The sequence below is a fragment of the Acinonyx jubatus genome, chromosome B3 (assembly GCF_027475565.1).
Source record: "Acinonyx jubatus isolate Ajub_Pintada_27869175 chromosome B3, VMU_Ajub_asm_v1.0, whole genome shotgun sequence".
NCBI lineage: Eukaryota > Metazoa > Chordata > Mammalia > Carnivora > Felidae > Acinonyx > Acinonyx jubatus.
This window is the reverse complement of record NC_069386.1, coordinates 96592983-96881340: the sequence shown is the minus strand read 5'-3', so window position 1 is coordinate 96881340 and position 288358 is coordinate 96592983. Positions and strand designations below refer to the sequence as shown.

Here is a 288358-nt window from a genome sequence, read left to right as displayed (position 1 = left end):
CTAACAAGGATGCTGCATGACAGCATCCTGTACTGGGCAAGACTCCAGGCTACAATGTTCTGATCCGGATTCCTGGCCACATTACTGTGGCTTTTTTGTAGGTTTGGAAGAACATTCTCTTTGCTCCCAGGGTAACTTCAGGACATCCCAACCCTAAAATTTATGTGAATTATGCTTGATTGAAGACTGCGTTCTTCTTCAAAAGCCACTTTTCCCATTTGTTTTTCCCCACACCTTTTGAGGGAGGAGCCGTGTTGAGCATCTGCTCCCGGATTTCTGTCCTGTCCTCCAGCTCTGAAGAACACCCCCATGCCTGTGGGGGTGGGAGGCTTGGCTCTCCTTTTAGAAATTCCCTTCTGTGCTGCGCTAATCACACCCTCGGTACATTTTACATCTTATTTTTAGGAGCAAAGTATAAAGACTCCTAGCACCAACAGCAGTTTCTGTGGCAACCTGCATCGCCCCCTTGCTTGTCCAGCTGTGCAGAATTAAATTCTAAAAGAGGCTGTTTTACATCATGTAGAGGAGATCCACAGTGAAGGTGCTTCTTCAATGAAGGTTTTCTTCTAAGTTAAGTGGGACCTAACTTGGAATTAGGTTGGAGGGTTGGGGGTGTGAATAAAAGAAACAGAACCTTTACTTAGAACTAGAACTGCTAGAAAGTCCCAGGTGCCCACAGTCATGCCCTAGTTGCCCTGATTTTTTTTTTCCCATAGGGCATCATCTTAGACACAAAAATAACATTTAGACCAATGGAAACTAGGTTTGAATATTTATATCAGAGGAGTTTGTTGATAAGCCCTCCTTCCCTCTGCTCCCCTCTTAGGGTTTTCCTGCATAACCTTCTAGATTAGACTAGATTATAAATTGACATGCCTTTTGCATTCATCTGAATAGATCTTTCAGGCCAACTATCCCCGCTCCCAAGAGGCTTTCACCAAACGTGTCTACCTGACACAGGCAAAGCAGGCAGAATCTACCTGGGCTGGGCCCAAGAATGGACCTGTAAAGGCAGTGTACTTGGACTGTGATTTGGGGGACACGAAAAACCACCAGTCCAAAATAATCTCCCAGGGCACATCATGTCCCTGATTAACATAATAACCGATGCTTTGTGTTAAGTCATTTGCTTCCATATGATTCTGGAAGGAATAACATTTTATAATCAAATTTATATTCTACATTATGTTACGTCCAGGAACACATGAGGTGGGACATAATAAAAAGGACATTTCTCCTAAGACCATTAATATAGAGACCACACACAGAAAAGAATAAATAAATACACCCCAAACCTAGACTATGTTTACACATTTGATTCAGCTCAATGTTTCCTAAAATTAGTCAAAGGAATTTTTTTATTACAATTCCTTGTTTGATTATCACCTATTCAAAAACACCAATTTGGGTCAGCTCACTGGCTCATTTGGTTAAGCATCTGACTGTTAATTTCGGCTCAGGTCATGATTTTGGTTCTTGAGATCAAATCCCATGTCCACCTCCAAGCTCAGTGTGGAGCCTACTTGAGATTTTCTCCCTCTCCCTGTGCCTTCTCCCCCAACTTATGCTCTCTCTCTGTCTCTCTTTCTCTCTCAAAAATAAATAAAATAAAGAAAAAAAAGATGCCTATTTGTCAACAGAGAGACACTTTTCTGACACTAAATTTTTTAAATAGACCCTGTGTTTAGGAAACAGAAAAATGAACTCCTTTCAACAGTAATGTAGGAAAAGATGCATTCTCCCATGGGTCATTTATTATATTGACCTTTGATCACATCTGAGGGTATCACCTCAAAATAAAACTCAGTGAAGCCACCAATGCAATGCTTTAAAACATTTAACAGCTATAAATACACTAACTCCATCTATGTGAGCAGATTGGTTCCAGGAATGTTTGCAGGAGAATGAGCTTTAAGGGAATATGACATAAAAAGCTAGGTTTTGTTAGGAACAAGTGGCAGCAAAAGCCAGCCCTATGGGGTTGGTGAGACATAGTGGGGTTGGGGCTGGCAGTCAGACATGGGAAAACTGGTCATATTAAAGAAGGGAGAAGGGTAACTAGGAAAAGGGAAGGGAGGACTAAAAAGAGGAAGTGAGGGGGTCAAAGATCACCTACACCTCCTTGGTAATTTTGCCCAAGGCCATCCCTACAACATGCAACGTGAAAAATGTGACGGTTGTCCGCAGAGGGACATCCATCATAATTCAAATAACTTACATTTGGTTCTATTATGCATAAAACACATTGGTTGTGGGTAAAATTGCACTCTGAAAGTGGTAAACGAAACTCAAAATTGTACCTCTAAGACAGGAAAATTTGTCCCAAAATGTCTTTTCACTGAAAGCTTGAAAGTAGAGTTGTTGTGGTTTTTTTTTGGGGGGGGGGAGGCGGTGGGCATAGCTTTTGTTTGTTTGTTTGTTTGTTTTCAGAAAGCCATTAGTAATGCAGAACCAAACAGACTAAAACCCTCTAAAACATTTGCAAATGAGTTCCAAGTCCTTTCTGTACTGCAATGTTGTGATTTTTCCTTAGCATACGACTCAAGCAGTATATGTTGGGTGCCAGAAAATGTTAGCCCTGGTTTCAAGAAACATAGCACAAATTAAATACTGACACACATTTGATTTTATTCTTTTAAAGCAGACAAAAATTTCCCTTTACCCCTGATTTTCAGTAATGCTAAAATGTCAGCACAACAGATTTAGCTTGTAACAGCACAAGCCCCTTATTTTCTGTCCCCTTGCTTCCAAAGGTAACTGTTTCTCGAAGCAGGAAGGGACCCATCGTTTCTAGGGTCCACTCCAATCTAAGTGTTGTAATAGCTATAGAACTAAATGGAGTGACCAACAGTCACCACACTCTTGTGCATTTTTGTCTATATTTGTGCATTAGGGGAAAGTAGTAGGAGAAGAATGGAAGGAGTTTTATTCTTGAGTTTTTTTCTGTCCATAAGTTCATCAAAGGCAGGGGACACTTTTTATCCATCATGGCATCCTCAGTACCTAACACAATACCCTCCATACAGGTGACATTTGGGATATATTTACTGACCTGAACTAATAATAAGAGCAGTTCTTCAAAGCATAACCTCTAACATCCCAGAAAAATTCACCCTGACACTGGATTTAAAGTGTTACTGAATCATAAATTTGGAAGACTCCTAGTTCTAAGGATATACGAGAGGGGAGTCCAGGTGCCATCTCTGCATTTCCACCCCCTTCACCATGCCTACCCCAGCAGCTCCTCCACTCGTGTCAGCACCTCCTTATTTGGCTCTGGAGATAATTGAGGAATGTGTGTAATCTTTTCTGGTAGAAATGGCTGAGGCTGGGGAGATGACATCATAGCAGGTGCTGGCATTAGGAGGAAGCCTAGTCAAGTGCCCCCTGACAGAAGGCATGACCAAGGCTGCAGTCAGTGACAAGAATGCTGGCATGCTCCTCAGGCAGCACAAACACAGAACAAGCCCAGAGAAGCTCAAAGATAGGAGGCTTCCTCACCATTTCTGTCCTCGGGCAACCCCAGAGGATGAGAGTATCTCCTTTACCCATCACTGGAGTCATGGCTCCTTTTCCGTATCTCTCCAGTGGTAAGAGCTCTTTAAGATACTTATGTATACCATTTTTTATTAAGTATAAAGTAATAAATAGGGCAGATAGTATATACTAAGTAGATGATTTCTAAGCACAAAATCCCATCAATTGAATTGGCATGTAGTTTTTGGTAAAACTGACTTCTGTGTCACTTCTACCTCCTATAGACACCCTGCCCTGAGACTATTTCACCAAGGGCTGTTGGATCACTGACGAAGTGAGGCTGGCTTCCTCCCAGTCTTTTTCTCTTCAGCTGAAATAATTACTGATTCTCTTAGTCAGCTTACAAACAGCTATCTGGAATTTGTCACACGGAATTTCTTGAAAGTACAGTTCCTCTTCTCCTGGGAAAATTCTACCTACACCAAATCCTTTCTGTTGTTCCTCCTCTGAACTTCTTTATCCAAATGCTCCAGATCTCCTGACAACTCCAGGCTTGACTCATTGTCTTACCTGATGAATGTCAACACATTTAGTGGAGGACGGTAGCCCACGCACATTTATTTTAGCCACCAATACATTTAATCATATTCCTCACTTTTTATTTTAAATTCTCTCTCTCTCTTTTTTTTTTTTTTGTAATTTGCTATTTGCTGTTGTTTCTTCCTTTTTCCTAACTTGTACTGGATGACTAGGTTTTTTTTTTTTTTCTTTTTTTCTGTCTATAGCATGGACATTTTTTTTCTGTTATGGGCCAGATAATACATATTTTAGGTTCTGTAGGCCATACGGTGTCTGTCACAACTCATCAGCTTTGACATTATAGTGTGGAAGCAGCCAGAGACAATGTAGATATGAACGAACATGGCTGTGTTTCAGTAAGACTTTGTTTACAAAAACAAGCAGCAGGCCAGATTTGGCCAAGGGCTGTCATTTACCAACCCTTGTTGTAGCAGATTAGCAGTTCCCCACCCTCCATTTTAAACAAATATCCCTGGCATCACTAGAATATACATTCAACTTCTATGACAGGTATTCTGAACAATATGATTTAAACAAGATAGTTTATTTCTCTAATTATGTGTGAGTAGTCAAGGGCTGCTTTGACAACACTGTAGTCTCAGGACCCAGGATTCTGCTTATTGGTCCTCATCACTAAGGTGTTGCCCTCAACTGCACTTACATCCTCATCCACACTTCAGTATACGGACAGGGGGAAAGGGAAGTGGATGCCATGCTTCTTCTCTTTAGGGTTTAGCCTGGGGGATGCACATACCACTTCTGCCTGCATCCCTTTTTATCAAGTTTGTCTTAGGTCACAGCTGGCTTAGAAGGAAACCTGGGAAATGTAGACCAACCAGTGGGCCATGTAGTCAGCTACAAAGCCTATACTGTAGAAGATGGGAGGATAGATATTCGGGGGCATCTGGCAATCCCTACTACAACTGAACTTTGGGATTTTTACTTGCTTCAAGGATCAATTACAATCTATAACCTTCATCCAAGCAAAACAAAACTTGTAGCATCTATTTATTGAGCACATTTAAAATCCAGTTATGTTTTTAATGTTGTCATCTCCCTAGATTCAGTTTCTTCTCAATCCCATGTGTGTTTGGGTGCTCCACCCCCCTTTTTTCTCCCCCCTCTTTTTAAAAAAATGTTCATTTTTTTGAGAGAGCACAAGCAAGGGAGAGGCAGAGAGAGGGGAACTTCTGGGATCTAAAGTGGGCTCCACGCCAACAGGCTGACTGCAGAGAGCCTGATGTGAGACTCAAACTCACGAACCAAGCGATCACAACCTGAGCCAAAGTTGAGTGCTCAACCCACTGAACCACCCAGGTGCCCCACTTCTTCACCCCCTTTTTAATATATGTAACTGCTTTGTTCATGATTTTTTTCTAAGATCTGACCTCTAGACTTTCAGGACAATTATTCTACATCTTCCTCCTATTTTTCATGGGAAAAGAAACAGCAGCACGTGGGAAAGGCTTAATGTTTCTGCTTAGAAAGACCTGGGTTTTAATTACTATAATTTACATAAGAGTTTTGTGTTTAGTGGTGAACAACATGAAATGAAATACCTGTTAATGTGACATGACACTAAGGGAAGGAACAGCCCTCCACAGACAACATGTCAGTGAATCAATTCCCTGCTGTTATAACCGTTCTGAGAACCTCAGTCATCATCCCCCTTTATGAATAATTTTCCAGCCGTATGTATGGGTGTCTGACAGTTTGTTTATATGCACATTGGGAAGAAGAGCCAAAATTATTTGGCTTGGTGTCAAAAACTGCCTCTATTTTTGTTGTCTGCAGTGCTCTGATTCAGTGCATTTTAATAAGTTTTTAACAATGCATGAATTTGAGTCAGAGGAACTAGAGGAAAGGCTGGGATGACACACACTTATTATAGGATATAAAGGGATGATACGTCATCTATTGTTTCCCATGCCAACAATCCTTAAATCAGTGCCCCTTCTCCCTTGGAACTGAACTATTCTCATTAAGACGGGGCATAAGCAACTTGGCCTAATTTGATGTTTTCCTTTAAAAGGCTTTAAATCCGAAGTCATACTTGAGTTCATTTCCAAGTTCTGTCTCACCCAGATTTTATCCACTTTGGGTAGGGTCTGGCCTTTGGAAGCCTTCTTTTCTATGTAGCCATTAGGCATTTGTACTTATGGTATGGGAATATATCTTGATCCATGTGAAGGCAGACAAGATATGCAGATAGTATGCTTTTTAGAGTCTGGGATAATCCTTTTCTTCTTGCATGTTCTCCTTCTGCTCTTTGGCTTACAAGGTTAAACTAACAATGAAACACAGTAAAATTTGAAAGCACGGGAGTGTATTCATTTTTTTTTCTTAAGTGAAAAAGTGATTTGGACTCTGTCGTGTAAGTAAGTCCTATATTGTAGACACACCAGTGTATTTGAGCTGCCTGTAGCTTCTTCCTGTGGCTGCAGGTAGCGTTTGAATTCTCAGTTGCTTAAATGGAAAAGCTGCTATCTGGGGGCCTATAACCAATTTCTGCATTTTAAAATGGAAACTGGAATCTATTCTGTGGGCAGGCCTTTGCTAGGTTTTGCATTGCAGATAGATGTAAAGCAAATAACTTCACATTAATTTTATGAGCACTGAACCACTGAAATGGCACAAATATAGATGCCTCAGACTATGTTTTCATTCAAGTTTAGAAATAGGAATTGGCTATGTCTTTAGCAAGACTGCGTCCTTGCAGAAAAACGTCTTTTTTCTAAATATATATTTGTGTCCCAAATGAGTAGTTATTTAGGACTGAATAATCTACTTTTTGGTTAATATGTTGCTCATTAATTACTGTGATTGCCTTGCAGGGTGGGTGGGGCATCAGACCACACTGCATTTCCCCCCGTCAGTCATACTGGGACGTGTAAAAGAAAAGTGGGCTTTGCAATGATGGAAAGAGAACTCTCTCTGAATGGCTGAGAGGGGTGGGAAACTAGGCTCTTAGGGGCAAGGACGTGGAATGTGCTATTTGGGGAACATAAGCAGATGCTTGTAAACAGTGACAGATCAGGAGAAATGACCTGTAGAGGACCTCTGTGAGCATGGCCCATGAGATCTACTTAACTTTTTTAGCTCAGAATTTCCCAAATGTATTGAAATAAGGAACTCCTCTGTTGCATAACACTTGTTAATATGCCACAGAATACTTTCTGAAGACCATTCCATGGGAAATAGTGTTAGCCAGACTTCCTCCTAGCATGCATTAAAGTTACCTGGATGACTTCTGAGAACACAAATTGCTGGCCCTACTCTCAAAGTTTCAGATTCAATAGGTTTGGGGTGGGCCTGAGATGTGCACTTCTAACAAGTTCCTGGGTGCATGCTGATACTGCTAAGTCTAGGAACCACACTTTGAGAATGAATCACAGACTGAAAGGGTTTGATCCATTCTTTCTCTTTCTAGAGTAACACAAATCCAACCAAGAAGAATAGTCATTGAAATAAAGACCAAATATTAAAATCCCACAGCTAACAGCATACTCAGTGGTGAAAAACTTAAACCTTTTCCTCTAATGCCAGGAACAAGGCAAGGATGCCCACTGTTGTCACTTTCTTCAACATAGTGCATTGGAAGTCCTAGCCAGAGAAATTACCCAAGAAAAGTTAAAAAAAAAAAAAAAAAGACATACAAGTCAGAAAGGAAGAAGTAAAATTATCCCTATTTGTAGATGACATGATCTTATTTTTTTATTAAAAAAATTTTTTAAGTTTATTTATTTTTGAAAGAGAGACAAGAGACAGAGAGATAGGATATAAAGGGATGATATGTCATCTATTGTTCCCCATGCCAACAATCCTTAAATCAGTGCCCCTTCTCCTTTGAAACTGAATTGTCCTCATTATACCTGGGCACAAGCAACTTGGCATAATTTGGTGTTTTTATTTAAAAACAGAGAGAGAGGGAGAGAAAGAGAGTCCCAAGCAGTCTCTGCACTGTCAGCATGGAATCCGATGTGGGGCTTGAACTCACAAATCATGAGATCATGACCTGAGCTGATACCAAGAGTCAGATGCTTAACCAGCTGAACCACCCAGGCTCCCCTGACATGATCTTATTATACATAGAAAACCCTATAGACTCCACAAGGAGACTGTTAGAACTAATAAATCTTTTGGTAATGTTGCAGGATACAAAATCAACATACAAAATTCACTTGTGTTTTTATACATGAACAACAAACAATCTGAAAAGGAAATTAAGAAAAACATTCCATTGACAATAGCACCAAAAAGAATAAAATCCTTAGGAATAAATTTAATCAAGGAAATGAAAGACTTGTATGCTGGAACTATAAAGCATTGATGAAAGAAATTAAAGAAGTCACAAATGGAAAACCATTCTGTGTTCATGGATTAGAATATTTAATATTGTTAAAATATTAAAGCTATCCAAAACAGTCTACAGATTTAATGCAATCCCAATCAAAACCCCATTGGAATTTTTTACATAAATATAAAAAATAATTCTAAAATTCATATGACAACACAAAAGACCATGAATGGGTAAAGCAGTCTTGAGAAAGAACAACAAAACCAGAGGCATCACCCTTTTTGATTTAAAAATATATTACAAAGCTAGTAAAACCAAAACAGTATGGCACTGGCATAAAGATAGACATATAGATTAATGGGACAGAATAGAGAGCCCGGAAATAAATCCATGCATGTATGGTTAACTTATCTTCAACAATAGTGCCAAGAATACACAACGAGGAAGGGACAGTTTTGTCAACAAATGGTGTTGAGAAAACTGCAAAATGGGTAGCCACTATGGAAAACCGTATGAAGAGTCCTCAAAAAATTAAAAATACAACTATCGTATAATCCAGTAATTCCACTTCTGGGTATTTATCCAAAAGAATTGAAATCAGGATCTTGAAGAGATACTAGCACTTCCATGTTCATTGCCGCACAAAATGTGGAAACAACCTAAATGGCATTCAACAGATGAAAGGATAAAGGAAATGTAGTACCTACATATAACAATATTATTCAGCCTTTAAAAAGAAGGAAATTCTGCAATATGCAGCATGGATGAACCTGTAGGACATTATGCTAAGTGAAGACAAATTCTGCATGACTCCACTTATATTACTTATCTAAAATAGTCAAATTCATAGAATCAAAGAGTAGAAAGGTGGTTGCCAGGGACTGGGGAGAAGGGGAAATGGGGAATTACTAACGGACAGGCGTAAGGTTGCAGTTAAGCAAGACGAATACGCTCTAGAGATCTGCTGTACAACACTGTACCTATAGTCATTGATAATGTATTGTACACTTAAAAATTTCAGAGAGTAGATCTCATGTTAACTGTTTTTAGCACAATATTTTTAAAAAAAGACTACTTTCTTACACCATATCCAGATATAAACTCAGAATGGGTTAAAAACCTAAATATGAGACCTGAAACCATAAATTCCTAGAAAAAAACATAGGCAGTAATTTCTTTGACATCGGCCTTAACATCACTTATCTAGGTATGTCCCCTCAGGAAAAAGAAACAAAAGCAAAAACAAACTGTCGGGATTATACCAAAATAAAACGTGTTTGCACGGCAAAGGAAACTATCAATGAAACAAAAAGGCAGCCTACTGAATGGGAGGAGATATTTGCAAATGATATATCCAATAAGAGGTTAATATCCAAAATATACAAAGATCTTATACAAAGATCTTATACAACTCAAAAACAGAAAACAAACAAGCAACAAAAAAACCACCAAATAATACAATTAAAAATGGGCAGAGGACCTTTTTCCAAAGAAGACAAACAGATGGCCAACAAACATATGAAAAGATGTTCAGCATCACTCATCATCAAGGAAATGCAAATCGAAACCCCAATGAGATATCGCCTTATGCCAGATAGAATAGCTAGTATCAAAAACACAAGAAACTACGAGTATTGGTGAGGATGTGGAGAAAAAGGAAACCTCTCCCACTGATGGTAGGAATGTAAAATGGTGCAGCCACTGTGAGAAACAGAATGGAGGCTCCTCAGAAATTAAAAATAGAAATCCCATATGGCCCAGTAATTCCACTATTGGGTATTTACCAAAGAAAACAAAAACTAAGTCGAAGAGGTATATGCACCCCTGTGTTTATTACAGCATTATTTAAAATAGCCAAGATATGGAAGCAATCCAAGTGTCCATCTATAGATGAATGATAAAGAAGATGTGGTATATACATACAATGGAATATTACTTGGATCTAAAAATGAATGAAATCTTGCCATTTTCAACAACATAGATGAATCTAGAGGGTATTAAGCTAAGTGAAATAAATCAGAGAAAGATAAATACCATATGATTTCACTTATATGTTGAATCTAAGAAAGAAAACAAATGAACCAACAAAACAAGCAGATAGAGACCCATAAATACTGAGAAGAAACTAATGGTTGCCAGAAGGGAGTGTAGGAGATGGGCAAAATGGGTGAAGGAGAGCCAGAGACATAGGGCTTCTAGTTATGGAATGTGTAAATCACAAGGATGAAAAGCACAGCATAGGGAACGTACTCAATGATACTGTTATAGGGTTATATGGTGACAGATGGTAGCCATATTTGTGGTGAGCATAGCATAATGTATAGAGCTGTAGAATCACAATGCTGTACACCTGAAACTAATGTAACATTGTGTATCAACTACACTCAGTTAAAAAAAAAAAAAAGTAGTCCTTGAACTCCTACCATGAGCAGGGCATACAGGGTTTATTCTGCCCAGTAACACTAGGGCACACTGATAAAGAAGACCCCAGAGACAAAAATTTAAGTCACTCCTCAGTTATAGCAAGGTAATTTTAAAAATTAATAAATAGGGTGCCTAGGTGGTTCATTTGGTTGGGCATCTGACTTCAGCTCAGGTCATGATCTCACAGTTCGTGGGTCCAAGCCCCGCCTCGGGCTCTGTGCTGACAGCTCAGAGCCTGGAGCCTGCTTCGGATTCTGTGTCTCCCTCTCTCTCTGCCCCTTCCCCGCTCATTCTCTCTCTCTCTCTCTCTCTCTCTCTCTCTCTCTCTCAAAAACAAAAAATAAAATAAAAATTAATAAACAGTTATATTTTCCAACCTTATTGGCTATTTTGACCATTTTATAATTCAGTAGTGTTTTTGTTTCAAGTGTAAAATAATTGAAAGGCATTTTACAGGGCGCCTGGGTGGCTCAGTCGGTTAAGTGGCCGACTTCGGCTCAGGTCATGATCTTGCGGTCCGTGAGTTCGAGCCCTGCTTCGGGCTCTGTGCTGACCACCTGGAGCCTGTTTCAGATTCTGTGTCTCCCTTTCGCTGACCCTCCCCCGTTCATGCTCTGTCTCTCTCTGTCTCAAAAATAAAATAAACGTTAAAAAAAATTTTTTAAAAAAAAGAAAGGCATTTTACTCATTATTATTAGCTGTAGTGACTTTTCTGCAGTCTTGCTACCTTAAAAGCCATTTGGGCATGTTGGTGTATGTTATCACAGCAGTTCAACATCCAGTCAATTAAATCTGAAAAAACCCAGTCAGTCATTTGGCAATTTGGACCACATAACAATAAACAACTGGTTTTGTTGATTGCTTCAGCTGAATTGATTAAATGCCTCAGAAATAGTAGAAACACTTCAGTTTGTATGACAGCTTTACATTTTTGCTTTCCAGTAATTATCATCTCTGTTGAGCCAATACTTCCAAAGGAAATACTGTGAAATGTTCTGAATTGGTATCTCACTTGCAATGTATTATTATCTTCATTATATTTACCTGAAATAGAGAATTAGTAAAACAAAACCAAATATAGCAGAATAGATGAGCTGTGTGTCCCCAGCCAAAGTTCATCAAAAGCAGTTAAATATGTACATGATAACTATTTCTGCATATGTGAGGCAATTGGAAAGTGATATGCATTATCAGCCCACAAATTCAAATGTGCTTCACTCCAAGTTACTTTAGGCATTGCCTCTCAGCATACCTGCTGATAGTGATGAACTTCAAGAAAAGATCAAGGGCACTCATTCTGTGTTTCAAAGACTTCGGGAACCAGCCAGGCAGCCATCTTCCTGTACCGTGCATCTTAGTGACTGTGGTGACCCTGACCTTCTGTTGCATAGAAACCCAGTTGTGGTGAGCATAACTGACCTTGGACCTAATAGCCACCCCTCTGAATGTACCACTGCATTTGCATCAAGGTCATAATGCCCACAGACTGCCCCCAGTCAGTGACTGAGCATGATGAGGTACAAATGTCTCTTCGTGTGAAAGTCAAGACTGCTTTAATGGATAGTGTGGCTCAAGGACTCCCCTTTGGCCTGGCTGAACCTCTCTTGGAACTGCACTGCAGTCTGAGACTCTTACTACCCAGCCTCCCTTCCCTCTCTTCTTCCCCAGGAATTGGACCTTTGTTTCCAGCTGAAGGCTCTTGCCTGCCTATTCCTGTTCTCCCCTCCCCATCCTTTGCAGTCGTTACCCTCTCCTGCACATCTAACCTCATCTTGGAATCTGCTTCTCGGAGGACCTGAACTCACAATGACCATGATTTTTATACTATCACACAAGACAAAATCAAGGTAACCTGTGTTTTAGGAGTGAATTTTAAACAATGCCCAGCCTAGAGGGAAAAAAGAGAATCTGAAAGTTTAATAGTTTTCTTGTCAGGGTCACAAATCAGCTGTAAACCCAGTTGATATTTCCTTATGTTACTTCCTTTGTATTTGGCATGTCAGAGATATACACAGCAGCACTTGGCTCTGATGAAAAGTCTGGCTTCTCAATATGTACCCTCTCTTATTCAAAGATTGATGCAGAGATATTGAAAACTATCTCTCATGTAAAAAGTTATAGGTTTTGATTAACAGATCATCTTATTGTTTCTGTTTAAAAGTGTTTCCTGTTAGAAAATCATTATGAAAAGTTTAGAACTTTACTTATTTTTAAGTAAGCCCTACACCCAACATGGGGCTTGAACTCACAACCCTGAGACTAAGAGTTGCTCGCTCTGTGGACTGAGCCAGCCAGGCACCTGTAGAACTTTTTTTTTTTTAATAGGATTCATGACCAACATGGACCCAAATGTAGGGCTTGAACTCATGACCCTGAGATCAAGACTTGAGCTGAGATGAAGTATCACACTTAACCGACTACCACTCAGGCGCCCTAGAACATTATTGTTTAAAAAATTAAAATCACCACCTAGTTTCTGCACCTAAAGATCCATGATAGTTACCATGTCAGTATGCTTTTGTCTCTGTCTTTTCTATGTTTTATATTTATGTCCATCCAGGTGAATTAATACTATATATAAGTTTAGTATCTTGCTTTTCCCTCGTGGTATTAAACTTTTTTGTGGAATACTCTTAATGGCTGCCCAGTAGTCCATTAAGCATTATTCTATTATTCCATTATCCTATTATTTACTTAACCATTACCTTATTGCTGGAATTAAAATAATTCCTTTTTTTTTTGTATTTTTAATGACTGAAACAAAACAGATCTAAAACTCCAGCTTCTGGAAGAACTATTTGTTCTTGCTGGTCTTGTACCTCTCCTGGAACTTGACCTTGGCCTCTTGTTGGCCCATGCATTTTTTTACCGATAAGGGTGGAAACAGAGCCATCTGATGTTTTACAGATTCAAAATAAGTCAGATACAAACTCTCACAGAAATAATAATTTAGGTAAAGCAAATGACAGTGTAAATAAGTGATGGGAGTTAGCATGGAGAACTAGGCTCAGTGCTCAGATGCACTAAAGTGCTTACGTGAGAAAATGCAATTACTTTCAATTGCACGAGACCTAATTAGGTCCCCTTATTGCTTCTAATAACAACCACTCTTTATGAAATATAGTAGTTCCAGCTATTTGCTTGCTCATATTGTGAGCTTTACCTGGCTTTGTTACTGGACCCGCAAGAGCAGGTTTTTGAGTCTCAGTGCCATAGAAATGAACACTGAGTGCAAAAGTAAGACAGCAGGTGGAGCTTATTAGAGATAGTTTGTATTCAAGGGAGCCAATGAGAAAGAGGAATGTCGCTCCCAGAAGCAGTGGCAGCAGTGTGCAAGGCTTATAAAGGCACTTTTCCAAAGGGGGAGGGGCTGTGAGTAGGGAAGACTCCTTTAGTCCCACGGTCATTATCTGGTGGCTGCTACTTTTTAGTAGACACAAGACAGTCACAGGATGCCTTTCTTGATGACTGATGTTCTTTAGGGCTCCTGGAAGATAGAAGTACTTGTGCAAGCTGGCTTTAAATTGTTACTTTCTAATTTCGCTCAGACAACCATTATTCCCTGATGGCTGTTATCTGTCACTTGTTCTCTTTCCCATAAGGAGGTATTTGTCTCTGAGCCTATGGAAACTTTTAACCCTTGCCTCAGACCGGTGGCTTTACAAGAGTTACGTCCCTCTTGCTTTTCCTGTACTGTCTCAGCTTTGCTACCAAGGCCTTTCTGCTGGGCCTGGGGAATATTTGTAGGAAAAATATTGCCACTCCCCTAAATGGACTTGAGGTAGAGAGAGTGAAATGTACAATTTTGAGAATGTCTGTGTTACCAAGAATCAGTTAATGCTAAGCTAGGATATGTTTTCCAAATGAGGATATTTTAAATTTTTTTTAATGTTTTATTTATTTTTGAGACAGAGAGAGACAGAGCATGAATGGGGGAGGGGCAGAGAGAGAGGGAGACACAGAATCTGAAGCAGGCTCCAGGCTCTGAGCTGTCAGCACAGAGCCCGACATGGGGCTCGAACTCACGGACCGTGAGATCATGACCTGAGCCGAAGTCGGCTGCTTAACCGACTGAGCCACCCAGGCGCCCCAAAATGAGGATATTTTAATAGGCTAACTGGTGCCCAATGTACTATGCTACCCAGACATGAATTTTAGGAACTTGAAATTCTAGCACAGAAGAGCCCTCATTTGGGCTCCCCTAAAAGCATAGTGTGAGACAAGAACTAGGGTGTGGTAGTTGAATTGGGAGGTGATCCCAGAGAGCAAGAGTGAGGCTGCTGAGACAGGGACAGAGAAGAAATAATACATGGTCACTTTCCCACTACAGACCCTCAAAGGAACTGTGGAGACTGTGTCAGAATTATCCCACTGAAGGACAGAAGGCTGGGAGATTCACTCCTTAACATCTTCCTCATTCATTGAATTTTGTCCCCTAAGGTTTTAATTTCCTCCACACTTCCAGATAGTATCTATGTGGACCGAAAAGACTCTGGAAGAAGTCCTAAGGCAAATGGCAGAGAGATCCCCAGCACATGCTTGAGATGAGACATTGGCCATTTACAGGCACTGTGCACTGACCAGCTGCCATGTCCCGTCCTGAGGTCTGAGGTGTAGAGGAGTATGGTCTGAGGCCTGTGGGGCCAGCATTGACTTCATGCTGCCAGTGCCACTCTCACCAGTGTGTTCCTTCTTGTCTTAGTTAAGGGTCCCTCTTCCTGGGGACATAGTTATTGGTTAGGTTCTCTGGTGTCATTTAGTAAATCAGTTCCAACATACCCTTCTGACTTTTCTGTCCATACTTTGCACAGGCGGTTGTGGCATTTCTGTCTCATTAACTGTAAGTTATTGTCATGTCTACCATCAAAGAACCCAGCTAGCAACCCATTAAGTTTTCTCATCAGGAAGTTAAATCCTGCATCATGGGAAGATACTTCTGGGTCAATAAATGCTTCCCTATAGAACTTTACATCCCACTCCCTCTGTCCAACACCATGAAGATCTATTCACACACACATTTCTAGGCTCCTGCCAGCACATATTAATAAGACCCTGAAGTTCTTCCAGGAAGAAAGCTGTCCCCCAGCAGGGATTATTTAGGCTATGCTGAGAGCTGACCCTAATTACTTATCTGATGGCAATGGTGGAAGGTGTGGGTAGACCTTGGAAAGGACAAACATCATCCTACATCTGCCTCAGGTGAAGGCTTTATGTCATCTGTTGGCAAAGGGGAGCTGCTCTTCTCTAGTAAGATGAATGGGAATGTTTGTTCCCACTCAGAAGAATCCAGGGCTTCAAAATTTTCAGGTACATCCACAAAATATGCCATCCCATGTCTCAGCATCTTCCTCCTTCCCTATAAGGGCTCTGACCTTCCCAAAAGGAAACCTGCCAATGACAAGCAATCAGTCTCCTTAATAGCACATCTGCCACTCCCCAGTTGAAGACAAGCATCTCCGTAATACTGCCATGGACACTTTCTGGGTTTCACAGCATGCCCTGAATTGGTAGTGAGACCACTCTTTTTCTTCCAGGTTTTTACAGCAGATCATAAAAGTCAGCCAATTCCATAATCCTCATACTTACCATCATAACTACTAGAGCTGCTGTGGAAGTCAGTACTTTCCCCTTCTACCTAAACCTCATGCCAGTCCTCCTAGCACTAGTGAGATTTTTTGGCAGTTATGAGGATAGAGCTCACCAGGTGTTCTTTCCAGGCCATGTACCACTGGCAGTGGGGTCCTTGTTTTCATCTCACCAGTTGCAGTGTCCTGTCCCTAGGGTCTGCTTTTTCTAGCACTTCCATTTCCAACCGTCTTGCCTCAGGTTCCCCTAAACCCACATACCGACTGAGCAAATTTCACAACTTCTGAGAAAGGACTAAGAGAAGCAGAGAGACACCATGCATACACTTGAGGTAGGATGTTGTCCATATGCGTGGGATAATGCATCATGACTACTGAAATCAGGTGGGCCAGGAGTATGGCTCAGGGCGCTCCAGCTGTTGGCTACAAGAGGTTTGTGAACTAGAGGTAACTCAGGAAAACTGACAGACATTTTAGAACCTTGGTTAGTCAACCCATTCCCCCAAACCATCAGATCAAGAATAGATATAAAATTCATTAAAATAACTTCTTTAGTCAAAACCTGAAGAATGCCAGTGACTTAAAGCTAAGACCCATGGATAAAAGTGTTTTACTTTCCCAAGGACCAAAAAAAACTAAAACCAAACAAAACCTGAAAGACATAGCTCAGACATTTTAGAATAAACTAGAAAGAAGGGACAGCAATTGTTCTATCTGAGTGGGATGAAAAAAAAAACCAGGAAGTGACTAGAAGATACCGGGCAACACTTCCCTTCTGAGGTGTACTAATGATGTTGGGAAGCTAGGACTCTATGTGTATTTAACATTATTTTGGATATAGTTTTACCCAGAAGGCCCTGCCATTGTAGCAGAAGCACCTTTTGTGGTACTGTGAATGGGAGGTCCTGCACAGAGGGGCAAAGCATTTACAGCATCTAAAGCCTATAAATCTAGAGTCTTATTCATGGTAGGGAAGGCCTTGTTCTCTCACTCCCACCAAACCTCAGGTGGTGGCAGCAGAAAGTTGTGCAAGAAACACAACAACACCATCTGTTCAAGGAGCTGTCTACCTGAGATTCAATATAGGGATGTTTGCTTTACACATAACTGGAAAAGAAAAAACTTCCAGCTGGCTTCAGCTATGTGTTAGGATAGGATACATGTTAGGATTGGCTGATTGCTGTAACCAGCAACCCCAAATCTCCATGGCTTACACCCACACAAAAGGTTTCATTCTTGCTCATCTCATAATGCAGTCAAGTTGGCAGGGGCTCAGGGGGCTCAGGGGCACAGGCTTCTTTCATATGTGGCTCCTCTGCCCCTTAGAGCCTTGGAGTCCTCCCATAGATCCTCTGCCTCCACCCAGCCCAACTGCAGCCCAGAGAGAGAGAGAGAATGATGAGGGAGGGTGAAGGACCACCTGGGAGGTGGAGACCTGGTGACCTATATGATTTCTATCTGCATTCTTTTACCCAGAACTAGTCACATGGTCCCACCTAGATACAGGGGCCTGGGAAAAGTAGTCTTCCTGTGAGCCCAAGAGGGAAATGAAAGAGTCTGGTGAACGTAGAGTAATGTCTCTATCGCAAGCTGTATTCTATATATAATTGCACTAAACGATGTCCACCAGAGAGGAGATCATCACTGACATAATCCTAAAAACTCAATTCTTTACACATTTCTGATTTTGGGTAAGAAATTTCTTAAATTGATGCTCTTATTATTTCTCCCTGAAGGTTGAATAGAACTTATTTTCTGGGCTTTCCTCCCTAAGCTCTGTCAAGTTTCTGCCCAAGTGTCATTTCTCAGTGAAGCCTATCCTGAGCATCCCACTTAAAACTACAGCCGATATATCTCATCACTCTAATTCTGCCCTATTTTTCCCCAAGACATGTATCATAATCTCACTTAATACATTACTTATTTATCATATTTCTTTTTTATGGAATGCCTTCCATTATTGAAATTTAAGCTCCAGTAGGGCAGGTGCCTTTGTCTGATTTAATCACTGAGGTATCCTTATGCCTACAATGATTCCTGACACATACTGGCCATAAGGAATGAACAATGAACACATGAACAAGGAACCACAGGCATTCATCAAGAAGGAATTCATAAATACATATCTGTACACTCATGTTCATAGCAGCATGGAAAGTGGAAATAACCCAAATGTCCATGGAGGGATGAATGTATAAACAAAATGTGGTGTATACGTATAGTGGGATATTATTGAGCTTTACAAAGGAAGGAAATGGTCCAGCAATCCCCCTTCTGGGTGTATAGCCAAAAGAACTGAAAGAAGGGTCTTGTTTGCACATCCATGTTCGTAGCAGCACCCTTCACAATAACCAGGAGGTGAAAGCAATCCTAATGTCCATTGACTAATGAATGGGTGAACAAATGTATACACATACAATGGAGTATTATTCAGCCTTAAAAAAGAAGGAAATCTTTTGTCATGCTACAATGTGGATGAACCGTGAGGACATTATGCTAAGGGAAATAAACCAGTCACAAAAAGTCACAAATATTGGCGGGTGGTGGACTGCAGAAGGTGAGGGAATGGAACTCAGGACTGAGAACAGTTCTCCTACTTCAAGCCTAGTTTGGACTAGGCCATATTCTCATGGTATCTTTCCTACTTTGTCCATAATTTGGACTCTCAGTCTTCCTTCTGGAGCCATTTCAGGAGTGAACTTGATTGACATCCACATAGTTGCAAATGGCAAGATTTCATTCTTTTTGATTGCTGAATAATACTCCATTGTGTGTGTGTGTGTGTGTGTGTGTGTGTGTGTGTGTGTGTGTATATATATACCACATCTTCTTTATCTATTCATCCATCGATGGACATTTGGGCTCTTTCCATACTTTGGCTATTGTTGATAGTGCTTCTATAAACATGGGGGTGCATGTGTCCCTTTGAAACAGCACACCTGTATCCCATGGATAAATGCCTAGTAGTGCAATTGCTGGGTCATAGGGTAGTTTTATTTTTAATTTTTTGAGGAACCTCCATACTGTTTTCCAGAGCGGCTGCACCAGCTTGCATTCCCAACCCTTCTTCTTCTTTTTTTATTTATTTATTTTTTCAACGTTTATTTATTTTTCGGACAGAGAGAGACAGAGCATGAACGGGGGAGGGGCAGAGAGAGAGGGAGACACAGAATCGGAAACAGGCTCCAGGCTCTGAGCCATCAGCCCAGAGCCTGACGCGGGGCTCGAACTCCCGGACCGCGAGATCGTGACCTGGCTGAAGTCGGATGCTTCACCGACTGCGCCACCCAGGCGCCCCTCTTCTTCTTTTTTTAATGGGCAAGGCTAAATTATATAATGTCCAGAGACATTTTGCCACAATTGGATGATAAGACTATTTGCAAAGCAGCACTTACTATAAAAGTAATTGGGGAAGAAAGTGTTCATCATTGGGAAGTATCTTATAAAAAGGGGCTTCTTAAGTGAAAGGCAAAGTTTTATTTTTTGACCTGGGTTGTAGTTACAAAAGTGTTCACTTTTACAAAAATTCACTGCCATATATTTGTTTTGTGTAGTTTTCTATAGATTTACATTACAATAAAAACATGTTTTAAAAGAGAGAAAGATACTTAGGGGACACAACCACCAAATATAATATGTAGACCTTGTTTGGATCCTGATTTGAACAAACAAATTATAAAATATTTATGAGATAATCAGAACAATTGGAACACTGATTAGATCATTGTTGACATTTAGGAGTTATTGTTTAATTATAGATGTGATAATGCTACTGTGTGTTAAGGAAAAGAGTCCTTATTATTTAAAGATACATACTGAAATATTTTAGATAATGTTTGAGATTTACTTAAATCCATTGGCAGGTAGAAATGACAGGTAGGGGTATAAATGAAACAAGTTGGCCAATGTTGCTCATTGGTGAGACTGACTGAAGAGTACATGGGGGTTCATTCAACTGTTCCCTCAACTTTTGTGACTGTTTGAAATCTTCCATAACAAACTATTTCTCTTATTGTCATGATTTGGATGAGTGGTTCATAAGCAAATGATAGATGGACCCGGAAGCTCTGTATGTTAATTGCATGAGCAGCTTCCTCTCTTTTCATTTAACTGTTCTGAAAATTCTCTCTACGTGGGACAATTATTTAAGTAAACCATAACTTTGGAGCCAGGTGTCCTTTGTCAGATAAAATGTCCCTGAATACCAAATATCCCAATGCTTCTTTCAGACCAGACTGGCAAAATAAAACACATTTTAACTTCTCTCTGGAGGTCTGGAGACCAAGATGCAGAGTCAACATTGTAGCCAATGTGCTGTCTGGGAGCTGCTGCCCAGATTTGTACACCTTGTAGGACAGAACCTTCCACTCCATATTCTATGAGTTTCGGGCCCAGACCTAAAATTTGTCTTTGAAATGCCTCCCACACTTGTTGAACAGCTGCTCAATCTCAAGTTAGCACCCAAAGTAAAACATAATAATATGGGTTGTTTTTTAAGGCTTCACTGCCTCAATTTTATCATGCTGGCATCAGCACCATATGCCTACTGGTGTGGCAAATTGAGAAGAAAATGTTTCTATGACCATGCTGCTGATTTTAAAAATAACATATCTAATGAGCCAGCTGTGATTAGACAAAAAATTAATAGTCGTTTCTGCAGTTTATTTCATCCTAAACATTTCTCAAATGTTATTCTCTCTTTTCAAACTCTAATACAGATATTGTACAGATGGTCCATTTGATGGGTTCTATTTTAAACAAGCCACCAGGGAGATCACTGGTTTATCAAGAGATAGGAAAAATTGCTTATTCCAGGTCAAATGGGCAGAACTAAAAATAATGTATGATTTTGACAAAGTGACATACATTTTATAAGCCAGTGTTGTTGGTTCATGGAGATATAAGGCCCTGTCCCCTTGGAACTTGCATATATAGGAAATAAAGATTGACTGGAGCATTAAACTGTACAATCAATATACAGTGATCAGAGCTGACAGTGCAAATTAAGCAGCTGTCAGGTCAGCAAGACTGGGCTATGAAAGAATATGTCATGATTCCTTAAAGAATGTGTCCATCCAAAGGTGTGTGGGAGGGGTTGATATTGGTCTGTGACAGAAATATAGAAAAACAAGTGTCACTAAGGCAGGTGTTGGCTGTGTGCATCTAAACACTATTTAGAGGACAGAGAGCCTTAACCAGTGGCTCTGAGTGACTCAGGCCTTACAGCAAGATCCCCTTCCTGTGAGCCAAAGGCATCAGGCTATGGAAACCCAAGGCAGAGGTCACACGCCTAACCTGGCTCACAGTTAGATTTGTCTGGATCCTGTAGATTTTCTTTTTAATATTCAAACTAACTGGGAACATCTTTTTTTTTTTCAAGATTTTATGCAAGACTCTCCATTTATTGCTTTTCTTGAAAAAGCCCACAATCTCACGTGCCAAAAATCAGCTAGGACTGAGTAAAAGCTGTCACCTTCACTCTCCCAGTCAGTCACCGTCACTCTGCTGTCTTAACTGCCTGGACTCTGGAGGCAGCTGTGTTGGCCACCCCCAGCTAATCCATTGGTCTCACTTCCTCGCTTCTAACTTCAAGCTCATCATAGAGTCTTGTGGTTCCAGCCTCACTTCCCCTGTTGGTCTTTTTTTTTTTTTAATGTTTCTTTTTGAGAGACACAGACAGAGACAGACAGTGCAAGCAGGGGAGGGCCAGAGAGAGAGGGAGACAGAATCTGAAGCAGGCTCCAGGCTCTGAGCTGTCAGCACAGAGCCCGATGTGGGGCTCAAACACACGAACCGCGAGAACATGGCACAAGCCAAGGTCAGACCCTTGATCGACTAAGCCATCCAGGTGCCCTGTCTCCTGCTGGTCTTTTGACAGGGAGGGAATGAGCCGGTCGTGCTGAGGTGAGGACTCCTGCATATGTGACAGTTTTATGTTTCATGGTATAGTAAGTGTGGCATTCTGATTTTACATAATCAGTCTCCAGTAAGTCAGCCTGAAAGAGGTGGATCCATTCTTGGTGTAACAACACCAAGTGTCAGTCTTCAAGGCTGAGGACTGAGACCCCATTGCTGCTAAACTCACAGTGGTGTGTACCCTGTTGCAGTGACTTGGGATTGAACTACCCAATGTCAGCATGTGGAATCCTCCACCCAGAAGACATTTTCCAATTTTCATTTTATACTTGGAAGGTACCTCATGCTCTAATTTTGTTTTATAAATCACACATGCTTACATTATACTTTTTGTATATAGCTCTGAGCGTGTGTGTGTGTGTGTGTGTGTGTGTGTGTGTGTGTGTGTGTGTGTGAAATCTGAAAATAGAAGTTAGGTTAGAAGGAGAGCAACCAAAATAAAGGTTTGGGTTCAAAATAAAATGATCTTTGCCTTCCTAGCACTTCTTGCAGCATGCGGGTGTATGTTCCTGGTTGTTCTATCCTTTCTATTAGTATCACGTTTCATGGTTCTTTATTAATGGTGAGAGAATTACTGCTTTTTCTAACTCTCAAACCTTATCTTCCCTACTTTGTTAATGTCATTGCCTCTGCAGTCACCCACTAGCCTCCTGTATTTTATAATTTAGAAAATGTCCACCTACATATTGTACCTCAATTGTGTCATCTGCCAAAATGCAAGATGACTGGGAAAGAAAATCTTAAAAACACTTCCTACACGTTCACACATTGCAACGGCTTTACATCACAGGCATTTGGGAGCCCCACTGTGTCTGGGAGAACTTTAGAATGATTCATGCAGGCAACAACTTAAGCGAAGATGAACTCTGAAAGATTCTCTTTAGCATGAGTGTTGCAATGCTGCCTCTTGTAAAAACTCTGAAATGTTTTAGGATCCTCCAACTCTTTCCACAGTAGCCATAAACATAGACATCTCATTCATTCATTCAAAAAGTGGTTATTAAGCATCTACTATGTGCAAATGACCAAAGACACCCCTAAGCCAATAGAAAGCAGTTTTCCTGGGGGCGCCTGGGTGGCTCAGTCGGTTGAGCGTCCGACTCTTGATCTCAGCTCAGGTCATGATTTCACAGTTCATGAGTCCGAGCCCTGTATCAGGCTCCGTGCTGACAGTGCAGAACCTGTTTGGGATCCTCTTTCTCCTTTTTCTGGCCCTCCCCTGCTCATGCTCTCTCTCTCTTAAAATAAATAAACTTTAAAAAAGGAAAGCAAGCAGTTTTCCTAAACTGAGTCTCAATGATCATAATTATGGTGACAATAATAAAACAGACAAGGATGTTTGTTGCTATTGCAGCCACATAAGTGATTTCAGTTGTTGTTTTGTGCATTACAGGATAGGACTATCTGGCAGCTTGTAAGAATTTCCAGAAAGTATCACATAGATCTGTACTTATGATTTGTGTTTTCCTCCTATAGAGAGGTGTCTTTGGACATCAAATCAGAGTTCCCTACAAAATGCAGGCTGAAAGCTGGCAACTACTTAGAGAATATTTCTCAGTATTGCTCCCAAGTGATTTTAAAAATACACCAGAAGGTCACAAACCCATTTTCTATCTCTGTCTCTGTCCTCCCCTCTAAGTCATTCCTGTATCAGAATCACTTACGGTCAAAGCATCTTAAAGTGAACAATGAATATGTGCATACTGAGAAATAACAAATAAATCTCTAAAAGTTGTTTTTGAAATCATACATGCATTTGATTGACAAAATCAGTCACACATAAGAGGATCCTAATTGCGAAGCTTCTCAGTTTCATCTCTACAAATGTAATATTTCCAAGGTTGACATTTCAATAACTAAAATAGATGTTCAATGACAGAAAGAAGTGTTTGGGTCAATTCTTTACCAGAATTACAAATCAAGTTTATTTTAGATCTTGCTTTCTAAGAATCAAAGACATTGACAGAAGAAAACTAAAATGACCACATTTGGGGGGAACCTGGGTGGCTCAGTCAGTTAAGTGTCTGACTCCCGATTTGGGCTAAGGTCATGAACTCACAGTTTGTTGGATTGGGCCCCACATCAAGGCTCTGCACTAATGGTGTGGAGCCTGCTTGGGATTCTCTCCCACTCTCTCTCTCTGCACCCCCTACTCTCTCTCTCAAAATAGTTAATAAAAACATTAAAATTTTTTTAATGACCACCTTTCTGAAGGACTAAATAGTGATGCTTCAATTATAGAATTGACAGTCCCTCTCCAACAACTCAAATAAGACACCTGGCATTGGCCTGGGAATGGGTTTTATCCCATAAAGATGTTGTGTATGTTACCCTTAATGAATACTTAGAATTTAGATAGAGGTGGGAATATCAGAGATTTAATTTTAATGTAAACATTATTGTAAATAGGATCTCCTTTACTAAAACCTTGTTTCTTCTGTAAACTCTGTTGGCAACAAGCCAGAGAATTTAATAACCTGACATAAAGTGTTGTAGTAGTTATGTGAGATTGTGTGTTTTTAAAACTGTTAACTTTTAAATGACAACTGTACTGTTTTATCATAGTAACAAAGCAATGACTCTGTGAATTCCATGTGGGAACCCTGTAATTTTTAAAACTGCCTGGCAATCTACAAGTAGGCTTAGAGATCTGTCAGCCAATGAGGACATTTGATGGCCTCAAAGGATTGGGTTTGATTTGGTATTTTATAATAGAAGGGGGAAAATATCAAGCTAATACCAAGCATCATGCATTCTGTAAGTAGCCACAGAATGACCTTCTGGGAGATAGGATCCAAATTTACCTGTACTAACCAAAGCCACTACCAAGCTGTTCTAAACTTGAAAGAAGACAAATGACTCACCTGCCTGATATTATTTTGCAAAGCAAGGACTGCAGTGAATCAATTCCACTCTAGAATCTCAGGCTTCAGAATTAGCCACATAGGGTCTGTGTGACCTTGGCCAGTTTCCATAACCTGAATCTACACATTTTATCTATAAAATTAACAAATGTAATCTATGAAGACAGAGTAGAAATAGCTATCCCATAGCAACTAAGTGCTGTTATAAAGGTCCAATGAGATAATGTGCTTAGCAGTGTGCCCGATGGATGGTAAGTGCTCGATAAATGAGAGGACTCTGTGTTACCCACTGCACGCACTGTGTGCCACCATTGGAAGCAAAGGGACAGAGCTGCTCCCGTTTTGCCTCCGCTTCGTAGATGTGATCACCACAGCTGAAATGTAGCAGTTTCTTCTGGATTCTTTGTAGATGAAGAAAGTTCTATATCAGCAACATAAAGTGTGTGAGTCCCCTTCGTTGACACTGGCAAGATGCCAAGAAAGAGAGGTGGTTTTCTGGAGAAGGATCGCCTGGGGGGGAAATGTGTGTATCACTCTGTGTGTCAGAGTGCTGGCCCCCTCCACTGCAGTTGAGAATGAATGCCACCTGTGCACATAGGAAATAGGTGAAATCATTTTTCTCATTATGAATGGAATTGAACTTTTCTCCCCCATGAGTATTTCTCAACTCAAGTCATTGCTTAAATATTGCCTCCACGGGGTGGTTCAGTTGGTTGAGCATTGGCTCTTGATTTTGGCTCAGGTCATGATACCAGGGTGGTGGGATGGAGCCCTGCATCAGGCACCATGCTGAGCATGGAGCCTACTTAGGATTCTCTCTCTCTCCCTCTCCCTCTGCACCTCTCCCCCCACTTGTGTGCTCTGTCTCTAAAATTAAAAAAAAAAATTTAAATCACCTCCTCAACGAGGGTCCCCCTGACTACCATGTTGAAACCAGCAACCCATCTCCCCATATTGATTCTCCTTCTGTAATGTTTTCTTCTTCCTTAACCCCATTAATTTAATGGAATATATTGTTTTCAAACTTATTATGTCTTGATTATTTTCTCTCTTCCAGCTAGAATGTAATCTTTTTGGGGACAGGAATCTGTATTTGTTTTTTGCCTAAACAGCTGATAATGTGTTGAATGAACAAGTAAATACATAGATTTATTCACATTTGCTTGTATATGTGCAGAGAAATTCTAGAAACTTCCTGAGAAAATAACAGTTGTTACTAGGGCAAGGAAAATGGGACAGGTGGTCTAGATGAATTGGGTATGGTGGGAAGGTGATATCAATTTTTGATTTTTGAACCATGTGAAGTTTTGATATATGTATATATATATGTGTGTGTGTGTAAATGTATATTGTATTGATAGACATTTACATACATATTGTATTGATATATGTATATATATATGTGTGTGTGTGTGTGTGTGTGTGTGTGTGTAAATGTATATTGTAAAAATCACTGTTTCTTAAGTCACCTACCATTATAGGCCTGACTTCCATTTCTCCACTTTCTCAAAAGAGATCTCTCTTCCTTCTTTTTCCTATGCCCTTTTACTTTCTCTGTCAAGCCTCAAAATAGCAAATATTTCCCACTACACATACATATGCATCTGTACATATTTGTGTGTGTGTGTAAATGAATCTTGGAAGAAAAGTGTGAAACTGAGCTTCAGTTTCAAAACGGAGCTATCCTACTCAAATACAGAATGTAACCAAGTCGTTAGTAAAGGCTTATTGGGCAACAGCAACAACAAAGAGTTGACTCCAAAGAGGAAGGCCAACCAAGGAAGCATGATGGTGATCTTAGAGGGCATGATAAACTGATGGTCATGCTGGCAACTGCTTTGCGGGTCTCTCCAGGGGTCATATAACAGAAGGTTCATTGTGTAGCAGGTGAAGTGATCACTGTGCTAGGAACAGGTGCTTTGGGGATCCCCCTGCTGAGAATTTCCCTGAGGCCCTATATCTGCTTCCAGGCTGCACCCTCCCCCATTCTAATGGAAGGGCTCACTGGTTTTCAGCCATCTGAAGGGAATGCCTCCTGGAGACTGGGAGAACACAAACAAGCAGATCTGCAATGTGGTGTGAAGAAAACAGAGGAGGCACGTGAGTTGGGATGAGTTAAACATTATGAATTCATTTGCACAGTCACCAGCAGAAGCAACATGATCTAAAATCAAGGCAAAGCCAGGAGCCTTGCCCTCAGATCACCAGTGAGTGGAACATAAGTAAAATTTAAAAATATAGATGCGTTTTTCTTCCCCTCCAGCCTCTTCTTCACTGCCCCACATGTTTTCCAGCCAGTTGTAGGTGAGTGAATTAGTATTCTGGCCAAATTCCTCTAGGAAGGAAAGAGTAAACTCAGTCCATTTTCACTTCTCTTCTCTCACAAAGTAGGTAAGACAGTGATGGTATCAGTCTTTTTAACTCACTGGATTTTGTTCACAGGGATTTAATGAATATTCATTAATACGCTGTGACAAGCAATGCCAAAAATATGAAGCATAGCAAACTGATAAAGGCTGTGGATTACAAATTCCTAAGCCCTTATGTCGAAAACTAATTTCTTCTTACTGCATTAAGATCTGACCATCCCTGGATCCGGTGCCTTTTATGTACATCCGTGAATTTTAATTATGTAAATAATTAAAACCTGAAGAAATGAGTCATTTTTAAATTTTTATTTATTTCTAGTCAAAGCATAGTTGACTAGTTGTGATACAATATTATATGATTTTCATGTACAGCATAGTGGTTCAGCATTTATATACATTACAAAGTGCTCATGAAGGTAAGTATAGTTACCACCTATCACCATACAAAGTAGTTGCTATATTAGTGACTCTATTCTCTATGCTGTACTCTACATTCTCATGAGTTATTTATTTTATAACTGGAAGTTTGTACCTTTTCATCCCTTTCACCCATTTCTCTCACCCTCACCCTCTCCCATCTGGCAACCACCAGTTTGTTTTCTGTGTTTATGAGTCTGTTTCCATTTTGTTCATTTGTTTTTTAGATTCCATATATAAGCGAAATCACATGGCATTTATCTTTCACTGTCTGACTTATTTTACTTAGCATAACACCCTGTAGGTCTATCCAGAAAGGAGTTATTTTAAATATAAAGATTTGTTCTTACTTTTTCACAAAATCATCCCTTTATACAAAATATTAGTGAACAATAGTCCTCCAGAATTGAAAATTGTGAAAGTCACATATCGCGATGGCCTGTCAATGTCTTATATTAAAACAAAACCTAAAAAAGATTTTTTTAATTTTTTAAATGTTTTTATTTATTTTTGAGACAGAGAGAGACAGAACATGAGCAGGGAAGGGGCAGAGAGAGAGAGGGAGACGCAGAATCCAAAGCAGGCTCCAGGTTCTGAGCTGTCAGCACAGAGCCTGATGCGGGGCTCGAACTCACAGACTGTGAGGTCATGACCTGAGCCAAAGTCAGACGCTCAACCGACTGAGCTACCCAGGTGCCCCCAAAGCCTAAAAAAGATTTTTTAATCAATTTGTTAAACTGTGTTTTATGTTTAATCCACTAACGTAGAAAATCGTGTGAATGTAATTGGAAGGTGAAAGCAACATTTACTAAGTTGTTGCTCAATATTTCTCAGTGTTGGCTGTTGCTTCTATCCTGAAACATTATGATGACACCCCCCATGAGATCCTGCCCCCAAACAAGACTGTCTGTCATGTGATGCCACAGCAGCAAGTAGTTGATATCTTTCCTACTTAGCACCATGACTGTAGTTAGCTCTCCACTCTAGGAGTCCCCCAGTGAAAGAGGAGCACGTCCCATCACACCGCCAGGTGACGTATGCACCCAGCCCGAAGGGAGCAACTCAGATCCTCTGTGCAACACCTAGAGAGAGAGGGCTTCAGACCCCAAATAGCAGCTTTTCCAGGAGCGGCAAAAAAAAGGCACAAAAAGAATGCTTATGATAGAGACTGCAACACAGCCTATGAAATTGGGCTTTCCAGAGCGCTACATAGAAGTCACGCTTCAGTGGTCAAGTGCTGGAGGAAGGGCCAAGACAGAGAACCAAAAGCTCTAGCGGTTGCCATGGCAGCAAGCAACAGGACTAGAAAAGGTTTCCAGATGCAGGTCTGTCTCGAGAGTGTGTGCGATCACATGCTGTCTGTGTTTACCACATGCTGAATGAAGACAGATCCAGTCTGTTTTCCAACTCCCTCAGTCAGTTTGCGTTAAGATGATCTGGTGAAATTCTGGAGGGGCAAGTGTGATGAGCTCTCTGACCTGGGTCTTTAAGTTAGTCTGCATAAAGAAGGCTCAGGACTTTCTTCCCCAGCTTGAGCAGGAAATACAACATAAGCCAATCAACCGCCGAGGCGGGTTTAGCCTGGTAGGCTGAAATTTCCAGTTACACTGTGACATGTGCCAGTCTCCACCTGCAGAGTGATTGATCTAATAGTAAAACTGATGTGGTCGCTATATGTTATCATTTGGAAATATTAAGAACTATTCCAGATAGTGCAGGGAAATGTTCTTTGGATCTGATTTCATTTCAGAAAAGCAACAAGAGGATATTTCTTTTTCTCTGTATTACTTTAAGTAACTTGCAATGGAAAAATAGGCTCTGATTGCAGATGTCCACTCTGTCCCTGGGACAATGGACATGTGGGTCCATTCTCTAGATAAATTTTACCCTTCCCCCTCCCCAGAGGAGATCAAGTTACTTCTTTTATTGTGGTAAAATATGTATAACTTAAAATTTACCATTTTAAACATTTTTAATGTTTACTTATTTATTTTAAGACAGAAAAGGAGGAAGCACATGAGCAGAGGATGGGCAAAGAGAAAGGGAGAGAGATAATCCAATGTGGATAATTCCCAATGTGGAACTCAATCTCAACAACGTGAGATCATGACCTGAGCCAAATGGAGAGTCAGACCTTACCCAACTGAGCCATTCAGGTGCCCCTGAACCATTTTTTTAATTAAAAAATTTTTTTAATGTTTATTTATTCTTGAGACAGAGAGAGAGTGAGCAGGGGAGGGGTAGACACAGAATCCAAAGCAGGCTCCAGGCTCTGAGCTGTCAACACAGAGACTGACGCAGGGCTTGAACCCATGAACTATGAGATCATGACCTGAGCTGAAGTCAGATGCTTCACTGACTGAACCACTCAGGCGCCCCATCTCCTTAACCATTTTTAAGTGTGCAATTCAGTGCCATTAGGTACACTCACAATTTTGTATGACCACTATCCATTTTCAGAACTTTTTCATCATCCCAAACAGAAACTTTGTACTTATTAAAAAATAACTCCCTATTAATCCCTCTCTTCAGACCCTAGCAACCCCTATTCTACTTTCTGTCACAGTGAATTTGCTTATTCTAGATACCTTATGCAAGTGAAGTCATACAGTACTTGCCTTTTTATGTCTGACTTGCAGTTAGTATAATGTTTTCCAGATTCTTCTATGTTGTTACATGTATCTGAATTTCCATCCTTTGAAAGGCTGAATGATATTCCATGGTATGTAAATACAACATAAACACATTCTATGTGTATTTTGTTGATCCATTCCTCTGTCAATGGACATTTGGTTTGTTTCTACTTTTGGCTGTTGTGAATAATGCTGTTAGGAACATTGGTGTCAAATATCTGTTTGAGTCCCTGCTTTCAATTCTTTGGGGTATATATCCAGAAGTGGAATTGCTGGGTCACATGGTAATTCTGTGTTTAAATTTTTGAGGAAGCCCAAAACTGTTCCACACAGTTTTCACAGTGGTGCAGTGCACATTAGCACAACAATGACTGTACCATTTTACGTTCCCCCCAACTTTCTCCTCTGAATGCCTTTGGAAAGATACAACCTCTGTGTTACTCTCCCGAATTGCAAAGTGCTAGGGGACAATTGCTAGTAGAACCAACCCTGAGAGTCAGAGTCGATACATTTCCTCGATGGCATGCCGAAACCCTGATAATTTAAAGTCAGTAAGCATTTGCTGAGTGCCTATGATGAGCCAGACAATGTACCAGGCATTAGCAATAACAAAGAACTCATAGCTTATTGAGGACGATACACATTTTTGTGCAAAGGTGTAATGTGATGAACCCAATAATAAAATAGAAAGATGTGCCAGGCAATAAAAGGCAGGAGAAACTTTGCAGAAAAGATCACTGAGCTGGGTTTTGAATGCTGAACAGGGGTTTGCCAGGTGGAAGGAAGGAGAATAGCCCCTGTAGAAACTATAGTAAGTTCAAAGAAGAGCCAAGAGAACATGGCATTCTCAGGGAATGAAATACGGTTCATTATGGCTGCAGTTTATTCCCTGGTTTCTGGCCTGTTGGTGTCCTTTCAGAAACTCTGTGGATAGGAAGGGGAAAGACATGTGTATGTATAGGCATGTGTTCATAGATGAATTTGTACCTGAAGGTAGGAAGCAGTGGGATTTCCTCAGGTAGCGTCCAGTCTTGTGATTTGTGGTCAAATGTAGGAGCCTAAAGATACTGAGTAGGAAGGTGACTGCAGGATGACATCTGACTCTTTGAGGCATTGAAGTGGTTGTTACCAAATAAAATTTTAAGGCACTTAAAGACAAGAAATATGATCCAATTAGATCTTCAGAAAAATCCACTTCTGATTGATCTAATTTCAGCAATATAGTAAACTAAGAAACCTGAATACCCTCCCATAGTAACTCCTAGAAAAGGTTTATAAAGTAAAATAAAAATTTTGATAAATGCAAAGCCAAACTGACACATACACAAAGCAGGCACATCTCCTGTGCCAGAAAAGAGGTCCCAGGAAGCCAGAGCAGCAGCCTGGAACTGTAGGCCATGCTCATTCACGGACAGGTATGCAGGATGGATAGGGACGGAAAAGGCAGAGTTTACTTGCTTCTATTAAGCCAGCAGGAGAGCAAGAGAAGAGTTAGCAACAAGGGGTCTTATCTAATGTAACATAACCAGTCATGGGAATGACATCGCATCACCTCTGCCATATTGTGTGATTATTAGTGGGTCTTAGGTCTCAATCACACTCAAAGGGAGGGGATTTATAGGGCGTGAATACCAGAAAACAAGTATCATTGTGGGTCACTTTAGGGTCTGTCCACCCCTTAGGATCTGTCTATACAGACATTCTGTAGTGCCACATCCCATGTGCATCTATCAAGAAGTTTCTCACCAATGTCAGAGCAGAGTATTGACTTCCCATGTCACCTCTGGTATGCTAGTAACATGGTCTGTCCCACAGCCATTGCCTATGAATATAGAGGAACACAAGATTTATTAGTTTTTCATTTGTGTACTTTGTGAAAGCATTGCATGGTTATGGAGTCATTCCAAATGGTGCAGCTAAGGACAAGTACAAAGCAGAGATCCTCTTTACCACTCACCAACTTGCCAGAAGTAATTTTTAGAAGTAGTTTCTGGATAGTGCAAGTTATCAAGACTATCACCATTTCAGTAAAACAAGAGCACCGTCTGTCCAAGAGAAAATAGGAGTTGTACCAGACAAGCTTAGCTATTTAATTTTCTGAGGCACCCAAGGTGGAGATGAAAGAGTAAGAGATTTATTAAGGGGGTTCAGGGGTGCAATAGGGAAGCTACAGAAGCAGCTTCTGGTCTGCCCTGTTGTGCTGTGAGCCAGAGAATGAAAGTTTAGTGGTAGGTTAAGGAGAGATTAAAACCAAATGGTTAGTTATAAAATAAGAGAAGTAAAAATTGAAAGGAATGAAATTTACATAGAAAAAAGCAAACGTTTTTTTTTTTTTTAGGAATAAAGAAGAATAATATTAGCATGAAAAGAGTGCAAAGTATACAAGTAAATAAAGGTCAAAAGTCAAAAGAAACCACGTTGAAAATTAAATTAAAAGTTGAAACAAAGTATTACAAAAGTTGGGGTTAATTATTTTTAAAAAGATGGTGAAGAGATGAACTGATAATTTACAAGAACACAGATGGCCCGTATATGTGAAGGGAGCTGCTTCTCCCTTCAACCAAAAATTTCATAAAAATCACAAGATACTATTTCTCGCCTATTAGATCAGCGAAGATTTATAAATTTGATAATATCTAATGTAAACTTGAGGAAAACAGTCTCATACACTGTGGGTAGGAATACAAATTTTATGGCAATTGTTTAGATGACAATTTGACAATATCTCTAATAATGTATAAAGCTACTTGAATTAATAACTCCATTTCTAAGAATGTAGGTTTTAGTATTTTTGCATGGTGTGTGTGTGTGTGTGTGTGTGCGCGTGCATGTGTGCGTGTGAATACACCATTTACCTTTATATGTAAGATAGACAAATACATAGATTCTAGATAAATCACTATTAATTGAAATAGAGAAAGAGTAGAGCAGCTTGCATGTCTATTAATTGGAACTGGTAACATAAATTATTATATCTCCATTAAATATTATTCACATAATATAGCTTCTTCCCACCTGAAATGGGTTTCCCTTCCTTCTCCTTCAGGAAATCTTCTCAGGTCATTTTATATCTTAGTGATGATTTCTTTAGTTGCTGCTAGGGTATTACCCACCATACCAATTTTCACTCACTTTTACTACCCTTAAGTGGTAGGTTGATCACATTAATGGTCCCAATCAATGGCCACTCTATATGCATGCTGTCTACCTTATAACTCTGTGGTTCTGCTCCAATTTAAATCTGGACTTGGCCATGTGACCTGTTTAGGTAAATAGGAAAATAGCAAATTGAAGACACATACACATGCAGGCTTGGAAAAAGAGTTTGCAGATTTCTGCTTCCTCTGTTTACACATTTCTGATGGACACCCATAACTGCCAAAAAACATGCCTAGTAGGACTTCTCAGGATAAGGTATGGGGAGTGGAGTCCAATCATACCAGCTGAAGCCATCATAGACCAGCAAACTGCCACTTAATTGTCAGGCCACTGAGTAAGCCCAGCTAAAATCAAAGTACTGGCTAAACCAGTGAAGATCAACAGAACCACCCAATCAACATGTAGATTCATGAGAAATAATAAGTGATTGTTGTTTTAAGCTACTACAATTTGGAGTTGTTTGTTATACAGCAATAGCTAACTGATATACCTGTCAAGTTACTTTTTCAAAAATATGTAGATTTTCCCAAGCTACTCATGATTATCAATTAGCATTCACTATCTTAAAAAATATTTTTAAAATATAGTCTACCATAAAGTTCAGGACACTCTGCTATCCTTATGGTGGTTTAATCATTGTCTTCTACAAACCTAGATATTTTCTTTTAGAATTTAGTTGTTTCTTAAGTCAACTTCCATTAGCCTTCTTAAATTATTTCCTTATTAAAATTTATTTAATTTTTTAATATTTATTTTGAGAGAAAGAGAACATGAGTGGGGGAGGGGCAGAGTGAGAGGGAGACACAGAATCTGAAGCAGACTCCAGGCTCTGAGCTGTCAGCACACAGCCCAATGCAGTGCTCAAACCCACAAGCTGTGAGAACATGACCTGAGCTGAAGTCAGACACTCAAGTGACTGAGCCACCCAGGCGCCCCTATTTATTTTTTTAAGTAGGCTCTAAGCCTAATGTGGGGATAAAACTCCCAACCCCATGGTCAAGTGTCACATGTTCCACTGACTGAACCAGCCACATAACCCTCCATTAGTTTTTTTGAGACCAACCTACATTATTTTCAGTAGTGTGGCAATCAAGAGGATAATGATTATGAACCCAGTGGAGAGAAAAACCTTTGGAGAGGATTTCCTAAAGTCATCACTTTGGGGGTTTCTTTTTTTCTCCCATCCTATGCCGGTTCCATCAGTAAGGATCTCAGTTGACACAGAACTTGTTTCAAATACAGGAGGAAGAGATGTACCCACAACCAATCACCCATGGTAAGAGAAGTTTTGAGTTTTGTTTTTGTTTTGTTTCGTTTTTTTAAAGCAGGAGTCTTTCAGACAATGATGAATATGCCTTTATTCTGATCTTGAAAAAACTTTAAGGAAGCATTTTTACAATGCTGTGTAACACAAATTGGTTTAATCCACTTTTATACATTTAAAAGCCTATGGAAAATAGACTTTTAAATGCATCAGGTTTCTTTGTGTTTTTTTTTTTTTTTTCTGCTCAGTGCTTTTCCTAAAATCTCTTTTCCTTGCATTCTGGGGTTTTTTTCCCCTTAAACAGTCTTCAATTTTTCAAAACAGAAGAGGATTTATTAGGACCTTCGTTCATGCCTTATTCTCAGAAGATGAAATGCTTCTTCAAAAATCCTTTGCAAACAAGCTCTCAAGTCAATTACTCTCCATTTTTTGTAACGTAAAACAAATTGTACCATTAGTCATTTAACACAAGCAAAACATCTCCCTCTGTGGAAACCACCAAGCCATTTGTTTTTAAAAAACTGAAAAATAAATCACACTTACCTAATGGATGAAGCGTGATAATTTATCCATATGTCATTACTAAAATTGACATGGCAGAAGTTGCCAAGAGGAAGCGATAAACAGTAACTCTAAAAAAAGAAAAACAGTTATTGAATCATCATTAATCATATCTTTGTTTTAAAGTTTGATTCTGTTTCTACCAGGACATTAATTGACATTTTCACTTATTCTTTTGCCTACAATTGAACAACTTTAAAAGAGCTGTTTTCAAAATAACTATTCTCATAGCCAGTCTGTGGAAAAGGTACTATTCCCAAGTGACTTTTTATGATACTTAGGTTATCAATGAGTGGCTTGTGCATATGCCCTTTTTACATCTAAAAAGCAACGAGAAGATGCTCACATCTGCATCATTTGTTTTTTAAGATCGTCGACCTTGGTACTGGGTATCATCAGTGAGACAGGAAAGCAGAACCCTCCAGAGCAAAATGACCTAAGTTCACATTGCGTTCCCTAAGTCCAACCTGGATCTCCTGAAGCCATTGGCCATACTCAAAACCTACACTCACTTCCGGCAATTATGTCATATACCAATGGAGCTTCCTCTAAGAAACTGAAAATTCTGTTAATTGACCTTAATCTCTTTTTGCTGTTTGGCAATGGTTTCCCAGAAAATTAACTGAAAAGGCTGTAATGGCAGCCCCAAATCACTCTTACTCAATGGTGCAATGCCACTATTAAATATACATATATATATTATATATATATAATATATATAATATATACAATATATATAATATATATATAATATATATAATATATATTATATATATATTTGCCTCACTAGTCTCCTTTGTTAAGTGGCTTTTTTAAAACTGTCTGGGAAGGTCATGGCAAAAGAACTTTGTTGTTGTTTTTAATAATAAAATTACATTCATGTTGTGGTTCTTTGAATTGTTGGGAAGGTTCCCTTCTGTATCCACTAATGAAAGGTGTGATTCAGGGGTGCCTGACAGGCTCAGTAGATGGAACATGTGACTCTTGATCTCAGGGTTATGAGTTTGAGCCCCACATGGAATGTAGAGGTTACTTAAAAATAAAACTTTAAAAAAAAAGATAGAGAGGTATGATTCAAAGAGAGGGAAATATAGCTTAGTGGTAACCATGAGCTTGGTACTTTACATACATTAGCTTATTTAATCTTATACCACTTTGTAATGTACTATTGTTATCTCTTGATTTGTAGTTGAGGAAATGAAGGCTCTCTAAAAAAGAGATAACTTACCCAAGGCCACATATGGAGTCAGAATTTGATCCCATGTGGGTCTGACCCCAAAGCCAGTGACCTGTGTCTTCTCACTGTCCAGTCAGATTTTAATAAGACCTGTTTGAATGACATTTATGAGAAGCCACCGAGTTTCATCTAATTTACTTTCTGGATCTAGGATTACTTTCTCCTCTTTTTTATGTAATCTACAGTTTGCTTACATTTCATCCCTTTTAGTTGCCCAGAATGTAAAAAACAGAATTGAACAACAGTCCCCTATTACAAAACCCAAACTCCCATGACTTGCAGACAACAGAAGCAAACTGTCCGCACGATGGTTTAAATACTCTGACGTCGTGCTTGCTTCGGCAGCACATATACTAAACACTGTCATCAAGCAGGCCAATATTCAAATTCTCAGGGGGTTGCTGAGTATTAAACAAGGTCATGTATGTAAGCACCTGATAGATGTACAATAAACAGTCACTTGATCTGACAAATACTTCACTGAGTGGCAAACAAAGCTGACCCGACTCCTGTCCCCATTAGACAGCCTTGGAGGAGAGGAAGGGAATGAAAAGTGAAGGTGGGGGAATAACACAAAGGGCCAGGGCCTCAAGGCCATGCAGCCAAACTCAGCTGAGAGTGTGGAGACCAAACCTCCCGCTTCACAAAGTCAAGGTCTGGGGCTTTTAATTCTGTTCAGGGCTTGGTAAAGCTTTCTTCTCCATTAGTGAAGCTTCCAGTCCGGTTCCCACTTGGGAGGGAAGCAGTCAAGCCTGGCAGGTAACAAGTAGCTCTGTGATGACAACACTGCTCAGACATCAAGCCTGTTGACAGAACAAGCTGACAAGTTCATACCCCCATGCGGGATTGCGAATTCTCTGATGTGTTTTGCCACCTTCAAGTGTGGACAGATGTATTTGGGGGGGAAAAATGATTTTATTGCAAGTTAGGTTTTTCTTGTGTTGCTCAGCAGCCCCTGTAGTTTTGACAGGTGCAAGAGAAGCGGTGGATGTAGGTTTGCAAATCTAGCTAGGATGCCTCGACGCCTCCCCCAGTTGTGCATCGCGGAGGATCAGCAGGCTGTGCTGGCATCTGTCCCATCAGGATGCATGTGGCTAGTGCTGCTTGGAAGAAGCCTTCCTGGATAAACTCGCCCCACCCCCGTCTTTCAACCTTTCTGGTGAATTCCTTTAGGGAGCTCACGGTGTGCCAAGTACTGTTCGAAGTATATGTAACTAATCACTTTATCTTCACATCAGCCTGTGAGGCAGCCACTATATTTGCCACATGTCACAAATGAGGAAACAGGGACACAGGACAGTTAAGTATCTTGCCCCCAGTCACCCTTGTAAATAAGTGGCAGAGCCATGTTCTGGACCTAAGCAGAAAGATGCTGGAGTCCACACAGTGTGCAGGACCTTGCGCTGAGAGGCTGGAGATGCTGGGATTCATCCCTCACTCTGCCACTTCCTCATAGTGATGTCTACATTCGCTGAGCACATACCGTGGTCCTAGCCCTGCGCTAAGCACCTTCAATACATTTTTCACTTAATACAACAATAGGAAGTGAATCCTACTGTTATCCTTACAAATGGGAGGATTGAGGGGTGCCTGGCTGGCTCAGTGGGTTAAGCCTCTGACTTCGGCTCAGGTCATGATCTCGCAGTTCATGAGTTTGAGCCCTGTGTCAGGCTCTGTGCAGACAGCTCAGGGCCTGGAGCCTGCTTTGGATTCTGTGTCTCCCTCTCTCTCTGCCCCTCCTCCACTTGCACTCTGTCTCTCAAAAAAAATTTTTTTTTAATAGAAGGTTGTCCTTCTAAAAAAAAAATGGGGAGACTGAGTCTTAGAAACGTAAGGAACTTGCCCAAGTTTACAAAACTAGTAAGAGTTGAGGCCAAGACAACTTTATCTCTCCGACCCCAGAGGTCTTAACTACTACAGTGTCCTGCCTCTGTCCCATATTAGTTGTCTTGAGTATTTTACCTCTCTAGGCTTCATTTTCCTCATCTTTGAAATGGGCATAATATTAGTAACTATCTCAAAAGATCAATGTGAGGCTGAAACAAAGGTATATGAGGAAAATCTACAAACCATAACGTACCAGACAATTTTTAGCTACTATCATTTTTTTTTAATTGCTCTATATTTGACCCTTAGCTCTTTCAAGTACTTATCTAACCAGGCCCCCAACTAAATGCAAGTTTCTCAAGAGTGGAAACCATGACTTCTCTGCTTGTCATTTTATCTCCAAAAGAATTTGGCATAGAATTTGGATGTGTGGTCAGGTACATAGGTAGAGCCTGGTGAATGTTTCTTCAATAAGCATAAGCATGTGGGACAACAATGCCAGAAGTTTTGTCTTAGAGGAAGCTTGGTTAAGCCACTTTGCAAAGACAACTTCAGGCTTTTGGCCAATAATTGTCTTATTTATAATAATTATGAAAGACATGTACATTGTTTTACTTTAAAACAATACACGAACTAATGGGAATCAAATCAATGTGGGAAAAGACTCCAAGAAAAAATCCATAATTTCACTCTAAATCCATTAACCTGAGGTATCCATCCCTCCACAGCTATTTTAAATTTTTTTTTTGCAACGTTTTTATTTATTTTTGGGACAGAGAGACAGAGCATGAACGGGGGAGGGGCAGAGAGAGAGGGAGACACAGAATCGGAAACAGGCTCCAGGCTCCGAGCCATCAGCCCAGAGCCTGACGCAGGGCTTGAACCCACAGACTGTGAGATCGTGACCTGGCTGAAGTCGGATGCTTAACCGACTGCACCACCCAGGCACCCCGCTCCACAGCTATTTTAAAAGCTCACACGGTTTAGAAGAAAGGGAGTCTGCTTTGTGGGAAATATGTGATTTATGTAGCAGGACTAGTGGCAATGACCTCCCTTTCCTTGAATTTTCTAGTCCATTCTCTACAAGGATAAACTCTCTTGTGTTAATTGAGGGATTCTCTCCATGACTAGTGTGTGTGACCATTATATTATCAATACACATTTTCTGTAAGACGTGCTGTAATTCACATTCTTCTCCAAGCAAATTAATTCAGTCCTTCTCAGAGCTGAAGCCTCTGGCACGTGTGACCTCACTGATTTACATGCACTGAGACATAACTCAGAGGGTGGAGGAGAGAAGAGAGAAAAGAGAGGGCAAATCTCTTGCCTCTGTCTTCTCCACCCAGTCAGTGGTTTTGTGCAGGGGAATCCCAGACAGTCCTGTAGCATGACCATGTCTTTAGTCTTGAACAAAGTAATGCAAATAAATGAGCCTTTTTCCTTCAAACAGGACAAGTTCCTTGTATGTCAGGGTCTTTGCATTTGTCACTCCTTCTGTCTTGGGAGTGTATTCCCAGATCCCCCCATCACTGTCTCCTTTCTGCCTTTCAGTTTCTTTCCCCAGAGGCCTTCATCCCTCGCTAAAGTAGTCCACTTCCCAGTCCCACCCAGTAAGCCTGTCTAGGTATCTCCACATTTACCTGGGCCCAAAGGTATCTTACGTGTTTATGTACTTCCTACCTGTCCCCCTCAACTTGGGCACAAACTCCTACAGGGCAGACAAATCTGCTGCACCCCTAGATGCTTGGCATAGTGTGGACTTCACTCTGGGGAGACAGGCCGCCCTCCCTGCCAACCTCACTCCTACCCCCCTCCCCCATCTCCATGCCAGAAGGGCTGTACTGAGGGCACATCCAAGGAAGTGGGGTGCCCTGGCCCTTGGTGGTGCCCTGTATTCTCATGGTGACTGGGGCACTGTAGCTCTGTCTGTGGCACCACCTCAGCTCAAATCCTGATCCATACACTTGGTGTACTATTTCAAGGAGTCTATATCATGACTGCGAGGGTACAAATTCCTGTGCCAGCTCTTAGCAGCTGGGGTGATCTTGGGCGAATTATTTAATCCCACTAGGCCTGAATTCCTTCCCCCTAACAAAGGGGACATAAAGCACCTATTCTGCAGAGTTGTGAAGATTCACTGAGATAATGAATGTACTGTGCTGTGTCCAGGGCCTACTACAAGGCAAGCTGTCAATAAATTGTAGCTCTGAATTTATTAATGATGGAAGATCATTTATACTTATGCTGCCAGTCCCTCTCCCATGGTAGACCCCAATAATTGATTATACCATTCTTTCTGTTAAAAAAACAAAAAGAATGGCTTCACAACCTTCATGTAACACCACTGTCTCCTAGAGGGTCACTACCAATCAATCATTCAGTGTTGGTGTGCAGACTGAGGCCTATTAGCCCTTCCTGATTTAGGAAGCTCTTAACAGGCTGTCAGGATTATTAACATTGAGCTTGATGTCCAAAAAGGAGATTTGTAGTTAATTTTGCTTCTGGACAAGTGATATATTCAGAAGTATACACCCATGAACAAACCCACTAATGTGGGAGAAAGAATAGTAATGGGAGAGCCTGCTCTTGATAGATGAGAGTGGAGGGGAAGGCCCCACCTCCTCCCATTAGGTCTGGCTCCCAAGAGGTTATAGAAACAGGACTATCAGACGGCAAATTGTGAGCACTGCTCTGATTTACTCTCTGATATATCGCTTTAGATGTAAGAGCTCTGATGGAAACTGGAAAAAAAAATGTCCTTCATGATTGGTTCCCTTTGAATTCTCATTAAGTATTCCAAACACCTCCTAACAATTTCTGGGTTCCAATCAATATCAACAGAGGACTACAGTTTTTAATAACTTATTTTTAAATTAGAGAATCAAGCAGCTTATTACTTTTTTTTGGTACCATTTTAGAAGTGACAGTGAGATTATTAAGGAGCTTTTCCAACAGCTGAGAAGCCTGCTGGCTTGGATGGATAGCAATAATACTTTCAGAGCAAAAATGTAAAGAAGCTAGAAAGATGAACTATAGACATAAAAATAGAAAGTGAGGCTTGTGTTTAACTTACTTCTGTTAAGTCTGGCCCTCCCCTAAAAAGCAAATTAGGAGATGCCAGCTTCCCCACACCCCCAGGTCCCCTTTCTTATTCCCACTTTCAGTGGGTTTTCTTCATTTCTTGAAGGACCCAGTGCCCCAACTTTCTCCATCAGTTTCATCACTGAAATCTTCCCCTAAGAAATTAGTTGGGGAAAAGATAATTCATACCAGAGTGGAAATGCCTAGTGGCTTAATATTTCCTCTTATAGACAATATACAGACTTCATCGCTTAAAGACTTAGGGCTGAATTGTGTCCCTCCACCAATCCGGTGTTGGAGTCCTAACCCCCAGTAACTCAGTGTGTGAGAGATAGGGCCTCTAAAGAAGTAATTAAAGTTAAATAAAGTCATTGGAGTGGGCTTTAACCAATATGACTTGTGTCCTTATAAAAAAGAGGAGATTAGGGGCACCTGGGTGGCTCAGTTGATTAAGCATTTGACTCTTAGTTTTGGCTCAGGGCATGATCTCATGGTTTGTGAGTTCAAGCCCCTTGTCGGGCTCTGCACTGGCAGTGTGGAACCTGCTTGGGATTCTCTCTCTCTCTCTCTCTCTCTCTCTCTCTCGTTCTCTCTCTCTCTCTCTCTGCCCCTCCCCTGCTCGTGTTCTCTCTCCCTCCCTCTCTCTCTCTTTCTCTCTCTCAATAAATACAATCTAAAAAAAGAAGAAGAGGAGGAGATTAGGACACAGACAGGCACAGAGGGAAGACCTCTTGAAGGTGGAGACAGAAGACAGCCATCTACCAGCCAAGGAGGGAGGCCTCAGAAGAAGCTGACCCTGCTGACACTTTCATCTTGAACTCCTAGCCTCCAGAGCTCTGAGGAAATAGATCCTTGTTGTTTAAGTCACCCACTCTGTGGTATTTTGTTATGGCAGTCCTAGCAAACTAGTACCAATAGATTTGGAATCAGTGAAATTTATGTTAGAATCTCAACTCTCACGTTTAGTAACTGTGAAATCTCAGGTAGACAGCTCCCTGAACTTTAGCTTTCTCAACTATTTTTTTTTCTTTTTTTCTTTTTTTTTTTAATTTTTTTAACGTTTATTTATTTTTGAGACAGAGAGAGACAGAGCATGAACAGGGGAGGAGCAGAGGGAGGGAGACACAGAATCCGAAACAGGCTCCAGGCTCTGAGCTGTCAGCACAGAGCCCGACGCGGGGCTCAAACTCACGGGCCGTGAGATCATGACCCGAGGCGAAGTCGGACGCTTAACCGACCAAGCCACCCAGGCACCCCTAGCTTTCTCAACTATTAATAGAGATGACAATCCCAACCTCATAGGGTGCTTGGGAGGGTTAAGTGAGACAGTATGCATTATTGGTTAGCATAGTACTTTCATGGTACCTGGTACCTTGTCAAGTATTATTATTACCACCATTACTACTTTTATACTGGAATTTTAACTGGATACAGATGGATGAGATCAGTACTTTTATACCATCACTTGTCTTTACATAGTAGATACTCATAAAACATTTATTCCTGGATCATGCTTCCCTGGGGGCTTCTCACTCCTAAGGGACCCTCAATTCCCATACAGATGGCACTGCAAGCTACAGGTGGCCTTGGTCTTCAAGAAGGTAGATAAGAATTGTGGAAAAATATAAGCAGAGTCTATCCTGCAACAAAGGAGGTGAGATGAGTCTTCACCAACTTTTCATTTGAAATAAATTTTAAGCTTACAGAACTATCAGTGATTATAGTTAGACATAGTTTATTAAATGATTCATACTAATACTGAAGCAGCTTGTTTCTAATTAATTTTCTGAGAAAGACACTTAAATGTAGGCTTTAAGATAAATGTCTTGACTTGTGGAACAGTTATGTAATAATTATTGTTTCAGGCCAGACCCATTAACTTTCAAAAAAAAATTCTGAATTTTGACAATTAAATTGTTTTTAGAATCTATGGTTTTTCTAGCAATCAAAACTTCTGATAAGGGAAGGGAAGACCTCACTAAAACTAATACTATATCCCCTACCCTACAGTTTCACAAAAAGGTTATAAAACAGATCACTCAAAACCATTTACCCACAAGGCGTTCTACACAGTCAATACAAATAAGTCACATTGCCTTGCATTGCATCAGGAAGCAGACATAGAGCCCCTTTGGACCTCTGGGTTCTAGGATTTTAGAAGTGAGCACATTAGCATCAACTGCACATTTTAAGGCTTTCCCACAAGCTTAATCAGTTAATGAAAGTAAAGCTGAGATTGAACCAGGTAGGTACGTAACACCAAAATGCAAAACCAATGTAGCCTTTCTTCTAAGTTTTGTCCCTAGTGTGCACACTCTATCGCCGCCATTCCTTGCCAGTAGTAGTGAGGTGTCCCCTTTTTGTCTCTCTACTCCAAATTTCGCAGGAAATGTCTCTATTCATTTATCCTAAGTCCATAATGTTCCCCATCCTGTAGCTGTATGTTCTACTATGCCCCCCTCCACCCTCTGGTGCCCAAAGCCCACTACAACCTCCCCTTCTCAATTATCTATCTCTTATCTATTTCCCTGTGCAATACAGCTGATCACACTGTGCAACAGACTCAAGAAATCCTGGGTAGAAAGGCTGAGAAGAGGGGGGATCTGGGTCCCACTCTCATATCTGGCCTCTGGGAGTTCCTAGAGCACAGCTGTTAAGAGTATATCATTAGTTCTCACAGTTCGTGAGTTCGAGCCCCAGGTTGGGTTCTGATCCTGCTTCAGATTCTGTGTCTCCCTCTCTCTGCCCCTCCCCCACGCGTCCCCCCCCCACCTCTCTCTCTCTCTCTCTCTCTCTCAAAGATAAATAAACATTAAAAAAAAGGGTACATCATTAGATTGCCAATCAGTACCTCCGCAAATCTAGAACTGACCCAAATAAATACACATTAAAATCTTTGGAGAAGTAGCCTAACAATAGAAAAACAGACAAAACATTGAGTTGTTTGGTTTTTTTTTAGACTTCTTTTGTAGTTGATTTCCCCTTCAAGAAGAATAAGAGCAAGATAACTTTCTTTGAATTGAAATGAAATTCTCCGTTGGGAATGGTTATGTACACAAGACTTGCATAAAACCATTTCCCAACTTCTCCAACAGCACACAAATGATCACGGGGACATGTTCTCTTCACTTCCGTTAGTGTGTCACCTCCACATTGTCCAGCAGAGGAGAAAAGAAAGACTGACTTGTGCTTAGTCACACTGGATAACCGAAACTTCACTGCACATATATTTTTGCTCGCTACATCGCTGGGCCCGGCAGAACACTAAATTGTTTTCTGCTTTTCTTAAGTAACGATCAGTCAATAGATTGATTCAGCTTAGCCTCCCTGTGTTTACAATCTCATGGTAAACCAGGGCCACGTTGATTTCCTTTGTCCTGCATCCTTCAGTCGCCAAGAAGCTTTTCTGCCTGTTCAGGTGACCCTACTCCCCAGGCGAGCTTAGCTCTTCATGGGTAAACTTGGTTTGCAAGTGCACACCCATAGTCTTTGATTCAGCAGTTCCCCACAGCTTTTGCATCCGACCTGACTATACTGTCTCTCCTTTCTTCACATTGTAATTTGTCCATCAACTTTATCAGCCAGTCAATGTGTTCTATTTTAAAAATTCTTTTAGGCTCTGCTGGTGAGAGAATATAGAAACGAATAATGTTGTGATGCTCTGGCCTTCTTTTTCTTCAGTGTCTCATAGAGGAATTTGGATGGAGATTGCTGGATATGACAGCCTCCGTGAACATCTGCAACATCTCTTGCAGGACCCAGTAAAATCTTCCCGTGCTTTCACAGGCAGATCTGTTATTGTACATGGGAAAGAACCCACTAGAGCCTGCAGTTATGATGAGCTCTGTCACAGAATCCCCTGGAATAGTAGTTAAAGGAATAAAGGCAGAAGTTAAAAATGAAATTAAAAGCAACAAATATAATGCAATGCTCCTGGTAAGCATGTAGTAGATACCCATTAACCGATTAAGAGACAAAGAAAACACCAAAATGTAGCTCAGTTGTACACCTTCAGAGAGTGCAGTCACTGACAAACCGCAGACACTTAGGACACGAGGCTTCATCATCCCCTGTGCAGGTGATGGGGAGACTTGAATGAGGCAAGTGTCATTTAAAAGGGAAAGCTTTGGAGTGCCTGGGTGACTCAGTCGGTTAAGCGTCCGACTCTTGGTTTCAGCTCAGGTCATGGTCTCTCAGTTCATGAGATGGAGCCCCTCCTGGGGCTCTGTGCTGAAGGCCCAGAGCCTGTTTCGGAGTGTCTCTCTCTCTGCCCCTCCCCCACTCTCACTGTCCTAAGTAAATAAATAAAATTTTTAAAAAAAGAGAAAGCTTCTTTTGTCTTTAGCAGTGGTAACATCAGTGAAACTTCATTCTTTTCTTCCCTCTTTCCTTCCTTCCTTCCTGTCTGTCTTAAAATCATCAAACTAAGGAAACACATACCTATTTGTTTGACAGAAAACTCTGCCTTCTCAATATTAACTGGAATGCACATACTTCCAATCGAGATGTTTAGTCTTCTGTTTAATAATGTATTGGATCTATTTCTGCCCTTGTAATCAAAGATTTTTATCTAAGTTTAGCCCTAGACTGTAGTGTCTTTGAAAAGTATTGTTCATTCTAGGACTTTGTAAAAATGGAATAAGCCAGACTTTAGGAAAGGTACTATCAACTATTTGGACTTCCCAGACCTAGGACCAGAAGCTCTGACTGATATGGATTTACTCCTAAAGGGAATGGATGGCTCCCTGTCAATCTCTGGTGGCAGAAAAGGACAGCCCACTGACAGTCATTCTAGAATAGGAACACAAGTGGGTCTTGCAATGAGGATGGGAAAAGGAACTTTTTCTTACTCTTCGGCCAGAGGTTGGACTGGCCATCCAGAGTACGTATGGTGGTGGGTGGAGATCTTAATTTTTAAGGTTGAGCCAACCTCTACTACTCAGAGGCCTATCCAACCGTGGGCCTAAGAGTAGTCACTTTTGATGGCCTACCTAAACTGTTCTCAAAAGTCAACTGATAAACATGAGGCAAAGCTTCACTATATCATCTTTGTCACTTGCAAATCTCATCCTGAATCTAAAAGTAGAATGAAGTTTTTTAATTCACGGTATCCCTAGCATATAGCCCAGCTCTTGGCAAACGTATTATTGGATTGAAGTTTCATAAAATTCTATGGTATTATCAGTATAGGAGTTTTATCTGTATTGACTAAAGGGAACAGCCCTTGATTGACTTATTTCTAACTTGAGCGGCAAAAGTCTAGCTCAACTAGCCTGCTTTCATTTTTGTTAAACTAAATTGGTTGATCCTGTCATTGAAAACAAGTGAACCCACTGGTGTTCCCACAGGCACAGAGGAGAAAATCACTGATTCACCCCACTGTCATTCTGAGCCTTGTCTCCATTTCTCTCAATGTAGGTGCTGACTGGGCCAGCAAAAAGCATCAAAGCCAATAAATGTTTTGTTTTCCCAATCCATGTAAATACAGATTTTCATCATGTTCTTGGACCTACTGAAATTAAGCCACATATTCTTTTTTTTCTAATGTTTATCTTTGAAAGAGAGAAAGAGAGAGAGAAAGCACAAGCGGGGGAGGGCAGAGAGAGAGGGTGACACAGAATCTGAATCAGGCTTCAGGCTCTGAGCTGTCAGCACAGAGCCTGATGCAGCACTTGAACTCACAAACCATGAGATCATGACCTGAGCTGAAGTCAGCCACTTAACCAATTGAGCAACACAGGTGCCCCAAGCCACATAGTCTTAAAAACCACCTGTACAGTCATAAAAATAAAAAGGGAATTAATCAATGAAAGATATAGTTAGGTGCACCTTGATCTGAGAATGTAAAGAATATCATGTTTTTAGAAACCTGGTGCGTGAAAGGTACTGTTAGACACTTCCCTTAGCATTTTCTTATGCAATTTCTCAATACAACTCTTTAAGTTAGGTATTACATTCCCCACTTTATTAATGAGGAAATTGAGGTTGATTGTTAATTCACTCAACAAGTATTTATGAAGCACTCATATTCCAGGTGCTGTTCTAGATGCTGGATATACATAGCAGTGAGCAGAAAAGGGTCCTCATGGAATTTATGCCCATGTCCTTGCAGCTTAGTAAGTGGATTTACATCCAGATCTGTCTTATCCCGATATTCATGCTTTTTCACTACACATGGCAACTGGAATGGAGGAACTCAAAGAGAGAAGACTGTGCTATTTGAGTAATCTGAATAAATGTTATGTGGTGCTGCCTTTGTTCTATAATAAAAGAGTGTACCCAAAAAGTAAACTTCAATTCTTGGTTCTAAATTGTTTACTTTTTAAACAATAAGAATATATTATTTTTTCACTAAAAAATATATTGTTAAATTCCCCTTCTCCTGTCTAGACTCTAGAAAAAGATCAGATTTTCACTAGAAGGAATTATTCTGAGTTTTTCAGAGGATGCTAAGACTCATTGACATGTTTTGCCCTTTTGGAAAAAGTCCAATGGACTCATCCATCCATATGTTCTTGTGTTCCATACAGTAAAATAATAACTCAGGATTGATTCTCCTTTACTATAAATTATATCTTCAAAAACCCCAAACTCCAACTTCTCTGCTTACTATGTACCCTACTATATGTTCTTCCTTACCCTAGCTCTTTCTTTTTAAATCCCACCTGTGGAGGCTTCATAACCTCACCCACACATGCTACCCTCCTCCTCTGACCCTTATGACATTCTGGAACCCTTCTCTGGCATCTATGGTCTTCTATAATCATGAGTGACTTTTGTCTTATTCTCTAACAAAACATTAACTCGGAGAGGTCAGGGATGCCCTTCTCAAGTCTCTCATAATCAACAGATGAGCAGTAAATGCTTTTAATTGGTTGTATTATTCTTTATAATTAAGCCCATAATTATCTCTACTCAGATTTTTTAACTGCCATTTTAGAGAAGCAGATATTTTCAAAGCCACAAAGAAACATGCCACTCAAATAAAAACCCCACGTTACAGTTAACTTGAATCTGTAAGAATACGGAAGAGGATTTTCATTCAATCTATAAATAATGATTTGTCATTAATACTGCACAAGGAATTATTCCAGGAGAATTGGAGGTTGCACTGAAGAACCAAATGTACATGCAAATTGGTGAAGTGTTATAAAATAATTTAATAGTTAATCAATTACGAGGTGATTATAAGCAATTCAAAGAGATTTGAATCATGGATTTAGGGCAAGGAAAATGATCTTGCTTGTTCAGGCTCTTGTCAGGAATAGTTCAGTAAAATTGAAAAACCTAGGGCTCAAAAACCAGAAATAAATGAAACTATTCAAAACTCTGCATAAAGACAGTCTAATATAGTATCCATTAGTAGCATCAAGGAAGAGAAATATGGAGCAATACATATTAACCAGTTCATGAAAATTGGTATCTCATTTTTCTATGTAACTACTCCATAAATGTCACTGAAGCTGAGAAAACATTGCATAGTAGAATGCTACTTCCAAAAATTATGTCAAAATGTCTCCTTACAGGTTGGTTTGGCTACACATACATATGACCTGAGTTCTACTCCAAGGATATCTGCATGACCCTGGGCACCCTATTTAACCTTCCAGAGACTCTGCTTTTTAAAGAGAAAGTCACTTACTCTGCAGGGTCATGAGAACCAAATGACATCAAATATATGAAGGTGATAGTGAAAAATTAGGAACCATACCAAAGATATTATTATGTTTCTTATCTGCTTAAATATTAAACTAATGTGTTTATTACATTAAACTTTTACTTAAAGATATAAATAGTTATTTTCTGCTTGAGAAATTGACTAAAAATCATATCAAAGAACAGGAATTAATGAAAAATGGCTAATAGTACTATAGCCATATTGGAGCAGTTACCCTCTCTGAAATGAGTTTGGGCTCTAATTTATCCATTTAGATGTCATCATGTAGCAAGTGGTTTTTACCTTTCACTTATCACATGAATTTGTACAGGATGTTTTAAGTACTAAGTGGGTCCTAGAGTCTATCCTGATTCTCATTGGGCTGGGAGAATATGATCTGTAAGTCTTTTCCTTGGGGACTACATAGCAGATTTCTCTCCTTCTCCTCATCTTCCTCCTCCTCCTTCTTCTCCTCCTCCTTCTTTGCCTTCTCCTCTTCCTCCTATTTTTTCTTCATTCCCTTCTCTTTTTCTTCCTCTTTTGCAGAGATATAGTGTGGCTATTAAAACCAAAGTTTTGTAGAGCTTCAAAGGATCCAAGGAACCATCTAGGCATTCCTAAGACTTAGAAATTTAGGGCCCACAGGGTACAGGATCTGCACAGGACCTGTTGAAGATCATATAGCTCATACAGTCTTTAGAAATCTAACTTGAGAACCAGAACCTATGATTCCCATCTTCAAGGAACGATCAAGTTGAAAGAATCAGTCCATTCAAATCTTCATATTCAAGTCCAGGATCTTTACAAATTCTCTTACCTTGCCAATATTAAAAAATATATGAATGATAACTTTATTGTTTCTTTTCTACTAGCTCAATGCAGGAAAAAAAGAATTGTACTGGACATCAGAAGTCCTGGCTTAAAATCCTGGCTCTGATCATTACTTTGTAAGCCTGTAGAAGTCACTAGATTTCTTTAAGTCCCAGTTTCTGTACCTTTAAAACTAACACGCCTGCCAGGATTATTTTGCAGAGTTTTAACAAAGAAGATGGTAAATGTGGATGTATATAACCTATAGGTTATATAGTCCTGAATGAACACAGGCACTTTTGTTATATATTCTGTGATCTCCTGAATGATTTTTAAAGATTAAAAGAGAAAATTATATTCTGTGGGATGGAAACACAAATAAATTCTGTTTAAATATAGAAGATAAGAATAATGTCAGAAAGAGAACAGGAAGCTCCAGCCCTCATTGCCATACAGAGACACTGACTTAACAACAATAGATGGAATAAAATGCCTTTAGGAGAACTCCAGAAACTACTTAAGAAACCTGATACCCCAGGTGAATGCAAAGCCAAGAACAGCTGGGTTAAAATGGGTAAAGAAAACCACTGCATTCGATCTGCAGTTTGCCCCTCACCTCAGCTGGTACAGTTTAGGGAAGAAAAAGCCCAACGCAGGGCTTCTCTCTTAGAATAGAGAGAGAAGAGTGGAATGTGCCTCTGATGTTCCAGTTGCCCAAGACACTGTTTTTTGTCTCACCTGTGTTTGGAAAGACAATGGAACCAGCTTACTTTGTTTGGATGCTGGGAGTTGAGGGCATGCGTTGGGGTTGGGGGACGGGAGGCAGGGCAATGACACAGAGAACAAAAGAGTTCTGGGGCTTGCTGCAGCACCGTAGAGACTGCAGTACCACAAACAGACACCAGAAGGAGCAAGAGATTACAAGCTCCTAACAAACCAGCAAACCTTTCTGATTGGAAAATTACATGCACAACTGGAAAGACACATCCCCAGAAAAAGTTTCAGAAGTCCCCAGAATCTCTGCCCAGTCTAACTGGTGAAGGTCTTCCTCTGTACAGAACTTCCCTTAAAGACTAGAAGAGGTGGCTGTTTTTTTCAAATATGTAACTTTCAACAACAACAACAACACAAATTCACCAGGCATGCAAAGAAAACAGGGAAACATGGCCCAATCAGAGGGACAACAATAACAAAAAGCTCCACAAACTGACCATAAAGAAACGTGTGAATTACCTGACAAAGAATTCAAAATAGATGGCTTAAAGAAGTTCATTGTGCTTAGAACACAGACAACTAAATGAAACAAAAAACAAAAAAAGGATACATGAACACAATGCGAATATAAACAAAGAGATAGGAACTAAAAAGAACCAAGGGAAAATTTGGCAGCTGAAATTAGGTGGTATAAAAGGCAGAATGGGCAGAGCGTCACTACAAGTGGAGGAATAAATGACAATTTCATGAGATGAAGCTGCCGTTCATGGCCTGCTTATGCACACAAAATGGTTATCTGGGTTCAGATTCCTCTGAGAAGCATACCCAGAGACATGAATTTAAGTGTAAGTTTTCTTTGGGGGATGATCCCAAGGAATACTATTCAGGAAGTGCATAAAGAAAGACAAGATATTATCAGGCCACGTTGGGCATCTTGAGCTTACGGGGACTCTGGAAGACAATGTGGAACATGCCTCAAAATTATCTAGACCAAGAGATGTTAGGGACCTGTGTATTTATCCGCCAAAACCTTCACCTACCCAGCATCATTTATTGGGGCTGCTTCCAGAGGTATTGACTCTCTAGCCCTGCTGGCTGTGTCTTCACTGAGCACACGCCCTCAGCTAGAAAAATCCTTTAAAAACTCAGATTGTTGCACGAAGCAGCCTTCAGCACGAAGAGGTGCATGCTAAGAGCACCAACAGCATCTGCCACAAGAGCTGAATATGTAAGTAATTAAAATGTGACTAACTGAATAATTTGATTTTGGCCTTTTGAATGCCAGGAAAAAAGGCACCCGTAAGCTCACCAAGGAAAGTTAAATAGATTGTAAAGACACCAATAGGTTTGTGAGCTTGCAAGGTAATAAAGAAACCAAAGTAATGCTAGGCCTAATGGGAACGGTAATGACATAAGCTATTAAGAAGAAACAGCTGCTTTGTTTCTTTCGAGTACCATACTCGTGACTGGTCTCGGCCTGTGTCTTCTCCTCATCTCCCTTTACTATACTATATTAGTCAGGATAAGCTATGCTATGTTACAGTAACACATCGCCCTCCGGTCTCTGGCTTAACATGACAAAAGTTAGTTTCTCCTAAGTTGTTCTCCAAGCAGTGAAACAACAGTTCTGATAGCTGTTTTCCCATGTGGTGATTCAGTAATCAGGGCAGCCTTGATCTTCTGGTTCAACAAAATCTCAACACATTTTCCATAACGTGCGGGAACTTTTTACTGACCCTGTCTGGAAATAAAACATACCACTTCTGTACACATTTCTTTGGCCAGAACTGGTCACAAAGTCTTCCCTAACAACAAAGGGGTGGGATGAATAGTTTCCCATATGCCCAGGAAGGATGGGCTCCCTAAATATTGCGAGACACTGGTAATGTCTACCACACCATCATGTTTTTTGAAACTTTAGCTTCTGTATAATCATATTGGCTAATTTGGCCTCTACTACACTTCTCACCCTTTATACTTAGGCAGCCCCCCTGCCAACTAATGGACTCAGTCTTTCCATTTTCAAATTCCTATACTCAGTGTCTTCTAGCATGACCAAAAGTGGTAATGGCTAAATTGAAAATAAATTATCGTATGAATGACTTCTGACTTTGAGACTTACACATTAGAGGCACTATTTACTGAACACCTAAAGAAAAAGGATTCTCCCAGCAAATTTATTTTTCTAGCAAACTATCGTCTTCTTAAAGGCGAAGAAAAATATTTGAAAACTTACAGAATGTAGGGAAATTCACCAGGAAGAAAACTCCTGAGAACATGATAAAAAACAACGGCATTGGAACCGTATTGAAAGTTCTAAGGAGGAAGGAGCTGTGATTTCTAATAGAGACAAAGTAAGTGGTATAAAGTCAGATTAACACCATAATACCATGTGTAAAGTAGACTTCCAAAATACAAGATCAGGAATATAAGAGGTGCTTCCAAATTCTAATATGTGACAATGTAGATTAGCTAGGAGAAAGGGGATCCCAAGGAGAAATGCTCACACTCCTTTGGAAATTAGTTCAGAATTCTTCTGAAAATTATTTATTAGATATTTTCCAAATTATAACACATTTGTAACATACGCTTGTTACAAACATTGAAATAACCTAGTACAAAAGTGTATAAAGACTAAGCCAATCATTTCTCTTTTTGCTCCTTTCTCAGCCTGAACTCAGAAGCAGTGCTGATAATATGGTATTCTGACCCTTTCTTCTTTTTCATACATATACATTCAAGTGAATATATTTATACCCAGTGGTGTGTGGGTTGGTTGTTTTTTTTTTAATGTTTATCTTTTTTTGAGAGGGGTGGTAGGGGCAGAGAGAGGGAGACTAAGGATCCGACATGGGCTCTGTACTGAGAGCAGAGAGCCCGATGTGGGGCTGGAATCCACAAACTGTGAGATTATGACCTGAGTTGAAGTCAGACGCTTACCTGACTGAGCCACTCAGGCACCCACAACTGGTTGGTTTTTAACAAAAGGGAATCATAATGTGCACATTAGCCTGCAATTTGCTTTTTCACTTGACAGGATATTAGGATAACCATATATGTCACTATCTATACATCTAGGTAATTTTTCTTTAAAAATGTATGTGTGTGGTGCTGGCTTCAGCAGCACATATACTAAAATTGGAACAATAAAAATGTATGTGTGTGTATAAAGTACATAAGACACTCATAAACTTTGTTTACATAAGTGGGATATCCTATGTGCTGGGGAAATAGAATTGATACATTTTTAATGACTTCCATACTCTCCCTCCATCTCTACCTACAGACCATCCCCTGACCTCCTTAGGTAACCATGGTTTACAATTGATGTACATGCTTTAATAAGCTTCCATGTGATTATATAATCATATGCAAACATATTTACATAGGTATTTTAAGCAGGCTTCCTTGTCAATCTCCCAAAAACAAAATCATCTTGTGTACACTCTGTGTACCTTCCTTTTCTGAAGCCACAAGGTTGATGGAAATCCATGTAAATCAAATGCTAACCAATTCATGTCTTCATATTCCATGGTGTGGATGCAATATAATTTATTCAACATTTAACTATCAGTGAAAGTTATTGCTCCCCACCCCCCACTTTAGGGACAATCTGAACATCTTGTAAGTGAGTCTAAGCTTGTTCCATTCACTGCCCAACAGGCCAGTAGGTTGAGAAACAAGATGTTGGGGTGTGAAAAGCAACTTTATTTAGAAATCCAGCAAATCAAAGAGATTGTGCACTATTGTCCTAAAGTACCACCTTAACTCGGCATGAAATTCAAGCCTCTTAGGTTAGGAAGAGGAGGAAGTGGCAGGTGACTAGCATCAAAAGTAGTTGACATCCATAGGTGCCTGCAAGGGTCCAAGGGAAGTCATATAACTTCTTTGTCCTTAGTCAATTGATCTTTGCATACAGGAATCTGGTCATGTCCTTACTGTAAACCTTAAATGCAGTGTTGTTATTTTTGTACATGCTTCTGCATCTGCTTGGGGAGATGGATTTCAGGTAAAGAACAGCGTTTGCAGATCGTAGCTGTAAGCAAAATTCCTTTGATGGTTAACATATGTATGTACAAGACTAAACAGAAGTGTCTAACCTATAGGTCACAGCAGAAAAGGAGACAGAAGCAACTGTGGAGTCAGGCATACTGTTTTTCCCATTACAATCTTTCTATGCATTCTATAATATTCTTACATATCAATCCTTTTTATAACATAGCTTCCTAGAAATGAAATTGGTGAGTGGAACTTCTCAACTTTTTTAGATGGTTATTTTGACTTTAATACATGTTTCCATACAGCTTCCATAGAATGTTTACCTACAATTAATTGACCACAGGTATGTGATTCTATTTCTAGATTCTGTTTCAGAGATCTATGTCTGTTCTTAAGTCACAGACACAACATGTTGATTAAGCATAGCTTTACAGTAAATCTTAAAATAAGTTAGTATCATCTTTCAAGTAGGATATTTTTCAAAACACTTTTGGGTATTCTGGCTTCTTTGCATCTTCAAGTAGATTTTAAAATCATTTTGTCAATTTCTACCCTCATTCCCAAAAATCCTCTGAAAATTTTAATTGGAATTGCATTGAATCTATAGATCAATTTGGGAGAAATTGCTTCTTACACAATATTGTGACTACCAATCTATGAACATAGCAATCTCACCATTTGTTGAAGTTGCCTTGAATTTTTCTCCGGAATGTTTGTAGTTGTCAATGTATAGATATTCCACATATTTTGTTAATCCCATTTCATGTTTTTTGATGCTGTTGTAAATGCTACGGTTTTTAATATCAATTGCTAGTCGTGCATTGCTAGTATGATTGATTTTTGTGTATCTTGTCTATCCAGTGAGTTCTCTTCATTCTGACTGAAGGGAATATAAATGATTCCTGGTCCTGTGTGTGCTCTGAAAATTGTTTGTATTACAATTCCAGTAATTGCTCTTTCCTCAGAAGTTGTTTCACGCAGCCTACTGGTGGAAGTTCATCCTATACGTGCACACACTGTATTCAGTCAGAGACCCAAGCAAATCTCTATGCTGAAACTCTTTGTCTCACTCATACCTCTCTGCAGATTGTACCTTCCTTGACCTTCCCCAAATCTAGTCTGTCTGTCTCCTCAACTCAGAGACATTGGTGGGATTTGTTTGGGTTCCTCCTCCCTGTTCCACAGTCTAGAAATTCCCATCTGTTAGAAAGCCCGGCTGACGGTAGGACTCACCTCTTTGCCTTCTCTCAGGAATCACAGTGCTACACTGCCTATTATCCAATGTCTGACAATAGTTGTTTCCTATAATTAATCCTGCCTTTTAGTATTGATGGAAGGAGGATTATTCCCATATGGCCCAAAGAGGGAACTGTTCCCCTTTAATTTTTCATGTAATAAATGGTGTTGATAGTTTTACTGACATTAGATTCCTGAGAAAATCCCTACTTGGTCATAGTTTATTAATCTTTTGAAACAATGTTAAAATCTATTTGGTAATGTACTATTTAGCACTTTCACATCTATTACTTAGGTGATATTAGCCTATAGTATTTTTTTTATTTATTGCATTTTCTGTTAACTGTATTATTAAATTTTATTATTAAAGTTATGATGGCTTTATAAAGCAGGGAACATACTGTATTTTTCTTTATATTATCTTGATAACATTGAAATTACTTGTTTTTAAAAAGTTAACTAGAACTTATCTGTGCAACCATCCTATCCTTTTTAATGATAAATCTGAAATTACCTTTCAAATCTCTTTTCTGGAAATTGGTCTATGCAAGCTTTCCACTTTGAGAACATATTAACATCTTTTTTGAAGGTTCTTTTCTTTTGCTTTTTGCAATGTCATTCCATTCAAAACCAATAGAAACATAATAGTGTTAGCATGCTTACAATAGAATATTCAAACAGAAAATCTGTATACATTATCCTTTACAGCAACTTTACATGGTAGATTAACTGATTGTTTAAAAATGTTCTTTTTAAACTCCTCTGCTATCTTCATTCTTGGAATATTATGGTAGAAGGCCTATCTAGTACTATTTACAGGTATAAAATTAAGACTGTGTAACTTACATAGAATCCATTAATTTAAGAGCTCAATTTAATATCTTTGACTCTTCAGTACGAGAAATATATGAGGAAGAAAAATCTATCTTGACATATTGACAAAAAGCCAAAGGTTCAATTTGCATAAAAATATTAAAGCTATCCAGGGGCGCCTGGGTGGCTCAGTCAGTGAAGCTTCTGACTTCAGCTCAGGTCATGATCTCCCGGTTTGTGAGTTTGAGGCCTGCATCAGGCTCTGTGCTGACAGCTCAGAGCCCAAAGCCTGCTTCAGATTCTGTGTCTCTCCCTCTCTCTGCCCCTCCCATGCTCATGCTCTGTTTCTCTGTCTCTCAATAATAAATAAACGTTAAAAAAATATATTAAAGATATCCAATTCTGAGAATACCTACTCAGCTACTACAAAAGAAAGCTGATGCTACATTGATGCTGGATTTGAAGGACTAATTAAGTCAAAATATTTTTGACAGAAAAAGCATTCATTTCTTTTAGGTTTTATTTTATTTTTTAAATGTTTGTTTATTCATTTTGAAAGAGAAAGTGAGAGAGAGTGCACGCTTGTGCCTGAGTGGGGGGTGGGGGGGCAGGGGGGAAGGGGTGGGAGAGAGAGAGAATCCCAAGCCAGCTCTGCCCAACTCAGGGCTCAGTCTCACAGTTCATGAGATCATGACTTGAGCCAAAATCAAGAGTCAGCCGCTTAACCAATTGAGCCACCCAGGTGCCCCCATTTCCTTTAGGTTTTAAATTTTGTTGTCATAGAGTTTCACATAGTATTTTCCCAGTGTTTGTTAATTGTGAGTTCTATCGTACTTTCCATTATATCAATAATTATATTTCCTTTGGCATGCCTCATAACGCCCATTTTATTTACTGTTGTGCGAAAAATAGAAGATGCTAAGTAACCCCTCCAACCAAAATATTCTGTTCCTACCTTTCCCATTTCTTCTCTTTCTCAAGTAATACCAGGGCCTCAGGGTACTTTTCCTTCCCCACTAGTTCCTTACCCTTACCATCTTAGGAGTCATTTGTTACTTCGTTTAAAATCTTTTCTGAAGTATTTTTCTCAGATGGAATATGTGAGTGCTACACTCTGTATATTCTTGCAAATATTCTTTAACCTGACAATCAAGTGATCTCTCGGGTGGCTATGAAATACTTAGGATGGTTTTTGTTTGTTTGTTTGTTTGTTTTTGTTTGTTTTTTGCTTTTAGTAGGCTGTGGGCTTTATTTCACTTGTATGTATGTATGTATTTAAATTTATGTTCAAGTTAGTTAACATACAGTGTAGTCTTGGCTCCAGTGATTCATCTGTTACGTATGACACCCAGTGCTCACCCCAAAAAGTGCCCTCCTTAATGCCCATTGCCCATTTAACCCACCCTGGAAACCCTCCTCCAGCAACCCTGTTTGTTCTCTGTATTTAAGAGTCTCATATCATTTGCTTCCCTCTCTGTTTCTATCTTATTTTTCCTTCCCTTCCCCTATGTTCATCTGTTGAGTTTCTCAAATTCCATATATGATTGAGATCATATGATATCTGTCTTTCTCTGAATGACTTATTTCACTTAGCATAATACACTCTAGTTCCATCCATGTTGTAGCAAATGGCAAGATTTCATTCTTTTTCATTGCTGAGTAGTATTCCATTATATATATATATATATATATATATATATATATACATACATACATACATACCACATCTTCTTTATCCATTCATCCATCAATGAACATTTGGGCTCTTTCCATACTTTGGCTATTGTTGATAACATTGCTATAAACATTGGGGTGCATGTGCCCCCTTCAAATCAACACTCCTGTATCCTTTGGATAAATTCCTAGTAACGTAATTGCTGGGTCATAGGCTAGTTATTTTATTTCACGTTCTTGATGTCTTCAAGACTGTACAGAGAAGTCCAGTGCCAATCTGATTATTTCTTCTTTATAATTAAGTTTTCTCTCTAGGAGCCTGTAAGATGTTCTTTTTCCCTTGGAGTTCAAGAATTATATCCATATATACCTGGGTAATTTTTCATCAATGTCATCTATAATTCTAAAACCCTTTCAATCTGTAATCTCCCATATTTTCTTTAATTCAGGACAATTACTTTTTCAATCATGATTTTCTTCCTCCATCTGTGCCTTTTCCTCCTTCTAGGATTCCCATTATTCACACATCGGGCCTCCTGGATTTATCCTCCAACTCTCTTACCTTGATACCAGATTCATTAAACTTCCATCTTCCCAGATTCTCCTATCTACCCTTTCTACAGTATTAGTAATGTATTACTTATAGTTAGGAATACTACAGAATTTGAATACAGTAGTACTAAATGGGCAAAACACTCTTAATTTACTGTAATATTAGTGTAATTTGAAAGGCAATAGGATATCAATAAGAAATAAATATGGGAGTTATTAAAGGATGGCACAAACATTACAAATATAAAATTAAATGTTAATGGGCTAAATTACCCCATGACTTTCCTCAGAATTTCTTCTGAAATAAAAACATCACTTTTTAAATAGTGCAATTTTTACAAACCACCATCAGCAAGTCCTTAATCACAAAGTAAATACAGAGTATTTTATCTATGTGTCAAAGAATCTTAAAGTGCCAAAGCCTATAATGAGCTCCTTTAATTGATTCCTCCCTTTACAACTAAGGACTGAGGGCTTTAGGAGAGAATGCAGGGAGAAGAGAGAGACTTCTTTCTTCTCTGAGTGCTCATTCTTTAGAATCAAAGAGATTATTGTGTCAAAAATCAAGCACTTTAGTCAAAAATTAAGTAGGAAAGCACTAAATTTTTCATTGGAAAGCATTTGTTTTTGAAAAAAAAATGAAAAGCTGCTAGTACATTTTAAATGTGCTCAACCCATTACTAAAAAACATCATTTGGGTGAATAGTTTAGTAAGTTTCAGAGTATAATAAGGCACTTTACACAAATGAGAACATCTGCAGTCACCCCAGGAATGATAAAATTACAGAGCTTTCAATCCTCATGCTTCAGGGCATGGGCTGATCACCAGCTGGAAGAGAGAAGATATTCCCTACAGTATTTCTATAATACCATCAATTATATTCAGATTTTTATTTCTTTTTAAACACAGCTCATTGGAGGACTTTAAAGTACATTATGGCCACATGAAGGGAAAATCTTCAAAAGTTTAGAAAATATTTGTAGAGAAATGAATTCAAGAAAAACAATAAACTCACCGAGAAGGTAAACAGAATAGTATAGAAGCTAACAAAGATCATTTTGGGGGTGCCTGGGTGGCTCAGGTCATGATCTCATGGCTTCTGAAATCAAGCCCCACATCAGGCTCCTTTGCTGACAGCACAGAGCCTGCTTGGGATTCTCTCTCTCTCCCTCTCTCTCTTCCTCTCCCTCTTTCTCTGCTCCCCGCCCCTCCCTCTCATTTGTGCTCTCTTTCAAATAAATAAACTTTAAAAATATATCATTTTGGGTATTTCTTACACACAGAGCTTGACAGAGTGAGAACTCAGCATTTTTTGAATGAATGAACAAGGAAGCAAAATTACATGTGCCTGGATTCAAATCCCAGCCTCATCAATATTTGACCTTGAGTACTTTGTTTATCCTCAGATTATTCATCTTTAAAATGAAGACGATTATGCCCACCTCTTTTTATTATCACAGAGACTGAACTATGTAATCCATGTAAATAAATAAACCCACTTCCTGGAACAAAATGAACACGTAACAAATTACAGTCATTTTAACAGCTCTCCTGAGATTGGTTTAGCTAATTCCTGGCCAAATAGATCTAACAATTAAATCATCTCAATATATTTTGTAATAGCTCAATTCTTTGTGTATTGATTATATTATAAATCTGTATTTTATTGAGTCTCTGTGAAACCAACAGTGTATTACACTTCAGACATTTCCTAAAATTATCCTTTATTTTTAAAAAAATTTTTAAGCTTATTTATTTTGAGAGAGAGAAAGAGAGCACACACAAGAGAGGGAGGGACAGAGAAGGAGAGACAGAATCCCAAGCAGGTTCCGTGCCATCAGTGCACAGCCCAATGTGGGGTTTCAACTCACAAACCTTGAGATCATGACCTGAGCCAAGATCAAGAGTCTATTGCTTAACTGACTATGCCACCCAGGCACCCCAAATTATCCTTTATTTTTAACTTAGGATACGTTTTCTGCTAATAAGCAGACCTCTTAGATGGTGTCTTTGTCTTTTGGGGGTGCTAAAACAAAATACCACAGACTGGATAGCTTATAAACAATAGAAATGTATTTCTCACATTCTGGAGGCTGGGAATTACAAGATCAAGGTGCCCACAGATTTGACATCTGGCAAGATGCCATCATAGATGGTGGTCTTCTCATGGTAACCTCATGAGGCTGGAAGAGGGTAAGGGAGATTTCTTGGGCCACTTTTATAAGTGTACTAATCCCATTCATGAAGGTTCTGTTCTCATGACCTAATCAGTTCTCAAAAGCCCCACCTCCTAATACCATCACCTTGCAAGTTAGTATTTCAAGATATGAATTTTGGGGAGATACATTTAATCTATAGCAGATGGTATACTATGATAAGCAAAGTTCAAACTCATAAAAGGAGTAACAGCTGCTCGCCTTGAAATGTCCATAGCCTTGGCCCAAGGCCACTTTGACTTTCAGGCAAATGCATACAAAAGTCATGGAAAGGGTTGTAAATTATGAGTGGTACTGACACTCCTTTCTAACAGTTTCTTAATAATTAACTAGTGTTAGCAAATTCTTCTGGGACCCTTAAATTAGATAAATCCTGCAGATACAGATAATGTTCCAAGCCCACATAAGAAACTGTATGTCTGTAAACAGGAGTACATATGCCTTTGGATGCTGTGAACTAAGCTAGTTAAAAACCAGATTAAAAATAAATCAGATGGTATTTGTGATTAGCGTAACTTTAAATAACAATGAGAACCCCCCCTCCCCCAAACAATAATCAAATGCTATTTTCATTGCAACTGAAGGTGTTGGAAAGATAACCTAGTTTATTGGACTGTTTCTCCAAGGGCAGGATTATGGTCCATTTTTCACTGGGCAATAAAATGCTTTTAAATTATAAACGTAGCTGCATATAATCAAGTTATCTTTTTTTGGAAGATGAAAAATGGAAGATTTCTTAAACCTTGGAATGAGTTTTTGCCATTTACTCAGCAAAAGGCAGCCATGTACTATTTCAAAAAGCGGCTATCTCAGAATGTCACTAAGTCACCTGACTCAAAGATTTTTCTTTCTTTTTTGGGGGGTTGGGGGGTTTGCTGGGGAGGGTTCCTCCTCCTCCTACATTAATCAAATTAACAGTTCTATGGGCAAGGGACAGGACCAGATATCTCCATCAATGTTTGGGGACAGGGAGAAGAAGGGGGCTTAATATTTGAGGACTAATACTAAAACTAACCCCCATCCCCTACCCGCACCCCTCCACCAGCACCCCCACGCACTTCACTGGAGGAAACAAGAAGAAACGGAAAGAACCCACCATTCTGAAGCTGTGGTAAAGGCTCAGGCCACGTGACGCTGAATAATGCTGTTTGGATTCAAACACGGAGACTCCGCAGTGACACAGTGATTCATCTGCAGCTAGTTACTAAACTGTGGGCACTGAGAAATAGGCAACCCATACCTGCCTCAAACTGAGCCAAAGGTACTGCTGGCCTCGCGAAAGCACAACCAGGCGCTGAGAGCAGGGTGACAGCACAGCTTTGGAAGGCAGGGAGAGTGAGGAGAGGAGAGAGGCACGTTCGCACCCTAGGGTTCACACCACGGCTTGGGAAGCCTCTGGGCCGAGCCTGAATTTAAAGCGGGAAAGGTAGGGGGCAGAGATTTTAACTAACATACTGAGCCTTTCAGTCTCACGGCAGCACTAAGAAATTAATATTATTAATCCCGTCTTAAAACCCAGGGACTGAGGGTGAAAGAAGCAAAGAAGCGCTTCCCAGGGCTCACGCCAGACGCCTGGGATGGGGTAGAGCCGGGGCCGGGCTGCGCCGCGTTCCTGGAGGGGAGAAGAGCCCGGCTGCGGTACCGAAATCCAGGCCTGGGTGAGGCGCCAGCCCAGGCTGCCAGCAGCGGAAAGAGAAGGGGGGGAGGGTGGTCCTCGGTGTCGCGCGGCCCTAGCTGGTGGTAGGTCGGCGCGGACACCAGAGCTGGAAGCCAAACACAAGACAGTTGGCGAGAAGCGCCAGCCCCCTCCGCCAGCCTACTCGCTGCGGGGAGGGGTTTCTCACGCCCCCTGCTCCTGGGTGACTGCACCGGAGGTCGGAAGGAAGCGGGGCGAAGGATGAGTCATCCCGCCTAATTCCTCCTTCCCGGGCCCTCGCCTCCGCACGCCGGCCCCCTCCCGAGATCCTGCAGCCGGGAGCGAAGACTCGCTCAACCAGAGTCAGCTACGAAACCCCCCTGGCCTGCAGAAGAGAGGAGAAGGACGGGGCGCGTGGCCAATGAGAGCTTCGCTGTCTCGCCGCCGTCCAATGGGCCGCTGTTTACAGGGCAGGGCGGGACTAGGAGGGGGCGTTCCGGGGCTGGCGCGCGGCGTCGCGGTTCTTTGGCTCACAGACAGAGTGGCTTGGAGAGAAAGCGCCTCCCGGGGAGTCCGTGCCCAGGCGACGCGGGAAGGCGCCACCACCACCGCCGCCGCTGGCCAAGGTGCTGGAGACGAGACGCCGTCGGCCGCTTCACCAGCTCAGGCAACCGTTGCAGCCGCTGCTGCCTCGCTCCCAGCCCGGTCCTCATGGAAGAGATGGAAGAAGAGTTAAAATGCCCTGTGTGCGGCTCCTTCTATCGGGAGCCCATCATCCTGCCCTGCTCTCACAATTTATGTCAAGCGTGCGCCCGCAACATCCTGGTACAGACCCCGGAGTCTGAGTCCCCCCAGAGCCGTCGGGCCTCGGGCTCTGGGGTCTCCGACTATGACTATCTGGACCTGGACAAGATGAGCCTGTACAGCGAAGCAGACAGCGGCTATGGTTCCTACGGGGGCTTCGCCAGTGCCCCCACTACGCCGTGCCAGAAGTCCCCCAACGGCGTCCGCGTGTTCCCGCCGGCTATGCCGCCACCGGCCACCCATCTGTCACCGGCCTTGGCCCCGGTGCCCCGCAACTCCTGTATCACCTGTCCCCAGTGCCACCGCAGCCTCATACTGGATGACCGGGGGCTCCGCGGCTTCCCCAAGAACCGCGTCCTGGAAGGGGTAATTGACCGCTACCAACAGAGCAAAGCCGCAGCCCTCAAGTGCCAGCTCTGCGAGAAGGCGCCTAAGGAGGCCACCGTCATGTGCGAACAGTGCGATGTCTTCTACTGCGATCCGTGCCGCCTGCGCTGCCACCCGCCCCGAGGGCCCCTAGCCAAGCACCGCCTGGTGCCCCCGGCCCAGGGCCGCGTGAGCCGGCGGCTGAGCCCGCGCAAGGTATCCACCTGCACAGATCACGAGCTGGAGAACCACAGCATGTATTGCGTGCAGTGCAAGATGCCTGTGTGCTACCAGTGCTTGGAGGAGGGCAAACACTCCAGCCACGAAGTCAAAGCTCTGGGGGCCATGTGGAAACTGCACAAGGTGAGTCCTTAAAAAAAAAAAGAAAAAAAAAAAACACCCCTAACTCCCTGCGCCTCGGATCCTCCGGTTTTGCAGCAGACGGTCTCCTCTTTGCGCAAGTGCATCCCAGCGGGGGCGCAATGCAGGTCCTCCTATATTTGCTTCCCCCGTCTGGTGCACTGCAGAAGTGCAGGGGGACCTTAAACCGAGAGCTGGGGAGTCGAATATCCCTAGAGTTGTTGCGGGGATGCCTTAGAGCGGGTCTCCCCGGGGGCGCCGCCTAGCACAGGGCGCCCCCTCTCCGCTGCGGAGACGCAGCTTGTGGCCGCCGCCAGCTTGGTGGAAAGCGCGGCGTAACCCCGCCAGTGCCCGGGGCTGCCAGGAACGCTTCAGGGCAGATGCGGGGCTGCGGTCCACAGGGACCGGGTGGGGGCGGTGAGGCGGCGCGGAACGCGGAAAGGCTGGAGCTGCGGGATAGGCGGGCGCGGTGATTCGCGGCGGGGGCGGGGAGAACTCCGCGGGCGGAATACTGATGAGTCTGCGCTGCCCCAAACTTGGGAGTCTGCGCTGGAGCGGATGCGGGACCTGGTGCTTTGCCCCCAGGAGTGGGGAGTGTAGCGAGGGGAAAGAAAAATCCTGTGGTGGCTACGGCAACCAGGCTTGAGGGCTTCGGGCCCTGACCCTCCCCAGGCTAGGGACCTGGGGCTGAAGTAGCAGGACCAGAGGCTTCTGCGTGCTAGGCCTGAAAGCTGCGCAGGTGCGTCTCCCAGGGTACCCCGTGCTCCCAACCACCACGTACCCGTTGGTCTAGGATTCAACCCTTTTCCCCTTTCAGTAGTTGTCCTAGCAAGCTTTCAGGCACCTGTTACCATCGGATTTATCTTTCTGATCTCTTTTGATGGCACCTCCACCAAAACTAGCTTCAAGAAGAGTGCCTTTAACAACATTTAGGTCATGCCACTCCTCTGCTCAGAATCCTCCAAACGTCCATTTCTTAGACGGTCCCTGGAATGGCCCACCACGACCTGCTTGACCTGTTCACATTTGGTCTCATCGACCTTATTTCCTCCCACTCTTCCCCTCTGCTCCAGTTACACTGTCCCCTAACCAACACCAGACATATTTCCGGCCCCTGGGCCTTTGCATTTGATGTTTCTTCAACCTGGGACAGCCTTACCCAAAACCCTGTATTGGAATGGCTCACTCTCTTCCCTCCTTAAGATTGTCGCTCACGTGTCACCTTTGCCAGTCCCTTCTGGCCACAGTTGCCGCCACTCCTCTCAGCCACCACTAACTGGCATGCTGTATATTTTAATTATCCTGTTATTTTTGTATTTATTTATTGCTCCCCTCCTCACACACTAGAAAATAAGCTTCATGAGGAGAAAGATCTTGATAATGTTATGCCCACCCTGCTTAGAAGGAAGGGAACCACTCTTGAGGAGATGTGTATAAATTGCACTTTTAATTTTTTTAAGATTAAAAAAATGTTTATTTTGAGAGAGAGCAAGACTGTGAGCAGGAAAGGCGCAGAGAGAGAGGGAGAGAGAGAATCTCAAGGAGGCTCCCTGCTGTCAGTACAGAGTTGGACTTGGGGCTCAATTCCAGAAACCTTGAGATCATGATCTGCCCTGAAATCAAGTGTTGGTAGCTTAACTCACTGACCCACCCAGGTGCCCCATTCTAATTTTAAATAATTCACTTTGTTGGAGATGCAAAGGGTAAGACAGGAGTTCAGGATTGTTGTAAAGAGATTTTCTTCACATCATTGAGTTGCAAGCCCAAGGATCAGGCAGGGCAGTAAAGTTGGTGCTCAGGCCTCCTCTGTGCCCCACTAAGGATTTCCCAGCATTGCTTGGAGACCAGAAAGACTAGCCTTTGAGAGAAATGATGGGGTTAAGGCTGGAACATTGATATTTTATTTACAACAAGAAAAGAAATAAGGTATCACTGTTTTCAGCCATCAGGGAGGTTTTCTCAATTCGGTATTAATTGAATGTGACCTGTGTTTACAGTCATTTGTGTTCTCACATGTAACCTATTACATCTTATCTGTACGGATGAAAATCTAAATCAGCACAAATCTGAGCCCTACTAGGCACATGCCACTATTTTGAAGACACTTCAATTTAAAATTGTTAACGATACTTAATTTTGAAAGTTTTCAAAACTTTAGTTCGCCGCCAATCTTTTCTTCATGTTATGATTTTCACTCTTAAACTGCTAACTACAGCCTCTTTTAAATTACCCTTCAAAACTACCCTTGGAACTAAGAAATTAATCTCCCTGTCTGAAAAAAGAACTTAGAGTCACAGGCTAATTAGGATGGTCAAACCACAGCATTATTTTTCTGTGACGGAGAGCCTATATACTTTATCCATTAAGACCAAAAGCAACCTTTCATCTTTGTCAAACCCTGTGTAGATTTGAAATGTTAAATCATTCGTTTTATGAGAAATGGAATTTGTGAGTAGACACTGGTGTGGACTGAGTTGAAATTTGGATGTCTGTTAAAAAACCAATAATGTCAAAGACCTTGAGACATAAGTAGGCTAGAAAAGGAAGATTAGTTCATTGCGGGGGGGAGGGGGGCGGGGAGAACACTTCTTCTCTGATCTATTGCACATTTTTTCCAAAATAGTGAACATGTATAATTTTTGTTCAGTCAATATCAGGATCATTAAACTGCCAAAAATAAATAAATAAATAAATAAATAAGGCACAAAGATGACAGATTTTAACATTTGCTTATCATCTTAGATGAACAACAAGCATTACTCACCCATCTTATCTTCTTAATAAAGTAATTAATGTGTTAATACTAAATTTTCCCATATAGTCTCCTTATGCTCTGTTTCCACAAAAGCTCATAGGCCAGAATTTCTATGCCCTTCAAAACAATGGAAAGCAAAGAATTACATTAAGTAGTTTTCCCAAAGTCAGGCAAGTAGTTATCAACACAGGTTATTACTAGACCCGAAAGTTTTCATTAATGTTCTACTGTATTAATTAGTCATTTCTAGTGATTAAAATTCTATGAATAAGTATTTCCCTCAAGGACTAAATCATCATCTTACACATTAAAGCAAAATGGCTGAAGTTTATTTTTAGAGGCTTTAAAAACAACTGGTTGAATCTCATTAGTTGTCAATTGACCAAATTAAAGTACTTCTCACATGTGTATGGCCTTCAAAATCCATGAAAAATAATACTGCCTTATAAGAAAAATGTCTGGTAACAATTTATATTTAGTACCAGCATTTGCTAGGTTATTTTACCCAAGTTAGGCTGGTATGAAGAATTGCTACACAAAAAAATAATTTTGTAGATACTTTCAAATAGGCAATTGGAACCACTGTTACTGCTTTGTATTTTTAGCAATTCACATTTCTAAATCTAACATCCTCCTTGAATTCTTGGTATATTTTATCAATCACTGAATCAGTAATATATTTGTAACTGTTCTTTTGTATTTGTGCAGTTGAGCAAGGATTTTCTTTTCCTTTCTATACTATCTACTCTGAATCTTGTTTCAAATGTTATTTTTCTCTTACCTTCTTTTTTTTAATGAAAATTTGCAATTTAGGCTGCATTTTAAAATAAACTGTCAGTGCTTTAATTTTCAAACTATTCTGGAAAACAAATATCTGCTTTGTAGTATGTTGGCATCTCATCAAATATGTGTGTAGCAAAGCGTGTCATTTAATATAACTAAAATGATATTCAGTTAACTATAAGCAGTAAACACAGTATAATCTAGATGTTCCTATGGCAAATATAATAGGTAGCAGATATTCATGTTTTTTATATTTTTAGACTTTACTTCTAGGACAATCAGAACATTCTGTGCACAGTGTTACAGATATTGAGGAGAATGTATCAGAGAAGTCAGTTGTTCTTTGTACCAAGGCATAATAGAAATAGCTAGATGACAAGAGATCCCATTCCAGACCTGATGCTGCCACTTACTTGCCAAGAGCTTGAAGCAAGTCTTACAACTTCTATGCTTCCTACCCACAAAACTATACTTGTGGAAATATTTTGAAAAACTAATTTAAATGTTTATTCATTTCAGTTTGGCACGAGAGAAAGTTTTGTGTAAAACAGAAGTTACTGTCTCACTAGTCAACAATTATTGCATAAAAATCTCATGCCCTAATTTTGGAGACTTTGCTCGCTCCTTTCAGAGCACAGGATGCAGTAAAAGGCTTCTCTTGAGGGTGGCCTGAAAGACTGAGCCATACCCTCGTGGGGGGGGGGGGGTTCAGAGAATACTCAGTTGAATTAAGCTCCAGGAATGAAAACACTACACAAAGATTTATGTATATAGTAAACAAAGGGATTTTATTTTTCAATAACAAAGCTAAAGTGATAATTGATAGGACTCCGTTATTTCAGATTCTCCAGTGAAGATAGTGTTATCACTCTGAAGTAGCAGAAATTGTTCTTCCTGTATATACCATGAAACAATGCTATTAATTGATATTTCAGGTTAAGTCACAGTTTGCATAAAGTAAGAGAAAACTATCATAGCTATCTGTTATTGACTAATAATAATACACAGTCAAAAATTATCCTTACTTTCAGTGCAGTAAATTCTCTCATCTAAGCATTTCTCAAAGTGTGTGCATGCATACAACTCAACCTTGGCACAGGGGAGGAAAGAACCCATTACATGGTAAAAAGAACAAAATCGTTCTAAATAATATCATTGTTATCAATTTTATCAGGGACTCTTGGTTATAAGGAACAGAACACCCACTTAAGTGATCTCAGAGGATTTCATGGGTATGAAACAAAATCAAGTTTCAAGGAGGACAAGCTGAAAAACTAGAAACTAAGTTTATTCTCTGTATCAGTCAGGCTAGACTAAATTATGCTACAGTAACCACTTCCTAATCTGCGTGAATTATAACAGCAGTATATAATTTCTTACCTCAGTGCCCACTGAGAATCAGCTGTGGCCCTTCTCCACATCTTCTTATTCTTGAACTTCAGCTGAAACAGCATGTTTGGAACATGCCAACCTTACCATAGAGGGAAGACAGCAAAGCAGAACTACTCAATAGCACCTGAAGTTTCTACTCAGATGTGGCGTTTCGCCTCTGCTTATATTCCATTGGCTAAAACAAGTCATGTGGCCATGCCTGATGTCCCTGCTGCAGGCAATACACTCTTCCAACAGAGAGAGGCATCAGAAAAGGACCCTATAGAGGGGAGCAGAGGATATTTTGGACAAATAATAAAAATCTGCCACATGCTCAACTCCCTCATTCTGTCTCTTACAGTGGTCCTCTTTGGCCTGAACAAGGCCTGACAAGAGTCCTCAAGCCCCAACTCAGAATGACATTTCAGTGCAAGTGTTCACTGTCATCTGGATAGAGTCTCTGTCTCTTTCCATTTTCAAGTTTAGAGAAAGAATCTGATTAGCTCAACTTGAGTGAGGTATTTCCTGATGGTGCTCCAGGTCATGACCCCACCCCTTTGGTGAGGTGGATGCAGAAGACTAGAGTGAGGCACTCACCTCACGTGCAAAATTTAAGGGGGCACCAAACCTCAGTAATTCGGGGGTGCCTGGGTGGCTCAGTCAGTTAAGCATCCGACTTCAGCTCAGGTCATGATCTCTCAGTCAGTGAGTTCGGGTCCTGCATCGGGCTCAGTCCTGACAGCTCAGAGCCTGGAGCCTGCTTCGGATTCTGTGTCTCCCTCTCTCTCTGCCCCTCCCCTGCTCATGCTGTCTCTCTCTCCATCTCAAAAATAAATAAACATTTAAAAAATTTCAAACAGTAATCAAGACACAAAATATTATAATACAATATCTTAAACAATAAAAATTAATGCAAAAAATCCATGATGGACAACATATCAACATTTTAAATAAAGACAAAGTCAGGGGGGCACCTGGGTGGCTCAGTTGGTTGAGTGTCCAACTTCGGCTCAGGTTATGATCTCATGGTTATGATCTCACGGTTTGTGGGTTTGAGGCCTGCATCAGGCTCTGTGCTGACAGCTCAGAGCCTGGAGCCTGCTTCAGATCCTGTGTGTCCCTCGCTCTCTGCCCCTCCCCCACTCACACTCTGTCTCTCTCTCAAAGACAAATAAACGTTTTAAAACATTTTAAAAAAATAAAGGCAAGGTCAGTTACAGTGCCATGTTGAGCCATATTGGAGCCTGTGTCAAAAGGAAATATCAGTAATATTGGTCCTCTCTTTGTTTAATATTTTGACCTTTTATTCTTCATAGATTCTTTGCATTAATTTTTACTTTTAAAAAATACTGCATTAAAATAGTATTAATGTTGATGACTGAGGTTTTTGGCACTCCCTTAAATTCTACACCGGAGGCGAGTGCCTCACTCCCCACCCCCCCTCCCCCATCCCCAGTCCCAGCCCTGATGGACAGAGGAAAACTCCAGGCAGAAGGCCTTTGAGAGCAGCAGGGGCATGGAGGCACTGACTAGTACCTCTTGTGCAGTCTGAGAGGAAACCCTTCTGGGTGCAGAAGAAAGCCCCTTTGCTCTCCTTGGATCTTCTGCATTCTAGCTGCAGCACTAATCTCTTGAGCTGCTTTGAAGGTGAAGCAAGAGTTGATGATGATGAAAAAGAAGACAGAGAAGTATAGCAAACACCACAGCTGTAGCTCACTGCTTCCTCTCCCCAGCAGTGTTCCACCACCAAAGTGATATGTATTGTTATTACTATTATATTACTATATGTTATGGTGAATGTAGACATATCAGAGCAAAGCAGTTTCTGACTTGACTTATGTATGAGCGGAGGAAGGAGGACAGAAGGTGCCAAAGCATGATTTTGTACTAACGTTGGGTACCTCTTTTAAAGTATGTAGTTGGGTTGGGAGTGGGAGAAAAATAAATTCATATAGTTTCATGTCAATAATTGCAGCTACTTCATAGAAGGAAAAAAGAGCTTTAGTAACCATGGAGTTCAGTGTTTTGTGTTTTTTGTCTTTTGGCCTCATAACAGCAGTATTCTTCTTGCTCTAGTTAAATGCTTCCCTCACCACCAGTTCCTACCGCTGCCCAGTGCCTGCGATTCTGGTGGGGTTGCCAATCCAACGCCCTGCCTTACCTGGCCAGGTGGGAGGGCATGTGACATAGGCCTGGCCAGTCATGACACCCTATCCCTTTGGCCCAAGTGATTCATTTAAAAGATTAGCACATGTCCCAAGCCAGTCCAATCAGCGTCCTTTCTGAGGTTTGTATCTACTGAGTCAGGGACAGAGAGCCTTGCTCTTCTCTGGGCTTGTTAATATTACTCAGCTAGAATAATAGAAGCCAGAAGCTGTCTATATCCATGCCTCTTCCACCTACCCTATAAGTAGAAGAAAATAAGGCAACCCACAGAAATACAGAGCTGAGAAATGGAGAGAGAATTCGAAGAACAGTATTTGAGCTTCTGGAACCTGTCATGACTGAGGCCAGCTAACCCCTCTTGCCTTTTGAGTTACTGAGCCAAGAGACCTCCCTCCTTTTTTGCGTTAGCTAGTTTGTGTCAGTTTTCAGCCACTTTCAACTGAGAAGTCCTAACTTATAAAAACAAATTAACACATGTGAACATTTGTGTTTGAAGATACTAATTCTTACTCATTCTAGATATTGTCTCTAGAATATTATATTCTGATGCCAAAAATACAAACGGAAAGCACTTTTGATTTAATGAGGCAAGAATCATGTGATGTTTAATCTAACACTGTCTACCCATTCGCTGCTGTGTAGTCTGTACTAGCCTATTGGCTGTTTGTTTTCCTCTATTCTTATTGAGGGGTTGCTTACAAAGAAGCGTAAGGAAATTTCCTTTTTACCAACTTTAAATTACTTGGTGTATGTGGTGATTATACTGTCAAGGGCAACAGGCTGGACAGGGAGATTTTGAAATCAATAATCAATTTTATTTTTTTTCCAAAGTCAAGAAACCTCTGAAAACATACATGTTGCTTTGACCCGTTCTCTAGGTCAGAGTTTCTCAAACTGTGTTCCCTCAAAGTTTCCGTGATTAAATAATTTTGAGACACTCCACTCTACATGTGCTCCAGATGGTCCACATTGTACATTATTATAACAATGTGCTGACCCATTCGGCAGCAAAAAACCCCTGCTTGATTTAATCTAGAAATTTCTAAACTTATTTGTCTTTGGAAACTTTTTTTTTTTCATTTTATTTCCAGACTTATTGTGATACTATTAACATATAGCCTATGGAAGTTAAAGGTGTACAAAGTGATGATTTGATACGTGTATATATTGTGAAATGATTGCCACAGCAAGGTTTGTTAGCACATCCATCCGCTCACACAAGTGCCTTTTGTATGTGTGTGGCGATAACTTTTAAGAATTACACTCTGGGGGTGCCTCGGCTCAGTCCATTTACCCAACCCCCAGCTCTTGACAACCACCATTCTATTCTCTATTTCTTTGGGTTCAGCTTTTTTAGATTCCACATATAAGTGAGAACATAGAGTATTTGTCTTTCTCTGGCTTATAACCTCTAAGGTCCATCCATGTTGTTGCAAAAGGCAGACTTTCCTTTTTTTTTTTTTTTTTTTTTTGGCTGAATAATAGTCCTCTGTGTACATATACCACATTTTCTTTATCCATTCATCTGTTGATGGACACTTACGTTGTAGAACATCTTTTTTAGTGCCAAACAAGTTTGGGAAACACTGTTCTAGACAATGATAAGCCAATAGCAAAGTAAGTTTCTTGTGTATGCAGAGTAGACTACTCTAAAACTCTAGTCTATGGATAACTGTTCCAAATAAGACTATCCTTAAACCATATGTTGATTTTTTTTTTTGAGAGAGAGAGAGAGAGAGAGAGAGAGAGCAAGCACACAATCAGGGGAGGGGCAGAGGAAGAGGGGCAGAAAAAATCTTAAGCAGGCTCCATGCCCAGTGCAGAGCCTGACACAGCACTTGATCTCATAGCCATGAGATCATGACCTGAGCCAAAATCAAGATACAGACGCTTAACCAACTGAGCTACCCAGGCGCCCCTTGTATTAATTCTTAAAACATGTATTAAAAATTAAATTTGGGGTGCCTGGGTGGCTCAGTGGATTAAGCAGCCAACTCTTGATTTTGGCTCATGTCATGATCTCACAGTTCATAAGTTCAAGCCCCCCATCTGGCTCTGTGCTGACAGTGCAGAGCCTGCTTGAGATTCTCTCTGTCTCTCTCTCTCTCTCCCTCAAAATAAGTAAATGAACATTTAAAAAGTTAAGTTTATGTTATTTTTTTTATTTTTAAAATTATTTTTAATGTTTATTTATTTTTGAGAGAGAGAGAATTGAGCAGGGGAGGGGCAGAGAGAGAGGGAGACACAGAATCTAAAGCAGGCTCCAGGCTCTGAACTGTCAGCATAGAGCCTGATGCATGGCTTGAACTCAACGGACTGTAAGATCATGACCTGAGCAGAAGTCGACTGCTTAACCAACTGAGCCACCCAGGCACCCCTATGTTATTCTTTAAATATTAAAGTTAAAGATAGAGGTAAAAGCAATTAATGTAAATTTTATAGTATTTATATACATATGTTCAGTATATGTTGCTTTCCTTTGTATTGTAAATAACTGAAAAATTATTTTAGGCATCAGTAATACTAATGTAATATAACTAGAAATAATGGCTTTGATCCACTGTGACTATTTTTAGGCATTGTGTACATGATGCCAAGTGACTTATTTGACTCAGTTTGTCATTAAATTGTGGTAGACATAAATAGATTGTTTTAAAGTACTTATGATAAAGCAAAAAACGATAATTAAAAGTTTAAACTCTAAAGTTGCTTCTGTGACAGCATATCACAACAATTTATGAAAGTTAAAAGAGCAGTGCTTGACTGTTATATTCTAGGCTTTGCTAATATTTTCAAAATGACATTTGGAGTCAATTTGTAACCTTGGAAGAAGAGTTAGCTATAAAATGGCCCCCAGCAGTGTACCTATATTATTAGAGACCATCTAGGCTTTGTCAGCAGTGTGTCTAATTAATCCCAAAAGACATCTCAAAACCAAAAACACTTCCCTGCAGTGTTCTCACAGCAGTTTTATCCCAACCCCAAACTGGACCCTTGTCTGAAACTCAGAGTGAGATTATTCAGAAAAACCCAAGCAGAATACACAGAGTGCACTTGACACATCGTCAGGGAAATCATCACAATTTCACTTCACTTTTGTTCAGCCCTGGCATTGTCATCTTGTTAACATTGACGGCTTATGGTGCAGCATTTTGGCCACGGATCCAGCCATACTCCCATCTGCCTAAGTTACCTCTTCCTTCTCGACCCACATGGTCTTCCAGTTTCCCCACAGAGCTGTCTCCCAGTCCAGCAGCCCTGCCCTCCAGCATTTTTTAAAACTCAACCTTCAGACCAGCTGAGCTGGCCCTGACCTTCCCACCAGCCCCAACCCACCAGCCAGCCGGAAGCTCAGTGCTGCTCTCATTCCACCAGAGTCACCCCTGCACCTGCGCCACTCCCACCCCAGCTGGGTTTAATTACACTTTTTTTTCCCTCAACTGTAGAGTTTTTTTTCTTCATTTTGACTGACTCATTTTAAGCTGAAAAAGCAAGAAAACTTGTCTTGAGTTTCTAATCATGAATAAATAAGCATCACCGACTCTTCTCTCTTCCTCAACATGCCTGTCTCTACAGACTCATCTCCATGGTCTCACCTCTCACTTGCACCTGAATGTCTGAACCAGCCATCAGTCTCATTCCCTTTCCCAACGTGTTCCCAAACTCTCTTCTGTCTTCTTTCCACTCCCCTCCACAGCTCCCATCTCTGTGTTCCAACACTGAGCATCCCCCAATGTATTATAATTGCATATGTTAGAGTCTTCCACTGGACCCTACTAACTCAAAGTCTCAAAGTTTCTTAATATGCCCTTGTTTCCTCCATTAATGCACTTAGTAGATATTTGAAAAGGTTTAATGAAGAAAAGAGTCAATTAACAGATGAATGATTAGCAAATATTCCAATATTTTAAGTTTTTCATATTAGTCTGACAATAATAATTAAATTTGAAAACCTTCTATTTTATACTTTTGTTTAAAATTTACTGAGCACTTAGTACATGACAGGAACTGCTCTAAGCCATGTCCAAGCACTTTCTCACTTAATCTTCAGAATTCACACATCTTCCTATGAGAAAACTGGGGCACAGAAAGATTATAAAGTTGTACCAGCTGTAGGTGGCAGGGCCAGGGTTTGAATCCAAGCTGTCTGACTTCAGAGCTCATGTATTTAACTGCTATCTGTCCTACCCTCTGATAATCACAGGCAACACATGTCCTATAAAGCACTGTTTTATGATGCTGCAAATTACAGTGGCATAAACAAATAACTGAATTCCTTTAGTTCTCCTGTATGAAAATTACTGAGCAATTAAATCATTTGTCTCCTAAGTTTCCTGGTGATAAAGTAAATTTAAAAAGAAAAATATGGGGCAGAGAGAAAGGAAAGACAAATATGTTGAGTATTCCATAGACCAGACCATCGGAGGTGCACTGGGTAGTCCAGATTACCCTGGGAGGGCTCTGTCCCGCCTTCTTGTCCGAACCAATCAAGCAACAGGCAGGCAGTGGGGTTCTATCAGCTCAGCCACTGATTCATTGTCCTCTTATAACAAAATAATCATCTTAAAATTTTTATAGACAGAAATAACATAAAAGATTAAGTTGAGGTTTTTTGGCATTTTCAGTATCTTTATTTCTGCAGCTCTAAAACATTTACAAGTCTATCTTGGAAAACACAGAACTATGCTTAAACCCATAAGCATGTGTCTGCTCTGTTTTATTGGACCTTTTGCTGAGGTGGTTAAAAGAAAATACATACATTCCTTTTCCAGAATATACACCTGGCCTGCCTTTTCCATAAGTATGAAAAGGAATATATGAATTGGAAAAGCCTATTGTTTAAGAATGGGTTTAAGCACTGCCAAATAAAATTTGTTTTTTATAAGCCTTGCATAGAGCCAGAACTGTGCATTTTATACTAATAGCTCTGGTCAAAGAAGAAACTGTTCCTTAAAGAATTAGCTTCAGAAGTAGAATGCTTAACATTGTTCTTTGGTGTGGGAATAGCCACCTTCTGTCATTAGCCAGTACACATAGATGGTTAATTCTCATTGACTGCTGATTTATTCATGTGAAGCTGCCTTTCCAGCCAGATAGCATCAATTCAGCTTTATTGAGATTTTTGTTCACCCTCTCTTTACTCTTACTTTGCTTGCAGCTTGCATTTTAAGAAGCAACTGTTTGACACCAAATACTACTCTCTCCTGTGCTCCAGGAAAAGCCTGGGACAGGGCCATGCTGCTCTGACCTATGCTGTATGCCAGTCTAAGACATTATCTAATCTCTGAAAAAGCAGGTTGCAGAGAGAAGTAAATGTGAATATGGGGGGATTAAACAGTTTCTTCCTAAGGCAGGTCTTCTTAATGGGCTTTTTGATTCTGTAGGGAGAAAATGCTTGGAAGGTCAAAAATATACAGGCTCAACTGTAATTACAGCTCACCCAAAGCCAAAGGAAAATAACTCTATATTCTATCCTTTTTTACTGCTTCTACTTTAATTTCTGTTCATCACTACAAAACACCAACAACTGATTTTACTATAGATATATGTGGTACATTTACATGGTATTCCTGATGATGTTTATGCCATCACCTGGACACAGGTTCATGATAAAATGGATAACTTGATAAAATGGTGTTGCCTGTGTCATCCTCACTCCTACATCTATGAAATGGTATCCCAAGAGCACTAGTCACAAAAAATCAAATGTAAAGTTGGACTTCCATCCAATCTAATAAATCTTACATGGTGCGAATAAATCTGTGGTGCTTTTAACAAGCAGACGTTATTGATTTCATTGACCATCAATCATCTGGCCAGACTTAGCAAGGAAATATAAATAGCTTCCAACACACAGTTCAATACAGTGTGAAGAAGCTTGATGTTTACATTCAACTCATGTTATCTGGCTACCTTCTGCCATTAAGGAAGCAAATCTTCTAGTAGTGGAATGAAAATATTGCTCAGCATTAAATAAAATTTTCTCTAACTTTCTATCTTGAGAGACAAAAAATATGGAATACAGAAACTTGGACAAGCACTGAATTTCCAGGCTGGCTTCAATAAGCATAATAAGCAAGGGCACCTGGGGTAACTACCCTTCTGTTACAGTTCAAAACTGTCACCTTTCTACCTAGACTTAGGTAGAATCCATGTCCATGAGGAGGACATAGATTTCTGATTGCTCTGGTTATCTCATAGAAACTTAACAGAATACCATAGGGGAAGGGAAGGGGAAAAATAATTTCAAACAAAGAGGGAGGCAAACCATAAGAGACTCTTATACAGAGAACAAGCTAAGGGTTGATGGGGGGGCAGGGGAGGGAAGAAATGGGTGATGGGCACTTATTGGGATGAGCACTGAGTGTTGTATATAAGTGATGAATCACAGGAATCTATCCACAAAACCAAGAGCACAGTGTATATACTGTATGTTAGCTAACTTAACAATAAATTGTGTATAAAAAAAAATGTTGTAGAAAAGTTTGAATTCATAGTGAAGTCCAGTTATGTAGATCTAAAACATACTAGTAAATATTGGTGTTGGTTGGCAAATCAACACATAAATATTTTACATTAATTAAAAAATACATCAAACCAAAGAGAAAGTCCATGCTTCTAGCATTGACAATGTCCTTGATTGTTGATTTCCAAAGAGGCTGTACCATGTTACATTCCTACCAGCAATATATAAGGGATCCAATTTCTCCATATTTTCACCAACACTTTTTGTTTACAGCCATCCTAGTGGTTGCAAAAGGATATCTCATGTGGTCTTGATTTGCAATTCTCTAATGACTGGTGATATTAAACATCTTTTCATGTGCTCATTGGCTGTTTTTCTATCTTTTGTAGAGAAATGTCTATTCAAATCCTTTGCCATTTTTATTTGGGTTATTTCTCCTTTATTGTTGAGTTGTAAGAGAGATTTTATATATTCTGGACACTGATTCACTCATTTAAAATGGAAGGGACAGTGATGTGAGCCTCTCTTCTCTCAAAGACACAGAAAGTAAAAAGCAGACACAGCACTGAGTATGAGGAAAAACTTGTCAGGCCCACCAGGACCTGCTGCTAATTTCTTGCCCAATAACCTCTATCAGCCAATTCTGGTAGAGCTTATCTGAGCTCTGCCTCAGAATTGGCTCCTGACGAATAGGAAACATGGAAAAGTGGTAGGAGGAAATAATTTGGTTATCAAGGTACCTGGACATGGTGGCCGTACCTCCTCCTCAACTTGAGTTACACTTGTGCCAACTTTGGTGGTGATATTCACGCATATATTATGAAGTTTCAGTGGTGCTATGTTTTCTGTTACTTATAGGTTATCAACATGGTATTAAAAGAATTACCATCACCTTAGGGTGTCAAGATGGTGGATTCTTCCCCTATATTTGAGAGTTATAAGTTGATAGAATTGGGACACTAGATGTTTGAGATCACTTTCTAACCCCCTCCAAAATCAAAGGAGTAAATCCCAGAACACTTCAGTAAATTACCAAAATCACACAGCATGTATTATCAAAAACAAAACAAAAACAAAAAATGTTGATTTCTTAGAACTTATATTAAGAATTCTGAACATCCCAGGATCCATTTTCAGTTGCTTCTGTGTGTGTGTGTGTGTGTGTGTGTGTGTGTGTGTGTGTGTATGTGTGTGTTCAGTGAAGGTCAATGAAAACACCTATTTTCTTTTAGAGGTTCTCCTGTGCCCCCAGATAACTATAATCATGGTTTTCTATACTGCATGATCACAACTATCAAAGTTTATCTTAACTGTGTTGTTCTCTCTTTAAGGGGAAATTGTATATCTCTATACTATTGAATTAATGTTACTTCCTTATAAATAAGATATATTTTTTTTAATACTGGCCCTCAATAGACACTGCCTTTGCTCAAAGGATCAATCCAATGGAGGAGTTTCAGCATAAAAACTGGAAAGGGAAGAATTTATAGAAAATAAGCTTTGTTTTGTCCCTTACACACAGAGAACTGAAGCATTACAGCATGGCTGTCCCCTTGGATTGGTTGTCTGATTGGGTACTGACCTAGCCAAAAGCACAAAAGAAGTTTATAGGATGAAGCAAAAGAGAGTCTCCTGTTGCTCTTCTCTCCCGCTCCGGTACACTACTTGACAACTCTGTTGGCACCTTACTGACCACCAGTGCTCTCTATTTCTCCCCTCCCTTCCCACAGTGGTCTCCTGTGAATCTTCTGGTTTCTGCCCACCTGTCTGAAAGCCCAGCTTTGGTTCCAACGTATGTGCCTTTGTTTGGTCATCGCCATGCCTTGCTCTGACCTCTGTGTATCCGTTCTGTTCACCCAGCCCTAGCTAGACTCTTGACGAGCAACTTCTGGGAGTGTCTCTCTGCCCAGCCCTTCTGGCTTGTGCATCCTCTGCCTCCAGCCTGACACTGGCTTTCCTGGCTGGCTTCCTTCCCAGTGAAGGACCCAGTGCTGACAGCTCCTCAAATCATACCTCACGGGTAGCAGCTTCAGAGCTGGCACTGATCCCAAAAATAGATTACTGTAATGTACTTGGCCCATCACCCGTAATGTTAAAATAAGATTATAACATATACATCTAGGTTGTATAAAAATGCACTCACATAATTCTTTTCATTTGAAACATGCCATAAAATGATTTAACCAAATACAAACACAGAATCTGTTGACATATAGCCACCACTGAAATGTAATATGATAGATATTTAGTGGAACCTAGAAGTTCTACTTACGTTGAAGGCAGAAAGTAAGAAATAATTTACAAATTTCATCTGTAAAATAGGGGAGGAATGAGTTAGTTAGTAGAAGATTATTACTCAATTTGGAGGCTAGCCAGAGACTGGCCAATTACTCTCTTCCAAGTGGAGCCAAATACTTCAATTATATTGTAGTTTTACTCCCATAGGTCTTTTATTTACTTACATGAGAACAGTGTCATCAATTTACCGTTTATATTACTTAATTTGCATATGCTGATGGCTTTTAGGTTATGGTCAATTATTAAGTTGTCTAAAATTATATGTACAAAAGGTTATTATTGTGAGATAGAGGCCTCAAAAGTTAACCCAGTGTTTTTAGAGAAATTCTTTAATTAGAATGTGTATCTGAAGAGATTGGTATAAAATTCCCATAAATATTATATTTGAAAATTAATTTCATTTAGTATTTATTTGTTCATATCTCATGATTTTTTTCCGGGATTAAGTTACATTTATCAGTGATATACTAAACCCACTACATTCCTTCCTGTCCTGCTGTTTGTTAATCTTCCCAGCCATGTTAAGGAATTTAAATGATCTGTATTCACAACTCCATCCTCACTGTAATTACTGCAAGAACCAATGTGGGCTGAGTAAGGCCATTCCTGTTGCTAATTCAAGATTAGGATACTGGTGGTATAGCATGAGACCACTGTCTATTTAGCCGACCCTGTGCTCCAGGTTTATTCAGCTGCCCAAGTGGGGAAATTCACACAGTAAGGGAGATTTCCAGTTTGAACACATAAACAAAGCACTTTTATGCCCCAGGAAGAGGACTGGATAATGGTTACACAGATAATGGCGTGTGACCATTTCAATTCCCAAGCACTCCAAGAAGAACTTGTTCTCATAATGTATTAAAACCAAAGTCATGGAACAGCTTTTGCTAGAACAGGATTTGCTGTGTGCACCAATTGCTGTAAGATGTGATTTCATATCACAGTGTTTTCCACCATGAACTGTTTCTTTGATTTAATAGCAAGGATCATTAGAACTGGGTTAGGAGGGCTTTGTGTATATTGAAGCTGAGACTGAGGGCCGGAACTTAAGTCTGACAGCTCATGAACACCTTACCTCCGACCTTAAAACACCCTGTCAAGGCTCTCATGTCTCCTACAGGAAGCATGAGACTCCTTCCTCCCTGCTCCTAAAAGTAATCGATCATGCAAGCCTCTGTGAAGTTGCCACATCAGTGCCTTGCTGGCTGAAGGCAAATGATGACAAGCATTTTGACTCTACATATAAGGCTGGAGAATCTAAGATTCACAGCAAGAATCAGGTAACAAACAATAGAATAATCAGGAGAAACAGGAAATAGAAGAGCATGGCAGAAATGCAAAAATTGGTCTCTGGTTAAACCCTTTTATTGCAAGTGCTAAAATGAGGATTAGAGCCAGAGGACTAGAGCCAGGCTCAAGAGGCTGAAAGCTGTAGTGTGGACTGCCTGCATGCTATTGTGCAGCTCACTGGTATGGGGCCCAAAAAGCTGGGGTCTGTTCCTGGGTCCACTATTATCCAGACAACACAGTGAAGGGTTGAGAACATGGGCCTTAAAGCAGACTGCCTATATTTAATGCCTGGCTTTTCCACTGCTTAGCTGTGTGAACTTAGGTAAGTTACTTGAGCTCTCTGTGCCTCAGTTTTCTCATCTGTAAAATGGAGATAATTATCAGACCATATATAGAGTTGTGCAATCACTGTGTTGTACACCTGAAACTGATGTAACACTATGTGTTAATTATACTAGAATTTTAAAAATTTGCTTTTTAAAAATCACTCCAAAGAGTGTTGTGAGGATGAAAGGTATGTTAGGCACAAAGCCCTAGGAACACAGCTTGGCCAGAATGTGTGCATGATTAATGTGTGCTATTGTTACCTATGAAGTGGGGCTTGAAATTATAGACATAGATATAAATTATATTGTAATTTGTAATTATATATTATGTTTGTGTTATTTATATTACATATTGACTTATTATAAGGAATTGGCTCATGCAGTTGAAGGCTGAAAAGTCTCATGATCTGCAAGCTGGAGACAGAGGCAAGCTAGGGACGTAGTTCAATCTGAGTCTGAAGGCCTGAGGACCAGGGGGGCTGATGGCATAATTCCCAATTCGAGGACAGGAGAAGACCAATGTCCCAGGTCAACAATCAGTTAATGAGAACAAATTCTCCCTTCTTCCACTTTTTGTTCTTTTCAAGCCCTCAATAAACTGGATGATGCCTGTGCACACTGGGAAGGGCAAACTGCTTTCCTCAGTCTACCAATTCACATGCTAATCTCATCCAGAAACATACTCACAGACACACTCAGAAATAATGTGTAGCCAAAGATCTGGGCATTCCATGATCCAGTCAAGTTGACACACAAAATTAACCATCACATTGGTTTTGTCAGAAGTTGACCAAGAGCAATAAGAAATTCAGATAGATCAGATTCCTCCCCACAAAGTTTTGAGAGTTAAGGCAGCTCCGCCGTCTGTATTTGTCCTTTGTTCTTGCCCAGGGCCTGCTCCAAGGCTTCCTGTCTCTCACTCACCTCTTGGTATTTGCAGAGAATTTGGGCAGCAACTTCAAGGAGGGCAGAAAAAATAGAAGAAAGATTGGCAGGCAACAAGTTGCTTCTGAAATGCAGCCCCAAGTAGGCATGTGTTCCTAAACATTTTTTGTAAACCAAACCATATTTTAAATGTACTAAGACATTTCACTATAAAGAAACCTTTGGTATATACTTTTCAAATGTAAATATCTGTTGTAAAGCCACATTGCCTAGATTCCAGGACACCAACAAGTTAATAACAGCCTTTTAAATTGTTTTCTAGAAAAGAGCCAAAAAGAACAAGAATTTTAAAAAGAATTGTAAGATATATCCCAATTTCAGCAACATTAACATGGTGTAAGAGTGGTGGTGGGGGTCCATTAAGGAATTGAGAATACTGGCAGCCACGTATAATAGAAAAAGCAGAGCTAGGGGCCTCTGTTTTGATCCTGTATCTACCTCTTGGGCAACCCACTTGACTCCCCTGGACCTCCAGCTTCTCGTGTAGAGGGTAAGGGTGTAGAATTAGATGAGAGCAAAGATCCCTGTCAGTGGTGAATTTAATGGGATCTACATTTATTGATGTTTCTCTGGCCCAGTTCCTGAGAAGAGTTTCTCAGATAAAACTGTCTGCTACCTGCTGCTTGTGCCTTTGTAAAGAGACACTTTAATTTTCCTCTTGTTTCAAGTTTCTCGGCTGGGGCTTCACCATTTGGAAATCAAAGGCAGATGGACCAGATAGCGTTCTCCTTCCATCCCCCTCATTTTGCCCAGGCCTTGGCAGTGCCCCGGGGCTCCAGAGCCACGTGGAGGGCGCTGACAGGTGTAATAGGCAGAGGCAGCTAAGTGGGGAGAGAGGCACCTGCTGCCCAGTTTTGGCCTCTGCTTCTCCATCCTGGGTGGAACAACCCACTGGTGGACCTGTAATGACCCTTGTCTACAGATGATACTCATTGTCATTTCCTTGCAGAGGAAGAAAAGTGTGGGGTGGAGGGGAGTGGTCAAGAAGGAATAAACAAGCTGTTTTTGACTATTTACTTCCTGAAATGAGAGGTAAGATTCTACTGAGAGAGGTAAAAGATGGAAACAAAATGGGTAAATAATGCTTGTGCCTTCTCACACCCCCATCACAGGGATTTTGAAGATTAAGTGTTGATGTGAACCTGACTTCGAGTTCCTTATTTTTTTTAGTTTTTCTTAACACTTATTTATTATTGAGAGACAGAGAGAGACAGAGCATGAGCATGGGAGGGGTAGAGAGAGAGGGAGACGCAGAATCCAAAGTAGGCTCCAGGCTCTGAGCTGTCAGCACAGAGCCCAACGTGGGGCTCAAACTCACAAACTGTGAGATCATGACCTGAGCCCAAGTCAGACCCTTAAGCAACTGAGCCATCCAGACACCCCTTGAGTTCCTTATTTTAAGGAAAGTGTCAGTTGGGTGCTAAACTTCTAAAGGGAATAAGGTATGTTCCTAATTCTTTCTATTTCAAGTGATTATTATTTATGCAGGAGAAATAGATATTTGGGTTTTTGTTTTCATTATCATTGCTGTGATTCAGTGGTGTGCTGTTAAATATGCAAACCCTTGATTTCTAGCATTTGCCAAGGGTGACTTCCAGCTACCCTGACATGAAGGTACTGACCTTGAAGTTGAGAAGAGAGTCAGAACAAGCCAGCTCCAGCACACCACCACTTATTGTTAGTTCTTTTCCTTTATGTCAGACCAGAGGAAGTGCCAAATTGCAAGTTTTCTAAAATTATTTAAGGCTGCAGCTGGAAAAAGAAAAAAAAAAGATATGGTACAGAAATTTTTAGTGTAGAAATCATGAATGTACAGCTCAATGAATTTTCACGAACTAATTACACCTGTGTAATTAGCAAAACTCAAGAAACAATATTATCAGCCCCTGGAAGCCCTCCCCATGCTCCCTTTCAGCCAACAGTCCACCCATCCCTGCCAAGGGTAACCAGTAAGTACCCTGCTTTCTAACTGCATGTTAGTTTTGCCTGGTTTTGTATTTTACATGAAAGTATTCAGCATGCCCTGCAACATGGCTTCTTTGGCTCATCTTTTTTTATATATATATTTATTTATTCTTGAGAGAGACAGAGACAGAATGTGAGGAGTGGGGGGGGGGGTAGTGCAGAGAGAGAGGGAGACACAGAATCTGAACCAGGCTCCAGGCTCCGAGCTGTCAGCACAGAGCCCGACACAGAGCTCGAACTCACAAGCTGTGAGATCATGACCTGAGCTGAAGTCAGTCACTCAACCAACTGAGCCACCCATACGCCCCTTCTTTGGCTCATCTTTGTGTTTGTTGGATTCATTCACGTTACTGCATGTAGTCTTAGATCATTCTCATTGTTTTATAGTATTTTCTTTTAGGAATGTTCTATAATTTATCCGTTCTACCACTGGTGGTCATTTGGGCAGTTTCAGGTTTTGGCTATTACGAGTAGTGCAGCTGTACACGTTATAGTACATGTCTTTTGGTGCACAAATGTAAGTGATTCTGTCGGTTTTATCTCTAGGAGAGAAATTGCCGGGTCATAGAGTACGCTTATAAGGTCAGCGTTGGTACATTCTGCCAAACAGTGTTCCAAATGGTGATGCCATAGTACATTCCCCCAGTAGTAAACCTCATTGTCACCAACATTTGCTATTGTTTCCATTTTTACTATCCTGGTTGGTATATAACAGTACCACAGTGCTGTGGCAACCACACAGTACCATGTATTGAGGACATTTTCGTATGTCTTCTGGTCCTTTGAATATCCTCTTTCATGTGGAGTCTAAGTAATTTGCCCACTTTTCCATTGAGTTGTCTACCTTATTTTTACTCTTTCTTTTTTTACCCACAAATACTAAAAAACAAAAACAAAAACAAACCCTAGTTATGAAACAAGCCACTTGTGGGCCAAAGGCGCTAACCAGAAAAGATTTGCCTGCTCTGTTTCCTTGTGTCATTTTTTTCTCAACTCAGAGTTTCTCCTACACTGTACATTGCTCTCTATAGGTCTTTACCAGATTTGGGGCTTATTTCATAGCTTCACTTCAAAATAGTGTAAGGTAATTTTAGAGAGAAGGGTTTTTTTTAAGAAAAAACAGTGCAAATGCAAATACATTTTCAAAAGTGAGCCATTCTTTCTTACATGAAAGTGAGAGCTATTCAAATAGTCTGTAAGAAAAAAAAATAAATTCTAACCTCAATTACTTCAAAAAAGTAATTCTGATTTCATATTAAATGTGAATTTTTTAAAGTTTCCAGAGGTAACGCTTCATTTTCCTTTCTATTATCTCAATAGAAAAACCTTGTTTCTTATCTGTAAGTCCTTTTTTAAAAAACCATGTTCACTAAAAATTGAATTCCTCCTATGTATTGTGTGAGCTTTCTTAGTTTTTTTAATCCTTATTTAGATACAGGAGTGCAATCTATTCATCCAAAACTGATTCTATGGCAAGAATATAGAACATTTTAAAGAATAATTCACAATTTCAGAGATTAAGAAACTTTTCCTGGGTGATTGAATGTGGGTCAAACACACCAAACAGTTTTTTTCATAGAAGCCTAATTGCTTTACCTCCTTCATTATTTTTTATCATGTAACAACATAGGATAAAGTATTAGGACTACTGTTTCAGGAGAGTTAAGTCTCCCCATGAAGAAGAGGAAAGAAATTTCTTAAAATGTTCCAGAAAGAATTGGGGATATTTGCAGAATCACCTGAAGGCCCAGAATTTGCCCCCAAAGGCTAGGCCTGCCTGTCCTGCCACATGTGCCTTTTCACTGCACATGGCTTGGGCAGCCCAGAGCAAAACTGGGAAGAGGAGAAATTTCCCTTCCATGCAGTCTGCTTCTCTTGTCCCTCTGCTGTCCCTTCATGGTGCTTCCTCACATTGCTGAGACCAGGACTGGCAAATATAAAGCACCTTGCCATTCCTCTATTCTGGGCCCATGGCAACCACCATTGTCAACCATAGCACTTTTCCCAGTGAGTCCAGGTGTAACCCAAATGCAGCCCCAGATTCTTAACACAGTTCACTGGGAGACCAATACCAATCTATCAGAATTGTCATCTGAGATGGTACCTACTTGCCATCACTTTCTTAGACAGTATGACTCCTATTCCATCTTCTGCAGCAGCCCCAAAATATAAGTGTGTTACATTTCCCAAGATTATTTACATTACCTTATATGATGGTTCTTGTTGTCTGAATCTCTGACTCATCATTTTCTATCCTGGTTCAAGACATCTTCGATCTCAGCCAAAAACAAAAACAACAAACACCAAAGGTTGTGAGTCAAATGCCTACAGGGACCAGATGATACAAGCAAGTTTTTCCTATTTAGTCCAGGACAGCAATAGTTTTCACCTTCAGAAAGAAACACATTGTCTCAGTTTTCAAGTAACATGTGGCCCTTAGTCTAACTTTGGCTTATGTACTTTTGAAAAAGGCATACCATTTATTCTCATTATCCAAGGTAGCTATGAAGTCACCAAGAGCACTGAATTAGCAAATATTGAACCATTGCTCCTAAGGGAAATTTATGGTTAGGTTCCTGTGAGTTCTCGTCACATTTTTGACAATTGATCAATATATAACCCCGTTTTATGTGTTTTTCTATTTATAGATTCCTTATTTGATACATATTGTTAATTCATTATCATTAAAATCATGGCCAACAGCACTATAACTCATGCCTGAACAAAGCTTATCTAACACATGCATTTTTTCCATAAGGTACATCACAGCTTTCTTGCACTTCTCGCACATCAGGCAGCATTTAAACACTACCTTTGGGGGTCATTTTAAATAGAAAAATCACCAATGAAGCACAGAAATGCAAAAAAAATATGGCACTAAATACACCTGAGAAGGATAGTTGTTTACAGTATGAGAGTTGACACAAGAATGAAGTGCACGTACCTCAGCTAGGACGTGCGCATTGGACAACTCAGATTTTCTACTGCTTTGTCCATGAATGACCATGAAAGCACTGTGAGTGTTGATTTTCAGGCCACAAATAAATTTTAGGAAGTAGGCAAATTTACCGATGTAGAATCTGCAAATAATAAGGATTGATTGTACTGTTGTACCATAAGAAAAATAATAGTGCAAAGCAAAGATAAATGGCAGCTGAGTTTGGTCTCAGTGATAGGAGAGAAAATTGGAGTTGTGAGACTGGCAAACCGAGGAAGGTGCAGTTAGTCGGTTACAGTCGGGCCTCACCCAGGAGAAATTTGGAGCCAGAGTTGGCACATCTTCCAAGAGAAGCCTGCCATCTGGATCATTTTAATGTGAACTCTCTTGGTTTTAAATGTTGGTTTAAATTAAAAACAACAGCATCACAGAACACACTAAACACATCTTGTTACCTTGTCTGACTTGCCCTGAGGGCCTCAGGTTTACAATTTGTCCCTATAGTCTAGAGCAGAATTTCTCAGTCTCAGCACTGTGTCAATAGTGAGTCATTTGGGGCTGGGTAATTTCTTGTTGGGTGGTGGATGTCTTATGCATTGTAAGATGTTGACAGCATCCCTGGCCTCCACTGGCTAGGTGCCAGTAGAATATCTATTTTTCCATCCTACCACCTGTGACAGCCAGAAATTCCTCCAGATATTGCCAAAGGGGCCCCTGGGGAGCAAAATCACCCCCAATTGAGAACCACTGGTCTAGACTGAGACAGATGAACCATATAAAGGCACCTATGACTCAACCTTTCTCTGTTCCTGAGACTGCCACTCTCCTGATTATCCAGTCATGAATCCTCCAAATACTTGGATATTTCCCTTTCTCAGATGTATTCCATTTCTAAACCTATCAGTTCTTATATTCAGCTCTCCCTTTATTCTTACTAAAAACCTTACCTCAGTCCCCTATATCCTCCTGTCTAGACTATTGAAATTGTCTCCCACCTGGGCACCCCACACTAGTTTATCCTTTCTATTTCCATCAGACCATCACTCTGAATTGATATTCCAAGACACTAATTTTTTTTTACCATGTTGTTAACCTCATACCATCCCAGTCCTCACTCAAAAATGTTAAACAATGCTTCATTTAACAGAAATCGTTGCTAAACACCCAACAACTCTTGTAAAATCTTATCAGAAGAAGCATGGAGGCATGGCAGGAGAATAAATAGGTGTTCTAGAATGCCAGGAACCCTGGATTAAGCTTTGGCTCTGCATCACAGGCTTGCTTCTTCTAATTCCTCCTCTTCTAATTCTACCCAATGTCCCATCCTTCCTATTCTTCTCAACTTATAACCCACCCACCGTGGCAAAACAATGACTGGCTAAGTGCTTGAGTTTTGAGATACAGGTTACAATTCTCAAGAAGTTCCTTAACCTTTCTGAACCTCATTTTTGTCATTTTTTAAATGGGGGTTAAAAATAATACATACAAGGTTGTTGTGACACTTAACTAATATTTTCCATGTAAAATACTAGGCCTATTATAGGCACATAGGAAGCTCCTAATAAATGTCACATGATATTTATTCTTACTGTACCTTCCTCTTGTGAGATCTTATTGATCTTAGCACTTAATGCTGCCTATTTGACATCTCACATCTATTGACTTTATTCTATGTACACGTGTGTTTGCTTGTATGTGTACACACACATACACATAAGGTTTCTTTATCTTTTTAACTAGAGTATGTGCTTATTGGGAGCCAATGTCCTGTGTTTACTTCTTCTTACTCCTCACGGTCCTAGCATAAGAAAAGATAGCTGGCACTCAGTAAATACTAGCCCAGCTCTCAAGGTGTGGTCTTTAGACCATCTGCTGTGAACTTGTTAAAAATGCAAATTCTTGAGTGTCACTCCAGACTTATGCATCAGAAATTCTGGGGATGGGGTCCAGAAATCTGTGTTTTAACAAGCCTTCCGGGTGATTTTGGTGTATAATAAATTTTGATTACCAGTCAAACTTTAATTCATTTATTCAGCAAGTATTGAACACCCACCATTGTCAGTAACTTTTAGGGATTTGGGATATAGCAATAAACAAGGGTATCTCTGCTGTCATGAGACATATTTTGTTGGAAGAAACAGAAATAACACAAACTCAAATAAATAATATATTTGATACTTGATAAATACAGGTGTTAAGACTCAAATAAAATAGTAAAATGAATTGGAGAGTGATTAGAAGTAGGTGGTGAATAAGGAATTACCTGTGCCTGTTTTTGGTTGCTCTCCAGTGTCTTCAAATACTTTTTTTAAATGCATATTTTTCCTATGGTTTATAACTGATACTTGTACAAGGGTAATTTCAATAAAAGCTATTCCAAGGGCACCTGGGTGGCTCAGTCAAGTTAAGCCTCTGACTTCAGCTCAGGTCATGATCTCATGGTTTGTGGGTTTGAGTCCTGTGTTGGACTCTGTGCTGACAGCTCTGAGCCTGGAGCTTGCTTTGAATTCTTTATCTCTCTCTCTCTCTCTCTCTCTCTCTCTCTCTCTCTCTGCCCCTCCCCCCTCAAAACATGAAACAGGTTTGTTAATTGGGCTTAATAACAGACTGGACATAGTAGAAGAAAGAATCAGTGACTTTGAAGAAGTAATCATCTGAACTAAAACACCAAGAGGAACAATAAGGGAAAGGAAGCAAACAAACAAAAAATCAAAATAGAGGATCTGAAATTTGTGGGGTAATATTACATGGTCTAACATACATGTTACTAGAGTCCCGGAAGAGTGGAGAAAGGGAATGGGAGAGAAGAAATATTTGGAGAGATGATGCCTGTGAATTTCCCATATTTGAAGAATTGTTTTAAGCCATGGATCCAAAAAGGCTAACAGAAGCCTAAGTAGGATAAATTATGCCAGTATACAAAAATAAATAGATAGATAGATAGATAGATAGATAGATAATAAAAACAATGCAAACCTCAAGTCTTATATCAATCTATATATAAACAATAGCTTGAATTGGATCATAGGCCTAACAGTATATATGAGGATCATAAAGCTGCTAGAAGACATAAGAGAGTGTATATTCAGTTTGGAAAGAGCAAAAACTTCTTAGAGAGGATACAAAAAGTGTTAACCATAAAGGGAAAAATATATAAATTAATTTTATCAAAATTTCAAAATATTTAGCAAAAATGAACTACTGGGGCTTCATCAAGAGAAAAAGCTTCTGTTCAGCTCAGGTCATGATCTTCGGTTCACAAGTTCGAGCCCTGCATCCAGCTCTGTGCTGACAGCTCAGAGCCTGGAGCCTGCTTTGGATTGTGTCTCCCTCTCTCTCTGCCCCTCCCCTGCTTGCACTCAGTCTCTCTCTCTCTCAAAAATAAAAACATTAAAAAAATTTTTTTAAAGAAAAGATGAAAAGCTTCTGCATAGTGAAGGAAACAGTCAGCAAAACTATAAGGCAACCAACAGAATGGGAGGAGATATTTGCAAATGACTTATTGGATAAAGGATTAGTATCCAAAAACCTACAAAAAACTTATCAAATTCAACACCCCAAAAACAAACAATCCAGTGAGGAAATGGACAGAATACATGAATAGGCAATTTTCCAAAGAAGACATCCAGATGGCTAATAAGACACATGCAAAGATGCTTGACATCACTTATCATTGGGGAAATACAAATCAAAACCACTATGAGATACCACCTCACACCTGTCAGAATGGCTACAATTAACAACTCAAGAAACAACAGATGTTAGCAAGGATGAAGAAAAAGGGGAACACTTTTGCACTTTGTTGGGAATGCAAACTGGTGCAGCCACTCTGGAAAACAGTATGGAGATTCCCCAAAAAAATTAAAAGTAGAACTACCCTGTAACCCAACAATTGCACTACTAGGTATTTATCCAAAAAATACAAAAATGCTGATTCGAAGGGGCACATTTTCCCCAATGTTTAATAGCAGCACTATCAACAATAGGTAAACTATGGAAGAGCCCAAATGCCCATCCACTGATGAATGGATAAAGAAGATGTGGTATGTATATACAATGGAATATTACTCAGTGATCAAAAAGAATGAAATATTGCCATTTGCAACAATGTGGCTGGAAGTAGAGCATATTATGCTAAGTTAATTGAAGTAAGTCAGTCAAAGACAAATATCATATGATTTTACTCATATGTGGAATTTAGGAAACAAAACAGATGAACATAGGGGAAGGGAAGGAAAAATATGATAAAAACAAAGAGGGAGGCAAACTATAAGAGACTTAAATACAGAGAACAAACTGAGGGTTGTGGAGGGGTGTTTGGTGGGGTGATAAGCTAAATGGGTGATGGACACTAAAGAGGGCATTTGTGTTGGGATGAGCACTGGGTGTTATATGTAAGTGATGAATCACTGGGTTCTATTTCTGAAACCAATACTACATGGTATGTTAATTAACTTGAATTTAAATAAATGTAAAAGAATTTATTTTTTACAAATCAAAAAGCACCAAGACACAGATGAGGAAAAAATAAAACATGTGTCAAAGAACTTGAATCTGGCATATATATTCCTGTAATAAAAAATAACAATCCAATGTAAAAATGACAAGACTCAAGGGAGATACAGACTTCCATTTATGGAAGGAATAAGTCATGGCAATAAAAGGACGGCAAAAGGAATCCAGCCAATGACGTTGTAGTAACGATGTAATGGGACAGATGGTAGTACACTTTGGTGAACATAGCATAGTGTACAAGCTTGTCAAATCGCTAAGTTGTACACCTGAAACTAGTGTAACATTTCATGTCAACTATACTCAAATAAAAAATAAAATAAAACAAAAATGACAAGACTTGAACAGACATTTTACCAAAAACTAGGAATGGCAATTAAGCGCATGAAAAGATGTTCAACATCATTAATCATCAAGTAAAAGTGAATTAAAACCACAATAAGGTACCATTTTATATTATACATTGTTTTATATTTATATAATTGTTTAATTAAACATACTGAAAATACCAAATATTAGCAACTATATGAAGCAACTAGAACTTTCATCAATTTCTGGTGGAGGAATAAGATGATTTTTGGAAAACTGGCAATTTCTTAAAAAGTTAAACATTTATCTATGCTATGAATCAACAATACTACTCTTAGGAGAAATATATGCCCACAAGAGAGTTGTACAGGGTTGTTCATGGTAGTCATACTCATAATAGCCTACACCGTAAACAACCCAAATGTCTATAAATACGAGCATGGATAGACACATTGTGGAATATCCACATAATGGAATACTACTCAGCAATACAAAAGAATGAATTGTGATACATATGAATGAATCTCAAAAACTTTATGTTGAGTAAAAGCAGTTGACACACACACAAAAACCTCGTACTGTATGGTTCTATAAAAATAGGAAATGTATGGGGGTGTCTGGGTGGCTCAGTCAGTTGAGCGACCAACTTTGGCTCATGTCATGATCTCATGGTTTGTGAGTTCGAGCCCCGTGTCAGGCTCCGTGCTGACAGCTTGGAGCCTGGAGCCTGCTTCAGATTCTGTGTCTCCCTCTCGCTCTCTGCCCCTTCCCCACTCATGCTCTGTCTCTCTCTGTCTCAGAAATAAATAAACATTTAAAAAAAATTTTTTTAAATAGGAAATGTATGATATAGGTAGAGAGTGCTATGATGTTGACCTCAGAGTACTGAGGGGGTAAAGAGGTTAACTAGATAGTAACAGGAAGATGAACTGATAAAGGACTCCAAAGGGTAGTCTAAGGGAGTGAGAAATGACCAAACAAAATAATAATATTTAGATTCTTAACAGATAAATAATATGATAGAAATGGTTATGAAATATTGTCTTCACAGCCAAGTGCAAAGAAAGCTAGAAAAACCATCACAAATTCCAATGCGTTCAAGGTAGGAGGAGGTGATTCATCTGTGTATTCTAGTTTGATAGAATTCTTTTTGAATGAAAGACCTGTAAAAATCCCCAAGTTGTGATAAAACATTTCTTTTACAAAAACTTATTCCATATTTGCCACTTAATGTGTTATTTGGAATGTGGTTTTAATGGCCTTGCTAGTAACCAATATTCTAAAAAAGCTACATTGAAGGTTTAGATGTTCAAAGCCATAGTAAAGGACTAGGGCTGTATTTTTTTCCCCATTCTGTTCATTGTGTCCCCGATTCTATGCCTCCAATTTGAATATTGGTGAACAATTAAAAGCAAATATTGGAAAATATATAATGTGTATTTTTAATGGATAGCCTGTTCTATTAATAATGAGAACACCTGGGTAACTGCTATGCTGTGCTAGGCCACAATTGCTGTTTCTGTAGAAATTAATTCAAAAGTCATGTGGTAACCATGGTAACATGAGGCAAAGTTGTAGAAGGGGGAAATGAAAAATCTCTGCCCTGTCTCTGCTCTCTGATCATCTCTATTCTTCACAGTTTTTCCTCCCTGGAGGAATGAGTTGATTTCCCAAGGTGGGGATTTGTGCTGATACTGGTCTCGTCCTCGGCCTGGCCGACTAAGCCTCCATTTCATTGGTTCTTCCTTTACTGACATAATCTGACCTGCTCTAGAGAACTTGGAGAACTGTGTGGTCAACCCAAGGGTTCCTGAAGAAAAACGCAAGTAATCACATGAGAATTCTAGAATGTAACCCATGAAAACTTCTAAATCAGCAATACATATATACACACACACACACATATACACACACATACACACACACACACACACACACACACACATATATTATTCTTCAAACACCTTATAGCAAATCCCATCCAAAATCTTTAGGGCATCTGTCATTCTGAATTGGACAGCTGAATTGAAGGGGCTTCAACAAGGTAGAACTTTATTTCTTTCAGGTAAGAGTCTGAGTTGAGTGTGTCTGCTGCTGGAGCAGTCACTGAGAATGCAGGTGCCTCTGGTCTTGCCCATCCTCCTTGTGGCTCAGGATGGCTCACCACCTGACATGCATTCTCACCACAGTGGGAAAAGGCAACGGGAGAGCATTTCCTGGAGGATGCCTTCCCCTCACATCCAGAGTCCAGAGGTCATTCTAGTGGCACACTCAGCTGCAAGAGAGGCTAGGAAATGCAGTCTTTATTCTGGTAGAGAGAATTCGCATGCAGCTGAATCAATAACCTAACTAATAAGTGTATGATCTCACTTTGTCTTCCCAACCAATGACAATGAAGGAGTAGACAAGGCAGAAATAACTCTTTCCTTTCTGTAGATGCCAGGCTCACAGCACCTGCATACCCAGGGGTACTCATTAAGTGGTTATTCTGGACTAGGCTCTTCTTGGGCTCTAAGTCCCAGTGTCTAATCGTGTTGTACTGTAATGTAGGAACATCCTCAGTCGGCTGTGCTAGCCAAGGCCCCTGGATTTCCAGGAGACTTTTTTTTTTTTCATTTTCACTTGGTTTTCAGTCTCTTTACTGACAGGCTATCAGCTCTTACCTCTTCTGTAATCTTTTTATAGAAGAGTTACCTTCAATGAGTTATAGATGTAGAAGTAAATAAACAAGGTTGTTAGAATTTAACTTAAAATCATAGTAAATCAGCATGGAATCAGAGCCCAAATTCTCTCCTTTGAGTAAATTATCTTTAAGTGATCTTTAATGGATACACTTGTGTATCGAGTTGGCTCTGCAGGGCATCATTTCCACTTACCTCTTCTTTCTTACTTGAATTCCAGAGAGGTTTAGTCTTATACAAATGTTTTAGTCTCAAAATAATATTTTTGACTTACATATTTTATAAGTGTGGCCTATTTTTTTTAAATCAATAGAGTACATTACTAGAAGAAAGGTGAATAAATCAGATTAGAAGATCATGATTTGGATTTTATAACAAAAATAACACGATTTTCATACTTCCTGAAAACTGCTGATGAGTATACTATGTTACTCTGCCTGTGGATGTAATGTTTTTAGTGTGTCCAACAGCTGATAAGCAGATTGTAAAGATGAAAAAAACCTAAGAAAAAATTTCAAAAATAACAAAGCGGTATCTTACATTTAGTGTTTTATTTTAGCAGATATAATATTACTGTAAAAAGGAGCTCTTTTTAATAATATTAATTGTGATGACTTTCAGAAAACAAATCCTTTCCTTTCATCTGTAAGGGGAAATAATATGACTTGCATTATAACCATCATCATTGAAGACAACTAAAGGAATATTTGATTTGTAAATATTTGTAAATTTCTTTGAGTTATTTTAGAAGACAGAAACATTTTAATTCTGTAAAAAGAGGACCACTCCTAATAGGCTAATAGCAGTATTAGAACAATTCATTAGCTAAGTAATTTGCTGTTATGGCCGCCCATTGAAAGTGTGAGCAATTTTTACTAAAGGGTGATGGGGCGTTTTGAGTATGGCATCAGTGGTGATACAGATAGAATATATCTGAGGCCCTATGCTGGCTACCCAAATGCTCCAGAAAGTAAAAGGCTCTAGAATGGTTGTGTTAATGAATAGGAGACGAGTTCATTTATTTGTTCTCCTATCTGATAGGCAGAAGCTAAGGTAAGCCAGATGAATATTAGTAGGTACAAGATAATTGTCTTCAATCTCTGTTTCACCCTAATAAATACTTGCTTCTTAATCCCTGAAGCTGGACATACTGACCTTCGATTTGAAAGAGGTAAGGGAAAAGCTTGGGCAAATTGTATTCCATACGACAAGACAGCAATGATAGAAGAAACACAGAAATGGAAAGAAAAAAACTGGTTGCTGGAATAATCAAGATGTTGGACCATTTGCAGTGAAGATCCTGGAATTGTGAACCTGGAAGGAAGGATAATGGCATAAAAAAGCAAAATACTGTCATAGTCTTTTTTGATGGTTTGCTGAGCTGTTGATCCAAACAAATTGCCTGGGTTATCTGTTTTGTATTCAGAGGGCTTTGCTCTCTGACGGATAGCTTGTTGTGCACATGTGAAGTGACATTTCCATACTGCCTGAAAAATGTTGGACTCATTTGTTTAATGTCAAAGTTTTACATGTGGAGATTATGAGATCTGGGATCTAGAATGTGGCATATTTGGTGCTGGGGATTATTTCATAATGAGTTTGTTTATTGTTTTGTTAGAGGTTCAGCTTTGGATTTAGGTAGTATGGTTGCAAACTATGCATTTGTACAGAATTAATGTATTATGTGCTGGACCAAAGGCAAGCAAAGAATTTGATATTCAAAAAAATTTTAAGCCTAATAAATGCGAATTAATGTTTTTCAGTCCATTGCATCATAAAGATTCACTAAGTATACATTTTTTTCAATGTTTATTTATTTCTTTTGAGGGGGGGGGGGAGAGAGCAGGGGAGGGGCAGAGAGAGAAGGAGACAGAATCCCAAACAGGCTCCATCCACACTGTCAGAGCAGAGCCCGATGTGGGACTCGAACTCATGAACTGTGAAATCATGACCTGAGTTGAAATCAAGTCAGATGCTTAACTGACTGAGCCACCCGGGTGCCCCCATAAGTATAAAATTAATCTCTGGCCTGATTAGAGAGGTTTTAATACTTCTGGCATCTTCTGACTTTTTAGCTGGATCAAGCACTATGAATGCATAAGCATAATTTTTGTCCCATTGTAAAAGCTTGCTTTTCCATGTCTGCAATAAAAGCAAAAAAAAAAAAAAAAACAAAAAAAACAAAAAACAAAACAAAAACCAAGAAGTAAAAAAAAAAAAAATCAGAGGCATGAAAGGAGTGTTGAGTAGTGAGGTTGGGCTTTGGACACACAATTGATAATTCATACATCCTACTGTATAATTTATACATGCTAATGAAAGTTGTCCCCTAAGGCAGAGGAGTGCCATAATTAAGCTTTTCAGGATTGTCTACAACTGTTTATTTATGAATAATAGTTGAACAGTTCTCACAAATTTATATATCTAGTAAAAGTTAAATATTACAATTTCAAATTTGTACAAGTTATATTATCATCATGGATTGTAAGATGTATATGTATTAGTTTCCTATCCCTGCTATAACAAATTATACAAACTTAGTGGCTTGAACCAGTGCAAATTAATTATCTCTTATAGTTCTCTAGGTAAGAAGTCGGATACAGGTCTCTCTGGGCTAAAATCAAGGTGACAGCAGAGCTATAGGAGAAAATCCATTTCCTTGCCTTTTCTAGCTTCTAGAGGCCACTCACATTTCTTGACTCATAGCCCCTTCCTCCATCTCCAAGGCCAGCAACTTTACTTCTTTCTGAATACTCTTCTATAATCACATCTCCCTCTAACTTTTCTGTCTTCCATTTTAAGGACCCTTGTGATTACATTGTGATTGTAATGGAGGATAATTTCCCCATCTGCTGATTCGCAACCTTAATTCCACCTGCAACCTTAATTTCCTTTTGCCATGTAACCCAACCTATTCATGCATTCTAGGGATCCAGATGTGGACATGTTTGAGACCATTAGTCTGCCTACCACATTTTATTTTTCACATATTATCATGTCTACAATCAGGATACATCTTACAATCAATGTGATAAGAAAAGATTAGTTTTTAGTTTAAAACATTGGCAATTCTTTTCTTTCTTGTTGGAACATAAAATAATGGTGCCTCTTAAAATTGATGTCATTTAGACTTAATGAAATGATTTATTGTAGCTTCACAGTAATAAACCAAATGAGTATAAGATTCAATTCTTTCTCTTCTGTGTGTCATAAATCATACCCTCAGAATGATGTCAAGATGATTTCTATAGAAAGATTAATAAATTCTGTGATAGTCTCTGGATTTCAATTATATCAAATTTTAAAATAATGAATTTTTAAAATTCAGGTTGGTCATTCATCTGTCTTTAGAGATGGCAGCTGATTAAATTGACAATTTCCTTTATTAAAGGTTTTAGGGAAGCTGAACTTGTAGGCCTTGCCCATAAATATTCCCTTTACATTTTGTAGTCTTTATCTTTGAATGACCATTTGTAACCCCTCCCATCCATAACAATGCCTGTTCTGATCAATTTGGCACTTGAACTTGTGTGTCTGAGGCACTCCCAGAGAGCATGAAGTGTGCACTACAAACTGAGTGTTGAAAGAACTTTCCACATTTGAATTGAAGCATCTCCTATTGTCACTATGCATGTGTATCACTTCCCCATCATCAGACACACACACATGTCCTTCTACAATTGTACATGAGCATGTGTATCACTTTCCTGTCATCAGACACACACACACATACACACACACACACACACACACACACACACACACACACACATCCCTCCACAAAGACTCAACTCCTTAAAAGAAAATACTGAGAGAAGCAGAGGATTACCCTGAGGACCTTGGAAGCAAATGAGTATTTATAAACTTGACTCCTCTTGGGATTCTTAAGAATTTGGTAATATCTGGTAAATACTAAGAAAGTACCTAAAATCAAGCTTACCTTATTATCATTAATAAAACATTTCATAAATATGAAGTAGCTTTGGGCAAGGCATTTTTCAAGATTCTTTTTGATTCTGAGTTTTCTTGTTTTACTCTAAAGTTACTAAAGTTAGGGGCACCTGGATGGCTCTGTCAGTTAAGCGTCCGACTACAGCTTAGGTCATGATCTCACAGCTCAGGCCTCACGTAGGGCTCTGTGCTGACAGCTCAGAGCCTGGAATGTACTTTGGATTCTTTGTCTCCCTCTCTCTATGCCCCTCCCCTGCTCATGCTCTCTCTCTCTCTCAAAAATAAACTAAAAAAAAAAAAATGTAAAGGTACTAAAGTGACATGTTCCCTCTGTCAGTGCCAGGAATGAGGTATGAGGCTTACACAGTGCACCAGTAAAGTGGCGTGAACTGCCGAATTCTAACCCTCAACACATAGAGTATTGGCAGTAATGTCTGTATGTGGAGTCTAAAATGAGGGCTGAAGAAATCTGCTTATGTAATAGAGTCTGAGTGCATAGTGGCAGCAGCTAACTGAGTGTCATAATCTTGGCCGCCTCTGTGCCTACATCAAAACTCCTACTTTGAAATCAAGGACTCGTGTCATTGAAGACTGATGACACGTTGATTCAATGGTGCTGCTTCAGGCAAAATCAGAATCACTCTCCTTCCCATTCAGCCCTTAGGGAATAAACACAAGTTAAGTGTTGCTAATAGCAACAGTAGCCAAAATGCTGAGGGATGGGGTGATGATCACATTTAATTCCCAGGAGAAAAGGAATTCAGCAGATACACAATAGGGGGTAAAAATGTTTTGAGAAGTCATTATTAACTAAAAAGTAATTTCTAATCTTGTTTACAGACCTTGGCTCTTTTGTTATTTTTAAAGGGTCTTTTCAAGTATTAGGGAGTTGGCAGTTTGCTTTACAGCATTTATATGTCTTTTTTTTCACCATATTAATGATTTTGGAAACAAATCTACAAATCTACAAAACAGATTTGTAGATTTCTAATATATTAATACAAAGTGCATGACTACATACAGTACATCCTACAGGCAAAGAGGTGGAAGGGGAAAAAGAAGGCCGTGGTTGAGGTCTAGTAATAAATAAATAAATACAGAAGTAGAGATGATCCATAGGGAAAGAACTCATTTTGTTCAGTGTATGGAACAGTGTCCATCTCCTATCTCCAGTTCATGGAACTATGCCCACTCCAGAGTAGGTGCTCAGTGTGTGTGTGTGTGTGTGTGTGTGTGTGTGTGTGTGTGTGTGTGTTGAATGGATGATTGAAAAAACAGACTGATGGTGATTCTTTCTGCAGGCCATTCCCAGGTTGCTCTGACCAGTGGTGGAAGCACTGCAGTGAATGTGTCTGGCAGGATTCCACTGCCTGCACAGATTCTAGCTGCCAAGAAGCATTCACATCGCTTCAACTTATAGTGAGACCTGGTAGCATCTATTCAGTCTTGATAAATGAATAAGAAAGGTCCATAATCATGCTCACATAATCCATGTTAATGTAAATGATAAGACTGAGATGGGATGACTTTTAATTTGTGGATTCAGAATCTGAACCAGCCATTTGCTTTTGAGTTTCTTCATCATTCATGCCAAATCAACAATCTTTGAGGCTTTTTGAAATAGTGGAGTGCTGGGGCGCCTGGGTGACTCCGTTGGTTGAGCGTCCGACTTCGGCTCAGGTCACGATCTCACGGTCTGTGGGTTCGAGCCCCGTATTGGGCTCTGTGCTGACTGCTCAGAGCCTGGAGCCTGTTTCCGATTCTGTGTCTCCCTCTCTCTCTGACCCTCCCCCGTTCATGCTCTATCTCTCTCTGTCTCAAAAATAAATAAACGTTAAAAAAATTTTTTAAAAAAAGAAATAGTGGAGTGCTATTGTAATGAGGCTATATCAAAGGATTAAAACTTCAAGGTAAATAGAATTCTATGATATATTTTAAAGGCAGGCTTGCCTTGGGTGTCACTGGGTACAAGGTAAATTGTACTGCTGATGAGATGATAGGTTAGAGCTTTTCTGAAAGCCAGCAGAATAAAACCAAGAATAACACCCATGCTCACTAATTTAAGAAATTTAGCAATGACTTGATCAGATGGGCTGTGCTTGCTATGGGAAGCAGAGAAAGCATCAAGGCATCTCTGGACCATGTCTCCTCACTGCCCTACTACATCCGTGCTGAACTGCTCACTGTTCCTGGCCAAGCTGGGCCATCTTACACCTCTAGGCCTTTGCTCACTGTGTTCCCTGTTCTGGGAATGCTACAACTATTTAGCTTGCCTCCTCTCGGAAGCCAACCCACACCCACCTCAAACCAGGTACTTCCTTCTGTTGACTCCATGGTACCCTGTACACACACCTCTCCCAGAATTGTAGCACCCCTTTTTATGTTTAATATTTTGCGTGCCTGCCCTCTCCTGGATCACCAGGAGCTTGGAGGCAAAGTCTGGATCTTACTGGTCTTTGTACCGCACCAAGAAGCCAATGATTTTTGCATAGGACACACTCAATAGGAAACTTAGATAGATAGATAAATAGATAGATAGATAGATAGATAGGCAGACAAATGTGGGAACTTTCTTAACAGTAAGATCTTTCTTAACAAGAGAGATCTTGAAAGCATAAGAGAAGGCTTACTCATGTTGATAACATACTCACTGGGGAAAAGGATTGGTGACTCTCTTCCTGGACTGTCACACTGAATATAGCTCCTGTCTGTAAGATCAGTAAGATGAGAATTCTCAGGACTGGCCTTCAGGGACAGGGTTCAAGGTGTTCAGCATGGCCTCTACATCACATACAATTGAATGTTAATTAACAAGGCAAAGATTGCCATGCAGTGATTCTTCCATAAGCAACTAGACAACCATTTTAATTCTGAAAACTGCTGCACTGCACAACAGTTGGGGGATTTAATTTGGTAAAACTAGATATTCATTGTTCTAACATTAACAACAGCATGTTGTGTGAGTAAAATTTGGGAAATGGCATCTTGGAGCAAGCTATCAATCAGGAAGGAAAATGTTACCTTTCGGTGTCTGAATGAAGGCATATACTGCATGGTTATAACATTTGCTAAGGGGATATTTTTTAATAATAAATTACATAAGAATATATATATACTCAGAATGGATTGTTCTCTTATGTTAGGGGTTTTTTTAATTGGAATGAAATATAACTTTTTATTAAAGTCTATATATTTCCATCGAAAATATTTTTATATAAAACATTGTTAAAAGCTATGGATTTCTGTTGAAAGTGTTGTTCTTATTCTCTAAGATGTGGTGTATTATTCTTACTTGGGGAAAAAAAAAAGAATCTCAGGTTCACCCCACAGCATTTTGTCAGTACCCTCCTTTGGCCATTTTTCTTACCAGAGACAGATCATATGTGCAAGTCTTTCCTATACGAGACCATATGTCCCTTGAGTATGTGCCTTATCCTGTTTGCCTTTGTATGGCGGGGCCTAGACCAGTGCCTTGCACATGTTAGGTGCATCATGAATATTTTAATTAATTGCCCATCAAATAGCTTGCAGCAGAGTGTTCATTGTCCTCTCTTGCTCCTAACTGAAACACTTCTGATAATAAATCAGTCCTATGATTTCATCATCCTACAGAATGGTTTTCTTTCTCTTTTTTTAATTAACTTATTTATTTTAAGAGAGTGAGAGCAGGGAAGGGGCAGAGAGAGAGAAAGAGGGAGAGAGAGAGAATTCCAAGCAGGCTCCACACTGTCAGCACAGAGTCAAATGTGGGACTCAATCTCATGAACTGTGAGGCCATGACCTGAGCTGAAACCAAGAGTCAGACACTTAACCACCTGAGCCACTCAGGTGCCCCAGAAATTGCACACTGTGCAGATAAATGGTAATCCCTTTGTATTCCTTCCCAGGGATATTTCCCTCCCTGTTACCAGAGGTGTTTCTGTCCTGAATTTGTATTTATCCCCTCTATGCATTTCTTTATAGTCTTACTGTACATGTGTGGATTCCTATCCTAATAACACCTACTTTTAAATTTTATATCAGTGGTATCATAGTGTTCGTGTAATAAGAACCAGCACTTAATATGTGCCAAGCACTGTTGTGAACACTGTAAATATATTGATCCAGTTAATTTTCACAACAACTTGATGATGTCAGTACTATTGTTATTCCATTTTACTAAAAAAGAAATTAAGGTTCAGAGTATTTAATTTGTCCAAAATTTCACAAATAATAAGTGGTAAAGCCAGGATTTACTCCCTGGCAATCTGGTTCCAAAGACTGAGGTTTTTTTACCTTGTGTTTAAAAGTAATTTTAGGGACACCCAGTTGACTGAGTCACTTAAGCATCAAACTCTTGATATCAGCTCAGGTCGTGATCTCACAATTGTGAGATTGAGCTCCATGGAGGGCTCCACGCGAGGCATGGAGCCTGCTTGGGATTCAATCTCTCCCTCTCTCTCCTCCCCTCTTCCCCTCCCAAAAAGAATAAGTAAACATTAAAAAATAAACAAATAAAAGTAATTTTATTAGTGAGAATCACCCTGTTTTTCTGTGAGAGTGAAAAGTTTTTTTAATTTTCTATCATGGAACAGGAGACAAAGAATATTTTCCAGTTTTTTCATATCTGAAATGATGTTTCTTTCTTTTTAAATTAATAAAACTGTAGATTCATATACAATTATAGGAAATAATTTAGAGAAATCCTGTGTATGCTTTTCTCAGTTTCCCTCAGTGGTAATATTTTCTAAAACTGTAATACAGTATCACTGGGTATTGACATTGATAAAATCCACCACCTTTATTCAGGTTTCCCAATTTTACTTTCACTCATGTGTGTGTATGTTAACTTTTATACAACTTCAGCACTTGTGGAAGTTTATATAGGCACCACCACAGTCAATATAAGCAATAAGTCCAACCCCTCAAAGATTCCTCATGTTGCCCTTTTAAACTCATACCTCCTCTGTCACCCCCTCAACTTGCTCCAACCCCCTCCCTAATCCCTGGAAACCACTGAACTGTCCTCCGTTTCTAAAATGTTATCATCGTAAAGCCTAATTTTTAACCCATCTATTATATTGCAATTTGCTTCTTTTCCAATGAACGTTACTAGTGGATAATTTGCTATAATCATGATCACTAGAAGGATCTTATCAGGACCACTATCCTCTTTCTAATGAACATCCAAATTAGTACATCATCCATATTATATCATATATGAGTCCTTCATTTATTTTTATTGTTTAATAATACTCTATCATAAGGATATGCCACATCTCATTTATCTACTCATTAGTTGATGGATATTTGGATTGTTTCCACTTTCGGGCTTTATGAATGATGCTGCTATAAATATTTCTGTACAAATTCTTGTGTAAACATGTTTTCAATTCTTGTGGAATTTCTGGATCTTTTGGTAACTCTGTGTTTAATTTTTTGAGGAAGCTGTTTTCCAAAGTGGCTGCACCAATTGACATGCTCACCAACAATGTATGAGATTCTAACTTCTCCACATCCTCCAACATTTGTTATTGTCATTTTTATTATACTCATCCTAATGGGTGTGAATCAGTGGTTTTCAATCAGTCAACGCTTTGATTTGATTCTTATATGCACAGTGTTCTTGGTCATTAAAGAAGACTTAATCTGCTTATGCTAGAATTAAATGTCTTCAGAACCCTTCTTACCTTCTGGTATCAGTCAGGATCCAATCAAAGAAGCAGTTCCACTAGGAGGTATTGTTACTTATTTACTTACTTACTTACTTACTTACTTACTCAGATGGATTCGGTACAAGAATTTTTATACATTTGTGGGGGAACTGATACATTAAGCAGTGTCTATAAGGCTGTCAACTTCACATCTGATCCCAGAGCTTGAAGTTCACAGGGCAGAGTTAGCGAAGGCTAAAATGCACAAGCACAAGTTGGAGCCCATGAGGTTTGACTGAAACCCATGTCAGTTCTTGCTTCTGACCTTGGTGATGTCATGCAGGCATCCTGTAGAATCTGGAGCCTTTTGTCATGGAACTAAACACACAGGCCTTTTGTCATAGAACTAAACACGCACGCGTGCGCACACACACACACCTGGCCCCCAAAATTAGAGAAGCTACAGGGAGGACCTGGGGAGAGGGGAGCAGATGCTGTCTTAGCTGCTTCTGCATGCCAACTGGCTGAGACAGCAGGTGTGACATTGTCTGTGAGCTACAAAAGGACTGATAATTCACTTCCTCCCTCCAGATCTCCTACAGGAATCTCTCTTGTGGCCCACCCTAACTACACATACAGGAGAGGGGCTTCCAGGGGGTATAGTTCAACCTACCTTGACACATTTGGAAGCTACCACTTCTGGTTTCATTGTATGACCATGAACTGAAAAGCATTCATATAGTGAGCTGCCTAGTTCTGCTAACTATGGTTGCATGCCATATAGAAACAGATAAGGAATCTCTAAGCTATAAGTACTAATATTTGTTTACCTGTCCAGATTTTGTAACCTCTGTGGCATTGATCCCCTCTGGTTCCTCAGGGTTAGCCCCAGTTGAGGCCACATCACCTAGCTTTTGGGGCCATAGATAGAAATGATCAAGAGTGCTCTGGAGATCACGGCATCTCCTTCCCACCGCACATGATCTTATATTTGATTCTAACTTGTTCCCCATCTTCCCTGTGTGTATCTCTTTACCTTCATCCTCTTTCCATTGTCCCCACCATTCCCTGTCTCCTCCCTCTGGATGTTCCTCTCCAAAGTTTGATGTCTCAGCTGTGTTCTGCTCATGGGACCACATATTCCATACAGTCTGGTTTCTACCGTCCCCAACACCTTGCCTCTCTCCATACCTGTCATCAGTTAGCCATTAGCATAGCTGAGTTTTGTCATTTGAAATATATAACTAGAAATAGGCAAAAGGTGATGTTCCAAATATAAGACATTCAGGAAGATACACTCCATAAAATTGCCATAAAATCGATGCACTCCACTAACAACATTCTTTGTCAGAAATTCAGGAGTAGAAACACAATAGGAGAGAGAATGTATCCGTTTTAAGACCTCATGTAAGTAAGTTATGCCATTGCCATTATTAACTATAAGCTTAGATCATGTTTTATGCCAGCCTATATATCAGAGGAGGCAGGGAAGGAGGCTAGCCCTTTGTTCACCAGAGAAGGTTGTAGACAGGTCTGCATGAAGAAATGCTGGCATGTCTGTACCAGTTTGGGCTTAGGTCCTGGGAAAAGCTCATGATGAACGGACCAGTTCCTCCACCCCCACCTACTAATAAGACTAGGCCTCCAGTGACCTCAGAGGGATGCTTTTGCCCTAAGGACGAGATGCCCAATGGGAGAAGTAGGAGAAAAGAAACTTCATCCTAAAAATATAGTATCGGGTTTGCCTTTGTGGCCAGCAAGGTAAAATTAATGCGATTTCAAGGTCCCCTTTCCTAAGCCAAATTGTCCCCACGTTTCTACACATTATTGAAAATTTCCTTAACTACAAAATCTTTCATTTGAGAACTAGAGATGAAAAATGTAAAAGGGAAATCTTTGGTTTAGATAAAAATTTAATATTCATGAATTTCACTGAGCGGCTAATGGGCTACTTGGCCCATCATTCTTAAGAGACTGACATTAGGTCCTTCCTAAGCTTTGAAAGGAGGAAGGAAAAGGCAAGTGGGCATCAGGGGACAGCGTGAGGTGACAGGAAAGGTGCACAACATGGAGATGCGGACTTTACCAGACTTAGCCATAATTATCTTCTGCTGGGCAGGGACAGTGACAGGCTGGGTACTAAGGGATTTCGGTTGCATACTTGCACTGACTTTTCAAAACCAGCTCACTGAGCATGAATGCATCCATATGCTGGGGTGGGAAGGATTTGAGTTAGCTATTAAATTTGCACTTTGCAGAGCATCCTCATTCCAGCCCTGAATACTTCCAAAGTATTCTTATTCAAAGACACACATTCATTCCCTCTTCACATCCCTGCTGAAGATACCACCTCACTCTGACAGAAGTCCCTGCTTCAGCGGCAAGCCCCGCTGTTCAGAAGGAAACCTGGCTTACCGGATCCAGGAATGGAAGCAATGGAATTCACTTGAATTATATGCCACTAGGTTGGTTGATGGCAATTTTTGTCTTGCACATCAGAATTAACCATTATAATTTGTATGAATGTTATTAGGAAAATATGTTCATAAAACATTACTTGAAACACTTGGCATCATGTCAGGTTTTTAAATGAAAATTAAAAATCTGGAAGTGTTTCTATATATTTTATAATTAATAAAATAAGACAGACTACTAAAAAGGGAAAATGATAGTGGAAAAGAGCATTTTTGTACGCTAGCGGCAACTAATTTAACAGAGAAATAGATATAAGCAATTAAATTCATACCATGCTGGATGCCTTAAGCATAGCTTTGGGAATCGTGTCCTTTCAAGGAACTAATAGTTTCTGGATATTAGAGGAAAGACATTTGGGGGTGAACACTTGTCATTTGCTATGAGGTTGCTCTAAAATCTATTCCCTCCACCTGGAATTAAAACATCATTGAAATTCACAAGAGGGCCAGGCTGTACAACCCACATCTGGTGGGTGCAGAACAGAACAAGCTGCAGCACAAAACAGGCGTTTCCCAGCACCGCGCTCCGTGTGATGTCAGCGGCAGATTCAGCAGTCACCTCGCATAACCTCCCCTTGCTCGTGCAAGCTTTGAACAGGCTTTTCTTTGGAAATGATTGCACAGTTATTTAGTCGTTTACAAAATCAACCAATTCCCATGGTGAGATTTATTTCTGTGGGAGTCATATCTTAGATTCTAACTAGCAGAGCGAAAATCCGTTGTCATGGAAACCGTTCCCTTTCCACCAGGCTGGTGCTGCACTTGACTTGCATGGAGGTGGATTGACAGAGATGCAAAAGGAAAGGGTGAAAAGAAATCAGACATGGCTTCAATCCATTTTCCTGAATGATACTGATGATACTATTAATTTTATGTTGGATGGGAACTGACCTATAAATACTGAATCCTAACAAATCTTTCAATACTCGGGAGAGAAAAACCAAAATATGTTTTAGATGCTACCTAAGATATCCCAAAGAGTTTCTCTTTTGCCAAAGAGAATCATTTATTAGAAAAACATTGTGTTTTACTGTGTTCCTAGAGTAATCAAAGCAATAGTAGTGAAAAGGAGAGTTATGTTAAGGGTAATTTAATTTTCTTATATTTGGACTTTATAGATTAAATGTTAGGACTGTCAAAAAAAATAAATAAATGTTAGGACTGTCAGAGAGGGAATATGTGGATTTATTATCAAGATGAAAGGATCACATACTTCTCAAGCTCATAATCAAAGTAAGGGAACCAAGAACATCTACACACGAGTTCTTCTTCCTACAAACTTATGACATCATGAGTTGACTAAAAAGGGCACATGTGTGTTAGGAGCCTGATGGCATTTGTGCCTTCCCAAAGGACAGGACGTTTCTGAGAGTGGGCGAAGATACTGGTGGAGTGGAATTCTTCTGCAACAGGAGAAAAGTGCCATGATGACCAGGGGAAGGGCATTAAGAGATGATCCAAGACAATAACAGCCTGTAAGTGGACGGTTCCCAATATCAAGTATGAAACAAAATTAAGTGAAATATTTCTATGGATCAATTACAAGATGCTTGAGGGTTTTGTAGATATCTACTTAAATTCAGAGATTAAATTGAAAAAACAAGGCCATCTGCAAACATTTTTTTTTTACACAGCATGGGGTCTTAGTAAGCAGAGATTGATTATATAAGGAGTATTCATCTTTGAGGAAAAAATATCCATTATTTTAACCTATTTATGTATTTATTAGTGAGGTATAATTGATATATGACATATTTATTTCAGGTGTAGGACAACATAATGATAAGGAATATATCATTAATGATATATTAATGATAAGGAATATATTGCAAAGTGGTCACCACAATCAGTCTAGTTAACATCCATCACCACACGTAGTTACAAAATCTTTTTTCTTGTGTTGAGAACTTTTCATATTTACTCTTAGCAACTTTCAAATGTGCAATGCAATATTATTAACTATAGTCACCATGCTGTGCATACATTACATCCCCATGACTCATTTATTTTATAACTGGAAGTTTATACATTTTGGCCCCCTTCACCCATTTCACCCACCACCTCCATCCACCCCTTACCCCCTGCCTCTGGCAACCACCAATCTGTTCTCTGTATCTATGAGTTTGGGGGTCTTTTTGTTTTGTTTTACTTTGTTTTGTTTTAGATTCTACCATATAAGTAAGGTCATATGGTATTTCTCTTTCTCTTTTCCAACTTAGCATAATACCCTCAAGGTCTATCCATATTGTCTCAAATGGCAAGATTTCATTCTTTTTTGTGGCTGAGTATATATCTCACATCTTCGTTATCCATTCATCTACTAACGGGCACTTAGGTTGTTTCCATATCTTGGCTGTTGTAATAAATGCTGCAATTAACATGAGGGTGCATATATTTTTTCAAGTTAGTGTTTTCATTTTCTTTGGATAAATACCCAGAAGTGGAATTGCTGGATCATATTGTAGTTCTATTGTTAATTTTTTGAGGAACCCCCTTAGAGTGCTCCATTGGCTGAACCAATGTATATTCCCACCAACACTGCATAAGCATTCCCTTTTCTTCACATCTTTACCAACACTTGCTATTTGTTGTCTTTTTGAAAAAGCTATTCTAACGGGTATGAGGTGATATCTCATTGTGGTTTTGAGTTGCATTTTCCTGATTATTAGTGCTCTCTTTGTGTACTTGTGGGCATTCTGTATCTTCTGGGAAAAAATGCCTATTCAGATCCTCTGCCCATTTTTAATGTGATAATTTGTTAATTTGCTATTGAGTTGTATGTGTTCTTTATATGTTTTGGATATTAACCCCTTATCAGGTATATGATTTGCAAGTATTCATATATCACATATTGCAAATATTCATGTAACCCATTCAACAAGTTGCCTTTTCATTTTGCTGATGATTTGCTTTGCAGAAGCTTTTTAGTTTGATGTAATCACATGTCTACTTTTGCTTTTTGTTGCCTTTGTTTTTGGTCTCAAATCCAAAAAACATTGCCACGAATGATGTCAAGGAGGTTACCACCTAGGTTTTCTTCTAGGTGTTTTATGGTTTTAGGTCTTATGGTCAAGTCTTTAATCCATTTGAGTTCATTTTTGTGTACGGTGTAAAATAGTGGTCCAGTTTTCTCAACACCATTTCTTGAAGAGACTGGCCTTTCTCCATTATAAATTCCTGGCTCCTTTGTTGTAAATTACTTGACCGTGTATGTGTGAATTTATTTCTGGGCTTTCTATTCTGTTCCATTAATCTGTGTGTCTCTTTTTATGCCAATACCATACTTTTTTGATTACTATAGCTGTGTAATATAGTCTGAAATCAGGGAGCATGATGCCTCTAACTTTGTGCATTCTTAAGATTGCTTTGGCTATTCAGGATCAAAAATATCCATTTTTTAAAAAGCATAAATTGTCTACAACGAAGTATACAAATTTTAAATTGACAGCTCAATAAACTTTAACATGTATATGTACATGTCTATATTTACATACATACATATACATGCATGCATATATATAATTACCACCCCAATCAAGATATAGAACATATCTCCACGTCAGAGAATTTCTTTACATTACTTTCAAGTTCTCCCCATTTTTCCTGACTTCTATCATTATAGATTAGTTCTTGAAATAGCCTATTCTTGAAATTTACATAAAAATAATATGCACTTTCTTGTGTCCGACTTCTTTTACTCAATATAATTTTTAAAATTTTATTTATGTCTTGCATAAATTGGCTTGTACTTTTTTATTGCCAAATAGTATCCCATTGTATGAATATACACAATTTGTTCATTCCAATGTATGAATAGACACAATTTATTTATTCATATTACCGCTAATAGACATTTGCACTGTTTCCAGCTTTGGGGCTATTATAAATAAAATTGCTAGGAACATTGTATCCAAGCCTTTTGTGGACATATGCTGTCATGTAGGGTAGGTATATATTTAACTTTATTAGAAAGAGCCAGTTTTCCCAAGTGGTTTTTGCCATTTTAACTCCCACTCTCAATGTATGAGGCTCCCCGTCCTCACCAGAACTCGGTGTTGTCAGTCTGGTAGGTGTGTAGTGATGTCTCCTCGTGTGCCCTTTGTTTTTAAAGAATCTGTGCTAATGTCTGCATTAGTGGTGTACTCGGGTCTTAAGGTCAGAATTAAAATTCAGATATTGCATTTAACATTTCCCAGCCTACTAATAACCCCATGCTTTTGAAAAATACAGCTTTCCTAAGGTAAGTTCAAGTAAGCTGAGATTTCATTAAAAAATATTCTGAAATTTTGAACCCTTAGAACTTAAGAATAATCAGAGCCATCCTGGATAGAAGCACTTAAGTGCAAAAAAGCCACCTCTTTCTTTTATGATCCATTTCTTTTATTTTCCACCTAAGAACAGTATTTTTAGAGGGAGAAGTAGTAAAGTGTTTGAGTTGCCTAGCTAGCCCAAAAACATCATATTAAATAAAGCAATATATTTCATAAACTGATTCTCCTCAATAATATATAGGAACCTGTAAATGCAGTTTTAATTTTCTGTTTGATCCAGGAGTTCTTTAAAATGATATTTCTTAATTTCTAAGAGATTATTAAACATTAAGTGAAGCATTTGGGGGAATGTAGTAGGGTAGGAGAATTAAAGTTGCTAGTTAATTTTGGCTTAGTTATAGACAAATGTAGGTTTACATGTGATGAAACATGGGAAGGTAACAGCTTGCAAAATGGAAAAACAGCAAAATATCCAAATTAGCTGATGAGTACTTTAAGATATTAAAGGAAATGTGATAAAGCCAAAAAAAAATTTTAAAGGAAAATGGATAATAGAAACATATATGATAAAAATGGAATAAAGCCAACTATATCAATTAATACAATAAATGTAAATAGCCCAAATTTCCCTATGATAAGTAAAAGAAAAAGCATAAGATTGAGTTAAAAACAAATGTAGTTTTAAAATAAAAGATGATGGGGGCACCTGGGTGGCTCATCAGTTAAGCGTCCAACTTTAGCTCAGGTCATGATCTCACGTGCTGACAGCCCAGAGCCTGGAGCCTGCTTCCGATTCTGTGTCTCCCTCTCTTTCTGCCCCTCCCCTGCTTGCTCTCTGTCTCTCTCTCTCAAAAAAATAAACATTAAAAAAATTTTTTTAATAAAATAAAATAAAAGATGAGGAAGTTTATACAAAAGAGAGAAAGAGAGGAGGGTATATATAATAATATCAGATGAAATGAAGTTCAAAGCCAAAAGACCTAAGTGAAACATAGACGGATGTGGTCTAATGTTAAAAGGTACAATCAATGTACAAAGAATATAGGACAGCAAAGCCACAGATTATATAAGATAAAAACTCCTAGAAATAAAGGAGAATACAGTCAAAGCACAATCTTTGTGGGAAATTTAATCACATATTTATTTGAAAATATTGTAGGTCAAAGAGACAAATAACAAGCAAGAATATAGAGTATCTGAATAACCCAGTTAACAAGTTTAATTATGCTTACAAACGTGTTACAAAAGTTTATATTGTGCATATTATCTTTATATTATATATATTCTCTCCTAGAAGCAAAGACTATATTCTTCTTTTATACCCATTTAATGTTTACAGAAGCTCTTGTGTACATGTATGTATCCACAAAATAAGGATTATAACTTCTAAAGAGTAGAGATTTTGTGAACCAGACATTCTGACCGAATTCTACTAAAACTACTAAGCCACGAATTTTCACTTCTCTGGAAGGCCACCTAAACTTTCCAGGTTGTTTTCCAGTTTTTGGTCCCTCAGGCATTCTTGGTAAGCAAACAAGTGTTTTGAGGCCAGTCTTGTTCACCGATAGTCATCAACAGTAGGAAGAAACTAATTTCCTGAACAAACACTTATGCATTACTAGTAGGGCTCTATGGGCTAGGACCTCTCATGAGTGCTTTACAAATAATACCAGTGGGAACTTTCACCTTAACTAGGAAAAGATCAATAAGAAGCTTTTGAAACCACTACCCTGTAATTTTAAAATGCGAATTTTAGGAGTAAGATTTCATTCATTGCCTATCTGATCATGAAAACAAATACAAATGATAATATTTGTGGGGTTTTTTAAAGTTTATTTATTTATTTGAGAGAGAGTACGTGATGATCAAGGGAAGAAGCAGAGAGAGAGAGAGAGAGAGAGAGAGAGAGAGAGAGAGTTCCAAGCAGGCTCCACACTGTCAGTGCAGAGCCTGGTGCGTGGCTTGAACTCACAAACTGTGAGATCATGACCTGAGTTGAAATCATGAGTTGGACACTTAGCCAACTAAGCCATCCAGGTGCCCCCAAATGATATTTTCAGTGAGTTATATAGGCAAGTATCACTCACATCAGCTTTATCAGGAGTGTAAATTGAATGACCACTCAAGGACATTTTGATAACATGATAACATTTAGTATAAGTAAATGTGAATTTTCATTTCGGGAAATGAGAATAATCAAGAATGTATTGAAGGATTTTCTTCATGAAATTCATGTCAGAAATTCTTTGCAAAAGATGAAAGCAAACTAAATGTCCTAAAGTAGGAAATTAGTTAAATCAATTAGGATGCATCTATACATTGGGTTAGTGGTCATAGTTTAGTGGGTAACAGATTAGATTCTGGTCACAGCATCTCCTTAACAGTTTTTTTAATGTTTATTTATTTTTGAGAGAGAGAGAGAGAGACAGAGTGCAAGCAGGGGAGGGGCTGAGAGAGAGGAAGACACAATCTGAAACAAGCTGCAGGCTCTGAGCTGTCAGTACAGAGCTGGACGCGGGATTCAAACTTGTGAACTGTGAAATCATGACCTGAGCTGAAGTCGAATGCTTAACTGACTGAGCCACCCATGCACTCTTGCTTAATGGTTTTGGACCACATAACTTCCCTTGCTTAGTTCTATCACCTACAAAAATTATGAACAATAATAGTACCCACCTTTGCTGGTGTGTGTGTGTGTGTGTGTGTGTGTGTGTGTGTGTGTGTGTGTGTAAAAGGTGAGTTAATATGTACAAAGCATTACAAGCAGTGCTGGGCACATAGTAAATGTTATCAAGGTGTTAGATAGCTATCACAAAGGGGGAAGTAGCATATTTTTAGTCAGATGGGAAAACATTTATATCATATCAAGTGCAAAGAGCAGATTTCAAGACAGAAATGGGTATATGACATTATTCCAATTTTGTTCATACACATTATATAGAGGGATACATATTTGCCTATCAATGTATACAAGATCTCCAAGGATAAACATAAAGGATTCATTATTAATGCTATTAATAATGTATCTGGTGGGGTGCTAGAATGTCCATCTCTTGGTTTCGGCTCAGGTCATGATCTCATGGTTTGAGTTTGAGCCCCTAATTGGGCTCTGTGCTGACAGTGCACAGCCTGCTTGGGATTCTCTCTTTCTCCTTCCTCTCTGCGCTTCCCCTGATCATGCTCTCTCTCTCAAAATAAATAAGCTTTATTTAAAAAATAAATTCAAAAAATAATGTATCTGGTGACATAATTTTTTTCTTCTTTTAAGTCTTTTATTTTCTGATTTTTCTGAGAGGAGCATGTTTGGTTTTGAAACATGGGGTGGGTTGTGGGGCGGGGTGGGGAGTTATTTCTTGAAACAAAAACGTCTTGCTCCTACTAGTAGTTACTTAGTTCTCACCACTAGAAACATGAGGAACAAATAATGGTCATCAGCTTTGGCACTTACCACTTGTGTCTCTGAAAGAACACAATGAAAGCATTTCTATATAAAAAAAATAGTTCAGTGATTTTTTTCACTTCATCATATATGTTTCTAAGAACATGTTTTTAATTGTTTAGAGAAAAACCTTCATTTGAAGAATGAAAGTTTCCCTCTGGGACACTTAAAAACTATAGAGAACTAAAATTTTATTGTTTTCGAATCTGTTTTGCTTATCTTCAAACTGTTCCCCAGTAGTATCAGACAATGCAGAATGCTATACCACCGGGAAGGACATGGCAGACCAGTGTGGACATTCAGGCAGCCAGAGGGATCCACAAAGAAAACAGCTTTCTGGGAAAGGACTCAGAGCCTGCTGACGGGTGCCCTAGAATTCTCCCCAGAGAAAAGGCAACATACATACAAAGGAGATCTATCCACTCATCAATCTCTGGGATGTAAAATCCAATATTTACACGAAGGCTTAGCCCAAGGAAGGCATATTTTTGATCCTTGGCTGTAAATACTTAGTAACTGCCTAACAACACACATATCATGTGTGTTGAATATCCATAGAAAGGCATGCTCTCTGACAGAGCCTTGGGCAGGGTGATGTTGACCATGCAGCCTATAGGCTTGCTGCATTATTAAAGTTTCATGCCTTCCCTGGCAACAGTTGCTGCATGAATTCTTTCATTGCTTCCAGCACTCTGCAAAAGCCATAGAGACATGGCAAATTGATTTTCCCCCAAGAAGCTATGAACATTGGGCAAAGCAACAGGTTTTTTGTTGTTTTGTTTTGTTTTGTTTTGTTTTGTTTTTGTTTGTTGCTGTTGTTGTTTTTCTTTTCTTTTCTTTTTTTTGTTTTTGCTGTGCCTTAAGGTGATAAGTGGCTCTTCTATCTAGTTCGCTGAAAGAAATCCTCCATGTTGATTTGCATCTCCAGCTTGAGAGTTTCCTGTCTAAGGCAGATAAATATTTTAAGTTGGGTGGATTAAGGCCATGCAGAGTATATGTCTGGAATTCAAATTGTAGCCAGAACTGGCTATGCCTGGCGAGGAAAGCAGCTACTTCTCATTTGCCCTTAGAGGTGGAGAAGGTACATTTCTGTTGTTAGTTGTTAGAATAGTCTAGTCTTCTTCTGCTTCAATAGAGAGCCCATAAGAGAGAACTTTTAAATGGACATTGTTAAGCTCAGAATGGTGGTGGTTTCAGAACAGTGATGGTTCCATGAGGGAAGGGATTGTATTTATTTTCTTTATCATTGTTTTCCTAACATGAATCACTGTGGCTGGTCCACAGCAAATTCCATGAAAATTGATTGAATCAAATCACAAAGGAAAAGTTTATCATTGCTATCTGTATTAGTCAGTTTTGCTACAGTAACAAACAACCCCTAAAATCTCAGAGGCAAAGGTTTATTCCTTGCTCATATTCTATCGTAGGAGGTAGTCTGAAGTTCTGTTCCATATGTCTTCTTTCTGAAGCCCACAGCCACTCTGTGGGACATGCCCAGTGGTAGCAGGTATGCAGGTACCTGGTCATACCTGCACACTGCTCCAAAGAGTTGATAGTACACACACCTCTTCTAGCTCCACATTCAGTAATGTCGTGTTGGTAGCCTAAAACCGACTATGTGTTGACACCTTTGAAATTAGCAAACATTACAAATCAGAATGTGTTTTTTGAGAGCCAGTTTATCCACATGCCATTGAATCTGTGTGACAAGAAGAGCAAAGGAGCTGGCAGAAAATCACAACGTTTCTTTAGCCTAAAGCAAATCACGTGGCCAAGAATAAGAATGGGGCAGGAACACATGATCCCTCTACAGGAGACACCGCAAGTCTCATGGCAAAAATGAGGAGGGGGCAAATAGTTGTGAACAATACTACAGTCTAGGGCACTGTCTGACTAATCGTAGTTGACCAAACCCCAAACTGGGACATGTGGCATAACAAAATGTTCCAATGATTTATGCATGTATATTTTAACATAATTCTTATTATAAAAATAGTATTATTTATAAGTATTACATGCTTACACAATGCTCACAGGTGTTGTATAGAGGAACTTTGAACACATGATTTCACGTAATCCTCACTACAGTCCTATGATGCAGGTACTGTTATTATCCCCATGTTGTAGGTGGGGGAACTGAAACCTAGCAAGCTTAGTGTTTTAAATTGGGGCTCCTGGACACAGACTCAGAGAGTTGTGAAGGGATAGTTAGCTGCTCAGGGTTTCAGTAGGTCTACCTGTGAGGAAGTGAGAAGGCCAGGGTTGAGCAGAGGATGAACCTGACCTGCAGTGGCCTCAGCCAAGTCTGAAGGGAGTTCTAGAGCTGGGATGGCCCTTCAGGGTTGTTCTCAGATCATGGCAAGGAGGCCAGTCAGTCATTCACGGGACACCCTGGATGTGGGCCCAGCACTGAGCAATGCAGTTCCCCATAGGCAAAAACAACGCCTAGTGCCATCTATCAACAGTGATATTCCCAGCAGCTGGAAGGACACACCAGCCTTTAGAAGGGAATCTGGGCAGAGCACCACAATATCCACTACAGTTAGGTGATATGTCCATGGTCACACAGCTAGTAAAAGGCTAGGATTTAAACCCAAGTCCATCTGACTGTAAAGTCTGTCCTCTTAACCCCACTGCCAGATTAATTACCGTTGCCCTATCTCATTCAGTTGCTGCTCTCTGGTGAAATAACAGCATTTCTGGTCCATGTTTATGTTTTAAAGAATGACGAAAACAGAATGTTTGGATTTAAATTGTTATTAAAAAGGAGGTAAATGGCATTATGCATTAGCTTTTGGTGTGGATATTTGTGTACTTGTGTGTCCAGATCTAGCACTGAGGAACAGAAATGGGATAATATGGAACAGTGTGTTAGATTATAGGTGTGTAAGGTCTTCCTCCCTTCTGTCCTCCACAGAGCTTACAGGTCATTTTCACATCTTATCTGATTGCTAAGTATAATCAAATTCCCTCATAATCAATCATAATCCCCCCACCAAATCACCTTCTTTGGTTTCACATGCTCTCACTGCAGGTTGTTTTTATTCTTCCTGCATGAGTGAGAGAAGACTTCTCTTCTTTGGGCGGCTGAAGCAAAGAGGACAACTTTGGAGTCAGGCGACTAGGCTTTGTGTTCCTTCTCTTTTGTATGTAAGTTGTAAAACCTAAACTCGGGGAGCCTGGCTGGCTTAGTTGGTTAACCGTCTGATTCCTGGTTTCAGCTCAGGTCATGATCTCACGATTCTTGAGATCGAGCCCCATGTCCAGCTCCATCCTGACAGCAAGGAACCTGCTTAGGATTCTCTCTCTCCTCTCTGCCCCTTCCCTGCTTGCCCCCCACTCTCTCTCTCTCTCAAAATAAATAAACACTAAAAAAATAGATAAATAAAACCTAAACTCATGTGTGTCCTCTCTGAGACTCTGCAAAATTGCAGGGTGGTGACTGGGATTAAATAGGATACACACTAAAAGCATGCATCAGTTCCTTGATAATAAGAAACAATCAATATATCATAACTATTAGAATTTCTTGCCTTTGCTTTTTAACTATATAATATCAATAATGTAGTAAGACTTAAAAAAAAAAACCAGTATTTCTTCCAGAAAAAAATTGTTATTCTCCGAGGGGCCTTACTTTAGAATCACATGGCATCAATCATCACTTTGCTACTGCATTTTGTGTTGACCCTGGTACCTGGGAAGGAGGTGTGCACTGTGACAGGGTCACAGGGGCCATCAAGCCACTGTTGCTGGTTTGTCACCTCATCTATTTTGTACTAATTCTTTGGTTGACCCTTTTGACCCATCCCATGCCTGTAACTTCAGACTGCAGACAGCTAGGAAGCTTCCTTTCATTTGTCCCCATTGTCTCCATCCAATATTCATAGTAAACTGAGGGAGGAAGTGACACGTGAATCATGTTCATGGCAGGGCACCCTCCTCTGTGTGGGCGTGCCTTGGCAGCTGGGCAGATGCTTGGGCAAGTGAGGAGTTGGTCAGGATGAACTGAATCCCATACCGGTTTGCTGAGCCTAAGTAATAATGGGTTGTGAACTGTCCTCCCCCTGGGGCTTCCAGGTTGAGCTTCTGATCCCTTATAACCTCCACTCCTTTGGAAGGTGTAGGGAATCTGGGTGGAAGTTGGAGGGACAAAGCAGCAGAAGAAGGAAGAAGGAGGCAGAGTGCTTTGTTCCTCTCCTTCAAGCTCTGAGCAACTTGCCTTCTTTCTGGGAGCTCTTGGTTATTCAGAGCACGCTCTGAGATCTTGCCTGGAAATTTGTCAGTGCCTCCACGGCTACATCATTTCCCCACTCTCATTCACTTTCTGAACGTGACACCTTTTCAGAAAATTGGAAAACAAATATCCAGGAAATCAGAATGTCATTTCTTAGGCATTAAAAACCGCTTCTAATGGCTACATATACAGCCAGGGAGGCTGTAACGAAAACACACACTAAATATTTGCATCTTTGGTGTTCTGGTATAAATTTACAAGGCTGCTCTGTGGTCCTGAATACAGAACATTTCTGTTAGCCCAGAGCAGGAATTTAAATGCTTCTGGGAAACAAAATCAATCAATAATAATGTTCTTCTACATCAGATTTAGCTTATAAATGTGATCAAAGAACTATCCTATAAAAGCGACGCACACATAAATCCTTATGATAAGAGCATTTTCTAATGATAAATAGTTTCCAGGGTTTTTCATTGTTTCCTGCTCAATTTCTACAAGTTGGCAAAGCTTAAGAGAAAGGTTTTTAGATCTTTATCTTACAATGCAGTTGTTTATCAAATACCAGAACCATCGTTAGCCAGGTAGAAGGCATTCTTGGGACTGAATATAGACACAAGGAAAGGTAATCTGCAAACGAATTGATTTTTCCAGTTGACTTATTGCTTTGCCGTATCAAAACCTGGGAGTGGATGAGGCTAGCACTCTTTGTATACTACGGAATAATTTTTTTCTAAGTAGATAGCAGTACCTGGTCAACAATTTTTAATGGGTGTCAGATCTAGCTTACATTGTATAATTAATTGCAAGGCTGGGATACAACAAATCAGGTCACATCTGTTCTGTATAAATGAGTGAACTTGGCTTCTGTACTTCAACATACAAATGTGGTTACTAAGGCATAGATTATCATAAAAGGGGGAAGATGGGGTGCCTGGGTGGCTCAGTCAGTTAAGCGTCCCACTTTGGCTCGGGTCATGACCTTGTGGTTCGTGAGTTTGAGCCCCATGTCAGGCTCTGTGCTGACAGCTCAGAGCCTGGAGCCTGCTTCAGATTCTGTGTCTCCCTATCTCTCTGCCCTTCCCACACGCCTGCTCTGTCTCCCTCTCTCTCTCAAAAATAAATAAAAACATTAAAAAAATTTTAAAAAGAGGGAAGAAAACTGGTAGCCAGCAAACTTTTGCTCATTCAGAAGAAGGGAAGTGAGTTTAAAGTAACAATGAAAAATGTCTCCTTTAGAATATGTCTCTCTCATTTTATTGCCTGCTCTTCTAAATGAGACCCTACTACTCTCCCTCATCCCCTCGGTTCTTGGAAAAAGTTCTTGAGGAGAAAACTTTCACCCCAAATTATAGGTACAGTTGGGACTAGTAATAAATAATTGAGCAGCCCTTCCAGCACTGCAAGCTCACTTTGTGCTTTTTCTTCCTCAGCTGTGTTGGTCTAGCCTCCCAGAGTCTGAGTACATAAATCAAAGTACAAGGGATGAGCAGAGCCCATTCCAGGAATCTGCCCTGTGACTCTCCCCAGTCAGTCTGCAGGTGTTTGTGAGCAGGAAGGAAGAAGATGAATAACAGCCAATGTTGATTAATCACACAGCATGCACCAGAGAGGTTCTGGGCTTTAATCTAATATCTCATGCAATGCCCATAACACCCGAGAAGAGTAATATTCTTCTCATTTTATGGATGAGGTAAAACCATGTGTAAAGTTTGAAAAGCCACTGACTGGAAGAATTTATGAATTTGGATTAGTTCCCTTAACCATTACCCTTACTAGCAGGAGCTTTTCTATTGGCGAGTGCACTAAACCCTCACAATAACCCAACTACAAAATATTATTATGCTTCCCATTGTTTGCTTTGGAATAACTCAGGCAGAGGTAACTTTCTCAAGGTCACATTTAGTAAGGGACAGAGCCAGAATTTAAACCCTTCTAAAGCCTATGTTCTTTCTATCTCCCCACATTATTTCTATCAAGCATTTGACATGCATATTTTTAAAGAGATCCAGTGCCTAACTTTGTATTTAATAAGGCAGATATAAAAAGAACATTCACTTAGCATTATACTCTGTAGATCTATCCACATTCTTGCAAATGGCAAGATTTCATTCTTCTTTATGGCTGAGTAATATTCCATTGTGTATATATCTTCTATATATCTATATCTATATATAGATATAGATATAGATATATCTCCTATATATCCTCTTTATCCATTCATCTATCAATGGACACTTGGGGTGCTTCCATATCTTGGTTATTTTCAATAATGCAGTAGACATAGGGGTGCATATATCTTTCAAATTAGTATTTTTGTATTCATTGGGTAAATACCCAGTAGTGGAATTATTGGATCATATGGTAAGGTGAAAGAGATTAAAAGTACACTTATGAGTACACTTGATGAGCACTGAGTAATGTATAGAACTGTTGAATCACTATATTGCACACCTGAAACTAATATAACACTGTATGTTAACTGTACTGGATTGAAGAGAAAAAAGAAAGAGAAACATTCATTAGACCAAGAGATACAATTTTAAGATTCTGCCCTTTTACTGAGAGGAGAGAGGGATGAAGCTTTGTGTTGGTAAGGAGAGTGGGCTTTAGTCTTTAAAGAAGGTGTTGTGGGAAAGGAGTTTGTCTCTAATTTACAGGTGAGATGAAAGGATATAGCAGAAGGAATTTTGCATTAAGTACAATGCTGAAAGTAATGGAAAATCCCAAACAGGAACTTAACAAGGAGTTAATTTTCCCCACAAACAAGAAGCCTAGTGGTAGGAGACTCAACTGTTGTTCAGCTGCTCAATGATGCCAGTGGAGCCAGGCTCTTTCTTCTTCCCCCCCTCCTCCCTTACCATGTTGGCCTTCTCAGTGAGAGTCATAAGACATCTGCCATAAAGTCAGGAACAAAAGGGCAGAGGCTGTACCAGCCACATTGGTCTCATGTTAGCAGAAAAGCAAGAGCTTTCTCAGACCCCTCCTCAACCCCAGCCATCTGCCACTTGAGTCTCATCAATTAGTAGTATGTCCCATGGCCACCCCAGCAGACAGGGAAGCTGGGAAAGCCAGTGTTTACCTGGACACATGGCCCCCAGCAGAACTGCATTCCAGATGGACAGGACAGTATGGAAAATTAGGATGAGAGTCTTCCTTGGTTGAGGAATGGACAGGAGTTAGGACAACAGGGCTATATTTGGGAGAAGGAGGGTGACCTTGATGAAAAAAATGTGGTCGTGGGTTTTGTATGTGCCATTACACTGAAGTAGCCCCAGAGCATCATACCAGTGCTCTAACCCTTCCTTCCTTCATCCTGTTCTTGACTGTATTCTTCCTGCCCCAACGCCAGACCAATAGCACTTTGGCCTAAATAATTTTGATAATCATATCTTCTGACTCACTTTAGCTTTTAATTTTAAGTAAATTATTGCTGAATTAATTAACTAATTCATGAGATGTGGAATTTCCAGGCAGGTATCAGCTGGTGAGGGCCTTTGCAATGACCAGGAGCTTTCACTGCTTCAGAGGAGAAACTTCTCAGGAGCCTGTGGAAGGTGCCTGGATGCCATTAGTACCAGAATCCTCATATACAGATGTTGGCTAACTGCCCCAAGCTCTGAGAAGAGGAATCTGAGGGGCTTGAGAACTCTTGGGTCTTGGACCAAAACAACATCATAAGACCTTGTTGCTACTTCCTGTGGTTACAGCTCCCTGGCTTCCTTCTTTATCTTTGCAGAGCCAGCTCTCCCAGGCGCTGAACGGACTGTCAGACAGGGCCAAAGAAGCCAAGGAGTTTCTGGTGCAGCTCCGCAACATGGTCCAACAGATCCAGGTATTGGCAGCACCTGAGACAGAAAGCAAACTCCGTGGGTTAAGATGTAGCTGTGTAGCAGGGAGTTTGTTTCTTCTACCTTAATGTGTTGTGGAGAAATTCCAATTATTCTTTTCTGCTCTGTCCCTTCTAATACAAACACACATACAGGCCAACTTCAAACACACCCCTTCTCAAGGTGGTTGTGTTTTGCCAACAAGCCAGCAACACAGCCTAGTTTTCCAAATAGTTGCTACCTTTGGCACTAGGGTCCTAATTCTCCACTACTGCGTATTTAGAAAGAGGCCTCTTTGTGAATTCAGAGTCATTATTGTTGAGTTTTTAAAACTCTTCAGGTTCCCAAAACACCTTGCAATAATTATATCTTATCTGATGATAACAAACAGGACACATTTTCTCTTTTTTTCCTTCCTTCCTCCCTCCCTCCCTTCCTTTCCTTCCCTCCTGCCTTTCCTTCCTTCCTTCCTTTCTTCCTTCCTTCCTTCCTTCCTTCCTTCCTTCCTTCCTTCCTTCCTTCCTTCCTTCCTTCTTTCACTCTTTCCTTCCTTCCTGCCCATAGTAATGCTTCTTCTCTACTTAGATACTTAAGTGTTTTCCAACCATGACCCCCCTGGTAACTATAATTTCAGATTGCTTTGTTTGGACACAATGACCCAAAGATCAGCCAGCATTTGAGAGCTCGTGAGCTCTCCACTATTGCTAAAGGGAGAAACCATAAACTGCATGAGATGCTTAACTAGTGAACTTCTACACTGTTTACTGTTCTTATGTTTTGAGGTTTGCCTCACAGAAATAACCTTCACTCTGGCCTCCAGTAAATTGGCTTTCCTAGTTAATACTTAACCCATGTCAAAGTAGAATGGTCTTTTTAAAGGTAAGCCAGGCTTTCAAAGCATCTTGTATTGATTTCCTCACTCTTTTTTCCAAGCGTGTTCATGTTAAAACTTTTGATCCCCTGACAATCTAACAGTTGTACACTTTCTTCTGTTTTCCAGAGCAACAGAGGTGATTGGTCAGTCCCTTCTTTGCTTTTGCCCTGCACCCCACCTCTTCATCAGAGCAAAGCTTTCCTTCTGCTCTAAATCAGAAACTGCAAGAGGGCTGCCCTCATCCTCCCAATATTACCCTGTGTGGGACATAGAGCCCTCTTAAATGACGTTTTCCAGAGGACTTCTCTGAGTACTCAAAAACAATTGCCAGGAAAGCCAAAACTTAGCATGTAGAAGGCACTAGTCAAGCAATTACTAATATAACACATTACATGAAGAAGATCTTGCATTTAAAAAGTTCTCAAATGCCTATCAGTAGATCCTTATATTAAGAGACATAGTTCTTTATGACTTAGAGAATAAATTAAAATTTGATAGGCTAAGCTATTCCTTCCTTGCCAGCCCCCTAGAGCTTACAGTTGACTCAGTTGGGTGCTATTTTTTCAATGCTATTCATGTATGTGTGAGTATTCATCTTTCATTTGCTATAAATTATAACTGTCTTTCAGATTATCACTTGACAATCAAAATTACATATGTGATTTACTGAAAGGACTATCATTAATGAATGCTTATGATTTAGGGAGAGAATTGCTTGAAAGAAATGCTATAGCATGTACAGATTTAAATCAAGAAAATAGTTAGATCCAACATTCAATGTAAACATCACAGAGAAGCTATAATTCATTTAGAACATGGTTAGTGTTCCCCCACAAGCTATTGGTTCGTGGCTTGACTTTTAGGGCTGGGTAGAAGTCAAGCCAGTTGTTCTTGACTGTCTATGTACATTAACTATTTGCTTTCCTTAATGAAAGCAGCAAGTACTTTTCCCATGATTATTCTTACAAAGTTCTATTATCATTGAATTATTGATTAATATTGAAGACCACTTCTGTCCTCTTTCTTCCCTCTTCTCTTAAATTTAATGATTCTTTAGCTCTCATGCCTCTACAATATCCCACCTGCTCAGGCAGCCAGCCTCTCTGAATGCCACCTTCCACCATACATAAGCAGACATCTGCCAGCCCTCAGAAAGATTCATGTTCAACTCCACAAACTGAAGCTTTATTTTACACAATATAATGTAAACTGTGGGTATGATTTCCTTTTGATAAATTTATTAAGTAATATTTATCCTTTTCAATTTAAAGTGAACACTATCACTGTAGAATGAAATGTATCCAGGTATTGAAACAACGTGAAATGTGAATTGTGGACAGAGTTCCTTTTCATCTCCTTCAGCAGGGATTTGTACCCCACAAATGGTCAGGGGAGCTCTGTCTTCTCCTGCAGCCCAAGGAGACCAGGTGCTTTGCGGCTGAGAGATGTGCTTTCTCATGCAGGAGAACAGTGTGGAGTTCGAGGCTTGCCTAGTGGCCCAGTGTGATGCCCTCATCGACGCCCTCAACAGAAGGAAAGCCCAGCTGCTCGCACGTGTCAACAAGGAGCATGAGCACAAGCTGAAGGTGAGTGCTGCTCCATGGGGAGAGGAGAAAGCCAAGGAGCCAGGCTCCCAGGGCCGGGATGGACAGGCTAGACGGGTGGGCCAGATGCCCACAGTCTTGGTGGCCAGTGGCCTGGAGAGCAAGGAGCAAGCATCCCTTCATTCCCCACACACTCCATCATTTACCTCACTGATACTTATTGAGTGACTCCCCTGGGCCAAGAATTGCTCTGAGTGTAGGCACAATTAAATAAATAAAAATCACTGCCCTCATGAGGCTTATTTTCCACCAGAAGGGATAAACAGTAAGCAAGATAAGTAAGTAAAATACCCAGTATTTAGTAAAAAAAAAAAAAAAAAAAAAAAAAAAAAAAGCCAAGAAAAATAATAAGGATTAGGGGATGGAAGTCCTAGGAAAGGGGGTTGAAGTTTTAGACAAGGTGGCCAGAGTGGCCATACAGAGGCAAAAGGTATTTTTGAAATGGGAATAGAAACCATGCTTTCCAGAAGACAAACAAGGTTTTTCTTAACTTCTGAAGTGAACTATGTGACGGGACGGCTACATAGACTTTTGTCATCACACAGTGGAGTTGATTGATTATGAGTGTGGGCCCTATTGGCAAAAGGATTGGTCCTCCTGGAGACATCTGATACCCCATCCACTCCCTCACTGGAGCAGGGCAACAAGATGTGAAATCAGGCTGGAGACATGGGAACAACCCCGCAGGAGGGAGCCCAGAAGTAGGCAGTCAGCAGAGGTCCACATGCATGGCCAGTAAGCTCCAGGGTAACTACCAGTGGGTAGAGGATACGGGGTGCACAATGTTGGCCTGACATTAGGGTGGAGGGAGAGGTGAGGTCTGACCACAGGCCCTTTGTTGGGGTTAGGCAGCCAACTTCAGGGAGCTCATGATGTGGGCAGCAGGAAATGGATACAGCCTCGCAGGAGCTCATGAATGGCCCTGTGAGCCTCAGATACCCCAGCAGGTTGGGAACAGGCTATAGTCCCTGAAGAATAGGGGAAGGCCCCATTGTTAAACTAATGGGATTCCAGTAGGAAAACCAAGGGAGAAATGAAGAAATAAGAGAGCACAGCTTACAAGATTTGGGGCTCAAGCTTAGTGGCAGGGAAGCTTCATCAAACAGGGCCAATGCCCATTTCATGGGTACCAGAAACAAGGCAATAAACTGGTTGCCAACTAGGGCATGAGACCTGGGCAAGACCCGCAGCAAGACTGGCAATGCTGAGCCCTGAGCAGCAGTCACCAACCTTCCAACTTTATGCCCCAGCCACACACCAGGACCCGGAGACCCAGGGGGCTCAGCCAGATGGCAGGGAGCCAGGCAGCAAGATAAAGAACAACCTCTCCCCAAGGAAGCTTAACAGTTTTCTCCAAAAGTAAGAAAACCCCAACTCCAGCTTCCTCCTCTAAGAGGCTCCCTCCTCCGCTGCCCACCTGCTGCAAAACACATTTAGAGCCACACACCTGCTTCTTCCTGCCCCAAAGTCAGAGCAATAATGTGGCTGGAATATAAACCTTTCTCCCCTGCCTTTGTGGCTTGCCCAGGTGTCGCTCTAAGAGGGCCTGTGGAACTCAATCAGGCAGGCGGCAGAGCTGGGGCAACAAAGTCCAGAAAGAGCCCTTGAGGGCTCTGCCCTGTGATGAAGTCTGCTGGCCTGACTTCCTGGGTGCTGTATCAGGGCCATGTCTCTCCACATGTTCCTGATGAGGGAGCAGCAGTGCAATCTTATCAAGGAGAGGTACTGTAGATTCCTTGATAAAGAAAATTGCGTGCCTTGAAGTTAAATCTGAACCAGGAAGGAGTTTGGAAAGAAAAGTGCACAGGGCTCTAATGTCCAGAGAGCCTCAGCCTGTTGGCTTAGACAGTGAAGCGAGGCTGGCGATTATAACCCTGCTTCCAGAGATGCCATTGCTGTTTCTTGGTGGTGGCTCTTACTGGAAAACCCTCTTAGGTTCATCTTAGAATGCACTCAAACCTGATTCCATCACCTGCTCTGACATTACTAAACGATTGTTGCTATTGCCCTTCATGTAACACTCTTCAGAAACCCAGAACTTTTATTATTATGGTGGAACTCAGAATACCACTTGAACCACCGAGAGCCACCCAAAATAAAACCACAGCTATCTTCAGGAAGTGAGCTGGACAGCTGGATTTTCTCTCTAAATAGTAGACCAACCGTTTTAGTAGGTAGCCACCAGATTTTAACTTGTTCTCAGTGGAAATCTCTTTTTTAAGACATTTCAGACACTTTCTTGGTATCTTTAAGCAGAACGCAGTGAACCATTTGTGATAAACCACATAGTGACTGTAGCCGCAACTCCAGGTTTTCTGCGTGGAAGAGACAAAAGGGCAGTGACCTAGACAGAAAAGGGAATCAAGGATTGAGAAAGCATTACTTCTCCATGTCAAACGGTAGCAGAGGGGCGTGAAAGCCCCCCCGGGTGCCTCTGCTCAGTGCTGCCTCTGCTGTAGGGGACTGTGTGAAAATCAGTTAATGGAGGGACTGCAGAGGAACCTGGTGACCTGCCCCAGCAGGGCACAGCAGTGTGCCCGGGGACACTGAGCAGCAGCAGCTGCCTGCTCGCATTCCACCCTGCCCTGGGCGGCATTCTCTGCCCCTGATCCCATAGGGCCACAGAAACAGGAGACAGGTGGCTGGCTGTCCCCCACGGCAGGAAAGCTGTTCTGTCTTCTGTCTCGAGCGATTTGTTTCTCTGCTGTCGCCAGTGGATTGTATGTCACTGCTTCTAAAAACAGCCAGCAGGGCCGACGCCGTGACTACGGATGCAGCCTCCAATTTCCCTCCCTCTGCTTTTCTCCCTCCTGCCTTTCCCCTTTCTTGTCATTTCTGTTGCTCCTCAGATTTGTGAGAAAAGACTGGCCTTTTATAGACATCGCTTGCCAAGCACAGTACTTCTTTCTGTCTTTGTTGGCTAACCCATCACTCATAGTCCGGCAAGGATAATCTTATGGTCTTCCGCTTCCCTTTGGCAGAGTTCTCTAGGGGCCCTGCTTTTTGCTGACAAAGAGGAGAGTTGTGTGTGTATTTTTCTGGCAACTTTCTCTCCTTGAGGAATCCAAAAGGCTAAGGATGCTGGAAAGTGAGTGTGTATAAAGACAGTCTTTATAATCTCCTCATGCCCCTCTCTGAAAGCACTGATTGCTTGAGCAGATTGAATAGTTCTGGTTCTGAGGCAAGCTGGCGCTGAGAGGTAAAGAGCCCAGATTCTGTGTCACAGAGAATGGGGTATGAGGACACACTTTCTCACTTACTAGATGTCTAACTGTGGGCAAGCCTGTGGCTCAGTTTCTTTCACCTGTGTGTACAATCGGGTCAGAAGCAGTCATCACATCATAGGAAATTGCCAAGCACGTTAGCACAGTCCTCAATAAATATTAGCTATTATTGTTGTTATCATATAGAGAGAATGCCTGGAAACCTGGTATCACTTAGTAAGTACACTGAAGAAGTTCTCCAAGGGATTGACTTTCCATAATACTAGAGAATGTGGTGTAGAATTAGTCTATACACAGGCATGATTGTCTCTGGACCTAGGAAAGTGGCTTGAGACATATGTATGCAGCTGTGACCGTATTTGAGGAATATTGTTTCTTAATACTATTCTTTGGTTTGAAAAAAAAAACACTGGGAGCCACATTTCTATTTTCAGGATGTGGTGAACTAATGAAATGTCAGAAAGCTACTGACGGGAGAAAATTGCTTTTGAGCTTCCAAGGGATATTACTAACTCATGTTTTTGAGACTACTTGGGCGATATCCCCACAATAAGCACGGTAAACCGGAACCCCTGGGTGTCTTGTTCAAACTACATGTTTTTTGTTGTTGTTGTTGACAAAATGTGAGCAGGGGAGGGACAGAGAGAGGGAGACACAGAATCTGAAGTGGGCTCTAGGCTCTAAGCTGTCAGCACAGAGCCCGACATGGGGCTCAAAACCATGAACCAGAAGATCATGACCTGAGCTAAAGTCAGACACTCAACTGACTGAGCCACTCAGGTGCCACATGAACTATATGTTTTGTTAATATCCTTTCTGGGCCTTCTTGACCTGAATAGGACCTTAGAGTATCCTCACCATCTGTGATCCTCACAGGGAATTTGTGACAACACTGAAGTGTGCCATTAATGAGATCTGTGCTTTTCTCGGGAAACTGACAATGTCATTTTTCTTTTGGTAGGCCCAAAGAAATATCAGAGAATTATTTTTATTTATGTAACGCTCAGAATTTGAAGTAATTCCACAATGATCTTAAATACATACTTGCTCCAGTATTTTAGAGTAAATTCATATGTGTGCGAAACGAAGTGACAGGTTTCTTCTTGGTCACCTTTCAATTCTAAGATTCTTTGGAAGAAAAAAAAGTTATAGTTATTCAAAAATATCCCCCCAAAAATCTAGGCTTTAATTTCCATGTGTGGCCGGTAAATGAACGTACCAACAAAATCATGGAGCAAGAGTGCTGAGGGATAACGATAAAGTGTACTGTTTTTACAGCAGCCAACACATCCCAATTGTAACTATACACAGGTTTGATTTTGAATCCAAGTGTACTGTTGGATCTTGTTAGAATCATTCTCATTATGGTGATGATTATCTTGGTTGTTATTTACCATGTATTGCCTATCATGTTCCCATTATGTTTATTAAAAAATTATACAGTCATATCATTAAGAGTACACATTTACACTAGGGATGTTACCGGCTTGTCGAATTGCTTCCTTAAGCTATTTGCCATTGTCTTAAAACAAACAAGTAACCCTTTGATTTAGATTGGGGTGGGGGATGGGGAAGAAAGAGAGAGAGAGGGAGGGAGGGTAGAAGACAGACCTATCCAAGCCCACAAAAATTTGTTTAAATAATCAGATATGATTTAATGGGCTACAGACTTTACTAGAAAGAAAAATCAGGGTGCCTGGATGGCTTAGTTAAGTGTGCAGCTTTGGCTTAGGTCATGGTCTCACGATTCGTGAGTTCGAGCCCAGCATCAGTCTCTGTGCTGACAGCTCAGAGCCTGGAGCTTGCTTCAGATTCTGTGTCTCCCTCTCTCTTTCTCTCTCTCTGCCCCTCTCCTGCTCATGCTCAGTCCCTCTCTCTCTTTCTTTCTCTCTCTCAAAAATAAACATTAGAAATTTTTTTAATAAAAATAAAAGAGAAAGAAAAAGCAACAAGTTTAACCCAATAATCAGCACAATCCCAGTAAAACTACTGGCAACAAGTTCTGTTAAGTCCATTACAGTCAAGACATTTGGAAAGATCGGGCACACCAAAACACTTGAAACCTTTGACTGCCGTTAGGGGTCCAACCCTAAAATTTTAATCACAATCATTTTTGATTATAAGCCTATCATTAAGGGGGAATTCATTTGGCAAATTCTGTGATCCTCTGCTTCCTACCACGTAGGAGCAGAAGTCACAGAGGGACAATACAGAACAGAGTGCCCAGGGTGCCCATGGAATCACCAGGCGCCACACACACAGCTGGAGCTCACCAAAGCTACGGGACATACTTCTGAACACCCCGTACCCGCTTTGGCAACGTCCATGAAGGGCAGTCACAGACCTTTAATGCCCTTTGCCTGAACCCAGACATGAGTGACATTCCTTACCTCCAGAGGGCACTAAACACATACTTTGAAGATGACAATCTAGTGAGTCTCCCTGAGCCTCACAGCCTAGGAAACACCACATTGTATGCATCACTTCCACCATGGGCGAGCATAAATAGTGTCCTCCCCTGTGGATGGGTCCGCACCACCATGCTTCTGTCTCCAAATGACTTGTGTTTCCTCACTAACTTCTCTGTACAAGGATGTAGTATTCTACACACTAAGAGCATGCTTTCTTTGCATATTCCACCCAACGTTTATTGATGAGGCTATTGGTGACATTTACATTTCTGGAATGGAAAGTTCACAGTTTTGCTGTTAAAATCTCAAGCCTTTCTCAAAACAGGTACATGTCTTATTCATTTGATAGGGCTGAATGATCCTTTTCTTGATGAAAAACTCAAAGCCTCAAGAACCTGTCTTTGAAATGATTAGTTGCCAATGTGGGTAATTAATAACACTCGTACAGAAGAGTGGTACCAAGAGAAAGGGGAAATATTTGCCTCTAACCATGTGGGAGAATGGTGGCATGTGAGAAATTTAAAAAGCTCTTCCTTAATTTAAATGCCTCTAAGTAACTGATTACAAACTGAGGGTTGATGGAGGGTGGGAGGGAGGGGAGTGTAGGTGATGGGTATTGAGGAGGGCACCTTTTGGGATGAGCACTGGGTGTTGTATGGAAACCAATTTGACAATAAACTTCATATATTGAAAAAATAAATAAATAAAATGAAAAAATGAAAAAAATAAAAATAAAAAATAATTGCCTCTAAGTGTCACTGAATATAGTGATAATATAGAAGATAAAATTCTACCCTAGGGGGAGAAAAAGAGAATTCATTATTTTATTAGCTGAACCTCGTGGCCAAAGCACTTCACCTGTAACTCACAAATGAGTCAATTCCAGGCATTAGTTAGTCATCTTGCTTCAGGAATGATGGTGCATATAGAAATTCCCCTCCACTGACCAAAAGGACCTGTGAAGAATACATTTTTCAAGCTTGCATCTTGAAAGTACTTGTACCTTACATTAAAAAAAAGAGGTTACTTTATACTTGGGGGAAACTGTTTTAAACTGTGATGGGAAGGGATATATTTAAGAACAAATTTCTTAAAATAGGAGAGAGAATGTTAGTGTTGACTTAGACTAAAAATTCATTAGTGGTATCTCTCCAGACTCCAGGACAAACGAAAATACTATGAGTGAAAGTATTTATTAAAAATAAGAAAGAGGGGCGCCTGGGTGGCTCAGTCGGTTAAGCGTCCGACTTCAGCTCAGGTCACGATCTCACGGTCCCTGAGTTCGAGCCCCGTGTCAGGCTCTGGGCTGATGATGGCCCGGAGCCTGGAGCCTGCTTCCGATTCTGTGTCTCCCTCTCTCTCTGACCCTCCCCCATTCATGCTCTGCCTCTCTCTGTCTCAAAAATAAATAAACGTTAAAAATAAATAAATAAATAAATAAATAAATAAATAAATAAAAATAAGAAAGAAAGAAAGAAAGAAAGAAAGAAAGAAAGAAAGAAAGAAAGAAAGAAAGAATTTTAAAGAGCCATATGCAAGATGGGAGAGGTGAACAGAGGTAGAGAAAGGGTATCGAGGTCAAATTGGATAAAATAAGGAAATTCACCCTAATTGGCTTCAGTTCTTGCTGCTGGTTGTGTTACCTGAGCTGAGTGGAGGGAGGAGATTGGTCTACTAGAGATGGGATGGAAAAATGTAGTTGTAGATAGAACAAAATCTTACACTTATATACTGTATGAGCTTTCGTGGATTGCTCTATGCTACCAAAAAAGTTCAGGCATTCAGAGGAATGCTCAATTCCCCCTTTCCAAAGTGTCAGTGACATATCTTGACCCAAGGAATCACCTTCATAAATTTGCCACTTAGCAAAATAAAGCCGTTCAAGCAAGCAATAAGACTTGCCATCCCGAACAGATGGGGCCTGCTAATAAAATGGTGAAAGCCTTCTCTGAAACCATGAACTAAAGATTAACTCATTGTCCCAGAGCTAGTTTAGGCTTTACTGCAGATGAAAGCAGGAAGATTGTTTCCCAGTCCCTATTTGTGTCATTCCTGTCACTTGCACATTTCCTTCCTGAGAAAAGGAACTCTTAACTCTGGCCAGCAGCAAACATGTTGCCAACGGTTTCTCCGGAGCATCCAAGCAACTGCACAGAAATGTGGAACCCAAAGAAAAAGTGACACGGCCTCACTTCCTAGGGATTGTTTTCCATACAAAAATATAATGTAAAATAAATAATAATAGTAAATAGTAGAAATAACACAGAGTGAAGAAGATAACGAGAGAGCTGATAAAGACACACAATTGAAGAAAAATATTTATACTCTTAAAAGATCTAACTATTTGGCTAATTTCCATAAGATGGAAAATCTTGCCAAATTAATTCAAAAACTAGACGTCAATTACAACACATCCAAAAGTACCGCCTCTGGGAAACCTGAAGTTTAATTTTGAGTAGTGAATTTTTAAATAAATTTTTTTAATGTTTATTTTTAAGAGAGAGAGAGAGAGAGGATGCAAGCAGGAGAGGGGTAGAGAGAGAGGGAGACACAGAATCCGAACGAAGCAGGCTCCAGGCTCTGAGCTGTCAGTGCAGAGCCCAACGCAGCCACAAGCGATGAGATCATGACCTGAGCCAAAGTTGGATGCTTAACTGACTGAGCTACACAGGTGCCCCAAGCAGTGATTTTTATCACTGGCTACTGTGACCATTGTGAAGTGGTTGATTAACAGGTAAAATGATGGACCCAAATCCATTGTTGCAACAGTGGGAGTTGAGAGCCAGGAGCTCAGGAATATTGAGTCCTTCCAAGAAGCTTGAACCATGGAACACGGGAGCAAATGGCAAATGGCAATGGCAACCCCCCACTGAAACTCACCAACCCTTTGGCACTGCAACAATGAAGTTTCCTAAGAGTAGTCAGAGAGACCCAACGCTCAGCTCCTTTGGCATCAAATAAATCTTACTTGAGAAGAAATTTGTAGAAGCAAACATAGAATTTTATGAGGCCTGATTAATGTATTTATTTCAGCTTTTCAGTCATAAAATTATCATTGATCTGAATGCTCTGGAAAGTAAATACAACAATTCAAGTCTATTTTGCTTCAAAAGCCAACTCGCTTTGGGTTACAATGCCCAGACCTAATCCGTGCTTGTTATTCAGACTGGAGCACCAGTCACTTCTGCACAGTCCTAGGACAGATGCCATTTGGTTGGTGAATGATGACTGCTGAGGTTTCTGCTAGCTAGAGGCGTTGATGCACTGGCTACCAAAATATAACAACATTTTCTGAGAACAATTTAGTTAAGCCTATTATAGCAGAGAGAAGTAGCAGATTAGCTTTAGGTCACCTGTCCTGCATTTTTTGTTTCACTTATGGGTGGGGTTTTCTCCCCACTAAGGAGTAGAAATTTAACCTTCTGTTAAAAAGGTTAAGCTTTCCGTTTAAAAAATAAAATAAAATAATTTGCATTCCTTGAGCAGAATACTAGATGCCAGAAGAAAATAAGTCAACCAGTGAATTTTAAATTTGATCTCCCTTCTACCTGTCAAAATCAGTCTTCACATCAAAGTTGGTTTCTTTCGCCAATTCTGATAAGGAGATTTTTAAATCCTACATTTTATTTTTTGTTTTTCTTTTACTAAAATTTAAAAAGTGATAACAAATCATCTGTCAAAAAATTAGGAGATTCCATAGAGCCAAAACAATCGTGTAAAAGGAAAACTTGGAGTTCTCACACTTCCTGTTTACATAACTTACAGTAAAGCTACAAAATTCCAAACAGTGTAGTACTGGCATGGAAACAGACATATAGGCCACTGGAATTGAATAAAGAGCCCAGAAATAAACCTACACATATATGGTAAAATGATTTTTGACAAGGGTTCCAAGACCATTCAATGGGGAAAGGGCAGATTTACAACAAATGACACTGGGAAAATTGGCTATCCACATGCAAAAGAATGAAGTCGGGCCATTACCTAACACTGTATACAAAAATTAACTCAAATTGGATCAAAGACTTAAATGTAAAAAGTAAAACTATAAAACTCTTAAGTGGAAACACGGGACAAATGCTTCACAATGCTGGATTTGGCAATGATTTCTTGGGTATCGCACCAGAGGCACAGGCAACAAAGGAAAAGGTAGACAAAAATGTATAAATTTTGTGCATCAGAAGACAACAACAACAACAAAACCAATTTAAAAATGGGCAAAAGACTTGAATAGACATTTCTCCAAAGGAGATAAAGTGGCCAATAAGCACATGAAAAGATGCTCAACATCACTAGTTATTAGGGAAATGCAAATCAAAACCACAATGAGCTACACTTCACACCCATTAAGATGGCTATTATTATTTAAAAAAAAAAACAGATAGTGATACGTATCACAGGGTGTGGAGAAATTGGAACTCTTGTGCACTGCTGATGGGAATATAAAATGGTACAGCTGCTGTGGAAAATGGTATAATGATTTCTAAAAAAAATAAAATAAAATAGAATTATCATGTGATCCAGAAATTTCACTTCAGGCTATCTACCCAAAAGCAGTGAAACGGGGACTTCCACAGACACTTACACAGCCATATTCATAACAGCTTTATTTACAATAGCCAAAAGGTGGAAGCAACCCCAATGTCCATCAACAGATGAATGGATAAACAAAATGTGGTGTAAACCTGCAATGGAATATTATTCAGTCTTACAAAGAAGGAAATTTGACACCAGCTACAACATGGGTAAACCTTGAAGACATCATGCTAAGTGAAACAAGCCAGTAATAGAAGAACAAATATTGTATGATACTATATTATCTGAGAGTCCTAGAGTAGTCAAATCCATAGACACAGAAAGTAGAATTGTGGTTTCCAGGGGCCAGGGGGGAGGGGAGAATGGAGAGTTATTGTTTAATGAGTACAAAATTTTAGTTTGGAAAAATAAAAAAGTTCTGGAGATGGACGGTGATAGTTGCACAACAATATGAATGTATTGAGTACAATATGAATGCCATGTAATTATCCAATTAAAAATAGCTAAAATGGTAAATTTTATGTTATATATGTTTCATCACACACAAAAAAATTAGAAACAAAGACCAGCAATAATAAATGGATGAATTGTCAAAAAATTAGGAATTTAGGGACACGTGGGTGGCTCAGTTGGTTGAACATCCAACTCTTGATTTCAGCTCAGGTCAAGATCTCACGGTTAGTGGGACTTGCCCTGCATGGGCTCTGCACCAACAGCCCAGAGCCTGCTTGGGATTCTCTCTCTCTCTCTTCATCTCTCTCTGCCCTTCCCCTGCTCGCACATGCATGCCTGCGTGTGCTCTCTCTCTCAATCTCAAAATAAATAAATGAACTTTTTAAAAATTAGGAGGAATTTAAATGTCCAAAAATAGAGGAACAGGAATGATTAAATAAATGATGATAACCCACTCAGTGGGATATTTATGTAGCCAGTAACATTTATTGATGGTGGCAACATGTAAAATGACTATGGTATAGTGTTAAGTGGGAAGGAGGTAAAATTGTCACATATTACGATTGCAACTATACATATATCTAGCTCAAGGATAAAACCTGAAAGGAAATATCAAAATGCTTTAAAAATCTGCAGTAGAGTGATGAGATGATTGCTTTTTTGTCTAGTTTCCAATTGCTTTTGAAAGTAAATGAAATATCCTTTAATGGAAAGTGTATAATCAAAACTGAAAAGAAGGAACAAAGAAAAAGGTTTTCAATAATTAATATTAAAACTCCTTTTAGTTATTATTTGTAAAAATCCAGAAGGCTGGATATTTCTGAAGGCTTTTGCAAAGTAGTATAAATATCGAGGATGTAAGTAATTGAGGTTCCTAGAAAACTCTTGTTCAACTCTAGCTTCAGAAACCACTTCAGGATTTGGGTCACTGAGCAGAGGACACAGAAAATGAACATCTTTGAAGAAAGAAACTTTTCAAGGACTGTCATGTGTTTGACACTGGGCAAAGACAACTTCCCAGAGGCAGAAACTGTATGTTCAGAGAGAGGCCTTTCTAGGTTAAACCAGACTCACAGCATGGTAAATAGAGAGCCTTTAAAACTGTTTCCCAAATGAGGCAGTGATTGCTTCTAAGTGGGTTATTCTCAAAACTTAATTCTGCATCCGTCTTTCTCTGGCTTACTTGTGGTTATTAGCTCATTGTCTTTCAGCAAGTTTCACCTTTAACCCCACCCCACCACCCCCTCAGGAAAAAGAATCAGAATGAGAAGGAACTGGTTCGGATGGTGACATCTGCTCTTTAGAAGAGACAGGCACAGGGTGGGAGCAGGTGGGTGACTGTTCCCAGAACAGAAGCTGCAGCCACACCTCGGGTTACGCAGCTCCTTTGTAGACTCCCAGCGACCTCCCACTTAGAACAGCTCACAGTATCAGCTTCCCAGAAGACGGAAAGAAGGGGGAATTAGGAAGACGTCCCTTCAGGCACCAGAGTAACCAGCTTCCTAGGCTTCCACCATCTGCATGCCTTTCTGATGGGTCCTGTTGTTACCAGTTCCTGTAATAAAAGCATTTATACAATCTGTCTTCTGGAGCCATTGTCCACAGCAGACATTGCCACAAAATATTCTCATACATTTATTCCATTCCATGATGCTCTTGGAATATGGTTTGAAGACGCTTTCTAACATCCCAGTTTGCTTCTTTTTTACCCTCTGCCATTTTGGACCACTCTGTTCTCTCATCAACCCTAGGTGGTTCGAGATCAGATCTCTCACTGCACAGTGAAATTGCGTCAGACCACAGGTCTCATGGAGTACTGCTTGGAGGTCATTAAGGAAAATGATCCCAGTGGCTTTTTACAGGTGAGTGCCAGCTAGTTTCTACTTCAGATTCTCAATGTCCCATGAAACTGAGTCTCCGAAGCCAGGGTGGACTCCTAACAGCCCTTGGAGAGCAAGGATCCCCTCCACAATGAAACCCACCTTCAGACTGCCATGCATATATGGGTGCCAGCAAAACTCCATTGACTTCTTGGAAGCCTTGGCCCTCATGTGCTACGAGATTGAGCAGCGCGTGGGCTTTTTAAAATTTGTTTTTGCTCATGTTTAATCTTGAAAATGTAATTCCCTTTAAGTTCCCCCCAAAGCAGAGCTACTGACTTGCCTAAGAATTGAGTCCCTTTCCACTAATTTCTTGGACAATTTGGTCAGCTAGAAATGTCTAAATATGCAAGGCTTCTACCTTCTTGACAGTTCCTACTGGCCAGTTATTCAGTGATTTCCTAAATAAAGTGAAGGTTTTTCATTGCTTGGATTTCTCATGATTTCTTCAGTATTGTTTTAATGAGATGTGATGATGTCAGCTGAATTTTACTTAAGTTTTGATCGTAATGATTAAGGGACCTTGTATTAAGGAATACATAGATTATCCTTCCAACTCACATTCTGTCAAACTGTCCAAGAATGACAGAGGGAGATTAAATACAAGAAGTGGAAGAGTTCTCTATCAAAGAATAAAGTGATACAGTCAGATGATCTGCTTAAAGTGTAAGAAATTCCACTTTACAGATTACCATATGCAGCCTCTCTACTATTTTATAAAACTCGTTTCTGGAGCACCTGGGTGGCTCAGTCGTTTAAGACTTCGGCTTGAGTTTGTGGGTTTGAGCCCCACATTGAGCTCTGTGCTGGTGTTGCAGGGCCTGCTTGGGATTCTCTCTCTCTCTCTCTCTCGCTCTCTCTCTCTCTCCCCCTCTCTCCCTCTCTCCCTCTCCCTCTCTCTCTCTCTCTCTCCCCCTTCCCCACTTTCTCAAAATAATTATTTCTTATTTCTCAAAATAAATAAATACATTTTTAAAAAACCCTCATTTCCAAGTTTTGACAGGAAACCCACACCTCCTCTTAGAAACTTAGGGTTGTTGGTGCTAGTAGGATTAATTGATCACCAACATATTATGATCAGTTATAAATAGCATGAGCATATATCCAGGTTTTTCTATTAGAGCAATTAATAGCTGTTAATTATTTCTAGTGGCCCCTTCTGACTCACAGAAGGACCCAGATTTGTGTGGGTCACTCTTATCAGAAGAGACTCCTCACTGCCTACACGGAGACAGGAAGGGTGTGAGTCCCAAAGTGGTTTGGTAAAACTCCCGGAGAGTGGAGGAGCAGCATTCTGTGTCCAGTGTGGTGTTATATTTCTTAGGCTGTGGTTTTTGATGTGATTAGATTTCTGACGCCCTCATAAGGAGAGTGCACCTGACTGAAGATCAGTGGGGGAAAGGCACGCTCACTCCCAGGATGACCACGGACTTCGACCTGAGTCTGGACAACAGCCCTCTGCTGCAATCCATTCACCAACTCGACTTCGTGCAGATGAAAGGTATGTGCCTGCATCTCCCTAAACAGAGCAACATCCTGGGTGGATACTGGTGCTTGAAGCAGGATCAAGGCTTTGTGCCAGATTGCTGCAAAAAAAAAAAAAAAAAAGGCAGCTGCCAGGTTTATGAATCACCTAAGGGGTGAGGAAGTAAACACACACACTTCTGGTTAATGGTACAGAAATCTAGAGTGGCTCCTCTCTTATCACATAAAGGAAATATATGGTTGTAGCAGTGGGACCTAACTCTCAGAAAGTCAGATAAATTCAGATAAACTCAATGCTTGCCTCTTTGAGAGTCTTAGAAATTTCACAAGCCTAATATCAGGGGATCGCTGATGTTAAAAAGATAAGGAGATAGAGACAGCATCACTGTACATAAATAAAATCTTGTTACAGAAAGTAACCCAGTTACTGAATCAAGGCAGTTGAGAATTGAAGTGACTGCTTCCACGTGGATAGGTAGTGAGCAAATGGCTGAGCATGAAATCAGTGGGACTTTGAGAGGATCCCAGTTGGCTTGCCAAAACTGATCAGGAAAATGCAAGCCTGGTTACCGAAGGAAAATGAAAATTTGAGACAAGTTTTAACTTTTTAAACTTGTTGGCTTATGTGATACAGGGATATGCAAGATCTCTCTGAGATTTTTTTGGGTGGCTGAGGGGAAATGCAAGTACCTAAAATTACTCTTACAAAGAAAAATAAAACGCCAACCATGCAACAATATTTTTATGGCTGTGTAGGTAATATCCATTTGGACAATATTCTGACTTCTTTTTAACTTTCATTTTGCACTATTTATACATTCACAAGAAGATGCAAAACTAGTAAGGAGAGGTCCAGTATACCCTTAGCCCAGTTTCCATCAATGGTTCCATCTTGCATAACTAGCATATCAAAACCAGGAAGTTAGCATTGGTACAGTGTATATGTATGACTCTGTGCCATTTTGTCACATGTGAAGACTCATATGACCACCGCTGCAGTCAAGATACAGAACCACTGTATCACCACAAAGATCTCATGCTACCCCATTATCACCTACAGTCATACCCATGCCCCTCCCCTCTGTCACCTCCAATCCCTGGATTCTTCTGTTCTTCATCTCTGTAATTTTGTCGTTTTCTAATATTTTTTAAAACTGAAGAAATGTATTTGCTCTCTGCTTTTCCTAATTTAAGCATCCACATAATAAAGGACTTAGAATCCAGCACTTTAAAATTTTCAGTTTTTTAAGAAAAATCTACATACTTCCTTTTATTAGACAGAAAACCGTCTAACCCAGTAAGTTTTAAGGCTATACGCTTGTGGCTCCCATCATGCAGCTAAACTCACCCCTGTACCTTGTACAAGTACGTCTCTCATCCCTTTAATAGATTTTTGCTCTTTTATTTTCAGTTTTCTCACTTTTTGTTTAATATGTATGGCTTTGAGATGGTGCCTTCATTAATTTTTGGAGGAAATACTATAAAAATTGTAAATAAAAGCACTTTGGTGCAGTAATAAAAATGTTTAGCCTTTGCCGACTGCTTACCAAACCGAATAAGTGCTTCGCGTGAATTAACTCAGTTTATTCTCACAGCCCTAGTATGTAGCTGAGGAAACTGAGGCACAGGAAGACTGGATAACTTGCCTGAATTCACACAGCTGGGAGTGACAGGGCAGAGATTCCAAACCAGGGAGTGAGGTTCCGGAACCTCACTTGTCCTCATTATAACACAACTTCCAGTTTGTGTTATAATGTCACTGTGTAATGAACTGGCTTCTTCAAGGAATAACTGAATTGCTCTCTTAAATTTCAGAAATTTAATTTTTTGTTACAGTGAGTCTTTCTTACTGTTGAAATTTTTTTTCTTTCACACCCACATGGTGACCTGTGAAATACAGCCATCGGAGTAATATAGGGAGCCCCGGGTAAATCCCCCTCAATCAGCCTCTCTCTGTATCCAGTTCTCCCAATAAGGTAAAATCATTAAAAGGTTATGTCACAAAACAGCTCAGGGGAGAAAATATGTCCCAAAGGGCAAGAGAAGGGCTTTTGGTGGAAGCGGAAAAAAAAAAATGAACCAACCCAATTAGCCTTGGTGATGGAACAGGTAGAGAGGGTAAAAGCCTCAGGGCTTTCAAATGCTTTCATTGCCTGACCGAGCCCTCTCCTCCCCCATTTGCTGTCCTTCTGAATCACGCCCATCTGCCCAGAGTGGAGTCCAGGCCAGTTGGCAGGATGCGAACAACTGTGTTGGAGTGAACAGGCCCTTCATCTGGTATGGGAACTGCAGACTCGTGTGCTGTGTGTCACAGACCACATTCCTAAAGCAACGTCACTCAGCCACGTAAAGCTGCCTACAGAAATATGCGTGAACGTGGCTGTGTGCACACCCCACTAAAGTCTGTACACACGGGAGAGAATACCAAGCACTCTAAAGACCAAAACGCAGAACACAATCACAGCAAAAATTCACCTGGAATGCAAAATTATCCCAAACAGTTATAACAGGCCATTTGGCATGAGACTGGATTATTCCATTTTCCTTTTCTTTTTAACACCTCCTATTAATTTAATTTACTTCTGATTAGTGTCCTTCTACAGAGCTCATTTATATGCTTTGCTTTGTGCTCATTAAGTTTAATTAATTCAGTGAGAGCCAAGTCCTCTATAGACTCTAAATAATTTTTACCTGTCAGATGTCTTTGATGGAAAGAAAAAGCCAAAAGGTCATGAGGCAACAGATCTTAGCTAGCTATAGTTAAAACTACTCCTACCGGCCTTTTTGAGATCTGTCAACATACACAACTGTGCCCAGTGTAGTGTTAGACATTTTTTTCCCTTAGGCTCTTCTTGGTCAGTTTAAGAAACTGCACTTTCACAGCTTGTCAGTAAAAATATCTCAAGAAACTGTACCCCAGAATCCATGCACAAATGGCCAAAATTTAAATAGCATTAAGAATGGTGCTAAAGTAATCTGACCATTGATACAGTACATGTACTTACTAATATGTTTTCTAATAGTACTAAGTGGATTACAGTAGAAAGTTAAAAGATCTTCAAAGCTACTTAAAATATGCATTTAAACTTATGACTCAAACTGACAACAAAAATATCTGTTTATTCCTTGACTAAAAATTTTAGCATCTCTCTGGTTTTGAGATTTCATCTCACATGCCTTTTTGTCCCTTGATATCAAAGATAGGTGTGTTGCTGGTTTTTAAATGTTTCTAGTTAGGCCAGCAACTATTCAGCAAGAATGCACTGCCTAAAATTATTCTCGTAGCCGAGGATTTAACTGATCTGCTCTTTCTTATTCCACATCACCCTCAAGCAATTGAAATCTAAGCGGAGGGGCTCCTGGGTGACTCAGTCGGTTGAGCTTCCGACTTCGGCTCAGGTCATGATCTCACAGTCTGTGGGTTCGAGCCCTGCATCGGGCTCTGTGCTGACAGCTCAGAGCCTGGAGCCTGCTTCACAGTCTGTGTCTCCCTGTCTCTCTGACCCTCCCCCGTTCATGCTCTGTCTCTCTCTGTCTCAAAAAAATAAACATGAAAGAAAGAAAGAAAGAAAGAAAGAAAGAAAGAAAGAGAATGCCAGAACCTTCTTTATTCAAACATCTCCAGAAAAATATTAGCCCAGAATTGTTTTAAGTGTACAAGGTATCCCAAGGTTCATGAGTCAGTACTAAAATGAAATGCCAGCATGTTCATTCTGAACCACGATGACACAGTGACCTAATGTTTTCCAAGCCTTTTTAGCACTTAGAGAGATGGCTGTTAATCCCTTAAGTGCCTTCTTAGGGTCTCACCTAAGAACACATTTATCTTCATTAACTCATGTTGAATGTAAAAGCCTTGATTATGCACCAAGGTCATGGGCAAGGTCAGTGTGATGTGAACAGACCCTCTTATAAATCATGGAGAAAGAGCACCTAGAGGTTTGTTTGGTGGGGATAGGGTTGAGCACACATGCTGACTCACATGTAATTTGTTCATGCATGTGATCTGTTCATGGTTTGGAGGCCTGAAATGCTTGTCCTCAAAACCTACGATCACATTTCTCTTCAACAGTGTACGAATGAGAGCTTTGCAGAAATGGTTTGCTGCCCCTCTAAAGTCTATATTTTACTCAGATGCCACTCGTGTAGTTCAGGTACCGTAAAAAGGAGTGACGGTCCACCAAGGACATTCAGATAAGATGATTCAGTAGACTTGCATTCCCAGCCACTGTAGCTCTTATGGTGAAATATTTTTCTTTTCTTCCTTTCTTTCTTTCTTTCTTTCTTTCTTTCTTTCTTTCTTTCTTTCTTTCTTTCTCTTTCTTTCTTTCTTTCTTTCTTTCTTTCTTTCTTTCTTTCTGCAATTTTTTCAAGTATAGTTGACACACAATGTTACATTAGTTTCAGATGAACAACATAGACATTTGACCAACTGATACATTATGCTATGTATGGTGAAATATTTCCTTAATTATACCAGCAAGTCTTGGGGAACTTTCTCATGGATGTTACAGGAAGCAAAAAGAAACATTCCTCCTGGAATTAGGCTGGGGACTTCCCTGTAGTACACTATTACTACACACAGGTGTAGTGCAATTTAAACATACAGCCCCTGGAGCCAGTCTGCTTGGCTTCAAATCCTGGCTTTCCCACTTAGGTAGGAGCCATGAAAACTTTCTGTGTTTCAGTTTCCTCTTCTACACAATAGACATAATAATGGTACCCATTACTGTCGGGGTGCTGTGAAAATTACACGAGTGACTACACGCAAAGCCTCTCACCACACTTTCAGGCATTCAGTAAGTGCTCGAAAAGCAGCCCCTGCCATTATTTTTCATGTCCAGTGTGGGAGGCCATATGTCCTCACATGTCCTCATCACGGTCCTATGACCTTTCACAGAGGAATTCTGCCTAGTTGTGAGTGTTCACAATCTGAAGGATCTGGAAAAAAAAAATTAAATGATTATAAAAAAAAAAAAAAAACGTAAGCTATAATCTGAACTAGAATGGCTATTTGAAAACTTTAAGAAGACACTGTTGCAGAATTTCATTTTGAGCCCAGGCTCCCCTAGTCCCCTTCAAGGAGGTCAGTAAGAACAGCTGTTCCTTGTAACTAAGAAGAGAATTTTTAGCCAGAGGCTTCGTTTTATGGTTAACAAAAATGCAAAGCAATAGTCTTCTGATCAGGGCAGGGGAAACTAGTTCTTCAGGAAAAACATAAACATCCAAGAATGATCATGAAAGTGTTAAGATTGAGATGGCTACAGCAGCCCAGTGACACAGTTTTAATAAAATAAAACTTTTCTTAGAGTTCAGCCCAGGAACCGTGATGCTATCCATTTCCAAAACACAAATAATAAGTTAATTTGAAAATACTTTGGATTCTTATAGGCCATTTGTTTTATACCTAATAAAGTGAAATAGGGTAATATAACACCCACTATAAAATCTGTTTTGCTAAAATGTCAGCCTTCGTCTTTACTAATGAGGCTGTAATTTTGTCACATTTGCCTTTTATATGCAACATCACTTTGGAGTAAATAAGGAAACAGAAAAAATAATTTGAAGCACATCGAGAAATAGATTTAGACATGCAAATGTTTCTGTGGTCCTTCATTTTCCTCTCTCTCTCTCCTCCCTCTCCCTCCCTCCCTCCTTCTCTTCCTCACCTTGATCTTTTGTTTGCTTATTTGTTTAAATCTGGACAATATTAAAATCTAAAGATTAGTGACTGGTTAGACTTTTTATTATCTTTCTGGTCTTTTAAAGTGTATCCGCTGAGGATTACAAATGAAGTTCCCATGTTTTAATTACACATGACACCATGTGTTTCAATTAATCTGTTAATTATACCTATGCCTATACAAGGAAATCTGAGTTTCTTATCAGAGACATTGCAAGCATTTGCATGATTCAAGTTGAAACCATCTTGTGATGTTATTCTTTGATTTGAAAATTGATGAAATGTAAGCTGCCTGAAACATGAACAAAGGGAAAATGAAGACTGATAGGGCAGCTAATGAAATAAAGAAAGTCCAAGGAATTATTTTTTGGTAGGCACTGATTAATGAGGATAACTAACAGCAAATATCCCTGGGGAGAATCATTCCATGTCTCTAGAAGCCCTTTGAAGAACAGGTTGCTCAAACTTATTATAATCTACTCCACTGTTAATATGTTAAAATTTATTGTTTTTATAAGCAAAAACCTTTTAATGACAAAGTAGCTCCCTAATACATGATAACCTAAAGCTAGCCCTCCAATTACAACTGTTAGGTGATGCCTGTTTATATGTAGATGATCATGAGGAGTTACATCTTTTCTCTCCTCCCCTTCCCATCCAGTCCTGTAGTCTATTTCTTGAACAAGGCAATGAATTCATTTCCTCTCCTCCATTTCCAGATGTTCTGGGACCTCCGAGGCTGCAGAAGCCACTGGTCTCTCCTAAGACCAACCGAACTCCATGCCATTGAAACCTGAAACGTGATTTCCCTTCCTAAACTCACCACCTCCATTAACTGCTCATAATTTTGATTTAATTATGTTTGACCTAGTCACTCAGGCATGGTTTTATTGTATCACAGTCTTTTCTTAGGTATAATTGACCTTCCTCACCTTCCCATTTCTTGTGTTATGGTCACTGCCTGTGTTTTCTAGGTTGTCTACCATAGAACCTGCTTCTTAAACTGCTATTAAATAAGCCATCTTTTTGGTTGAGGTGATGGCAGGGAGCATGTAACTCAGTGCGTGACACAGAGTCCAGTCTTGGCACAGCATACCAGGTGCTCTACAATTAACATTTGTTCACTTAAATGTCCCTGGGTGTGGTCCAAACTGTTCCCTCCTGTTGTTAAAGTGCTTTAAAGATTAATGTTTTGTTGCTGAAAAATATTTGAAGCAGTTCATAAAAACGTTGTTTCCAAATACATATACTGAGTTTATATATTAGGAACTGGGATTATGTGTTACCTAACATTTCCATGTCTTTGTGTCTGAAGCCTCAACCACTCTGCAGTTTTAAGTAATAGAAAAGACTCTCGGCTCAAAATGGGGACAGGGGCATGTTGTGAGTAGTAATACTGTGGCAGATTCTCACAAAGTCACGAGGACACCTTGACCCTCCCCTGCCAGGCCCCTTCTGCTCCCATACTACTCTCCAGGCTCACAGTTGGCGGTTCTACGCCCGCGGAAAGAGTGAACTTGAGCTAGCATAGCTACCTTGAAAGAATGAGGTCAAGTTCCTCAGAAGTTTCGAAATGGCAAAAATCACTGTTTTTGTGTCACTTGGCACCAAATTTTCAAAAGCCACTGTTATAACTACTTAATGCACACAAGACTTGAGTAGAATCACTGGTTTAAAAACAAAAACAAAAAGGATAGAACCTTAGAAGGATGATGGTTTCAGAGCTACTGCTCGGAAGGCAGTTCCAAGTTTATAAACTGGGGGGTCAAGGCACAGAATGAATTTTATGATAAAATTTTCAGCCATGTTATGAGTTAAATAGACTTTAGCTGTCTGGACTGGAAACCCATCCCCCATGTAAAATGTTTCCCTTGGGGATGATGTCTTCAGTCCTCAAGGGGGCGAGAACAGAGCAGTTGTCTCCCCTCCAGTTAAGGTAGGAAGCCCCACCACGAGCTTGGGAGAAGGCAGCACGGCAGCTCAGGAACCATCCCCACTCCTGGAGACTCCGGAAGGGATCCAGTTCAGGTCGTCCCTGGGCCAGCTACTTAGTGGAGCCACATGTTGATCAAGGGGATGTTAACATTCTGAGACACCGAAATGTTTGCAGCTCAACAGAAACCAGGGTCACACTAATTTCTGTTTAGCTTCCTCTCCAGTCCCAGCAACCCCCATCCTGCAGCTGGAGGAGTGTTGCACTCACAACAACAGCGCCACACTGTCCTGGAAACAGCCACCTCTGTCCACGGTGCCTGCGGAAGGCTACATTCTGGAGCTGGATGACGGCAACGGTGGTCAGTTTCGGGTAAGCAGAGAACCTGCTACTTGTCAACCAAAGCCACTGACCACCTCAGAGAGCCCACCATGGGGTCTCAGGCCAAGCTTCCCCATCTCTCCTAGAGCCAGACCATCCTGGCAGGGCCTGCCTGCCCTTCAACTGAGGCTTGTGTTCTCCTTGAACCATTAAAGATGGATGATGGAGTCTCTGAGTAGAAGCTGCCCTACGCTTCTTCAGAGAAAGCGGATGCAGTGCTGTAAGCTCTGGGGTCAGACTGTGTGCTCCCATATCCGGACTCCACCATCTAGCTGTGTGACTGCCCATTTCTCGCCTCGTTGAGCCCTCGGGACCCCCTCATTTGGAAAATGAGGATAATATTAACATGTACCTTATGCATTTTTGTTAAGAGTCAATTAGACAACCCGTATGCAATTCTCAGCATGCCAGGATCCCCAACCCCAATCGTGTTAGTATCCCACCAGACAGTCGTCATTTTAAGGCTGTGCTTGGAATACAAATTATTTTTACTCATTACATCAGCATAATGTTGCAAAGCATACAGCTAAAGAGGGAGGCACATGCCTAACCTATGCTAAAGATGCATTATGCTACGATTTATTTTAAGCCTTTGAAATGTCATTCTTCCTCCAGCCCCTGTTTCCTCCCCCTTCCCTCTGTACCATGATAAAACCGATATTCCTGTGACTTTGAGGGTAGTCTTTGTGACAGTTTCTGAAATTACCAGTGGAGTTATAAACATAGTAGAGACCACCCTCATGTTTCCAAACCAGTTTTTAAAAATCTCACGGAAGGGTAAACAGCTCGGTAGGTATAACATATTTATAAATGCCAAGTTAATAATAGTATGCATAATGCTAACTAAAGCACCCAGTTTTAATTTTTTAAGCCCTAGCCACTAGTAAGTGGCATTCATTAAGGTGTGAGGCCCATGCTAAATGTAAGGCACTGTGTCAATTTGCACGCATGACCTCCATATATGCTCATATAGCAACCTCATAAAGTGGGCATTACTGTCCCCGTTTTACAGATGAGGACACTGAAACGAAACAAGGTCAATTAAATGGCTTAAGATCTCACAGGATTTGAACCAGATCAGGCTGACACTAAAATGCTTGCTCCTAACCTCTGAGCGACAGTGCATCCCCAACCCCTCATGGGAGATGGTGTTAAACGGTGGCCTGTTATTTGTTGACCCTCAGGAAGTGTATGTTGGAAAGGAGACGATGTGCACCGTGGACGGTCTTCACTTCAACAGCACATACAACGCTCGCATCAAGGCCTTCAACAAAACAGGAGTCAGCCAGTACAGCAAGACCCTGGTCCTCCAAACGTCTGAGGGTAAGGCCCTTCAGCAGTATCCCTCAGAGCGAGAACTTCGAGGCATCTAAAATGGCTGGCAAGCCCGGAGGTAACCCCACCACTGCCCACATTCTCAAGTGTTTCCATGACTTGCTCTGCATTCTGGCACAAGGCCGCTGTTCCTCTCCTGCCGTTAGAGAGCCCATGGTATGTGGATGTGATCAAACCAAAGAGTCCACAGCAGCAGTTCAAATGGCCTGGGGCGTCGGCTTCCTTTGATAACATTCTAAATAAGCTGCAGTTGAAGAAGCTGAAAAATGAAGGCCTGAATGTCCCCCCCCCTGGTGTGTGACACAAATGTATCTAGGCTCTAGGGCAGGCTCCCATTCTCCACGATACACATCACTTGCCAGTTTTGCCCAGATGATTCTAAATTGCTTTGTAGTGCTTGCTTGTTTCTGAGGGTGGGACCGAGGTTCTTTCCAGCTGTGGATTTGTGTGACTGAACATGTTTCCAGTGGGTGTGGGTGCTAGAGCTGTTCAGAGAGGGCCTGTTGGCCACTCCTGGCTTCCCCAGCACGGACCGCTTCCATCTCACCCAAAGCCGAGGCCGGCGGCGCCTGGACTGAGGCTTCCTGTGGGCACCAAACAGGAAGTGACCAGCAACTCCGCATTACCTCGCCATTTTCACCTTTGCCCGTCCCTCTAGGCTTGGTCAGGCCACCTTAGGGCCACCACACAAGGTCACTCTCTAGCGAACACTCGCTTCTTGGCTGTACTGTAAATAGTTTGGCCATCAAAGACAAGCCATTCCCCTCGGAAGAGGGGCTTGAATTTGATGACCGGGTATAACCTCTGAGGCTTTTAACATTTTCATTTTAAAAGCAATCACAGCACATGAAATTAAACCTATGAAGAGGTATTTGTGGTTGGTGCCAAAGCATTTTCAGACCCCCTGGGTGTCATTTTAATCACAGAAGTGACCCCCCCACCGGCATTCGCCCATGACCTCTGTCTGCAGAACTATAATTGTGTTGATTTTGTTCAAATTCAAGATGTTAGCTAAAAGAACTGTGGTGGTGTTTTTTTCCCACGTCCCACAGACCTTGGCATGTGCCAGCCACCCTTAAAATGGTTCACATGGTTAAAAACAAGCACAACTTCAAATCCCACAGCAAGGTTGGCAGGTCCCTAGCCATACAAACCGTGCCTGGGGAGCAGGGGTAAGTCTGTGAGGGACGGTATTCGAAGGGAAGGATTCGCTGAAGGGAAAATGGCCGAGTGACCTATTCCCGTCGGGTTATGGGGATGTGGCAGCGACAGCCTCCCGAATGATCACGTTAGCAACTTCTCTCTGGGATGACCTATCCGCTTGAGAGCAGTTGCCTCTTTTCCCAAAGCACCATGCTAAATGCTAAAGCCCTCAAGAGTTGCCTCGATGCAGGGCAGAAGGCCCTTCCTGATGATGGCCTCGTTTCCCACGTGCGTACCAGGCATACAAGGCGGTTTGATTGAAGAGTGAAGTGCATGCCATCAGAGCAGGGAGCCAGTTTGCAGCAATGTTGCTAATATGTGTCATGAGACCTCCTATTTCTACTCATAATCCATCATGGAAATCATATTCTTCTGCTAAAATCAGTTATTAGCATAGCAGCTTGAGCATTCATGTTTCTCTTTTCATCCTGCAGGAGGATGTAGTTTCTCAGTTTCTCTTAATGTTCATAAGATTATGGTGTCTAATAAATTCCAGGATTGGAACTGCGATCCCCGTCACAGAACTGGGGGTCATTTTCTAAAAGAAACTAACGGAACAAGTCCTCTTCCAACAAAGAAACTGTACTGTAGAAATTAATTTCCTCCATGAATTTTATATATTGTGTACAAATATAAGGTATGTATCTAAATACAAAGAAAACCTTATCATCTTGTAGATATCAGTATTCTCTGTTACTGCCCAGAAGTGATTTTCTCATGATGAAATAAAGTTCACACACATACTTTCTCCATAACTTTGGTTTGTTCTATTTGTTTCTCCCTCATTCTAATCCATTCAAATGGTGAGACAAGGTTTAGAAAGCAAGAAAAAAAATATCATGAATGGCCAATTAAAAAGAAAAAAAAGATTTGATCAACCTTGTAATGATAGAGAAAACCTAGAGAATTGAAGAGTCATATGTAGATATATATATATATGTGTGTGTGTATATATGTATACACACACACACACATATATATATTGGGTTTTTTTTAGAAATCAGTGAGAAAAATGCCATTGACAGAGATCAATACATTAACTGAACTTATATTATCCTCTATTAATCTTACTTCCTACAGCTCCTGGAAAGGTTTGCTTTGGAAAACATTTTTTTTCTTTGCTGCTATTGGGGGTGATGTGGTGGTTCGTTTTGGCTTTCTATTGTAACAAATCTTGTGCGGTCTTCGTAGCAAGAGCTAACCCCTTTCCAAGTTTCAAAACAAAAATCTGTATTACAGAAGGGTATTATTTCATATGTGATAGCAAGTCTGACTTGTATTTACATGCATTTAGTCCGAGGTTTAAATCACTTATCACGTATACTGTTCGAACTGTCATAAAACCATCTGCTGACTTACAGGTAACATTATTCAGGGGAGATCACATGTCCACATTGTTAGAAATGCTGACCATTTTTTCTGACAGCAATTCTGTGTATTTATTGGGCAGTGTTTGGTAAATGTTCAGTGTCTGTTACGCTGTGAGTTTAGAGGGTTGAGTAGATGTCGTCCCTGCTTTCATGAGCTTAGAGTCTAGGAAGAGAGATGGTCCTTAAAAAAACAGACACACGGCTAGTTATGTACATACAAGTTATTATAAACCCTGGGAAGGAAGGAAAAAGGACTAGTAGGAAGACATAATTTGTATGCGGCGTGGGGGGGCGGGGAGGCGGGGAATTCATCAGGGAAACAATGAAAATAATGTAATTCAATGGAAATGATAAAGAATGTGTTATTAAAAGAGACAAGGAAAGGAAAATGCATTATTGGATGAATTCAAATGTGGTTAGTTCCCTGAAAGCAGAGTTCTTGGAAATATACCTAAAACAGCCATGCAAATAAAGCCAGTTGCAGATCTAAACCATATTACCCCCCGACTGAAGAAGAAATATAACTGTAAGCAATTAAGAATCTTTATGAAATTTTAAAATAAAGCCCACAACCCTAGTTGTATATATTTTTAAAGTAACCCATTTAATAGCCACCATGGCTGTGTCACAGTCTTTGAAACCATCTGCAAAAGAGTATCCATTATGTAATAGGGCCTTGTTCCTACTAGAGTTCTGGGGCTTATTCTGTGTGGGAGACTCCTCCTGAAACAAAAAAAATTTTCTAGGCAAGGCTGAGAACAGAATAGGAAAACCTCCTATTGATGTTTCCCTATTTTCCCTTTACCTAACTAAACAGACTTACCTTTTTCTTTTTCTTTAATCTGGAGAGAAAATGAAATAGACCGAAGGTAACATTCCTGGGGCTCAAATAACTATTAACTGGCTGAAATGAGAGGGTCTCTCTCTGACCCACCTCTCAGAGGAGAGAATTGTGAGCGAATTGCTTCACACAGTCTGAGCATAGGTGGGAGTCCTTCGGGGAAATTAGAACATGAAGGGTGGCACTCTTTACTCAGTATATACTCTCCAACACAAATCTTTGTGTAAAAAGATTATCTTCCTTAGACAAATTCTTAGAATTAGAATTATTGGACCAAGGAGTAGGAACATTTTTAAGGCCCTTGATCTGTGTTTCTAAATTGCTTTCCAGATAGATTTTACACCAGAAATGTATGAGCCATTCCGTTTTTTAAAATCACCTTACTTCTATTTGGAGTTTAATTTCAACTAACAAGCAGCCCCCTAAAAGTAAGTGTTTCTCAAAGAGGGCTTTTGAAATTTATATTTTCATGGAAATAATGTCTCAATTGTTTTACATATAAGAGCTACATGAAATATGTTACAACATATTGCAGGGAAAATGAATATAATCTAAAAAGGAGAGAAGACTTCCCAGAGAGTAGAGAGACAGAAATCCAAACACAGGGAATAACTGTATGCAAGGCAAAAACTTCAAAGTCTGCCTTGAGCTGGCTATGATAAAGAAACCTCATTCATTCAAAAGCATTAATTGAGCACCTCAATTTTGTCAGGCACTGTGCTGGGCCCAGGGTCACAAAGATGCATGAGACATGGCCCCTGCCCTGGAGTTTATAGGCTCCACCCCTCCTCCCTCCTGAACTCCATGGCACCTGACTCAAGAGTGCCTGAAAACTATGGTATCTCACCTTTCTAGAACTAAGATATCCACCCTGAAATCTAGATGGTCATCTTACAATCAAGAAGTGACAATGACCTCTTACTGGCAAAAAAAAAAAAAAGGTGGGGGGGGGGCGGGCAACAAAGTTCAGGTGTAGACACTCCTGTGTCTTTACAGCAGGGCCCCTGGTCTCCCTCAGTTCTTGCTTAGTCTTACTTTACACACAAGTCCAAGAGCTCCTTGACCCAGCTGGGAAGACCACAGCAGACTAGGATCTTCACATTAGAAGAGACAAGAAGGGTTGGTGATCAGGGAAGGTAACAGAAAACTGAGAACAGACCCGGAGGAGGGGGGAGTCAAAAGAGAGCATTCTGTGGCTTGGGTTCTGATTAAGAAAGAAAGCATACATGAATTTTAAAAATATTTCCATCTAACATTTAAAAGTAAATTATCTGGAACCCTTCATAATGAGCATTAGGTGTCTCTCAGAAGGCTTTATGGGATCACAGTACAAAATACACTGAGAAAACTATTGCAATCAACTGCCTCATTTCTACATTGTCCAGTAAAAGAGTCCATGAAAAATGACAGCAACATGACAGCCAGCAAGTATTTTTAGGAGACTGAAATCCAGTGGAGGAATTGTATAAAAACTATCCATTCTATGTTTCATTCTAAGCTTCTGAGGAAAAACTAGGAATTTTTTTTCTGTTCACTCTAAGACAGCTATTTAGATTCCAGACTACACCTTCGTGCCCACTGCTAATGTAATGTCTAAACCCTTCTCCTGTTCTGTTGCTGCAATATTCCAGATTTACCCTGTGTATTAATTCCCTGTTGCTGCTCTAACAAATTACTACACTCTTAGTAGCTTAAAACAGCACACATTTATGACCTTACAGTTCTGGAGGTCAGAATCCTAAGTGGATTTCACAGCAGAGATGCATTCCTTCAGGTAGTTCTAGAGGACAATCTGTTCTCTCTCCTCTTCCAGCTTCTAGAAGCCACCTGTATTCCTTGGCTCCTGGCCCCTTCCCCCATCTGCAAAGCTAGCAGTGTAGCATCTTTGAATCTCTTCCTGACTCTGAACCTCCTGTTTCCCTTTTATAAGGAGCCCTGTGATTATCTTGGGCCCATCTGGATAATCTCTCCATCTCAAAATCCCTAACGTAATGATATCTGTGAAGTTCTTTTTGACAGTAAGGTAATGTATTCACAGATTCCAAGGACTGGAATCCTACTACACTCTAGGAGAAAGTATTAGCATTATTATCTCACACTGCATTTGGGAAAACTGAGCCTTCCAGAGGTTAAGTGATATGTCAAACCCGGGCCTTCGGCCTGCAATGCCCAGTGTAGTGCACTCTGGTGCTGACATTAGAACAGTGCTATTTGCACTCAACCAAAAGGGAGGAAAGAGGGAACCCTATCCTAAATCTGTTTGCTAAGTGTGTGAAACATCTTGTCAAAATGCAACAGCATTGCGTAGCTGTCTCATGTATTCATCCAGAAACCCCAGCCAGAAATGGACTTTAACACTTTCAAACAGTCATGTTAGAATTTTGGTGAAAAAAATAACATTCGTCCTTTAAGAAGGAGGTGTGAAGAGGCTGTCCTTTCCAACGTCATATCCAAGCTCCTACTCAAGTCCTGTCCTTTTCTTCTGTCTCTGCATTTCCACTAGCTCCCCTCTCTTTCCTCCCCAGAGTGAGTGCTTCCCTAGAGAAGCCCTTCTCCTCTGTTGGTACTAGAGTATGCTCTTGGCTGGCAGTGACAGGTCGCTGCTTGGGGGAAAAAAAGGAATGTCAGAGTCACCTTTTCAAGGTCCTTGAAAGATCCTACCAAATGAGGTCTGGGTCTTGGAGCTCTTGTGTGGTTGAAACCACAGAGCCATTTCTTGACAAAAGCTCTCAGCCCTCCAGATTTCAATTGTGAGAAAACTAGAGAGAAGGTAAATAGTGATAGAGAATCACTATTTTCTTGGCCGAATGTCCACAGGAGCCATTTCCTCAACACTTTTCAGGATTGTCTTGTGTAATGATAATAAAAGGGTTAAGATTCTTAAAATTACATCTTAGAAAATGCTTTCTAAAAGAGGGCATAGAAGATGTTATTCATAACATTAAAATGTCTATCCCCCCGCCCCCACATTGGATTGTTAGCATCATACTCCCCCTTCCAATGTGATAGCTCCTTCTCCTGCACATTAAAGGAAATAATCCAAAGAATATTCAGTGGTAGAAATAGAATATGACCCCAGAGTAGCCCCAGATGCATCTGTCCAGAATCTCTTTGCAGATATTTTATAGTGACTTTGGACCAATGTAAGTACTGCACTCTTAAATCCTGATGTCTTGAACCACCGGCCCCCCTCCACCCCAGAGAAGCTGTAACCTTGTGAGGGAAAAGGACCCTCATCTGATCTCAGAAGAACAACAGGAAACTCTCTGCTCACCCACTCCCCATGACCAAAATCCCAAAGGGGAGGATGATGTGTTTGCCTTTCAATCCCTAACCACCCCAGTCCCCAAAGCTGCTCCGTTTAGAGAAGAAAGATTCACCCTCACGCAGTATGGTGCAGGATTTGGAGAATGATATATTAGGTTCATCTGCACAAAGCCTGGCCACCTCTGAGACCACTGGCATGTGCCCATGGCCTGTGGCATAGACTTTACATTTTTGTGCATTTCCAAGGCACAAAAGAGAAACAATGGCCTTGTCACTCCCAAGGTATTATTCCCCAAGAATTGATCCTGCCTAGGTCCCTATCATGTCCTACCACAACTGGCAGTGTGACTTGGGATGTGTCCCTTAACTTCTCTGGACCTTAGGGGCTTTTGCTTTGTGGTTGTTGTATTTGGGAAGGGGGGTGGGGAGGCTTCTTGGTTTAGGGGGGTGGTTTTGTTTTTGTTTTTGTCTCCAAAACTAGAGGTTTAGAGCAGATAACCTATAAGTTCTTTACAATCTGTACCCCTGGTTTTCTTATATGGTTTCTGTCTTCAAAAGTACTTGTGAAATCTGTTAACTGTTTCAGAAAATGCTATGAACAGGCATAGACACCTCCCCCCTCCTCCAAGGGTCTTAATAGGTCTTAAAGATCTGCCTATGATACTGAGAATTCAACAATAATAGAAAATAGTTGATAAAGGGTCATATAGGGAGAAGTATATTGTCCACTGGAGACATTTTTTTCCTATGCCTCTGCTTTATTTCTCCTCACTCAGAGCATCAGAGCTACCAAAACATTATTTAGTTAGAAGAATGTGCATTTCCAGGACAAAATCCTCAAGGTAGGTAAATCATACTTGAACAAATTAGGGTCGATATTACAAAATCCAAAGTGAGAAGCATGATAGGTTTCAGAACCCAGAAAAGAGAGATACCTTGTTCCTCTCAATGTTGACAACATGCATGATATCCCAGGGAATTCCCTGAATTTTTCCATAGAACTGAATTGGATCCAGACCCTGTCTTTGGTTTTGGGGAATATGCTTTGCAGTTGACACTCTGGAGAGCAGTTTAGTCCTTTGGGATCTTTTGTATCTATTTGAAATATAGGAATTTTTGGTTCTTCTGGTGGTAGTTACTTATAAATAGCTCCATGATATAATTCTAAATTGGAGTGGAGATTTGATGACAAAGTACGCAATTGTCCCAGGAGTGGTAAGAGACTATTTCATTTCTTCTCTTAGAAGGAATTTTTCAAAACATATTTGCTTCTCACTTCCCAGTTGCAATTAATGCCACACTTAAGAGAGCTTAAATACCACCTTTCATTGTAAGTTATGTGCCAGTTGGACATAATTGTGACTTTGTGCTTATTAGATCATTTGAGGAATCTCAGCCTCCTTCGTTCATTTCTTTGTCTCCTAAAGAAGGCAAATTATTTTACAGATGGTTTATAATTGAACTGAAATTCATGTTTAATGCCATTTGTGCAGTTCTTACTGACATATTCTGCCTTTCTGTGCTTTGAAATATAACTGTCTTGTCAGCCCAGCACCCAAGGGCTGTCCAAGTTATGAAGCTGTTTGCTACCAGACAAAAAGATGACCAAGAATTCTACCAGTCACAAAGAAAGCTGGATTAGCATACGCTGTCATAAGGAAGACCTGTCAGTTTGCTTTTCCTCTTTGAATTCCAAAAATAATACGTCAAAGACTGATGAGAAATATTTCTAAAATATTCTACCACACTACAGAAATCTTTCGTACTCTGTACATGTTGGAATCAGTCAAGAAATTCTACCTCTAGAAGATTTTCTCTAAATTATTATTTTTCCTGTGGTCAGTTCTCCTGCCAACTTCATGTTTCATAGCTGCTCAGTTTTAATACAATGTCTGCCACACGGTAGGTGTTCAGTAAATGTTAACTAATGAACAACAGCAACAAAAAGTATAAACACTAAGCCAAACAGGAGTACAGTACCTACACATTCTTTTTTCACCTTGAACCCAGGAGTCATTAAATAATAAGTGTGATCCCCAGTTGATCTTTGCTTTGATAATTCTTAACTGCTTCTTTAAAACAGAGGCCTCAACTCCTGAATCCAGCTAATGCTGGGTGGGAAGGGAAAACAGTCTAGGCAAGGGCAAGAGGAAAATGGTGGTTTTTGATAGAATTGATGGAAATTGTGTCTTGATGCATTCCCATTATGACCACTGTCTCCACCCCAGAGATTCAGCTGTGCCTAGAGTCACCATAACAGTATTCAGCTGACATTCTACTGCTCTTTCCATTGGTCTTTCCTGATAAACTGCTTTTACTCAGCAAAACTCTTCAGCAGACAGATTACTGCATGGAATGAAACATGACAAGAAATTAAAAATCTTTTAAGGCGCTACGTGTCTTTCTCTAGTGATATATACATTAAAAATTAATAGTAATGATCCTGTGGAGTGCCTGGGTGGCTCAGTCAGTTAAGCGTTTGCCTTTGGCTCAAGTCAGGATCTCACAGTTCGTGGGTTCAAGCCCCACATCAGGCTCTGTGCTGACAGCTCAGAGCCTGGAGCCACTTCGGATTCTGTGTCTCCCTCTCTCTCTGCTTCTCTCTCTGTCTCTCCCTCTCTCTCTCTGTCTCTCTCTCTCTCTCTCAAAAATAAACATTAAACATTTTTAATAAAAATAATAATAATGATCCTGCATATTAGCTATGATCTGAAACATGGCTTCCATATCATGTATTTTGGGGGAAAAAAAGATTAACTTTGTTCCTATTTGTCTTGGCTAATAGAATACTGATGACTAAGAAACTTTCTCCAGATCTCAATAGTTGTGCTTTCAAAAGGAGGTGAGGGAGGAGGATGTACATCCTTCCTGCATAGCTGTGTGTATATTCATTGTGAGTTGTGTGATTTGGCTAAACCGGGGAGTGGCAATACTGTTCCCAATATTGTCATGTTATCTTTGGTTCATGTTTTTGAATATATCCAGAGGGCAAGACAATGAAAGTAAAGATTTGAAATCCATACCATAGAACAAGGGTTGGAAATAGATTCTATTTAGCCCAGAAAAGGGAAGATTTAAAGGGGTTTGCTGACTGCCCTCAAATACTTGAAGAACTAAAACTATCTTGGCCCCAGATAGTAATGCTACAATTGATGAGTAAAGATCCCAAAGAGGAATATCCAGAGCAATATAAACAGTAACTATAAACTGGAGAGGGGCTGCCCAGAGGCAATGAGTTCTTCCACCCAGGATATCTCAAGGGGAAGCATGATGATTGCTCCTTAGACGTTACTGAAAGAAGCATCTTCCTCTAAGACTCCTGTAATCTAAGATAACATCAGGTAACATAGATGACCTAGAGGCAACTGACCAAACATTTGTACTATGTGCCCATGGGGAAGGGCATAAAGGGGCACTGTTGTTTAGGCCTGCTGGGATCAGGTGGAAAACACTCTCTCTCTTGTAATTCATTTGGAAAGTTTTCACAACGAGGTAAGAAATTTTTTTAGACTCTCCTTAGAGAACATGAGCCCAGCTGAAGAGTATGGGAGGCCATTGGTGGGGGAAAAAAGACAGAGATGGAATGGTTGGATATTAAATAAGCTTGCCTGAAGAGAGGGCATAGTTCAAGAGTGAGAGAAGTCAAGGAAAATTGGGTCATCAATATAATGGACCCACATAAAAGGATAGAAAAGCAATAACTATTTTAGTGTCAAGTTGTTGATTGTATGAATGACCACAGCTACTCACAGCCCCCACCCCACAGAATGGTGCCATCACCAACTCAGTACTGAGAATAGGAAAGGTGAGTACGATTCATGATGGCTTGGGTATGGTCCCTGCGTTCTGGATTCAGTATACATCTCTTCCTTGGTTTTCAGATGATGACTTGGAGGTTCAATATACTCTGGAATTCATTTTACTATGTATATCCTTTCCCTTAATTTTTAAAGCAACAAGTATTTTCAATATAATGAATTGATTGCTACCACCTGGTGAAAAATACATTTCCAAGCAAATTCTTGTTAATGAAAAATCTTTTACTGACATAAATATGGCCTTCTCTTCCTAAACGAAGCCCATGTCAGTTTGTGGTGCTGTATTTCAAAATTTTTCCATTAAACTAAAAGACTAGTTCCCCCTTGAGACAATTATAGAATCAGAATCATTTCTTATTTAACATTTTTGAGCCAAGAAATGCCCACGTACGTCAAATCACCGAAATTATATGAAGTTTAGGTTGAAGAAATTTTAATATATTGTGATTGGGAACACAACACCTTAACTCCATAGATAGCAATTCCTTTTCTCTGGGATCTTTTTATACTTCTTAAAAAGAAAATTCCCCAAGGATAAGAGTAAAGCCCAAAAAGCTAATTTTAATATTGTAAATTCAGAAACTAAAATGAGACTGACTCTTGGCAGTTTCAACTGAAACTAGCCAATCCCCTTATTCTGAGCTTTGCAAATAGGATCGTGTTATACACGCATGAGCGCGCGCGCGCGCGCGCGCACACACACACACACACACACACACACACACGCACACACTTGAGTTCTTTTGGCTTGAACATGTCCACAATAGTATTTTGATAGGCTAAGGGTATGTTCAACACGAGAAGCATGCTGACATACTCAAACCAGAAAAGTATCCCTAGGAACATCCTCTGGCCACAAAAACAAAATTATTTTTTCAATAAAAAGATGGTTGCTTGGTGTTTTTGGACATAGAATATTACCATTGTACCGTGTCTATTTCTTAAATTATTATTGTCAAACTGTGTTCTAAGAAGGCCCCAATTGATAAAATATCTGTCTCTGACCAGACCACCCTGCTGCATAGAACCAGCTCTTGTTTGACAAAAGAGAAAGGAGTGATTTTAGCAATTTAGAGAAACTATCTAATAAGCGCTTCTAAAACCAGGTCGGATAATCGATAAGTCTTTATTTAATATAATAGTGACCTTCATGCCATACCCAAGTATCTGAAAATAAAGACATTTTTGCCACCAATGCACCTTACCACTGCCCCAGTTTGTTTATTATTAGACAACCAGAGATGTCCAAGTGGCATTGCTGGGGTCTGATCTTAATTCGGAAACAAAGGTAAGGCTCCTTCCCTGATTACTTGCTCAGCCCTATCTTCCTATCCTATTCAAGAGCAGGTCTTGTGTGCTAGTACACAAGAAAAATCATCTCGTCCATTCAGAAATGGAAATATATACATAAGAGAGAAAAGGGAAAAATATGGAAAAGCAAAGAGTGGGTAAAAAAAATCATCATTTCCTAAACAAAAACCCTTTAAGAGGTCATTGTTATACAGGTAGTAACTTCCTTCCAAGGTAGCCAAAAGGGGTAAAGTGTTACTCTTGGTCATCAATGGGTAAAATCTACCTCTAAAGTTTCTAAATTCAACTCTGAAGTATTGAATTAAAAGGGAACCTTCCAAGATACTGTCTCTACCACTGAGAATTGGGAGAAGTGAAAGCAATTGTCTGTGATATTTGAGGTGTCCCGTGCTCTTGAGTCCTGGCTGCTGAGAGTGCCCTCCTAGCCCCAAGCCACGTTGGTTTTGTAAATGCCTCGTGGCACCTGCGGGATGGATGAGGCTTTGTGCACACGCACTGGTAAGGCAGGTCTTGGGGAACCGTGCACGGGCAGGTACCAGATTTCTGATCTCTAGTTTGCGTTGATCTTACATTTAGACACAGATTCAGAAGAACAGACACTCCCTTTTCCAGTGCCTTCGGAAAGATTGCCGCTCCGTAGAATGAGTCCTTTCTCCTCCACCCTTAATCTACAACCCAGCTTTCCCGGGAGATCCTACTTTGATTTCCGACCCTCACCCCACCAGCTGAGCTTGCATTCCTCTTTGCAGTCTCTCAATGCACCGGGTGAGCTGAGCTCGTCTGATCTTTCCCCTTGATCTCTCTGTGCCTTGATGGCATCTTCCGAATACCTGTTTTGTTCTTGCCATTCATGTGCATGGAGAGGGCAATGAGCTAGTCTCTATGTCTGTGGCCTGCTTCCGGTCTGAGGAGCATTTGGATGCTGGAGCTTTGTGGCATTCTTGTTTGTGTGGTGTAAGGCCCAACCATCGAGCTGTGGTCAATGTACAATGGCATTGGACAGTGACGAGCGAAATGGTTCCTTTTGCACAAGCTGGTACCGCCACGGATAACCCGCTCCGTCATCACATGCAGTGGCATCGCACGGCATAGGCTGGCTGAGTGGAGGCTGTGGCCTTCGTTTGGAGATTTGCAACCCTGCTGTATCCAGGAAACCAGCTGTGTCTGGGAGACTGGATCAGTGCATCCAGCTCATAGTGGTCTGATTAAACATAGACTCAAGAGATCTTTATTGGAAAAATAAAGTAAAAACACACCAACAACAGAATGCATCCTACAAAGCGGGCAAACCAGAGAGCAGAAAGTGAAAGTATTTTCTGCAAAAGCCCGTGCTCACTGGTAGGACGGTCTGGCTCGTGGCTGATTTTTTTTCCCTAGCGAAGGGGAGGGATCATCACTAGCCAAATTAGAAACCCTTAACTGGCCTAAGGCCCAAAGATCCAAGTCATGGAAAAGGCTGGCTTCCCCCAAGTTTCCTACAGCCAAGCAGGTTGTGACAGGGCTTCAGGCTGATTTCAGGGAAGCTAGACATGCGTTACTGTGCAATCAACTCTGTCTAGCAAATAGAACCCGAAAACATCTAAGATGCAGACCTATTTGATCTCTTCAGGACTATATTGTAATCGTGGATACACGTGGTGCACATTTCACATTTCCAAAGGTTTCTTTTGTTTTTTATTTTCTTCTTTTTGCTCATCCCACATCCCGGAATGAAGAAGGCCACAGCATGACAGTGCAAAAAGGATGCAGGGACTTCAAGCTCCCTTTAAAACGACCTTTTTCTTTGTGCTTTTATGTTTCTTATTGTTTTTCTGTGCACTACTGGCTTTCAAGACATGCTTTGTTATGGAACTCTTTTCACCTGTGTCCAATGTACTGAAATATTGTTGTAGTCTTTGTAACACGTACTGTCTCGAGAATAAAATGAAATGTGGATTTGGGGAGATGTGATGGCTGTATTTCACAGCATTGTGCTCATTGTATCGTTGAATCTTAAATGTATGGTGGTATGTTTTAAATAGTGTAAAAAGATTTCAGAGAACTTGTTTTGAAAAAGACTTGCACAAGGCATGATTCATTTAAAATTTTCAAAAGCCCTATTTAGATTCTACAGATTTATTTCCAAAGTGGGATAGGCAATTCAGCTTTAATCAAACCCCTGTGGTCAGTACTCACTATGCTCTAACCCATGAATAGGAATTAAGTGATAATTGGTGGAAATTAAACATAAAAATCATCCATGAGTTGGGAGAAGATGATTCTTTTGTCTGTGAACTCATCCCATAGTAAAAGAAAGTAACCAAAAGTAAGGTCATAACCTTTCAATTTTGTGTTTTAACTTAATCATTAGTCCTTTTTTTATGGTAAGTTGCTATCTTAATTCTAAAATTATTTGAATTCAGTGTATTATCATTTGATTGTTTTAGAAATTACTTTATAAGGGTCTTACTGACTTAAAAAAATTAAATGATCCTTTCTAGGGGATACCCTAGTGCTCCTCAAAAATGCATTTTCCAGCTCAGTCCCCAACATGACTTGAAACTATAGTTTATATACCTTTGAACATTTTAAGACTAGACTGCTTCCTCCCCCCAACCCAGTTTCTCATGGAGTAGCTAGGGGGTATCCAAATCTCCTAAGATTTGGAGGGGGTGAAAAAGTTCCACAGGTGATTCTAATATGTCTCTGAGACCATCTTACCTCCACCAGGGCCCCCTCCCCTCCCTTCGGTAAGAAGAACTGATATAACAAAATGATCTGAGAAGGGGATGAAGTAATTTGTTTTACTACATTTAATTCATGTCATTATTAACAATTATCAGATGCTTTTATTAACATACACATTACATTCCATGTTCATTTATACATATATGTGTCATTTAACTTGGGCCCAAGTCACGACAAAGGCCTTCCTGTATCACCAGAGTTAGAAGTGCATGGACAAGTAATATAGAACAGAGTTTTATCAAGATCTGTTGGTTTCTCCATTTCAATCGGGTGAATTTTTCTCATTTTTATTTTGTATTTAATTTTGTTTAGCTTCCCTCCCACCCCACATTTTTCTCATTTTAAACAGTAAGCCTTCTTAATATGGAAATTTTAGTGGAAAAGGTTGAGCGTGGGGAGATGATAAACATTTAAGCTGTATAGTTTAGCATCAGTTGGAGGAGAATTTGTTAAATGGAAAAAAGAAAGATGTGCTTTTCGTTTTGAAAGAGCAAGAGAAGCAGTTTTTATCCAGAAAACTAAACAAAACAAATATAAAAAGGGCTTTGGTTTTTCATGAATCAGGCCTCTGGTGACTCTTTTCAGCTGGTGCTTTTTCGTTGTATACAAATAATTTTTATCAACCTGGTTGCTGTTTCATAGCTTTGATGTGTAGTATCTCTTTATAGGATGCAATTTTGAGACACAATCTGCACCTTACTCTCAATTAGGCAAGTACACCTATTGTGATTGTCATCTTTTACTTTTGTGGTTGGCATGCTCAATCTCCTTCAGCAAATAAATGGCTGCAGCTTATTTTATGTCAATAAAATTGTCTAATTGTCATTAAAATCCTATTATAAGTTTCTCAAATACTTGGAAAAATGTATTTTTAAATTTTATACCTAGAAGAAGGTTACATTTCCCCCCCATTTTTCTTAAACACCAATGCACTCTTTATGAGCGCTCACGTGGGTAAAGGTACCAGTCAGACCAACTGTTGTAATGTTTGCAGTGTCCTAAATTGAGTCCTTTTTTAGTATTAGCCTATCAAAAGAGACCTGTTTTCTTATCAATGTCAATTTTGCTTCCTATTTCTCTCTCCCATGCCTTTCACTTGGAATGACAACAGTTGACATTAAAAAGCTGTTGGCAGGTATGGAATAACCTTATTCTGTTACAAATAGCAAAGACCAAAGTGCATGTGAGGTGGCTCACAGGTTCAGTAAATCAGCAATGACATCTCTCCAGAGTGTGTTATTGGTAGGCGGCATTTAGAACTCGAGTCATAATGATGTGTTCAAAGATGTCATTCTGTGTTCACCCGATGTCCAAAATACCTGCTGCTCCAGCAAAATAGTTTACACGTTAGGGTCAGGAGTAACATGCAAACTGTTATTTTTAAGGTACAAAGAAAGCAACCTGTCTTAAGTCCGAGTCACGGTCACTCATGAACATCAGCTCATGTTGCCGACAGCTTCGCAGCCTTTAAGCTTCCAATACCGCTTAAGGAAGTTTTCAAAATGACTAGACTTCAGCACTTCTGCCGAAGGGATATTTGCTGGTTTCACTCAGTGTGTTTTATCCCTCCTCCATCTAGGACTGTAGATCCTAGCCTCCCCGCCTCAGGGTTACACAGGCATCTTAGCGCACCCTCTCCCTTTATGTCTCTGGTGTACTGTTGTCCCAGTCACCGGGTGAAGGGACTTGCACCTTCCAAAATCGATGCCACCTCACTCCCGGATCACCTGGTTGGGAGTGCAGTCTGAGTCAGGTAACCCCTGCTGAATCGGTCTTGTGTCCTCCGTCTGCTTCTGGGTGCAGACAGTGCCACCTCCCAGGACGTGCCCCCGGTCTGCTCACTCAGGGCCCCCTCTGGCCCCGGAAGCCTCCTTCCTGCATGGCAGCATGAAAACGGGACACGACACTCCTCACCCGCGCAGGAGCGTGTTGCGGCGTAGAGCTCGCTGGGTCTGCCTTAGTAACCGCACTCCCTTCTCTTGTTCCCAGTGGCCTGGTTTGCTTTCGACCCCGGCTCGGCACACTCTGACATCATCTTCTCCAATGACAACCTGACTGTGACCTGCAGCAGCTACGATGACCGGGTGGTGCTGGGGAAGACCGGCTTCTCCAAGGGCGTCCACTACTGGGAGCTAACTGTAGACCGCTATGACAACCACCCTGACCCTGCCTTCGGCGTGGCTCGCATCGACGTGATGAAGGATGTGATGTTAGGAAAGGACGACAAAGCTTGGGCAATGTATGTGGACAATAACCGGAGCTGGTTCATGCACAACAACTCGCACACCAACAGGTACCCAGCGGCCCCCAAACCGAGCCTTCTTCACGTTGGCTTCTGGTCAAAAACGACAGCCCAGGCTCAAAGTCCTGTTAAAGAGATGACATTAAGGGAGCCAGGCAGGTGGTCTTCAGTGGGTAGCACGGGAATTCTACCACTCTCCATCTCAGTGTTTATTTGTTTATTTTATGTATGTGTGTGTGTATATATATATATATATACACACACACATACATATACATATACATGTATATATACACACATACATACATACATATATACATATATATGTGTGTATATATACACATATATATGTATATATGTATGTATGTATGTGTGTATACACACACACACACACACACACACACACATATATATATATATATATATATATGATGTTTTGCATAATGCCAGAGACATGAGCACTTTCCTAGGCCCTTCACTGTTCTATTCCACCATGGCTGGAAACTAAGGATTCCAATGCGTATCCATTTCAGGAAAACATCCCAGGATTCTAAAATCCCGAGCTACAACTTCCCAGGAAAGTCATTGAGTTTTTCTGAACCTTCATCTCCAATCCCCCAAATTAGGATAATAGTATTTTTTCATGTGGGAGTGTTCTCAAGATTAAGTGAGATAGATATGGGGAAATGCCTCACATCAGAGGCATCTGAAAACAGAAGCCATTGTTCTTCTTGTTATGATTATTATTACTACCACTGCCCAGAATAGAAGCCATTCATTAAACTAAATCTTATGGATGTCAGTTTGGGTAACTTGAGAACCTTTAGCACCTACTCCTTTGGGTAGGACTCTCTTACTATTGTATAAATTTGATTTGTTTGCTGGGGAAAGAGAACATAGAAATCTCCTTAGGTTTGCCTCTAACAGCAAATCATAAGCAATTATAATTTAATCTATGCTACACATTTTCCTCCTACACTTCCTTTATCATTTGGTTTGTGTAAGTAGAGAGGTGTCTTTCATGGATCCTCATCCACCTTATTCTCAAAGATTTCCCTGAGATACGCTCTCACTGGTGTTTCAAGGAAAAAAATATAGAGTTCTATTCAGTCAGATCAAAAGGAAAGCGAGTCTGGCAGTGGTAGGCTGGTGGGCTCCACAGTCTCACCTTTTTCTGGATACATCATCTCTGCTGTTTCTCCAGCCAGTAGGATTCTTAGGACCTCCACTTCCTACTCCCTTAGACTTTTTCTATACACCTCCACTCAGGTGTGCGTTGTCCACTATCGCTGAAAGTGAACATACATGTCCTTGCAGCCTGATATCAAATCCTTCTAGATGTAGATGAGCGGTCACCTTTGGTGATTTGCACGTGGGGGAGCCTTCAGTCACTAGATTCCTGATGCCATTCCCCGAGGTAGCACACTTACTTTTCCCTTCTAGCTTCTTTATTTTGGAGTGAAGGAGTAAAGAATAACACAAGTGTCACACTATGCAAAAAAAAAACACGTTCTTGAAGCTGAACACGTCTGCTTGCATGCAGACTGCACGTCGCCTGTGCTGTCATTGTTGAAGCTGTGATTAACAAGATGCAACGTACAAGCCTGTCTTTTAACCGCTATGTACAGTCTGTATTCTGCATGCCGGGGGGGAGGAACAACACTTACCAATTTGTATGCTCTGCTGAGATCAGGGTGAAGCTCAATATTGCTAGACCTCAAAGAGTTGGGAAGTGGCCAGTAAGACAAATCTGGTCATCCGTGTTAATGACTTTTGAGAAACCACCAACTGAAGCATAAGACATACTTTGTTTTAAAATGACATTTCAGTGCAGGTTCTTGAAAACCACTCCATCTTCTACAATATAATTGTTTCACTTTGCAGGGAAGAATCCTCTTCGATGTTGTCATTTTACGGACAGCCTTCTCAATTCAAACTCAACAGGCCAAAAATTAACATCTTTCCGGAATGAGTTTTTCTATTTAATGAGTAGCATAAGGCCCCAAATCCAATTTTTCATGCATATGCTTTAGATTTAGCTTAAGTGCCTCTTTATTTTGACTTTCAAATTAAGTCATTTTGGAGTTGATGTTCAAGCCACACCATTTGTGCAAAGTACACAGCACAGCTGTAGGCAGAGCTCTGATAGCCCAAAGCCTACTTTGTTTTTTCTTGCACTTTACCGATTTGTTTTCTGCTGCTGTGGTTCAGTGGTAGAGACCTTCTGAGAAAGAGTTCACCCTCAGCAACAGCAGAGCAGTGTGGTTGACTCTATATTCTCAACAGGGGGCGCTATCTCCCCCCAAGGGAGTGAAAATTAGTGTGGGGGTTGGGGGCAAGCAAAACATGTTACTCTTTTCATTCACAAAGCACAGATATATACATAACACATAAACATATGCAGCATATCTGTGATATGAAAATTTTATGTGAGGAGGGGTGATTAAGGAAAAAAGGTATTTGAAGATGCTCCTCGGATGTGGGGAACGATACTCTTAAACAGGCCGAGAAACACTGGTTAGTCAAAAGGGTTTGTACATTTAGCACAAAAAGGGGAGCTTCTGGAATGATGACACGTGATGTTTTTTTTTCTCACAGAACTGAGGGAGGAATCACCAAGGGGGCCACCATCGGGGTGCTCCTCGACTTAAATCGGAAAACCTTGACATTTTTTATCAACGACGAACAGCAGGGGCCCATAGCCTTCGAGAACGTGGAAGGCCTGTTCTTCCCGGCTGTCAGCCTGAACAGGAACGTGCAGGTAAGCACCGCGCCCCCGGGTGTCACCTCGGCTTCCGCTCGCTCCGCTTCAAAGGCTGCCCGCGGGCAGTACATTGATCCCCGAGACAGGGAAGCCAACCGTGTAAGGCCCAGACCAAGACACGGAGGAAAGGAGAGGGGAAAGGGATCAACGGTGACAACTGAGATGATTCCAGATCAGCATCAGCCCCTTCGTTAAGCTTGGACGCAGTCTAATGAACAGCGAATTGGAACTCTGTTCATGGTTTGCTATTGATCGTCCCCGAGGCCTAGATTCATCCCTAGTAGGAACGAAACCCCTGAACCAGCTGGAATGAAAACAGATGGAATGACTTATGCAGAGCGCCAGAAGCACCCCAGAAGTGAAGGTGTGAGACTGAAGTTTTAGCACCATTATCAGAAATCCTGAACATCTTCTCTGCACTCTTACTCGGTTCTATTAGGTGCCACAGGGATAGAAAACAATCCCTGCCTGTGGGCCACTTACTTAGGATTTACTGCAAATGGCAAAAACTACAGGTTCTTCTCATGCATTCACTCAACAAACACCTACTGGGTGCCTTTAATACGTAAGGCACCATTATTATAATTACTGTAAGTATTGTTGTTTATCAGTGAAAACAAAACATACAAAATTGTGCCTCCTATGAGTTACAGGAGATAGAAGAAATAATAAGAAAACTACTACGTTAATTATATAATGTGTTAGAAGGCAATAAGTGCAAGGGAGACAAGGCCAAGGGCAGGGCGAGGGGGTGGAGAGTGCTGGGGTTGGACGGGCGGGCAGCTGCAGTCTGAGGGTAGGTCTTATTGCTGTGGCAGGTGAGCTGAGCCTTGGAGGGGGGTGGGGAGCGAGCCGTGTGGAGGTTTCCTGGCAGAGGGAGCAACCAGGACAAAGTTTCTAAGGTATGAGGGGCCTCACAGGGGCAAGGTGGGACCAAGGGGCCACGGCTGGGGCAAAGATCAGAGAGCCGTGGGGTGCCCTGAGGGGCTGCCCCTGCCCTTCTCACCTGGAGCTCTCATTATCAGCTGTGCACCTCATTCAGCAGACGGCTGCCTTAAGATACATAGGCCTTGGGAATCAAAATACTGCAGGTGATTTTTGCTCTGTTCAGAACTGCAGTCTCGGGAACTATTAAAACAACAAAAAAACATTGTCATTTATCAGTGTGTGCAGTAAAAGTGATTGTAACCCAGTGACCTCTGCCCTTCTCTCTTCCTGCGACTAGACCGGGTTTTCTAGGAGGCTGAAATCTAATCTCTCAGAGGTCAGCCTCTACCTTGGAAGGAAGAAAACCATAAATTGCCCTAGAAGTGAGTCTTAGAAAAACCTCCTTCGAAGTTTTCCACATTTTCAGCTGTTTCCCCTTCCCAGGAGTATGGCACTCAATGCTCTTCAGCGGTTTCCGGGATGTTCTGAGTATCTGGAGAAAGACTCTTGGGCTGGGGGAGACAGGGACGAGAAGGGGAGGGATGACAGCCCCGCATGGAACAGTTCCAGCCTCATCCGTGCAGCTTCCCACTGAAGTGCAAGGCTGCATGGAACCAGGGAAACCGTATAAGTGCCCATGTTTCTTCTTACCTGGCAATCACCTGTTCGTTCCCCATACAAAAGGCTTATCCTCCTGGGAGTGACTAGTGGACAAGTGGTAAGGGAAGGGTTGTCTGCTCACCTGTTCTCTATCCATGGACTTGGCAGTGTCACTGCGTCCTCGCCAACAGGCTTTGCTACCTGCAGATCAATGCCTGTGTCTTCGGTCATAAGGAACACGGTCTTCCCAGGATCCTTAAAAGAGGCAGATGGATGAGAACCATATTATCAAGTGTCTCCAGGATTTGGGAGCCCACCATGGTGGCCAGGCTCCTCGCACAGGCAGAATTCTACTAGAATTCTCTTTAACGTCTACTAGAATAGACGTTAAAGGAAGCCAACAGGGCCCCTGTTGAATTAGGAACACATGCCCTGTGCCCTGGGGAGGGGCATGCCGGGAGGGTTCCCGCGGTGCCTCCAGGACTCACAGTCTCGTCCCCCAGGTCACGCTTCACACCGGGCTCCCAGTCCCCGACTTCTACTCCAGCAGAGCATCAATAGCCTAAGGACGACGGGCCGGGCCGTCCTCACCTCTGCCTGAGAGAGCGACAGCAAGAGCTCAGCCAGCATGCAGAGGGAGCACTCCGGAAGCAGAGGGGGAGGAGGAGAGAAAAGCTGGACCCCCGTGTCTTCACACCCCACAGCTCCACCCCTTCTTTTCCAACCCCCCTCCTGCTCTGATGTCTGCCGTCACTTCCGTGTCCAGCAACAAAGGACCTAGACAGCCCACCGTGTCACTTAGTTTCCACTCCCAGATTTTGCTTTCATTTAATTTAAGTTTCTTTTAATGTAGGTGAGTTCTATTTTGTTTCTTTTCTGATCATGTTATTGGTGACTTACTGAACTGGTACCACCGAGAGAATATTCTCCTGATGACCTTTTTCTTAAGCTTTCTGACAAAGAGGTTGTAAAGAGAGGCGGGGAAGAATGAGTTGAATTTGGAGCTTGCAGTTTACCTTCTACAAGGTTCTTGCCCTGTTATCTCTCATGCAGAGTTAGCCCTGCATAGCTAGTCTTTGAGAGATGGGCAGAACAAATGCAGCATTGAGAGGTTATACTATCCATCGAAGCACAAAAATATTAGCCATAGGGCTACACAGAGGTTCACAGCACGTAGGATGATTAGGATAGGCCAGAAACCCTGGTCATCGAGTCAAACTAGAAAGTCTCTAGACACAGGAAGACCAGGAGATTTATGATTTGGTTCATTTATTTAATACAAGTTTTTAATTGAGAACCTACTATGGACCAGGCACTGTTCTAGACACTGGAGACACAGTGGTGAATACACAGGTGTGGTTACTGCCCTTCTGGGGCTTATATTCTCATAGGAAAGCAAACTGAAAATAAAACAATTACAAAATTGTTATAAGTACTAGAAAGGGAATAAACAAGGGACAAAGAGGCTCATTGGCAAGATCTCTCAGATCCTCAAGAGCGATGCTAAAAATCTACACATTCTGGCCATAGCGGCAGAAACATACCAACTCGATGCCTTTTCAACAACGCTATTTTAATTATGGCACCTGCTGCCATTCATCACAGAGCCCTTCTTTGACAGAAATGACGTCAGCATTCTTATTTGTTAATGCTGCAATGACACTAAGCCTTAAAAATAAATGTGAAACAAAAGCAACCAGAGAGAGACCCCATTTTCAGTAATGGGGGATCTGAAGTTGCAGTCCACAGCACCCCCATTCTCAGGATCAACACGCTTGTCTCCATGTGTACCTGTGCCTGTCACAAATGACCAATCCGTCCACTCTGCTGCCATGCACAACCCAGCTCTCTGGAGTAGTTCAAACAATGTGTGGAAGAAAAATGCAATTGTGCGTCATGGCTGTGACTGAAAGCAGAACAATAATTCTCATTACTTCTCTAGAGAGATAGACTCACACAGGTTACCTTTCAGATTCTTTAGTTTGACATGAAGTTTTAGAAAACGGAGAACAGGGAAAGAGGTCCTGATCAGTTGCCTAAGCATTTGCCAGTGAGCCAAGAAATTCACCATGAAAAAACAAGAATAACAAATAGAAGAGGTAAGGTGGGAAGGCTAACAAACTAAAGTTTTGGCAAAAAATAATATATGTAAATAGCTGATTATTTCCTTTCGTGCTTTATTTAGGTCATTTCTATCAGTTACAGTGTTTTTCTAGTTAAGCGTACCTAATTTATTGAATGGGTGCTATCCTGTTTACGTCCATCTTGGTTTCTTGGCTACAGAAAAACTCTGTTGCAGGGCAACACTAGTTTGATATTTGATTTACTCTCCAATGAGACTCGAAGGCTGGGCCGCTGTAGACTCATAATTACTCTTGTTCTTTATTAAATTCATCTTGCTAATTAGATTTCTAGTGACTTGTAACACGTAGTTTACACAGAATGGCCATTGTAGATGCATACAGCTACTGTACTAGAAAAAAATGGATATTTCTGGTGTGCCAATAAAAGATTTTTATGAGGGAAGATCACATGTCTCTTCAGAATGTCATGGTTTTTACCTAGTTGGGATGACAATTCACCTTTGTTGGAACGATATTTCTCCAGCCGAGTGTAATTACAAAGTCCCCCGAGCTCTTGAAAATATTTGCTCTTCATCTGATTTCCTTGGGAGCCCTGGCACTGTCTCCTGGTGATACCCACCTCCTGAATCTTAATTTGGTGTGAAACATTTGGAACTTAGATGCTGTTTGGGTCTGCCTCCAAGTATCAGGGACTTACTTTTACAAGCCTGCTCCTGAGAAAGGCCATAAACGTGTATTGCAAAATACAGTGTCACTGACTTTTTCAAACCGGTGCCTCCAACATTGCTTTGACTGGCTGAACCATACAGTTGTTTTTAAATAATCACAACAGTATTATTGTCATTACCTTTTTAAAATGAACTGTTTTTTCCGAGGTGGTCGGTGGTGGGGGGGATGCCCGGTGGCGTAGTCGGTTAAACGTCTGACTTTGGCTCATGTCATGATCTCACCGTGTGTGAATTCGAGCCCCGCGTCGGGCTCTGTGCTGACAGCTCTGAGCTTGGAGCCTGCTTTGGAATCTGTGTCTCCCTCTCTCTCTACCCCTCCCCCACTCATGCTCACGATCTCTCTCTCTCTCTCTCTCTCTCTCAAAAATAAACATTAAAAAATTTTTTAAAGAGGAACTGTTTTTTAATGTTTATTTTTGAGAGAGAGAGAGAGAAAGAGAGAGAGGGGGGCACAGAATCCGAAGCAGGCTCCAGACTCTGACCTGTCAGCACAGCTCAAACCCACAAACCACGAGACCATGACCTGAGCTGAAGTCGAATGCTCAACCGACTGAGCCACCCAGGGCCCCTGTTTAGTTTTGTTTTGTTTTGTTTTGTTTTGTTTTGTTTTGTTTAAAGGAAAACATCACCTGCAAGCAGCTGACCTTGGTTTTCATCTCAGAGCAGCACACTAGGCCGTTGGAACAGCTCCTGCTCTGTGTCCACCCAGGTCTCCCCACATCCTCGCCCCATACCCTGAAACTTCCTTCTTCTTCTATGGGTCCCATTGCTTTCGTGGTTTTCTTTCCTTCTATTCTCTACCTAATGCAACCCGTTAGCCACTTTCTAGTCTTCTCATGGCACTAAGGTTAATGGAACTTCTGATTCCTGGCATTGCCTCGTAGGATGATGAAGTGATTTGCAAAGATCTCATCCTATTTTCTGGAAGTGAAATCCCTTTTTTCTGCCTTTAATGGGTGCATTAATCTTTTGCTCATCTATTCAACTCACTGATAAGAAAGGAGGACTTTCTGTTGAATCAGGATTTTTGATCATGAATCAAGGGAACTATAGCAGTTAAGGAGGTTCTCGGATCACACTACCTTATGATTACTGCGAACATGCTAACGATACCCACATCTGTTTTTCAAATGTATGTCCCAGCTACTTCCACAGATACTGGCGTTTATGGAAAGTTGGGTCTGACATAAGACGTCACAGGTAACTGAGGCTTCCTAAACCTTGTCTTTATCCAAAGAGCCAGTGTTTCAGACACACACAGAATTTGCGGGATTGATTAAGACTGTACGGTGGGGGCACCTAATTAAATACACACAGAAAGATCAGCCTAGTTTTTGGATGTATTGTCTGCTCCACGGTGCCACAACTGCACTAAGAAAAACTTCAGGTACAGATTAAATGTCACAGAATTAGCGGTGACATAACCTGGTGATTGTACCACAAATCACTGAGCTGTACACTTGAAAGGCTGAAGGGCCGTGTTGGACATGACCAGGACTCTCCTTATCCCCTCCCTCCAGCTACACCCAAGTCTGTTCCTATTTCCCCCAGCCTGTCCTCTGAGATAAAGCCCAAGGCAGAAGAAGCGGTGTTGAGGACCTAGGAACAGACTTCCTGACCCTACTTTCTCCTTCCCTTCCTTTCCTTTCCTTCCCCTCCATATTCCCTTGGTTGGTGGAAGGGCTTTGATTTGCTTCCTCTCCCCATCTGGTGAAGATTGCTTCTCCATTTCACTCTCAACCTCTCTAACATGGACTTTAACTTGCCCCTTTCTTGAGGGCCATGATGGTGGGGAGAGTAAAACCCTCACTGCCATTAAGGAAGCAATTAGAAATAGCTCTAACATACCTCCAGTGGTTGTGAATCTTGCTCACATTTGTCTTCCTTCTCGCACCAGGTAAAAATAAACGTTCACCATGAAGTCTAAAAGAGTTAATATTTTGGTTGGTAATTCTTGCCCTTTTTTCTCCAATATTTTTTCCTGAAACTCTCTAATGATGAGTATAATAAATTATAATGCCATCAATAAGCATGGTTGAATATTAAATTTCAATTACCTGCTAACAACTTACAAACCATCTTGTGATGTATAGCCATAAGTTGTAACGTGTACAATAAAGGAAAGCATAACGCTTAAAAAAACCACCTTGATAAGAGAAACTTCATGAAAGTATAAACCAGTGGTTTTCAACCCTGGCTAAAATTCTCTAGTAAGGACAATATGTCCAACCATGCATTTCTATATGTTCTGCACAAAGGAAGGGGCACAAAGTGAGATCATGCATGTATAAGTGCTTCGTGCAATCGAGATGAAAGGCATGTTAAATGTGAGTATTAATTATTAAGTAACCTCTACACTCTGCATTATCAGACCACCCTGAGAGGAAAAAAGTATAGTGACCAAGAGCAGCATCTGGCGGTGACTGTCTGAATTTGGGCCCTGGCTCCAAGGTATGCCAGCCGTGTGCCCTGGAGCACACGATGAAAACTCAACCATAGTTTCTATAGTCTAGAGATAACAATAGAATAGTTTTGAGGGTTAAATCAAACAATATGTGCAAATCACTCTAAGCAGCACTTAGCCTGCGATGAGTGCTATGAAGTGGTAGGTATTATTCATTTGTGTGCAATCTGTTCATGATGCCACTATCCCATCCCCTCCCTTTTTTATTCCTAAGATCCCAACTGAATATCAACAATGATTCATGTAATCGTCTTCTTGGGAGACAATGCCTATCTCTGGAGCTTGACAAAATAGTTCTTTTGTTAAATTAATGGAAGACTGTAGGCAAGGACATTCTGAGCAAAAGCAGTAAGGTAATTTACATGACACGTTAAAATCTACTTCAAAACCACAATAATCAAAAGGGCCGACTATTACTCAAATCAACTACAACTCAGAAACAGAGATTTCAACAGATGTTGAACAGAGAATCACAAAAGAGGGAATGAAAATTACTCAAAAGTGATGAAAAATATTTGAAAGTTGGTCAGCTATTTGGAAAGCAAAGCTATATTCTTAATCACATCAAAACCCAGATATTAAGATATTAAACATGAAATATTTAAAACTTTACTAAGCCAGAAGAGATTACAAATACTCATCTGATCTTTCTCAAGGAGGTTTATGTCACTGTAAATTACTTTATCCAGTAAGCTTATCCATTTTCTAAAACTCCTCCACAACTTATATTTTACATTTTGAACCCTCCTTTGTTATCCCTGCCTATATGTCATACCCATCTGTTTCCTTCTTTAATTAACTGAGCCCATCTTTCTCCTGTCGAAACCTACTTCGAGGGCTACAGACTTACTGACTGTATTGATTTATTGCTATGCCACCATTTAACAAACTACTTTTAAGGAAATATGAAAGTATTAAATATGAACTACTCTGCACTCTGTTTCTGGACTGTATTTTCAACCTAGTAGTTAATGAGTTTATAATGAGCACGTCGTCTGCGGTAAATGAGGATCCTAACACTTCCTTCTGTAATGCTGATTTCCACATGTGATCTGTGAAAAGACCGCTCCACTACATATATTTTCCTAATTGCCTGGTGGGCCATGTGGCTGTCAGATATGAAGAAATAAGTCCCCCGTCTTCTCGGTTGGCAGGCTTAAAATGATGAGCAGGTGAAGGTTAATTGCAGCTTCTCCTGAGGTTAGTTTCATCGCTGGCAATACAATAGGCTCTGCAAATATGCAAACTTTAATGCCTAGGTATAGTGATATGCTCAGACCTGATAGACCTGTGGGAAAAAACTGCAAATATCCATTGGAAAGAAATCAGTCCATCCTAGAAATGTAGTGCAGTTAACAACTGCAATTACACGTACTGTAAGCTGCTCGGCCATCATCCAACTTGGAGGGACACTTTTTCCTGATGTTAAAAGAACCTGAGATCCGTTCTCCATGCCTTGGGGATGGGTAGAGAGAGGATACCACTGGATCAGAGGAAGCACTGAGGTCCAGTCCCGGAGCATTTGGGATGCCGAAACGAACTCAAAGGGGACAAGAGAGAACAGGATACAGGTGCATCTAATGCTCATTGACAAGGAGCATTAGATGCATTCTACACCTCCTTTTTTTTTTTTCTTTAGAGGGCTTGAGTGTCAGGCTTTGTCTTTAAGCCTCTTGTCAGGTCTTTGGTAGTAACTAAAGGAAAGGCAATCACTCAGACACATTCCTAGTAGGAACTATCAAATGTGCAATAAAGGACAACAAAGGAACATCGGTTTTTCCACAAAATGGGTCTGAGCCAATACGTTATTTTTCATGGTCTGAATCTTCCTGGGGCTGGGCTAACAATAACAATAGTAATACCCTGTTTTCTTATATCTCTTGTTTTTCTTAATTAATTAATTTTTCACACTTTAACATCTCTGCGATGAAGATACATCTCACATGTGTCAAAAGAAGGTCACCAGCCACTGGTACAGGGTACTAGTACTGGTCACTCCACTGCACATTGAAATCATCTGAAGAACTCTAAAAGTAGTGATATCAGACTACTTGGTTTGGGATTTGGCCTGAGGATGTGGGACTCTTTTAAGTTGCCCAGATGATTCTAATGTACAGTCAGTTTCGAGAAGACAGAGAACAAGTGGATGGCATCCACTCACAATTTTCACCCCCTCTGCGGTTAGGAAATTCACATGATGTGGGTCAGTTCGTCACCTGTTACTTCTGTGGAGTTATTTGCACTGATAGCTGGTGAATTTATTCATTTATCTATTTTTATTATTTTTAAATTTTAATTCCACTACAGTCAACATACAGTCTTATATTAGTCTCACGTGTACAGATAGGTGGTAAATTTAAATCCACATTACAATTATCACTTAAAAGGCCTTTTTAAAGATTCCACTAATAATGCAACATAGAACAAAATTTTGTGTATGCACAAAATTAACCATACATTGGATGCTGTGATTGAAAGCAGTAAAAATTGCCAAAATTCTGAGAACAGATTATAAGATTTTCAATTGTTAAGACCAACTGATGTGTCAAAAACTATCATTCAGATGCCCAAATCTATCAAAAGCTTCCAGCTCTTCCCAGAAAAGCTCTTTACTTGAACTTACTTGTAATGTAATTATCCGCAACAACACAAGGTAGCCAAAAAGGAAATGCGAAGAAACTAATGAAACCCCACATAACCCACAATATTCTTTGACATGTGATTAAATTATTCTGCTATATCACAAAGATGCTAACAAGGTCCAGATCACCAGCAGCGGTTACCATTACATTACATGTAACAGCCAATGGCCATACTTGATAGGCATGTTAGACCCAATTGTGATTGTCATCCTGAAAAGGAAGGCAGCATGTATTTGTAGAGATAAATCTATGATGTTGTAAATTAGGTTTTTTAAAATTGGGTGCATTTAACATTATATTTGGTTGTGGTTTTCTCCAAAAGAGTTAATGTGAAGTCCGTGGTACATCTTACAATCTCTGACAAAAGCTTGTTTCAATTGAGAAATACGACAATAATATTTGTGGTCATATATTGAATCACCTTGTTTTCCATGCAATGTACAAGAGGCTTACTTAATTTTCATCTTACTTATACATTTTTATTGTTAACATTTAGAAATGATAAAAATTGAAGCATCGAGAGCTTAAGTAACTTGCCTAATGTCACCCAGTAGGCAAATGTTAGAGTCAAGGATTCTGTTTTTTCCCCCACTAACAACACCTTGTATAATCTTTATTTTAGCCTATAAAATCTGTTAATTTCTCTTAATATTTTTATTTTTTAATTTATTTTTTACTTTATTTAAATCCAAGTTAGTTAACATGTAGTGTAATAAGGGCTTCAGGAATAGAATTTAGTGATTTATCACAAATATATAACACCCAGTGCTCATCCCAACAAATACCCTCCTTAATGCACATCGCCCATTTAGCCCATCCCCCCCACCCAATACCCCACCATTACCCCTCAGTTTGTTTTCTGTATTTAAGAGTCTCTTTTTGTTTGCCTCCCTCTCTGGTTTTATCTTGTTTTTCCTTCCCTTCCCCTATGTTCATCTGTTTTGTTTCTTAAATTCCACACATGAGTAAAATCATATATTTGTCTTTCTCCAACTGACTTATTTTGCTTAGCATAATACACTCTAGTTCCACCACGTTGTTGCAAATGGCAAGATTCCATTCTTTTTGATCGTCAAGTAATATTCCATTGTATTTTTATGCCACATCTTCTTTATCCATTCATCAGTTGATGAACATTTGGGCTCTTTCCATAACTTGGCTATTGTTGATAGTGTTGCTATAAATATTGGTGTGCATGTGCCCCTTTGGATCCACATTTCTGCATCCTTTGGATAAATACCTAGTAGTGCAATTGCTGGGTCATAGGGTAACTCTATTTTTAACATTTTGAGGAACCTCTATACTGTTTTCCACAGTGGCCACACCAGTTTGCATTCCCACCAACAGTGCAAAAGTGTTCTCCTTAATCTGTGTCTTCGCCAGTATCCATTGTTTCCTGAATTGTTTAGCCATTCTGATGGTGTGAGGTGGTATCTCATTGTGGTTTTGATTTGCATTTTCCTAAAGGTGAGTGATGTTGAGCATCTTTTCATGTGTCTGTTAGCCATCTGGATGTCTTTGGAAAAGTGTCTGTTCATGCCTTTTGCCCATTTCTTTACTGGATTGTTTGTGTTTTGGGTGTTGGGTTTGGTAAGTTCTTTATAAATTTTGTATACTAACCCTTTACCTGATATGTCATTTGCAAATAACTTATCCCATTCTGTTGGTTACCTTTTAGTTTTGTTGATTGTTTCCCTCACTGTGCAGAAACTTTTTTATCTTGATGAGGTCCCAATAGTTCATTTTTGCTCTTGTTTCCCTTGCCTCCAGAGACATGTCCAGTAAGAAGTTGCTGCAGCCTAGGTCAAAGAAGTTGTTGCCTGCTTTCTCCTCTAAGATTTTGATGGTTTCCTGCCTTACATTTAGGTCTTTCACCCATTTTGAGTTTGTTTTTGTGTATGGTGTAAGAAAATGGCCCAGTTTCATTCTTCTGCATCTTGCTTTCCAGTTTTTCCAACACCATTTGCTGAAGAGACTGTCTTTTTTCCATTGGATACTTTGTCCTGCTTTGTCAAAGACTAGTTGGCCATACGTTTGTGAGTTCATTTCTGGATTCTGTATTATGTTCCATTGATCTATGTGTCTGTTTTTGTACCAGTACCATACTGTCTTGATGATTACCGCTTTGTAAATACAGCTTGAAGTTCATAATTGTATGCCTCCAGCTTTGGTTTTCTTTTTCAACATTATCTTGGCTATTCAGGTCTTTTCTAGTTTCATACAAATTTTAGAATTGTTTAATCTAGCTCTGTGAAAGATGTTGGTGTTATTTTGGTAGGGATTGCGTTGAATGTGTAGATTGCTTGGGTAGTATAGACATTTTGACAATATTCTTCCAATCCATGAACATGGAATGTTTTTCCATTTATTTGTGTCCTCTTCAATTTCTTTCACATGTTTTCTATAGTTTTCAGAATACAGATCTTTTACCTCTTTGGTTAGGTTTATTCCTAGGTATTCCTAAGTATCTTTTGGTACAATTGTAAATGGAATCGATTCCTTGATTTCTCTTTCTGCTGCTGCATTATTGGTGTATAGAAATGTAACCGATTTCTCTATGTTGATTTTATATTCTGCAACTTTGCTGAATTCATGTATCAGTTCTAGCTGTTTTTTGGTAGAATCTTTCAGGTTTTCCATGTAGGTTATCATGTTGTCTACGAAGAATGAAAGTTTGACTTCTTCCTTGCCTGTTCTGATTCCTTTTATTTCTTTTTGTTGTCTGATTGCTGAGGCTAGGATTTCTGGTACTATGTTGAATGACTGATGAGAGTGGACATCCCTGTCAAGTTCCTGACCTCAGAGGGAAAGTTCTCAGTTTTTCCACATTTAGGATATTAGCCGTGGGTCTTTCATATATGGCTTTTAAGATGTTGAGGAATGTTCCTTCTATCCATACTTTATTGAGGGTTTTCATCAAGAAAAGATGCTGTATTTTGTCAAATGCTTTTTCTGCATCTATTGACAGGATCATGTGGTTCTTACCCTTTTTTTTAATTAATGTGATGTATCACATTGATTGATTTGCAGATATTGAACCATCCCCACAGCCCAGGAATAAATCCCACTTGATTGTAGTAAATAATTATTTTAAAGTATTGTTGGATTCGATTTGCTAGTACTTCATTTAGAATTTTTGCAGAGTCAAGATTACAATTCAAACAGCCTGACTCCAGGGCCTGTGCTCTTAACCACTTGGTTGATTATAGGACACTGTGATTGCTCTGCCTAGGGTGCACCACATACAACATACTCATTCATTCAATAAATATTTAATGAGGATCGATTAAGCACTAAACACTGTTAAATACTAGGTATACCGGTGAACAAAATAGACAAAGTCTCCATATTCTTAGACCCAATATTCTAATTGGGAAATGCAAATAATAATAAGTAAATAAATAAATCTCAAGATAATTTTATTTTTTTTAACATTTATTTATTTTTGAGAGACAGATCATGAGCAGGGGAGAGATGGAGAGAGAGGAAGACACAGAATCCAAAGCAGGCTCCAGGCCTTGAGCTGTCAGCACAGAGCCCGAGGTGGGGCTCGAACTCATGAATCACGAGATCATGACCTAGGCCGAAGTCAGACGCTTAACTGACGGAGCCAGCCAGGTGCCCAAGCTTGAGATAATTTTAAATACTGAGACCAGAAATTGAACCGGCTCATGAGATAGAAAGTTTTGGAGTGGTCAGTACTTGTCTGAGGAGATGGTATTTGGGCTGCAGAGCCATGGGCAATGGGAGAGGGCCTTGGGTCCAAGGAGCTAGAAAGCAATGCAGTACAGCTGACCTGTAGTGAGATGGAAAGCAGCGCCAGGTGAGGCCAGGAGGTGGGCAGGGCCAAACCAGGGAGGCTCCCGCAGGCCAGAGACAGCAGGTAAGAGTCTGGTTACAAAAACTGGAACTTGGGCTGACCTAAAGGCATGGACAGAAGATATTACAATGGTAGCTCGGAAAGATGGGAACCAGAGCAGCTCTAAATATTGAGCAGAAACTGATGAGCCATTGGCCTTCTCCAGGCCCCACAAATGCTGCTCAAACGCTCCTGCTCTTTCCCATCTTTTTCTCTCTGCTCAAGATTTGATTCCAAAAAGATAGTGTGATTTTGCTTGGGTCCTGTGTCTGATGCTTGGCTGAGGGATGGCAGGACATCATGACTTAGAACTCAAACCACGGCATTCAATCTGAGTGTTGTTTCTAGAAAAGTGGGGATGGGTGCTAGCAGCAAAAAGAGCAAATGAAAGTGACAGGTTATATCTATGCAGTGATTTGAGTGAATGAATGCTGTTTACGTCTGTGCCTTTAAATACTGCAGTGTTTTTTTTGTTGTTTGTTTGTTTACAAAAACAAGTGTTTTAGAAATGGCAGGAAGCAAGGTGGCTCAATTTCAATCTCTGCAGAGAATAAACAGGGAAGGGGGACATTCTCTTCAGTATTGATGTTATGTCTCAGAATACTAAATGCTCAACTGATTTAGCTCAAAAAACAACAGAGCTTCCACAACTCGGTTGAATCTGGGGCCAGAGCCAATTTTACCTTCTACATCTTTTCTGAGCAATGAACACAAGAAGTCCCTGCCTCTAAGTTACTCAAAACTGAACTGGGAATTTTTTCTCACGACATAAAGATCCACATAGTTGATAAAAAAAAAAATTTTTAATCATTCTTTGGGTCTTGCTGATCTGAAAATCTGTCTCACCAGAGTCATGAGTCACAAAAATCAGGTTCCCAGCACACATCAACCTCTTTATCACATATGAACTTAGACAAGGTAATGAACCTCAATAAGCCTTAGTTTGTCATAAACCGGAGATAATACCTACACGAAAGGGTGCTTGTAAGGATTAAGTGAAAAAATAATATATATGGCCTAATGTAGCACTTCCTTGGAATTCCTCTTGGTTAAGCTCTTGTCCATCCTGGCAATGCAGAATGGTCAGTATATAATTAAATATGCATTGCTCTTAGGTTTATAACGTGGATGGGGAAGGGGAAAAAAATTTGCAAGGGATTTTGGCCTTGAATAACTTCACAAGATTTTCATTCTTTGAATATCGTTCACACCCATGTGTCTTAGGGCAAGTAACAATAGTCATTGTTACTGTGCTCACAGGGTACTGAGCACTATTCTAAACACTTGACAGCTACTAGCTCACTTAATCTATAGAACAAACCTATGAGGTTGGCATTACTGTTAATCCCCATTTTAAAAATGAGGAAACCTGGGGCGCCTGGGTGGCTCAGTCGGCTAAGCGTCCGACTTCAGCTCAGGTCATGGTCTCACGGTTTGTGAGTTCGAGCCCCCCATCAGGCTCTGTGCTGACAGCTCAGAGCCTGGAGCCTGCTTCGGATTCTGTGTCTCCCTCTCCCTTTGCCCCTCCCATGCTCATGCTCTGTCTCTCTCTGTCTCTCAATAATAAATAACATGTTTTAAAAATTTTTTAAATAAAAGTGAGGAAATTAAAGCAAATACAGTTTGTGTCATTTGCCCAAGGTCACACAGCTGGTAAGTGATAGAGCTGGGCTTGGAAGGAAACCCCCACATGTCAGTTCTGGGGCCTTCACTCCTAACCATCTGTTCCACTTTCTGAATAGGAAAGAAGCACTAATCTATATGTACCCCCAGTGGGATGCCCAGCTTCCTCCCTTGCATACAGTTGTTCTGCTCAGGGTGTGGCCTAACAAATTACAACTCCAGTTTTAAAATTACATGTGTTTTGTGGATCCTCAAAAGTAGATTTTAAAGAGTTTTCAAGTTTTTAGTTTGTTGGAAAAATACTTTATGTGAATGAATTCTTTGAGGACAGGGACCGTGCCTTCTTTAGCATCCTTCCAGTAGGAAACAACAGAATATGCTATTCTTTATCTGCGTGAATCAGCCACAACAACCTATGGCTCCTTTAACGCTTGATCTTGGTCAGCCTTCTCAGCTCCCTCCATTCATGAGAATGGCACACAAGGCGTGGAGGAAGTGTTGGCAATTGGAATCAGACACTGGTGGAGGATTAGAGGGACTTAGGTCTTCTTTTCCTGGAATAGATTAAAGCGGTTTCTGTCCAAATATTTCATTATTTTAGATAACGATGTAAGTGAACCATGTAGCGTTGTCTCTTCTGAGACTGACATATTTCATTCAGCATAATGTACCCAAAGTTCATCCGTGTTGCCTCACATTACAAAATGTGCTTCTTTTGGGGCGCCTGGGTGGCTCAGTCGGTTGAGCGTCTGACTTTGGCTCAGGTCATGATCTCACAGTCTGTGGGTTCGAGCCCCGCGTCAGGCTCTGTGCTGACAGCTCAGTGCCTAGAGCCTGTTTCCAATCCTGTGTCTCCCTCTCTCTCTGCCCCTCCCCCAGTCTCACTTTGTCTCGCTCTGTCTCTCAAAAATAAATAAATATAAAAAAAATTCAAAATGTGATTCTTTTAAGGTCGAACAATACTCCATTGTGTGTGTACGCCATATTTTCTTCATTCATCTGCAAATGGACATTTAGGTTGTTTCCATATCTTAGCTATTATGAATAATGCTGCAATGAATATGGGGATGCTAAAATACAGAGTCAAGGAGCAGAAGGGCGGTTGCCAGAGGCCAGGGGATAGGGGAATGGGGAGCTGCAAATCAGTGGACATAAAGTCTCAGTTAAGCGACATGAATGAATTCTAGCGATCTGCTACGTAACACTGTACTTATAGTTAACAATACTGTGTTATACACTTAATTTGTCAACAGAATAGATCTCACACTGAATGTCCTTACCACAATAAAACAAAATTTAATTCTTTTAAAAAGGTTTATGTCCAGGACCTGGAGAAATTCTGATAGAAATCTGGTCTCCCTGGACCCTGGCCCTTGGCCTTGGCCCTCTCAGAGGATCACCAAGCTGGTGTAAAAAGGTTCTCTTCTTTAGACTTTATTTCCCATCTAGTATCCACAAGGATTGAGACCAAAGCCAACACCTGGCAAAATTCCAAAGCAAACAAGGTATCGCTCTGGTAACCTCTCACTTTCCTCTCCTGTTCAGCCCTCCTCACCAGGAATACAGGATCCAAAGTAGGACAGCTTCCAACAACTGCAACTTACCCCATCCCTGCCTCAGGGGCCGTACTCAGCTCAATCTCTCCTCCACTTCCCTCATTAATCAAATCTCCCAACCTACAATTTCCAGGTTACTGCTGCATCAGGGTAATAATCTCCAATAGTTTCTTACAGCTTCCCACTAAGATATCCATATAAGCTTCTTAAAATACAAAAGTTTCAACAGCATTAGAAACCCTGTCAACCAGGGGCACCTGGGTGGCTCAGTCGGTCAAGCGTCCAACTTCAGCCCAGGTCATGATCTCACAGTCCGTGAGTTCGAGCCCCGCATCAGCTCTGTGCTGACAGCTCAGAGCCTGGAGCCTGCTTTGGATTCTGTGTCTCCCTCTCTCTCTCTGCCCCTCCTCTGCTCATGTTCTGTCTCTCCCTGTCTCAAAAATAAATAAAAACATTTTTTAAAAAATTAAAAAATAAAAAAAAAGAAACCCTGTCGACCATTTGACAGGACCCAAAAGGAATCTAGACCCATATGTCAGCACAAAGGATACTGGCCTGTGAAACATAATTGTGGCCAAGACACAAAGAGAACGCAGTGAACTAAACAGGCTCCAGCCCTTGGGACAGAGCCACATGGACACTTGGGAAGAACAGAAAAGGAGCACGAGTCACCCCCCTATCAGCACCCAGCTCAGAAATGCAGGTCCTGCACAAAATAATACCCAGGAGCTATGCCCTGTTGCTCTCGATGGGGCCCCACCTCCTCTTTTTGCATCCATTCAGGACTGTACGTCTCAGAACACCCAGAGCTGGAGGCAGAGGGTGTGCCCTGCCCTGGAGGTGATGCTGGCTCGTAAGGGCTGAGGCAGGAAAATCTTCAGAGGCCAGCCACATTGAGGGTATTTGACTAATATTCTCAACAACAAAAATTATCTTTCCTCCTGAAGCAGAACAAAAGAGAGGAAGTTAGGACTAGAATTTTTTAAGCTGCAGCCACCACTGCATTGAGGACACTGGAGACAACTGCCTTGGGGGAAAACTGCTTTTTTCCCCATTTTTTTTTGTGAAAATGCTTTAAGGGAGGCGTACCTGGGTGGCCCAGTCAGTTAAGCATCCAACTCTTGGTTTCGGCTCAGGTCATGATCTCATGGTTTCATGAGTTCGAGCCCCACATAGGGCTCTGTGCTGGTAGTGCAGAGCCTGCTTGGGCTTCTCTCTCTCCCTCGCTCTCTGACCCTCCCCCACTTGTGCTGCCTCTGTCTCTCTCAAAATAAATAAATAAACTTAAAAATAAATAAATAAAATACTTTAAAGGAAACTCTGATTATGTAAAAGGAAAGCTCTGGCCCAGCCCAGCCCAGCAAGGATGACTGAGAGGATATGGAACTAAGCTGTTCTGTGCAGTAATGTGAGTCCTCATCTTTGTGCAGGTAGGTTTGGGTTTGCTTCTTGGTCTGTTGCATGTTAAGGGACTTCTTTTTTCCTGCTGGCATCCCAGAGATTGTAGTCAGGGGTCTCAAGGGAAAGAGGAGCTAGAAAAAGCCACTCTGATCTCTAAGGATGGTGTCTAAGAGCATGGAAGCAGAATAGGACCCAAGGAAAGAAACAGCCAGAAAGCAACTCCCTCTGACCGTGTCTGAGGGTCTGTGGGCACAATGATGTCTGACAACTGATTTCGAGATATTTCCTGTGTTGTGACATAATTCTCTTCTATTACCACCCTCTGTGCCAAGTCTTTAAAGACACTTCTTAACTTCCATAAACTAGTGCCAGTTTTAAGTGAGAAGCGTCTCAGCGCTTGAGACCAAGTGATTTGGGGATTGGAGAGTAAAGCAAAATCCCCAGGATTTATTGAGAATAATCCAGCAGCCAAGCAACACATTGCTTCTATCATGTACAGGGCTCTCAGTAAGGAGAACTGTATAAATAAAAATTTCTCAATTTTCTTACGTATTTGTAATTATTTTTAAGATTTCCTCTGCTTCCTGTATTAACTCTTTCTCTTTTGTGAGTCGGGTCCGTCTATTGAATCCATGCCTATCATACTATTGGTTTTCCTTAAATGTTTGGACATTATATTGGGCTGAAGGTATATTGAACTATGGCTGATAGTTGCAATTTTTTTTTTTTTAAACCAGTGAGACTGTTCTCCAGCAAGAGGATTGTTCAGGGCAGAGGAGGATGTGGATTGAACAGATAAATAGTCCTCAGGTTCAGTCTCTCCAACCCTTCTGTGGCTATAAGTTACCTGGGACATTAAGCCATTTATCTTGCCCAAATCTCTACCCCTGGAGCATGGCTTTTGAGGAGACCCACTCAAGGACTTATATCCTCAGCTTTATCCTAAGGTTCACCATGAAAGGAGAGGTAATGACTCATCTGGTAACTTAAGTTCCCAGTGGGTCACCGTATCAGGGGTCTCCCAAGACCAACTTTATGTTCAGTGATTTGCTACAAGGACTCACAGAATGTAGTTATACTCACAGGTACAGTTTATGGCAACAAAAGGATACGAAGCCAAATCAGCAAAGGAAAAAGATGCCTGGGGCAAAGTCCCAAAGAACCTAGAATCAGCTTCCAGATAACTCTCCAAGTGGAGTCATAGGATGTACTTAATTCTTCCAACAACCACATGTAACAACCTATGCAAAGTGTTGTCTACCAGGGAACCTCACTAGACCCAGTATCCAAAGTTTTTATTGGAGGCTTCCCATGTAGGGACCTACCACGTGTCAAAATTCCAGACTCTCAGAAGAACAGGTGTTCACCAGAAACATATGTTTGCACAAACAGTCTAGGCTGGGTACAGTAAACCATCCTTATCAGTTAGAGAATGGTAAGAAAACTCCTGAAATCTAAGTTTCCATTGCTGGGCAAGGGCCAAACTTGCCAGTAAGTCATTCTTTTTTTTTTTAAGTTTATTTATTTATTTTGAGAGAGAAAGAGCGTGTGCAAGCAGGGGAGGGGCAGTGAGAGAGGGAGAGAGAAAATCTCAAGCAGGCTCCATGCTGTCAGCACAGAGCCTGACACAGGGCTCAATCCAACGAACCATGAGATCATGACCTGAGCCAAAACCAAGAGTTGGACACTTAACCTACTGAGCCACCCAGGTGCCCCACCAGCAAGCCTTTCTAAGGACAGCTGTCTCAGGCTGCTATGTTCTCTTTCCTGCACCATTTCCTGGAGGTCATTCTTTCCAGCCCCATCATCTCTGGTCTTGGAGTTGTTCTGGATCCTGTTGGGTAAGCTCAAGTCTTGGAGAACCTATAAGAGATTGCAGGACCCCTGGTTCTATTCAGTTGTGCCATCAGTACATAGGAAAATTTCAAAAACACGCACTGAATAAAATAACTATGGGAAAAAAATGGGGAACTTAAAAACTGAAAGTAAATATTCCAAAATATTAACAAAAGATGATGCTCTTACATGAGATTTTTATGTGTTATATTTTTACACACCATCCAATTTTTCTAGAATAAACACACCCTAGTTTTATATTTAAAAAGTGAGTAGAAACAATATTAGTTTTCAACAAATCCAAGTGACAGTCTTAGAGACTAGATGCAGAATTTTCAGCGTTGGACCAAGAGCTACTGGGTAACTTTAACCCCAGGGATATTTTTCGCCACAGAGATTCTGAGTGAGGCTTACAGCACAAAACATTTGTCTCCTGGGACCCAAACTTAGTGCTATTTCCTTCCATCCAGTCTTCATAGCTTAAATTCATGAAACACAAAGGTCAACACGCAAAACAGATTAACTAAAAATAAAACAATTAGAAGACCCACTGATGTTTCTCAGCCTACAGGGGTAAATGCCACAATCCGTGCTGCCACCAACTTCTAGCCATCTCCACTGATGGACAGAAATATTTTTTCGTAATTTTAATTAGTTTTCTAAGCTTATCTTCCTAAGGCTAATATTAAAAATGAGCTTCCAGGAGGAGATATTTTAGGTAGCAGTGGAAAGCTACCCAAATTGCTTTTTGTTTATTTTTTTGTTTAGAGAGACACAGAGAGAGAGTGGGGGAGAGGGACGGAGGGAGAGAGAGAGAATCACAAGCAGACTCCAGTGCAGAGTCCGATGTAGGGCTCCATCCCACGACCCTGGGATCAAGACCTGAGCCGAAACCAGGAGTTGGATGCTCAACTGACTGAGCCACCCAGGCGCCCCTATCCTAATTACTTTTAAATTTGTCATGAGCAATGACATAGTTCACATTGTTACCACTTTAACTTATGATAGCAAATGAGTATTCGAAAGTATCAGTACCCAGCTAGTCTAAGTAATGCCAGTGCTTTCTTCCTAGCCTTCTCTTCAAATTACTTTCATCTTTACTTCAATCCCTTTACTTCAGGAGAACTGCACATTTTCTACATCAGGAAATTACGTTTTCTACATCAGGAAGGAAAACAATGCCATTAAAAATTATATATCAGATCTGGGCAAATGAGGGCACGTGTGCAGGAAAAACAGGTACTGATATCTATCTCTATGGCAGCATTGTTCATAATATCCCCAAACTGGACACGACCCAAATGTCCACCAACAGTAAAATGGATAAATACAATTGTGCTACATTCATATAATGGAATATTGTACAGCAATGAAAACATGAAGTTTGGCAAGAACATAAATGAAACTTGCAGGCATAGTATTGAGTAAAACAGGCCAAACAGAATATCGATGTTCTGTATGGTTCCGTTTATACAAAGTTTAAGAGAGGCCAAGAGTAGGGGTGCCTGGGTGGTTCAGTCGGTTAAGTGTCTGACTTTGGCTCAGGTCATGATCTCACAGTCTGTGAGTTCGAGCCCCCCATCAGGCTCTCTGCTGTCAGCACAGAGTCCCCGTGGGATCCTCTGTCCCCCTCTCTCTCTGCCCCTCCCCGCTTGTGCACTCTCTCTCAAAAATAAATAAACATTAAAAAAAAAAAAAAGAGGCAAGAGTAATTTGCAATATTGGAAATCAGGGTGGTGATTACCCTTAGGGAGGGAGAGTGGAAGTATGCCCAGGGGGCACTTCTAAGCTGTTCATAATGTTCTGTACATCAGTGTAGGTGGGTGTGCACACGTTTTTCATTTGTAAAATTTGTTGTGATATAAACTTAAGATTTATCCACCAGTATATGTTTTACTGCTATAAAAATATTACCCAAGGGGCGCCTGGGTGGCTCAGTCGGTTAAGTGTCCGACTTCAGCTCAGGTCATGATCTCATAGTCCGTGAGTTGGAGCCCTGCACCGGGCTCTGTGCTGACAGCTCAGAGCCCAGAGCCCGTTTCAGATTCTGTGTCTCCCTCTTTCTATCTCCTCCCCCACTCATGCTCTATCTCTCTCTTCTCAAAAATAAACGTTAAAGAAAAAATTTAAAAATATTACCCAAGAAATGGGGTTTTACCAAAAAAGCTTATACATCAAGGGAGACACAGTTATGAAGATTCTTTTAGTAGATGTTTTATCATTCTAAGAACTTGGCTAATAGTATATCTGTAATGCCTATTTCTCCAGTTCTTAACAAGCCTCTGAGTCAAAGGACATCCCATTAACTCCAACACAAATGTCCCTGGTTCTTGCTACCAAACCTCCAGCCCCTATATAACACGTCCTGTATTTCTGGAAGTCTCCAGAAGGTGTCTCCATGTGCTCCCAATTCTGCTGGCAACCGCCTCTGCCCCTTGAGCAAGCAGTTTTTCCAGACCCTCCTCCAAGCTGTGCAGGAGTGAAGTGCAAGGGAATGACTCACCTGTTCAAGTTGGAAGGGAAAACAGTGTTTCTGGGATCTGGGTATTTTGTATAAAGCTTAATGCAAAAATTCATTCCGTTTTTACCATAGCCCTCTATGTCCCAATGAAGCACATGCTTCTAAGTAGCTAGACTACAGAATACAATCAAGAGATTGCTACAATGTCCCAGTCAGACACACTGCTCCCCTCTGACAACTAAGGTTTCCTCCTGGCTCAAGCTTGTCACCAGATTCCTTTTGCCCTTAGGGTGAGTTCTCACCCAGGAAGCTCCTCAGACCTTACCAGCCACCAACAGCTTGCCAGACATGCTCATATACACCTGAACCCCACAGTGGGCATGACTTGACTTCCTCCCAGATGACTTCAACCTCCCCTGGGCACTTGACTTCACTCGGGCCTGTTTTATCAGTTCAGACATGCCCAGATAGCCTTGAAAACCTCTCTAGTGGAGACCCCTCCGCTCTGCCATTCTAATCCTGTAAACTCATAGTTGACTGGGAAGCCTACTAGCACACCCAATTTAGGTGTGTCCTAAATCTAGCATAAGAATGTGAAGATCCTGGGGCACCTGGGTGGCTCAGTCAGTTAAGCATCTGACTTCAGCTCAGGTCATGACCTCGTGGTTCGTGGGCTCGAGCCCTGCATGGGGCACTGTGCTGACAGCTCAGAGCCTGGAGCCTGCTTCAGATTCTGTGTCTCCCTGTCTCTCTGCCCCTCCCCTGCTTGCACTCTGTCTCTCTCTCTTTCTCAAAAGTAAACATAAAAATTTTTTTTTAAAAAAAGAATGTTAAGATCCCATGCTTTCGTTTTTAATTTTAAGACTTTTCCAATATTCTGCCTCAGAATAAATTGTTTCTTTAGATTTCGATATTTTACATCTCCGATTTTGAAAGGGACAAACTTTATGCTCTGGCCCCAGTGACGAAAATAATCAATTTCGATTTATCTTCTTCAGAATATGGGTATTTTTTCAGGGTACTTTGGTGCAGAAATATCTGGAACAAAGAAAGAGAACTAAGGCAGTAATTAAAATTGCAATCTCAACCTTTGCCGAACCACTGGATAACCTGAGAGGTCAAGTTCAAACGGCACATTCCTCCACCTGCTGGTGTGAGCCTGTCTCTGCAGTTCTCGCACTAAATCTTATCCTCAAAAACGTAAAAGACGGTTTGTCATGAAAATTATGAGTGAGGCGAAACTTCATGTTTTCATCTTAAACTGGGAGTGTATTATGATTCCATGACTAAGATACTACCATTCAAGAGGGTGGAAGAGGAGATAGAACTTCCAGGAAGAAAGAGAAAGAGCTGCTGTCATTTGACTTCAGGACAAAGACAAGTTGCTCTTTCCTTCCTATGAACTTAGATAGCACTTAAGGTCCTGGCTATTTTTTTTTTTTTTCCTTTAGCATGGTTCTGCCTTGTATTTTCATGTGACTGTGGTACCTTAACATAGTTTAAAGTTCATGGTAAGGCAGAGACTGTGGCCTCGATTTTTTGTACCATTAGCCGTGAACACCGTACCTTGTATACAGTGGGTGCTCATTCAATGATTACTTTGTTGACTTTCCAAGTTGGCCAATACTTCCAGGTCCTTCTTCACCTGGTACATGACCATAAGGGAGTCCCGTAGTCATGGTTGTACAACCTGGATCCAGTTGTACAATGACCACTCCCACAATAAGTATACAGACTTATTCTTAAATATATAGGAGTGAGAAGGAGATCAAGAGAGGAAGGTAGTTCCCAGAAAACAGACTACCAGGGAAACAATGCATCTGGCTACTCTATAGTCAGTAGATGTATCTCAAGTGCCCAGCCCAGTGCTGGATACACAGTAGGCACTTAAATATTTTTCTAATAAAACAATAAATTAGAAATATTGAATTTGAAAAACAGAGATAGATTATGCTATGCAAAACTATGCTTTGTGAACTATAATCCATAGAAGACAACAAGAAATGCAGAAAGAAAAGCCGTGCATTTGTGTATGAGAACAGCTTTCAATATAGCATCCCAACTCCCAGAACCCATCCTTGAAAATATCAAGTGAAAAGGAAACTATTTTTCTCTGTGTTACATGTTTTAAGCCCTCAGTATGTGAACACCTTACTGATAGAGATTTAAAGGTTGGTAATTACACAGCTCAGAAATGTTAAAGTATCTGGCATTTGAGAACCTGGTGTTGGTGATTCTCAGATCAACCTCTAAAGAAACAAAATTCTAAAACCCAATAATATTTGTACAGGAGAACCACGAGGTTTTCAGGGAACCACAGTTTCTTATGGTCTATGTTTTATTTGGTTAATGCTTACAATTAATCAATCACACACAAAGGGTAAGTTAAAATGTGAGCTCACCTAGGTGTGCACATGACAAAGGGCCTGAGCCAAGGTTACTGGGATGCTGTCCCCAGGGCATGTTGCATCATGATTATCTGCTGAAACCCTGTGCTTAGCCCATTTCTCACTTCCCTTCACTTGTCAGGATTTGTTCATATCTCTTTGCAAAATTTTCTCAGAATTAATCTTCTCATTCATTCCCATTACAAGCTAAAGCTTTTTCTGAAACATGCTTTGTTGCATTAGGAATAATACCAGAGGCTAAAGCAAACACAGCAGTATATAAACTCAGTTAAATGAGAAATGCAGCTTTATTTTTCATCTATCAGCTTAATCTCTAATTTGAGCCCTCATTTCTCCTGGAAGGGGGGAAATGTGATCTCGGTCAATTGGTCCATTCATTTGGAGACCAAGGCACCAGTGGAAGGGGTGGGGGATGGAAACCTCAGGCTTTGACATCCCCCTGCCCCCCTCCCCTCCCCCTGCCGCGCCCCCCCCCCCCCCCCCCCCGCCCTGTATTCTCTGAGTCAGCTTCGCACAGGTCTCCAGCCTGGCTCCTGGTGGGTGGAGAGTCTTTGTGAACACATCTAAACCTGGACCACTGAAAGCCTCCAAGCAGCCACATCCTCCCTGGGGCCCTGCTACCTCCCTGGATCTTCCAAGAAAGCAGAGCAACATCCCAGGCTGCTTTCACAGACTCAGACTACCTGGGTTTTCTGCTGTCTCCCCAGAAAAGCAGGCTCCAGGCTCCTTGCTGCAAGATCAGTTATGTCTCTACTTCCCCCATACCTGAGATGTCATCTTTTCACTCCTGCCCCAGTCTCCTCAGCCCTTAGCCCTTACTCTTCATGCATCCCCCAAACCAGGAAGGCTCACGTCTTTCCTCAGAGCTTATAAGTACAGGTGCTAGAGCAGCTCCTCAAGGGAGATGGGGAAAAGGCAAACTACCAGGAGAAAATTGAAATATCGACGAATGTAGGGGCTCCTGGGTGGCTCAGTCAGTTAAGCATCTGACTTAGGTTCAGGTCATGATCTCACAGTCCGTGGGTTCGAGCCCCGCATTGGGCTCTGTGCTGACAGCTCAGAGCCTGGAGCCTGCTTTGGATTCTGTGTCTCACTCTCTCTCTGCCCCTCCCCCACTCTCACTCTGTGTGCCTCTCTCTCTCAAAAGTAAACATTAAAAATAATTTTTTTAAATATTGATGAATAGGGGCGCCTGGGTGGCTCAGTCAGTTGAGCGACCAACTTCGGCTCAGGTCATTATCTCACAGTTCGTGAGTTCAAGCCCCACGTCGGGCTCTGTGCTGACAGCATAGAGCCTGGAGCCTGCTTCAATTTCTGTGTCTCCCTCTCTCTCTGCTCCTCCCCCACTCATCCTCTGTCTCTCTCTCCTTCAAAAATAAATTTTAAAAAAACATTAAAAAATATATTGATGAATATTTCCAAACATAATCCCAAGTCCAAAGTTTACATCTTAAGAATGCTTTTAACATAGCCTAGTATCTCTCCATGCATACCTTTTTTGAGCTTAGCCATTTTGTGGAGTGAACAGGACAGAGAGCTTTAGTCTTATTTGGCAGAAGTCAAAATTGAGGCACTAAGTGATTCTCCAGTCTCAGCATATTCCACACCAGGCATATTAAGACCATCAGTGATTTGATGGATGGGGAGAAGACAGATTGTTAAATATTTCTGGCTTTTCGGGAACTCCCACTGGGCCACACCTAACAAGCCAAACTACCGTATTAATGAGCAAATCAAATATGACAGGATCTGAAAGTGCCAGAAACACTCACTTGCTTCAAGATAAACCAAATATATTCAGGTAGCAAGTGAATGGTCACAGTCACAGACAATTGCAGAGATGGCAATTCGGTCAGCTGTGCTGTCTACAGATTCTAAGGGAATTCAACAGTATAATAAGTCTGGGCTCTCAGTCATCTTACTAAATATTTAAAACAGCAGAGCCTAGGTAGTAGCCTTGGTTGACAGACTCATACATTAAATATACTGAGTGGAATGTACTTAAATAAGCTCAGTGAACATGAACCTCAGCTCACCTTTATCCTGCCCATCCCCAGAGTGCAAGTGACCTGTTGCAGGGTCACTTTGGACTTCTGACATATCCCTGGATTTCATAACTGATTAGAAGTAGGTCAAAAGGCCAGAGAACAGTACTAAGCAAACCACGTGGATGGGGTAAGTAGGTCAGCTGAAGGGCAGTCAGAATTCAGGTGTATAAAATAGATCTCAAACCCTGTTTCAGAAGAGGGAAAACAACATGCAAAGAACTGAAAACCCCTTCAGCCCCTTACTCAAGTGGTCTTGAGTAAGTTGCTTACTTTCCCTAAGCCTCGGTTTCCTCATCTGTAAAATGGGAAGAAGGCTACAACTTGCCCACAGAGCAGGTGAAAGGATTAAATGAGGGAATGCACATTAAGCACCTCGCCAGAGCCCTCAGGAAACGCCGGCTGCAGTTTTGATGAATCCGAAAGTGGAATGTCAACACAATCGGCTCCACTTAGAAACATACTGACTGTTAATCTATGTCTATCTAAAATCTTTCTGTGGTGGCCCCCAGAATGGGCCTCAGAGACCTCCCACTGTAGAAAACATCACTGAGCAAGGGCCCCAGGCCGCCTGGACAGCCTCTCTGTGCTCTTACAGGGGCCATGCCTCTGGGGCATGCTCCCACCGATGACTCAGAGAGCATAGGGCCACCTCTGACAGTTGACTTTGGCCCCAGAACAGCCCTGTGGCCTTGCTGGTTCTTCCTAGGACTTCAGGGCAGCCTGGGATGTCCTTTCTCATTCTTCCCTCCCTCTTTCCTTCAGTGGTACAGAGTGGGGGGAGGTGGTCAAACTAGCCTCACAGTCTGATACTCTCCCAGGCTAACTTGGCTCCTTCTACATATTCTCTCCCACAGGCATTTGCCCTGATAAAATCTTTGCACGTTTAATCATGTCTTAGCATCTGCTTCTCTGAAGACATGGATTAACTCACTTTCCTAACGTTCATTTCCGACAATGGGTAACTTATACTTGTCCTGTGAGGTCCGGACAGTTTGTTCAGGTATTCACAAGTGCCATTTCATCATAGCACCCGCGGGGGACCGGTAGTTGAGCAGCAGGAATAGCACAAGTCATTGTTGGCAATTCTGGCAATGGACTGTTTCTGATAGAGTCTGATAGATTAACACCACCCTTTGTTGAAGAAGCAAAAGCGTCTGATGACATCCTAAAACAGCACGTGTTTGCCTTTTCCAAGGCTTACACACACACACACACACACACACACACACACACACACACACAAATAGCACCCAAGCTGGAGGCAAACAGTGTGCAAAGATCAGCCTGTACTACAGATTAACACAGACTGCTTTGTGGGCAACTTGTTAACATGGCAACTGGCTCAGTGAGTTATCCCTTCACTTTCCACACATAGACCCTTTTCTTTTCTCCCTACTGCACCCCACCTTCCTTTAAAAGGTAATTCAGAGGTGCCTGGGTGGCTCAGTCGATGAAGCTTCCGACTTCAGCTCAGGTCGCGATCTCCAGGTTCCTGAGTTTCAGCCGTGCCTCAGGCTCTGTGCTGACAGCTCAGAGCCTGGAGCCTGCTTTGGATTCTGTGTCTCCCCCTCTCTCTCTCTAAAATAAAAAATTAAATAAAAAATTAAAAACTAAAAGGTAATTCAAACAAGAGGCCTAACGTAAGAGCTCCTGCCGCCTCATCAGCCCAAAGGGCCAACGCAGGACTTTCTGATTCTTACTAAGTTGTCTCTACAGATGAGCAGTAGGGGGCTTTTGCCAGGGCAAACGAGGGTCTGAGGAGTCAAGAAATCCGAATCCTTGAGTCCTTTTAGCTGAAAGCAAAAGAAGCACCCTGGGATTTCCTTCTGAAGTCTGGGATCCAAGGTGGGGCAATGCCACGGACTGACAAGTGGGACGGGACAGCTGAAGTAAAGGCATGCTGATCCCTTCAGATGCTTATTGGTGGCACCCCTTCCAGGTGAGAAATAACGACACAGCAGGTAAACTTCTGTAAAACAAAAGTTTGCCGACAACGTGCTTTCAGACGTCCTCCTAAAGCCGAGCATCTCCAGTGGGTTGACAGGACACCTGCCGTCCTCCCGGATTCCCACATTCGGAAACGAGCCGCCGAGTGGCTACGTGACCCGCCGGAGGTCCCGCCCTGGACCGCCCAGAGGGCTCAGCCCAGCCCCGGCCCCGGCCCCGGCCCCACCCCGCCCCGGTCCCGCCCCCGCCCCCGGTCCCGCCCCCGCCCCCGGCCCCGGCCCCGCCCCCACCCCGCCCCAGCCCGGCAGGGCTGGTGCGCACACTCCGGCCGGCAGGGGTCCCGCGCGCGCCCCGCCCCCGACGCCCCCGACGCCCCCGACGCCCCCGACGCGGCGGCCGCGGAGTCCTGGGCGGGCCAGGTCCTCCCTCCGCCCCGCGGCCGGCGGGCCGGACCCGGGGAGGCGCCGCGCCCAGGGGCGGACCCCAAACTTTCCTCAGACTCAAAAGCGGCGGCGCGCGGCGCGGAGCCCGCTCCACCCGTCCTGCCCCGGCGCCAGGCCGCTAGTCCCGCTAGCTGCTCAGCCCCCGCCGCCGCCGCCGCCATGGCCAAGCCCCTGACGGACCAGGAGAAGCGGCGGCAGATCAGCATCCGCGGCATCGTGGGCGTGGAGAACGTGGCCGAGCTGAAGAAAGGCTTCAACCGGCACCTGCACTTCACGCTGGTCAAGGACCGCAACGTGGCCACCCCCCGCGACTACTTCTTCGCGCTGGCGCACACGGTGCGCGACCACCTGGTGGGGCGCTGGATCCGCACGCAGCAGTACTACTACGAGAAGTGCCCCAAGGTACCGGCCCGGCGGGAGGAGCCCCCGGAGTGACCCTCTTCACCCCGTTCTTGCCCCCGTCCCCCGCGGGGAAGTGCCCCCCGAAGTCTGGGCTTGACGTGTTCGGGAGGCAGGGGACGGCACTGCGCCGCTCCACCAGAGCCCCACCCGGGTGCGGCGGCGCCGCGCACCAGCCCCACCCGAGCCGCCGCGCCCGTGAGCTCCGGCGACCGCCCAGTGGGCGACCGCCCAGGTTACCCTCGCTGCCCGCTTATTTCACTAACTTTTTTGGAACGTCTCTGCTCATCTGCGTTTAATAGGAGGTCTCGGGCGCCTCCTGCCTGCACGCCGGGCACAGTTCTAGGCCAGGCGGCCCCGAACAAAATGGACAAAAGCGCTGCCTTGGCTAAGTTTAATGTTTAGAGAGGGGAGACAAATTGGCCGTGAAAGGGGAATGTGAACTGGGAGAGTGGGGGGGCGTGGAGAGGAGGCAGAAAAGAGGAGATGAAGGATGGTGCCTCACTGCCCCTAGAGGCTTTGGAGGGGCTAGATTGGGGGATGCGTGGATGACCCGGGCTTCTCCTCCCGTCTGAGGTGGAGAGGGAGGGGCAAGGGTGCCGCCCCCGCAGTCAGAGCTCTGCGGGCTGGCTCCCAGCAGTTCCCACCAGTGAGTGGGGTGTGGAGCTCCTGCACTTCCTTGTTTTCCTGCGGGCTGGAGGCAGAGGGCCAGGACGTGCTCTGGCCTCTGAGACCTACCGAGGAGCTGCTGGTGTTCACAGACTACCCCTGTCCACTGCGCGGGGGCTGGAATGCAAGGGTCCTTAGGGAGGTTTCGGGCGCACAGAGGGACAACCTATGCCAACCTGGCCAACCTAGGAAGGTGGGGTGGCAAGGTTGGAAGGAACCTGGCAGGGAGAGGTGTTGTGTTGTGCATAACGAGGTGGGTGTGAGTAAGGATTGGAAGAGGAAACTGGAAAGACTGGCTGGAGGCATCTTGGAAAGGGTGAAAGTGGAATATACCCAGGAGGCAGTGGGAAATGCATATAAACATTTATTAGGACTATTTTCAATATGTAAAAGCATGAAAAGAAACAATACTCCAAAGAACCAATGAGCAAAAGAAATTCTCATAGTAAGAAACTGCAACTGTAACAAAGCTTTCAAATGCTTCTGTGCCCCAGAAGCCTAGGCCTGTGCCCAAAGGTGGCAACTGCTAAAATATAATCTTAGAAAGCACTTTGTGTATTCTTCTATTTATTGTATCTTTTTATTTGCATAGAAGGGACTGCAGCTTGGGACTTCCCATTAAAAATACTTTTATAAGTTTTTAAGCCTGGAGAGTGAGACAATGAGCCATATTTTAGAACCTCACCCCCACCCCACACACACCCCTCCATAGCCTTTAGCACCATAGAATACACTGACCTTGTATGTTTCTCCGCCAGTGGCCTTATCTGGTACTTTATTGTTCTTCTGTCCTCTGGCTAGTTTCTTCACTGGCCCTGAGTGCAGGTATAAACTGGGTATTCTGAGAATGATACACTGGGGATACAACAGCAAGCAAGATTCATTCCGCACATGTTAATAAACTGTCTCCTCAGGGGTTCCTGGGTGGTTCGGTTGAGCATCTGACTCTTGATTTTGGCTCAGGTCATGATCCCAGAGTTGTGGGATCAAGCTCCTTGTCAGGCTCCGTGCTGAGCGTGGAACCTGCTTAAGATTCATCCTCTCTCCCTGTTCCTCTCTCCCTCCCTCCCTTCCTTTGCCCTTCTACCCAATCATGCTCACGCTCTCTCTCTAAAATAAAATGAACAAAAATAATAAAGTATCTCCTTTGTGACAGTTGTTCCCCTAAACAGGAGATCCCTGGCCTCATTAGAGCAGAGAATGAAGCCAGTAAATGTGTCCAAGCTTCCCTCCCGTCTCCCCTGCTCTCTGGGAACCATGCAGATGAATCCCAAATCTGGACCTCTAGCCTGAGTTCCTTTTCAGACTCCATTCCTACATTTCTGAGTGCTCAGTGCACATACATACTTAAATCTCTTCCTATTTCCTCAAACTCAAATCATCACCCCCCCCCCCCGCCCCCACCCAATCCTGACCAATCTTATGTTTCTAATTTAATAGCATTGCCCTCCTGGCAGTCACCCAGACACAACGCTGTAGTCTCACCTTTGATCTCCTCCTAGATTCTTCATTCAACAAGTTGCCAAATTCTGCTGATTCCCGTGGGTCCTCTTGAAATTACCCACTCCCCTGCATTCTCCCTTTTCTGAGCTTGAGGCCAAGGCTCCTGGTGTATGAAGTAGACTTCTGAGCGGTTACCTTGCTTTCCACTGAGTGGTAAAGCTGGCAGTGTGTGGCTGAATGTGGCTAGCCACTGTGTTTTGTTTGGCCAGCGAGACACCTGTAAGCGGTTAAATTTTCAGTGCCTTCGAGCAGGACACACACACCCCAGTTCTTGGCCCAGGACTCCTCATTGTTTCATGTGACTTCCATTACACATTTATTTTCCCTGCCTGGCTCCTGGAGGCATCTAGGTATGCATTCCCATCTCCCTCTGGGCACTGTAGTCCAATTAAGCTTCCTAAAGGAACACATGTTGCCATTTGTTCGGATATCATGGCCCCCACTGCCTGTCACAGTCATGCATTTAAGGTCCTTCTCAGTCCAGATGAACCTGTCCCTCCTATCCTATCTCCCATTATTCTCCTGGACCTACCTTGCTCTCCCACCAAACCAATCTTCTGTCCCTGTCCCTGCCCTGTACTCCCCACTTCTGGGCCTCTGCCCACAGTGCACCTGTCACGTGCGATTGCCCTTCCCTCCACGTGTCTCCATGCTCAACTCTTACCTGTCCTGCAAGTCAGTTGTGTTGCCACCTGTTCATATGTCTTCCCAGAAGTACCCGGGTCCTCTGATTGATGCTAGAAATAAAAATAATATTATTTTTAAAATATTAGTTCCTGTGTCTTTTTATAACCCTTTTGAAAATGTCCACTTTATGTAATATATACATAAAATGTCAGTAACAGCAGTGCATGTACACAGTTTTTAAGGTGTGTTGGAGATGTTCAAATATTTTACTACCAGGAGTATGTTTTAAGTGTTCAGAGACCACTGACTCAGGTTGGAGAGAGTTCAATTTTTCAAGGTCTCGTATATCCCCAAATAGGAGATGAGGTTTCCTCCCTGCCAAAAATTATTTATGAGAAAACAGGAAATCACTTTAAATTCATGTGCTTGTAAAGTCTGTCATATAATGAGGTGCTTTTTCAATTACTTTAAGCAACAACATTTTTTTAGGAAGACCTTGAAATGTCTTAAAATGTCCTAAGTCCGTGCTAATTTGGAATCATTAAAAGGGAAGCAAAGAAAGTGAACACATGTAGTCATCTGCAGGTGTGACCTCACAATTGCAAACAGGCTTTTTATACATCACTAAAATGTGAAAAGCAATAATACATTGTGGTTTTATTGAAATAATGAATGTACAGGGAAGAATGGGGAAAACTACACTGACGTTGTGCAAATGATACGTGTGGCTTAAGGCGTTCTTTCCTGTGCTATAATAGCCTCATGGACATCCGTGGGGGTGAGTGACACCATGCACCTCTTTGGTGTGTGTCTGCCTCAGGAAAGATACCTTTTCCCAACTCACACAGAGGCATCTAATAAGCTAATAACAGCTTTATAGATATTCAGACAACTGGGATAAAAATAATGATGATATACTCCGGAAGATCGCATTATACTACCCACGAAGATATGGATATTGACTATCCGTGGGAACACTTAAAAGCCAATTGTTTCATTAAATGAAAGTGGCAAAAAGTGAAATTTCTAAGTTGAAATTTTCATATAGTATTTTATTCTAAATATGTGTGTAACTAATGAGTTAAATATTATAATAAAAATCTGTTATGTTGAAGTATATTCTTTTTATGTTTTCAGGTTGACCAAATACTTTCTTTCTGCTTCTTCCTATCTGGAAATGAAAGAATCCCTAAAATTTGAAGTGACTTTATAGTGATGCATTTATAGATGTTTGTTGTTTTGCGTTTGGCCAAAAAGAAAAGGGGAACTGATATGGAAAGTAAGGCATCGTAAAAGGGGATGATGAAGTTATTCACTGATCTTCCTCTCTTTTTTTAATTAGTAAATTGCGCTTGTACTTTGAAAGGTTTCAGGCAACTCTGACCTTTGCACCTTTCACATTCAACTCAAGTAGTATTTACCTGGCTTTCTGTCAAAGGCCAACGGTTTCTAAGTCGCTAGAGAAATTCCCCACCTCATCAAGAACAAACCCCAATACCTGAGGTAATCTTTTGTTATTGCCAGATCATAGCCTTTCAAGAATAATTGTATCCTAAAATAATTAATCGCAGTATTACTTGCAGTAGTCAAAGTGGCTATAGTCTAGCCTTTGGGTGTATCTTGAAGGAGTTAATCTTTACGTTTCTTGGATGAGTCGAGATGATCACAGTCAACCCCACCTGACTCTCATCCTATAAGTATTTTACAAGTGATTGATGAGCTGTGGCAGTCTGACTTCTGTCCAAAACATAGCTTAATTGATGAGGTTTATGAACAGGAAGGAAACACACACACACACACACACACACACACACACACACACACAAAACACTGAATCTGATTAGTTGGATGAGTTTGCTTTTTTTCTCCCTAGGCATAGAAACTACTTTGCCAAAAATAGGGTATAAAATGGTTTTTCTCAAAGCCAGTTGTCAGTTATGCTTTTATTTAGCGCTTCATACCTCTATAAGAGTCTCATTTGAATTTGTATTAAAGTAGTCTTGTCTGTTTGTTTCTTATTGGTGACCTTTTGTGCTTTTATGTTGACAAGTAAGGTTAGCCTTCTAGCATTAACATGACCTCTCTTTGTTTTCAGAGAGTTTATTACCTCTCTTTGGAATTTTATATGGGCCGAACATTACAGAACACCATGATCAACCTTGGTCTGCAAAATGCTTGTGATGAGGCCATTTACCAGGTACATTGTCTCCATATATCTTTGCTTCTCTCCCCTTAAATTTCAAGTTCAGTTCAGGAAACTTGGGAGCATAGCACCAAAAAAAAAAAAAAAAAGTGAAAAGTTGTTTCTTTATCTGTGGCTATTACAATTAGAAACATAAACTAGTGGAGATCTCTGGTTTAAGAGAAACAAAGAGAACTGGTTTTGCCTCATGAGAATTTTCTTTTGCAATCAGTTTTTGACACATTACAAATTACATGTTAAGAATCAGCATCTGAACAAACCTTTTAAAAGTACCTGAGCCCCTGCTATCAGAATCACAAGTTTTACTTTGGGCTCCTATCTACTTTTTTTTTTTTTAAAGAATTTATTTTTGAGTAATCTCTACACCACTGTGGGGCTCAAACACACAACCCCGAGATCAAGCGTCACACACAGGCTCCACCAACTGAGCCCTCCGTGTCTACTTTTAAAAATGATCAAAGTTTGCCTATTATTCATACATCAAGGCAACATGTATAAATAATAGGTTTTTAAAATTGCATTGACATACTTGCTTTATTGCTTAATGAGATGTAAAATACACTTCCTCCTTAAATGAAGAGCTTGAGGTCTGAAACTCAATATGCTAATTTGTTTTCATGAATGTATTTAACTGTTTCTCCCCAGAGCCTCAGGGATCTCCACGCTAAAAAACAAAGTTTTTAATCCTTTTCATGTGATTGAAAGGAGAAATGTGTATTTGCAAAGACACATTCTAAATGAGAGATTGTTCTACCCACTCCTTTTCCTTAGCATGGGATTGTCTCATGTGGCCAGCTGCTGTCACTAAGGACTGTTTTCCTTCACGTGGGAGAGGTATTTTCTATGAAAGAATCATTGCAGCTCCCCTCTGTTTCCCTTTCTTTGTGTCCCCTCATAGCAGGTGAAAATAATATACCTCCCCGCCCTCGCATAAACAGGTGGGTAAAGTAACCCCTGTCAAGCTACTCAAGGTTTACAGCCTACTTTAGATTTACATTTTGAGAATTGAAAACATCCTGAATGTTGACGTTAGCACCGAAAGGTTTTTTCCAAAGTGGCCTCTCCTTTATTCCACTGTTATTTGTTCACAGCTACTCAAGTCACATATTTGTGGGGTATTACCTGAGTTGCTTAACCATTGTGTTGTTGGCTTGCACAAGGACCCCAGTAAACTCTAGTCACCAGGGAGCAAATTTGAAAACCTCTTCAACAGTAAACAGACAAAGCCATTCTTGAATTCTGAGAAGATTTAGTCATTGACACTGGTGTGAGAAAGCCACTTTTGGGATAAAGGTGGGGATCCAAGTAGGTGGCTCCGTGAAAACCTGGGCATCAACCTCAAGCATGCTTTTAATTTTTATGGATGTTTGTAAATATGTTTAAGTATGTTTCCATTTTAAATAATACTGGATTTTGTGGATTGCATCACTTTCAGCTAAGAATACAGTCCTTTTCACAACAAACCAGTATTAGCCAAGCATGGGCTAGGTTACTATCTAGTCAACATAGAAGAGGTCATTTAATTTATCTCGCTGTCAGTTTCTTCGTTGCAAGACAAACGGTCCAGAGTCATCTCCAGGGCTGCACAATTCTGACACGAGTCCATGCTGATGACAGTGGCCTCTGGCTGTGCACACCAAATGCTCTGGGTCAGGGAGCTGGTTGGGAACCAGTTCCATCTATCACCAGCGTCACAGAGGCTCATTGGCCTCCCATAGTCCCTTACGCACCACAGAAAGAAGTAGAGGATTTTAGCCCTTACCAGTTGGCCCACAGGGCTGTTTCCCTGACTGCTATCTGACCCCAGGTCTCCTGAGCAGTGACTCAGTAACTGGTTTTGGGTTAACAACCATTGACCCTACTGAGTAAATATGTTCTGGTCATGAAAAGATGAACTTTAGTTCATCCCAGAAGGTCTGACCTCATACTTTTTGATAGTTTTCAAAGTCCTTCAGCCCAGTTAGTATCAGAGTGGCACTGGACCATTCCTGAGGTTTTACCTCTTAGCACACACAAAAGAATAATTTTAAAAATGAGGGGTAGCTAACATTTATTGAGAAATATCTGTTCAGGGTAATTCTACATGCTTTGTATACTCTCCTTTAATTCATGGCAGCCCTAAATGAGGCAGATACTATTATCCTCATTTTTTACTTTTTAAAATGTTTATTTATTTATTGCATGAGAGAGAGAGAATGCATCTGCATGAGGGGCGAGGGGCAGAGAGAGAGGGAGAGAGAGAATCCCAAGCAGGCCCCACACTCAGTGCAGAGCCCAACGTGGAGCTTGATCTCATGCACAACAAGATCATGACCTGAGCCAAAATCAAGAGTCAGACACTTAACTGACTGAGCCACCCGGGGGCCCTGTCCTCGTTTTTTAAATAAGAGAAGTATAAGGAGAGTTACTTTGCCCAGAGTCAGGTAACTAAGAAGTAACAGAGCCAGTAATGGACATTTGGAGCCTCCCCTCCTCCCCGAGCTGCTGCCGTGCCGTCTTGTGTGGTATGCATCTGCGGTCGCCACCATCTGCAGTGGGCATCTGATGCCAGAATACTCTGTGAGGGTGCCCACAGAATGGAGTACGCAGATGACCCAGGTGCCTGACCCAGAGCTTTAGGAAATGACTATGCTTTCTGAAATGGCCTGCATTTGTATCTGCATCCAGTGTGTTTTCCTTTCATCACTAGCTTGGATTGGATATGGAAGAGCTAGAAGAAATTGAAGAAGATGCCGGGCTTGGCAATGGTGGTCTTGGGAGGCTTGCTGGTAAGTGACGTGGTGAGTGTGCTCTGTTGTCTGGACAGTCAGTGGCTTCTCAGATGCTGCGTACCTTAGACCATGCTTACAGGAACCAGAAAGGCTCTGTAGGAGGAGTGCAAGGTGTGAGCTGGTTATAGATGGATTTGTTTTTGAGTTTGCACTATGGTTTGATCAGTTCTACACAAATAGTAGAGAAGGGAACTTGAACAAAAGAGACATTGCTTAAACCCCTTGGAGACATTGCTTAAAACCCCAAAGTTAACCAGCTCCTTCCTGTGCACTGAAGAGTTTCCACAGTGGCCCCTTTACTTCACAGTTATTTGTCCATAGCTGCTCGAATCCCATACTTGTGATAGGTATGACCTCAGTTGTTTAACCATTGTGTTGTTGTCTTATGCACTTGACAGTTCGCTTTTTGACTGACTAGTAGGCAGTGATACACTTGTTATATTTTTGGTATGATTTAGTTCATTAATATCTTTTTTTTTTTGTTTGGACGCAATTTGAGTGCTTTATCCAGGAAATGCTTTTTCAACGAATGTAAAAGAAAACATTTAAAAAAATACTAACTCCATTAAATTAAAGATATGCTTCCTTATGACCAAGCAATTCAACTTTCTGATATTTACTCTAAAGATATGCTCAAACAGGTACACAAGGAGGCATGTGAAAAAATTATTACAGTATTGTTTATTAAGGCAAAATATTAGAAATAACCAAATGTCCATTGATATAAGAGTAAGTATTAGAACATGTACATTGCAGTAAAAAAAAAAAAACACGCAGTAAAAATATTACAGTAAAAAAATAAAAACAGTAAAATTGATCTGTATATACTTCTCTGGGTAGACCTCTCAGGGGGAAGGAAAAAAACCCCAAGTGACATTAAAAGTAACACAGTGTGATACTATTTATGTTTTTTAAAAATTAAATATTTTCTGGGGCACCTGAGTGGCTTAGTTGGTTAAGCTCCTGACTCTTTTTTTTTTTTTAATTTTTTTTTTTTAACGTTTATTTATTTTTGAGACAGAGAGGCAGAGCATGAACAGGGGAGGGGCAGAGAGAGAGGGAGACACAGAATCTGAAACAGGCTCCAGGCTCCGAGCTGTCAGCACAGAGCCCGACGCGGGGCTTGAACTCACGGACCGTGAGATCATGACCTGAGCCGAAGTCGGACGCTTAACCGACCAAGCCACCCAGGCGCCCCTCCTGACTCTTGATTTCAGCTCAGGTCATCTGATCTTAACGGTTCTTGAGTTCAAGCCCCTTATCTGGCTCTGTGTTGACAGTACAGACACTGCTTGGGGTTCTCTCTCTTTCTCAAAAATAAATAAACATTAAAAAAATAAATATTTTCTGTAAGTATATGTATAAATTCATAGGGAAAAAAATCTGGAGTTTGAAATATTCCCTCTGATCTTTCCTAGAGAAGAGTGCAAAATAGAGGGTACTAATGCCATCTGTAATGTTTCAATGTTTTTTTACAATGAGGTTGTATTGTGAAATTTATTTTTTTATTTTTTTAATGTTTATTTATATTTGCAAGAGAAAGAGAGTCAAGGAGGATCAGAGAGAGAGAGAGAGAGAGAGAGAGAGAGAGAGAGGGAATCCCAAGCAGGCTCTACGCTGTCAGCGCAGAGCCTGACGCAGGGCTTGATCTCATGAACCATGTGATCATGACCTGAGCCAAAATCGAGAGTCGGATGCTTAACTGACTGAGCCACCCAGGCGCTACGTATTTTTTTATTTTAATTCTAGTATAATTAACATACAATGTACATGTGAAATTTAAATTGAGTAATAAAAATGTACCATCATACATGTGTGTATCAGATTGTGCTCTATGAAAAATAATCTATTTCTTCTTTTTCAGAAATGATTTTACTCTTAATTTTACACACACTTTCAAATTATGGGAAATCCATTTGTGTGTATTTTGTAGCATTTAATCCTCACTACATTAGTTGCAGTGTTCGTTAATACTGCTATTAGTATTAGAGATACTTACTACCTTATAAAGTCAACCATTGGACAATTTAGTAGGCTTTCCATGGGGCTATAGGAAGACCAGCAGAACCAGTGGCATATTCATCTAAGAATGACAACCAGCCTGCCTTTCATGTAAAGCCCCAGGCCTATTTGTTGGCTGAGTTAACCCCACTCTGTGCCTGACATTAATGACCTTGCTCCTGATAAGGAGATAAGGTCAAAGAATGAAGTGGTGAATGAGGCTTGAGTAATTCTCATTAGATAGCCTCATTTTTACCTGACTGAAAAGGTTGGGACCCCATTCTGGTCAAGCTCTAAGAATAATTTGAGAGTGACCCAGGAAAAGACAAGTGGCCACAGCTCTGAGAGAGCAGAAACTGGGGGAGAGTCAGGCTACATGAACATAGGGACTAGAAGACCACTGTGATGTTACAGTAACTTGAAGGCGTTGGCTGTTGGCTTTTGTGGATTCTCCATTTTAGGGCCCCACCATGACCCTAACTCAGTCCATTTCTGTTTGATCTACAAATGTACTTTTCAAAAGGTTTTAGATCCTATTGTACATTTCTTCATTCTCTGTATATTTCTCAGTTCAAATTCCTGAGAGGGACAATCAGATTAGTGTAACCCCCCAGGTTGCTCCTGGCCACAACATAGATCCCTACTCAGTGTTTTGATTGGCTGCTTTGGATCGGAGGTTCTGTCATTAATGTTCTTAGCCACAAGTAACAGAAAATCTAGCAAAAATTTGTTCAACCAACAAGGACAGGTGTTGTCAGTAAACAAGGACTCCGGGAGTTGGGCCGTCCCAAGATTAGTTCAACAGCATGATTCTGTCAGATCTTTGTGGTTCTTTTGGCTTTCCTCTCATGGAAAAAAAAAAAAAAAATGGCAGGGGCAAAGAAATCTTTCACTGCATCTTGCAGATTTCCTAGCACCTCTCATTAGATTGTAGGTCATTGTGTGCCCATGATTGGCTTAGAAGCTTAGACCAAAGCAAGATTCATTTCCTGGCCCAGCTTCCCTGAAGCATATGGCCACCTGAGATCTGAACAACATTGGAATTCCACTAGCCAGAAAGAGAGGCTACCACAGATGTCCAGCTAGTTGTTTAGATGGTAACATGTAAATTATACTCTCCTGGGGCCATCTTTTCAAGTAGGGGCCGTAGAGACAGCTTCCCTTAGAAAGGGTAGTGTGAGTGACAGACACAATAATGGATATATCTAAGGCAGGCCATCTTCTTTATCTGTTCTCAAAAAAAATGCCAACAATTTTAAAATGTTATTTTTAAAAAATTGAATACCCACTGCACAGCTGTCTCTGTGCTTTAAAATACAAATGTGTTTTAGAGAAAATGTCTTTTGGCTGCCGTGTTTTTTAAAGAAAGATGAAATTTGGACTAACCTTGATGACTCTGTTTTTTGCCTGTGTTCTCTAATTTAGCCTGCTTCTTGGATTCCATGGCAACCTTGGGACTTGCAGCCTATGGATATGGCATCCGATACGAATATGGAATCTTTAATCAGAAGATCCGAGATGGATGGCAGGTATGTGAGCCATCTTTCAAAATTTTGTTATTAAAAATACTTCTCCTTCATAGTATTCTGGGCGATTTATAATGTACAGACAATTAATTTAAAGCTTTTAGTAAAGCAATTACCTGGCATTTAATTGACATCACTGAAAACTATCAGTCTTCCCCCTTTGAGATGTGAGTTCCCTAAGAGCAGAGAGCTACCAATATCATTCAGCACCAGATCCATAAGCACCTCACATAGTACCTGACTCATGAGAATACTCTGAAAATATTTATCATTGACACCTGAATGTGGACCACCTACAACGTACGATGTCTATTCTCTGCAGCATGCAAGATGGAGGAATACATTTTTTGACTTATGATCTTCCCCTGTAATTCTTGATGGTAGGAAGCATGTTCCCATTTTATAGGTGAGGAAACAGACTTTTTGTAATGTTTATTTATTTTGAGAGAGAGCGAGGTGGGGGGGAGCGGGGGGGTGGTGAGGCAGGGTGGGAGCAGAGAGAGAGAGAGAGAGAGAGAGAGAGAATCCCAAGCAGGCTCCTCATTGTCAGCACAGAGCCCCACACAGGATTCCAACTCACAAACCATGAGATCATGACCTGAGCCAAAATCAAGAGTCAGGTGCTTAACCGACTCAGCCACCCAGTTGCCCCGAGAAAACTGAGACTCTTAAGTAGTGTTACCTCAGATCACACTGCTGGCAAGCATGGGTCTGTATCCCCAGATTTTCTCTACACTCAGTCTTGCCCTCCTTAATATGTTTATCATATAAGATAGATGAGTTCATTGTTCTAATTTTTTATAAGATGCAAGCAGGCAATTTTATAACTATTAAATCAAATAAATCTGGCACATATTTAATACATGTAATTATAGTGCTCCACAGACATGTGCACAAATAGTCCATACAAATGACTCTCATTTGATTTTTATATAACTAAACTGGATTCTTGGGTGCTAGTTTCTTTTATCTTTGGTAATTCTTTGAGCCTGCAATCAGCCCTGGTGTGGACAGTCTTTCTGATGCTAAGTGTGATTTAGGCTTTCTCTCTCCCTTTTTCCCCTACACGCACATCATTGACAAAAAGATGCTGAATTTCACTAAATTCAAAAAGCCCACATTCTCAGAGCCCCTCCCATACTTCCATGAGTTAGTCTGAGGATGGAGTGCTCAGAGTTGGATGGGGGGACCTCGGCTGGAGCTAATCCCAGGGGAGAGGAAGGATGAGAATAAGCTTAGTGTCAGCGCCATTCTCTCTCCCTCCCTCAGTATTTTGACACTCTGAGCCAAGGAAGAAGGAACTAAAAGGTTTGCATGTGAGGAGAGAATGCACCAAGGAAAAAGTCTCAGAAGGAGACTATTGGGAACATATTGAAAGACACATATTGAAAGACACACTTCCAAATTTTGTTAAGGACCAGTGTATCTTAGCTGTCCCTAAATAATTTTTTTTAATGTTTTATTTATTTGAGAGAGAGAGAGAGAGAGAGACGGAGCACAAGCAGGATACACAGAATCTGAAGCAAGCTCCAGGCTCTGAGCTGTCAGTACAGAGCCCAATGAGGGGCTCAAACTCAAAAACCATGAGATCATGACCTGAGCCAAAGTCGGTCGCTCACCCGACTGAGCTACCCAGGCGCCCCTTAGCTATCCCTAAAGGAATTAGGAGGCAGCATTGTGTAGAAAAAAAAAAAAAAACATTAAGGCCATAACTGAGATCTAATTTCTAATCTGAGCCTAATTGCTACTCATTACACTTATGACTTGTGTTGCTTTGATTAGGTTCCCTGACCTCTCTGATCCTCAGTTTTCTCACCTATAAAATGGAGATACCAGCTTCATGAAACTATTATGAAGATATCTACAATGTCTGGCACACAAATAGGCACTCAAAAAAGTGATAATTTTGCCTAAGAAAAAGAGGATAATTTAACAAATGGTGGTATTGTATAATATTAATATAGTTATTAATATATTTTGATTAATTTTAATAAAATGGGAGATTATTTATGTTAGTTGAAAAAAGGAGGTGTGGAATCATATGGATTTTCAAAAGAAGCCAAAAAGATAAAGAAAAAATACTAGGAAAAAATACATCAAAGCTTCAACAGTGATTATCTCTGGGAGATACGATTACAGGTCACTTTTAGTATCCTACATTCGCTTTTCAATATGACTCATTTCACAAGACGTGTGTATTTTATAATCATAAAAGTTAGAAAACAAAATAACAGGCTCCCTTCCACAGTGAAGTAATCTAGAGTTACACTGTGAGAAGCCTAGGTTAACAGGCATTTCTAGCGTGACCAACATTTTGATACAGCCCGACCAAGCAATACATCGTATCCAGTCTCAGTCTTGGAAAGTATGTGTGGCATGCATTATACCTCAGAATAAGGATTTCCTTTCTTGCCTCTTTACTGTTCTGTGAACAATTTAAGAGAAACTCAGCACATCAGTCTCAAACATTTTTTTTTCAAGTGCCTTTTCCCCAGGATTTTATGTAAGTCCAGTGCTCATCCCAAAAGATGCCCTCTTCAATGTACCTTTGCTGTTTTTAAATGGCCTTTATTCTAGGACACTTTCCCTTTCTCTCCTATCAGATCCAGGAAGCTTATATTTCTAGTGTTCATGAGAAAGAGACACTACATGACTTTTGCAAGTCTCCAAAGCTGACCTTGCTAGCCATCATCACTACTCTCACTATGACTTGAAACTGAGTCAGAAAAACTCATAATTATATTTACCATATCCATTGTTTACTGTGATGGGATTTTAAAGGGCAAACACAAAATACATCGTACCATTAAAAAAGAGGCTATTTCTATTAAAAAAAAAAAAAGTATCTTCCAGGAAAGCCTATCTTTTGAAGGTATGGGCATGCCCCCACACACATCAGCTACATCATTGCTCCTGCAGTGGAGAAAGCTGAAGAAAATGGCACACACTGGGAAGATTTTTAAAGGTTAATGAACTTCTAGTTTTTGAAGTCTCTTCAAGGAACATTTGCAGTACTAAAGTGTTCATTGTGAATACCCTAAAGAAAATAATTTGATTTATTGATTTATTTTTATTTTAGAAAGAAAAAGAAAGTACAAGAGCAGGGGAGAGGAGGTGAGGGAGAGAGAGAGACAGATGGAGAAAGAAATCTTCAGCAGGCTCCATGCTCAGTGTGGAGACCCTAGAGGGACTGTCCCACAACTCTGGGATCATGACCTGAGCCAAAATCAAGAGTCAGACATGCTCAACCACCCGAGCCACCCAGAAACCCCAGGAAAGTAATTTTATTGCCAAAATTCTTGACTTACCTTAAACTCTAATGGGGACCATTGAAACTTTATCAGTAATAGTCTTGAATGAAAATAATTGGCCCCTGGGAGGAAGGAGGGAAAGACAATTGGAACAGCCTCACATTAAAGTTTAACAGTCCCATACCAAAGCTCAGAGTAGAAAGGTGCTCACAGTAGGTATCTCAGAGTTGAATCAACCCTTCTCTCTCTCGCACAATTCACATTGCCCAGCAAGATTCTAGTTACCACTGTTGAATTTGTGGTGCCCCCATAAACAGTTTTCAATTTATTGTACCATCAGAAAACAAAGTTTGTTGGCTCACTAGTTCTTCATGTCCCATGTGTCCTAGTCGACGGGGAAAGCCTTTCTTACAATTCGGTCACTAACAGAGCTCCCTGAGCTGACCTCTGCTCCCATGCTGGCTGGAACACAGAAGCCATTGCGTCATTCCTCTAGGAAGATGCCAAGTCGAGGCTGTGCCCCCTCCTCACCACCCCACCCCCTGACAGGAGCACCACTCCTTCCTCCACAGACCCACACTTTCTTTGTCTCCGCTCCCTTTGATCCCGCGTGTTCAGATCCAGCAGCCCACTTGGATGTAAATGAAAGCTCTTCTATCTTGCCCCTGCCCTTCACATGACTCAGCATGTCGGTGCGTTCAGGGGTCACTGGCTACATGGAAATCTAAATTTACAGACCAGTTTGTTGATTCATTGGAAGAAAGCAAGGTAGAGGTTTATCACCATTCTGCAGCTTCTGAGGGTTTAGTGGGGGTGGTGGCCACAGTTCCCCTTTTCTCCTCTGATCTGTTCAGACCAGCCTGTGCTTATGAAATGTTGGCCAATTTACCTTAAAAACAAGATTTGTGAAATTGAGGGAATAATTAACCGGTTCCTTACCAAATCAGGAAGAGGTTCGAGACAAAGAACAGCAAGCTAGGAGTTCTGTCTTCCTACATAACTTGTTAACCCAGTGGAGTTGAAATCAGCCATTATTCAGGGAAAAGTTAAAAAGACCAACATTTGATGGCATTACAAGTAATCTGCTGACTGGTGCCTTGTCACCTCATATTCTCTCAAAAGAGCAAATGCAGCCTCTGACTTGCTCAGCAGTGGGCCAGTGGTGACGAGCCCAGAGTTCATCTCTTGCGAGAGCATTTCACGCTGCTTGAGGGCAAAACGATATGATCCTGCTGCATTTCTCAGCAGAAGATACATTGTCAGCTCTCCTATACACAGATTTTTGAGGAAAGCTGTTTCTGCCTCATTGTCCCATTTTGTTTAATGCCTTCAGGTGGGTTTTACAACCGTCTCCAGTGCTGAAATGAGGTTTCTTCCTGTTACAGGAAGCAGTGTTCACACTGACCAGTGTTTGAAAACCCCCAACCTGCCCTTGCCTAAATGCAGCATAAAGTGTTTTGTAAGTCAGGATGTTTTGATCCTTTGTGGATATATTCATTTATTTGTGTAGCATTTCTAGCTATCAACACAAGCTACTGGACTCTAACTTAACCAGCTTATCAGCTGCTAAAATTCAACTGTTTCCTTGTTAAATTTTTACTTCATTTTTTGATATTCTCTTCTGACTAGAATAAGCGGAAGTCTAAATTCTGAGTTGCAGTTACTGACTTTGTATCACCACATAGCTCCTGGTTGCACCATGGAGCCCCAGGACACATGTTAAAAATGCAGAATTTCAGGGGCGCCTGGGTGGCTCATTCGGTTCAGTGTCCGACATCAGCTCAGGTCATGATCTCGAGGTCCATGAGTTCGAGCCCGGGGGAGCTGACAGCTCAGAGCCTGGAGCCTGCTTCAGATTCTGTTCTCCCTCTCTCTCTGCCCCTCCCCCACTCATGCTCTGTTTCCCTCTCTGTCAAAAATAAATAAACATTAAAAACATTTTTTTTTAATGCAGAATTTCAGGGGCATCTGGGTGGCTCAGCCAGTTGAGCATCTGACTTTGGCTCAGGTCATGATCACAGTTCGTGGGTTCAAGCCCTGCATCGTGCTGTGTGCCGACAGCTCAGAGCCTGGAGCCTGCTTCGGATTCTGTGTCTCTCTCTCTCTGCCCCTCCCCTGCTTGTGTTCTGTTTCTCTCTCTCTCTCTCTCTCTCTCTCTCTCTCTCTCTCTCAAATATAAATAAACATTAAAAGTTTTAAAAAAAATTTAAGTGCAGAGTTTTATTTATTTTTTTTTTATTTTTTTAAATGTTTATTTTTGAGACACAGAAAGACAGAGCATGAACAGGAGAGGGTCAGAGAGAGAGGGAGACACAGAATCTGAAACAGGTTCCAGGCTCTGAGCTGTCAGCACAGAGCCTGACATGGGGCTCGAACTCACAGACCGCGAGATCATGACCTGAGCTGAAGTTGGACGCTTAACCGACTAAGCCACCCAGGCACCCCTTAAGTGCAGAATTTTAGACCTCCTCCCAGACTGACTGAGAATCTGCATTTTAACAAGGTTTGATTAGCTGATTAGCTCAGACCTAGCTCCAGCCTTCCCTAGGCTTCACCCTACATGTGGTGCATCTTGCCTCTAGCGTCTCTCTCACGCCCAGATCTACTACCTGCAGATGTTGTTTCTGAGTCCCCTTTTGATTCACCATTATGCACGTACTTAGTATTAATGGGTAGCTTACTGGCTTTCTTGATATAAAGTCATAGTCAGTGTTTGAATAAATGAATGTATATTTTCTTGTCTATCTGTTGACATCAGTGTTTTGCCTAATACCTGAAAAGATACTGTATTTCTTTTTCTCTACAGTGTGCCTGGGGTAGGCATTGAACTTGTATTTAGGTGAGAGTCATGAAACATCCAGCAGTCTGTCATAATTCATAAGCAAAATCTTCTTAAAATAAAGCTATATATTCTAAGAGGGGAAGGTGAGGAATCAAGTAGGTAAAATATCAATATTTGGGGTAATCTCTTTGACGAGTACTTTACACTAAAATCCCTTACCCCTTCCTTTCTTGTGAAAACACAACTAAATTTTTTAATATATATATAGTATTTTAAAGGTTTCACTAATGATATCTTTACTTTAAAAACACATCCCGGGGTGCCTGGGTGGCGCAGTCGATTAGGCGTCCGACTTCAGCCAGGTCACGATCTCGCGGTCCGGGAGTTCGAGCCCTGCGTCAGGCTCTGGGCTGATGGCTCAGAGCCTGGAGCCTGTTTCCGATTCTGTGTCTCCCTCTCTCTCTGCCCCTCCCCCGTTCATGCTCTGTCTCTCTCTGTCCCAAAGATAAATAAACGTTGAAAAAAAAAAAATTAAAAAAAAAATACCTCCCCCCTCTCCAATGTGTTTTTTCTTGTTTGGGCATGTGTGTTGCAAACCAAAATTAATTTGATGTGCATACATACATGTCCATACATGATTTAAAATCATACAAATTATGATTTTAAAATTTTTTATAAAAAATGTGTTGTTATAAATTAACATAAACACATGGGAAATGTTGAAATTGTCAAAAAATTCTTTACGTATTAGTAGATGTTATTTTCAAAATGAACCATAATTAATAGTTCATTATCAGATCATAATTATGAAAGGATTAAATTAAACAAAGACTACAGAATGTAATAGTGTCTTATACCTACATTGAAATAAGCTTTCTTAAGAGAATTTCTATTAGTAGTATTGTTTTTTTATTTTATTAATTGTATTTATTTTTGAGATCACGAGCAAGTGGTGGGGGGGAGGGGGGGCAGAGAGCGAGAAGGAATCCCAAGCGGCCTCCTCAATGTCAGTGCAGAGCCCAGTGTGAGGCGTGAACTCACGAACCGTGAGATCATGACCTGAACCTAAATCAAGAGTCAGATGCTTAACCAACTGAGCCACCCAGGCTCATACTACTCTATGAGTAGTATTTCTTAACTGATTCTGGGTATTCTAGGCAAAACAATCTTGACAGAAACCATCATCTAGGACCCATCAGGTCCAGGTATCCAGTTATAAACATTCCTGGATGGCCTCCCTCTATCCCTCAAGCTGGACAATTGTATTTACAGATATTAAGACACAGGCTCTGGAACCTGCAGACCTAAGGTCAAATCTCAGCTGTACCATTTACCATCTGTGTGACAGATGTTATAATTTTCTCCTCTTTAAAAAAGGAAACATAGGGGTGCCTGGGTGGCTCGTTCGGTTGGACATCTGACTCAGGTCATGATCTCTCTGTGGGTTTGAGTCCCGCATTTGGGCTGTGCTGACAGCTCAGAGCCTGCAGGTGCTTCAGATTCTGTGTCTCCCTCTCTCTCTGCCCCTCCCCTGCTCATGCTCTGTCTCTGTCTCTGTCTCTTAAAAATAAATAAATATAAAAATAAAAAAGGAAACATCATAGTTCCATCCTATAGAGTTATGCTATGAGGATTAAATGTTATGTATTAACAAGTATTATTGTTGTTAATTTAGGTAATACATTATTGTAATGTATTACCTAAATTATTGTCATACATTAACAAAGGTGAATTGAGTTTGACAGTTCTTTCTTACGAAAAGTATTCTTGCATTGATTTAGTCAAAGATGTTTTTGATTTGATATAATTGAAGGTCCACATCTCCTGAAAAATAAATTATTTTTCAATTTTTTTAATGTTTACTATTAAACATTAAATAAATGCCACCCAGGCATCCCTTCTGAAAAATAAATTCTAAGCCATGTCCTTTTTGCAGGTAGAAGAGGCAGATGATTGGCTCAGGCATGGAAACCCCTGGGAGAAAGCCCGTCCTGAATTCATGCTGCCTGTGCACTTCTATGGAAAAGTAGAGCACACCAAGACTGGCACCAAATGGATCGACACCCAGGTATCCAGAGTGTCCTCATGCTGAATATTTTGTACTATATAGCACAGTGGATACATAGCATAAAGTATAATATGTATATGATACTGATATAGTACATTGTGTTTTGAATAATTGAAGAGTATATTTTTACAAATAAATCCATTACTTCTCTTATTGAACCCACTCATTTTGGAAACAAGGGAGCTGAGACCAAGAGAGAAGTGATTTCCTCAAGATCAAGTAACTTATCAGGGTCATTTTGCAATCAGCTTCATCAGAGATTAATTGATTCTGTAATCCTAGCATGCCTAGCTCTCCAGTTTTATAAAAAGTTTTTGATGCCAAGACTAAATAAATGTAAATGTCATTCCTCACCTCATTGCCATACATTTACTTGCTACTTCTCAGGGGTAAATATTTTAAAACTAAAGTATTTATTAGGGGTGCCCGGGTGTCTCACTCGGTTAAAGCATCCGACTTCAGCTCCGGTCATGATCTCATGGTTTGTGGGTTCAAGCCCCATGTCAAGCTCTATGCTGACAGCTCAGAGCCTGGAGCCTGCTTTGAATTCTCTGTCTCTCTCTCTCTCTGCCCCTCCCCTGCTCACACCCTGTCTCTTTCTCTCTCTCTCAAAATTAAATAAAACATTTAAAAAAAATTTTTTTAAACTAAAGTATTTAGAGGAATGCCAACATTTATATGTTAAGAAAAATAATACAAAATTTTACAAATTGTTATTTTGTGCAAAATCACTTCTAGAAAAATAATGCTAGTGTCGATCCAAGCATACTTAATTCATGGATGGATATGGAGCATTACCATGTTGCTGACCAGTTCACTTCTCAGCACCCCCAGTGATGGTTTGTGCTTTGCTGTCTTCTTACATCCTGATAAATAACCCCTATTACGGGACTGCATTGTCTAATCTTTGGAGGCTCCATTTGAGATATTTGCTTAATAAATATGGTCTCAGGCTGGGAACGATGTGTCACTAGCCATTCTTTAAAAGCTTAAAGGAAACAGTAAAGACCAAGTAGATATTTTTATTTAGCAAAACTGTGAATGAAGTTCAGTATTGTAATGCTAAATTCAGATGGTTTGTGGATTATTCTCCATGAATAAAAGCTTTATTTTATTTTAGAAGAACCAACACCCATTTTATAGTTGACTTTTTAAACTGATAATTTATTCTGCTAATCCATGTAGAGCTATTTGCAGTTCAAAAAAATAAGACTATTTAAAAATGATTTTTCTATCTGAGGATGAATTTCTTCAACATATGAAATAGATTAGAAACTAAAATAGGTCATTATAGTATAATGGTATAAGGGATAAACTAATACTATAATTTCAAGATAAGTTTCTCTTTTTCTAAATTTAGTTGAACAATAGAATACAATCTAAATTGCAGTTGGTTACACATGTGATCAGGAGAGCTGCAAACAAATCAATCATTAATATGCCCAAAGAATTCACACGCGTATTTGGTATTCAACTAGCAAGTATTTGGTATATGTTTTGGTGTCTAAAAACTTCCAGTGACTTCCGACCTGTTCAAATGTATGTAGTTAACACAATCAATCCTGAAGCATTCTGTTTATACCAGGTCCCACTGTTGAGCTACCTTGTATTTACAGAGCACCTCTAAGCATTTTCATAATATATCCAGACATTCAATTAGAAAGAATATATTTTTCTGTGCCCACAAAGGCAAGGTTATGGGGCAGGTGTAATATAAGGTGAGTTGGCCCAAACTTTGCAGCACTTTATGGATTTATGGAAGCCATCACCCAAATCAGTCCCAGGTCTGTAGCTGGTGAGGTCAGAGAGCATGAGGACAGGCGTGGTATACACATGCTGTGGGCAGCTTCTAGGAAACTGAGCAATCCATTTCACATGTGTGTCAGCACTGGTCCTCTGGGAAGCAGACGCCAGAGAGAATTAGAAGTACAAGTGACATATTGGGGCAATTGCTAATAGTGACAGAGAGGAGGGGGCAGTTGGAGGAGGTGTGGCACCTGTGAAGAGAAAAGGGAAGAGAAGGAGGATCCTCGGGAAGAGCTCAGGTGGCTGTGTATTTTAGAGCAAGCAGCCAGGCTGGTGGGGCCTGAGATTAAAGATTGCTCTTGAGCCAAGTCCTAGCTCTCAAGCTCCGACATGATGGAAGCATCCCTAGGAAAGCACGGCCTCAGCGGCTCAAGCTCCCAGGTGGCAAGTTCTGCCTAAAGTTCTCTGAAGGGATATCTGAGTGTAGTTCCACAGCTGCCTCAATTACACTTCAAGGATCAGAGGACAAATCCTGTTTCAACCCAGATGCATGCGCATTCTGTAAACAACTTTTCCTGATGGATCACAATGTACTTTAAAAATCTCCAGAGATCTGTCTTTCCTGGTAAAAGGTATTTAAAGGAGGGTGATTTATTACTTCGAGGTCCTGGTATTCATGGAAGCATGATTGAATATATGTGATTGATACAGACTATATGGCTTCTTTCACTCATAACTCACATTAAAGAGCTTTGTGTTTCGGTTTCACCCCTACCATTGACTGTGACTGTGGGCAAGTCACTTCTCTCTCAGCCTCATTCCTGTCATGTCCAAAAAGAGTGTGTTGCACTAAGTGATCTCTAGCACCTTCAGTCCAGTCAGTCTGTCATTGCCTTTCTTTTTTTGTTTTAATATGAAATTAATTGTCAAATTAGTTTCCATACAACACCCAGTGCTCATCCCAACAGGTGCCCTCCTCAATGCCCATCACCCACTTTTCCCTCCCACCCCCCATCAACCCTCAGTTTATTCTGTTTTTAAGAGTCTCTTATGGTTTGCCTCCCTCCCTCTCTGTCATTGCCTTTCCTTGGAGCTTGACTGATGAGTCAGAATAGAAATGAGTCTTTTCCCACATAAATTTTAATTCATGTGAAACACAGTTACCTTCCTGTTCTTCTCAGTCTCAATGACTGCCACAAAGACTGAGCTACCAATTTTCCAAAGCTCACCTCTTAATACCCATCTCAGCTGATCATCAGCTGATTGGTCTCATTGCCAAAATAACTCTTCTTCATGCAACTTTGAAAAATCTAGCATAGTATTTTAAACGTCATCTATAATCTAGCTGCGTATGTTTCTGTTCTGTTAATTTTCACCATATTTGAAATAAGACTATTGAATTACCTACACTAAAATTGCCCTATTCCTGTTTTTAGTGAATACAGATTCACTTTGTCACTTTGCACATCATATTTTATTATTTTTAGAACAATGGCTTATTCTGAAACATGAAAGATCTGCATCCCCATCAAGGCAAGGGACACAAAGGGAAGGCACCATTGGCATGATACGGGGGACCATCAGTCTAGATGGTTCCAGCCACCCAGATTGCTCCAGTGGGAGGAAGCTCCACATGGTCCCTAATAACTTACCCTCCAGTCCTAGGACCCCCATCTTGGTTTAGGCCCCTCACAGTCTGAGTTGGTGATGGAGCCAGGAACAGAATCCCAGTTGCTAACTTCCATCCCATTGTTCAGCCAACGTCCCTACACATGGGAAACTGAGCAGCTGCTTTGGTTTAATCCCACAGGTGGTCCTGGCCCTGCCATATGACACACCGGTGCCCGGCTATATGAACAACACCGTCAACACCATGCGCCTCTGGTCTGCTCGGGCGCCAAATGACTTTAACCTCAGAGACTGTGAGTACAGACTGGGCTCTCATGTCTGTGTGTGTATGTGTAATATTTTGATCACAGAAGCAACCAAATCAGCACCAACTCTAAAAGATGGCGCAAAACAAAGATATTGGGGAGTGGGGCATAAATGGCTTCTGTATATGTGTGTGTATGCCTGTGTAGTCTTTCTGATTAATAGTATCAAATTGAGCTTGAGAGAACAGTCTTGACTTTCTGATAGAACTCGTAAGTGGCTGAGCAGCCATTTTATGGAGCACATGCAAGGACATTTTTAAAGCAGTCCTTCTGTCTGGCCCTCTTAGACTCTCATGCAAATCACAGCAGGGAGATCTATGGAATTCCTTTTGAACTTTCAGGAATTGTAGAATCCCTACATCCACATGGCACGCAGCAAGCATCACGTGAGGTCAAGGAGCTTTGATAGCAGTGGCCGGCTTATCTGTTTATTCATTTTTCTAACCTTCCCCCAGTTAACGTTGGAGACTACATTCAGGCTGTGCTGGACCGAAATCTGGCCGAGAACATCTCCCGCGTCCTCTATCCCAATGATAATGTGAGTGGTCAAGCTTGCTTTCCCAGTAGAAACAGAAGCAGCTTATTTCAAAAGTACCCCTTTATAGCCCGTAAAGCACATCTTCAATACTGATTTTTTTTCTTCAGTGCACAGTAATCTCTGTCACCTCCTGAACTGCTAGATTTCCCTTCCCGTCCCCGCCAAGTAAGGAAAACAAATTTGTACATTTCATGAAATCAGAATTGGTATTTTGCCCTTGACTAGTAACCTCATGACCAGTTGGGAGGTTATGTATGTGCATTTCAAAACCAAGCCTGGATATAAAAGATGAAGGGAGCACTGGTGAAATACTGCTTCAGTTCCAAACAGAAGTTTCTTCCACAGGGTCAGGAGACTCTGGAAGTTTCCTGCCTGACCTCTTCCCCTTGCTGACAGGCTCGTCCCAGCCTTCTGCCCTCAGGCAAGGTGGGGTCTGGACCTGGGAGCAGACCCAGAAGCAAACATTTGTTTTTTATGCCACTTATTTATCCCTTGAAACTTTTTTTTATAGGTGATTATTCCTAATTTTACACTAAAAATAGCTAAAATTAAAAAAAAAATCTTTTTTAAAAAACTTGGAACTGGATCACAAAAGACCACTATGGATTCTCAGTTGATTTAAATATACTTAGCTCTACCTTATATACGGGTGAAATTGTTTTCTTGAAGCTGTAATGATTACTCTTTTATAATAAGTCTCAGGAACAACCAAATTAGTACTGTGCTCTGAAAAGTGGCACGAAAGAAGGATTGGAAGACTGGGATATAAATGGTGCTTAAGACCGGGTATCCACTTGGTGTTGCACTATAGTCTCTACAGAGGATTAAGTTTGCCGTAATATTTTCAGAAACTTTATGGTATAGTTTTTCCTTTGAGAGAAACATTGTGACTTCAGTGCATGTCAGAAAAATCTCTGACCCAAAAGCAAAAAATGGTCTTGTTTTGTGGTCAGTTAATATAAGAATACTTCCAAGTACTACCTAGCTAAACCCAGCCTCCCGAATTATTTAACTGGAAGGGGCTTAAAATGCATCCTCCAGCTTCAGTAGGGGCCAAACCTAACTTTTCTTGGAAGTAATTATCTCTAGCAGTTCACAGAGTATACTAAGTTAGCATGGGATGCAAAGTTAACTAAATTCATTGAGTAAAAGGTAGTTCTCGGGGTCATGCCTGTTTTTAAGTACAAGTTAATAAATCATTTTTGTACTGTAATTACAAGAGCAAACTCATTCTCTCTTCCCAACTTGGCCATAGCCCTCATCCAGACATTAGTCTCTCTTCCAGGAATCTTGCAACTGTGCTCCCTCTGCTAGCTAGATTTTTTTCCCTTGCTTAAAGCTCTTTAAAGTCTTCTAATCACCTATAAGAAAAGCACAGAATCTTAGATATGCTCCCTAAGTTCCTCAATGATACAGTCATGAGGGGCTCCTGGGTGGCTCAGTCGGTTAGGTGTCTGACTCTTGATCTCAGCTCAGGTCATGATCTACTGGTTCAGGAGATTTAGCCCCACATCAGGCTCTGAGCTGACAGTGCAGAGATTTCTTGGGATTCTTTCTCGCGTTTCTCTGCATCTCTCTCTCTCTCTCTCTCTCTCTCTCTCTCTCTCTCTCTCAAAATAAAGAAATAACCTTTAAAAAAAATGACACGGTCTTGAGTTCTCTGACGCATCCTCCATGGTCTTGCCCTGGCCTGAGGTCTGACCATGCAGGACTATTTGCTCTGATCTTTCTCACCTCCAAGAGAAGGCTCTTGCAGCTTCTTTCCTCGCAGAATTAGTGTTGGCTGCCTGTGTTCTAAAATTTGATTGGGAGAAGAAAACTTAGAGTCTCAACAATTCACATAAATTTTCACTTAACTCCCTTTCCCCCCATTTTCAGTACAGAGTGGTAACCCTGCTTTCGACTGTACCTGCTTCCCTCCAGCCCAGAGAACCCTGTGTTTCCATCTCCAGAGAATGTCAGCTTCTGTCTCAGTTGGGGAAGGAGATTGCTCAGCTGAGGGAACTGGGGATGAAGTCTGAGGCCAGCTACTTCTTAGGCTTGCAACTAACCATTTATTTTTCAATGTTTATTTATTTATTTTTGAGAGAAGGAGAGAGAGTGGAGGGAGGGGCAGAGATAGAGGGAGAGAGAATCCCAAGCAGGCTTCATGCTGTCGTTGTGGAACCTGACGTGGGATTGGATCTCACAAACCTGTGAGACCATGACCTGAGCCTAAATCAAGAGTTGGACACTTAACCAGCTGAGCCACCCAGGCACCCCCTCACAACTAACCTTTTACCGCATCTTCACCCCCACTTCCAAATGCACCCAGTGCTGTCAAGTCCTGAGCCTTTAGAGGATTTGGCACATAAATTTAGCTGCTTTTTGGCTCTTCTCCTCTACCAGGTCAAAATTCAGCTTTCCTGGGTCTTCTGGCCCAATTACCACTCATCCATCTATTTTTCAGCTTCAAAAAGTTTGTTACTGTTGTCTTGTCTCCCATTCCTTTCATCCTTTATTTGTATGCCTTCTTTAAGCCCCTTTACTGTCATTTTAATATTGTTTCAGGAAAGAACAAAGTCCAATGCTTGACATTCAACCTGCCATCTTCCACCGTATGTCCTATGAGCTTTAGTCTTAAAGTCCTCTGGGCGGGAGATCCCCGTCATATTTTGGCCACGCCCACCAGGTGAGCTACTCTCACTCACTCTCTCTGGCTTGAAGTTTTTTGAAGGAAAGGAGCTACGATTGAAGCAGGAGTACTTTGTGGTGGCTGCTACCTTGCAAGATGTCATCCGACGTTTCAAAGCCTCCAAGTTTGGCTCCACTGACAATGCCAAGACTACATTTGATGCCTTTCCAGACCAGGCAAGTATTTGGTCTGTGAACACAGACAGGGACAACTGAGGGCTCAGGACTTCCTGTTAGATTTACAACCCTTTCTCTGCTAAAACATTTGAGTAAGTATGGTAGGCTTAAAGCACCCCACAAAAGGTGGGCATTTTGCTTCTTGCTTTGCACAGACATGCATGAAGATAAGGAAGCAGACACTAGGCCATCTCTCACCTTCACACCGATGCCTTTTTCCCCACACAGGTTGCCATCCAGCTGAATGACACACACCCCGCACTGGCCATCCCTGAGCTGATGAGGATTTTTGTGGATATTGAAAAATTGCCCTGGTCCAAGGTCTGGATAGTTTGGCTTCCTTTTCCCTCAATTAACTAGAATATCTGTGGTTCTGAGATTTTGCCAAAAGGTCCTTTTACGGTCTCTCAAAATAAGTTACTGTTGCTAACTCTCAGTGGTTAAAAATAAGTTTGCCCTGGTGCTAACATCTCTCTCTCCTTACTGCTTTACATGGAGTAAGATTAAGAAATAAATACATTCCTAATGGGACACAGCTCAGTAGTTCAGACTTTTGTTGTGTTTACCCTTATTTCTGCATCTAAAATGATTCTAAATTAAACTTTGCAACCTCAGAACACAGCTAATTGAAAACATTACTTGTTTGTGTTCCTCAGATTTTGCTTATTTTATAAATAAAAGGCATGTTAGGATAGTAGAGAAACCTTATCAGTATATTGTCTTCAGTTTTATCAGACAGTTTTGCAAATAACTGCTTCCCACCTACCCCCCCTTACATATTCCCAGTCTCTGGACCATTCAGGAACCTGGTAGAATTGAGCGTGTCTTACTGTGTAGATGAACTGTCCTGTTGCAGACTGGCGGGAACTTAGGGAATGTCTGGTTTTGTGTGATGGGCCACCTTTCTTGCAGAGGAAAGCTGCTAAGCCCCTCCTTTTCCCGCAGGCATGGGAGATCACCCAGAAGACCTTCGCATACACCAACCACACGGTGCTTCCAGAGGCCCTGGAGCGCTGGCCTGTAGACCTGGTGGAAAAGTTGCTTCCTCGACATTTGCAAATCATTTATGAGATAAATCAGAAGCATTTAGATGTAAGTCATTTTTAGAGATTCATAGCCCTTTTGAGAACGAGGTCTTGAGATTTTAAGGGTAGCTACAGTGTTCCCTCTTACTGAACTGGAGGCCCAAACATCTTTCCGTCATTGATACATAAAAAGTATTCAAGTCTGGTGGGGCTTTGTTAAAAGCATCTTTTTGAAAAGACTAAAATGGAGGATGGCATCTCCCTAGGGATAACCCGACCCCTGTCTGTGGGAGTGAAGTTTTGTATTTGCTCCATCAAAGATTTTGTTTGGGAAGTGAACGACATTATCTCACTGTTGCTTTAAACCTGAGTGGCCAGCAAGGCCTTTCTCTTCCTTTGGCCAGAGAATTGCGGCCTTGTTTCCTAAAGATGTCGACCGTCTGAGAAGGATGTCTCTGATTGAAGAGGAAGGAGGCAAACGGATCAACATGGCCCACCTCTGCATTGTTGGCTCCCATGCTGTGAATGGTGTGGCCAAAATTCACTCAGACATCGTGAAGACCCAAGTGTGAGTGTCCATTCCTGTGGTGCTGGGTCTAAAGTTGCTCCGTCAGTGCACTGGTGCTAGTTGATGCGGGCTTGCTTTTGGGGATAACAAAAGGCCCTATCAAAATGTGCAGAAGTATTTTCTTCTACACAAAGTAACATTCACTTAAAAAAGAAAAAATGCCTTCTTCTCTCAACCTTCCTAGTTCTAGATTTAGAAGAAAAAAAAAAACCCCCACACAACATTATTCTGCTGAAAAGTCTGGTCTATATGTCAGTGCCAGCCAGGAAATCATACGGAGGTGATTCGATGTGGAGTTTTTCTTGTAATTATTTGGAATTGCAAATGGATTTCTATTTCAAATAACAGCCTTAGCTGCTGCCAGCTCCTCCTTCCATCTTTTAATCTTGCGAAGCCTACACTTGGCTTCTTGAATGTAGCAGAAACGCACTCTTGCAGCCAGATTCAGTGATGTGTCTCTTCTGTCTCCAGATTCAAGGACTTCAGCGAGCTAGAACCAGACAAGTTTCAGAATAAAACCAATGGGATCACTCCAAGGCGCTGGCTCTTACTCTGCAACCCGGGGCTTGCAGAGTTAATAGCAGAGGTAACCGGGAAGGGGTGCCCTTGCACTTTGTGAACCCAGTCTGCAGCAGGCGGCTACATCAGCCACCAGCATGTGACTTGTGCTGTCCCACAGGCTCTGTGCTTGACTTAATTTTCCACTGTACCCATCTTGAAATTCTTGATTTGTAAAGGAAGGGCCTGCAAATTACATACCTGGCTGACCGTACTCCTATGACACAAAGATGAAAGATGGTTATGCTATTTAGTAAAAGAGAATAACAAAGGCCATATAAATAACTAGTAGAACCTGGGTTCTGTGTTACCTTGTTTAGGTAGGTTTCCTGTTTTTAACACTTAACGCCACTGAAACCACATTTAAGATACTAGCAAAGTGTTCTTCCCACATGGCCTTGCCAGCCTCTTCTGTGAGTGTGGCCATTCTGCGTACTATGTGGTAGGTCAGCCATCCTTGCTGTAGGCGAGCACAAGCACTCACCGGACTGACAGAAACTGCTCATTTGGGCGTGACTGCCATCCTGATTAATTAAATCACATCTTTAAACTGAAAGAAAATCGGGGAAGACTACGTGAAAGACTTGAGCCAGCTGACAAAGCTACATAGCTTCATGGGTGATGACGTCTTTCTCCGAGAACTCTCCAACGTGAAGCAGGTGAGGCTTCCCAGTGTGGATTCTTTCCACGGCATTTGTTCTGCTCCAGTTTTTATTATGGTTTATTATTGCTCCAGTTTCTAAAAACAGACAACCTGATGCTTCTAAGTCAAAAGGGCTCTGGCATCGTGCACTGTCTCCACAGGAGAACAAGCTGAAGTTTTCCCAGTTCTTGGAGAAGGAGTACAAAGTGAAAATCAACCCATCCTCCATGTTTGATGTGCATGTGAAGAGGATCCACGAGTACAAGCGGCAACTCTTGAACTGCCTGCACGTTGTCACCATGTACAACCGTGAGTCAGCCCTGGGGCCACCACGCCCCCTGGAAGTGGAAGTGACACTCTTGGCTGGCACAGGTCTCGCCTCCCTAGCCATCAACTGCCCTCCATTCCATCCGCTTCTCATTCTCTTTCAGGTATTAAAAAAGACCCTAAGAAGTTATTCGTGCCCAGAACAGTCATAATTGGTGGCAAAGTAAGTTGATTCTATTCACTGGGGATTTGGGGGCCCTGATCTCTTGCCATTTCTCCACTTGATCATGGCTGCATTCTGTCAGTGTGTTTGACATTCTTCTCCAAGGCTGCCCCAGGATATCACATGGCCAAAATGATCATAAAGCTGATCACTTCAGTGGCAGATGTGGTGAACAATGACCCTATGGTTGGAAGCAAGTTGAAAGTCATCTTCTTGGAGAACTACAGAGTATCTCTTGCTGAAAAAGGTAGTTTCTTCATCACAAATCATGCGGGGCCAGGACAAATTCTAGAGAAAGATGGCATGATATGGAAAAATGAGGTAGCTGGGCACTGAGGTACTGAGGAAGCCAGTAACTTAGGATAGAACAATAAGGGCCTAGGCTAAGAGCCTTTAAGGTGATCCAACTCACAACAAGATTGCTGTCCCTAGAGTCAGTATCACTGATTACATTTGCAAGTGCATTTTCCTGCCAGCTAGTCAGAGCTGGGTGCTGGAGGAAGTGACCCTGAGGTTTTGGCAAAGTATAGACTGTGCTCTCCAAAGTAAAGGAAAGGTCTTCCATTCCCAGCTCCAGTTTTGCAATAGAACACCAGTTCCCCAGCCCCTGATAGTCCTCTGGTCACTTCATGGAATGAAGAAGGGCTGTCATTTGTGTACATGGCAACAAGGAATAAGGACAGACATCAGGCTGCAAAGCATGAGGCTTACCTGTGCTTAGATGGGCACTGATCACGCATGGAGTTCCCACGTGGGGAAAGTCAGGCTGGCAGAAAGCCAACATCCCTTTCTCTACCACTGGGACCTTTGCTTATTTGCATCATGTGCTCACAAAGCACCGTCCACCTGCAAATACCAACTGTGCATTCACCCAAGTCCCAAACTGAAAACAGACCTTTCTCTTTTTGAGGTATTTCTGGGTCCTCTGAAGTTGCTGTTTAACCTTGTATGCATAAAGAGAAGAGAGCCAGGTTCCTAGAGATGCAAATGAAGATATAGCTAATCCACAAAGAAGCCTTCAAAGTAAAACAGAGAATTCGTCCTGACCTTTGAAGTCAAAGTGGTCGAAAGGGACCTTCTGGCAATGCTAATTTGTGTGTAAATTAGGCTGAAAGGTCAGAGGCTTGGTGTGTAGCCCCAGGCACACCACAGGTGCTCAGGGCTGAAAGAGGGAAGGAGGAGGTGAGAAGAGGAAGGAATGCAGACAATCCAATTTCCTCAGATTATAAAGGGAGAGTCAGGAGAGGCTGAAATTTCAAGTTCAATAAAGAAAAGTTTTAATATATTTTATAAAATTATAAAGCAGAAGAAATAAAAATAAAACCATAACAAAAACTGGGAGGAAGAGAAGAGAGAAGAGAAATGTAATGTGAACTTTTATAGCAGAGAGCAGTAGATACTCTTCAGAGTTCCCAGTCCAAGAAAGAGTAGTATAAGCATATAGTTATTTAGCACTGTGGTAATAACCACCCAGATAGCACATCAAAAATGGATAAAGGCAGTTGCCTGAGTCCAGGGGAAGAGTGAGATCCATCCTTCTGTATACCATAGGAATGTTTATTTTGATGTACATGTAGTACTTTAATGATCAAAACAGGCCAGCTAGATAAATGCTCAGATACAATACAAGCGGGTCTAGAGAGGCAGAATCACTGATTTTAATACGCCTTGCTTGCAGTCATTCCAGCTACAGATCTGTCGGAGCAGATTTCCACCGCAGGCACTGAAGCCTCAGGGACAGGCAATATGAAATTCATGCTGAATGGGGCCCTGACCATCGGGACTATGGATGGGGCCAACGTGGAAATGGCAGAAGAAGCTGGGGAAGAGAACCTGTTCATCTTTGGCATGAGAGTAGATGATGTGGCTGCTTTGGACAAGAAAGGGTAAGAGAGCAGCTCCTCCTTACTGGGCGGGTGCCCTCCACCCCCAGGAGAGTGCCTGCCCACCCAGGTATCCTGTTGATGTTGAGTCACATGAAATGTGGCCACAGAAAATCTCCCATGCATCAGGGGAGCCTCCTGGCCACAGGTTAGTTTTATTAAACGTAGCAAGTGAACATGAAAGGAGCTAAGGCACAGGTACATGAGGTCCTTGCTATTAGTTATCAGCCACAGAAGATCTGGGCTCAGTGAGCTGTCATTTCTGCATCTGTGATTTTGACTTTGATCAAAAGATGAGCCAGTTCCTAAAATTTTTGCCTATAATTTAAACCACTGAGTGCTCTTTTAAGATTTCAGGGAAATGGACTAAAATGTAGTAGAGGATAGGTATAGATATACAGAAGCACCCATGAATCATACTAGTTTCACTTAATATCTAGATACGCTCATTAATCTGAATTAAAACAAATAAGGAGCTCTGCCCAAAGAAATGATAGGGATCCAAAAACTTGGAGGGTGTTGGATATACTTCCTGGCCCTTAAAAGTGAGTTTCCGCTAAAGAACAACAAATTTGGGGGATCTGTGGGTCCAAAAAGCAACTGGTCCTCTTAACACAATACTTAGAGCTGTAAAGTCCTTTTGAAATGAATCTTACTGTATTTTACCAGATTAGATTATATTTATTATTTACTATTTTTTGGGTCTCCAGTTATAAGGAACTAATCGGGGAAAATTTTCAAGATCTAGTCAAATATTATTTATACCCGTGTTCAACTCCATAATGGCTTCTATAAGTGCTAATATTTCTGAGTGTATTTTTTACAGCTAATATAGTATCTAGTGTATCTTTTTTGTTATTGTGTTTGTTTTTTAATTCCAGTATAGTTGTATAGTTAACATGCAGTGTTATATTAGTTTCAGGTGTACAGTATAGTGATTCAACAATTCCATACATCACCTGGTGATCATTACGAGAAGTGTACTCTTAATCCTCTTCACCTATGTCACCCATCCCCCCACCTACCTCCCCTTTGGTAACAGCCAGTTTATTCTCTCTAGTTAAGAGTCTGCTTTCTGGTTTGTCTCTTTTTCTTTGTTCATTTGTTTTTTTCTTAAGTTTTACATATGAGTGGAATCATGGAATTTGTCTTTCCCTGAGTGACTTATTTCACTTATCATTATTCTCTAGATCCATCCATGTTGTAAATGGCAAGATTTTGTTCTTTTCATGGCTGCTTCCATAATTTGGCTATTTGTAAATAATTCTGCAATAAACAGAGGGATGCATATATCCCTTTGAATTCGGGTTTTTGTATTCTTTGGGTAAATACCCAGTAGTAGAATTACTGGATCATATGGTAGTTCTATTTTTAATTTTTTTTTTAATTTTTTTAATGTTTATTTTTTAGAGAGAGAGACAGAGACAGAATGTGAGCAGGGGAGGGCAGAGAGAGAGAGATAGAATCTGAAGCAGGATCCAGGCTCTGAGCTGTCAGCACAGAGCCCAATGTGGGGCTCGAACTCACGAACTGTGAGATCATGACCTGAGCCGAAGTTGCACACTCAACCAACTGAGCCACCTAGGTGCCCCTATTTTTAATTTTTTGAGGAAACACCATACTGTTTTCCACAGTGGCTATACCAGTTTGTGTTCCCACCAACAGTCCATAAGGGTTCCTTTTTCTTTACATCCTTGTCAACACTTGCTGTTTCTTACATTTTTGATTTTAGCCATTCTGACAGGTGTGAAGTGATATCTCATTGTGGTTTTGATTTGCATTTCCGTGATGATGAGTGATGTTTAGCAACTTTTCATGGGTCTGTGGGCCACCTTTAATTGTCCATATTTAATTGGATTATTTGTCTTTTTGGTGTTCAATTGTATAAGTCTTTATATATTTTGGATACTAACCCTTTCTCAGATACGTCATTTGTAAGTATCTTCTCACATCCACTAGGTTGTCTTTTAGTTTTGTTGATTATTTCCTTTGCTGTGCAGAAGCTTTGTATTTTGATGTAGTCCCAAAAGTTTATTTTTGCTTTTTTCCCTCCTGCCTCAGAAGAATGTTGCTATGGCCAGTGTCAGAGAAAGTACTACCTGTGCTCTCTTCTAGGATTTTATCAGTTTCAGGTCTCACATTTAGGTCCTTAATCTATTTTGAGTTTATTATTGTGTTTTGTATAAGAAAGTGGTTCAGTTTCATTCTTTCATACGTAGCTGTCCAGTTTTCCCACCACCATGTATTGAAGAGACTTTTTCCCATCGCATATTCTTGCATCCTTTGTCAAGGATTAATTGGCCATATAATCGTGGGTTTATTTCTGGGCTCTCTATTCTGTTTCATTGGTCTATGTGTCTGTTTCTGTGCCAGTACTGTACTGTTTTGAATACTACAGCTATGTAGTACATCTTGAAATTTAGGATTGTGATACCTCAGTTTCGTTCTTCTTTTTCAAGAATGCTTTGGCTATTCAGAGTCTTTTCTGGTTTTGTACAAATTTTAGGATTATTGTTCTAGTTATATGAAAAATGCTGTTGATATTTTGATAAAGATTGATTAAATGTGTAGATGGCTTTGGGTAGTATGGACATTTTAATAATATTTGTTCTACCAATCCATGCCCATGGAATATCTTTTCAATGGCTTATGTCATCTTCGGTTTCTTTCATCAGTGTCTTATAGTTTTCAGAGTACAGGTCTTTCACCTCCTTGGTTAAGTTTATTCCTAGGTATTTTATTATTTTTGGTGCAATTGTAAATGGGATTGTTTTCCTTAATTTCTTGTTCTGCTGCTTCATTATTAGTATAAAAAATGCAAGATTGGGGCGCCTGGGTGGCTCAGTCGGTTGTGCGTCCGACTTCAGCTCAGGTCACGATCTCACGGTCCGTGAGTTCGAGCCCCGCATCGGGCTCTGGGCTGATGGCTCAGAGCCTGAAGCCTGCTTCCGATTCTGTGTCTCCCTCTCTCTCTGCCCCTCCCCTGTTCATGCTCTGTCTCTGTCTCAAAAATAAATGTTAAAAAAAAATTTTTTTTAAATGCAAGATTAAGGGTGCCTGGGTGGCTCAGTCGGTTAAGTGTCCGACTCTTGATTTCCACTCAGGCCATGATCTCATGATTTGTGGGATCGAGCCCCACATTGGGCTCTGTGCTGACAGAGCCTTCTCCTTCTCCCTCTGCCCTTCCCCTGCTCACACGCACACACACTCTCTCTCAAAATAAATAAACTTTAAAAAAATGCAGGATTTATGTATATTGATTTTTGTATCCTGTGATCTTACTGGATTTATTTGTCAGTTCTAGTAGTTTTTTAATGGAGTTTTTACGGTTTTCTATATGTAATATCATGTCATCTGAATATAGTAAAAGTTTTGCTTCTTCCTTACCAATTTGGATGGCTTTTATTTCTTTTTTGTTGTCTGCTGTGGCTAGGACTTCCAGTACTGTGTTGAAGAAAAGTGGTGAGTGTCTTGTTTCTGACCTTAGGGGAAAAGCTCTCAGTTTTTCACCACTGAGTATGATGTTAGCTGTTGGTTTTTTGTATAAGGTCTTTATTATGTTGAGGTATGTTCCCTCTAAATCTACTTTGTTGAGGGTTTTTATCACGAATGGATGGTACACTTTGTCACATGCTTTCTCTGAATCTATTGAAATGACTCTCTGGAGTTCTTATCCTTTCTCTTATTGATGTGATGTATCCTGTTGGTTGATTTGTGAATATTGAACCATCTTTGCATCCCAGGAATAAATCCCACTTGATCGTGGTGACTGATTTTTTTTAACATAATGTTGGATTTGTTTTGCTAATAACTTTATTGAGGATTTTTGCATCTATTATGTTCACTAGATATACTAGTTTTCCTGTAGTTCTCCTTTTTTTGTAATGTCTTCATCTGGTTTTCGTATTGGGGTAATGTTGACCTCATAGAATGAATTTGGAGGCTTTCCTTCATCTTCTATTTTTTTGGAATAGTTTGAGAAGAATAGGTATTAACTCTTCATTAAATGTTTGGTACAATTCACCTGTAAAGCCATCTGGTCCTGGACTTTTGTTTGTTCAGAGTCTTTTGATTACTGAATCAATTTCATTGTGGGTAATCAGTCTGTTCAAATTTTCTATTTCTGTCTGATTCACTTTTGGGAATTTGTACGTTTCTAGGAATTTATCCATTTCTTCTAGGTTGTCCAACTTGCTGCCATATAATTTTTCATAATATTCTCTTATAATCTTTTGTATTTCTGTGGTATTGATTGGTATTTCTCCTCTTTCATTTCATTTATGATTTTATTTGAGTCATCTGTCTCTCTCTCTCTCTCTCTCTCTCTCTCTCTCTCTCTTTTTGATGAGTCTGGATAAAGGTTATCAATTTTGTTGATACTTTCAAAGAACGATTCCCTGGTTTCATTGATCTGTTCTGTTGGGTTATTTTAGTTTCTACATTGTTTATTTCTGCTCTGATCTTTATTATGTCCTTCCTTCTAATAGTTTTGGGCTTTGCTTGCTATTCTTTTTCTAGCTCCTTTAGATGTAAGGTTAGGTTGATTCTTTGAAATTTTTCTTATTTTTTGATATAGGCCTGTATTGCTCTAAACTTCCTTTTTAGAATAGTTTTGCTGCATCCCAAAGATTTTGGATTACTGTATTTTCATTTTCATTTGCCTCCATGTATTTTTTATTCTCTTTGATTTCTTGGTTGACCCATTCATTGTTTAGTAGCATGTTATTTAATCTCCTTGTATTTGTGCTTTTCCAGATATTTTCTTGTGGCTCATTTCTAGTTTCAAAGCATTGTGGTCAGAAAAGATGCACGGTATGACTTTAATCGTTTTAAATTTATTGAGACTTATTTTGTGGCCTAACATGTGATCTAGTCTAGAGAATGTTCCATGTGCACTTGAAAAAATGTGTATTCTGCTGTTTTAGGAGGCAGTGTTCTGAATATATCTGTTAGATCCATCTAGTCCAATGTGTCATTCAAAGCCATGGTTTCCTTGTTGATTTTCTGTTTGGATGCTCTATCCAGTGATTTAAGTGTGGTTTGAGAGTCTCCTACTATTATTGGATTACTGTTGTTTACTTCCTGTGTTTCTTAATAGCGACTTTATGTATTTGGGTATTCCCATGTTGGGTGCATAAATCTTTACAATTGTTATATCTTCTTTGGATTGTTCCCTTTATGCTAATGTAGTATTTCTCTCTTTTTACAGACTTTGTTTTAAAGTCCATTTTGTCTGCTGTCAGTATTGCACTCTGCCTTTCTTTTCATTTCCATTTGCATGATAAATGTTCTTCCATCTCTTCACTTTCAATCTACATGTGTCTTTACATGTAAAGTACATCTCTTGTAGGGAGCATTTAGATAGGTCTTACTTTTTTGTCCATTCCATCATCTTGTGTCTTTTGATTGGAACAGTTAGTCTATTTACATTCAAAGTAATTATTGATAGGTATGTACTTATTGCCATTTTGTTTCTTGCTTTATGGTTGTTATTGTTTTTTTCAAGTTTATTTATTTTGAGAGAGAAAGCATGAGCAGGGGTAGGGCAGAAAGGGGGAGAGAGAGAGAGAATCCCAAGCAGACTCTGCACTGTCAGCAGGGAGCCCAACATGGGGCTTGATCCCATGAACTATGAGATCACAACATGAGCTGAAACCAAGGGTCAGGTGCTTACCAACTGAACCACCCAGGCACCCCATGGTTGTTTTTATAGTTCTTCTCTGTTACTTTCTTCTCTTGTCCTCTTCTCTTGTGGTTTGTTGGCTTTCTTTAATGATATACTTGGGTTCCTTTTTCTTTATTTTTTGCATATCTATTACTGGTTTTTGATTTGTGGTTACCATTACGTTTGTATATAACATCTTACACGTGTAGCCATCTCTATTAAGTTCAGTCACTTAAGTTTGAACCCATTCTTTACTCTTTCCACTCCCCCCCCCTCCATTTTACATATATGGTGTCATACTTTACATCCTTTCATTTTGTGGATCTTTTGACTGATTTTCATAGATATACTTTTTTTTACTGCTTTTGTGCTTCCTGCTTTTCTTACTCCTACTTATGGTCTTTCCTTTCCGCTCAAAGAATCCTTTTTAACATTACTTGTAGGGCTGGTTTAATGGTCATAAATTCCTTTAACCCCCTTTTGTTTGGGAAACTTTATCTCTCCTTCTATAATGAATGATAAAGTATTCTTGACTGTGTGTGTATGTGTGTGTGTGTGTTTTTCTTTAAGCACTTGAGTATATCATGCCACTCCCTTCTGTCCTGCAAAGTTGCTGCTGAAGAGTCAGCAGATGGCCCTATGGGGTTTCCTTTGTATGTAACTGTTTTCTTTTCTCTTGCTGCCATTAAAATTCTCTCTTTACTACTATTTTTTTGCCATTTTAATTACTATGTTTCTTGGTGTGGACCTCATTGGATTGATTTTGTTGGGTGCTCTCTGTGAATCCTGGATCTGGATTTCTGTTTCCTTGGCCAGATTCAGGAAGTTTTCAGCTATTTCGTCTTCAAATAAATTCTCTGTCCCATTTTCTTTCTCTTCTCCTCCTGGGATCCCTATAATGTGAATGTTATTACACTTGATAGAGTCACTGAGTTCCCTAAATCTATTTTCATTTTTTTTTCCTCTCATCTGTTCTACAAGATGCTTCTCATTACTCTGTCCTCCAAGAAGTTAATCCCTTCTTCTGCTTCCTCTAGTCTACTATTTATTCTATCTAGTATGCTTTTAATTTCAGTTATTAAGTTCTTCATCTCTGGCTGTTTTTTTATGTTTTCTCTGTGTTAATGGTATCACTGAGGTCCTGCACTCTTCTCAACTCCCATGAGTATCTTAAGACCATTACTTTAGAACCTCTGTCAGGCATATTACTTATCTCCATTTTGCCTATGTCTCTTGCTGTGATTTTGTTCTGTTCTTTCATTAGGGACATATTCTCTGTCCTTCGTTTTGTCTAACTTTCTGTGTCTGTTTCTATGTATTAGGAAAGTCACTTACATCTCCCACTCTTGATAGTAGTGGCCTTGTGAAAAAGAGGTCCAGTAGTGCCCTATAGTGCAGTGTCCCCTGTTCATCAGAACCTGGTGCTTCAGGGGTATCTCCTGTGTGTATTGCATACACCCTTATGTTGTGGCTGAGCCACATTTTCCTCCAGTCCAGGTGTCTGCAAGGCTCTTTGCCTGTTGTGGGCAGGGTTTGGTCCCTGTGTCATTAGTGGGCCAGTCTGGGGCTGCCTTGAGCTTGAGTAGAGTCAGACCAGGCATTTTCCAGAGCTGTAGTTGCAGCTGCAGTGTACTCTCCCTCTGTTGTCCCCTGAGAAGCTTTCATTGATGGGTAGAGACTGCAGTCAGACCAACTGTCTGCCCCCAGCCCTCTGCTGGGCCTGCAGTTGGATTGTTGTATGTGGTTCTCTTTCCCTCTCCCTGGGGCAAAAGTCACTTTGGAGTAGTGTTGACTCCCTTGGGGGCTGCTTGCATACTGCCCTGCCTGTGGCACCACTTTGGATGGGCTCCAGCCAAGGGCATACTGTAGGGAGCAGGACCACAGGAGAACACGGGGGCAAGGTGGGCAGTGCCAGCAAGGTTTGCACAGGTCTGCTGTGGGAGGGGACCTGGAGCAGAAGACTGGCTGGTGAGATGTATCTGCAGGGGAACCTGGAGGCTGGGCACACTGTTAGCAAGTTAAGGAGCAAGTGTTGGCACAGCAGTTGTTCTTGTAGGTGTCCATGTGGCTAGGCTGGGGGACAGGAAAGGGAAATAGCACCTACCAACTCCTTTGTTCCTAGACAAGCCTCCCAAAGACCCCTGCCCCTCTAGTACATGCTCTCAAATTAGTAAACTGACATTCCTCCAGTTTACCTCAGGTGTTTTTCAAACTGCTCCTTCCATGCTGTATCTCCATAGAGCTGTTTACTGTACTATCTCTTTAAAGTCAGGGACTTGGTTTCCTATTGCTCTCCCAGAGCCAGCCTGCTGATTTTTAAAATCCCAGGTGGTAATCCCCGCTGATTATAAGAACTCACAAAATTCAACACTTCTGGTTTTCAAAGCCAAATGTTATGGGGATTTGTCTTCCTCATGTGGGTTCTTCTGTGTGAGAGTCTGTCTCTCTACCCTCTCCATGCCCACAGCATCCCTCCCTCCTAAAGACAGTCCCATGGGTCACTTTAGCTCCCAACCATGTCTCTGTTCTTCCCACCCTCTTTGGCATGGCCTCTTCTCTACATTTAGCTGTGGAGAGTCTGTTCTGTCAGTTTTTGGGTCATTTTCTGGGTTATTTACACTAATGTGGGTGTTACCTAGCTGTATTTGTGGGACGAGGTGAGCTTAGGGTCCTCCTGTTGCATCATCTTCCCTGGAAGTCACCTGTCTAGGGTATTGTTAATCACATATACTAACTTAACCTTTTTCTTATCATCCCCACTCCCATCTCACAGGTATGATGCAAAAGAATATTATGATGCACTTCCAGAGCTGAAGCTTGTGATTGATCAAATTGACAATGGCTTCTTCTCTCCCAAACAGCCGGACCTCTTCAAAGACTTAATCAACATGCTATTTTATCATGACAGGTGAGTTCCCACAAGAAGATGGTATTTCAGCCTTGAAAAGTGGACAAGAATATCTTAAACCAGCTGTAACACACCCATGTAATTAGAATGCTCTGCGATCTGAGAAGCTAACCTACTCTTAGAAAGAAATATTAGATATTCTCTACTAACCAAGCTAGGAAGGTTTAAGAACAAGACCCACAAATCTGGTATTCTTTTTCTCTTTCTGCTGGTATACCCAGCTTTCACAAACATCCATATGTTGACATTCTTATCTGTGGAAAGAACCATATAAAGGTTGAAGCTGGTTAAAATTCTTGTGAATTGAAATGTAAGTTTGGTGAACCAGCCATACCTGACATTAAGTAAAACAGAATTTTAAGTGGAATCTTAGCACACATATTTTAATGAAGCTTTTTGTTGGTTTGTGTTTTCCTTCCAATCACAAAAAACAGGTTTAAAGTCTTTGCAGACTATGAGGCCTATGTCAAGTGTCAAGAAAAAGTCAGCCAGCTGTACATGGTAAGTACATTGATGAGACCTATAAAAGGACCCAGTTTACTATGGTTAAGATTTTTGTTTCTTTTTATTAAATCTAAATAATAGGGCCCCATTATCAATCCAAAAAGAGAAGTGAGACAACTATCTAGGTTATTCAGATCAAAACTTGGCTTTTGTCACATTCAGGCAGAGGCTGAGATTTGACATGTAAGTAGTAATTGTGAATTTTTTAATATTCAAGTAAAAATATCACAATTCAGTATTTATTGAACACCCACCATATAGCAGGCATGGCCTGGAAGCTAAGATTATAAAGCCAAGTTAAATATGCATTTTACCAACTCGTTGATTTGACAGGGAGGCTTTGGGGACTCCTTGGTGGCAGGCACTGGACTAGGGCTCGCCACCAAAAGTGTGCATCACAGTCACCGGGAGCAACTTCTCCAAAACACGGCTGCCAGCCCTGCTCTGAGAGATGGTGACCCAGTAGTGGGTGGGATCACCATCAGTGTCTGAAAACTTAAGATGATTCTCAGGCTGAGCCTCAGTTAATTAGGGCAAGGACTGACCCCTAGTCCAGGAAAATTGCACAGTAAGTACCTCTCCTGGACTACCCATGGAGTGAGGCTATCTGTACGATACAAATATATAGAAAGAGGGGAGGTTTCATGTTTGAATTTTAAAAAGGAAAAGAAAGGAACAAGAAAGACTGGGCTTTATTAAAAAGAGAAAAAAAAAAAGCTAGAGCCATGTGAGTAACCCTTCACATGCAAGGTTATACATCTTCAAATAGCCTAGCCCTTAGGAGCATTTAGTAAATGCTAATAAAAATGGAAATTTAGTAAATATAGAGAGGTTGATTATCTCTGATAAGAAAGACTTTCAGTAATTGCTGGAACTACAGAAGAGTAGATACAGGAGACTGCCTCTGTGCCAGGACTCCAGGATGGTTTTCTTGAGGTTGATGCCCTTGAGCTTTCTGGGCATGGTTTCCCTCGCTCATATAGTCTCCATTTTTGCCCTTTAATTCGAAAGCCTTTATACAGCAGAAGAGCAAGTTTCCATAGAATTTTCTCCTGCCCTTTGGACACATGACTGACTACTTCCAACAAAAACATGCTTCACTAACATTTCTTTCTATTCTTTTCCCAAAACAGGTGACAGGTAGTTCCTACAGTTATCCCATGGGTCCCATTGGGGTTTTAAAATAAGATCAAAGCCCATGCTGCTTTACAGACCTTATCTTCTGGTAGAATCATATCCAGTCCCCCAAAAATGTATAGACCACAGTAAATTCCAGCTAATGGCTCTAAGCAAGGAAGGGCAGTCCTTAAGCTGAGTGGCTCACTACCTGCCTCCAAGAACTCAAAACAGGCGAAAGAAAGTGGCCAACTCAGGCTCTTTCCTCTTGATCTCAACTCATGCTATGTGTAGAATGGCTACAGAGGAAAAGAAATATAAATAGAGCAAGACAGGAAAATATGAACAAGGGCAAGAACAGATGTGAATGTCAGTTTTGCACAATGGATCTCTTTGCTAATGTTCTGGCCCATATCCAAAGATGCCTATCTCAAAGCCCTGCATTTGGTTCAGTCTTTCTTGTTCATTTGTACAAATTGCAGTTGTTACTCTTAACAATAATCATGTTGTTAGGCGTAGAAACATGTTGGGAAGTCTATTCATTATAAGTTTAAATAGTTTAAAAAAGTGAAAAAAGGAGGTTTTTATTTTCCTCTTATTTTAGTAAGCTTTCAAAGTCTGAATAAACTGATTTTAGACTCTGTTTTGCAGTACTTGTGGAATAATGGAAGTTTTAGTTTTTCTTCTAAATGCTTATGATACATTGCTAATGGCTTTGAGTCATGCTCTGGTCATTTTTAATGAACTTTCAGAGTTCTTTACAATATCATGAGAGTGTAAAATAAATAGCTTCTTGTATTCTTTTGGATAAAAATTATAAAATTTGGATATTATATATTTTATTAAGGATAAGGCCTTAATTGATCCTGTTTTGAAATCCCAATGGAACATTTGGGATTCAGTGTAAATCTACTGGAGCATCTTCCTTCAGAAAGAACAAAAAAAGAGAAGGAGGTCAATACATTCTCCCATTTGATTATTTGCTGCATGATAGCTGTCATTCTAGAGTAGAGTTTTTCAAACTATGATGTCAGCCACAGGTTAAATCTCTTGACATGGCATCTAGCAAACAATGAATGTTCTGTCTAAAGGGAGGTGAAATAAAAAATGAAAGCATGGGAAATATGGCTTGCATGCCAGAACACTGTAACCATAGCAACAATTACCAATTAGGGAATTTATATCCATGATTTCTCTTAAAATGAAAAATACTTTTTTTTCACTCTTAAATATATTCTAAATAGGAAAAAAGCACAATCTGCCCTATCTAGCTCTCAGCCGTGAAAGAAATATATTTATGATTCACTACAACTTACTCTTGTCATTTTCTCCATGAAATGTGCTTGGGTATACTTGGCCCAGCGTTTGTCATAAAGTTTGATGGGCACTCAGGCTGTGGGCCATATATATGTATGTGTTGTTTACAGAATCCAAAGGCCTGGAACACAATGGTACTCAAAAACATAGCTGCTGCAGGGAAATTCTCTAGTGACCGAACAATTAAGGAATACGCCAGGGACATTTGGAACATGGAGCCTTCAGATCTCAAGATTTCCCTATCCAGTGAATCTAGCAATGGGGTGAACAAAGCCAATGGAAAGTAAGTTGTAAAATGTCTCTAGAAAAAAAATAGCTTCTTACTGGATTTAAACACTTTTACACATTCTTTGATTTTGTTTTGTTTTGTTAGCAAATAATCTAATTAAGAATTTCTGGGCATTGGGAAGAAAGTATAAGACTGTATTAGGGCTAAAAATAAAGTGTCAATTTACAAGGGCTGCATGAGTGCCAAAACTTGTTATTTGATGGCAGATTGAGTAGCATGCTAGAACTTTTCCCAGTGCTATTCAAAAAGCTAGAAAATACTTGAAATGTTTTAATTCCATTTAAATTTACTAAACTAAAACAAGGTATTTAACTACATCGGAGCACCTTTCCTACACTTTTAAGTCCCAACCACAGACCACCTTATTCATAAATATCCCCAGCATGTTTAATAATTACTGCACATTTTTAGATGGGATCCAAATTTTACCAAATTCTGATTCTCTACAGTGAGGTTTCAGTTTGTTCCACAAAGTAAACTGAGATAAGCTAAATGAGAACTTTCAATAACACCTAGCATCCATGCTTTCTCTCCTTACTAAAATGGCAGGTGACTTGTAGAAATGTCAATGACTTCAGCTCATCCAAGCAGCCCGGTGCAGTTTCCCATAAAAAATATATATCATCGGTGGTGTTCAGACCAAGTCTTCACTGTAGATTTCCATCCCTCTCAGCCCTCATGCCCACTGCTTGCTCAGGAAATCTCTGCAAAAAAAAAAGGACCTAGGTCAGCTCACATGCCTTCTCTACTTCCTTGTCTAAGTAAGCCAGAGCAGCCCTAATTACCTTGAAGGGAAAGATAATCACATTTAGTAAAGCAACTCTTACCTCACAGTTTTTAACAGCATGGGGCTTTTACAGAGCAAGTTGTGTTGGAAACCAGGAGGAAAGATCACCATCTTGACCCTCTCTTTGTTCCTGTATGCATTATGTGCAATTTCATAGAGCTGCACGGGACAGAAAGACCGAGACTCAAAGGCTGACAATCAAAGGTGGTGTTTTTCTAGTTTAATTTTCCTAAGAGGTTACAGAAGCAGCCATCTTGGGGAGGTAGTCCCATTAAGTCAGAGACAAGGGAGTCTCCACTCCCTCCCCCCAGCTGGTTGCCTCTACAACTGAGGAACTGAAAGCTGCACAGCTCACGCGGAACACTGACGGGTCGTCATCCTTCTCCGCCAACACCCTCCCTGCATGGGGACAGGAACTGCAACAGACCATCTCTGTTTATTGACATCCCATTTTTAGAGCTGCTGTGGGAGAGACTATATGGAGGTTCCCATAGCGGCCTGGGATCTTTCTATACCTGCAGATGCATGGAAGAGGAACCAGGGTCCACCACAAACACACCTTCAGCTAAGTAGCACAGCACACTAATGCTTCTTGTATACGCCAGGCAGCATGGCTATTTAGGGGTGGAGAGAGTCCCTCGTAATGTCAGAGACCCTCCTGTGGGCTCTAATCAGACTGTGGCTAGATGAGAGAATAGTGAAATAAGCATGGCATGTTTCAGTCAGCACTGGGCTTAGTTTACCTTTTTTCCAAACTCCAAAGGCACCGTGTTGTCATCCTCACCATGTATGATGAGAAGGGGAGAAGACAGGGATTTAACACTAGGGACAAGTAGAAGAAGAACAGTCTTGAGGTTTGCCTTAAAATACAGGATCTCTCTTTCCTTCTCTCCCAGGAACCACAACTTTGTACATAATAAACTTCATATAGTAACTGTTTCTTTCCAGGCAAGATTATCTCTCTTCTGTTTACTCAGACAATTTAATTAAGTATTTAATTAATTTAACTTATTTCTATGTGATTTTTTAAAATAATGAAGAAGAAAAATACTAAAAACACTGAATTTTTATACTTAAAAGGACCCAATCTTTTTCTTTATTCTACCTTATTTCATAATCTCTGGAATATTTTAATTAAAAGACCATATAAAAGAAAATAAAACAACTCAAAACCCAAAAATAACAAGAACCACCACAGGACTAAAGAGAACTCTTTGTAGCAATGTTTTACTTTCCCCCCATAAATGTACAGATGGACACGTGATCAACAAGTTTAATCAGCTTCCTGGTCAACCTCCTGATTTAGTAATTCAGAAAGGCTACAGCAGGAAGAAGACTTGTTCCTCACTCTAGCAACTTTCTCAAACAGTACTCCCCAAATTCTGATACTCATCTGCCCCATCCCAGTGACTCACTGTTACTCCTGGGAAGGTTAGATCCCTCAGTTGTGCTGACATAGAGAAAGGACTGATAACAACGGCCCATTTGGAGGCACTCTTACGTTCTCCAGCTGCAAGAGCTAACCTGCCAAATTTTGGTCATTAGACCAAGTAATGTTAGGCTAGACCCCAGAGCTCCTTTTAAAATGTCCTGATTTCTGATAGACCCTAAATCTACAACTCCCTTTACGACTTCAGAGAAAGTACTGAATTGGTGAAGTTATAAAATCAGACATGAGGAAAAATATCAAATACTAAATATTTGTGGACACGTTAGCCCATCTAAAAATTCTCATCTACCCATTCAGTAAGTCACATGATAGTTAACCCCCTCCCAGAATCCCACAGATATAGTAATGACATATTTTCATCATTAGCTTACTTTTCATCATTAGGGAAGACTATTTTGTCTTTTCTCAGGGCATCCATAAGCATGCGTAAAAATCCTGGAAGTTTCCGGTAAATCTATTTTTTTAAAGGAAAAAAAATTAAAACATGGCCTATATCTGTGTCATTTGTTAGTTTCCTACATGAATTTTAGTAATGTAGACAATAGCAACTTACTACATATAATAAACTTTAAAACAAAAACCTCATGAATTTAAAAGTAACTCGTGTCATTGTAGGAAAATTGGAATATACCAAAAGGAAGAAAGGAGAAACAAACCACACATACCCCACCATCCACAGATAATCACTGTTAACGTTTTGTTGTTTTTGCTTCCTATCTTTCTTTAAAATACAAATAGCACCACTAACTCTTTTTCTTCACACTTGTAAAGAAGCAGTGATATGCATAATCTAAAAATTGCTTCTATGGTGAACATAATTTACTGGTTTAGGTGTGAAACAGAATATTCTGATTAGTCAAAAATTCCGATGAAAGTATACAATACATAGATAATTTTTTAAAGGATTTAAACATTAGAAACTGTTGAATAAAATTTAATGTTGCAGTGCTTTAAAAGGGCAATTTAGGTTTTAACAATGACCACAGGACTCCAAATATAAAAATTATCATTCTAAACATAGTGAATTTCCTCTTCAGTGGCAAATTATAGTAAATAGAAGGCTAGCCTAATTAGCTTTTACCACATTGTTATTAAATCAATAAGTAAATTCGTTTACATGTCCTAAAAAACATCCATTTCAACTGAATATGAGGAAAAGACAGGAACCCTGAGCAATATTGTACCTTTGTCACAAAATTCTAACCCTACCCCCAAACTGTATCCCCAATGCATTCATTTCTCTCCATTCCCACTGTCACCCAGCATAATCTACCCTTCTCCTCTTGTTTGGATTGTGCCAGCAGTCTGTTGTGGCTCCCTGCTTCTAGCCTCAGGCTGCTATAATCCACTTCCCATGGGGAAGCCAAGGTGGTAGTTTTGATGTGCAGTTTGTGTCATATCACTCTTTTGTTTCACATTTTCGAAAGGCACTACCTTGGCCTTCGAGGCTCTACGGAATGTGGCTGCTGTGTCTCTGCCCTCTCACTAAGCCCACTCCTGTTCACCCTCAGGCCCTGCTGCCTTCCGTTCCTGGAATATATCAGGCTTGAGCCCATCTCAGGACCCCTGCCTATCTTTTCCCTCAACTCAAGACCTCCAGATTTTCCCATAGCAGCCCCTTATGCAAGTCTCACCTCAGATGATAGTTAAGAGAGGTTTTCCCTACCCCCCGCTTCCCCACCACCCAGTCACTCCCTGTCACAGCACTACTCACTCCTGAGAATCAGCTTATTGTGTACTTGCCTTCTCTGTCTCTCCAGCAAGTATATATACTTCCTAGGAGGTCAGGCCACCATTTTCTTCCAACCGGTGGTATTCCCAGAACCTAGAAAAGTTCCCGGTACCTAGCAGACGCTCGGTACCTACTTGCTAAAGATGGAATGAATCTACTGTGCAAATATCCCTGGCGTAAACGGTAAGCTATTATCTGTCATTTTCATCTTAGTGTGACTTGAATTTCATTCAGATTTTATTCCTTGGAATAGATTTGCTAACAGAAAAGGCCAGAAAAGTATCACATGTATTCCTCCATTGTGCCTACGAGGGGAGTAGGGAGGAAAGAGCAATGTAATAAATGGGGCGTTGCCAAAGGAAGGAGATGAGTACAGCATAGGGAGGCTGGGGCCAGGAAAGACAAACAATTGCTTCACAGTTTAAAAAAGAAAAGAAGGATATTCACTGAGAAGCAATTTTTAGGTTATGCATATCACTGCCCCTTTATGGTATGGAGAAATTAGAGTTGCCAGCTAGCATAAATCATTTACTGTAGTCTCTTGCTATGAACTGTAGTGATAGAGAACAGCATCTTTCTAAATATAATGAACTTAAAAAAATGTGGTTTCCTGATTTTAAAAAATAATTCCCGTCACTGTAGAGAAAGTGGTACAGAATAGGTACGCTGGGTCCAGTACAGACAAACGTCTGCTTCACAATTTTGGTGTAGGCCTGCTGTTTTCAGGAAACTTCCATGTTTTCATGGGATTTGTTTGGCTTGCATTTCTTGCATGGTCTCATGGCAAGTGATTTGCATTCAGGTGCAACCTGGAGATCCTAATACACCCTCTCATGTCCCTTCTTCCTTTTCCCTCCTCTTACCCATAACTAAGGGCAAGATTTCTTGTTTTGTTTTCTTTTGTGTTTGTCGTCTGATTCTGCCACCCCTGGGATCAGGACTCCTCTGAGGGAAATTCAGTAAGAGAAGCCCTTCAGCAGTTCATCTCAAAGTCCAAAGGCATAAAAAGAAAGCAGGCCCAAGTCAATCTACTCCCACTATTCCTTACCAGCCAGAGGTAAGGAGACTTAGACTCTTGAGACTCAGCGGTCACACCATCCCCTCTAGCCCAGACTACAGTGATGGGCCCCTAATTGGTCTTCCTGCCTCCTGTCTTCTGGAATGCCACCGAATAAATATCCTTAAAAGACCAGTTATGCAAAACGTACTGTCACAAAGCTTTGGCATTACCACACAAGCTACTTAAAACAAGGAACTTCTATCTTGACTGCAAGCCCATCCACATCTGGCCACAATCTTTCATTCCAAAGGCTGCACAATTCCAGTCTGTCTGCCTAGAGTTAGAAGATGTAGGATTGAGTCCCATTTCCTCTTCTTATAGGGTGTGTGACAGCTGGGGAAGCCTCTGAGCCGCCATTTCACTCAGCTCTAAGTAGAGGCAGTGATGCCAAACTCAGAGAGTTGCTATGAGGATTTAAAAGGATGACAAGTATGCAAGATATTTCATGGAAGCCTTATATGACTCTCAGGTACTTTATAACACACAGTTGCCCCACTCCACCACGTGCTTTGGTTCACATTCTCCCCTCCCCTCTGTGTTTGCTAACTGTTCTCCCTTACCTTCAAGAAAGGAACTTAGATCCTATCTTATGGCCTTCACTGACCATACCTGCACACGAAACCCTTCTCTTCCCTGAATTCTTCCTTCCCTGAAATTATTGTTCTGGATCCCACACTAGCACTTACCTTAATCTACTTTGCAATAGAAAACATGGGAAGGGGGGAACACACATTGGTTGAGTGCCCACCAGCAGCTGGGTACTTTGCAGTGATTATCTTACTTAATTTAATCTTCTAAACAAGTGTAGGCAGTATCAACCCCATTATATAAAAATGGGAAAACTCAGAGCAGGGAAATAACTTACCAAGGTCATAATTGGTTAGTGGCAGAAGCCAAATTTCAACCCAAATCTGTCTGGCTCCATAGCCCATGCTGTTTTTTCCACCGTGTCATGCTGCCTTCCTATTTTGAGTAATGAAATTGATTCCAAAGTGACATATGGAAATCCCTGTCATTGTTTTATACCCACTATTAATTTCCTGTCTCCCCAACTAGACAGGAAGTTCTTGGGAGTGAGGACCCATGCCTTTCACTCTATTTGTATGTCTCACGCCACCTACATGTTCTTATTTAACAGTCATATTCAGAGTAAAGGCACTCCACTGATACAAAAACAGTTAATGGTCACTCAGTGCATACTTTGTCCTGGGAACTATTATATTATAGATGCTTTTCATATGTTAATTTATCTAGTTATCACAGTAATCTGGAATAGGTTATTATTACCCCCATTTTATAGATAAAGTGTTTAGTCCTTAAAAGCAATTAGTCCAAGATTATACAGCTGTTACACGACAGCCCTGGAAATCAAGCCAGCAAGTCTGACGCCAGAGCTGTGGTTCTTAAAGACAACATGATACTACAGAACTCCTACATTTCTAAACCATAAATGTACCTATTAAACTAAGGTTATATGACATTTTTAATTAAATTCCAAACTTAAAAATATTAGGAGATTCCCCATTTCTAATAATAGAATTGTTACAAACCAAGCCTTTTGCCCAAGACAGCTAGAAAAGCTGGAAAAAAATATTTTAAAAACCTTTCTGTGAAGATGTCAGAGACCTACCAAGGCAGTGAGGTCTTGAGTGGTCTAGATCCCAGAGAGGAGGGAATCTCAGAGAGGTGAAACTGACATTCAACACCACTTTTCCCCTGGAGACACAGCAGGCAAGTCAGGGAAAGCAAAACAGTAGAGACAAAAGAACACAAATAGAAACAGATGACACAAATAGAAAAGAACATAGTAAGAAAGTAGATTTAAACCTAAATATATCATAACCACATTAAGTTAACTAGACTACTACAATTAACAGACAAGCGTTGTGGTACTGGAAAAGAAATCAAAACCCCACTATATGCTGCTAACGAGATATATGTTAAATACAAGAATTGAGAAACGTTGAAGGTCAAGGAATAGAAAATGATACATCATGCAAACACTATTCAAAACAAAGGTGTATTAATATCAGACATGGACAAAGTTGACTTTAAGTCAAGAAGCATTATTAATCAACAAAAGGGATATTTCATGATAAAAAAAGGATCGATTTCACATGGAAGATATAAAATTAAATTATTACTAGATGTATGTTCCTAATAACATACCTTAAAAAAGCTAAAGCAAAGATTGACAGAACTAGAATAGAAATAACTCCACAATGATGATGATGAGACATTGTAATATTCTTCCCTGGGTAACCAATAAAACAACCAGTGAGAAAAATCAGTGAGAATATGGAAGAATTGAACAGCATGAGTAATCTTGACCTAATTGACATAAATAGAACACTACGCCAAAAACGGAACATATTCTTTACAAGCATATGGAACATATACCAAAATTGGCCATATGTTGGGACATAAAGCAAGTCTGAATAAATTTCAAAAACTGAAATCGTACAGAGAGAAATCTCAGATCATGATAGAATTAAGCTAGATATCAATGCCAAGCATAACCAAATCCCCAAATGTATCAAAATTACAAAATATACTTGTGAATAACCCATAGGTCAAGAAAGTCACAATTTTTTTTTTTTTTTGAGACAGAGAGACAGAGCATGAGCGGGGGAGGGGCAGAGAAAGAGGGAGACAGAATCGGAAGCAGGCCCCAGGCTCTGAGCCATCAGCCCAGAGCCCGACGCGGGGCTCGAACTCACGGACCGTGAGATCGTGACCCGAGCTGAAGTCGGACGCTTAACCGACTGAGCCACCCAGGCACCCCAAAAGTCACAGTATTATAAAATATTTTGAACTGAATAATAATTAAAATACATTTGAAAATGTGAGATGCAGCTGAAGAGTGGCTTCAGTGAAGTATGCCTTCATGAATAAATTAGAAAAGAGGAAATACTGAAATTATTCAAGTACCATCTTAGAAACTTTTTAAATTTTGTTTAAAGTTTATTTGTTTTGAGTCTCTGCACTGGGTGGGCCTAACACAGGGCTTGATCCCATGACCATGAGATCATGAATGAGCAAAAATCAAAAGTTGTGTGCTTAAAACCGACTGAGCCACCCAGGCATCCCTAGAAACTTTTAAAATAATAAATTGAATCTAAAGAAAACAGAAGAAAGGGAATAATTCAGGTAAAACCAGAAATTAATAAAATAGAAAACATTCAGCATAGGTAATCAACAAAGTCTGAGTTGGTTCTTTGAAAAGACTAAAAAATAATACCTGTTATAAACACTGGCTGTCTCCCTTCTCCTTAGCCTTGGATAACCAAAGCCATTACCCCTAGAAGGTTATGTCACCTTCCTCCAACCCATCCTCTAACCCTGGGGATAACAGAAACAACCAGCCCTGTTAATTCGCAGCTTAGAGTCCCATGTGGATTAGACCAAAGCTACACTTTACCTGAAGTTACATCTTGTTCTGCTCTTTCCCCTTCCCTATCCTACAACCCTCATTCAAATGACCTTGCAGGCTTCTCCTTTATGGTACTCTCTCAATAAATCATGACATCAAATCTCTGCCATAGGTTCTGCTTCTAGGAGAACCTGACCTAAAACTAAAATTAAGAAAACCTCAATCAGTCAACATAAACTTATAAATACCATGTTCATAAATTGGAAGATTCAATATTAGAAAAGTATCAATTCCCCCATGGTATAGACCTAATGCAATTCCAGTCAAAATCCTGGGATGTTTTTTATAGAAATTGATAAGCATATACCAAAATGTATGTCAAAATACAAAGGATCAAGAATAGTCAAGACAAATATTCAATAAGAAGGAAAAAGCTGAAGCAGTTACATAGCCAGATATTAAAAAAAAAACCTATATTATACAGCCATAGTACATAAGAGATTGCAGTATTCATATAAGAATGGACAGATAGACAAGGGAGAAAAATGAGAATCTACCAACAGACCCATATATGTTAAGCCCTGATATATGCAAACATTGGCTCTGTAGAGTTGGTAGCAAAGGTTTGTTTAGTAAATGATAATGAAACCAAAACTGGATATCCACATGGACTGCCTCGTACATATACAAAACCCATCTGTAAATTATAGCTGTAAATGTAAAAGGTAAAACAGAATTTCTGTAAGATAGCATAGAAGAATATCTTCATAATCTTTGGTAACCAGAGTTTTATTAGGCAGGACACTTTTCTTAAAAATATTAACCGTAAAAAATAGTTGATAAACTGGTCTACGTTAAATTTAGGAACATCTCTTCATCATAAGATATCATTCAGGGAGTAAAAAAGGCAAAATAAGCAAATATACTTGCAGTACAAATAATTTTCTAATGACTTATCCTATAAAAAAACTTATCCTACAAATAAAAAAAAGACAATTTAAAAAGGAGCAAAGACATAAACAAGTATCTTACAAGAGATGATATCTAAATGACTAATAAACTTCAAAAAATGCCCACCTTCATTATTCATAAGGGAAATACAATGAGATATCCATACAAGGGCAAGGATATGAAGCAATTGGAATGCTCACACACAACAGGTGGGAGAGTACAGTAGTAAAGTCACCTTGGAAAACTGTTTAGCACTGTAATTACTAAAGCTGAACATATGCATATCTTACTATCCAACAATTCCACTCCTAGGATATATACTTCAGTGAAACATATACACGTTTGCAGAATACATGTTCAAAAACATTCATAACAACTTTATTAATTACCCCAAAGAGAAAGCAACTCAAATGTCCATAAACAACAGGTCAATGAAGTATAGTATATTTATACAATGATATGCTATTTGGTATTATGTTCAATGTTATACAAATTATATATTTATATAAGTTATAAATTAAATTATATAAAATTATATTGCTCAGAGAGGCACACATAGGCAATAACACTATAAAGAGAAGCTTGGATATGATGACCATAAAACTCAGTGTAAGGATTGTATATTTAAGGTGAGCCTTATTGGATTGGGAAATGTCATACAGGAGACTTCTGGGGTACTAGTGATACTAATTTCTAGACTTAAGTATTAGTTACATGGATGTTCTGTTCATAATTATTTGTTAAATTGTGTGTTTCCCTATTAGATTTCAAAATTAGAATTTCAAAAAAGAAACAAAAGTACATGGAAAGATTGTACCTGAATTATACCTACAAGTTAGTGAATTTATTAGTAATTACTTAGAGTAATATAATAAATGCTCATTAGTGGTTACCTTAAGATAAATATTTAATTGTCTAAAACCAATTGAAAGTGTTTTATTGTATCTTAAATTATTCAGCATTCAGTATCATCTATTATTGGGAAGATTCCTGTATTGAGATGGATCTTTCTCAAGATTATGTGGTTCTGTGAACTAGCTGTCCCAGGAAGTAATGAGCTACCTTCTCCAGAAATAGTTAAGCAAATTCAGAAAGTTCTATGGTGATTTATTGTAAAAAAAAAAAAAAAAAAAAAGATTCCAAAAGTAGGCAGTTGAATTAAAGTACCCTTAAAATGCCTTCTGACATTAACCAACAATCTAAAAATTTGGATCATGTTGTCATGTATCCCCTCTGAGAATCCTACCACTCTCTTTCTCTGTCTCATTTACTAACATTTATATGGAGGCATGACTCTAAGCAATTGAACATTAGGCATGGAATTATGAAATTAATAATGAAAATATTAAATTAGGATAATCTACATGACAGGTTTAAAAATGACACTTTGTTGCCCAATTCTTTAAACTTTATCTTCTTGGGAAGTTTGTCTTCTCTACTTGGGATAGAAGTCTATCTTCTTGGGAAGTTTGTCTTCTCTACTTGGGATAAAACCATTTGGTAGTTTCCTTGAATTCTCTAAAGACTTTTTTTTTAAATCATAAAATAATGAAAAATACATGGCTGACAATCATAGGGCTAAAAATGATGTATGAGAGGCATGTTTTCACCTTAAAAAGAAAGTGTAATAAACTAACCTAAGTCAAGTCTATTTAAAAAACTACATGATAAAAGATACAGTTAATGGAAGAGGAGGAAAAAAACTTTGGCCCTTAATAAGCCACTATCTCAATTTATTAGAAGAAAAGAAAAGAACTAGAAAATCCAAAAGCATTGTGCCCTCCTTCAATAGCAACTGGCTAATAACTTGTCTTAGGTTAGAATAACTTAGAAGCATATAATACCAGAAAATGGTTAATAAGCATAAGTGTGTGGAAATCGCTTTGGAAACACTTTGACATCTTGTGAAGATGAATCAGTGACTCACCTTTAACAAGGGATAATTGATACTTGCAACCCATATGTTGGTAAATGGAGCCTCCAGGATAATAGCATCAACTGGGAATCCTTGAAAATAATAAAAAAGAAGTAACTCCTCTATTCTATCATATATAAATACTACCTTTCTCAAATAAGGAGTTCTAAGGTCTTGTACATGAATTGCCTATGCCAAAATTATTTGTGAAGCTTATTAATAATGCAGATTCCTGGACTCCACACTAGACTTGAGTCAGTCAAAATCTCGAAGGAGAGGGGTGGAGAATGCACACTTTTTTAAGTAGGCTTCATACCCAGCATGGAGCCCAGGGCAGGGTTTGAACTCAAAACCCTGAGATCAAGACCTGAGCTGAGATCAAGAGTTGGATGCTTAACTGACTGAGTCACCCAGGTGCCCCAAGAGTGCTCATTTATTATTTTTTATTCTTACTTTTATTTATTAATTTTTTTTTTGAGAGAGAGGCAGAATGTGAGCCGGAAAGGGTCCGAGAGAGAGGAAGACACAGAATCTGAAGCAGGCTCCAGGCTTTGAGCTGTCAGAACAGAGCCCGATGCAGGGCTCAAACTCACAAACCATGAGATCATGACCTGAGCAGAAGTCAGGTGCCCAACCAACTGAGCCACCCAGGCACCCCCAAGAATGCTCATTTTTAACAAGCACCCCCACCCCAAGAGATTTCTATGCACATGATAATTGAAAACCATTACCTTCTTCTAAAACATAAAACCACATTTTCATGACTTAGATAATTTAAGAAAGCAAAGTACTATAGGAAGGGAGATTGTTCTGCAGCTCATTGTTTAGAAAGTACTAGATGCTTACTAGGTTGTTTTAGCCAACACTCCCTCTAAGAACAATGAGAAAATGTGTGTTAGACGGGGATATGAATTTGTATATGTACACAGTAGTCCCCCTTTATCCACAATTTCACTTTCTGCAGTTTCAGTTACCTGCAGTCAAGTACGGTCCAGAAGGAGATAATCCTGCTTCAGTCATATTACCAGAAGGTCAGTAGTAGCCTAACACTACACAATGCCTACAGCATTTGCCTCACTTCATCGTGTAGGTATTTTATCACCTCACATCATCACAGGAACTGAATACAGTACAATGTTTTAAGAAAGAGAGACCATAGTCATATAACTTTTATTATAGTATACTGTTATATATGTTAGTGTGTTATTATTAATCTCTTACTGTGCCTAATTTATATTTTGAGAGAGAGAGAATGCAAGTAGGATAGGGGTAGAGAATCCCAAGCAGGCTCTGTGCTAGTAGCACAGAGCCTGATGTGGGGCTTAATCCCATGAACAAGGAGATCGTGACCTGAGCCAAAATCAAGATTCAGATGTTCAACCAACTGAGGCACCCAGGTGTCCTGTGCCTAATTTATAAATTAAACTTTATCAGGGGCACCTGGGTGGCTCAGTCGGTTAAGCATCCAACTTTGGCTCAGGTCATGCTCTCACGGATCATGGGTTCAAGCCCTGCCTCGGGCTCTGTGCTGACGGCTCAGACCCTGGAGCCTGCTTCGGATTCTGTGTCTCCATCTCTCTGCCCCTCCCTCATGTCCCACATACTCTGTGTGTCTCAAAAATAAACATTAAAAAAATTTTTTTTAAAAAGCTTATCATACGTATATACATATATGAAAAACATAGTATATATAGGGTTTGGTATTATCTGTGGTTTCAGGCATCCATTGTAGGTCTTGGAACATACTCCCCATGGATAAGGGAGGGCTACTATATGTATATGTATATGTTTGAAGGCATCTCAGAGCTACTAAATCAATGAGATTTTGAGAGCCAATAACAAAAGAAAAACAGCCACAAGATTTTGAGCTGCTTTTCCCCTCAAAGCAGTTGAAACTTTGAAAGCAACAGTGGTGGCTGCTCATAGAGGCTTAGATCTAGATAGAACTTTCAGCATTCCCACAGGATCAAAAGGACAAAAATTAGAGTTCAGAATCTGACAAGAAGGAGGGCTCAAGAAATTTCTCAGACTTTTGTTGGGACTTCAAAGGACTACACCCTGGGAGTAATGGTGAACTAGAAACAGACCAGCTGTCCTAAAGACTGAAGCCCAGCTTCAAATCAGCTCAATTTCTGATTGAATTAAGGTGATCTCCCCTCTATTTTAACTGCCTTTCTGAAGAAAAGTAACTTTGTCTGGAATATTATCCCTAGTCCCTCAAATCACCTCTACAATTTCCATAAACAATGTCTACATTTAATCAAAAATAACTAGGCATACAACAAATAAAAACAAAAACATAAAGAGACCAAAAATACAAAACAACGACAACAACAGATAACAGAAACAGATCAACAGAGGAACTAGATATTGGCATTATGATATATGGACTTTAAAATAACTTGTAAATAAACTGTAATATAGTAAAATATTTATTAAAATTTTAATATTTAATAAAATTTGGTATTACATAGTAAATAGTGTACTATGTCAAAAGAAAATATTTAAACTGGAGCACAGGAGCACCTAGGTGTCTCAGTCAGTTGTGTCTGACTTTGGCTCACGTCATGATCTTGAGGTTTGTGAGTTTGAGGCCCGCATCAGGGTCTGTGCTGAAAGCTCACAGCCTAAAGCCTGCTTCAGATTCTGTGTCTCCCTCTCTCTCTCTGCTCTTCCCCCACTCATACTCTGTCTCTCTGTGTCTCTCAAAAATGAATAAACATTTTTAAAAAATTAAAAAAATAAAAATAAACTAGAGCACAAATAGAAAAATGTCTGGAAAACCCAGAAAAGAATATTGGAAACATACAGGACATAGGAACAGATCTAAAAAAATACATATAATTATAGTCCCAGGGGGGAGAGAAGATGAAAAATGGGGTAGGCACAATATTTGAAGATATAATGACCAATTTTCCAAAATGGATGAACATCAAGCCAGAGTTCAGAGGTATTATGAACCCCAAGCAGGATAAGTACTAGGAAACCCACACCTAGGAAAATCACAGTAAAAATGCTGAAAACCAAAAACAAAAAGAATCTCAAAATAACCAGAAGAAAAAATAAACATTATCTTCAAATTAAGGAGCAGCAGTAAGACTGGAAGCTGACTTCCCAATGGAATAGTGAAAGCCAGAACAAAACGGATGATGTCTTCAAAGTATTGAAATAAAATAACTACCAACCAAGTATGCCCAATGGAAATATCCTTCAAAAATGAAGATAAAATAAAGATATTTTCAGGCCCAAACTGAGAGAATTCTTCACCACAGACAGGCAGAACAAAAATCCCAAATGAAAGCACAGAAATGCTATAAGTAGTAAAAAGCAAAGAAAAGGGTAAATCTAAATATTGACTTCATACTATAAGAATAGTAATGTTTTATGGAGTGAGTAATAAAGAGGAAATTAAAATACATGATAGCAAGAGTTCATAAGTCAGGAATGTAAATGGAATTAAAGTGTTCTAAGGTCATTGCATTATCTAAGAAGTGAAGTACTCATTTGTGTGAGAATTTAGGTCAAATAAATACAGCATCATCAACACTGCAGGAAGTGTGTGCAGGGAGCTATGAGAACTTAGAGGAGCAGGAAATAATATCTGCTTTATTTCCATAACTAAGTAAGACTGCGTATAGCAGGTGACTTGCTTTCAAATGTTATGTAACTCAACCTGACCTGTATTGACAAGTTAGGTTTAAGATATAACGCAAGAGATTACGTGCTTTTAACGTACATCAAAATCCCCTTGTCCTATTCACAGAGATTCTAATTTGTGAAAACAGCTAGGATCCAGGAACTGTGTGCTTATAACAAGCACCTCTGGGGATTCTGATACAGGCAGCTCTCAGAACACTTTGGGAAACACTGACATAAACGTGATGGAAGAAGGGCTGCAGCAAGCAAGTCCTGCTTGTTATTTCATAAATGTATTTTTTCCTCCCCTGTAATCCAAATTACTCCATAGTAACATTTACTTCATAGTGAGGGCTTTTTCAAAGGTAATTTTAACTGTTCCTCAGCATTTACTTTTAATTTCATGATCTTGAAGAGCAACTGTTATTTTATATTAAATAGAAAAAAAAAGCTTATTACACTATCAGAAACTGTCTCAGGTTGGGGTGCTTGAGGTATCTCTGTGTTCTGAGTGTGCACAGTGTTTACTTTCCCACCCCCAGCTAAGAAATAACGTGTGAGCATTTTATGGTACCTTTCTCTTCCAGTACTTTTGCGGCATTGGTCGCAACTCTGTAAAGCAATGAAAATTAGTACATTTGTGAAGCAGTAACTTAACAGTCAAGTGAACAGTACAGACATCCAATATGAGCATCTGATGAAAGCTCTGGACCCTCCGCTAGAACACAGACACAAAATTTCGCATAGGATTTCAAGGAGTTCCACTGGCCCTAAATTAAGAATCCTTTTCTTTAAAACTCTCAAGGAGAGTTCTGGAATGGGCTTCAGTGTCACAGATGACTGTAGAGCTACACCCTCCCATGCATTACAAACTAGCACCTGCGATGGCAATGTCTCTAGCCACGTGTGGGATGTGAGAGAAACCAGAGCCCCCTCTCCTGGCTCAGTGCTCCTTCTTCTGTGCACTGCTGCCTTTGATATGACACCAAAGTCCTAAGGACCCACCTAAAGCCATCTTCAGACCCCACTTACCCTGTACCCAGAGAGTGGCCCCAGAGACACACAGGGGTGGTACCACATCTCTCCTTGGTCCACTCATAGACACAAATAGCATCTGCAGTCAGCCCCTCCTCTGTGGGCTTCCCTGTGGAGTCCCCGAACCCTGGCAGTAAGGAAAGACAAGCACAGAATCACTACCTCCAAAACCGGGGCCATCAAAAGCCCTCCTGCTTATTGAATAGTCCTTATATACTGTTCTTAACACATACCTCTGTAGTCCACAGACAGGACATGAAAGCCACCGTCACTCAGCACCTAGATGACAAAGGAGCTGTTACCATCTTAATTAGGGGGTGTAAACAGAAAAGGTGGTATAACCTCCTCAACACTTCCATAAAACTAGTTGTGATGGTTTCATGGGCAGGGAATAGATGAAATCTGCTGCCTGGCTTCAAATGTGAGAAGGTCAGACTCAACAGGAAAGGAGCGATGCAGGGGCAGAGCAGGGTCAGACAGCCTGCTCACACCCCGGCTGTGCCCCTTACTGGCTGTGTGACCTTGAGCAAGCCACTAAACATCTGAATATGTAAATATTATTCTGAAAAGTGAAAAACACTAGTGGCTATCTTCAGGATTGTTGGAAGATTACGTGAAATGACATTAAAGTGTCTTGGTACATAGTAAGTGTCTGTTTCAAGAATTCCCTTGAGAACAGAAGGTCTACACAGAGTTGTAGCAGAGGAGTCAAATAATGGGAAGATATTTATATTAAATATGAACAAAGAGTTAATATCAATCAAAAATAAACAGATTGCCTGATTCTGTGAAACCATTGCCAAGCCCCAAGTGGATGAATGAGGAAGGAATACAAAAATATAATTTCAAATGAAATGAATTGCAATGATAGACAAAGAGAAAAGGGGGACAAAAATGGAGAATGTTCTTTAATCCTCACAGTAGTCCCTAAAAGGTAGGTGTTATCCCCATTTTATACATAAAGAAATTGAGTCCGAGGGTTTAGGTTAGTTCTTGGTCACCCAAATGGCTAGAGGCAGAACCAGGATTCACACCTGGGACTGCTTATGTCCAAACACTGCACTTCCCCTGCCATTGCATAGAGGTAGGTAGCTGAATCTCACCTAGAAATCTTTAAATATAAATCCAACCAATAATGAGAAACTAAGTGAAACTGTGTAATATCTCCAAAATAGTTATCCAAGACACAGAGAAGTTAGGCATCCGGGGAAATTGGAGTATTCACGTGATCACTATACAATGAAAGACCACTTGATGAAACAACTCAAGAACGGTAACAGATCTTACTCCTAAGAATTGATCTCTAGGAGAAAATTCCAAAAGAAGAATAAACTAAAGGCTTAAAGTTTTCTCTATCAATATTATTTAAATGATTTTAGCAGGGGGACTATTGACTTTATAATTAGATAATGTTGTATCTAAGAACAGTGGAATAGTTAAGTAAATAAACAATTGTCAATAAATATAATGGAGAATGATCACCTTTTAAATTAGTGACTATGACAACTATGGGAAAACATGGAACAATGTTTATAATGTAGTATTAAGAGCACAACATAAAATTACATGCAGATGCAATCACAGTTACATAAAAACTTTATATAAAGAGATAAAGACAGTAAGGTGGATTACAAATTAATGAAAACAGCCGTGTTGAGTGACTGAAGCTATGAATGAATGGATGAATGAATGAGACAATGGGAAGGAAGGAAGGCAAGAAGAAAGAGAGGAATGACAACAATAGTAAAGATCTAATTTTTTTAAGTTTATGTATTTTGAGAGAGCGAGAGAGGGCACATACGTGAATGGGGAAGGGCAGAGAGGAGAGAGACAGAGAGAGAGAGAGTGTGTCCCAAGCAAGTTCCACACTGTCAACGCAAAGCCTGACACAGGGCTCGAACTCATGAACTGTGAGATCATGACTGGGCACAAATCAAGAGTCAGACACTTAACCGACTGAGCCATCCAGGTACCCCAAGATTTAATTTTTAAAGGAAATCATCCACTCAAAGAAGAGAATGAAGGACTAAGATGTTTGGTCAGGCTGGGAAATGATGACCATGGCACAAGGTATCCACGGTCGGCCTGGGGGAAGAAGTCTTATCATACTTTTCCCTCCCACCCCAACTACCACAAGCATGACCTGGCTACTTTTCACACCTACACCTACGACTCTTTTCCTTTCTGTGCACACAGGGGATATACAATTCAGCTTTGCCAAGAGTGGGAGAGGGAAAAACACATGTTCTCATGGACATCAGCTTCACCACCATCTGGCCTAGGAAGTATGGGGAGTGAGGTGCAGGGTAGAAAGCAAACCTAAAAATTAATAGACATGATCATCCCAGGCAGAACTGCATCCAGACCACCACTCCTCCGCAAGAGTCAGTTCTGAGAAGGCAGTGAAGACAGGGAGGAGTAGACAAGAGAGGAGTTTCTTGTCTGAATAAGGGAGGGAGGATGAAGGGGGCACTTGGCCATGCTGGGCCTGGCAGGACTCCCATTAACGCTGTCACACCAGGAAAGGGCTCTGAGGTGGGAGGGTGTGTGGGAGGAGACATCAGGTCCTGTGGTCAATAACTGGACAAGCAGCCTGGTCACCTGAGAGAGAGGTGACCCAATCAGGGTGTGGGAGAAGATGAACAGGTAGCTGCCCTACTAGCCATGAGTCAGATATGGCTGAGTGGAAAGCCTGCTCCCTCACACTTGGAAATGCAGGGGCCGCACCCCACAAACTGTAGTCAGGTAGCAGGCTAGCGAGAAGAGCAGTGTGGCCACCATTTCATTTGCAAAACCCTTCATGGGACTGAAGCCAGAGCCTGAATGACCTTTTTTTTTTTTTTAATGTTTATTTATATGTGAGAGAGAGACAGAGCACGAAAGACAGAGTGAAAGAGAGAGGGAGACACAGGATCTGAAGTAGGCTCCAGGCTCTGAGCTGTCAGCACAGAGCCTGACACAGGGCTGGAACCCTCAAACCGTGAGATCATGACCTGAGCTGAAGTTGGACACTTAACTGAGTCACCCAGGTGCCCCCTGAATGACTTTTAAAAGCAGACATTCTATGTCTTTATCCTCTTCCACCAAAAGAAAAAAAAGGAGGGGGGGGGCTGTTTCCCATAGGAGTAACTTTCACATTTAATATACTCTCTCAACCCTCCTCCCAGCCCTCAGAAAAATCAAATAGGTCTTCAAGTCCATCTGGTGATGAAGGTAATATATTTATGAAAGTGTTTTGGTTCTCAGAGATGTTCACTTCTGTTTTCATCCCCCGTGGTGACTGCAGGAAGAGAAACCCATGTGAGGGACTTTGAGCCCTAGACACCAAACCCACTCTCAGGAGCTCTCAGTAGATATCCGTGCTGAGGGCTGAGAAAGATCTGTGGCTGTAGCCCAAAAGAGAATAAATAAAGACATAGAATTGGTACCTTGAGGCCCCTTCAGACATACCTTTACGAGCTTAAGTCTGTGAGGAGCTGCCCTGTAAAGGAGGTAAAAAAAAACGATTTAAAAAAAAAAAAAAGAGCAAGAATTAGGAATTACCATGACAAATCCAATAAAAATCACTATCATGGTTCTGGCATCTGACCTCATGCCTTTCTTTTTCAGGTTAGAAAAGTAAATAACTAGGAGGAAGGGAAATGGTTTTTGGTGTCATAGCCCACTTGGATGTGTCAGGGTGAATGATGGATGGCTCCCCACCACTGCTGTGTGCGTCTGTATGGGTGCCGGATGCCCAGGTGGCCAGTGCTTCTCAAAAGAGGCATGTGATTAACTACTGGTAATCCACTTCCTTTCACTGCTACACAGCAAAACTTATTTCTAAGAATACTTTTAGAAGCTAAAGGAAAATCAGTTCTGGAAAGTGGCTTTTCAGAACAAAGGATGACACAGCCATGTTCACTAAACTAAGATGTGCCTGTACCCTGTTCACCCTGCCATTAAGTGCAAGATGAAGTGAAGGAGACAGACTCACAGTCCCGAAGGTACAAGAAACCCTTTTTCCCCCAAATAACCATATCATCTACTCTCTATTAATAAAAGGGAGACAAAGATGATTCAAAAGGCAGAGGATTCTTTTAAAAACCATTTGAATTTTTGTTTTAGAGCCAAATGTCTTCAACTTCCGTGGATCATGGAGCCCTTAAAACATGTAATTAAAGCTATGGGCCCATTTCCCAGAAAAATATATCCACACCTGACATTTTCTGTACAATTTTGTGGAAGAGGTTCATGGACCCTCCGGGGTTTTTCTCTGGATCCCAAGTCTAGAACCACTATTTTCAACAAGGTCCTGGTGACCTCCCATTTGGCCTCCTTTTGGCTCAGTACTGCTGGTAGCAAGCTGAGACTTCTGGCAGGGAACAGGAAGAAGCTGGGGCTAACCCCAGAGCCAGTAAATCTGGGATAACAGCAGATTCACACAGAGGGGCAGAAATGAACGTGTGGGCAAATACATACACTGTAGCACCATGCCCAAGTTTGCCCAATCAGAACAATGTTAAACAGTGTTGAAAGATGTTGAATTTCATGGAAAGCCTCTGTAAATCTCTCTCTAAAATGGACATCTCCTGAAAGCCCTTGGTGCAAAGTCAAGTCTTGAGAAAGCCATCAAGACAGAAAAAGAGAGTGAAAAAAAGACACAGGCAACAGAGCCTAGGGGCAGATTCCAGAGCTTGTCACTTAGTGTGCAATGTCCCTTCAGAGACAGAGCTGGGTCTGTAGGTCTCTGAGGCACGTCACCCCTCCCCCAACCCAAAGCGATGCAGTCACAGCTGATAATCATCACCGATGACAGGCCCACTGGAGGCTCTGGCAGCACATCAAAAGGGAGCAGGACTTCAGGGAGGCGTTCTTTGTTACAAAGCAAGGATGGAACAACAGAGAGTGGGCTGAGGCATCAGTATGCTAGACTAGAACCAGTCAGATGGTCCCCAGTACCAGTGGTCAGAATTCCAGATGATGTCTCATAGGGAGTCCATGCATTTGATTAATAGGATGCATGGTAATTAAGGAATCTCCATGTACTTCTGTGAGAAGACCATTGATATGGAAATTGCTCTCCTTTTCCCCATATCTCGTGCCTGTTCCCTTTCCAGTTATCCGTGGGCTCAGTTCATCATTTCAGACACTCTTTGGAGTAAAGGAACCACTGCCTTCCTTGAAATTGGGATCCAAATTTTAGAAGTTAGTCTTTCAGTTAAAGATCTACTTTATTCTACATATGGAATATGTAGGGGTTTTTTTAAAGAGAAGCCTATTGCCAGAACGCCCTCAAATTTCCACAAAGGAAAAAAGACTATATGGAGGCATGCTTACACAGAATTGAAAACTGAGCTCTGCCTTTTATTCCCCTATGGGGATGAAATGCTACCTCTCTCTTTAAAAAACAAAAAACTCCAAGCAAAGGCACTGACCTATGTTCCGCACTGCCATGAAGATAAACAATGATTGGATTGCCATCATGAAGGGCTGCTTCGTACCAGCAACGGTCCTTTCCCTTCGCATCCTCACCCCGGCAGCTGGGAACTGTGTGCCTGAAGAGCAAGGAAAGGTTTTAACAAACAGAGGGAATTGGCTTTCCTAGCCAAAGTCTGAAGCCCTCCTTACGTCAATCATACATATAGATTTATATGTTTATATATGTATAAATATACACTACATATTTATGTATAGAAATTTCTGAGTATTATATGCACCTGGTAAAAATTAAAATATAATACCACAAACATCTTACAGTGAAAACCACTACTCTACCCCACCTCCCTCATGCACAGAAACAATCCCTTTTAACCATTAATCTTCCAAGACTGCGAATCTTAGGTGCTGTCCATTGAAATGAAGTCCATTGGGTGGAAACAAGTAGAAGACAATAGGTATTTGTCACCTGCTGTTTGTTTCGCTGAAAAAAACAAGTTGAAAGAATTTAAAGGGAAACCAGTTTAGGTAGGAGAAAAGAACTTTAGTGTGAAATGAAGCTGTTCTCCAGAAAGCTGTGACCTTGTGATTTTAAACACCTGCCTAAACACCAGTTCCTCCACCCTGTTAAATCAGTGAACGAATCCTGAGGACGCAAATCCTGCCATATGACATGTCACAAAGGGACTTGGAGAATTGGCTACGTAATGATAAATCTTCAGTCCTCTCAACCGTTTAGGGGCACAAAGTCTGACATCAAACCCATCAGCACCGAGAGGACAGGCATCACTGCCAGCTGGATAAGCCAGGGCAGGAGCAAAGAATAAAAAGATTTTCAAATGCCAGCACAATTAGCTGAACCACACGGTGCACATTAGGAAGAAGTTATGTGAACCCATGTTGGTTTCCACACATTCTAGGAACACACGTTTGAACTCAGGAAGAGGAAGCATAAAACAGGACACTGGAAAAATGGCAGCCAAGAACAAGTAGTAGAACCAAACAGAAAAAAATATTGACATTAGCATAGCAAAAAAAGCAATAGAACCCTCATGATTTTGACAGTTGAGTGTCTTCTCTGTGCCAAGCACTGTGCTAAGCAGTGAAAACCCGCCAACAAAGTCACCTACAAAAGTTACAGTCTTGTAAAGAAGACTGACATTAACCAAATAATCGCACAAGCACTGATTGAATTACCGTGGGAATAAATGCCGTACAGGACAAGCACAGGTGGCCTAAAATGGGAGATGAGGCAGGGCTTCGTTGAAAATTACCAAATTACCATTGAAATGGAGACCCTGAAGATGAGTAGGCAGTTAGCTGGCCGAAAGGAGGGAGCAAAGTGTTGCACTCAGAGCATATCCTGCGAGAGCGTGGCTTGGTGTGCAAGGAGGCCAGCAGGTCTGCAATAGTGTAGGAAGGCTGGTGTGGAATAAGGCAGAAGAGTGAGGCAGGGCAGGTCCTTCAGACGCGGTGAAAGAGCCAATGCACAGAGCAACACCCAAAAGACTTTGCACTCCAAGGTAAAATTAGTGAGAAGCAAATTCAGGTAGGTCAGATATCCGTACAAAGGGGAGGTATATGGAACAGCAAGAAACACCAACCTCTCCACAGGTGACTCACACCATGCTGCTCACCCGTGCCCTTGTAACATGAAAACCATGTCCGTGAAGCAGCCCAGTGTCCCTCAGTGCACTCACCAGATTCCCAGAATCACCCCAGGTTCGACTCTGATATAGAAGTTCACTGTGTGAGCAATCTTTAACTCCGGTCTCTTTAAATCCACAAGAAAGGGTGCTTTGACTAGAAAGCAGAAGTCATTATCAATACCCCAAATTAAATCCCATGTTTTTTAATCACTATCGAAAAAAAGTAGTTAGTCTCATGGTTAACATGGTTTCTAAGTTGCAAGCTACCACACGAAATTCTTAGCAAAGTATTTTACTTTATAAACTAGGAGTAGCCCACAAGAGAGGTGCCAAAACAAAAACAAGAAAACAAGAAAACAAAAAACCCTAAAGCAAGATTTTAAAATAGCACCAGTGTGATAGGCCATAATAGAGTTTATTCAATCCTTAGCCTAGTCTTAAGCTAAAACCAAAGACTATTCCCCTAAAAAGTTAAGAGGGTCTAGAAGAAAGGAATGAGTATTCTTCCTATGTCAAGCGTTACTGTTTCCACTAAATAAAATCTAATCATGAGCCACAAACCATGAGATGGCCAGAATCAACATACCTGTGGGACCAGGCAGTGAGAGCAGTGGCTGTGTGCTGGAAGGACTGTGTTGTTACAATGTACACTGTTACATTAATTAACAGCACTCAGTAGAAAAAACACAGGAAAACAGATTACTCACATCAGTGTCTCCCCACCCTAGCTCTCTGCTTTCTCTCTCTTTCAAGGGGTACAGGTAAAATGAAGAAGCAAGAAAGTAGAGAATACACCAAGCAGTAAGGTATCCATATTACCAGCTAATATGAAGACTGAGCTCCTGAAGTTAAACCCCACCCACAAGGCCATGTTTTTCTATCCATCTCCCCCCAACAGTTTGCAAGGATTCATGCTAGACCCCAAAGCCAGTTTCAGATCATTGAAATCTAGCCACAATTTTATTTTATTTTTTTAATTTTTGAGAGAGAGAGAAAGTGTGAGAGAGGGAGGAGCAGAGAGAGTGGGAAAGAGAGAATCCCAAGCAGACTCCACACTGTCAGTGTGGAGCCTGACACAGGGCTCGAACCCATGAACTGTGAGATCACAACCTGATCTGAAATCAGACGCTAAACTGACTGAGCCACCCAGATGCTCCTCTAGCTACAATTGTATAGCTGACATGCCTTTTTCATTGTCACAACTTAAAGGGCAGTGAGGTCTTTATTTGGGAAAAAATATATAGGCAAATTAATGAAAAATATATACTTACAAAAATTAAAAAATATTAGCATGTTCATCAAAGGAGGGAAAATGTGTTCTTTTAACGGTTTACTAGTAAAGCTGTTGTACAGAGCCGCAATTTTTCTTCCTAGTGTTGAACAGGAACATGGAATAGATCTGAAAGATATTGTGAAACAAAAACAAGGTGTTCAAAATCAGTCCAAGTTTTGTCTTGGTGTGGTTTTTCTCTTAACAACCAAATAGAATTTCAGAGACTAACACTGGGAATTACAGGTGACTTGGCATTAAAGCAAAATGTTTTACAGAATTGTAGGTCATTAGGACAGATCAGGATTGGGCACTAAGGAGAATAGGAAAGGAAGGCAATAAATCAAGGCCCCAACCAGCTGCTGAAAAAGCCCAGGTTTCACAGAACAGAAGTGGGAGGGGGCATGAATGCACCAGGGTCAGGCCCGTTCCCCCAGTGCATCCCCAAAGAAGACCAAGGCTGGACCCCAAAGTCATCAGGAAATAGGATGCAGACTACTAACAGGTGCCACAGTCTTTGATCACATCACGATTTAGTGCTGTATGTGTTAACTATTATTAGTCTAAAGCAGTGCATGAAAAATCATCAGATTCCCCAGTCTTCTGGCTGGGTCTTAAGAAGAAATGAACTAATGAAAGAAAAATCCCCACTTCTGACGTGACATCCCAGGTAAGAGTGGCTGTGAGGAGCAGGGTGGGGAGCAGGGGAGTACCTGGAGGTTGTTGCTGCATCAGGGCGGGGGCCTGGTCAGGAAATGGGACACAGCAAGCCATACACATTTTGTTTATTCTACTGTTTGTTCCCATGACACAAACCACCCAAACCAGGAGCCATCAGCAGACAAGTTAGTTAGGACTTGTCCATGAGGGGTCACTAATGCCACCTTGGTCTCGAGCCACATCTCTTATGAGGGTTGAATGCCTCCTACCTTTGAGAAACGAGGGACACAGGAAGTCAGTGTCACCACTTCCTGCTTCCAGTTTTTATCCACATCATCCATTAAAGAAATCCCTTTCCCTCTTTCACGCTGTCAATGTAAAAGACTGCTCAGTGTAATCAAATCATGAGGTTGTGGGACTGGAAAGCATTTTGGATGCACTGTTTCCCCACCCCACCCTGATTTATCTGCTAGACCAGAGCATTTTAAAAGATAGCTGTTGTTACCTGCAATTTGCAAATGGGAGACTGAAAAGTTTAAGTAAGTTCCCCAATGCCACAGAGCCAATGAATGGCCGAGTCACGTGTACCCAGGTCGGTGTGACCCCAGAGTTCTATGAAGATGTCCAATGAGCTGTCACAGTCCCGGTGAATGCTGCTTGCCATCCACACAGGCACAAATGAACCTCAAGAACAAGGCTGGCTTCTGGCAACAAAATTCAGTCCTTAAAGGAAGTTGTTTCAGGACCACCCCCACTCCCGCCTTCTCCCCTTCTGCACCCTTGGCCTTTCTTAGGGTCCATTCTTCCTCCCACACTCTTCTCCCTTCCTGTTCCTGTGTCCTCAAGGAGACTTCTGACTCCAAAGTCATCAAAGAAAGACCTCTAAAAAGAAATTCTCTCTTGTATTAATACTAAAAATTCAGAGTGCTTATATGTCTGGAAGAGGCATGAAGGGAGATCATGCATCGCCAATGAATTTCCAGAAATTCTTCAGGCTGTGGAAAAGAGACGTGGGCTAAGTGTAATGGGTAGCCCTCCAAGTAGCAGGCATAGGCAACTGCCTACGCCTAAAATCAGCAAGGAGAAAATGAAAATGATTGTTTCATAATACTTCAAAATAGCCTCCATGAAGGAGGTGGGAAGGAGAGGACATTGTTGTTCTGATTTTAGAGATAAGAAACCAACACCCCAGAGAAGCCGCTTTGAGCCCCAGATCAAGTCCAGACGGGCAGAACGGAACACAGGTTGAATTCTTATGCTTCCTTCCAGTTGGCTGGCTCAGGCTTTCTTTCTCCTGATTCTGAACTCACGCTACCCTGCCTGTTAGTCTCCCGCTAAGTTATCTTTTGAAGGTAGCAGGGTGCTTGGGAAGCAGAGGCAGTAGAGGGAAATATGTTTCTGTTTTTAAAGAATAATTCATACAGGACCCTTCTCTCAAATAGCTCAAGGCACTTCTGTGAGAAGCACTGCGGGAAAAGAACAGAGTGACCAGCTCCCTCAGAGCATCAATAATGTACAGCAACTTCTTTTAACTAGGGGTTGTCAATTTGACTTCCCCTAGATCAGCGGGGAATCAAAAGTCACCAGTGGCTAACAGACCTTATTTGAGTGGAGGATGCAATTTCAGCCCAATCCCCGCTAACGGCCAGCCACATCAAACAGCCACCTTGATGCTTTGGTGTTCTTTCGCCTGCCCTTTGATCAGCTGTGGCTGTAACTGCACAGCATTCCACAGGGGCCACAGAACCTAACTGGATCATTCTTACCTTGAAACCTGAGTTGCTGCAGGGCGAATCATTCATGTTCACGCTCAGAGGCATCAGCTTTAGGAAGCCCAACTCTAACCCCATTTGGCAAGACAGCTATTCCAAATAGTAAGACAATGCCACACAGGCGTCCCATGTACCCATTCATTCAGCCAACATGAATTGATCACCGAGCACCTAAATTATATCTGTGTTCTCCTCCCTTCTTTCCTCCCAACCAAATCCTCCCCTTCCGTCAATCCACTCAAGGGTTTCTTCTTTGTTGAAGCCTCTCTCTGAGATAGACCTTCCCACGGTGACCTTCCCTCTCTTTTCACCCCTCCCACTAATTATAATTGGGCCTCAGTTTGACCTGTAATTGTTCTCCAGTTGTTTTCCCACTATCAGTCCTGCATTCCCACTGACAAGAACCACATGGCATATAGTGCTGTTTTTACGGTGCTCCCTGTCTAGCTCAGGTCCGAGAACTGTCCTGCAAGTGGATCTGTCTCCTACGGGAGAAGGAAGCAATGCGTATTAGTAGCTTCAGGGTAGAGAAGAAGGGCTTCATTCTCTTTTCTGAATTACAATTGAAAGTTAATCAATGGGAGGGACACCTGGGTGGCTCAGTCGGTTGAGCGTCCAACTTCGGCTCAGATCATGATCTCACAGTTCATGAGTTTGGGCCCCCGCATCGGGCTCTGTGCTGACAGCTTGGAGCCTGGAGCCTGCTTCGGATTCTGTGTCTCCCTCTCTCTCTGCCCCTCCCCCGCTCATGCTCTGTCTCTCCCTCTCTCTCTCTCTCACTCTCAAAAATAAATAATAAAACATTTAAAAAAATTTTAAAGAAAAAAACAAAAGAAAATTAATCAATGTGAGCTTCACAAGAGCAGGGATTTGTGCCAGTTTTATTTACTTCTTTGTGCCCAAGCCTAAACTAGTGCCCAACGGGGAGGTGACGGCCAGTGCTGTGGAAAGAATGAATCCGTCTATCAGCCTGCTCATGGGGGACGGGGGGTATTCTTAAATTATCCAGAAATGCGAAGACTCGGGGTGAATGGGGAGCAACGAAGAGGGAAATAGCCCATTGGCTTCCCTCAGCTTCTTTCCTGAGCACATTTCCCATTTTTCTAGTTTGAAGAAAACCAATTGCAAGTGAAGATTTACTCTCCTGGACCCGTCTATCTTAAGTAGCAACTACACCTTATGAAATATTTGCAAAATAAACAGATCCCCAAGGCATTAAAAAATAATCACTGAAAACACCTTTTCATTAAATGTTTTCCTTGAGTCACACAACACATCACAATAGATCCTGTGCGACTAGCAGTTCAAAACGCAGGGCCAGCCCTCCATGAATGCTTGCGGATCTAAACCAACTTGGCTCCAAGAAACAAAAGGATCCAGAATGCTGGATATCGGTCTGTGCTTCAGCCTCAGCAGGTCTTAAATTAGAGCAATAGAGATGACGAAATGTGCTTGTATCTTATTCTTTCAGGAAGCATCTCCTGAGACTTATTTTTTAGTAATTAGTAAAGCAAGTAAGAGAGGGTCCCCAATTCCCCATGTCCCATTCCATTATCAACAAAGTGGATTGTTCTCTAAAAGCATGAACTGCAGCTTTGATTCTCTGCCAAATAAATGTTAATCAGCCGCCAACTCTAGAGAGAGCATGAAAGATAAAGCAAAAAATGCCAGCTTTTTCAGAACAACCATGTCAAGGAGGTAAGGCCCAGCAATGTGAAGTTGAAAAGTGTAATCAGTCAGGATATTCTGACTAATGGTCAGTGTGGGTCTACACTGCTGGCCCAGGGGAGAGCTGCTCTCTGCTCCAGAAGGAATAGAAGAGACAAGATCGGTTTTAGTCTTCATCACTCACACATTCCAAAGTGAAGTCCCTGGTGTCTGGATGTGACTCTTGGATATTTTGTAATCAGCAATAAACAAAACATAGGAATATAAAGGAAGGTGAACAGAAATGCCAATACCTTCCCACCCCAACAAAACAAATCAAGATACTGAGTCTCCTGAGTCCAGGGTCTCTAACCAACACCTGGCTTCAATGCAAATGAGACTGGCAATATATTGCTGGTCGATTCAGGGTAGTTTAACATTACTGTTAAAGCCACGGATTTAAAATAGGAGAAAGAATAAGTTTAAACCCACTGATACAGACATTTCAGAGTTAAAAGGATGTAAGAACTTGGCACAGGTATGGTTTCAATGCACTATACATTTTTAGCATTATGGAGGGATGTTCTTTAAATACATCCAAGAGAGTTCCCCCTGGGGGAGCTGGCCTTCCGCCCACACAGACAGGCCTTTGACCTAAGTGGATGCCATCTAAGAGTCATGGTAGATTCGTATTGTCACACATTGGTCTTTTTAAAAATCCGCCCGGAATTTTAGCACAATGGTCAAAGAAGGTAAGAGACCGGTAGAGGAACCTGAGCCATCTTTCTGGAAATCTCTATTTCAGAAACCCCAAGGGGATGTAAGCTCCTGAAAAAGCAAACCCTAGAGGCTCGCGGATGGGAACAGGCGCCGAGGCGAAGGATCACGCGGCCCAAAGGGCGCCGGGGCTCGCAGGGCTCTGGGGACCCCCGAACCCTGCGGGGAGCCCCAGGGCCAGGTCCGCCCGCCGCCTGGGGCCCGATGCGCCCTGCCCATCCCCGGGGCTCAAGGCGGGAGGACGACGGGGCGCCGGGCCCTGCGCGCGGCCAGCACTCACCGCAGGTTCCGCCCCACCATTTCCCACCAGGCGGCCGCGCAGTCCCGCGCGTCCATCTCGGCGCCGCGCCGTGTGCCCAGCCGCCACCGCGGAGCCCCGGCCTGGAGCCCGAGCCACCCCCGCGGGCGCCCGGCCCGCCCTCCTCCCCCGCGCGGGGGCCCTGTCGGCTGCCGGCCTGGGGCGGGCCTCGGGGTTCCGGCTGCTGGCGGCGTGACCCGCGCCCCCCCGCTGTGCTGGAGAAGCCAGTCACCCGCGCCTGGGGCTAGCTGTGCACGATTTTACTTTCCAGTGTATTCCATATATCTGTGGATGTGTGTGCGCGCCCCGCGCGACGAAATAAAATAGATATTTTATCATGGTGGTAATTGCGCAAAAATCTGATGGTCACAGTTTTAGATCTGCATGAAGAGTATAAGCTTTCCTCTACTTTGACCCCTCTTCTTTTTTTTTTCTTTGTCTTTATTGTTTTTACCTTTTTCTGAAGCTTACCCATCTCCAGCATCCCTGCTCCCCTCCCCCCCACCTCCAGCCCCCTTCCCTTGAGTAATGGTTTATCGGTCCACAGGGTTATGAACTACACAATTAACACTAAAATTAACACCTTTTTGCCATTTGGTTTATTTAGCAACATCTCTCAGTACCTTGCCTTGTATCCAGGGGTTCACGCCTTGACAGATTTGGCCTACATAATGCATTGCCATGCAGGGAAGTCGCCTGGCAAAGTGTGGGGGCAAAGGAGGAAGGAAGGGAATGCGGTCTCTATCAGATGCAATTTGATGCCAGTATGAAGATTTCATCTTGGAGGCAAGGAGCAACCTCCCCAGGAGGGAGCATGTGTGTATGTGTTTTTGTTTGTTTGTTTGTTTGTTTGTTGTGGTGCTTGTGCCATGGGGCAAAGGGCATAAGGGAGGACTGCCAAACCCCAGAAAGTGCACAGGGACCCCCCCTGCTTGGGTCCAGTAGGACAGTCTGGAGAAAAGCACCCATACCTTTCAAGAAAGGGCCGTTCTCTTCAAGGACTAGGCCATTTCCTAGAACTAGCCAGCCAAGGAAGAATTTTGTTCACTGCCTCTTGTAATTGCTCTGGGGATGTCAATTTTCTGGGTCCTATCAAGACAGAAGAGGAATCAGATCAGGAAGGATGGAAGGGATCTGGGCCTGACTGATGAGCCACCTGCAGGTGAGTTTTCTCAGGGCCACCCACACCCTGCATGGTAAGGGAGGTTACGTTCCCACTCAAGCAGATGTCCTTCACAAAATGGGTCTGGAATCCCATAGAACCTGTTTAGGGAAGCTCTGGAGGAGACCCTAGGCCTTGCCATGTGGAGGTGGAGCGATCAGAGACAGGGAGCACTGGGGGAGGACTATGCAGCAGCTGCATTTGGTCCCAGATTGCATTTCCATCTGTTTATTCAAGTTGAAAGGATAGAGGTCCACAAGCTGGTTCAGCCAAAAAGTTGTAGGCCCCAAGTCTAGCAAAATGTTTGAAATGCTCAGCCAAATCCCTGAAGTTGGAAATCACTATGGCCCCTTTTTTAAAAAGACTGTAAAGATGAGGGGTGCCTGGGTGGCTCAGTCGGTTAAGCGCCCAACTCCGGCTCAGGTTACGATCTCACAGTTCATGAGTTCGAGCCCCACGTCAGGCTCTGTGCTGACAAGCTCAGAGCCTGGAGCCTGCTTCAGATTCTGTGTCTCCCTCTCTCTCTGCCCTTCCCCCATTCACTCTCTGTCTCTCAAAAATGAATAAACTTTAAAAAAATGTGCTTAAAAAAGACTGTAAAGATTAAAACTCTAGGTGAAAGCTTTCCCCGACGTTAATAGCCCCTTTTCAAATAGCATGTCCTGGAAATCAGAGAGCAGAGTCTCTGATTGGATTTGGCAGAATCTAAAACACAAGTGATTCGTTCATTTATTCAGCATTATTCGCCAGGCAACTTTTAAGTGCCAGGTACCACGTTGGGATACAAAGCAGCGTCCTGCCCGGTAGAGAGATTTATCTCAGAGGAAATCACGAGAACACAGGATAGGAATTGAAGAGTGCACTAAAGGCACTCAGGTCAGGGGGGTTCAGGGCCTGGATGTGGGGAGAGGAGGTTGAGTCCAAAGGGATATGAGGGAATGTTCTAGGGTGATGGAAAAAGTACACATCTCCAGTGTGGTGGTGGTTTTATGACTGTAAACTTTCACCAAAATTCACAGAATTGGAAACCTTTCAAGGGTGAATTTGACCGAATATAAATTATACCTCAACAAACCTGACTTGTGGAAAAGAAATCTAAGAAATGTATGGACAAATTATATAAGTAAACATGTCTTATGTGATTTTGTAGAAATGACAAGACACCCCTGGTACACATATTTCAGAAACCAATGGGTGGATGTTATTTGCACTTCTAGTAGAAAAAGAAATCTCAGTTAGAGATAGATTAATTTTACCACCAAGAATTGTTCTGGAGGAGCACCTGGCTGGCCCAGTCAGAAGAGGGTACAACTCTTGATCTCGGGGTTCATGAGTTCAAGCTCCACATGGGGTGCAGAGATTACCTAAATAAATAAAATGAAAAAAAAAAAAGAGGTATTCTGGCAAAAAGGAATCGGAGATAACACTGTCTCTCAGTTGCCATGCAGCTGTGAAAACAAACTGCTGGTGACAAAGCACTTGAGGAACAAAGAAGTAGCAAACAACAACTCACTAATTTTATATTATTTAGAGAAATTTTATCTTGAAAGTAAAGTATTCATCCCCCTTGCATTTTCTTCTTTTTATTTTATTTTTTTAATGTTTTTATTTATTTTTGAGACTGAGAGAGACAGAGCATGAGCAGGGGAGGGGCAGAGAGAGGGGGAGACACAGAATCTGAAGCAGTCTCCAGGCTCTGAGCTGTCAACACAGAGCCTGATGTGGGGCTCAAACTCACGAGCTGTGAGATCAGGACCTGAGCTGAAATTGGATGCTCAACCAAGTGAGCCACTCAAGTGCCTCCCCATTATTTAATTTTAGGATATTTCATCACTCCAAAAGGAAACCCCATGCCCTTTGTTGGGTCATATGGTAATGTTGTGTTTAATTTTTTGAGGGACTTCTAAACTCTCTTCCAAAGTGGCTACCCCGCTGTTCAATCCCACCAGCATGAGCACCCCGTGCACCCCCTTGTTCGACGTCTTCACCTTGCCTCAGTTTCCCATATGCCAATAGGCAATTACCAAAAGAAACAAACTGATGCTGTTGATGCTGATATGAAACATTAAAGGGAAGTCTGAGGACAGTCCCAGATGAGTGAGTGAGGTGACTCACTCAGAACATTCATTTTTCTATGCTGTTAAGGTTTTGTATTGTCTTTGCCTACATCAGGTCTAATTTAAAGCCTGATTTATTACAGTTACAAGAGTTGATGGTTACTCTTGGTTTGAACTCCAGCGTGTTCCTCTGAGCTTCCTTTTAGTGGAAGGGGTGATTTCTTTGAGAAGAGAGAGTGATGGGAGAGTTGAACCTGGGAGCAAAGTGCTCAAGTGCCTTCTATCTTCCCAAGAACCACACACGGTCCAGGACATGGCCCAAGGGCTCCCTTGTCACTCCGTTGGCAAGAGTTGGGACTCTGCCTTTTCCCTGTACCTATGGAAGCACTGGGCCCAGATAAAGGCCCAGCAGTTAAAACTCCTCGTCCCTCTCTGGATGCTCTCCTTCAAATGCCCCCCGCCATTCCTTAAAGGTGACTTGGTCTGCAGGCTTCCTTCCTAGCCCTGCTTCTCTTTGCAGGTTATACCAGTGTTTTCAGTTAGGGGCGCCTGGGTGGCCCAGTCGGTTAAGCATCTGACTTCGGCTCAGGTCATGATCTCAAAATTCATGGGTTCGAGCCCCGAGTTGGGGTCAGTGCTGACAGCTCAGAGCCTGGAGCCTGCTTTGGATTCTGTGTCTCCCTCTCTTTCTGCCCCTCCCCACCTCCCAAAAGTAAATAAACACGAACACACACACACACACACACACACACACACATTCAGTTATTTGGGAAGCTTTGGGCTGAACACAAAGTATGTTCCTTTGGCCAGGACCTCATATCTCAAAATCCTTACCTGGCCTGGCCAATGCTCTCTGAGAATCTCAAGAAGGATGTATAGAATGCAGCTCTTCTTTAAATTCATCTCCTCTCCTCCCTGCCCAAACCTGCGTGTTTGCAGGACTCCCTGTCTTGAAGAGCAGCCTCCTCACACACCACGTTTCCCAAACCGCAAATCGGGGCTTCACCCTTGATTTCTTCTGCCTCCCTTAAGCCCAGAATTCCCTGTAGACAGAAGGAAGATTATTCCTTGTTGTAATATTTATTTATTTAACAAATACTTACCGAGCACATTCTGGATAGTATCTGGCTTGGGAAGCTTACACTCTAATCTCAAGGACAGGACCCACACAGCCGGAAAGCTAAATAACAACCTGAGATGTATCACTAGGTAATAAATAAATACGTGTTACAGATACTATCATGCTGTAGGCTCGGTGAGAAACGTGTTTGTGGGCTGAGAGGTCAGGCGAGGAGTCAGGAAGTACTGTTCTGTTGCTTGGAGACAGCTTTCGCAATGGGAGGTAATTTTAAATGGCTATCCAAAAGACCTCATGGAATGTTAAAACTGGAAGAAATATAAGCAGTCATTTGCCAGTACTCTCATTTTACATAGAGGACACTCAGACCCCCAGAGACCAAATGATGATGTTAAGCTGCATTCACTCAGTATGGATTGAGTGCCCACTGCGCGCAAAGGCCACACTCATTCAAAACAGCAGGCGAGGGGCATCTGACTCTTGGTTTCTGCTCAGGTCATGGTCTCATGGTTCATGGGTTCGAGTCCCGCATCGGAGTCTGTGCTGACACGTGAAACCTGCTTGGGATTCCCTCTCTGCCTCTCTTTCTGCCCCTCCCCTGCTCTCCCTCTCTCTCAAAATAAATAAAAACATTTAAAAAAAATTTTTTTAAGAACATTAAAAAAAACAGCAGCAGGCAAAGTGAGGCTAATTCTCAAAGGGCACCTGGTATCTAGTAAGAAACCAACCTGTGTCAAAGCAGCCCGAGGGGCAGGGCAGTGACGGCAAAGTAGGTGGGACCAACTGGTAGTTGTAACGTGGGTTACCAGTCCTTCCACTTACCCTTGAAAATGCAAGAATTAAAATAGCTAATCACAAGTTAGTTCTTTCTTCATGAGTAATCAGGGTGGAAGAATTCACCACCCACAGTACCCGGTCCTCCTTATCGGATACCCAGGTAGGAAATTCTGAAGCAACCTTTACAGTGTCCACTCCAGGGAAGGTGATACAGCCTGAATTTTTGTGAAGTGTAAACACTGCAGGTTGGTATTAGGACCGTACAGATAGGGATGGGGGAGAGCCTCACTCTCAGGGTGGTTTTGTTTTTTGTGTTTTGTTTTTTTGTTTTTTACTTTTATTTGAGTTATTTTAAAAAAAATTTTTTTAATGTTTACTTATTTTTTGAGAGAGAGAGAACAAGTGGGGGACAAGAAGAGAGAGAGGGGACAGAGGATCCAAAGCAGGCTTCTGCACTGACAGCAAGCAAGACCGACGCGGGGCTTGAACCCACGAACAGTGAGATCATGACCTGAGCCCAAGGTGGACACTCAACCGACTGAGTCACCCAGGCGCCCTTGAGTTATTTTTTAAATGTCCGAGCAATTTCAGAGAAGGGCATTTCCATAACCACAGCCCAGCCTTAGGAAAACAATGACATGGTGTTTTTACTCCAAAGGAAGTCTAACAGAAAAACCTTAAAAGGTTAGGTGAAAATATGTTAAAAAAAAAAAAAAAAAACCTTCCTGAAAATGAAGGCACGCTCTTGGAGAAATTGGGGAAGACAGGGAAAAAGTCACAGCTGTAGATAAAGTAAACAGGAACTGGCTTTTCAGTCCCAGGAGACTAGAGGTTTCCAATTCTGGGCTTTCTGGATGCCTGACGTGAGTTTGAAGTTGTCTGTTTCTCATTGTTTGCAGAAGCTCCAAAGTCGGTCCTGAAAGTAGCCTCACTTCCTTAGTTCCCTGTTCCTGCCCCGAGTGTGTGTGTGCTGAAACACCACTTGAAACGAGTGTACTTTTTCATGTTTGCCTTTAGTTTTCAAACAAGCCAAGAGAGACCCCACGAGACTGGAGGGCCCCAAGTGCTGGGCTGCCCTGTGGAGTGATGTCGGGTAGCCTGAGGCAGGTCTTCATTATCCTCACCCTGCCCGGCTTTGCATGCGTGGAACAACCTGTCCCTAGAGAGGAGTTTTTAAATAATAATATGTAGTGTGAGATGAGATCATAGATATGAAAGCTCTTCTTTGAAGTTAAAAACATCTCAGCCTGCAGATGCACAGTATTGATATTATTTATTAATGAGTATATTTGATACTGTCTTTGTCCGGCTCCTAGGCACATTTGCATGCATTCATTTAGAAATACAGTCATCAGCATTGTGGCTCATAGACTGACATAGAAGTTTAATTAGTAATAAATACGAATAGGTACACAGATGTACAGAGGAGGCCATGCGGCCAATCTCATCAATTTCATCACCCACCAAAAGGAATTAAAAATTGATATCGCAGGAGACTCTCTTCCTTCCCTATGGTGTGAGACAAAGGAATGCTTGAGGGTGGGAGTAAGGGACACTCTTCCCTCTCCTGACTGCTAAGTGTCAAAAGGGATAGGAACTCCCAAAGGAGACCTCCCAACCAGGCAGTCACAAACTGCTTAGCAACTCCACCAGCACATGATGGAAAGGCGAGTGTTGAATTGCATCGTGACGTGACCTGCTAAGCAGTTTTTAAGCAGAAGGGCTATAGGGTTTAACACACAACCCTATCGCCTTGCACTGTATGAATTGGGAATCCTTGTTATGTTTGACATTACTTGTCAAGTTTGGAACAGCACGGGTATCCCCAGTACCTAGCATAACACCTGGAACAAAGCAGGTGTTCAATAAGTATTTTTTTCTTAGTCTTTTTTTTTTTTTAATTTATATCCAAAATGGTTAGCATATAGTGCAACAATGATTTCAGGAGTAGATTCCTTAGTGCCCCTTACCCATTTAGCCCACCCCCCCTTCCCCACCCCTTCCAGTAACCCTCTGTTTGTTTTCCATATTTATGAGTCTCATGCTTTGTCCCCTCCCTGTTTTTATATTATTTGTGTTTCTCTTCCCTTATGCTCATCTGTTTTGTCCATAAAGTCCTCAGATGAGTGAAGTCATATGATTTTTGTCTTTCTCTGACTGACTAATCTCACTTAGCATAATACCCTCCAGTTCCATCCATGTAGTTGCAAATGGCAAGATTTCATTGTTTTTGATTGCCGAGTAATACTCCATTGTGTGTGTGTGTGTGTGTGTGTGTGTGTGTGTATGTGTGTGTGTGTGTGTGTGTGTGTGTGTATATGTATATATATATATATGTATACACATCTTCTTTATCCATTCATCCATCGATGGACATTTGGGCTCTTTCCATACTTTGGCTATTGTTGATAGTGCTGCCATAAACATGGGGGGGAGCATGTGTCCCTTCGAAGCAGCACACCTGTATCCCATGGATAAATGCCTAGTAGTGCAATTGCTGGGTCCTGGGGTAGTTCTATTTCTAGTTTTTTGAGGAACCTCCATACTGTTTTCCAGAGTGGCTGCACCAGCTTGCATTCCCATCAGTAAGTATTTTGTAAGATGAATGAAAAATTGAAAAACTGGAATCATTCAGCAACCTGACCAGTGCCACAAGATCCCAATCTCCCCATCACATACATTCTCTTTGGCCCCTCTGGCACTCTCTGATTCACATCTATACAGTTTTGAACTGCATGATCATGGAAAAGTAGAACTCAAGACAAGAGAAAGTTGAGAGGTCTCTTGCAGGTCCACCGCCTTATTCTCCTTTTCCCCACACCCAAGAGCCACATTCCCAGCTTAGTATGCCCATCGTGCCCTCTGCAAAGGTGGCGTCCTGCCCCATTCTGCCTTTGACCCACCTAAGGATTCAACACATATTCCTTCTCCTGTGCAATCCCACTCAACAAGCACTTATTAAAAACCATCTGTACAAGTTATACCATGCCAGGCTCTAAGGAGAAGAGCAGAAATTATAAGATATGGCCCCTGATCTCAAGAACTAAGATTATAGTTAGGGAAATTCTGCATTGTTCTTTATTTATTCTACAAGCATTTATTTAGCATATGTGCTAAGTACTGTTCTAAGTGCTGTGGATTCAATGTTAGCCAAAGCAAATAACTTCACTGCTCTTATGATGCTGATGTTCTAGAGGGGGAAGACAAAAAAAAATCATACAAACAAATACACGATACGAATTCAGATAAATACTATTAAAATGAAATCAGGTCATAGAAAAACTATTTTATTTGAGATCTTTTAAAAAAATTTTAATGTTTATTATTTTTAAGAAAGACACAGACAAAAAGCAAGCAGGGAAGCGGCAGAGAGAGAGGGAAACAGAATTGGAAGCCGGTTCCAGGCTCTGAGCTGTCAGCACAGAGCCCGACGCCAGGCTCAAACTCACATACTTAGAGATCATGACCTGAGCTGAAGTTGGCCGCTTAACCAACTGAGCCACCCAGGCACCCCTTTTTGAGATCTTAACGGCAAGACTTGAGAACAGAGTTCCAACCAGACGTCACCCAGGTGGGAACACAAACTTGAAGTGTTCAGTAATACTGGCTGCCCGTTCACACCATGCCCTTCACATCTTCCCTTTGGGAGCAGATACGGGGTTGGGTGTAAGACAATCTGCCTTAGGGGAGCTACAGCATCCTATGTGGGCACTGAATTTCACTAGATTTGTTTAATTACTTTGGAGGAGGTAAAGCCCATGTCTTCTCCTGCAAAGCTATTTTCGTATTGAGCAGTGAAAGACCGGTAAGATCAAAAGACAAGCACTCAGGAGCCACTGAAGTTGCTTCAGCAGGTGTCTTCGGGAGACGACACTAAGGCCGCCGCTGCAGCATAGAAAGAATCTGGGGTGACCGTTAGGAGCAAGTGGTCATTTCCTCCATGCAGGTGATGCTTCTGCAAAAGGGAGCAGCCCCTTCCTTGATCTACTCAGGATGGAAGGCATTTTCCAAAATCCATCTGGGACAACATGATATTCTGTGTGGCTCCCAGTTTCTATGAAGCAAGAAGCATCTCAAACTACATGGATGAGCAAGAAACGGGAACAACTGGTGCTTAATACAAACCCACAGAGGGAGCTAGTTCACATCAAGGTGGCGATCCGATCTGTTCACTAAAGACAAAGGTACCAGGTGAGCACAAGGAGGTTGCATTTTGATGTGTATTTGTTTGAGCCATTTTTCAGAATTTATCTCACATCAGAGACTCTTTGTGAAAGTTGTAATCATCCTGGATGTAGGATTTTTATTGAATGGTGTCAAATAACATATAATGTACATCACTGGATATGGATAAGTTATGTGATGTCTCTGGAAGGGGGTATCATTAGTAAGACCTAACATTGATAATATAATCATAACCAATCTTTCTAAGGATTAAATTTGTCCTTCCAGCAAAGGCCCAATGAATTGGAAAGGAAGGAAGGAAGGAAGAAAGGAAGGAGGAAGGAAGGAAGGAAGGAAAGAAGAAGGAAGAAAGGAAGGAAGGAAGGAAGGAGGAAGGAAGGAAGGAAGGAAGGGTGAAGGAAGAAAGAAAGAAAGAAAGAAAGAAAGAAAGAGGAAGGAAGAAAGGAAGGAGGAAGGAAGGAAGGAAGAAGGAAGGAGGAAGAAAGAAAGAAAGAAAGAAAGAAAGAAAGAAAGAAAGAAAGAAGGAAGGAAGGAGGAAGGAAGGAGGAAGGAAGGAAAGAAGGAAGGTAGGTGATATGTACAGCTCTCGCTAACAAACTTAAGCATCGCTTTAATCCTGTGTAATTTATTGTCATGGAAGCTAATAGACTGGTGGGGAGGGGGGTTCTACCCTGTATTTGTGAAGCAGAACACTGTGTTGTGATTTTTAGATCAGACACAGGGAGGCAGCAGTAAGCCAATGAGGAGCAGGAACAATGGGAACAGCTTTGAGCCAGAAAGTTTGACTCTAGACCAGGAGAAGCCAGCTAGCTGTTTAAAATCATTTAAACCAAACAGAAACACATTATTTTAAAAACTTTAAAATCAAACATTAGCAGAATTTACCGTTCTAGCATATGTTTTCTGCTCCCTGTTAGCGCTTAATTTCATTCACTTCCCAAATGTTTTGCTTTGCTTACTCACAATTTTCTTTTCTTTTTATTTTTTATTTTTATTTTTCAGTAATCCCTGCACCCAACGTGGGGCTCCAACTTACAACCCCGAGATCAAAAGTTGCATTCTGTACCGAGACAGCCAGGCACCCCGACAATATTATTTTTTAATCCATTTAGGAGTGTGAGCATTTTAAAGCTGACAAGCATCTTCCTGACTGGTCCAAGTTGAAGCCCCAGGAGTGGATCAAGATATTCCTACCCCAGGAGGGCACAGAAGGCAAGCCCGGAGCGGTGCAGAAGGTAAGAAGGACCGCCTTAGTGGAGAACCCACGGTGGACTGGCGCTGACAACATCGTTAGAGCAAATTGGTTTCCAAGGGCTCCTTTTTAAACGAGGGAACGCAGCCGCACTACCTCTGCCTCCCCAAAGAGGATTCATCTCATCCCTGCCTGTCTGAAACCTGGACGCTGCAGGCTGGGGATTTCGTAAACAAAGGTACCACAGCCACCCACCTTTACCCCCCAAGCCAGGGTGCAAGTGAGAGAGGCCTGGAAGCAAAGGGGGGGGGGGGGGGTTTACTGAGGGCAGGCTGGTCCACAGTAAAGGGCAGGTTGGTCCCTTGGGGAGTTGGGGAATGACACCCTGTAAGGGAGGGTCTAGGCTCCCTCTCCATGTGGCCCCAGAACTGCCCGCATGGAGCACCCAGCACGGTCCCCTCGGTGAGCCTCACCCCAGGCCTTTGTTAGGCAGGCAGGTTTAGACTCGCCAGCGCTGCCCTCCCCGCCCCGTCTCCCCTTCCCTTCGCACAACTGTTGCTTCCGCTTGCCGGAGCGCGGCCCTCCGGGTGCTGAGCTTCCCTTGGTCCCGCAAGGTCAAGTCGCTAGAGCGCTGGTAGCCGCAAAGAGGGGGCTGGGGAAGGTCGCACCGGGGCTGAGGCCCCGCCTCTGCTCCCAGGCCCCAGCGCCCAGCCCTGCCCGGAAGCTGCGGGCCCTCTCTCTCTCAACCCACCTCGGACCCCCCGTCCCCCCCGGGGGCATTTCTAAATGGGACCGTCCCCGGGCCGCCCGCCAGAAATGCTAGGCCCTCCTCCTGCTGAGTGGGGGCCATTTCTCCTGCGGGAGCCGCGAGGAAGAGCACAGGTTCGAGGCCAACCCCAAAGCCTGCTCTCCATTCTGCGCCTCTATACCCCAGGCCATCTCTGATAGAAAGGGTTCCTTTACATGTTATATTTTAAATCGTTTCTTTGTCCGCTGTTAAAAGAAAAAGTGTGGTAGCATGTCCATCCGGTTTGTCTCTCTGGATAAATCCAGGCGTGATTTCACTTTCTGATGTTTTGAGCACGCTTGCGAGTGTCAGCCTCCCTGGGGGTGCGAATCTGCACAGAGGCAGAGGGTGCCTCTGGGGAATAGGAAGTTTGGGGTTTGGGGTTTTTTTGTTTGTTTTGTTTTTGGGGGCTTTGGGTTTTTTTTTGTTTTTTTGTTTTTTTACTTTCTCCCCTTCTGCATTGTTTCATCTTTTCCCAAGACATGAATTATTTTGTACTGTTTGAAAAGGAAAGAATGAGGACAGCTCTAACTAAAGTCAGGGCCATCGCCATGTTGGACGTGCCCTCAGCCAGGGCCCCACACAGCAGGTTTTTCTCTTCCATTCTTAAAAATATGCTTAAATCCTTGCTCCTACTGCTGTAGTCTCCTTTGCTAAAAGAGTATTAAGCGCATATCCTGTCCTTGGATGCCTGTTTCCTGAGGGTTTCCTTGTCCAGTGGCTGGTGGTGGAGAGTCCTGCCCACTCCCCGCCCCCCCCCCCACACCTTCCAGACCCTATGTTACATTTTTCTCTTTTTCAGAAGCTTCATGCTATCGAGCCCCAGAATTGGCCAGGGAGGGATTCACTGCAGACAGGACCATGCAGAAAAACAGTATGATAAGTCCATGTTGTATATAATACTTTGAAAAGCAAATTGTCAGGAGAGTAGGAGAGAACTGGCTTCTCTTTATTTAACACTTTGTCCTTTGGTTTGAATTCTCTCTTTAATCCATTCAGCCTCTACACACTTGCTGAACACCCACCCACCCTGTGCCTGGCTCTCTGCAGTTCCTGGGTTACAAACGGAGGGAGCCACCTCCCACACCTAGAGGGCCGCACATTCTCCTGTGGGATGCAGCTAAGTGATGGCTGGGTAGGGGCCATGGAGTCCAGAACCCTGCCTGCCCCCCCCCCCCAGGCCCCCAGCCCATGTTCCAGAAGGTTCTCAGGAGGAGGAGGTGCCTGAGCTGAGTCCTAAAGGACCAGTTGGCCAAGCAGAAAACATGAAAGAGGTCATTCCCCACAAGGGAAACATGAAATAATACCAGGGTCCCTCTCTTTCTCTGCTTCTCTATATAGTATGGCCCCATTCTGAATACTTCACACGTGTCATATCACTTCGTTCTCAGAACTCTGTGAGGCAAGCACTCTTACGGCTCCATATTAAAGCTGAGGTCCCTGAGGCCTAAAGGATGGAGTGGTTCTTCAAGGTCACGTCCTTCGTGAGCGGTGCAGCCAGCATTTGAACTGAGGTATTCTGGCTCCAGAGCCCTTGCTCTGACCCTCAATTATCTTCCAGTTTGGCTAACTCTAGAAGTGAGAGGTGGCTGGAACAGAGTAGCAGGAGTGGGGTGGAAAGGTGGGCAGAAGCCATGGGAGGCTAAGGAGCCCAAATTGTATAGTGAAGACGGGAGAGGATTGGAAACAACAGGGTGTCATTATCTGATTTGGGTTTTAGAGAGATTTGTGCTTCCAGAAGGATTGGTGAGGCAAACCCAGGGTAGCAGGGAGGTGGCCGTGAGCAATCAAATGGACCAATGAGATGGTCAAGCTGGGTGGAGAAGATGGACGAGTCTGAGCTCTACTGAGGAGACAAAGCCTGATACTCGGCACTCAGTTTAGGTGACAGGATGGAGGGGGGCTCTTCTCAGGCATGCTGGGAACACTGCAATAACAAGATTGGGCTTTGAAGAAAGGGGAGGAGCCAATCAAGCACCTGTGGAGATTCCATGTGGAAGGAAGGCCCCTAATTAGGTCAGTGGCAGGAGCAATGGAAGTAGGAAAGTTCCTCAGATCATTTTTTTAAATTTTTTATTGTTTATTTTATTATTGAAAGGGAGAGACAGAGCATGAGTGGGGGCAGGGGGGGGGGTGCAGAGAGAGAGGGAGACACAGAATCTGAAGCAGGCTCCAGACTATCAGCACAGAGCTGGATACAGGGCTCAAACTCACAAACCATGAGATCATGACCTGAACCAAAGTCAGATGCTTACCCAACTGAGCCACTCAGGTGCCCCTCTGAGATCATTTTAAAATAGGTCTTCTTAGTCTGGATAGAACTCAAGGGGTTTGTAAACCTGTATGGGAGAAACACTATATCATTATTTTTACTTTTCTCTTACTAAAATTTATCATATTCTTTGATGATTAATATAAGAAAATTACATTAGCAGTATGTATGGCTTTGTCATCAAAAGAAATCACAGATTTTTCACATCGCATTTCTCCAAGAATCCCCGAGTATCATTTGTGGTCCTCATTACTTTAAAATGATGGTAATTAGGGGTGCCTGGGTGGCTCAGTTGGTTTAGCGTCCGACTTCAGCTCAGGTCATGATCTCATGGCCCATGAGTTTGAGCCCCGCATCAGGCTCTGTGCTGACAGCTCAGAGCCTGGAGCCTGCTTCGGATTCTGTGTCTCCCTCTCTCCCTGCCCCCTCACCTACCCCCCCCCCCATGCCACCCATGCTTCTGTCTCTCTCTCAAAAAAAGTAAATAAACATTAAAAAAATAAAATGATGGTAATTACACCTGACATTGGATCCAAGTATTTAATACTGTTAGTGTATTATTACATGTATTACCATATCAAAACTTTTTATAATTTCAGAAGCCATATTTCAAAAAGTTATTTCCTTTTTGATCCTTTGATTTTGTTTTATTCTCTAAAAAGCATTATTCTAGAAGCAATCCAAAGTCTTCACCATACTGCTGAGAGGTCTAGTGATTCAATAAAAAGAAGAACATCTGGCTTAAAGATAAAATAAGTAATGCTTGTTAATGATTGGAGATGGGGAGTGGGGGGGGGGAGGAGGAAAAGAAGGAGGCTCTAAGAACACCTGGGTGATTGATGGTGACACCTTTCACCATGGACAACACGGAGGGAGGAGAGGTTTGGAGAGGAGGAGGAGGAGGAGGAGGAGGGTCTTCATTTGTGAAGATGTTGCGTGTGAGAAGCAGATGGATCTTTCCAGCAGAAAGTTGGCAATGTGGCTACAAAGTTCAGGACCAACCATGGGAATAGAAATCTCGCTGCAGAGTCAAGAGCAGAGACTTGTTACCGAATGAACAGGCATATCCAGGAATAGCATGGAGATGGGGACACAAGTGGTCTGAGCCGGAGCCTGGGGGACACTGGTAGGTACTTAAGGGAACCCGGGGAGGAGAGGGGGCCGCCAAAGAGATCAAGATCAAGTGGAGTGGTCAGAGGGGAAGGAGGTGAACCAGAAGGACTGGCCCTGGGGAGGGGCGGGGGGCACGACAGAGAGGATGCAGGGCAGAGTGGTATTGACATTTGCAGAGGCACTGGAGAGGCCCCATAGGAGGCGAACCAATCAGAGGCCGGAGTCTGGCAGTGGTGACTCCAGGGGACAGTTCCCTAAACCTGCAAGAAACCAGATCTCAATGTAGTGAGGAATGAGGAAGCCAAGGCCGTATATATCAGCTTCTCTTTCAAAACACTGGAAGAGAGTGGAGAGAGAGGGAAGGAGTCAGGAAACTTCTAAAACAGAGGTGGGCAGGAAGTGGGTGGCCAGAATCAATGACACTTGTGAGCACACCTGTGGTGTGACAGGGAAGAGCCAGTGGAGAGCAAGGACATGGCCATCCAAGGGTGGGGACATCAGTGGAGGTAAAGAGCTACCGGAAGAGGTGGGTGAGTAGGGTAGGAGGCCAGGGGCCATCAGGCTGTAAGCAGAGGGAATGAGTAGGGCCATGTGTTCCTCTTCTAGGACAGAAGACATGAAGTATAACAGAACGTACAGCTCAGTCTGGATGAGGTGAGGAAAAAAGCCAAGGCATTCCCTCCTTCCTCTTTCCTCCTGGTAGAAGTGGATCAGGGCTTATGGGCCTGAAATACACGTAGGTTGGGAGGAGGGCCTATTTAAGAAAAAGAACACAAAATCTATAAAACCAAAATTAGGGACACAGTGGATATTATTTAGAATGGGAAAAGAAGTCACACACATTATAAATTTTTTAAACCCAGATACATGCCACAAATACTATAAAATTCAGAAAACAATATGATCTATATTCATTGACTGGCATGCCTCTATAATATTATATTTGGCTATATATATATATAATATTTGGCTATATATATATATATAATATTATATTTGGCTATAAACTCTGATCGATCTCTAAAATGAAAATAATTTTGTAATATTTTCTAAAGGGAGAGTAGAAGAAGAACTCAGCATTTCTTCTGATGTGGTTCGTGGCTATTTGTTTTTTTAACGTTGATGGATGGGATGCGTAAAGCTTGCGACTTTACACACAGACCACTTGCTGTTTGTAGTTCTGCCATGGGCTTCTGTTCTGCAAATGCAGGAATTACATTTCTCTCTGATGTGATCCCAATTAAAAAAAGAAAAGAAAGTGTAATGTATGTCTTAGCTTGGGCTGCTAGAACAAAATACCGTAGACTGGGTGCCTTAAACAACAGACATTTTACATTTTATGTCTCGCAGTTTTAGAGCCGGGAAATCCGAAGTCAGGTGCCGGTATGGTCGGGCTCTAGTGAGAGCCCTCGTCCTGGCTTTCAGATGGCCACCTTCTCTCTCTGTGCTCACATGGCAAAGAGAAAAAGAGCAAGTTCTCTGGTCTCTTCTTCTTTTTTTTTTTTTTTTTAACATTTATTCATTTTTGAGAGACAGAGAGAGACAGAGCATGAGGGGGGAAGGGGCAGAGAGAGAAGCAGACAGAATCCGAAGCAGGCTCCAGGCTCTGAGCTGTCAGCACAGAGCCCGATGTGGGGCTCGATGTGGGGCTCGACGTGGGGCTCGAACTCACGAATCACGAGATCATGACCTGAGCCGAAGTCGGATGCTCAACCGACTGAGCCACGCAGGCGCCCCTCTGGTCTCTTCTTTTAAGACCACTAACTCCATCATAAGGACCCCATCCTCACGACCTCATCTAACCTGGATTACCTCCCCCAAGTCCCATCTCCAGTTACTATCACAGTGGGTGTTAGGGCTTCAGTGTATAAGTGGTGGGGGCACCAACATTCAGTCCATCAAAATGCACTGGTAATTATTAATGTTGCCTTATCTAGTGTGTTCCTGACAGGAAAGGACTTCTGTTTTGACTGTGTCCTGAGAAGCGGATCCTCTACTTATGGTTTTATATATCAGAGGATTACACCAACTTCCACAGACCAACTTCTGGCTCTATACGTTTTGCACCCCGTTTCCCCCTCCCCCCCCACCTCTGTTGTCAGCCTGCACGGGACACATTCCCTCTACCATATCCTGCCTCGCACCTATGGCACAGTGGGTGGAAGGAAGCCTGGGAGCTGCCTCCACACCAGGACGATAAGCTCTCACTGAAACTGATGTAGAAGTGACCAAAACACATAGATGTTTCCCCACTAAACTCAGACCAAATGTGTCTCCCACCTAACTTCCTCTTAGCTGAATCCCCAAGTGCCCACAGCCACCTCGATGCTACCTAACACAGTGGCATCTTAAACAGTGCAATTAAGATGTCTTACTTTCAAAATATATGTATCTTACTTTTGCAAGCACATTGCTGAGGCCTCTCCCAGGGCCCCAGAAGCGAGTGACTTCTCCAAGCAAGGAGCTTTCCCTTCAGGGTGATTCTGTCCCTGCCTAGAGGGCACAGGCCATGAAGGTGAGGGGTTGTAGCAATGGTTGAGACAGCTACGAATTGACGATCGATCGTGTAGTGCCTACCAGGGGAAATGTTACTTGTGTCTTCAGTCATTTAATCCTCTTAACGACCCTAAGATGTTGGTACTAAGAAAATCTTCATTTTTACAGATAGGGAAACTGAGTCATAGAGAGGCAAGGCCACTTGCCCGGGGTCACGCAGGTAGTAAGTGCCGGACCGGGGATTGGAACCCAGGCAGTCTGGCTCACCCTCGCACCTAGTACAGGAAGTAGTCTCTCCACAGCGTAGCCCACAGTTTCCACTGCCTCCCCAGGATGCTGCTGTCCCACCTGTAACTTTCTGAGAGCAAAGCTGTTTATTTGGCTCACCACTGTATCCCTGTACCTAGAGCAGAGCTCAGCATGCAATAGCTATGTAGTAAATAT

General features: G+C 41.2%; 3 protein-coding genes, 1 long non-coding RNA gene and 1 other non-coding gene across 15 annotated transcripts; 4 read left to right on the top strand and 1 right to left on the bottom strand.

The window, feature by feature from the left end:
- The first annotated feature begins 63197 nt into the window (after nucleotides 1–63197).
- Nucleotides 63198–172559, top strand: TRIM9 (tripartite motif containing 9). 11 transcript variants are annotated; one of them, XM_015080121.3, is made up of 13 exons: nucleotides 63243–64531; nucleotides 123072–123167; nucleotides 125500–125622; nucleotides 138016–138126; nucleotides 139492–139645; nucleotides 147472–147617; nucleotides 148811–148949; nucleotides 161348–161536; nucleotides 164167–164208; nucleotides 164610–164633; nucleotides 165488–165791; nucleotides 168339–168501; nucleotides 170535–172559. In XM_015080121.3, the coding sequence occupies exons 1-13, from the start codon at nucleotides 63710–63712 to the stop codon at nucleotides 170595–170597; spliced, it is 2376 nt and encodes a 791-aa protein (XP_014935607.2). In that variant the 5' UTR covers nucleotides 63243–63709; the 3' UTR covers nucleotides 170598–172559. The 11 variants fall into 11 exon arrangements, with proteins under 11 accessions (XP_053080430.1, XP_053080428.1, XP_053080429.1 ...); XM_015080124.3 differs by having other exon boundaries at nucleotides 63244–64531; nucleotides 147460–147617; nucleotides 165488–165737; XM_015080123.3 differs by having other exon boundaries at nucleotides 63255–64531; nucleotides 147460–147617.
- An 11594-nt stretch (nucleotides 172560–184153) lies between these two features.
- On the top strand, nucleotides 184154–184238 carry TRNAQ-UUG (transfer RNA glutamine (anticodon UUG)). Its single transcript has one exon. It is a non-coding gene; the product is annotated as a tRNA-Gln (tRNA).
- Nucleotides 184239–197481: 13243 nt separating this feature from the next.
- Nucleotides 197482–241537, top strand: PYGL (glycogen phosphorylase L). The gene is made up of 20 exons (XM_027065699.2): nucleotides 197482–197933; nucleotides 202825–202926; nucleotides 205622–205700; nucleotides 209130–209233; nucleotides 217200–217331; nucleotides 220888–220999; nucleotides 221467–221549; nucleotides 224256–224399; nucleotides 224628–224720; nucleotides 225345–225491; nucleotides 225829–225992; nucleotides 226464–226578; nucleotides 227108–227209; nucleotides 227355–227502; nucleotides 227625–227683; nucleotides 227789–227930; nucleotides 229362–229569; nucleotides 238005–238139; nucleotides 238574–238640; nucleotides 241187–241537. The coding sequence occupies exons 1-20, from the start codon at nucleotides 197691–197693 to the stop codon at nucleotides 241361–241363; spliced, it is 2556 nt and encodes an 851-aa protein (XP_026921500.1). The 5' UTR covers nucleotides 197482–197690; the 3' UTR covers nucleotides 241364–241537.
- An 85-nt stretch (nucleotides 241538–241622) lies between these two features.
- ABHD12B (abhydrolase domain containing 12B) lies at nucleotides 241623–270983 on the bottom strand. Its single transcript, XM_027065700.2, has 13 exons — nucleotides 270778–270983; nucleotides 265643–265770; nucleotides 264423–264525; nucleotides 262722–262841; nucleotides 260755–260785; nucleotides 257538–257583; nucleotides 257302–257431; nucleotides 256844–256881; nucleotides 252646–252725; nucleotides 243974–244056; nucleotides 242896–242974; nucleotides 242193–242311; nucleotides 241623–242069 (listed from the first exon to the last, which is right to left on the bottom strand). Exons 1-13 carry the CDS (start codon nucleotides 270831–270833, stop codon nucleotides 242042–242044), a joined length of 1041 nt encoding a protein of 346 aa, XP_026921501.1. The 5' UTR covers nucleotides 270834–270983; the 3' UTR covers nucleotides 241623–242041.
- An 11894-nt stretch (nucleotides 270984–282877) lies between these two features.
- Nucleotides 282878–286334, top strand: LOC113601557 (uncharacterized). The gene is made up of 3 exons (XR_003422847.2): nucleotides 282878–283547; nucleotides 285269–285431; nucleotides 286025–286334. It is a non-coding gene; the product is annotated as an uncharacterized LOC113601557 (long non-coding RNA).
- Nucleotides 286335–288358: the final 2024 nt, after the last annotated feature.

What these genes read in the sequence shown, in the direction of transcription:
- ABHD12B (XM_027065700.2), bottom strand. Translation starts at nt 270,833, where the DNA reads ATGGACGCGCGGGACTGCGCGGCCGCCTGGTGGGAAATGGTGGGGCGG. An exon ending in CCTGTCTGTGGACTACAGAG is followed by an intron (nt 257,432 to 257,537) that starts GTATGTGTTAAG and finishes CCTTACTGCCAG; the next exon opens with GGTTCGGGGACTCCACAGGG. An exon ending in ATGCTGTTAAAAACTGTGAG is followed by an intron (nt 242,070 to 242,192) that starts GTAAGAGTTGCT and finishes TTTTTTTTGCAG; the next exon opens with AGATTTCCTGAGCAAGCAGT.
- PYGL (XM_027065699.2), top strand. Translation starts at nt 197,691, where the DNA reads ATGGCCAAGCCCCTGACGGACCAGGAGAAGCGGCGGCAGATCAGCATC. An exon ending in TGACTTTAACCTCAGAGACT is followed by an intron (nt 221,000 to 221,466) that starts GTGAGTACAGAC and finishes ACCTTCCCCCAG; the next exon opens with TTAACGTTGGAGACTACATT. An exon ending in TTGATGCCTTTCCAGACCAG is followed by an intron (nt 224,400 to 224,627) that starts GCAAGTATTTGG and finishes TTCCCCACACAG; the next exon opens with GTTGCCATCCAGCTGAATGA.
- TRIM9 (XM_053224452.1), top strand. Translation starts at nt 63,710, where the DNA reads ATGGAAGAGATGGAAGAAGAGTTAAAATGCCCTGTGTGCGGCTCCTTC. An exon ending in GCAGTCTCTCAATGCACCGG is followed by an intron (nt 161,537 to 164,166) that starts GTGAGCTGAGCT and finishes ATCTCTTTATAG; the next exon opens with GATGCAATTTTGAGACACAA. An exon ending in AACAACTCGCACACCAACAG is followed by an intron (nt 165,792 to 168,338) that starts GTACCCAGCGGC and finishes TTTTTCTCACAG; the next exon opens with AACTGAGGGAGGAATCACCA.